This window comes from Podarcis tiliguerta (assembly GCF_965153285.1).
Source record: "Podarcis tiliguerta genome assembly, chromosome: 13".
Taxonomy (NCBI): Eukaryota; Metazoa; Chordata; class Lepidosauria; order Squamata; family Lacertidae; genus Podarcis; species Podarcis tiliguerta.
In genome coordinates, this window is record NC_139546.1 from 51872348 (window position 1) to 52154552 (window position 282205).

General features: G+C 48.6%; 9 protein-coding genes and 1 long non-coding RNA gene across 27 annotated transcripts in view; 5 read left to right on the forward strand and 5 right to left on the reverse strand.

Moving 5' to 3' along the window:
* The first annotated feature begins 450 nt into the window (after positions 1 to 450).
* On the forward strand, positions 451 to 35122 carry ZCWPW1 (zinc finger CW-type and PWWP domain containing 1). Of its 7 annotated transcripts, none has more exons than XM_083410342.1 (17): positions 451 to 726; positions 8455 to 8528; positions 9679 to 9956; positions 13784 to 13862; positions 14448 to 14502; positions 18309 to 18457; positions 19261 to 19407; positions 21079 to 21195; positions 21920 to 22040; positions 26257 to 26332; positions 26545 to 26649; positions 28433 to 28516; positions 30051 to 30126; positions 30228 to 30325; positions 30522 to 30585; positions 33836 to 33970; positions 34258 to 35122. In XM_083410342.1, the coding sequence occupies exons 2-17, from the start codon at positions 8504 to 8506 to the stop codon at positions 34581 to 34583; spliced, it is 1935 nt and encodes a 644-aa protein (XP_083266468.1). In that variant the 5' UTR covers positions 451 to 726; positions 8455 to 8503; the 3' UTR covers positions 34584 to 35122. The 7 variants fall into 7 exon arrangements, with proteins under 7 accessions (XP_083266468.1, XP_083266462.1, XP_083266463.1 ...); XM_083410336.1 differs by having other exon boundaries at positions 456 to 579; positions 14445 to 14502; XM_083410337.1 differs by having other exon boundaries at positions 472 to 726; positions 14445 to 14502.
* LOC310663245 lies at positions 34908 to 36643 on the reverse strand. Its single transcript, XR_014504427.1, has 3 exons — positions 36554 to 36643; positions 35686 to 36452; positions 34908 to 35324 (listed from the first exon to the last, which is right to left on the reverse strand). It is a non-coding gene; the product is annotated as an uncharacterized lncRNA (long non-coding RNA).
* A 113-nt stretch (positions 36644 to 36756) lies between these two features.
* On the forward strand, positions 36757 to 75799 carry LOC310662870 (phosphatidylinositol 4,5-bisphosphate 3-kinase catalytic subunit alpha isoform-like). Of its 4 annotated transcripts, none has more exons than XM_083410108.1 (23): positions 36757 to 36809; positions 44813 to 45034; positions 47981 to 48235; positions 50211 to 50373; positions 50462 to 50671; positions 51784 to 52034; positions 52126 to 52368; positions 53412 to 53497; positions 54069 to 54174; positions 55476 to 55628; positions 57231 to 57365; positions 58373 to 58497; positions 59795 to 59876; positions 60293 to 60457; positions 61628 to 61731; positions 63340 to 63511; positions 66099 to 66205; positions 66375 to 66496; positions 69120 to 69198; positions 70249 to 70419; positions 71990 to 72107; positions 72813 to 72964; positions 74845 to 75799. In XM_083410108.1, the coding sequence occupies exons 3-23, from the start codon at positions 48047 to 48049 to the stop codon at positions 75128 to 75130; spliced, it is 3219 nt and encodes a 1072-aa protein (XP_083266234.1). In that variant the 5' UTR covers positions 36757 to 36809; positions 44813 to 45034; positions 47981 to 48046; the 3' UTR covers positions 75131 to 75799. The 4 variants fall into 4 exon arrangements, with proteins under 4 accessions (XP_083266234.1, XP_083266235.1, XP_083266232.1 ...); XM_083410109.1 differs by lacking the exon at positions 36757 to 36809 and adding an exon at positions 43057 to 44307 and having other exon boundaries at positions 66105 to 66205; XM_083410106.1 differs by lacking the exon at positions 36757 to 36809 and adding an exon at positions 43059 to 44307.
* A 1818-nt stretch (positions 75800 to 77617) lies between these two features.
* Positions 77618 to 127270, reverse strand: TFR2 (transferrin receptor 2). 5 transcript variants are annotated; one of them, XM_083410261.1, is made up of 22 exons: positions 108935 to 109059; positions 105601 to 105667; positions 105377 to 105418; positions 104710 to 104769; positions 104390 to 104609; positions 99855 to 100044; positions 97268 to 97408; positions 97082 to 97193; positions 95825 to 95947; positions 94328 to 94444; positions 93612 to 93751; positions 91836 to 92008; positions 90864 to 90983; positions 88904 to 88986; positions 86817 to 86880; positions 85491 to 85558; positions 83580 to 83656; positions 82492 to 82576; positions 80707 to 80934; positions 80478 to 80618; positions 78429 to 79067; positions 77618 to 78171 (listed from the first exon to the last, which is right to left on the reverse strand). In XM_083410261.1, exons 4-21 carry the CDS (start codon positions 104740 to 104742, stop codon positions 78825 to 78827), a joined length of 2358 nt encoding a protein of 785 aa, XP_083266387.1. In that variant the 5' UTR covers positions 104743 to 104769; positions 105377 to 105418; positions 105601 to 105667; positions 108935 to 109059; the 3' UTR covers positions 77618 to 78171; positions 78429 to 78824. The 5 variants fall into 5 exon arrangements, with proteins under 5 accessions (XP_083266387.1, XP_083266388.1, XP_083266386.1 ...); XM_083410262.1 differs by lacking the exon at positions 105377 to 105418 and having other exon boundaries at positions 108935 to 109064; XM_083410260.1 differs by lacking the exon at positions 105601 to 105667.
* A 2463-nt stretch (positions 127271 to 129733) lies between these two features.
* EPO (erythropoietin) lies at positions 129734 to 140410 on the forward strand (the record flags this gene model as incomplete). Its single annotated transcript, XM_083410827.1, is given in 5 exon segments — positions 129734 to 129785; positions 129788 to 129936; positions 132923 to 133012; positions 133743 to 133910; positions 138725 to 140410. Coding segments are annotated over 5 exon segments (588 nt in total). The 3' UTR covers positions 138854 to 140410.
* Positions 140411 to 150619: 10209 nt separating this feature from the next.
* POP7 (POP7 homolog, ribonuclease P/MRP subunit) lies at positions 150620 to 156006 on the reverse strand. The gene is made up of 2 exons (XM_083410892.1): positions 155922 to 156006; positions 150620 to 151601 (listed from the first exon to the last, which is right to left on the reverse strand). The coding sequence occupies exon 2, from the start codon at positions 151593 to 151595 to the stop codon at positions 151209 to 151211; it is 387 nt and encodes a 128-aa protein (XP_083267018.1). The 5' UTR covers positions 151596 to 151601; positions 155922 to 156006; the 3' UTR covers positions 150620 to 151208.
* A 3235-nt stretch (positions 156007 to 159241) lies between these two features.
* Positions 159242 to 194682, forward strand: LOC310662896 (chloride channel protein ClC-Kb-like). Of its 2 annotated transcripts, XM_083410214.1 has the most exons (21): positions 159242 to 159495; positions 161678 to 161806; positions 163771 to 163899; positions 168323 to 168462; positions 170559 to 170636; positions 173050 to 173128; positions 175644 to 175769; positions 176949 to 177033; positions 177829 to 177930; positions 179503 to 179587; positions 180381 to 180563; positions 181870 to 181939; positions 183438 to 183548; positions 183651 to 183864; positions 187268 to 187401; positions 189037 to 189171; positions 190021 to 190112; positions 190260 to 190331; positions 190824 to 190928; positions 191999 to 192085; positions 194492 to 194682. In XM_083410214.1, exons 1-21 carry the CDS (start codon positions 159318 to 159320, stop codon positions 194630 to 194632), a joined length of 2475 nt encoding a protein of 824 aa, XP_083266340.1. In that variant the 5' UTR covers positions 159242 to 159317; the 3' UTR covers positions 194633 to 194682. The 2 variants fall into 2 exon arrangements, with proteins under 2 accessions (XP_083266340.1, XP_083266341.1); XM_083410215.1 differs by lacking the exon at positions 170559 to 170636.
* A 178-nt stretch (positions 194683 to 194860) lies between these two features.
* On the reverse strand, positions 194861 to 224601 carry ACTL6B (actin like 6B). Its single transcript, XM_083410534.1, has 15 exons — positions 224373 to 224601; positions 219352 to 219428; positions 216511 to 216676; positions 215153 to 215253; positions 214868 to 214965; positions 213764 to 213858; positions 212668 to 212774; positions 209465 to 209554; positions 209106 to 209167; positions 203720 to 203834; positions 201140 to 201220; positions 198986 to 199081; positions 198413 to 198499; positions 195945 to 196832; positions 194861 to 195000 (listed from the first exon to the last, which is right to left on the reverse strand). Exons 1-14 carry the CDS (start codon positions 224395 to 224397, stop codon positions 196752 to 196754), a joined length of 1281 nt encoding a protein of 426 aa, XP_083266660.1. The 5' UTR covers positions 224398 to 224601; the 3' UTR covers positions 194861 to 195000; positions 195945 to 196751.
* Positions 224602 to 241211: 16610 nt separating this feature from the next.
* GNB2 (G protein subunit beta 2) lies at positions 241212 to 261429 on the forward strand. 2 transcript variants are annotated; one of them, XM_083410630.1, is made up of 10 exons: positions 241212 to 241436; positions 248394 to 248505; positions 248943 to 248981; positions 249969 to 250075; positions 251347 to 251410; positions 254467 to 254629; positions 256776 to 256842; positions 256981 to 257182; positions 258290 to 258506; positions 260384 to 261429. In XM_083410630.1, the coding sequence occupies exons 2-10, from the start codon at positions 248449 to 248451 to the stop codon at positions 260488 to 260490; spliced, it is 1023 nt and encodes a 340-aa protein (XP_083266756.1). In that variant the 5' UTR covers positions 241212 to 241436; positions 248394 to 248448; the 3' UTR covers positions 260491 to 261429. The 2 variants fall into 2 exon arrangements, with proteins under 2 accessions (XP_083266756.1, XP_083266757.1); XM_083410631.1 differs by having other exon boundaries at positions 241272 to 241451; positions 248406 to 248505.
* An 8593-nt stretch (positions 261430 to 270022) lies between these two features.
* The window catches only part of GIGYF1 (GRB10 interacting GYF protein 1), a 59482-nt gene continuing 47299 nt past the window's right edge, over positions 270023 to 282205 (reverse strand). For all 3 annotated transcript variants that reach the window (XM_083410089.1, XM_083410090.1, XM_083410088.1), the window contains exons 26-28: positions 280706 to 280869; positions 279507 to 279645; positions 270023 to 276568 (exon numbers count right to left, since the gene is read on the reverse strand). In XM_083410089.1, the coding sequence (XP_083266215.1) occupies positions 276501 to 276568; positions 279507 to 279645; positions 280706 to 280869 (371 nt within the window). In that variant the 3' untranslated portion in view covers positions 270023 to 276500. The remainder of the gene's footprint in view (positions 276569 to 279506; positions 279646 to 280705; positions 280870 to 282205) is intronic.

Here is a 282205-nt window from a genome sequence, read left to right on the forward strand (position 1 = left end):
AGGGTTGTTGTGAGGGACAAAATGGGGGGGGCACCATGTACATGCCCCCTTAAGCTCCTTATTTATTGCTCAATGCAATAAATAAATAAATGGCACAGAAATGAGAAAAAAAAGTCTTCGCTTCAGGAGGGAGAGCCTGGAGCAAAGCAACGTGGGTTTATTTTCAGCAGCGCCTCCCGCTGCGCATGCGCGATGAGTGGCGTCGCCAGGCTCTTTCCTCCCTGCCCCCCCTCCCCGACGAATCTGAGCATGCGCATGTTGGTTGAGGGCGAGCCGAATCCTCTCCTCGTATGACCGCATTTCCAACTTCTCCCGGCGACGTGACCCGGATTGGGCTGCGGCGCGTGCGCAGTTCGGCTTCCTTTCCCCCTCCTCGCGCCGGAGCGAGGGTTGATTAGGGTGAGGCGCGTGCCTGTGCGCGTGCGCGGCGCGGAGGGATAGTTTTTTGTTTTTTTGTTTCGGCGCATGCGCGAGAGCGACCGGGGAGGCGTTGAGGGGGAAGGGGCGGGAGGGAAAAGGCGGCAAAATTCTAACCTGAGAAAAATCTTAAGCGCTTCCCCTCAGTCAGTTTCTGGTGAGGTAATTAAAAGGGAGGAAAAGCGCTACAGTTTGAGTCAAGGCGGGAAAAAAGCAGCAACCAAAGGCCTCTGATTACATATAAGAAGACTCATTTTGCGGGGGTTTTAGAATAAAATACCTCGCTGAGGGGAGGAGAGCGCCTTTTTTGTGAGGAAAAAGGCAGCACCTCAGCATCCACTAATAATAATAATAATAATAATAATAATAATAATAATAACAACTTATTATTTATACCCTGCCCATCTGGCTGCGTTTCCCCAGCCACTCTGGGCGGCTCACAGCAAAATATTAAAAACAGAATCAAACATTAATAATAATAATTTTTATTATTTATACCGTGCCCATCTGGCTGGGTTTCCCCAGCCACTCTGGGCGGCTTCCAACAAAACACTAAAATACAATGACCTATTAAACATGAAAAGCTTCCCTAAACAGGGCTGCCTTCAGATGTCTTCTAAAAGTCTGGTAGTTGTTTATTTCCTTGACATCTGATGGCCCCCATCATCATTATAAAGCACAACAAGCACAAGTGTGGTTTAATTTACCTCATGAAATTCTCCTCAGCGGCTCCTGGGTGCTTTGTGTGAGCCGAAAATAACAGTGGCAATAGGCAGCAGAAATAGTAATAATGACCAGTGCTGCAGATATCAAAACAGCCTTTCAGAAAGGGGCTTCTGCCCTGAATGAATTATACTCGGTTGGAATAAATAATGTTTACTTCAAAACTGAATGTTGACTGCCAGAAGATTTATGTGTTTTGAGCCTTAAACTCACTTGCCAGCTTAAAAAGGGATCCAATGGATCGATCTATCTACATGATTCTATGTGAAATTTGATGTTATCTTGTGCATTATGCGAAAAAGGGCATCAAATTTTGGCTCAAAGGCACCAAAATGGTGTCTTAAAACAGAAAAGAATTTAGGTTTATCATTTGCGAGTACAATCCTGCCGACATTCACACTTTCCCCATTTCCATTTATTTTCTTGCGCCCCTTCAGCTCATGCTTCAACCTCTCCCACTGGGGGAAAAATGTATTTATTTCAGGTTACTTCATCCCAGCTTATTGCCAAAAGAGGAAAAAGTGCTTATGGACAATTAAAAAAACCAAAAAACAAACACAAGTAAACATCCTTAAAAACCAGCAATCGCTAAAACAGGGAGATCTAGCAGCAAATACCAGTGAAATATAATTTAAAATAAAATAAAATGGCGGTAAAACAGTTGTAGTGATAATATTTGAGGGCAGATTTTTGCCTGGTAACCACCACATGCCTAATCTTCAAAGATGGCGGGTGAGGAGCAGGGATCCAAGCGGATCTAAGTTAGTGTGGGTAGATTCCTAGGGGAGAAGATGATCCCTATAGATACGGCCAGCACTGCCACATCCTCCAACAGTTAAAGTTTCCTAAACTTTAAAGTTATTTACAATCTCCATCAAGCCATGCACGTCTGTGGGCAGATCATCTCTCCCCTGGAGACACTCTTCATATCTGAATGTGCTTAATTTTACCTGAATCCTACCTAGTACAGTGGTGCCCCGCAAGACGAATGCCTCGCAAGACGGAAAACCCGCAAGACGAAAGGGTTTTCCGTTTTCAGAGGTGCTTCGCAGGACGAATTTCTCTATGGGCTTGCTTCGCAAGATGAAAATGTCTTGCGATTCTTGAGGGTTTTTTTCCGCTCCCCAACCCCTTTTTCTAAAGCGCTAAGCTGCTAATAGCCTTTTAGCAGCGAATCCGCTAATCCCTTAAGCCTTTAATAGCCGTTAATAGCCCTTAAACTGCTAATAGCGCTAATCCGCTAATGGGCTTGCTTCGCAAGACGAAAAAACCGCAAGACGAAGAGACTCACGGAACGGATTCTTTTCGTCTTGCGAGGCACCACTGTATATTTAAGAGTTTTTTGGGTGCCCAAATTGTGGCCCAAAGGATTCCCCAAAGCACCCAACATCCTTGTTAAAACCTGCCGTACAATCCTATAGGGAATTAAAGCCCTGTTGTTCAGTGAGGTTTACTCTCAAGTAAGCGTGCATTAGAACTCTATCTTTAACAACCATTCATTAAACCCATTTAATTGAATGGATTTAAAGGCATCGGATAACTTGGTGTTGGATTGCGGCTTTCTTCAGACAGTCGTTTTTAGATCCTTATAAAATAGTTGGCTAAAGAGCTCAAGATTTTAGGCACGATGTATTCAGGTCATTTTGTATTTCCGCCACTGAGTTTGTAGCTAAAGAGAGTTTAATTATTATTATTTTCTTACAATATCAAGATTTGAGGGTTTGGGTGGCAGGGCTGTGATGAAATTCTAGCTCTATAAAAAAAATAGACTGAACTCTCAATCCCACTTTCTTGAGAGTTGTGTAATCAGAGAAGGAAATGAACACAACCCCACATTTATGATCGCAATGAATGGATAGAAGTCTCTTTTAAGCAAATCCAAATATGCTTTTGAAAGATGGGACTGACACATGTGGTTAAAAAAGAAAAGTGTGAGAGAAAACACATTTCACATCATAACTCCCAGACACACCAGCTATAAAAACAAGCTCCTGCTTGTTCTGAAACCACAGAGTCAGTTTTTCCCCCTCACAAAATTTAAATGGCTAATACTTTCATGGAATTGCAGGCTAGCTGGATCAATACTATGTTACCAGATTTTGCAATTACATATTTCTCTGTAACTCGTAAAAGAAGCTAGATTTGCATATGGTTTAAGAACACAATTGCATTAAGAGCCCTGCTGAATTGCGCCCAAGGCCTATGCAGTGGTGATCTTCAGGGTCCCTTCTAACTCTGCAATTCTGTGATTCAATTTCTATTATTGTTTAGCTCCTGATCTACTCCCCTTCTCATTTGAATTAGATTGGAGTAGTCCACACCAGCGTGCATTTGAATTTGGGGAGCAACTTTGCTCTTCCCCATTCATTACCAGGAGGCATTCCTACTTTGGGCTCCTTCACACTTCCGCTTGTCCTGCCTCTTCCCCCAGGAGAAGCCTGGCTTCAAGTTACAGAAAGGGAGTTTGTGATTTAAACACCAGGAAGAACTTTCTGACCGCAAGAGCCATTCAACAGTGGAATGGTTTCCCTCTGGAGGTAGTGGACCCTCCTTCCTTGGAGGTTTTTAAGCAGAGGTTGGATAACCATCTGTCACCGATGCTTTAGCTGAGATTCCTGCATTGCAGGGGGTTGAACTAGATGACCCCCCCCAGGGGTCCCTTGAACTAGATGACCCCCAGGGGTCCCTTCCAACTCTACAGTTCTTTGATTTCTATGAATCGGAACAAACACCAACTGGGCTTTCCATGGAATTGACATTTGATCCGATTCAGCGATAAAGAGTGGGCTTTCCTGGGGAAGCGACACAGGTGGCGCTGTGGGTTAAACCACAGAGCCTGGGACTTGCCGATCAGAAGGTCGGCAGTTCGAATCCTCGCGACAGGGTGAGCTCCCCTTGCTCGGTCCCTGCTCCTACCAACCTAGCAGTTCGAAAGCACGTCAAAGTGCAAGTAGATAAATAGGTACCGCTCCGGCGGGAAGGCAAACGGCGTTTCCGTGCGCTGCTTTGGTTCGTCAGAGGTGGCTCAGTCCTGCTGGCCACATGACCCGGAAGCTGTACGCCGGCTCCCTCAGCCAGTAAAGCGAGATGAGCGCCGCAACCCCAGAGTCGGTCACGACTGGACCTAATGGTCAGGGGTCCCTTTATCTTTTACCTTCCTGGGGAAAGTGATAGAATGCCTCTCAGGCCTGTGCTTTCTAGACATGAGACAAGGGGAGATGTGGACAAGCTATGGGCATAGCCAAGGGGGGGGCAGGGAGGGGCAGCTGCCCTCCCAAATCAATAAAAATACATTGCTAACTGAGGTTCTGCCCACCCCAACAAAACGCCTGCCCCTCCAACTAAAATCCTGGCTACATCCCTGGGATGTAGCCCCTTAGTTGAGTTAGTTGATTCTGTAATGCTGATTAAGTACCAACAGGGCACGCACACAGATTTCCCTCTCTCTTTTTTTGGGAAAGAGAGTGCTGGAAAAACCGTATTTTTCTGTGTATAAGACACCCCTTATTTTGGGGGACTCAAAATTAAGAAAATGGGGGGGAGATTGCCCCCGTGTATAAGACTACCCCCCTTTTCCCCGTCTTATATACGGAACAGTACAGTAATTCCAAGCCCAGCCAGAAACTGAATGAAAGCATTGAGGAAGTAGTGGGCATGGAAAAGGACATAGCAGAAAGTGGTGACTGATATATCCACCTCAAAACACTGAAATAAATAGTTAAGAATCCTGAGTGGAGTGGTTTGGAGCCCAAGCCCCCTGCAATTCATTGGATTATGCTTGTGATAGCGTAAACTCCAATATACAGGGAGTAATAATAATAATAATTTATTATTTGTACCCCGCCCATCTGGCTGGGTTTCCCCAGCCACTCTGGGCGGCTTCCAACAAAGATGAAAAATACACTAAAAGGTCACATATTAAAAACTTCCCTAATCAGGGCTGCCTTCAGATGTCTTCTGAATGTCAGGTAGTTGTTTATCTCTTTGACATCTGGTGGGAGGGTGTTCCACAGGGCGGGCGCCACTACTGAGAAGGCCCTCTGCCTGGTTCCCTGTAACTCGGCCTCTCGCAGTGAGGGAACCGCCAGAAGGCCCTCAGAGCTGGACCTCAGTGTCCGGGCAAAATGATGGGGGAGGAGACACTCCTTCAGGTATACTGGACTGAGGCCGTTTAGGGCTTTAAAGGTCAGCACCAACACTTTGAATTGTGCTCGGAAACGTACTGGGAGCCAATGTAGGTCTTTCAAGACCGGTGTTATATGGTCTTGGCGGCCACTCCCAGTCACCAGTCTAGCTGCCGCATTCTGGGAGGAAGTGCTGAGATTTGTGTTGTTTGAGGGTAAAGTCAAGCGGACGATCCGAATGGGTTTTGTGAGAACTTTGCTGCTAGGGGTCAACATTGTGCTCCTGGGAGGGAAAGCCCAACTGTTAAACTTAGATTTCTTACACAGAAATGTATTTGGTATAGAAAGCCTTGTTTCAGGCCCCCATGCAAGTGGTATCAGGGGTCCTATTATTCACCAATTAGAATAAAGAAACAAAAAAACCTCACAATATGATTGCTGGGAAGGCAGAGAAAGCCCAAGGCACTGGGAAGTGCTCAGAGCTAGTTGCTTCACCTGGCAACTTTTCCTGCTTTCTGATTCTGCGCTCCTCAGAATGCGAAGAAGAGACTCATTGTGTTATATGGAGGCTCGGTGTTCTGAAATGAAGAGCAGCCCTCTGGAGTTTCAGGTTCAGAGGCAGCAATGCCGCCCAGGGGAATATCAGTTGCTCAGGAGAGATAGTGAGTGAGACAGCTATTGCCTCCCTGCTCTGCTCCTGGGCTTCCAGCTGGCTACTCTAGTAAGCAGAAACCTGTGTTGTGAATATCTATGTGCATTTTATTCATAACAGCTGGATTAAACAGGTCTTTGGTCTGAGCCAGCAGGGGTCTTCCAATGTTGTTAAAGACAAGGACTCCTTTGCACCTCTGCTATGTTCCTGAAAGGTCACAGTCCCTTGAACTCACCGTACAAGAGGGTTGAACTTATTTGAGATCGCATAGAAGAATCTAAACCAGCCTGTAACTGTTGTAAAGCAGCACAGATCGTGGTTACAGCTTTGTTTCTAAAGGGATAACTGGTCAGTCACCTATTGAAACATTTTTGGTGTGCAGAGTGAGCAGTGTTTAAACTAGTGAAGAGTAGATTTTACTTGTAATCACATACATAGAAAATAACGTAGGTAAGAAAACTAGAGTGTTTACTGTAGGAAATACCTATACTGGATAGAAAAATCAGCTCCTTTGCTTGCTCTTTTGTTTTCTCAGAGGATAGATGACCTCTCATTTTGAAGTCCAAGAGAGAAGTGTGAGAAGGAAATTGTAAAACAAGTCTGTCAATGAGATAGGAAGTCAGATCACGAAGTTAAAAGTGCAGGGGTAGTCTGGGATTCTGGATATTCCTCACTCCGTTTTAATACTGTTCAAACTTCCAACAGCATCCACTTTGATTTTTAAATAACAAATGAAAAGGCAGGGCTGATGGTCGTATTAAATGAATAAAACCAACACTTCCTTATTTTTCCTGCTAAGAAGTTTCTGACCACTTGACCAGCAGTATTCACTCTGCTTCCGGGGCCTTGTTGTGTCCTGTATTTTTTTTTGACAGGAACCAGGCAGCATTGGCCCCGTTTTAATGGAGAGAGGCCATTTGTCAACTAAATCCTGGTTGCGTAACCTTATCAAGCCTTAACAATAACCTTAATGCAAAACAGAAAATGTAAGGGGGGAGGTATTTATTATCCAGATTAATTAACCCAGTGTCAAAAAGTTCTGGTTTTGTGAATGCTCCCTCCGATATAATTTTGACCTCATGTTTCCCTACCTCCACAGAGGGCTGCCACCTTTTTAGGAGAAGAGGGGTCTCTGCCATGGGCGTAGCCAGGAATTTTGTTGGGGGGGGCAGAACCTCAGTTACCCATTGATTTTTTTGATTTAGGGGGGCAGCTGCCCCTCCCTGTCCCCCCCCTTGGCTATGCCCATGGTCTCTGCCTTTTTCACAATAGGCGGAAATCAACAGGTGGTACTTCTGCAGTGAATCTGAATCATAGAATCATAGAGTTGGAAGAGACCCCAAGGGCCATCGAGTCCAACCCCCTGCCAAGGAGGAAACACCATCAGAGCACTCCTGACATATGGTTGTCAAGCCTCTGCTTAAAGACCTCCAAAGAAGGAGACTCCACCACACTCCTGGGCAGCAAATTCCACTGTCAAACAGCTCTTACTGTCAGGAAGTTCTTCCTAATGTTTAGGTGGAATCTTCTTTCTTGTCGTTTGGATCCATTGCTCCGTGTCCGCTTCTCTGGAGCAGCAGAAAACAACCTTTCTCCCTCCTCTAGGTGACATCCTTTTATATATTTGAACATGGCTATCATATCCCCCCTTAACCTCCTCTTCTCCAGGCTGAACATGCCCAGCTCCCTTAGCTGTTCCTCATAAGGCATCGTTTCCAGGCCTTTGACCATTTTGGTTGCCCTTGTCTGGACACGTTCCAGTTTGTCACTGTCCTCCTTGAACTGTGGTGCCCAGAACTGGACACAGTACTCCAGGTGAGGTCTGACCAGAGCAGAATACAGTGGCACTATTACTTCCCTTGATCGAGACGCTATACTCCTATTGATGAGTATATGAATACCTCAATAATTGGTTTTTGCTTGCTGTGCGGTGCAAGAATGAATGTAAGAATGTAAAAAGAGCCCGGCTGCTGGATCAGGCCAAAGGTCCATCTAGTCCAGCATCCTGTTCTCACAGTGGCCAGACAGGTGCCTATTGTGGGAAACCTGCAAGCAGGATTTGAACACAGCTGTGTTCTCCCCACTTGTGAATCTCAGCAACGGGGGTTCAAAGGTATCCTTAGACGGTGGAGGGTAGAACATAGGCATCATTATTAACAGTATAGATCCTCCCTATTTAAAAAAAAAAAAATCAGTTGTACCTAGGGAGGAAAGCTATAAGGTCCAATTTACATTTGAGAGAACGTTCCAAGATCACACCGTTTAATTCCAAATTAATATTGAACAGCACACTACACACACAATTCTGTAAATAATGCTTTGACTGCATTGAGAACCGCTCACGGATTTTAACTGTGGTTAGATTACGCAGTTGGGATTCCTATCTGAAGCTAGGATTTAGGAAATGCAGGGAAATCCTGGGGCCGTTCCCCGTCTTTTATCTTCTCAAAGAACATAATAACTCTTTAAAAAGAAAAACAGCTAATCGTGTATTTTTTATTGCTTTCTCTTCCTTCCCCTCCTCTCTCGTTTCTTAAGTTAGACGAAAAACGCACACCTCCCGGTGTAGACACACCGCTGATACATAATGACAAGTCAGAACAATAAAGGCGGTAAGATCAGTGTGTGCTCCATTTATTTATTTTAAAGGAAGTACTGTGTGGTGTGGGCGTGTTTCTCAGGCGCAAGTAGCGTGCGGGGCAGGGGGGAGGGCTGCTCCTGCTCCTGCTCCACACAGTGCTACAAAGAGCAAACCCCCTAGCTCTTTAACACCACCACTTTCTGCAAGCTCTTAAAGAAATTGCAAAAACTGCTCCATTTTATCCTTCCAGGGGAGGGAAAGAAGTGTGTGTGTGTGTGTGTGTGTGTGTGTGTGTGTGAAGTAGTGGTGGCGGCAGCAGCAGCAGCAGCAGCAGCAACATGTGTCACTAGATGTGCATTTAAGCACTAGAGATAAGAATGTCATGTTTTCCAGTTAAAATTGTGGTTTTGTTTCCCAAATGATGCCAAAGCTGAAAACTGTCAATTTCACTCTTGTCAAAAGCAAGGAAATGAGATTGACAAAGGTTATTCTCTTCTTTGAGAGGGAGTGTGAACTCACACCACAATCTTCCGGTGCAGGAGTTTACTCATACTGTATTCTGGAGCATTGAAATAAAAGGATGGCAGCAGTAATTAACCATATATATATATATATATATATATATATATGCTTTCGTAGATTTTCACGGGTACAGGAATGCAGGTTTTGGTGTCCTCGGGTGTCTTCCCGTGTAAAAGTTGGGGTGTCTAGGCGACGTTTCGACGAGGTCTCACTCGTCATCTTCAGGCTGGTGCTTTCGGCTTCTTGTTACTGGAACAGAGCTCTGTTCCAGTAACAAGAAGCCGAAAGCACCAGCCTGAAGATGACGAGTGAGACCTCGTCGAAACGTCGCCTAGACACCCCAACTTTTACACGGGAAGACACCCGAGGACACCAAAACCTGCATATATATATATATATATATATATACACACACCCCCACACACATACATACATACACCCCCCCCCCAGAACAGGATTTAGAAGGCTTGAGCAGTGCCTTCCAGATGTTTTTGACACCAACTCCCATCAGCTCCGGCCTGCACAGCTGGAGACTGACAGGTTGAGGAAGGCCTTGGGTTTTCTGTCTCAGGCAGCAAAATGTGTTCTGTGATGTTACTATGTCACTAGCCATATGTTATTATGTGCTAAACAACATGATGTGTTTTCTGCAACTTCAGAAGCTGGGAAAGTGCCCAAAAGAACGTTTGCTCCCCCGGTAGCTAAACCTCGCGAGCTCTTTGCAAAAGGGGAACTGCTAGAGCTCCAGGACAAACAGGAAGGTGCTGAAACTAAAGGCATTCCTGCTCCTCTGCACCATGCCCATGCCCCACGTGGCAGAATTGCAGCCAAGCCCGTCAAAACACCGAAAGCTCAAGATAAGAGGAAAAAAGGGAGCCCTCCTGCTAGGACTGTAAAGGAGGAAGACTGCAAGAAGGATCCTGGCATGGCCAGAAATGTAGGTGGTGGAAATGCAGATGATTATCATTATTTATTGAATTTATATACCGCTATTTATATTTACCGTATTTTTTTGCTCCATAACACTCACTTTTTTCCTCCTAGAAAGTAAGGGGAAATGTCTGTGCGTGTTATGGAGCGAATGCCTGCGGATGGCGGGGGGATCTGCTGCAGTCGTGAGCAGAGGATCCATGGTTCACCTTCCTTCCCTTCTCCGTGGCTCGCTTTGAAACAGCAAAGCGGGAGAAGGGCCGCTGAGTGGGGAGAAGAGAGGGACAGAGAGCCTGGTTACAAAGCACGGATCCACATGGATCCTCAGGATTTTTGCACTGGGTCACCCCAAATGCACCCCAAATGCACCATCAGATCACATAGCATGTCCATGGCTACAGCTTGCACCCAAAAAATCACGCACCCACTGTTGCCTGGGGCTGCAGTGGTGCAAAAACGTGGTTACAAAGCATGGATCCACATGGATCCTCAGGATTTTTGCATTGGGCTACCCCAAACTCACCGTCAGATCCCATGTCTGTGGCCACAGCATGAACCACAAAAATCATACATCCACTGTTTCGTTTAGAATATTTTTTTTCTTGTTTTCCTCCTCTAAAAACTATGTGCGTGTTATGGTCGGGTGCGTGTTATAGAGCAAAAAATACGGTATATTTATGTACCGCTATAGGACGGGGGTGGCGCTGTGGGTTAAACCACAGAGCCTAGGACTTGCTGATCAGAAGGTCGGCAGTTCGAATCCCCGTGATGGGGTGAGCTGCCGTTGCTCGGTCCCAGCTCCTGCCAACCTAGCAGTTCGAAAGCATGTCAAAGTGCAAGTAGATAAATAGGTACCACTCTGTCGGGAAGGTAAACGGCGTTTCCGTGTGCTGCTCTGGTTCGCCAGAAGCGGCTTAGTCCTGCTGGCCACATGACCCGGAAGCTGTACGCCGGCTCCCTCGGCCAATAAAGCGAGATGAGCGCCGCAACCCCAGAGTCGTCCGCGACTGGACCTAATGGTCAGGGGTCCCTTTACCTTTACCTATTTATTATATAGGTTTGCTCTCTCAAGGGAGGATTTTTCCAAGTCAAATCTTCAGAGCTCTCTCCTTGGAAGCTCTTGGTAGGTAACAACTCTAAAAAGCATATTTTAAAATAGTTAACATCCCACCCCACAAAAACCACTAAAAGTTTTGCCCTTCTCGTTTTCAGAGGATACTTAAGTTGAGGGTTGCTTGGCCTGTGGATAGAGGGCCTGCCATGGTTGAGGGAAAGACCCCTCTGCATATGTTCAGAAGCACCCTCATCTTTATTCTTCCACATGCCCCAGGGCTGATCCCTGGCAATGGTTGAAAGCTTGTTAAATTTTGGCTCGGACTAAGCTATGAATGAGTCACATTTACCTCTGTACCGCTAGGGCACCGTGATGCACTGCTTCAGGGACCTTTCTCCTAGCTCAGAGTTTTCTGCTATTGAGAAAACTTGGGAAATGTGGTGTTTACAGTCAACAACAGAGGCATCCCTTTCTCTGAGGAGGTGTAGACTTAGGACTAATCTACACTGGTCGGTTGTAACATTAAATATGAGTTATAAAAATTTGACACCAGTGGGAGCTGCAGAGCTGCGAACTGCTGGCAATGGAAAAATACATTGAGCGATATATAACAATATTTAACGTTTTTACAGTCATACCTCGGGTTGACTACGCTTTGACTTGAGCACGTTCAAGTTGCGCTCCTCGGCAACCCGGAAGTAACGGAGCGCGTTAATTCTGGGTTTTGCTGCATGCGCAGATGCTCAAAATGACGTCACGCACATGCGCAAAAGCGGCGAAAAGCGACACATACATGCGCATTGCCGTCACTAGTTACGTTTACTTCTAGATGCGAATGGGGCTCCAGAACGGATCCCGTTCGTATCTAGAGGTACCACTGTAATAGTGTTTTTAGAGATCAATGTAGATCCAGCCTTTAAAGCCCACATGAAATTTATATTCCTCCCCTCTCTTTTTTTCAGTTGGGGAATAGCTTGCCAGAGGTTATGATTTTCTTTGGCAGTTATTAAGCGTGGGCCTTGCTAACCTTATTTTTTATGTAAATTTCTTCCGAAGTTCAATAGCTCCTCTTCAGCAGGCCTTAAGCCATACTCACGAAAGGCAAGAGCACCGCCCAGATGTGAATTAAAATGTGTGGAAATAACTTCAGGCAATGAGCGAGCGGTGCTGTAGGAAACAATTCGATAAATTCTTGTATTGCAGGGGGTTGGACTAGATGGCCCTTGGGATGTCTTCCAGCTGTGAGATTCTGTGATTCTATGAAAACTGTTCCCACAGGAAGCAAGCTAAACTTCTCTGAGTGTGTAAAATCTTGCACTGAAGGAATCTCATTATACAGGCCTCATTTTGCAGCTCCATATTTCTGGGACGGAAGAGTGCTATGGTTACGACCATCAGGTGCTTGCTTACCATTCTTCCACCAGTAAATACTCAGACCAGTTAAAAAACAAGGCCAAAACCCACCTATATAAATAATACATAATGTAAAATATTAAGGCACATTAAAAACTATTTAAAACGTTCAACTAAAATAATTAAAAAGCAGGGCTAAAGCTAGCGATTCAAATCTGGTTTGACTAAAAATGTTTTCCATTTCTGTCTAGAAGACAATGGAGGGAGAGCCGGGTGAATGACCACAGGGAAGTCATTCCAAAGCCCCAGACAGGTCCCTTGTGCTCATTTCCTGGGAAGCAGAGCCTGCAAGGCAGGTTTTAAAGTGGGGCAGGTTGACCTGGGAGCAGGTGGTCCATGTGGTAACTGGGTCCAAGACCATTTAGGGTAGGGATTCCCAACACGCAGCCATGGTGCCCTCAGACATTGTTTTTAAAAAACATTTTTTTAATCACCATGGTTGGGCTGGGCTGGAAAATAAAGAGCAGGCACATACTGTAGACAACATACCCTTCCCCCAGAATGTTTCTGGGCATCACATTTAATCATAGAAATGTTGTGCTGGAATGGACCTTCCGCAAGGGTCATCTAGTCCAACCAAAAATAATATATTTATTTATTCACAAAAGTTTTATTCTACTTGATTCTAAGCAGTTTGCAGTTGTGGGTATTTTGCCTGTACAGTGGTACCTCGGGTTAAGTTCTGGAGGTCAGTTCTTAACCTGAAACTGTTCTTAACCTGAAGCACCACTTTAGTTAATGGGGCCTCCTGCTGCTGCCGCACAGGATTTCTGTTCTCATCCTGAAGCAAAGTTCTGAACCTGAAGCACTATTTCTGGGTTAGCGGAGTCTGTAACCTGAAGTGTATGTAACCTGAAGCGTATGTAACCTGAGGTACCACTGTATTTTTCTTTGTTTTTTGAGAGGGTTGCTTTGGGGTTTTTTTGTTGGGGGGGTTGCTTGTTTGGTTTTAGTGTTGCCTCCTTTTTGGCCTGCTTTTTATTTTTTTATTTGGTGTGTGTATGTCAGTGTTCTGCCTCATGCTTTTTTGGAGGGGGTTTCTGAGAACTGGCAGTTTTTCTTTTGTGGAAAGGGTATTTTATAGTGACTGCAGCTATGCATAAGATACATAAATGACCCTTGGTTTAAGGCTTTACACTAGCAAACGACCTTGAAAACAGAGCAGTAATAAAGAACTACGTAGAATGAATCCAGAGACAAATACGTTCTGATTACTGAGGACCAAATAAAAGCCTGGTCGCTGCATTTTGGACCAGACGATGTTTCAAAACTGTTTTAAAAGCAGCCCCTCTGCCAATGCTAGCCAGGGGCCTATGCTTACTATGCAGGGCGTGGTATTGTTGTTACATTTGCTCATCTTTTGGCAGGAAGAAGGTGGCCTCACCGATGCACAGTTCGAGGAGATTGTCCAGAGTGCACTTCAGAAGCCTTTGCAGGAGTGTATGGGTATGCTGGTTGGGGTGGGGGAGAGACACAAGGGCAGAAAGATGTCGCTGTAACATAGACATGGCCACTAAAATCTGAGGCACTTCACACACAAACACTTGGTCTTAATGTCAGTTGGTTTTATTGCATGGTTAAGGATGGAACGGACAAGGAGTGTTTAGTCCCCCAAAAGGCCCTCTGAGTGACCCCTCCCCACAGCAGCAACATAATATTGTGTTAACAGAAAGCAGGAATGAAGGAGGCTAGAGACCGAGAGCTGAAACTGGCTCCCCCCCTTCCCTTGGTTACCGCAGCTAGATGCTGCTTAAACTCTTGGAGTACTTGCTTTGCCATCTGCCATGAGTTGTCCCACTACAGTTGCAATCACATTCCTACTTACCTGGAAGTAACCCCCTTGAATTAAGTCATACTTACATCTGAGAAGCGCTGTTAATGGCTGAAACTTTGGAAGCCTGTCAACTTTTGAAGATAATGTTTGGGAGCTGGCAGTGATTATCGCTCAAGCCAACATCAAACTATTTTATGAACTCATCATCCTTCAGGGCTTAGCTGTTTAAAGCTGTTTTGCTTTTTTATTTCCAGAAGACTCCGCGAAGAGAACCATTTCGGCAAAGCCTACTGAGAAACAAGATCTGGGAAGGTGAGTTGCACGGCTGCATATTCGGCCTCGCTGCTGAAGGCGGGGCGCTCTTCACGTTCCCAGAGGCATTCCCAAGCCGTTCCTCAAAAACAATTTCTGTAATTTGCATCTTGAACGTTGTGGGCTTGTCCTTCGCTACTGCAGGGAAGGAGCTGACCGGAACCCAAAGTGCTGCAAGCAAGGAGACCCTAAAGCAGGGCCCAGGGAACCTTTTTCAACCTGAGCGCCACATTGCCTCCTAGAGAACCTACTGTGGCGGGTGTGTGTGTGTGTGTGTACCTGACAGTGGTGGACAGTGCCAGAGGCAAAAGCAGGCAGGGCAATGGATAATAATAATAATAATAATAATAATAATAATAATAATAATAAATTTTATTTATATCCCGCCCTCCCCAGCCAAAGCCGGGCTCAGGGCGGCTAACAACACTAAAATAGTGCAACATTATAAAACATTATAAAAAATTAATTGAGATCAAATTGAAAATTGATGGCAACCATAACTAAAGTTTTGTAAAAATTGCCAAAGGAGGGAGTCAGGCTGCACCCTGACCAAAGGCCTGGTGGAACAGCTCTGTCTTGCAGGCCCTGCGGAAAGATGTCAAGTCTTGCAGGGCCCTAGTCTCTTGTGACAGAGCGTTCCACCATGTTGGAGCCGCAGCTGAAAAAGCCTTGGCTCTAGTTGAGGCCAGCCTAACCTCTCTGAGGCCTGGGACCTTCAAGATGTTTTTATTTGAAGACCGTAAGTTCCTCTGTGGGGCATACCAGGAGAGGCGGTCCCGTAGGTACGAGATGCAGATTTTACCTTTGTACAGTTTCTACACATACTCTCACACCCTTCTCTATCCTCCATCCAGGCAAGCAAAGTGTTAAGTTGTGGGTGAACATATCAGACGACACAGCGATTCTCCAAACAGCTCTTGTTTATTCACAGGTCAGAACAGAACTGAACTGAAGGGTTCAGCCAGCCTGCTTATACAGAGCTCCACTACAACGCAACTGTAACACTTTCTGTAACTATCCAATCACTGAACGTCACTTTCGATCCCTTATTTGCATATGTGGAGCTGAACTATCTACAGTATCCCCCTGTTGGCCCAGGGTGAGAACTTCAGTACATAACACAAAGGGCATTATCAGTGGTCAGGAACACACTCCAGCCAAGCACAAACACTTAAAGGAGGGCGCAAAGCGGGGCCGTTGAGGGGTGTGTGGCCTGAGGAGAGTTCCAAGTCCCAGACAGAAATGCCTGTAGTGTTGCACTTGACTTCTAAACCTGACATTCCCCATTCCTGGGTGGACAAATCAGGCCTGCATTCCTCCTATCTTTCACATGGCGCGGTAACAAAGGCTATCAGATTTATGTACTTGACACTGTAAAGCAGGTTTGTTGAGCCTTTCCCCACCTGGGTCTTTAGCAGATATGTGACAAGCAGGAATTCAGGAGGTGGAGCAGTTCAGCTCTGGCGATGGAGGAAAAGGGTTGCCTGCTTGGTTGTGCTACTGTGAAAGGCGTAGGGCCCCTGCCGGAAAAAAAGATAGCTGGGAACTTTAGTTAGTCAGTATGAATTAGATAAGAAATGTGTGGCGATTTTCCAGCTAAAAGTGACATAGGAATGATAATGAGCGTCTTGTAACATCACAGGTAAATCTGAGAGCTTGGATGGTATGGTTTTATTAAGAGGGCAAGGGAAATTATCTCTTACCAGAGGGAAGAAATGTGAAGGAGGCAGTAAACAAGTCTTGGTGTTGTGTTCCCGTGAAGGCACACCAGCCCCAGCCAGTACAGCTATGTGGAGTTGTAGTCCAAACCATCTGGAGGGCACCAGAAAGGCTGACCTAAATTAATAAAAAAACCATAGATCTCTACCAGCAGTTTTATATTGCGAATTGCTAAACTTGCTCTGATACTCCCTGATGCGGCCTATTTCAATTTATGGGAGTGTTCTGTGTAAGTTGTGTGTGAATGTTATCTATTGAAGGACATAATGTGAAAGAAATGACTGCTCTCAGTGTGGGATTTTCATTCACGTTTGCAAACCAGTGAAAGCAAAAGCTGATTTAAGCCTCAGTTGCGGAAAAAAAGCCCCGAGACTGCCTACCTGGGCAATATTATTTAGAAAAGCAACGCAGGAATCTCCAGGCATGTGAAAATCACGCTTTGGCCTCAGGGTGGTGCCCAAGTACAAGAAATGTCTATGTAGCAGAGTTTAGTTTTAGTTGGTGTTCCCAGGCGCCCTCCTTAGAATATTGTTAAAGAACACCTCCAATGGGAGGGTGTTTAGTGGAGAAACAAACGGCAGCAACAACTTTGGTTTCTTACCTTCCCTTTACCAAAAGGTTCATGGGCAACTTAAAATTCAGTTAAAAACAGTTTCAAACCAATTAAGGTCACAGGATTAGGGTAAGTCTTGAAAATATATACAGTGGTACCTCGGGTTAAGTACTTAATTCATTCTGGAGGTCCGTTCCTAACCTGAAACTGTTCTTAACCTGAAGCACCACTTTAGCTAATAGGGCCTCCTGCTGTTGCTGTGCCGCCGGAGCACAATTTCTGTTCTCATCCTGAAGCAAAGTTCTTAACCCGAGGTACTATTTCTGGGTTAGTGGAGTCTGTAACCTGAAGCGTATGTAACCTGAAGCGTATGCAACCCGAGGTACCACTGTATCTCACAGAGACCAAGGCAGGGGTGAAACTAGGCTCTCTTTCACGAGGGTCAAAGACGTTGTTTGGCACGCACGCACGCACACACGCACACACCCACCCACCCCACACACTCATTTGCATACACATGCATACAAGCTGGGAGCCTCAATGTCACCCCTCTGCAGGGGTCACCAGGGCAAACCCCAGCCATGGCTCTGGCCAAGGTAAAGAGGTGTGTCTTCTGCAGAAGGGACGTGGCACTTAACCCTTTCTGCACATATCTTTTCTCTGCCCAAAGCAACTTCCTCTCTGTATCAGGGGGCTCTAAATGTAGCTAAATGTGCCATTTGGATACACAGGGTAGACAATTAGAACCGAGAAACAGTGGCAGGGGAAGAATTAAACTTATTCTCTTAAAAAGCAAACTTTGGGGCTGAAAGAAGGTCCCTTATGTTTCTTGGGAGTGATGTAAAGTTCAGGGAAACCTTCACACAGCATCGCTTCCCCTTGGAGAGTACACTCATCTCCATGTTTATTTAGCTACAAATTTTGGGGAATGATCCAGAAGGCTGAAGCCTGTTATGACCTAAGCTACAGCCTTCCCAGGTTCAAGTAGTGGTGGTGAGCAACATTGTTCCTTCCTCTAGGAATGGGGGAGACATTCAAACTCAGTTCTCATTTTAAGGTGAACCTAATTTGCCCTTTCTGAAACACTACGAGAACAAAGCCCTAGCTACCCCTCGAAATTCTCATTTCTCTGAATTTTGAAGTACAGTTCTTCAAGCCAAGTAATGCGTTCAAAAATGTACACAGTAGGTTAAAGTGTGCACAAACATGTGTGCATATTAGTGCAAATAGCATACAAAGATATTACAGTTAGGGAAAATTGGTCTGCAAAATTATTGGTCAAAATTTTATACAAGCATGGGTATATTTGGAAAAACTAGCACTAAAATGCTGATGACTTTTCATGAGCACTTAAAAAATTCACAAAAATATGGACAACTGATCTTCCCACTGGAGAAATGAGAAACTGAGATTTGCTCACCCCTGCTGGAAACAAAGCAGTGCAACTTGTATCAATGTCCCCAAGCAGACTAGTTTTCAATATTCCACCCTACTGAACTAGGCCCCAACTGTGTGCTTGTGCTCTTTTCTTCAGGAAGACTTTGGGGGTCTCTCCAGTGGCGGAGGACGTTGTCTTTGGAAAGAAAAGTGAGGTGATTGTTTCAGAATTGGATCAGAAGCGGCATCTGCTAAAAAAAAAGAATCACGGAACACATTCTGTGAATAAGGACAGACAGGAGAAAAGTAAGCCTATGTACATATTACTATTTACTCTGGCTCTAGTACGCTCCCGCTGCTAGTGTTTGAAACTATGTACACATGGCTTTGGCACAATTCATATCCTGTGGTTTCTTGATAAACCCTGTTGTTCAAACTATCTTCCATCCGACTTGAAAAGGAAAGCCACGTTCATTTTGCAGTTAAGCAGAGGTATGTACGCTTGAGTCAGCCACTGAGCATGCTCAGATGACAGTTTTGTGAATAGGAGTTTTGTGGGGAGGGAATGCAGGCATGGAAAAACCAAACAGGTAACGTGCACCAGGTGAAGACACCCTTGCCCTCTCTTTGGTGTACACAGCAATGTGCAAATGCGATTTGAACCACAGTGGCAGAAACTACCTTGCTATGTTTTAAACCCCTAATGTGTACATAGCCTAAGTCTCTTGCATGAACAAACACTGAGCAAAACACACCAGGGATAAACCTCAGTTGAAATGGATGGGGGCTGTGCAAGATGGGAGCAGCAGGTGCCATTGGCCATGGGCCGAACGTGTCCGGGTGGGTGGGAAGCCTGGCAAAGGGAAGTGACTCAGTACCAGAGCAGCCCTAGGGAGAGGGGCCACAAGCCCTGTGTAGGGCAGAGATCCACATTCTTCCCAGTGTTTCAAAACAAGTTGCTGCTCTTGACTGCTAGGCAGCTCACAGTTTCCTCCCCGCACTCACCAGCTCCGCTGCTGCTGCCACCCCACCACCGCTCTCCCGGTGTTTTTGCAAAGAGGCAAACACGGGGCGCGCACAACAACTTGTTTCTCTTTGTCTCCTGGCAGATGAGAAATCAGGAGGAGACAATGGAGGGCGTAAGGAAAACCGGAAAGGTGCGCCCAAGAAGAAAGTTCAGGGCAACGCCCACGTCCGCGTTGACCAAGAGGAAATGCAGGAGAAGGAGGAGGCAGACCGAGGAGGAAGTGGCTGCAGTGAGCTGAACCCTTCCTGCTGCTCCAGAGGGTTTTTAGGGAGGATGGTGGACAAATGGGGATGGGGGATCGAAGGCAGATCAGCCAGACTGGCTTCGGAGCTCTGGTGGGCTGCGGCGCTCCTGCCGTTTTTTTGTGCACAGTCCACAGGGGAAAGCCCTGGACGTTTGGCGGGGATTGATGCAACCTTAAATAACTTGCTGTAAGAACAAGAAAGTGAACTGAGTGGCCCACTGCTTAAAAATAATAAAATGAAGTGCATTGCCTCACAGAACACCTACAAAGGAAGCTGCAGAGCTGCTGTTGTTAGATATTCCATTAATTATGGGGAAACTACCAAGGGTCTTGTGGCACCATAAAGACTATGATGGCCGTAGCTTTCTTTCTTGGCTAGACTTCACCTGCATGAAATTGGCAGACACATATAGTTGGGAGTATTGGAAGGTGGGGAGGGGGGTGTAGACAGTGGTCCAGGGGGCTGTGGAATATAAGGCTCTGTGACAATACTTTTAAGCCAACCCTAAATGCAGGTAAGATGAGCACAGCGACCGCCATTCACAGCAGCAGTACTGATAGGTGACATTAGCACAATGATCACTTTGTGAGGCTGATTTCTAGTTCAGCAGTTTCATCCTGAAGTCTCCCTTTCAAGGTCCTTTGTTGAATAATGATATTTTGGGCAGCCGCAGAGTGCCTCGGGAGATTCAAGACCTCTCTCCCACTGGTTTCTGAGTTGTTGCTGTCTTGGATGTCAGATTTGAGTCCATTTATTATTTTACACGGAGGTTGCCTATCCTATGTATAGAGGGGGGAAAGCATAGATATTGGTCCACAGGAGAAACAAAATCCAAAGTAGGACAACCAAAATGTCAGAAAATCATGAGCACTTTTAAGTTCTCCAGAACTTAAACATCCATCAGGCTGGATGTTGAGGAAAACAGCGGGGGCGGGTGTGTGTGAGAGAGAATTTGGCATGGTATTGCAACCACAAAGTATGCAATTGGTCATTGTGGCTTTAACATCATACCAGCTTTCTCTCTCTCCCCCCTCCTTCAGTTTTCTTTAATATCCAGCTCTTCTGGCTATTTGCATTTTTGTTGTTATTGTTCTGTGTACATTGGAAAAAGACATTGTTGGCAGGTGACAGCATCTATCGCATTCAACAATGAGCAGGTGAATGTTTTGACTGGTGTTCAGCAAGGACAAGCTTACCACCCAAGGCACATGAGAAGGAAGTGTCATTGTCTAAATGGGCTGTAGATCATTGTTGATACTTTGGAGTGCCGTTAATTAGGCCACGACGTTGTACATGACAGCAAGTGTTGTGTCACTTACTCTTCTGTGGTTGTCTTGGGCACAGCTGAAGCGTTTCAGAATCCCTGAGTACCTTGGCTTGTGGAAGCCCCAAGGAACAACCATAGATGGACCCACATCTGAAGAGTTGAAAGCCCCAGTCTCCTAAGAAGATAGGAACACATATCTTCATATGGTAGCCCATAACACAGCTACAATTCATATTAAGATAGATTGCTTAATCCCCTCTAACAGAAGTATCCACACACTGAGAGTTAGCCTGAGTGACGCTCATCTACTTCACCTGCACCTCCACCTTGTGCAGCTCCAAGCATGAAGTCTGCTGTTTCATGATTTCCCCCCTTTTCACCACTCTAGGCTGGTGCATGGCATGGGTCCAGTGCTCTTATCCAACCTGTGAGAAGTGGAGGCGGCTTAGCAGTGACATAGACCCATCGGTTCTGTCTGAGGACTGGACATGTAGCCAGAACCCAGGTAAAACAGAAGGGAAAGGGAAGCCTTTTCCTGCAGGGGCTGACAGACATTTGGTGGCCTCTCCTTTCCTCAGTTAAATACAAAGAATTGTGACCGCTCAGTGTCCCTCAGAACCCCTGTCTGCCTGGGCAGCATGTGGCTCTCCAGATGTTTTTAAGCTCCAGCTCCCATCAGTCCCAGCCAGCATGGTCAGTAGTCCGGAAAGTTGTAGTCCATAAATCGGGTGAAGGGAAATACTACTTGAGAAGCTAGAGGGCTGCTGCCAGTCAGAACAGACCAGACTTGGACTACAGCTCCCATCAGCCCTGGGCTGATAAAGAGTTCCAGCCCCAACATTTGGAAGGCACCAGGTTTGGGAAGACGGGTGTATCAGTCTGACCCAGTGAACATGAGATTATAAGGCATCACCATCATCACATGCTCTTGACCATTGTAAAATCTACCCTTTCAAAACGAAGGCGTCTTGTGGGAGTCTAGAACCTCTTCCAGTCACTGCAACGGGTTGCTTTTGGTGCCTTCTCTATGAGTTATTTTGTTTTGCTGCTGTCACTATGTATTGTACCTTACGCAGCAGTACAAAAGGAAGGGTCACTGCCCCAAAGGGGCTTGTATTCAGCAAAGGGAAGAGAGAAGTGAAAAGGGGTCGGGGTAGAGAAAATGCATTTGTTTCAATTAGACAGACTTCCCAGATTCTTTTCAGCGGGGTATTTCTTTTCCGTTGCAGATCTCGAGCACAACAGCTGCAGCATTCCAGAGGAAACATGGTCAGGGTCTGAGAACGAGGTGGTCTATGCTGTTTATATTCCTGGGTCAATCGTGTGGGCCAAGCAATATGGATACCCATGGTAGGGAAGGAACACACAACTCTTGGGTTCTTCTAGGCAGAGGTCTGATATCACAAATGAGTCATAGAGGCTGCGTACACACTGTACCTTTAAAGCACATTCAAAGCACATTATTTCCCTTAGAGAATTCTGGGCACTGTACTTTTCCCTTCACAGAGTTACAGTTCCTGAAAGCACCCTTTGACAAACTACAGTGCCCAGAATTCTTTGAGTGGGGGGAATGTATTTTAAAGGCATGGTGTGTACCCAGCCTCAGATACTGCAAATAGGCTGTTTTACAACATTTGATTTTCTGTGGATTAAGTGGGAAGAAATATGGGCTGGCATTTTGATGCTGATGAAGTTATGTAGACGCTGGGAGACACCTGCATAGATGAGCAGCAGCCCCCATCCCACAACAAACTATCATGCTTGTTACTATGTTTTTATCATGGGATGTTTTATAAAGTGTTTCTAATGTTGTACACTGCCCTGAGATCTTTCGGTAAAGAATGGTATATAAATTGAAATAATAATAATGATAAGGTCCCCCTTTGCCCTTAACATAGGCAGAGATCCTCAACATGCGTTACAGGGATGCAAGTCCCCGTGAAACGAATGAGAGTGCCAGATTAGAAAGAGGGACCCATAAACACAGCAGGGTTTATTTTATTTTTTAAACGGGCTTCAGGATATCGTGCAGTGCAGTGGCAAGCAAGTATTGATTGTGTGGGCAGCACACTACACCGTGCTAAACAAACCAGTTTTCCATTGCCAACTTATCGTCAGGCTTGGAGCACAAAACAATAGTCCCAGCACTAGTTAACCAACGCACCCCCCCCCACACACACACTCCAAGGCAAAAATACACCTGCCCAGGTCTCTCAGAGTGAAAACCCCCGTTTTGCTCTGCTGTACTTAAAATCTCAGCTCCTTATAAACCTCAGTTCTATGTATCTTGATCCCTTCAGTTTTTTCAGCTGCTGACCCTCCTCGAAAGGCTTAGCCAAAATAGCCAATCTTTCTTAGCACCCTTGCCAGTACAGCAGCTGCAGTCTTTTGACAGAAAAACTGGCCAAGAATGGGGCCTCTAAGCCGCAGAAAGGGGAGCTCCCCAGAAACACAGCTTTACTTACATGCCCAGCGCATCTCCGGGCTTTATAGAATCATAGAATCTTAGAATTGGAAGGGACCCCAAGGTTCATCTAGTTCCACCCCCTGCGATGCAGGAAACTCAGCTAAAGCGTCCATGACTGATGGCCATCCAACCTCTGTTTAAAAACCTCCAAGGAAGGAGAGTCCACCACCTCTCATGGGGGTCTGTTCCACTGCTGAACAGTTCTTACTGTCAGAAAGTTTTCCCGAATGTTTAGTCAGAATCGCCTTTCCTGCAACTTGAAGCCATTGCTTCAAGTCCTACCCGCCAGAGCAGGAGAAAACAAGCATGCTCCATCCTCCATGTGACAACCCTTAAGGTATTTGAAGATGGCTTTCATATCTCCTCAGTCTCCTCTTTTCCAGGCTAAACTTAGAATCATAGAATCATAGAGTTGGAAGAGACCACAAGGGCCATCGAGTCCAACCCCCTGCCAAGCAGGAAACACCATCAGAGCACTCCTGACATATGGTTGTCAAGCCTCTGCTTAAAGACCTCCAAAGAAGGAGACTCCACCACACTCCTTGGCAGCAAATTCCACTGCCGAACAGCTCTTACTGTCAGGAAGTTCTTCCTAATGTTTAGGTGGAATCTTCTTTCTTGTAGTTTGGATCCATTGCTCCGTGTCCGCTTCTCTGGAGCAGCAGAAAACAACCTTTCTCCCTCCTCTATGTGACATCCTTTTCTATATTTGAACATGGCTATCATATCACCCCTTAACCTCCTCTTCTCCAGGCTAAACATGCCCAGCTCCCTTAGCCGTTCCTCATAAGGCATCGTTTCCAGGCCTTCAAGTGCTCCTTCCAGCTTGTCAACATCCTTCTTAAATTGTGGTGCCCAGAATTGGACACAGTATTCCAGATGTGGTCTGACTAAGGCAGAATAGAGTGGTACTATTACTTCCCTTGATCTGGACACTGTACTTCTGTTGATGCAGCCTAGAATAGCATTAGCTTTTTTTGCTGCTGCATCACACTGTTGCCTCATGTTGAGCTTGTGGTCCACCAAGACCCCTAGATCGTTTTCACATGTACTGCTAGTAAGTCAGGTGTCCCCAATCCTATATTTGTGCAGCTGGTTCTTCCTGCCTAAGTGCAGAACCTTACATTTGTCCCTTTTGAAATTCATTTTGTTAGCTAGCGCCCAGTACTCCAATCTGTTAAGGTCATTTTGAATTCTGATTCTGTCTTCTGTGGCATTAGCTACCCCTCCCACTTTGGTGCCATCTGCAAATTTGATGAGCATCCCCTCAATTCCTTCATCCATAAAGATGTTAAACAACAACAGGCCCAGGACAGAACCCTGCGGCACTCCACTTGTCATTTTTTCCCAGGATGATGAGGAACCATGAATGAGTACTATTTGTGCTATCCTCACAACAACCTTGTAAGGTAGGTTAGACTGAGACATTTTGGTCGCCCAGTAATTAAGTAGCGATTTGAATCCAGGTCCTGCCAGTTGTAGTCTTCCTCCATCCCATTCAGTTTTCCTCATGTATCATTGTCTTTTTAGGATTTACTGATGGTTTCTGCAAGCCACATTGGGAGCCTTTTTGCCTAGAAAGTGGATTTATAAATGCTTAAAATAAATAAAAAGCAGCCTGACAACCTAACCACTAATTGCTCCTGGAATTGCCTCTTTTTGTTTTCCTCAGTGTCAAATTTTAGCTATTAAAAGAAAAACCAATGGAGCTGGGTAATCAAAGTCTCCCCACTCCCTACCAAAAACTAGCATTGGAGCAATTAAGAAAGGCTATTGAGAGGAGGCAATTAATAGGCTGTTCCTCACTAATCCCCCACTAATCAGGAAGCAATAAAACAGGCTGAACTTGCAAACAGGAAGCATTTAATTAAAGGCACAGAATCCCCGAAAAGCCTCAATAGCACTTGACCCACACAGGTCAGGGAGACACCACAATGATGTTTTATTGCAAAAACAATATGCAGCACCACAAACCATGTCTGAGAAAACAAAGGAGAGCAACACAGAAAAATCCTGGTATGCAGCAACTGACTGCTCCATAAAAAGTATGTGAGCGAAGGATGACAATTGTAGAGAGACAGACTACTGCAGAAACAACCACTGTATGAGGTCACTGTACGCATCTCCTTTTGTTGACACTAGCCGTTTGCAGGTGTGATGAGAGAGAAGGGATGGACTTGCTAGTCCTGCCTCCTCCATGACAGCTGTATGCCCAGATTCACCACTTTCCTTGCATTGGAGGTGCAAGAGATTTGGGAGGCCTCTGCATGCAGATTAGAGCCCTGATCCCACACCTCCATGAGAGCCTCTATGAGAACAGCAAACTCCTGGTTCAGACCTTTGCTCTCAGTGCATGCAGAGTGGCAGGTCCAGACATAGGGGATAAAATGGATGCTAAGACCTCTGCTCTTCCTCAGGAAAGTTCAGTGGAACCTCGGGTTAAGGATTTAATTCATTCCGGAGGTCTGTTCTTAACCTGAAACTGTTCTTAACCTGAAGCACCACTTTAGCTAAAATGGGGCCTCCCGCTGCCACCGCGCCGCCGGAGCACGATTTCTGTTCTCATCCTGAAGCAAAGTTCTTATCCCGAGGTACTATTTCTGGGTTAGCGGAGTCTGTAACCTGAAGCGTCTGTAACCTGAAGCGTCTGTAACCTGAGGTACCACTGTTCTGTGTGAAAACTGAATGGCTTCCCTGCAGAAGCCATGCTGATTGCTCCTTAGCAAGGCTTGTTCTTCTATAATATACGACCTGCATGCTTAACATTTTAAGCCTTCAAAATAATTTTCCACCTATTTACTTCTGGACCGAAACTAGTATTGCATATATTGTCCTCCAGTCCTCCCAGAAGGGTAAAAGGTAAAAAAACCAGACCTTTAATAGTAACATTTGTTAGTTAAAAGATGAACAAATTGGCATTTGAGGTATTCAAAAGCTCTTTTGGGGTCATATGGGCCATATAGAAGAAGTTGTTTGCTTTTTTTAACGGGGCTTCAAAACATTTCCCAGTCCTCTGTTAACAGCTAACAGAAGCTAGGGTTGGCCTGGCGGTGTCTTCACAACAGTGTCTTTCGCTTTTTTCCAACCATGTGTTTATAGGTGGCCTGGAATTATAGAGGCTGATCCAGACATTGGAGAGTACTTCCTGTTCTCTTCTCAGGCAGATTCACTTCCTGTTAAGTATTATGTATATTTACTTTATATTATATTGTGCTTTCATGCTGGTGGGATAAATCTGACTTTATCCCTAAGTCAATGACTACTCAGCTCCAGCTGAAAGGTTCTTACCCACATTAGTCCTTATCTGAGATGCGTTCACACGCTGTCTCTCACAGGCTCGGCCACCCACCACAACTGACATGCTCTCTGTTTCCATTCCCATTTCAGTGCAAGTACCATGTGACCTTCTTGGGCAGCTCTGTGACCCGGGCTTGGATCTCTGCCTCCATGCTGAGGAACTTTGAGGAATCTTATGTGAAGGGGAATGGGGCAGTAAGTGGGGCTTTTGGCTAATGGCGGCTTGTTCACAAAATAAGGTGTCCCTGTCGCCATGAGGTTATGGGTTCTAAGAGGGTCCAATGGACAGGAGGTGCCTTTTGAAAGGGAGCAATAGCTGGGAAAAGTGAATAATTCCCGACGCTTGCTCTTTTGCGGGTGGGATCCAGACCAGTCGCATTAAGGCAGAAGAACATAAGAAGAGCCTTCTGGATCAAGGCAATATGGCCCATCTAATCCAGCATGCTGTTCTCAGAGATGTACCAATGGGAAACCCACAAGCAGGATTCTAGCACAAGATCCCTCTTCCCCCCCCCCTGTGGTTTCTAGCAACCAGTATTCAGAAAGATTGCTGCCTCCAACTTTGGGGGCAAAGTCCTATGCCTTTTTTCTGGCCCACGTAGGACTAGAGCCAGTATGGTGCAGTGGTTAAGAGCGGTAGTCTCGTAATCTGGTGAACCGGGTTCGCTTCTCTGCTCCTCCATGTGCAGCTGCTGGGTGACCTTGGGCCAGTCACACTTCTCTGAAGTCTCTCAGCCTCACTCACCTCACAGTCTGTTTGTTGGGGGGGAGGAAGGGAAAGGAGAATGTTAGCCGCTTTGAGACTCCTTAAAGGGAGTGAAAGGTGGGATATCAAATCCAAACTCTTCTTCTTCTTCTAGTCTGGATAGTTGGCCTTGGTGAAGATTTGACGTTTTCATCCCCAAAAAGTTTTTGATTTGAGTTTCTACTGAAATGAGGCTGCATTTTAATGTTGTATTTTAATCTTGTTTTTAAGTTGTATTTTAATCAATTGTTTTTATACCTGGTGTTAGCCGCCCTGAGCCTGGTCTTGGCTGGGGAGAGTGGGGTATAAATATTATTATTATTATTATTATTATTATTATTATTATTATTATTATAGCATAACCATCATGGTCAGTAACCATCAATATAGCCCTCTCCTTCATGAATTTGTCTGATCCTCTTTTAAAGCCGTCCAAGTTGGTGGCCATCCCTGCCTCCTGTAGGAGCGAGTTCCATAGTTTAATTCTGTGCCGTGTGAAGTACTTCACTTTGCACGATTAAAGTGGAATTGGCACTCTTGTGCAACAAACCTGCTTCCCCCTCAAAAAAAGCAGATGTTATGCAGTAAGGAAAATGACAGGAAAATGTACTGGGAATTATGGGGTAACAGTTGCTTGATACGGCATTGTATATCCTCCTTGCAAACAAATCAAAACGAGAGCTCAATAAACAGGTTGTCTGCAGGCTGCCAAAATCTGCTAGCAAAGCTGGTGTGTGATTTCTGCAAGCTTCTTAATCTTAAAATCAGAGGAGAACTTTGCCCCCGTCCCCCTTTCCCTCCATCTGCAATCCAGCCCTGCAATTTGGAAAGACAGTTGCCTGATTAGGCCCCAGCTGCACAATGAACCTGGATTAGTTTCAGAGCTGTCCAGCTATCATGACTTCCCCCAAGGCGCCTTGGGAATTGAGGCTCTAGTGGCAGATCTATGTATTTAAACTCAGATTTGCCCCAGACATGTAGAAAGAGGAGCAAAAGTGGCATGCAGATAAGGAATGCAGAATTTCCCCCTCATCTGTTTCTTACTTCCCCGCAGCCACCTTTCCCAAGCATAGAGGAGAAAAGCTTTGGGAGTGACAGACTCTGGGCAGGTAAACCACACATGGGCTAAGTGTTTAGCAGACACCCCATTGATGTTAAGAAGCAGCATCCACACACAGTCCCTTTCTCCCTCACTTCTTAAATCATAGCTATGTTCTGTATTTTCTTTTTGAGGCCAAGCTAAAGAACAAGGGTGACAAGAGGGACTTTGAAGCTGCTGTGAAGATGGCAAATGAAGCAGAGCAATTAAGCATTCAGGTGTGACACAGGCAGGTTCCATACCCCCCCCCCCATAAACCTAGGTTGATTTTTCTCTGGAATAATTGCATCCTTTGCTTTCACGCTTTTTGCAGAGGATGTTATTGGCAGATCATTGGGGCCCAATATCTTCTGTGTTCTCCTGTATTTTCTCAGACATGATCTGTGTAGCAATTTTTGTATGGAATGAAATGGAAATCTCGTTGATTTATTTAGAACATCCCACTTTACAGCCAAGAAGAGCTTTCAAAGCAACTTACAAAACATTCTTGCAATGGAAAACCCCATTCTAGTCTTTTATCGGAAACAGAAATAACATGAGATTCTTAAGGATGCATTTCCTGCCATCATACTTGATCTTTCCTGGTGTTGCCCTCTAGCCTCCGCCTACTAGGCAGCAAGGCCATTGGGAACCTTGGAGGCAAGTGAGTGATTGAGCAGCTGGAGCTCGCTCAGATTTCAGCACCATCCTGTCTGCTGTGGGGTAGCAAAGGTTATTGTGGGTCTTTAGAGCCACTGATTTTTTTAAAAAAAAGAATTAAAAAGCTTCTCCCTTCCAGCTTTGGCCCGTCATTGTTTTCTGTTGTGGGATTCTTGGTACATTGCTCCTTAATTAGTCATTTTATGTTCCCTGTGACTAATGTTTGTGTGGGGGAACAACAAGGGGAGAGGACTTCCTTTCGTTATTTCATTTCATTTTCTATCATCACTAGTGACTTGCAGCAGCTGACTAGCATCCTAGCTAGCCCTTGGGCTAATGCACAGCTCCCCATTCACATCTGTGGGTGTTGCACGATGGTGTATTCTGTGAATCTCCTTTCTTGTAACTTGAATTCATTGGTTTGGGTCCTAGCCATGAATATATCATGTGTGGGGAAGAAAATCCTAGCTTAAGCCAACTGGGGCTTCTAGTTGAGCAGGGCTAGTTTATAATGCCAAGGCTGTGGTTTGGAGTCTGTGGCATAAGAAGAGAGTGCTTCTGAGGCTATGCAGAGATAGCCTGTGCTCTGAGTTGCCATACATTTGGAGCTGGGGCAACTGACCTCCAGGCCAAAAGGCATAGCAGCTGGGAGCCCCAGCCTTTCTCTCCTATTGGAAATTGAAGCATATCAGTACTATAACACCTAAACGGCCTCGATCCTGTATACCTGAAGGAGCGTCTCCACCCCCATCGTTCAGCCCGGACACTGAGGTCCAGCTCCGAGGGCCTTCTGGCGGTTCCCTCATTGTGAGAAGTGAGGTTACAGAGGGCCTTCTCGGTAGTGGCGCCTGCCCTGTGGAACGCCCTCCCACCAGATGTGAAGGAAATAAGCAGCTATCTTCTTTTTAAAAGACATCTGAAGGCAGCCCTGTTTAGGGAAGTTTTTAATATTTAATGCTGTATTGGTTTTAACACTTGATTGGAAGCCGCCCAGAGTGGCTGGGGAAACTCAGCCAGATGGGCGGGGTATAATAATAAATTTATTATTATTATTATTATTATTATTATTATTATTATTATTATTATTATTACTTTTCTCTTTGACTGCACCAGGAGAGAATAAGAATATTTGGATTCTATAGCCGATTCAGCGGGAGAGAGTCACTTAAAAACAACAGAGACTTGAAAGGTACCATGACATGCAGGATGGGGTCAGAAGTCAGAATATTGCCAGACGAGCTGAAAGACAGACCCCCCACCCTGCACTCTTTGTTCCTTTTTGCATCGTAGATCATGTACACGTTACCTGTAAGCCTCCTGCCAAGAGGATCCGAGAACCAAAGGGTGGGATGAAAAATGTATCAACATCAAACGAGAGCCAAGAAAAGGTTGGTTCAGTCTTTGCACTTTTAGAAATGTTTGGGCATCTCCCCGCTTTTAACAATCTGGCTGCTGCAGACGGCCCCTTCATATATTTTCCTAACAATCCATTGTGAGGAAGGTAGATGTTGTTGGTCTAGTGAAGTTTTAGTAGGTCCATCATGTTCTCTCTGTTAACATTAACAAATAGTATCTCTCTCCTAGCTTCTGCCTGAGACACCAGTGATGAAATCTGATGGAGATTTCAAAAAGAAAACCAACATAGAAGGTGAGGTTTTGACCAGTCACCCTCCCCAGCAACCTCAACCTCAGGCCTCTCTTCTCTTTTAAGCTATGTGCCATAACTATGAGTGCAAGCTAGCGTAGGCTACTGGCAGGATCAACTTGGGGCTCTTCCAAACTGGTGTGTGGGTTTTTATGGGGGGGGGCAGGGTGTATTCTGCAACATGTCATTGATGCAATCAAGACTATAGTTTCCACTTTATTAATTGTTCTGCTGTGCTTCCCCAATGCTACCATGTTGTTCCCATCTGTAGGGGCAACCTTTGTGCTACAGTAAAACAAAAACAGGACAACAGCCACCCTGGAACATTTGTGTTTACTATTTATTTATTTATGCATGCATGCATGCATGCAAATATTTAGAAACTGCACTTTTGTATAAAGAGAGAGAGAGAGAGAGATACAAACCACAAGGTGGTATACAACCTGAAAATACAACACTGCGGTAAAAACAATTTTAAAATGTCAGGCACATCAGTAAAAGCTGGATGGCAAAGAATCTGAGGTTTGAAAGGCCCATTTAAATACAGCGGTACCTCGGTTTACAAACTTAGTCCATTCCGGAAGTCCGTTCTTAAACCAAAACCGTTCTTGAACCGAGGTCCGCTTTCCCTAACGAGGCCTCTCGCTGCCGGTGCCCTTCCACCATTCAGATTTCGTTCTTAGACCGAGGTAAAGTTCTCAAACCAAGACACTATTTCCGGTTTTGCGGAGTTTGTAAACTAAATGGTTCTTAAACTGGACTGTTCTTAAACCGAGGTACCACTGTAATACGGTTTTTAGAAGACATCTGAAAACAAACAGGGATGACTCCTGATGAACCTCTACTAGCGAGGTGTTCCACTAGGCAGGGAGTTTTACAGGGCTCGGTCCCTGGTAAGGCCACCAGAACCTGAGGGCGCATGTGGGGCCTCCAAAAGTGCCCATCAGAAGGCCTCTGTTATTGAGACCTAGCATAAGGAACCAGGTGGTCCTTAGGGTACTTTAGGCCCAAGCTGTTTAGGGCTTTGGGAATTAACACAAATACCTTGAACCCAGGACGCGGGTGGCACTGTGGGCAAAACCTCAGCACCTAGGACTTGCCGATCGCATGGTCGGCGGTTCGAATCCCCGCTGCGGGGTGCGTTCCCGCCGTTCGGTCCCAGTGCCTGCCAACCTAGCAGTTCGAAAGCACCTCCGGGTGCAAGTAGATAAATAGGGACCGCTTTATAGCGGGAAGGTAAACGGCGTTTCCGTGTGCTGCGCTGGCTCGCCAGATGCAGCTTGTTACGCTGGCCACGTGACCCGGAAGTGTCTGCGGACAGCGCTGGCTCCCGGCCTTTAGAGTGAGATGAGCGCACAACCCTAGAGTCTGGTAAGACTGGCCCGAACGGGCAGGGGCACCTTTACCTTTACCTTTACCTTGAACCCAGGCCTCTGGCAAATTGCTAACCAGTGCAGTCTGCTCAGCAGCAGAGTAGTCTGCTCCTGTGAGCAGTCTGGTCACCACATTCTGCACTAGCTGCATCTTCTGGACCAGCCTTTCTCAGCCTTGGGTCCCTAGAATTTTGTACTACAACTCCCATCATCCCTGACCACTGGTCCTGTTAGCTAGGGATGGTGGGAGTTGTAGTCCAACAACAACTGGGGACCCAAGGTTGAGAAAGGCTGTTCTGGACCATATAGAAGGGCAGCCCCATGTAAAACATATTGCAGTAATCACGTCTTTGGGGTTATCAGTGCATGAACTCCTGGGGTCAGGCTTTCCTAGTCCAGTAGTGGTTGCAGCCGGCATACCAACAGAAACTGGTGGAAGACACTCCTAGCCACAGAGGTCACTTGGGCCGCTAATCACAAAGATGGATTCAGGAATACCTCCAAGCTGCAAACCAAATCCTTGGGGAATCTTACCCTGTCTAGAACAGGCAGTTGACCTTTACCCTGGACACAGGAGCCACCCACCCACAAGGCCCCTGTATTTCTAAGTGTCAAGGTCAGCTTGTTGGCCCACATCCAGTCCACCACTGCATCCAGGCACTGGTCCAGGCCTTGCACAGCGTCTCCTGACTCAGATGTAATGGAGAAATAGAGCTCAGTGTCATCAGTATACAGATGACACCTTGCACCACGCGTCCTAATGACTACTCCCCGTGGCTTCAAATAGATGTTGTGTAGCAATGGGGGGTAAGAGGTGCCTTTTGGCACTTCACAGGGTAAGCACCAGGGCCCCCAAAGAGCATTCTCTCTACTTGGGGCATGATCCTGCAGGGTAGGAAGAGAGGCACTGTGGCACAGTGCCACCAGTTCCCATCCCGCAGAGTCAGCCCAGAAGGATACCGTGGTCAATGGTATCAAAAACTGCTGAGAGATTGAGCAGGGCTGCACCCTCCCTGTTCTTTTCTCTATAAAGGTCATCCATCAGGGCAACCAAGGCTGATTCGGTCCTGAATCCAGGTCTGAGCCCAGACTGGGATGGATCTAGTTGGTCAGTCTCATCCAGGAATGTTTGAAGTTGTTTCGCCACAACCCTCTCTATCGCCTTCCCTAAAATGAGGATATTTGTGACCAGTTGTTAATTGGGTCCATAACCAGCTTCTTTAGTAGTGGCGGCACTGTCACCCCCTTTAAAGGGGCAGGCACCTCTCCCTCACACAGTGAAACATTCACTACATCTTGGACCCACCCGATCAAGACCCCACAGCTTGTTTTCACCTGCCTTGAAAAGCAGAGATCCATAGGGCATGTAGTCGGGCACATACCTGCCGGAACCTTGAAATGTTATGAAAAGTTATAGGATTTAAGCAGGAAGGTATGGGGCACACACCAGTTGCAAACAAAGCAGTGTGACCTCCTTCAAACTTCTTGCAGGCACAAGCAGCACTGAAAGTCTGCTGGTTTGTAACCACCCCGCAACATCATGAGCATGATGCATACTCAATAAAAAGGATATCTGGAGGGGCTCGAGGGTAACATTAAATCCATCAAAAAGAAGAGGGAAAGTAGCATATACAGTGGTACCTTGGGTTACATACGCTTCAGGTTACAGACTCAGCTAACCCAGAAATAGTGCTTCAGGTTAAGAACTCTGCTTCAGGATGAGAACAGAAATCGTGCTCTGGCGGCACGGCAACAGCAGAAGGCCCCGTTAGCTAAAGTGGTGCTTCAGGTTAAGAACAGTTTCAGGTTAAGTACGGACCTCTGGAACGAATTAAGTACTTAACCTGAGGTACCACTGTGTATACAACTTGTTCACACAGGGGCAAAAAAAACCAAGTCATCAACTGAAGGTACCCCACTTTCATCAAAGAGGAGCAGGAAAGAGATGGCAGTCCCCAAAGCTGCTGCTGTTCCAAAAGGATCTGTCCAAACGAAGGCACGGGATGCTCAAAAAGGTAAGAGAGAGCTCTTTGCTCTATATGTGAGAAACCGATAATGTTTGCTGCTATGTCAGCCCAGAAGCACAACTGGGAATGAAATCCCAAGTTGTGAAACCTTTTTGTTATAGTTCAATAGTTGTCTGACATTCTATTTAGCACCCAGCAAAGGAAGGCGGTAGAAGGGACTGTTTTGCTCTGGCAAGACGGGTTGTTCTGCGCCCTTAGATACGGGAGAGGATATTGTTCTCCACACGCAGGATAACTCTGGGGAGATCTTCACTGGCTTTTGTGTTCCCCTCAAGGTTCTAAGAGCTCGTTCGCTGCTCCATGGTCTAAGAGTGCCACAGCTGAGCAGCTCAGCTCTTGCAGACACGGCAGCAGCCCTCCCTTAATGCCCTCCAGTTATCCAAGCAAGGAAGACAGTATGAGCAAGGCTGATGTCTCCCCAGTGACAGAAAGTGAAGTGATGTCGAACAGGGGTGTTGTGGGTCTTGAGGAGTCGAGTGAAGCCGTGGCCCAGGAGAAAGAAGAAGAAGATGAAACCTTCAGCAGCCAGGAGATGGCTGTCTTTGCTGAGGAGAAGAATTACTCTTCTGATGAATTTTCATTGGTCTTGTTTGAGGAGTAGCCTTTCAGAAAGGGGTGTGTCCTGACCTCAAGTGTAAAGGGTGGATAATTTCTTCATCTATATAAGCCTTCCCCACCCAGCCTGGTGTCTTCTAGGTGTTGTGGACTACAACATAGTCTTGAGTTTGAGAGCACTGATGGAAAGTAGACATACTAAGCATAGCAGAGGATGTGAGGAAAAGGTTCTTGCAGCTTTGATTCTTGAGTTTAATCCGCCTAGGAAGTTTGTGACAGCTTGTTTTTAAACAGGGCTGTGAAAATCCCCCTTTCCCGTTCCTTGGTTAAACAGGCAACTGGAATCACAGCTATAAGCAAGGCAAGGAAAGTAAATTCACCCTTTAATAAATCTGATTGACTTGTTTAGAACTTAGTGCAAAAGAGAAACCAGGTGAAATGGCAATCGAAATTTAGGAGTTGTTTTCCACCCATTTGGAAGGTTACCAAAAATCTTGTCTGTGTTTAAAGATGTACAACATTTCCCCCCGGTTGTTTATAATTACAATTCAGCAAAGCTCTATTAAAATCTGGTTTTGGATCTAACCGAGTGTCCTCCTGTTTTACCGATTTCATAAATGCTAGAAGCATGGTCGCACACTTGTACGGAGACTGATAAAATGTACAAACCACACACAGCTACCCCAGTTGGGAGGAATAATTAAAGCCACTCATTCACACAAACATAGACTATGGAATGATAGGCTGTTGTCTGCAACAAAGGCACTAACAAGTTTGTATCAGAAAGCTTTGTACAGTCGTGCCTCGCAAGACGAAAAGAATCTGTTCCGTGAGTCTCTTCGTCTAGCGGTTTTTTCGTCTTGCGAAGCAAGCCCATTGGCGGATTAGCGCTATTAGCGGTTTAGCGGCTATTAGCGGCTATTAAAGGCTTAAGGGATTAGCGGATTAGCTGCTAAAAGGCTATTAGCAGCTTAGTGCCTTAGAAAAAGGGGGTGGGGAGCGGAACCCCCCCCCCCAGGAATCGCAACACATTTTCGTCTTGCGAAGCAAGCCCATAGAGAAATTTGTCCTGCGAAGCACCTCCAAAACGGAAAACCCTTTCGTCTAGCGGGTTTTCCGTCTTGCGAGGCATTCGTCTTGCGGGGCACCACTGTATTTAACTTCTGAGCACCAGCCTGATCTTATTAAAGTTTTATTCAAGGTACAATGGCACACGGACAGCAGACCAGGGCTGGGGAACCCATGGCTTTCTCAGTGCTGTAGGAACACAGTTCCTGTCATTCCTCACCATTAGCCTTCAGCAGGGGCTGAAGTCGTCCCACAATATCTGGTCACAGGTTTCCCTGCCATACGCAACCAATCTTGAAAGAATCTTGTTCTGTCACTTCTCACGTGGCTCACTAAACAGCTATCTAATGTGTTCATGTCAGCCCTATATGCTTCTTTCAGATCCATTAGCCCGCTTGTCTCCCTGCCTCATTCAAGCTCAGTGCATGAAAGATAGCTGAGTTACACCAAAGTACATTGAAGTGTGCATTGCATTGTTGTTCTTCTACCTATCGTTTGGCGGATTTGTTCTTTTAACTTTGCTGTAAGAAAACAAAAGAGAAAAACTCTGGGCTGTAGGAAGGGGAGGAGGATAATTAGAAACCACAGTTTCCTTGAGATATGCACCGTATACACATATTCTTCAATTTCCCCTTCGTTCTCTTCCCATGTATGCATTTATAGAGCTCAGAGCAATGTGGTAGAGTGGTTAGAGTGTGGTCTGGAACCAGCCCGGCTGTAGGAAACCCAGACACAAGTTGCCATTCGGCCCTGTAGTTAACTGGGCAGCCTTAATCAAACCTCGCAGGTTTGATGTAGGGATAAAATACGGGAGAACAATGATCGACTTAAGTTCCTGGGAGGGAGGCTAGGATAAAAGGCAATAGAAATACAATGTAATCACAGTAACACCCAAAAATAATTTAAAAATAAAAGCACCTAAACAGCTTGTTCAGCAATGGAATTTACCATTAAATGGAATCCTCCATTCTCTGAACCCGCTGAACATCATTCTAGCTAGTAGAGAGGAAAGGTTGGCAGGAACAATCAATGTGTTAATAGCTTCACACCTCTCCTCTATAGCTTCACAGTGGGGTGGCACTAGCCATGTGCCAAAATTCAGAACTCCACCTGCTTCTAACTGTCACTTAACAGCTGATAGAAAGTTCCAGAATCCGTGTGGTTTAAGTGGTCCAGGTACATGTAGCTGGTGAGCCGTATCTCGGTCAGTTTTACTGCATAAGTAACTCCTTCATTTACTCTCCTTTCACCCAGTGATTGGAATTTAAGGAGGGCCCTGCTGGATTAGACCTGAGAGCTCAGGAGAAGCAGAACTAGCCAAAGAACAGTGAGCACGTGAGACAAACATTTGTTTGAGTCAGCGTCCTTCCGCAAAAAGCACTGTGACTGGGGATTCCTGATAAAACAATTGCCTCTGATTAAAAGTTAGACCTGTCAGCCACCTTGGACGATTCCTCCCTCTCAACCAAGGTTGTATTCTGTAAGCTTGGTTTTGCTTTTTGCAAAAAATAGCAGGGTTTGTTTGTGGTGACTGAGCGAGCAAAGCACCACAAGGTTTCAGAGGGAGGGAGGGAGGGTTCCCTACTTCAGCTTGCGGGGGCCTCATCCAGATCCCTCCTCTCTCAGGGAAGCACCAAAACACTCCCAATGCACCCTGATTCAGCCGGGGTTTGTTTCTATTCCTCTTTGCTTTCAAGAACACCTTCCGAGTTTCTCCATGTCTTTCCGCTCTCCCTTCCTCGAGTCTTCCTTGCAAAAAAGGGGATAATCAGATCATTTGAAAATGTCTCACTGGCGTTGGCTAAAAGTATGGAAAAACTAAGCCGCTCGCTTAATTTGCATAATTTATTCAGATCAGGGAATGTGACTTTCCTGCTGTTTTGCAGACTTTGGGCATTTATTCTTGGTGGAGATTACACGGTGCACGGAGCATAATTAAGATCCCTGCCCCCAGAGCATATATTCTCTCTATGATTAGTTTATCAGTACCTTTCAGTTAAATTGGCTGTGGCCTGGAGTGCCATTTCACGTTTCAGGGTGTGCCTGTGTCGTGGGACAGAATGACAGATGAACGGCAGGTGGGCGGGCCGCCGCTCAAGTCTTTCTTTGGCGTGGCTTCCTGTCTCTGGACTCTTGCTTCTTGCCCGCCCAGTGGCTTCTGGAGGAGAGTGGCTAAGTTTTTTTTGACCCGAGGAGGAGCCATCAGCTCTTTGCTGCCTCCATCCACCCCTTTGTCTCTCTCGGCTGCCTCTTCGTGCCCTTGAAGGCTTTCGTCTGAGACGCTGGGAGAGGAAGACGCAAACCACAGTGCTGAGGGAAGTGGCGCCTTGCCCAAGGTCACCTATGACAGGGACAGGAATAGAAAGGGGGAAGGGGAGCCACTTCCTGGCTTCCCGTCCCACACATGCCATGGCTCAGAAATAGGAAGTTGGCATGGGATTCTCCCACTGATTTAATATACATGACTGGGCACAACATGCTTTTTTGTTTTCTTGGCTAGGAGGCAAGAACTTGAAAGTGACTTCTACAAAAGAGACACCCAAAATATTTAGCTAACAGGACCTGCCTTCTCTCTGCCCCCCCCCCCCGCCCTTCCATTCATGTTCCTCCCTCTCCCCTCTAACTATGTCAAATATCTTGGATAAATTGCTGAGACGTTTTATTCTTAAAGAACAAAAAGGATTCTTTCGATTTGTGAAAGGGAAAAAAGGCAGGCCCTGATTTTTGCGGGGGGGGGGGTCGGTTGTGGAGGAAAGATATTTCTTTTTCTCCCTTTTCTCTTTAATTTTTTTTTTTTAACCCAATAGCTTGAAGTTCATGCAGCATTTTTAGGGGGTGACTCAGCGTTTGGCTCCAGCCACTTGTGTGTTCCAGACAGATGCCCTGGTCTAGATGTTGAGAAATGCTTGTTTTCGTGGCCGGCTGCCTTGAATGAGGCCAGCATTCCGCTTCTCCCCCCCATTTTCTTTTCCATATGGTAATGAGCATTCGTCTTGTGCATAAGGATTTATTTATTAATGTGAGGTATTCAGACAGACCTGGACTTCTGTCTTTATTTCGGGTTTGTTTTTTTTAAAAAGAGTTCTTCCCCACCTTTTCCACTTCAAACCAAAGCACCCATCATGGCAATGAACAACTGGGATTGAAACAAAATTTGAAACGTCACCGCACAATCCAAAACCAGCAGGCTGATGCCTAAATTATGGAGAGGGAGACAAAATCAAGCAAGGGCCAGACCAGGCGAAGAAAAAGGTCTTAAGAGGGCAGAAAATCAGCAATGAGATGGATTCGAGACAGTATGCTTCTGAATACTAGTTGCTGGAAACTTCAGAAGAAGGGAGCGTTGCTGCTCCCAGTTCTTGCTTGCAGTCTTCCTTTTGAGGCACCTGGCTGCTACTGTGACAAGAGGGTGATGAACAAGATTGGGCACTGGCCTGATCCGGAAGGCTCATCTTACGTTTACCTCCAGGGGCAAGGCGTTTTGCATTTCAGGGATTTAGTGAGGCAGAGCAGGGTAGGCAAGGATCTGGGACTTCTGACCTTACATCAGATATGTGATGCCGCTTAAGTCAGCCCAGAGGTGATTCCTCCTGACGTTAGATGCTCTTATTCTCAAACCAGGGCTGTCGATCAGCAGTGTAGAGGACCTCCTTTGTATGCAAAAGGGCCCTTGCTTCTGTAAAGGTAAAGGTAAAGGGACCCCTGACCATTAGGTCCAAGTTGTGACCGACTCTGGGGTTGCGGCGCTCATCTCGCTTTACTGGCCGAGGGAGCCGGCGTACAGCTTCCGGGTCATGTGGCCAGCAGGACTAAGCCGCTTCTGGGAACCAGCAGCGCATGGAAACGCCGTTTACCTTCCCGTCAGAGCGGTACCTGTTTATCTACTTGCACTTGACGTGCTTTTGAACTGCTAGGTTGGCAGGAGCAGGGACCGAGCAACAGGAGCTCACCCCGTCGCGGGGATTCAAACCACCGACCTTCCGATCAGCAAGTCCTAGGCTCTGTGGTTTAACCCACAGTGCCACCCGCGTCTGTACTTAATGGTATCTCCAGGTAGAGCTAGGAAAAACTCTCTACCTGAAACCCTGGTTACAGCCAGTCAATGGAGGCAGTGCTGAGCCACATGGAACCCAACTGTTCTTCCTTGGAGGGTTTTAAGCTAGCGGTTTGACGTTCATCCATCATGAATGCTTCATTTGAGATTCCTGCATTGCGGGGGGTTGGACTGGATGACCCTCAGCGTCCCTTTCAGCTACAATTCTATGCTTCTGAATGGGCTGGCTCTGCATAAGGCAGTTTATTGCGTTCTTAATCTCTAATGTCCACCCATCCACACAATGCATCAATAACTTATGAAGCTCTCATTTCACAGCATGGCGGCGATGGCCACCAACTTAAGTGGCATTGGAAGAGTGTTAGAGAATCTCATGGAGAATCTCTTTTGAAGGCTCCACAGTTGGAGGCAGAAAATGCGTATGAATGCCAGTTGATGGAGGGGAGAGATTTGAACTCCTGTTCTCGAATCCTGCTTGTGGGTTTCCCATTATGGGCACCTGTGTGGCAATTGTGAGAATCGGATACAGGACTAGAAGTGCCGTTGGCCGGATCCAGCAGACTCTTCTTATGTTCCCTGTTCTGGGAAGTTTTTAATATTTAACGCTGTACTGTTTTTAACACTTGATTGGGAGCTGCCCAGAGTGGCTGGGGAAGCTCAGCCAGATGGGCGGGGTATAAATAATAAATTATTATTATTATTATGGCTGTTGCTTGCATTGAATACAGGGAACCTCCATGGGTTACAGCTGCAAGGAAGGACAGTTTCCTTTGTGCCCTCCTTGTGAGGCTATTTGGGAGCAGGCGCTGTGGGTTAAACCACAGAGCCTAGGACTTGCTGATCAGAAGGTCAGCGGTTCGAATCCCCGCGACGGGGTGAGCTCCCGTTGCTCGGTCCCTGCTCCTGCCCACCTAGCAGTTCGAAAGCACGTCAAAGTGCAGGTAGATAAATAGGTACCGCTCCGGCGGGAAGGTAAACGGCGTTTCCATGCGCTGCTCTGGTTCGCCAGAAGCGGCTTAGTCCTGCTGGCCACATGACCCAGAAGCTGTACGCCGGCTCCCTCGGCCTGTAAAGCGAGATGAGCGCCGCAACCCCAGAGTTGTCCGCGACTGGACCTAATGGTCAGGGGTCCCTTTACCTTTTTAATTGGCCACTTTAGGTGAACATGCAGGATGTCGGGTCAAACAAGACCTGCAGAAAGGGACTTTTTATTTTGTGCTTGCTTGCTATGGTCAGTAGGAGGTCAGACAACAGAGGCACCAGGCTAAAAACGAGGAGGTGCCTTACTTCCTTTAAAAATACTTGCAGCAGCTTGTGACATCATTGAAAACAGTAACAGAGTGGTACCTTGGATTACATACGCTTCAGGTTACATACGCTTCAGGTTACAGACTCCGCTAACCCAGAAATAGTGCCTAGGTTTAAGAACTTTGCTTCAGGATGAGAACAGAAATCTCGCGGCGGCAGCGGGAGGCCCCATTAGCTAAAGTGGTACCTCAGGTTAAGAACAGTTCCAGGTTAAGAACGGACCTCTAGAACAAATTAAGTTCTTAACCCGAGGTACCACTCTACACCTTAGAATCTTAGATCTGTTGGAAGGAAACGTCTAGTAGTCTAACCTCCTGCAATGCAGGAATCATTGCTAAGGAATCGCTGGCAGACGGCCATCCAACCTCTGTTGAAAAACCTCCAGTGGAGGAGAGTCCACCAACTTGTGAGGGAACCCCTTCCAGTGCTGAACAGCCCTTACTGCCAGGAAGTTCCTCCTAATGTTTAGTCGGAATCTCCTTTCTTGTCATTTGAATCCATTGTTCTGGGTCTTCCCCTCCAGAGCAGCGGAAGGCAAGCTTGCTCCATCATCCATGTCACAGCCCTTCAGATGGCTCAATTCTCAGTCTCCTCTTCTCCAGGCTTCTCCTCCGCACGCCTTCCAGCTTGCCAAGATCCTCCTTAGGCACATCCAGCTTTATGCTGGACATTCCCCCCCCCTGCCCCCATGCCTTGATTGCAGCCTTCTCCAACCTGCTGCCCTCCAGCTGGTTTGGACAACTCCCATCAAACACCAGTGTGTGGTTGCTGGGAGTTGCCATCTAAAACATCTGCCAGGCACTAGGAGGAGAACCAATTGGAGCCTGCATGGGTTGGCTGGAGCAGAATGAAACACGTTTAAAGGACATATGCAGTTCAAGTGCAAGGGCCAGTATCAGACAAGGGAGAGTTAACAACAACATCATCATCATCATCATACTTTTTCTTCTTTGGCAATCACTCGTAGCTGAGTAATATTGTCTCCATAAACACTGTTTTAACAAGGAGTCCGTAAGTGACTGCGGAGGCCAATTCTGGACCCACACATCCTTCCACAGTGGGGACATTGGTTTCCAGGCGGGAGTTGATCACGGTGTCGATTTGCCAAGCGTGCCTTCCTCTTAGCACGTTTCTCCCTTGCATCCTGAGCTCAAGTGTCTTCAAAGCCCACGACACCTTTGGTCAAGGCTGTTCTCCAACTAGAGCACCCGCAGCCCAGTGTTTCTCAGTTGTCACTGTTTATACTACAATGCTGAGGTTAAACCAATGCTCCCATCCCTTTTCTCCTTTGCTTTGGAATATAAGGGTTTTGCCCAGGGCCGGGGCCCCAGTCATTGGAGGCTGGAGTATTCAGGCCAAGGGGGCACTGCCCCACTAACCTCAGCCTGCCCCAAGCTGCCTGCCTGCCTTCTTATTTACACCCAGCAAGGGGGTAGTTGACGCGGGTGGCGCTGTGGGTTAAACCACAGAGCCTAGGACTTGCCGATCAGAAGGTCGGTGGTTCGAATCCCTGTGACGGGGTGAGCTCCCATTGCTCAGTCCCTGCTCCTGCCAACCTAGCAGTTCGAAAGCACGCCAAAGTGCAAGTAGATCAATAGGTACCACTCCGGCGGGAAGGTAAACGGCGTTTCCGTGCATTGCTCTGGTTTGCCAGAAGCGGCTTAGTCCTGCTGGCCACATGACCCGGAAGCTGTACCCCGGCTCCCTTGGCCAATAAAGCGAGATGAGCGCTGCAACCCCAGAGTCGGCCGCGACTGTACCTAATGGTCAGGGGTCCCTTTACCTTTACTTTTTAAGGGGGTAGTTTAGGCTGTCATTGGCTCTGGCGCCACCTACTGTTGGGCTCCCTGCCTCCCGCCCTACCAGCCTCAATGGGCACCAGCCACCACCGCCTGGTGCCTGCCACATCTTTACAACCACAGCTGCAAAACTTGCAGGGGAAGGCCACAGCTAAGGTGGCGGAGCATCCCCAACAGCATTTCCAGGAAGAGCTGCCTCTTGAAACCGTGTTAGAAATTAGCACTTTTGTTTTGTTTTTGTAAAAAAACAACCAAAATCATTTTATAATGCATACAAAACAGAGAGAACGAAGCTATAACAACGGATGAACATTGAAAAACAAACCTGTAAAACGAAAAGCGCTTAGGATGAGTACAGTTGTGTGTGACTTAAAATAACAAAGCCCAAGTAAAGAACATTAGCATTATCTGATTCTTAAGTGTCGTTACAGATTTGCCAGGCTTGTCTTGAAAATTGTCCTTCTGCTGTCTGTGTAATAAAGGAATGCCGGATCAAATAAGAAGCACCTGGAGGTTCTGGTCCTTGTGGACATCTCAAGTTCACCCCCCTCATGTCACCATCACAACCCCCCCGGGTGGTAGGTGAGTCTGAGAGGTAGCCGTCGTCCAAGGCTGCTCCAGGGGAACGAAGACGGTTTTGATCTTGTCTGGGGTTAGACCTGACAAACCATGCTGGGATGGCAGCAGATGGCTGCGTTTGCCAAACTGGTGCCCTCCAGATGTGGTGGGGCTGGTGGGAATTGTGGTCCTGCACATCTGGAGGCTGCCAGCTTGACAAAGGATGCCATACCAACGAACGTCCCAGGAAAGCTCTCCCCGTCTGAGCTTTGCACGCGACTCCCAAATTAGTATCTCAAAACATACTGCGGAATCACACACAAACACCCTACCACAATCGAGCCCCTTTTGTGCAAATGTCTGTATCAATTTACGCAAGCGGCGATGATTCCATTTTCTCCTTGCTCTCTCCCCTCTCCCCACATTTTCCTATCTTTAGGGCAGGTTTAAAAAATTGCAGTCATCCTTTTTCTCTCTCATCCACCCCCCCCCCTTTTCCTGGAAAGAAAAAGGGGGGGGGGAATAAACACACACCCCTCCATCTCCCAAAAAGTGTCCCTTCCTGGCTGACATTGGGATGAATGGGGGTGTTGGATTGGGGGGGGGGAGAGAGAGATGCCCCCTCTTTGCTGCTGGAATTCGGGTGCTGCAAGAGGTGGGTTTAAAAATAATAATATTTTAGATAACCAGTTCTCTCTCCCTTTCCCCCGTTCCCCTCCCAGCTGTGTGAGAAACCCCGGATCCAACGGAAATCCGTGCTTTTCCATGCCGGATACGCGGCTTGCAAAAGCTCTCTCTGGCCGCTGGAAAGGGGGAGGCGGCGGAGAGAGGAATGGGACCCGATGGTCACAGCAGTAGGGGAGGGAGAAGGATCTTTCGCGGTGGGGGGGGGGGTGGGCTGGGGGAAGGAGGAAGAGCTTCTGCATCCTTCAAAACCAAGACCTAACCTTGCCTTCTCTTCTGATTCAAGGATCCGGAGGCACGTAAGTCGCTTTCTTTTGTTACAAAACCCCCTTTTCCAGCGGTGGGGATAACGTAGAACCAAGTTGCCGGCGGCGGAGGGGGCGGGGGAGGAAAAGGAATATATTGATGGGGGCTACCTGCTTCGTTCCTTCGGGGACTCCAGCTGGCAAAAGCAAGGAGGGCTCGGGTTTTTATTTTCCTGCCTTCACTAGGAAATATCCAACCCCCCCCCCCTTTGCCAAAACATGCGTCAAACCCATCCACAACAGCAGCACCCCACTTCCTTTCTAAAATCTGGACACAGAACCGTTTCCTTGAGTTTATGGGGGCTGGAGGGGGGGTTGCTATTGGAAATGTGGGGGTGTCTCACCCCACCAGATGTTTCAGATACACATTTAGATGTTTCAGATACGATGGGGGGAAATATTCATTCTGTCTCCCCACCCCCCCTCAAGAGCCTTCCTTCCTTTCCCTTAGAGTCTCTTCGATTATGATTAATTCTATTTTTTTTTTTTTTTGCAACAGTTTTTGACTGCAGGAAGGGAGGAAAATGGTTGGCTGGCATAGAAGAGAGACAGCCATGAGGCTCAGACCAGCCGACAACGGAAGCCTTGCAATGCATTCCTAAGGAAACTGTTGGATCCTTACACACACACGGAAAAAACACACACCCCACATTTGCACAAGGGGGAGAAAAGAACCCTGAAAACACCTCAGCCCTGCTGATTTCCTACCCGTTGCTCTAGAGTAAGCAGCCTCGAGGGGGTGATGACGCACATGGGGGGGGGGGTGGCAGGATTCTTGGAAGGGATGCGCTTAAAAGACTCACCTCCATGGACCTGGGGGAAAAATGGGTTTGATGGCTATTGACCGGGCTTGGGGTGTGTGGGGTTTTCTTTTTTTAATTTGATGGGGTGGGGAGACTCTTATCTGGAAAGCTGAATGATCAGATTTGCTCTCGGAGAACTGGACGGTGTAGAATTTTCATAGCAGCATTCTCCTAAACCGTCGCTGTCTTTGTATAATGTAAGGTCGAAAGTGTCTCTATGTGTATATGTATATTTGTATGTGTCTGTGTGTAATGCTATGGAATACAGTTGTGTGAGGGAGAGGGGTTTATCATATGCAAACCTCTTGGGAATGACTTGTGCAAGAAAGCTGAGATTCTTGCTTTCTCCAACCTGGTGCCCCCCCAGCTGGTTTGGGCTACAACTCCCACCCTCCAGCTGGGAAGGCTGTAGAGAGTTGTAGAGCAAAGGAGCTTGGACTGGGGGGTCTCCAGAGCAACGTTGCCCACTCTGGCCACTCCACAACAACAATCTCCTTGTGGAGATTCACCAAAGTCCCGCTCTGAACATTTTCCGGGAGCATTGCAGGGATTTGTTTATTTAAGTTGGGGCAGGGAGTTAATCTTCTCGGGCTCAAATTTAACCTGGCTGTATTTTATAACACGTATTTTTTAAAAATACGTCCTCCCAGAGGTTGGGCATTTTAATAAACAAACCTGTGGTATTACCTTGCTATCATAGAATTGTAGAGGAAAAGAACCCAAGGAAGGGCTGTCTACCTCGGCCCCCTGCATTGCAGAAATCATGGCTAAAGAATCTGACGAATGGCCACCCAACCTCTCTGTATAATATCTTCTAAGGAAGGTTGAGTGTTGCACATTTGAATGGATGCATAAAGTGCTGCTAGATCAGGCAGTTTCTTTTCGTTTTAGTCCAGCATCGTGTGTGTGTGTGTGTGTGAGAGAGAGAGAGAGAGAGAGAGAGAGAGAGGGTCATAGAATTGCAGAGTTCATAGAATCATAGAGTTGGAAGAGACCACAAGGGCCATCGAGTCCAACCCCCTGCCAAGCAGGAAACACCATCAGAGCACTCCTGACATATGGTGGTCAAGCCTCTGCTTAAAGACCTCCAAAGAAGGAGACTCCACCACACTCCTTGGCAGCAAATTCCACTGTCAAACAGCTCTTACTGTCAGGAAGTTCTTCCTAATGTTTAGGTGGAATCTTCTTTCTTGTAGTTTGGATCCATTGCTCCGTGTCCGCTTCTCTGGAGCAGCAGAAAACAACCTTTCTCCCTCCTCTATATGACATCCTTTTATATATTTGAACATGGCTATCATATCACCCCTTAACCTCCTCTTCTCCAGGCTAAACATGCCCAGCTCCCTTAGCCGTTCCTCATAAGGCATCGTTTCCAGGCCTTTGACCATTTTGGTTCCCCTCCTCTGGACACGTTCCAGTTTGTCAGTGTCCTTCTTGAACTGTGGTGCCCAGAACTGGACACAGTACTCCAGGTGAGGTCTGACCAGAGCAGAATACAGTGGCACTATTACTTCCCTTGAGCTAGATGCTATACTCCTATTGATGCAGCCCAGAATTGCATTGGCTTTTTTAGCTGGCGTGTCACACTGTTGGCTCATGTCAAGTTTGTGGTCAACCAAGACTCCTAGATCCTTTTCACATCTACTGCTCTCAAGCCAGGTGTCACCCATCTTGTATTTGTGCCTCTCATTTTTTTTGCCCAAGTGCAATACTTTACATTTCTCCCTGTTAAAATTCATCTTGTTTGTTTTGGCCCAGTTCTCTAATCTGTCAAGGTCGTTTTGAAGTGTGATCCTGTCCTCTGGGGTGTTAGCCACTCCTCACAGTTTGGTGTCATCTGCAAATTTGATCAGGATGCCCTTGAGTCCATCATCCAAGTCGTTGATAAAGATGTTGAATAAGACCGGGCCCAAGACAGAACCCTGTGGCACCCCACTAGTCACTCTTCTCCAGGATGAAGAGGAACCATTGATGAGCACCCTTTGGGTCCGGTCAGTCAGCCAGTTACAAATCCACTGAGTGGTAGCATAGTCAAGACCGCATTTTACCAGCTTCTTTACAAGAATATCATGGGGCACCTTGTCAAATGCCTTGCTGAAATCAAGGTAGGCTACATCCACTGCGTTCCCTTCATCTACCAGGCTTGTAATTCTGTCAAAAAACGAGATCAGGTTAGTCTGACATGACTTATTTTTCAGAAATCCATGCTGACTATTGGTGATCACAGCATTCCTTTCTAGGTGCTCACAGACTGTTTGCTTAATGCTCTGCTCCAGAATCTTCCCTGGTATTGATGTCAGACTGACCAGGCGGTCATTATTTGGGTCCTCTCTTTCCCCCTTTTTGAAAATAGGGACAACATTTGCCCTCCTCCAGTCTGCCGTGTTCCCAAGGATCATTTAGTCCAACCCCCTGCAATGCAGGAATCTCAGCTAAAGCATCCATGACAGATTTGCCATCCACCGCAGTCCATGCTGCTAAAACAAAACACTGAGACTTTCTTCTAGCCAAGGCTTTGCTGGAAGTCATGAACCTTGTTGGCTCTGGAAACCTGTGAATCTGTTTGTTGGTGCCTCATGCTCAGGTCGTCAGGCGGGTGTGTGGGTTGAATCAGTGCCCCAAACTGGGGAAAGGGTTACCATCGGAGTCAAACGGTAAATCCGCAAGGTGCCATCTTTTCAGTAGGCAGAGACCTTACAGGCTGAAACCCTCTTTCGCGGGGCTGCATCTATATAATCTTGGGTGGCCAATAGCAAGGGGAGGGGTATGTCAGTGGGTGGGGCATGTGAAGCCCACCCTCCCACTGGGGAGGAGCCAGCCAATCCTAACCCTCCTCTCTCTCTCTGTGTCTTCCCCATCTCCAGGTGGACAAGATGCTTTAGCCTCCTGACTCTAGCACCGTGTCGAGCTCCTCCTACCCCTTCGCAGCCATGCCGCCGCGCCCCTCGTCCGGGGAGCTGTGGGGGCTCCACCTCATGCCCCCGCGGATCATGGTGGACTGCTGCCTCCCCAACGGCATGATCGTCACGCTGGAGTGCCTGCGCGAAGCCACGCTCCTGGGCATCAAGCACGACCTTTTCAAGGAGGCCAGGAAATACCCCCTTTTCCACTTGCTGCAGGTGAGCCGACCCCGGGCAGCTAAGCAAATGGGAGGCCGGGAGAGGAAAAGCTTCAACCCCCACTCTGCAGGAGAGGGATTTAGTGAGCCAGGAGCAAGGACCTCTGGCTTAAAATGAGTTGCCAGTGTGAGGCAGCAGCAAAAAAGGCTAATGCAATTCTAGGTGGCATCAACAGAAGTCCAGTATTCATGTGAAGTAATTGTTGCTGTTGTTGAGTCGTTTAGTCTTGTCCGACTCTTCGTGGCCCCCTGGACCAGAGCACGCCAGGCACTCTTGTCTTCCACTGCCTCCCGCAGTTTGGTCAAACTCACGCTGGTAGCTTCGAGAAAACTGTCCAACCATCTCGTCCTCTGTCGTCCCCTTCTCCTTCTGCCCTCCATCTTTCCCAACACCAGGGTCTTTTCCAGGGAGTCTTCTCTTCTCATGAGGTGGCCAAAGTATTGGAGCCTCAGCTTCACGATCTGTCCTTCCAGTGAGCACTCAGGGCTGATTTCCTTCAGAATGGAGAAGTTTGATCTTCTTGCAGTCCATGGGACTCTCAAGTCTCCTCCAGCACCATATTTCAAAAGCATCAATTCTTCAGCCTTCTTTATGGTCCAGCTCTCACTTCCATACATCACTAAGTGAAGTAACAGTATCACTCTCTTCTGCCTTGGTCAGACCACACCGGAAGTGCTGTATGCAATTCTGGGCACCTCAGTTTAAGAACAATATTGACAAGCTGGAAGGTGTGCAGAGGAGGGCGACCAAGATGATCAAGGGTCTGGAAACCAGGCCTGATGAGGAACGGTTGAGGGAGCTGGGTGTGTTTAGAAGGGAGAAGACTGAGAGATGATAGGATAGCCATCTCTAAATACCTGAAGGGTTGTCACATGGAAGATGGAGCAAACTTGTTTTCCACTGCTCTGGAGGGCAGAGAATCCGAACCAACGGATTCAAGTTATAAGCGAAGGCTGGGAGAGACTCTCAATAAACAATAAACACACAAGACGTAACTGGATGTACGTTTGAAAAAATAATATATACTATTCATTGTATTGAACTGTAGATTTCAACAGAAGTAACTCAAAACGAAAAAAGTAGAAGCCCAGTGGATCAGTTCATTCTCTAATCAGTTTATGCATAAGGTCCATATATGGGAAAGTGTCTATTCCACCTGTCTGTTCATAAAGTCCAACAATCCACACGAAAGGTTGTTGCAGTTCCACAGAATCCTTTCACAGAGTCTAAGACGAGGATTTCCGGAATATTGGCCTTGTTTTCGCCATCTTGGGCTTCATCAGTAGTACAAACTCTAAGTAATGCAAATAAATACTATATCGTAATCTCATATATTTTACAGCAAAATTAATATAAAAACCGTCAACAACTGAACATACCATATATGATATCACAGGACAGTTGTTCTTATAGCATAGTAGTAGCTGCTGTAAGCAGCAGCTTTTACAGAGTAGAGTTATGTGGACAAGCACAATATTGATTCAAGTAACTTTTGGGTGAGACTCTCTGCTTGAAAGAGCCACTTCTGCCACTCAGTGTAGACCAGATTGAGCTAGATGGACCAAGGGTCTGACTAAGGAGAAGGCATCTTCCTATGTTTCCCTTTTTCATCCATCAGTTTCCTTTCGAAGGTATCTAAGCCCATTGCCACACCTTGTGGCAATGAGTTCCATAAGCCAGCGGTGCATTTTGTATGACGAAGTTACTTCCCTTCTGCTCTTCCTGTACCTATCCCCACATCAATACCGCTGGGCGACCCTGCATTCTAGCATTATGAGAGAGGAAGGAAGGAAGACATAGAATGACAGGATCATACAATCACAGAATTGAAGAGTTGGAAGGGACCCCCAAGGGCCATCTAGTCTCATCCCTGACGATGTATCTGGGAAACGATTGGGTTAGGGAAGGAAGTCTAGTGCATGGGAAGATGGGTCCCTGGGAGGTGTTCAGTGTCTCCCTTTGCTTCCCCACCCAGGAGGAATCTTCCTACATCTTCGTAGGGGTGACGCAGGAAGCCGAGAGGGAAGAATTCTTCGACGAGTCCCGGCGCCTTTGCGACCTCCGTCTCTTCCAGCCCATCCTGAAGGTCATTGAGCCGGTGGGAAACCGGGAGGAAAAGATCCTCAACCGGGAAATCGGTGAGTCCGAGGCCAAGCTAGACAAGGGGGGGGCAGTCGAGTGGTACCCAGAAGGCTTGATGGTCAAGCGTCCCTCCTTTGCTCCCAGGGTTTGCGATCGGGATGCCCATCTGTGAATTCGAGCTGGTCAAGGACCCAGAGGTGCAGGAATTTCGGCGGAACATCCTGTCGGTTTGCCGTGAAGCCGTGGAGACCCGGGGATCTGCAGGGCCCCCGAGTCAGGCTCTGTATGTCTACCCCCCCAATGTGGAATCCAGCCCAGAGTTGCCCAAACACGTGTACAGCAAACTGGACAAAGGTAAACAGGGGCTTTAGAGGCAGAGGGACAGGAATTGGGTGTGTTTCTATAGCATGCATTTAATTTTTACGATGGAGGGGCAAAAGGTCTTGGCGAGGAGGCATCGTTGTGTGTTTTTAAAATCTGGGGAAAGGAGAAATGTGGCCGGAGGAGAGATACCACTTTCCCCCTGAGTGAACGCAATTAGATTAATTTCCTGATGGCTTCCCTTCAAAGGACCATTGTAGGTTCAGGTCTTTGTGACCTGTTTCTGCTGTTAGTCTTTGTGAGAACGGAAGTTCAGTTAGGAGAGCAAGGATATGCCTGGGGTCCATTTTTCCTCACCGGATTTCCCCTTGTGATGCGTTGCGCACAAGACACATCGTATGGGGACTTTGGCGAGGAAAAATGGCGGGAGCCACAGCAGCAAGCAGTAAGCAGCTCCTGGAGCCAGCCAGAGCCAACTGCGCCACCAGGTTGGCTCCGGGCTGCTGAGGCTGCTCTTTCCCGGGGACAGATTTGCAATTCTGGGGACAGAATTTGTCCGGGGACAGATTTGCAAATCCGGGGATGGGATTTGTCCGGGGACAAATTTGCAAATCCGGGGACTGTCCCCGGGAACGTCTGGTAACCCTACTGTAGAGTAGGCCAGGCTGAGAGCTAGTGACTTCTCCAGAGGGTCCTCCTATTCCCAGTGGCGTAGCGTGGGTTGTCAGCACCCGGGGCAAGGCAAGTAATTTGCGCCCCCCCGCTGCACTGTCCCTCCCCCAGATAGTCCCTCGCTCTCTCTCCGCACCGCACCGCACGCCTGGCACCCTCCCCTCCACAGTGGGCGGCGACCCGGCGGCTCGGATCGGATTCGCACAGCCAGCACTGCAGTGAGAGAGAGCGAGTGAGCCAGGTAGGGGCAGAGAGCTGTGAGTGCGAGCGCCCCCCCCCCAGATGTTGCGCCCGGTGCGGCCGGCCCCCCTGCACCCCCCCACACTACGCCACTGCCTGTTCCCTCCCCCCCCCGGCCACGTTGACCATGCGCTCTCTCTCTTTCTCTCTTTCTCCGCCGCACCATACCAGCTCACCCGAATGACAGTTCCTTGTCCTGCTTTTCCCCCCCACCCTCCTTCCGTCTCCTGAAGGTCGGATCATAGTTACCATTTGGGTTATTGTGTCTCCAAACAACGACAAACAGAAATACACCCTCAAGACCCCCCACGACGCTCTTCCGGAGCAGGTGATCGCTGAGGCCATCCGGAAGAAGACGCGGAGCATGCACCTCTCGCCGGAGCAGCTGCGCCTCTGCGTGCAGGAGTACCAGGGGAAGTACCTCCTCAAGGTGTGCGGCTGCGACGAGTACTTGCTGGAGAAATACCCGCTAAGCCAGTACAAGGTGAGGGGGCCCATCCTGCCCACAGCCCCGCCTCCCTCCCTTCCACACCCCACGCCACTCACTGCCTCCCTCTCCCTGCCGCCCCCCTCAGTACATGAGGAACTGCATCACCATCGGCCGCCTGCCCCACCTGATGCTCATGAGCAAGGAGAGCCTCTACAGCCAGCTGCCCGCCAACGTCTTTGTGCTGCCCTCCTACGCCCGCCGCTCGGCCACCTCTTCCCACGTCAACGGAGACGTCCCCACCAAGTCGCTCTGGTCCATCAACAGCCTGCTGCGCATCAAGATCCTGTGCGCCACCTACGTCAACGTCAACATCCGGGATATCGATAAGGTTGTGGGGGGAAAGGAGCAAGGGAAGCCAGGCATCCGGGTTTCGCCAGGGAGGGAGGAGGGGGCCATACAAATCGCATCGCACAGACCGACTCCCTGTTTATTTTTTATATTTCCCATTTATTACATTTATATACAAAGCAAAACAAAGGGTGGCAAATTTTGCTAAATTTATTCTCATAGTTGTCAACCGTCCCTTATTTGGCAGGACAGTCCCTTATCCCAGCGCCATATCCCGCTGCTGTCCCTTATTGATGATGTCCCTTAAATTTCCCGGATTTCAAAGGAAGCAGCTCCTGTCCCTCCCTCCCTCCCGGCCAGGGAGGAGGGAGGCTCCAGCTGTGTTGCTTGGCTGCGTTGCTCACCCAATAAGGAGTCTAAGAACGACTGGGGGGTGGAGCTTGCATGCCTTGTGCCAATCAAATCGGCCGCCTTGCCTGGGGACTCGCCTTTGCTCAGCGCTTCCCAGCGGAGAGGGGACGGTGGTTTTCCTTGCTGCATCCCCTTTGCCGGGTTGCTGCGCTGTGGGGACCACCGCTTGAGGCTTCGTTTGGCTGCTGGCTGGGCTTTCTGCCTTTGGCTCGGAGGGGTTCAGAAGTTGAACATACCTGTGCTTGGAAAATCCCTTATTTTGGCTGCTGATCCCTTATTTTCAAGGCTGCTGGCCCCTTATTTTCAAATCTGTAAGTTGACAGATATGTTTATTCTGTGGGAGGGTGGCTCCTTGGAGAGGAAGGGGCCAGTGGCGTTAAGAGCAGGAGAACCCCCCCCCCCAACTCTTTCCTCTCTTCCTCTTAGGAGTCATAGAATTGTGGAGTTGGAAGGGACCTTGAGGGTCCAAACCCCTGCAATTCTGGAATCTCAGCTAAAGCATCCCTGATTCCGATAGCCACCCAACCTCTGTTTAAAAACATCCGAGAAAGGAGAATCCACAACCTCGGAGTCCATTCCACAGTCGAACAGCTCAGACCGCCAGAAAGTTCTTCCCAGTGTTTAGTTGGAATCTCCTTTCTTGTAACTTGAATCCATTGAATCCCTTTCCAGATCTACGTCCGGACGGGGATTTTCCACGGCGGGGAGCCCCTTTGCGACAACGTCAACACGCAGCGCGTTCCGTGTTCCAACCCTCGGTAACTGTGGCGTAACTAACGGGGAGCTGCCTTAATAATAATAATAATTATAAATTTTATTTATATCCCGCCCTCCCCAGCCGAAGCCGGGCTCAGGGCGGCTAACAACAATTAAATAATCAAACAATCAAATAATCCAACATTCTAAAAACATTCCATTATAAAAATTAATTAAAATCAAATTAATGGCAACCGTTAAGCAAAATTCTGTGCAGGTTGCCAGAGGAGGGAGTCAGGCTGGGCCCTGACCAAAGGCCTGGTGGAACAACTCTGACCTTATACTGACCCAGGGCGTTGGGGGTCCACCTCGCTCAGAACAGCCTTAATTGAGATCTGTGGCTTTCAGAATTTCAGGCAGGGGGGTATTTTCCAACCCTGCCTAGAGAAACCATTGAGTATTTGACCTGGGACCCCTTTTTGCATGCAAAGCTTAAACTGCCCTTCTCTGGTGGGGGAAGGAGAAAAGTATGGGGACGAGGGGATCCGGCGCCATGAAGAGGGTGGTGGGGGTGAGTTTCCTCTGCAGCCCCCCCTGTAGTGACACCCCACTCCCCCTCTTCCTCACTGCCAGGTGGAATGAGTGGCTGTCGTACGACATCTATCTCACCGACTTGCCCCGGGCTGCCCGACTCTGCGTTTCAATCTGCTCAGTGAAAGGCCGGAAAGGGGCCAAGGAGGTGAGCCGGGATTTGGGATTTCCCCGTGGTTTAATTCAAGGGTCAGCTGAGCCCTGTAGGATGCTGGTTCGCCCTGAGTCAGAGCATTAGTTCATTCAGCTCAATATTAAATATAACAAAGACAAGCAGTGGCTCTTCAGGGTTTCAGACATTCGTCTCTCAGCCCTGCCTGGGATTGAACCTGGGACCTTGCAAACCAGGTGCTCTCCCACTGAGCTGTGGCCCTGCCTTAATCCTTGAATGTGTAAAAGGGGGGTGAAGAAGAGAGCACAGCTGAGGATGAGCACAAGCCCTAGGCCATGGGTATGCAAACTAAGGCCCGGGGGACCGGATCCGGCCCAATCGCCTTCTAAATCTGGCCCACGGACAGTCTGGGAATTGGCGTGTTTTTACATGAGTAGAATGTGTGCTTTTATTTAAAATGCATCTCTGGGTTATTTGTGGGGCATAGGAATTTGTTCATTCCCCCCCCCCATATAGTCTGGCCCCCACAAGGTCTGAGGGACAGTGGACCGGCCCCCTGTTGAAAAAGTTTACTGATCCCTGCGGGCCTAGGCCTTCCTCCACACTGCAGCTACAGGTTAGGGGTCAGGCGGTTTTAGGAGCCCCAGCACCTCTTTTCTTTTGGGGAAATTAAGTTCATCCTGCAAACCAAGACACCTGGATTGTCTGTGATGGGGAATCTTGGGAGGGGTGAGGTCTTCAACCGGCTGGTTGGGACACATGACCAGTGGCGTAGCGTGGGTTGTCAGCACCCGGGGCAAGGCAAGTAATTTGTGCCCCCTAACCCGGGGCAAGTAATTTGCGCCCCCCCCGCTGCACTTCCCCTCCCCCAGATAGTCGCTCTCTCTCTCTCCGCACCGCACCGCACGCCTGGCACCCTCCCCTCCACAGTGGGCGGCGACCCGGCGGCTTGGATCGGATTCGCACAGCCAGCACTGCAGTGAGAGAGAGAGAGTGAGCCAGGTAGGGGCAGAGAGCTGCGAGTGCGAGCGCCCCCCCCCAGATGTTGTGCCCGGTGCGGCCGGCCCCCCCTGCACCCCCCACGCTACGCCACTGCACATGACAGAGTTCCGGCCTGATTCAAGGTGGGTCACAGCAGCAGCCCTCCTGCCTTGCAAATAAATGTTTTAAAAAAGAAAGAAGTGGTTCTCCAAATACATGTTTGGGTTAAAGGTGGGTCCCCAGTCTAAAAAAGACTGAAGACTGCTGTTTGAGAGTCCGCTAGCTTAAGGGACGGAGGCACGCCTTCTGCGCTCTGACTCAGCCCCCCATGCTCTCTCTGCCCCCTTGCCTAACAGGAGCACTGCCCCCTGGCCTGGGGCAACGTCAACCTCTTTGATTACAAAGACACGCTGGTGGCTGGGAAAATGGCTCTGAACCTTTGGCCTGTTCCCCATGGCCTGGAGGATTTGCTGAACCCCATTGGAGTGGGGGGCTCCAACCCCAATAAAGTGAGTCTGCTAGTCTACCTTACAATACCGTTGTTGTTGTTGTTTTGTTATTGCATTGCTTTTTGTCCAAGTTAGGTTTTTATTACTGTTTGTAGCCAGGGGCCATTACAATATGGACATAAAACACATATGTGCAAAACACACATAACCGATCCAATTAGAGTACAAATAAGCTGGATTTAAAATGCTCCATTGGGTTAAAAGCTTCCCTTAACATGTAGCCCTGATCTGAGTGAGAAAGGCCTCTCTTTATCTTTTTTGCAGCTAGTGCAAATAAAGCGGCCTTTAACTAATGCCTGTTTCTGCATCAGCCTGCAGCCACCTTATCTTAAAACCATCTGGTTAGCCTTCCAAGAAAGTCTGAAAAGGGAGAATAAAGGCTTGTCCCGCTCTTTCTAGGCACAAGTCCACGCTTAAAAGCTTTGTGTCTGATCGTTTTTGGGTTTCTTTTGCCCTTTCAAAAACCCACTCTCTAGTGCTCAATCGGAACAAAAGTCAATTTGTGTTTTCCATGGATCGTCGTTGGCTCCGATTAAGCTTTAAAGGGTGGGTTTTCTCAGGGAAAGCTCTGGGGCAGAAAATAGGTGCTCAGACAAGGAGCTTTAAAGCACAGATCATGCCTGGAAAGAGCAGAGGAAGTGTGGATAAGCTCTAATCAGAACCCTTGGTGGATTTATAAATAATAATATAAGATATAGTGCACTACGTCTTCAATTTGTTCTCCATAAGAGTACATATGTACACAGAAACATTCCTTTACTAGCTTCTTATAAAACCTGCTTTGGGCTCCTCCACGCATCCTTTTTATTCTGCATTCATAACGACTTGTGCTCATCATGGTTTCAGGGTAAGGTAAAGGGACCCCTGAGCATTAGGTCCAGTCGTGGCCGACTCTGGGGTTGTGGCGCTCATCTCGCTTTGTTGGCCGAGGGAGCCGGCGTCCAGCTTCCGGGTCATGTGGCCACCATGACTAAGCTGCTTCTGGTGAACCAGAGCAGCGCATGGAAACACCATTTACCTTCCTGTCCATTTATCTACTTGCACTTTGACGTGCTTTTGAGCTGCTAGGTTGGCAGGAGCAGGGACCGAGCAACGGAAGCTCACCCCGTCGCTGGGATTCGAACCACTGACCTTCTGATCGGCAAGGCCTAGGCTCTGTGGTTTAACCCACAGCACCACCCGCGTCCCAGTTATACACAAACTCGCTTTCAATACCATTTGCTCCCGCAAAAGGTTTCCAAATTAATAAACTCCTTCGTTGCCAATTGGCACAGGTGCCCCCCGCAACTTCCTGCTAAAATCCTGCAGCTTTTCATCCTGGAAACATTAAAGAGGACCCTGTACTTGCCCTACATTTGTAAGATTCAGGATAAAAGAAGGCCTTCACGCAGCGCATAGTTAAAATTACGGAGGCACAGGAGGCAGCAATGGCCACCAACTTGGATGGCCTTAAAGGAGGCTTTTGGTTTTCCCTTTGGGGCATCTGCGTGGTCACTGAGAGAACAGGCTGCTGGGCTAGAAGAGCCATGGATCTGATCCAGCCGGCTATTATTAGCTTCTTACACACCTGCGATCTCATCCCCTTTGCTTTCCCCTCTGTAGGAGACCCCGTGCCTTGAGCTGGAATTCACTTGGTACAGCCACACCGTCAAATTTGCTGATGCCACCGAGATAGAGGAGCACGCCAACTGGGCCATGTCCCGGGAGCTTGGGCTCAACTACTGTATGGTGGGACTGGTAAGAGATCCAACTCCATCCTAGGACTGTAGGGGGGGGAGAAATGGCTCTCGTGGGCAGAAAGAAAGGGGCGTCTGACTTACTCGGATAGGTCTCCCTGTTCCATGGCACTCACTTTCCTAGGCTTGGGGGTGAGAAGGCAAGGCAATGCCACAGGACACTTTAGCCTTCCCCAATTGAGTGCCGTCTGAATGTTGTTGGACTACAACTCCCATCAGCCACAGTCTAGGGCTGATGGGAGTTGTAGTCCTCAGCATCCAGAACAGTGGGCAGTAGTGCCCCTTGGGGGGGGGCGTTACTTAGGCACTAGGAGGCACGTGGGCAGCAGGAGGGCGCTGGAGGTGGAAATGACTACAGGGTCTGAAAAGCTGGTATCGCCGGATCAAGCTCATCCATTTTGCTGAATTAATTAAGCTACATGTTTTTAACTGGATTTTGAATAAGTGTGCAATTCATTGTTCCTGTTTTGAATTTTACGGTGTCATTATCTCCCTTAGGAGGTTGTGCAAACCGCAACACTGAATAGTGCCTTTTGTAGGGTAGAGGGCAAGGGGGGTGAGCTTTTATAGGGCAAAGGCTAGTTTGGAAACCACTGGTCTGGAGGGCACCAGATTGGGGAAGGCTGGGAAACACATTAAGGCTTCTTCTTCTTCTTCTTGTCAGATAAAAAAACAATGCTGCAAGAGAAACGAGAGAGAAAAGTTCCCTCGTTTCCATAGTGAAACCTTTCCTAGTCAAGAGAGTAGATCTATATATATTTAGCTGAAGCGCCTGGCAGGGAAACCAAATGTAGGACACATGGATACAAGGCCCCGGTTTTGCAGCTGGGTTTGTTAACTTGCCAGGGATTGTTCCACTGTATAGGAAGCATCTCGGAGGCTACACATCTCTGATCTGGGAGGGACTGGCCGGCCAAGTGATAGAGAGAGGGAGGGATGGGAAGGAGCCAAACGGGGGGTTCTGAACCAGGGTGATAACCTTCTGCTTCTGTTGCCTCCTTTGTCCAGAGCAACCGCCTGGCCCGGGACAGCTCCCTGGATGAGAGTGAGCTGGAGCAGCTGAGAAGCATCTGCAACCGAGACCCCCTTTCGGAGATCACGGAGCAAGAGAAGGACTTCCTGTGGCGACACCGGTGGGTGGGCGCCGGGGATCCTGGGTGATCTCTGTAGCGGGAGAGGGCCTCCTGCCAGATTTCTCCACCTCCCTGCTAGATGAGATTTGCACATTCAAAGGGAGGGGTGACTTATTTGTTTAAACAAAGAATAAATGACACTGGACCATCTTAAGGCAATGGGTGCCCGCCTCTGATGAAGAGAGCACAGCAGAGGTTATATTTTCTGAGAATCCTCCGAAAAAACAATCTCTTAAAGGACCTGTTGATGGCATTGCACTGTGGAGAGTGTATTAACTTATGGTCTGTGTGTGTGGTTTGGGAGCTGCATGGCCAGGGAAAAAACAATGCTGTCCAGGGTTGTAAAGACTGCAGAGAGAAGAACTGGGTGCACTCTTCCCACCTTAGATCAAATCTATGGTTCCAGGTGCCATAAGAAAGCTGCAGAGATAGCGCAGGATAGTGCGCACCCCAGAAATGATCTCTTTCAGGTTCTGCCTTCTGGAAGAAGGTCCAGGGTTATAAAGACCAGGATTAGCCGCCTGAGAAACAGTTTCTACGCAAATGCAATTCTGGTTCTAAACACAGCATAAGGAATCTGTATAGTACAGTGGTGCCCCGCAAGACGAATGCCTCGCAAGACGGAAAACCCGCTAGACGAAAGGGTTTTCCGTTTTGGAGGTGCTTCGCAAAACGAATTTCCTATGGGCTTGCTTCACAAGACGAAAATGTCTTGCGAGTTCCTGCGATTTTTTTTCGCTCCCCACCCCCTTTTTCTAAGGCACTAAGATGCTAATAGCCTTTTAGCAGCTAATCCGCTAATCCCTTAAGCCTTTAATAGCCGCTAATAGCCGCTAAACCGCTAATAGCGCTAATCCGCTAATAGGGTTGCTTCGCAAGACGAAAAAACCGCTAGACGAAGAGACTCGCGGAACGGATTCTTTTCGTCTTGCGAGGCACCACTGTACATTGTATTTTAAAATGGGGTTTCAGAGTTTTTAGGGGTTTTTGAATGTTTTATGTAGATTTTCATCGATTGGGACAAGGACAATAAAGATACCGTATATTGTATATGGTAAAGGCAGGCCTGCATGAAGACTGCATCTGTTAGCAGAATTAGTTCCAGTGGGTTAGCGCAGCAGATGGGATATGGAGCAGGACTCCTGGGTTTGTGAGCGGTGAGAACTGGAGGTCTGGGTCCTTTCTATCCCTCAGGGGTTCCTTATCTGTGATTCCTCTACTGCAGGGGGGTTCGACTAAATGATCCTTTAGCCCCCTTCTGATTCTACAGCCCTATGATTCTTTTTTCCCCTTCCAGGCACTACTGTGTCAACATCCCGGAGACCCTCCCTAAATTACTGCTGTCTGTCAAGTGGAATTCGCGGGACGAGGTGGCTCAGGTGAGACTAAGAGCTTTCTTGGGTGTCTCGTCAGAGACATAGGCCACCTTTCTCCTCAAAGCTCCTGGCTGGGATTGGATAATAATAATAATAATAATAATAATAATAATAATAATAATAATTTATTATTTATACCCTGCCTATCTGGCCGGATTTCCCCAGCCACTCTGGGCGGCTTCCAACAAAACACTAAAATACAATAACCTATTAAACATTAAAAGCTTCCCTAAACAGGGCTGCCTTCAGATGTCTTCTAAAAGTCTGGTAGTTGTTTATCTCTTTGACATCTGGTGGGAGGGAGTTCCACAGGGCGGGTGCCACCACCGAGAAGGCCCTCTGCCTGGTTCCCTGTGATGATTTCCTGCAAATCATTTCCCTTGTAATTCCCAACCTGTCTCTTCCTTCTCCCTCCGCAGATGTACTGCCTCCTCCGGGAATGGCCGCTGATTAAACCTGAGCTCTCCATGGAACTCCTCGACTGCAATTTCCCAGATCCGGTGGTGAGGGAGTTTGCTCTGAAATGCCTTGTGAAGGGCCTCACGGACGACAAGCTTTCCCAGTATCTCATTCAGCTGGTCCAGGTAACCATCTCTGGTGTTATTGACTGTTATGTACTGAATTGAATAGGATCCGAAAGGCAGCAGTCTGATTGGTCCTAGAACAATAGGATTCAGAATGCAGCAGTCAGATTGGTCCTAGAACAATAGGGTCCATAATGCAGCAGTCTGATTGGTCCTAGTACAATAGGATTCAGAATGCAGCAGTCTGATTGGTCCTAGAACAATAGGATTCAGAATGCAGCAGTCTGATTGGTCCTAGAACAATAGGGTCCATAATGCAGCAGTCTGATTGGTCCTAGAACAATAGGGTCCATAATGCAGCAGTCTGATTGGTCCTAGAACAATAGGATCCAGAATGCAGCAGTCTGATTGGTCCACAGGAGCCACCCAATCCAGCTCCAGGTGAAAGTGAATTCGCAACCAGATTGGCCTACAGGTGAATCCCGGAATTAGCCAATCACGTGGGGCCCATTGTTTAATAATGTATATAAAGCAGACATTCTGGGGGAACTTCCATTCTTCCTCCTCATCACTATGAGCTGAATAAAGAGCATGAAATCCACTCTTGACTCTGAGTATATTTCATTGACCATGGTTGGCTTTTTAAAATTATTATTCTATTCCTCGTAAGTTTGCCTTGAATGCATGCTAATCAGAGAGAGGGATATGAGTTGATAAACTCAATTAGACTTCGCCAACCTTGTGCCCTCTAGGCACTTTGGACCGCAATTCCCACCAGCCCTAGCTAGCATGGCCGTGCAGAGAAACAACAATGGGGATTTCTGCCTCTTGTGCGCTTTTTGTCCTGGCAGGACCAACATGGCGACAGGGCAAGCTGCACTCCTTCCGTGGCTCTTTCTCTTTTGCATGGCACGACACCCGCAAGCTAGAAATAAGCACACACACACACACCCTTTGACACCTTTGGAGCCAGCATGGTGTAGTGGTTAAGAGCGGTAGTCTCGTAATCTGGTGAACCGGGTTCGCTTCCCCGCTCCTCCGCATGCAGCTGCTGGGTGACCTTGGGCCAGTCACACTTCTCTGAAGCCTCTCAGCCCCACTCACCTCACAGAGTGTTTGTTGTGGGGGAGGAAGGGAAAGGAGAATGTTAGCCGCCTTGAGACTCCTTCGGGTAATGATAAAGCAGGATATCAGATCCAAACTCTTCTTCTTTGACTCTCCCCCTTGAAGGTTCTCAAGTATGAGCAATACCTGGACAACCCCTTGGCTCGCTTCCTGACCATGAAAGCCCTGACCAACCAGCGGATCGGACATTTTTACTTCTGGCATCTCAAGTAAGTGTCAGGATGAGAGATGTGGAACTGATTGGAGTGGTGGGAATAATAGAAGTGGAGCTGAGCAGGAAGTTTGCAAGTGTTTGGGTCGGCCCTCGGGACTTGGGGCAGCACCTTTGTTTACGCTGGGCTGAGTACACACCATGCATTTAAAGCGTCAAAACAATACGCCGCGCTGCGACATTTCATTGCAGCTCCCACTTGTGCGCTGTCACCATTACCGTCACCATCGCCAGCTCATTTGCGCGCATGCTGCTTTTCCGTGTTAGAGCCATGCTCAAAGCAGCTCACAGCTGCGTGCAGAATAAACGTTAGCAACATTTCGAGATGCTGCGTTAATGGTTACAAAGCAGAATGCAGTTTAAACAAGAAGTCACACTAATATCAGTCAAGAGGGCAAAGAAACATTGAAGCATCGTGATGTTGATGGGAGAATAAGGTTTAAATGGATAAAGGTAAATAAGTGAGTAAGCAGTGAAAGATGGGAAGAATTTGCTGATCTGATTAATAACTGGAATACAAAAAGGGAGGTGGGAGGAGGCCGAGGAAATAAGTTATTGAAAGAGGGAATTTGAAAAATGGAAATCTTTTCTTTTTGAATGTTTTTGTTTTTTGCTCTCTTTTTGTGTTGGTGGGGTGGAGGGAGGGTGTTTTTTAGGTATTTTTGGGTTGTTGTTTTTTCTCTTTTTTCCCTCTCTTTCTTTTTTCTATTTTGTTGTATTTGGTTTTGTTGTTCTTGTAATTTTGTTTTTGCATTTACGGAAAATCTAATAAATATTATTAAAAAAGAAAAAAGAAACACTGAAGCAATGCCTAACAATAAAATAAAATTTAGAAATCCAAATCGCAGCAGCAACAATATCCAAGGCAGGTGGAGACACTTGTCCTTGATGGTTCCAGCAGACTCCCCAGTAGCAATGTGCTGTAGGAGGGTACTGTAGTTCCACTGAGCTACTATCCCTCCCCAGTCCTAGAAACTACTACTACTACTACTACTACTACTACTACTAATTTATTAATTATACCCTGCCCATCTGGCTGGGTTTCCCCAGCCACTCTGGGCGGCTTCCAACAGAATATTAAAATACAATAATCTATTAAACATTAAAAGCTTCCCTAAACAGGACTGCCTTCAGATGTCTTCTAAAAGTCTGGTAGTTGTTTTTCTCTTTGACATCTGGTGGGAGGGCGTTCCACAGGCCGGGCGCCACCACCGAGAAGGCCCTCTGCCTGGTTCCCTGTAACTTGGCTTCTCGCAGGGAGGGAACCGCCAGAAGGCCCTCGGAGCTGGATCTCAGTGTCCGGGCAGAACGAAGGGGGTGGAGACGCTCCTTCAGGTCTACTGGACCGAGGCCATTTAGGGCTTTCAAGGTCAGCACCAACACTTTGAATTGTGCTTGGAAACGTACATAGAAGTGTATGGTTGTCCATCCACCTGCAGTGCTGGAACCACAAGTAAATATTCCATGACCACCCAAGGAAGGAGAGCCTTGCAAGGGAGCCCCGTTTCAGTGCGGCGGTCACAGGAATCAAGCCGACGTGGGTCTTTCAGAATGGGCTGGGTTGGGGGTAATGGGCTCCGAGTCGGAACTTTGTTGCCTCCCGCAGGTCAGAGATGCACAGCAAGCCCGTCTCTCAGCGCTTTGGGCTGATGCTGGAGGCCTTTTGCCGGGGCTGCGGGATGTACCTCAAGCACCTGAACAGGCAGGTGGAGGCCATGGAGAAACTCATCAACCTCACCGACATCCTCAAGCAAGAGAAGAAAGACGAGACGCAGAAGGTACCTGCCTTGGACCCCCAAGTCCCCCTCCAAGCTGCGCTGCTGCTCATTGCCTCCACAACGAGACAGCCAAATAGAGCCCAACACACACACACTCGTTCAGAGGGGTTAAGTCAAGTCTTGCGTTCTGGGGGAGAAGGTGGAGGAGGGTGGGTGCAATGAAACCTACAAACCTCACGCCCCACTTTTGGCCAAATAATCCCGCTTCACCTGCCTGTAGCCTTTTAAAAACTGCCTAAAGAGGCTGTCAGGAAAGCCAAGGAGGGCACCTTAAAAGCCCTCCCTGCTTCCCTGCTGTAACTCAATCCCCGGCCCAGACTGCTCTCCTCTATTCTGAGCATAGCTGTCAATCATTTCCCTTTTTTAAAGGGAAATTCCCTTATTCCGAATAGGATTCCTTGCAAGAAAAGGGAAAAGTGGACAGCTATGATCCTGAGTAGGCAAACCAAGGAGAAAGCCCTAGGACTCAAAAGAAACCAGCAAATCTTAAACCGCAGCAATATTTGCGGCACCTTGAAAGTTTTAACTAATTTCATTACAGCCATAAACTTTTTGGGGCTTCGTCCATGAAAGGTTATGCTGTAATACAGCTGTAATAATACACCGGTGTTGGAAGATTCAGGGCAGATCAAAGGCCTTCCTGCAGCGCGCAGTTAAACTATGGAGATTGCTCCTACAAGAGGCAGGGGTGGCCACCAACTAAGATGGCTTTGAAAGGGGATTGGACAAATTCATGAAGGAGGCGAGGGCTATCGGTGGCTACTTACCAGGGTAGCTATGCTGTGCCTCTTCAGTTGGAGGCAGCGAAGCTTCTGAATACCGTGGTACCTCGCAAGACGAATGCCTCGCAAGACGAAAAACTCGCAAGACGAAATAGTTTTTTGTTTTTTGAGTTGCTTCGCAAGACGAATTTCCCTATGGGCTTGCTTCGCAAGACGAAAACGTCTTGCGCCTTTTTCTTAAAACCGTCAATGCATTCCTATGGGAAACCGTCAATGCATTTCCTATGGGAAACCGTGCTTCGCAAGACGAAAAATTCACAAGAGGAAAAAACTCGCAGAACGAATTAATTTCGTCCTGCGAGGCACCACTGTACCAGTTTCTGGGAACAGCAGGACAGGAGAATTGCTTGTGTGCTCAGGTCCTAATAATAATAATAATAATAATAATAATAATAATAATAATAATAATAATTTTTATTTATACCCTGCTCTCCCTGGGCAAAACCAGGCTCAGAGTGGCTAACATCAAGTATATAACACATTAACATAAAATCAGGCAATCAATTAAAATACACCCTGAAATCAGAACAAAATCCAATCGGATGGCAACCTGCAGATTAGGGTTGGGAACCTTAAATGCTTAAATGTAGAGCTAAGTCTTCCCTTTTCACTTGCTACACACAATCCTCCCTAATGGGCGCAGGTTAGAAAAGGGCTGGGCTGACGCTAGAAAAGGGCTGGGGTTCCAATAGGAACCTCATGAACACAGCTGCCTTCCTGCCACCATCCTAGCTTTCTGCTGGAGCAGAACTGTGGAGAAGGCCCAAAAAAGAAGTATTTGCTCCATCAACAAAACATAAGCAGATAATATACTGTATTTTTCACTCCATAAGACGCACCTGAGCATAAGACACACCTAGTTTTTAGAGGGGGAATGCAAGGGAAAAAATATTCTTTAAAGGGAGCGCTGAGCAGAGCCTGTATGCGTCCCAGGCTCTGCTCAGCGCTCCCTTTCACGAGCCGCGTGGAGCGTGTGCGCGGCACTTGCAGGCTTTTCCCCGAAGAGGGAGAAAATGGGCTGCCCTTCTCCCTCCTTGGGGAAAAGCCCCCAAGAGCCGCACACACGCTACATGCGGCTCTTTAAAGGGAGCGGAGTTCTTGGGGGCAGTGATCCCTCTTGCTGTCCTGGCTTATGGGATAGCCGCACGCAGCCTCTCCCGGGCAGCGGGATGAAGGCTCCCCCAGGAGCCGCGTTCTCTTTAAAGAGTGTGTGGAGGGTGTGTGCGGCTCTTGGGGGCTTTTCCCCAAGGAGGGAGAAGGGCAGCCCATTTTCTCCCTCTTCGGGGAAAAGCCTGCAAGCGCCGCACACACGCTCCACGCGCTCTTTAAAGGGAGCACTGAGCAGAGCCTCCCGCCTGCATTCGCTCCATAAGACGCGCACACATTTCCCCTTACTTTTTAGGAGGCGAAAAGTGTGTCTTATAGAGCGAAAAATACGGTACTATTGCTGTAGAAAAGAGCCTATTGTGGGTTTCCCATTGGGACATCTGGGTGAGAAACAGGATGTTGGACTAGATGGGCCATAGGCCTCATCCAGCAGGGCTCTTTTCATGTTCTTAAGTCTTTAAGGTGCCACAAGACCCGTTTTTGCTGCAGCAGATTAACCCAGCTCCCCGTCTGGGAAAGCTCGGCTGCGGTTAATTTTCCAAACAGAAGAGGTTCCGGGGCTCAGGCCTGCGTGGACACAGACCCGCTTCCCGTTGTGTGTGAGTGGCTGGGCTTACTGAGCTGTGTATGGAGACGCTTTGCAGAAGCTCAGGGGCTCTTTCTCTTCCTTTCTCTGTCCTCCTCGCCCTCCTCCCAAGATGCAGATGAAGTTCCTGGTGGAGCAGATGAGGAGGCCGGATTACATGGAGGCGCTTCAGGGCTTCATCTGTCCCCTCAACCCAGTGCACCAGCTGGGCAACCTCCGGTGAGACCAAGGGGAAGGTTTGGGCCATTTAAAGCAGCGGGGGTTGGAAAGTAGGGGGCAGGAAAGGGACCCGGACTCCTGGGTCCCCTGGAAGAGGGCTGGTGGCAGGGGGACAGCTCAAAGCAGCCTCCAAGCACACAGCTGTGACCAGATGTTCCCTCTGCTCCAGGTTGGATGAGTGCCGGATCATGTCTTCAGCCAAGCGCCCCTTGTGGCTCAACTGGGAGAATCCCGACATCATGTCCGAGCTGCTCTTCACGAACCACGAGATCATTTTTAAAAATGGAGATGGTGAGTGGGAAGGGAGCTTAGGGATGGATGAGGGGGAGAGAGAAGAGCCGGGAGCATCGCTTGCAGCAGAGGGGCGGGGAACCCTTTTCACCCCGAGGGCCACATTCCCCTTTTGGCAACCCCCCGAGGGCCACATGCAAGTTGTAGGCGGGGCCAGAGGCAAAAGTGGGTGGAGCAACGGATGTAAATTTTACCTGGTACCATAGACTAGTTTCTACACAAACTCACACACCCCTCTCTATCCTCCATCCATGCAATCCAGAGGTGTTGCTAGAGTTCAGTGTCACATCCAGCCAGGCAGAAATTGTTGTTGTTTAGTTGTTTAGTCGTGTCCGCCTCTTCGTGGCCCCCGGGACCAGAGCACGCCAGGCACTCCTGTCTTCCACTGCCTCCTGCAGTTTGGTCAAACTCATGCTGGTCGCTTCGAGAACACTGTCCCACCATCTCGTCCTCCGTCGTCCCCTTCTCCTTGCGCCCTCCATCTTTCCCAACATCAGGGACTTTTCCAGGGAGTCTTCTCTTCTCATGAGGGGGCCAAAGTCTTGGAGCCTCAGCTTCAGGATCTGTCCTTCCAGTGAGCACTCAGGGCTGATTACCTTCAGAATGGAGAGGTTGGATCTTCTTGCAGTCCATGGGACTCTCAAGAGTCTCCTCCAGACCAGAATTCAAAAGCATCCATTCTTCGGCGATCAGCCTTCTTTATGGTCCAGCTCTCACTTCCGTACATCACTACTGGGAAAACCATAGCTTTAACTATACGGACCTTTGTTGGCAAGGTGATGTCTCTGCTTTTCAAGATGCTGTCTAGGTTTGTCATTGCTTTCCTCCCAAGAAGCAGGCGTCTCTTAATTTCGTGGCTGCTGTCACCATCTGCAGTGATCATGGAGCCCAAGAAAGTAAAATCTCTCACTGCCTCCATTTCTTCCCCTTCTATTTGCCAGGAGGTGATGGGACCAGTGGCCATGAGCTTCATTTTTTTGATGTTGAGCTTCAGACCATATTTTGCGCTCTCCTCTTTCACCCTCATTAAAAGGTTCTTTAATTCCTCCTCACTTTCTGCCATCAAGGTTGTGTCATCTGCATATCTGAGGTTGTTGATATTTCTTCCTGCAATCTTAATACGGACCCAATAATTCATCCAGCCCAGCCTTTCCAGGCAGAAATACTTGGGGGCAAACCAGGAGCAGTGAGGGAGTTGGGAGAGGGCAGATAAGAGTGGTTTGGAGGGCCACATTCAGCCCTTAGGCCCAAGGTTCCAGAACCCCTTTGCTCCTTTCAGATTGCACCCATTCAATTGTCCCCCAGAGGGGCTTGTGTGGAGCATGATGGGAAAATTCATTATCGGATGTGATTCCCCTGCCCACAACATCTTGCAGCCCAGCACTTAGGCAGATCTTTTCTCCCTCTGTGTATATACCCTTAAAAAAGCCCCAAGCCCCAAGCCATCAGGTAACACCCCGTGGCTGCGAGTTACTTCCAGTGCAGTTTTTGGCATTTTATTTATTTATTTCATACATTTATATACGGTTTGATGCCAAAACAGTCTCTAAGCAGTCTGCAAACTGTATAGAAAACTGTCGATGAAACTGAAAAATTACAGTACCAACGAGAACAATAAAATCCCCCCAAAGTAAAAAGCACTTTTTTTTTGCAGGGAAGATTCTTAAGAGTCAGGGATCCGTTCCCTCTTCCCACACCTTTCTTTCTTGCCCAGGCCCAGCCCAGATAGCCATCTGACTCTTGCCCAGGTTGCTACCTCCTACCCAAGACTCTCACCCACCCAAGGAAACACCCCTCCGTGGTACTGCTTTCCCAGCTTCGCCAAGCTCAAAAATAACACTCCAAATTGATATATACAAATATACACATATACCGTATTTTCCGCTCCATAAGATGCACTTTTTTCTTCCTAAAAAGTAAACAGAAATGTCTGTGCATCTTATGGAGCGAATGCGTGGTCCCTGGAGCCGAATTGCCCAGGGGCAGAAAGCAGATCATGCTTTTTTTTTCAGAAAGAGGGAAGGGGGTGTTGAAAGGAAGCAGCTGATCGGAAAGCAATCGGGGAGGGAGATAAGGGACGCTAGAGATAAAGGAGGCTGCTTGGGAGGGGGGAGGTAAAACCCATGGATCCTCAGGATTTTTGCATCGGGTCACCCCAAATTCACCATCAGATCACATAGCATGCCCATGGCTACAGCCTGCACCACAAAAATCATACATCCACTGTTTCGTTCAGAATTTTTTTTCCCTGTAAAAACTAGGTGCGTCTTATGGTCAGGTGCGTCTTATGGAGCCAAAAATACGGTGCATAATATACACAAAAATAAGAACCTAACTTGAAGTGGGGTGGGACGTTCTCAGCCTTGCTTCTACCCCAAAGGATTCTCTTTTGTGTCTTGTCATGCCCCTTTGTTGTTGGTCCCTTCTGGAGTTTCCCATTCCATTTTAAGGAAGAGACACGCCAGGACCCAAGATTTCCTCTCTCCTCCCGGTTATTTTTTCTCCCCGCATCAGCACCGAAGCTCACACCCACACGCCCAGCTTCTCAGCCCATCAGAGGACAACTCCCTCCCGACCACTCCGGTCACCTCTTTGTTTTAATAACCTCCTCTGTGATCCCCAGACCTCCGGCAAGATATGTTGACTCTGCAGATCATCCGGATCATGGAGAGCATGTGGCAGAACCAAGGACTTGACCTCAGGTAGCGTTAAGGCAACGTGTCGTGGGGTGGGACTTTTGTCTGCTCTTTCATCCTCATTTGGACCTTTGCTTTAAAAGCAAGTGAATTCTCTTTCACTGGAGAACACACACACACTGCCCCAAGTCCTGAAGTGTCCAGGGGTGTTCCAGAAGTGCTGTTTTCAGAGGCGAGATTGCAGACTTTTCATGGGTTGGTTTTAAATAAAGTCGGGGTGCCAGGCTATAAACAGCTGCACCCTCCCTGCCACCAAGAAGGGCTCCAGCGAGAAATCCTTATCAAAACAGTAACCGTTGGGCAGCCAGAAATCCAGCAACCAGAGAATCTCAAGGCTGCCCTTGCATGTTGCGGTCTCTGTAGCGCCCCCCCCCCCCGTGGCTGCTGCAATGACTCTTCAGATTTTTTGGGTGGGTGGGGGCACAGCTCAAGGGTGCAGCACCCACTTTGCATGAAGACACTCCTGGCAAGTGGTGGAAGAGATTTCCTCTGGCCAAGATCTCAGAGAGCAGTCGGAGCGGATGCCATCTTGCACCAGCCTGGCCCCCTCTAGAGTCTAGGTGTCGTGGACTACGATGCCCATCAGCCTGAGCCAGTGGGGCTGGTGGGCTTTGTAGTCCAAAACATCTGGAGGGGGCCAGGTTGGCAAAAGCTGGAGTAGATTATCCTGTGCTCAATGGCCAAAGAGTCCAGCATGACTTAAAAAGCCAGAACAAACCCAAAATGGAATGAAACCCAAAACGCACGCTCACTCATACAAAGGTCAGGTCTTAGGAATCCCTTGCACTGGAAGAGGCCGCAAATATTTTAAACCCTCTGAATTAGAGGCCAAAGTCCTGGGTAAAGGGAAATGTGTTTATTTTGCCCGGTGCTTCTTTCCGCGCACCTTGCATAATTTTATATGCCTCTCCTGTGTCTCTAAGTTTTAAAAAATCGCCCAAATGGTGTAACGTCTCCACTTAGGGGAATTGCTCCATCCTCTGTATCATTTTGGCGGTCCCATAGGCATGAGGGTCCCAAGCCATCTCATTTTGTCTTCCTCCTGGTCCTTTGCAGGATGCTGCCCTACGGCTGCCTCTCCATCGGGGACTGTGTGGGCCTCATCGAGGTGGTGAAAAGCTCCCACACCATCATGCAGATCCAGTGCAAGGGTGGCCTCAAGGGGGCGCTGCAGTTCAACAGCAACGCTCTGCACCACTGGCTGAAGGACAAGAACAAGGGAGAGGGGTCCGTACTGTTCCTATTATTTGCTCCATTCCTTACCTGCCCCTCACCATGGGGTCCCAGGGTGGGTTGCAGCCATTTTTAAGATGCAGCACTAAACTCAGTTCCAAGCAAACGACGGCCACTTTTTAAGCGGGTCCTAAAAATATGCGCATCTTGCATGATGAAGGCCTGGGCAAAATGGTGCGTCCTCAGCAGACGAGGAAAGCTGTCCAGCGAAGGTGCCAGGCGCCTCTCTGTGGGGAGGGAGTTCCACAGCCGAGGGCTCACCACAGAGAATGCCTGGCTGTAGCTGCGTGGCAGAGCACCTGCTTGGCATGCAGAAGGTGTGGGTTCAACCCCCAAGGGCATCTCCAGGTAGGACTGAGAGAGGCTCCCCTTTCTGAAACTCTGGAGAGCCGTTGCTGCCAGTCAGGGTGGACAATATTGAGGTAGATGGACCCCAGTGATATACCGTATTTTTTGCTCTACAGGACGCACTTTTTCCCCTCCAAAAATGAAGGCGAAATGTGTGTGCGTCCTATGGAGCGAATGCAAGCTTTCGCTGAATCCTGGAGAGCGAGAGGGGTCGGTGCGCACCGACCCCTCTCGCTCTCCTGGCTTCAGGAAGCTATCCGCAAGCCTTCTGAGCGCAGCGGATAGCAGCCTGCATCCCGCTGGCTGTCTTGGCTTCTGCCAAAGCCGCTCGCAGCCTCTCCTGGCTGGAGAGGTTGTGCGTGGCTAAAGAGGAAGCCAAGACAGCCAGCGGGATGCATCCCGCTCGCTGTCTTGGCTTCTTTGCGCTTTGGGGCGGCGGGTGGGGGAAAATAAATTTATTTTCTTTATTTCCCCCCTAAAAACTAGGTGCGCCCTATGGTTTGGTGCACCCTATGGAGCGAAAAATATGGTAGTATAAATGGACCCCAATGGCACAGTATAAAGGCAGCTTCCTTCATTCTGAGCCAAAAATTATGAGGGTGGTAGAACTACCAAGAGATTGAGAGGGTCTGCAGGGAAGGAGAGGGGGGGCTTTCAGCTCTTGGGGGCCTGAGTCACTTTGGGCTTTAAACGTGAGCACCAGGAATTGGTCCTAGAAGCAAACCAGCAACCAGCAGGGTGGCGGCAGCAGCCAGCTGTGGGTCAGGAAGAAGTGGGGGCTTTTGTGGGTCTTGCTCCCCCTCCAGGAAGGGAAGGACTGGGATGTTTGATACAGATCTCTCTATGGCGCAGGACAAGGTTGGCAACGTTCCAGGTGTGGGGAGAATTTGCTAAAAGGGCTTTGGGATCCATGGGGGGCATGAGGCATGGATAACAGAGGAGTTATGGGGTCTGCTGCAGAGACTGGGGTGAGGCAATGAGGAAGAAGGGCTGCCCTGGCTCATAGCTTCTGCACGCAGAAGGTTGTAGGTTCAGTCCCTAGCATCTGGGAAGGATTCCCTGGAGAGCCACAACTGCCAGTCAGGGTAGACAACACTGAACAAGACAGACCAATGGTCTTACTCGGTGTAAGGCAGCTTCCCATGCTGCTAACCCTGGTGTGTGCAGAGTGCAGCAAGGCCCTTCGTGCTAACGTTTCCCTCCTTCCTGGATCCAGCTATGACGCTGCCATTGACCTCTTCACGCGTTCCTGCGCCGGTTACTGCGTCGCCACCTTCATCCTGGGCATCGGGGACCGCCACAACAGCAACATCATGGTCAAGGACGATGGGCAGGTGAGTGGTTTCCTGGACTCGCTGCGAGAAGCCAAGTTACAGGGAACCAGGTAGAGGGCCTTCTCGGTGGTGGCACCCGCCCTGTGGAACGCCCTCCCACCAGATGTCAAAGAGAACAAGAACTACCAGACTTTTAGAAGACATCTGAAGGCAGCCCTGTTCAGGGAAGCTTTTAATGTTTAATAGACTATTGTATTTTAATATTCTGTTGGAAGCCGCCCAGAGTGGCTGGGGAAACCCACCCAGATGGGCAGGGTATAAATAATAATAACAATAATAACAACAATCATCATCATCATCATCATCATCATCATCATCACTACACAAATGTGCGCACTTCCCTCCCACCCACGGGCTTTGTCCCAGGAAAACAAGCAACAGTGAAAAATTCCTCCTCTTCTCTCTCTCTGAGAGCCAGTGTGGTGCAGTGATTAAGAGCGGTGGACTCGTAATCTGGTGAACCGATTACGTAATCTGGTCTCCGCTCCTCCACAAGCAGCTGCTGGGTGACCTTGGGCTAGTCACACTTCTCTGAAGTCTCTCAGCCTCACGCACCTCACAGAGTGTTTGTTGTGGGGGAGGAAGGGAAAGGAGAATGTGAGCCGCTTTGAGACTCCTTAAAGGGAGTGAAAGGCGGGATATCAAATCCAAACTCCTCCTCTTCTTCTCTCTCTTTCTGTGCCACCTCGCTGCCTTCCCCACCAGCTGTTCCACATTGACTTTGGCCATTTCCTGGACCACAAGAAGAAGAAGTTTGGCTACAAGCGGGAGCGAGTCCCCTTCGTCCTCACCCAGGACTTCCTCATCGTCATCAGCAAAGGGGTGCAGGAGTGTACCAAGACCAAAGAGTTTGAGAGGTATGAGATGGGCAGCCTTTCCAATAAAAAACATCCAATTAACATATCAAATCATAATCCAATTAAAATAAAAAACGAAAATAAAAAAGACCAAATTATCATCCAATTATTAATATTTCGGGACTTCCCATAGTCTGGACCTTAAAGCAGAGCTCCAAATCTCCTCTTCTCATTGTTCCCATATTTCCACATCTCGATTTTAACGCTTTAAAGTTCTCTGTTTCTGGCTCTTCGATTCTCAGTCATGTCAGATGTCATATAACCTTTCATCCATCGGGTACAGCTTTATTTGTATGGTCACACGTCTCCTGATAACTTGCTGGGAAACCCTTCACTTCCCCACCACCCGAAAACAACACAAACTAGGCATCCTTCGCCCACAGCATCACTCGAAATTTAGGAATCTGGCTTCCCCACACTCCCTTCCCCCAAACTCCCTCCCCCAAATTGTTTGTTGTTTAGTCGTGTCCAGCTCTTCGTGACCCCATGGACCAGAGCACGCCAGGCACGCCTGTCTTCCTCCCCCAATTACACCCCCCTTCTGCAGTGTTCAGCTGTGTACAGGAGCCACACACACACACACACCATGAACTGGGACTTCACACTTCAAATGACACACACACACGCCTTTGCAGCAAACACTGATTTTCCTCCCCAGTTTGCTCCTCCCTTCTACTTTCCCCCTTGCACACTTATACACTTGATCTGAGAACGCAAGAGCCTGCCTGCTGGATCAGGCCCAAGGGACCCCATCCAGTCCAGCATCCTGTTCTTGCAGTGGCCAGCCAGATTCTCCAAAGGGAAGCCCGCATTCGGGACCTCACAGCCACAGGGACACTCTCCCTGCTTGTGATTTCTAGAGCTATCCTGCCTCTGACCGTGGCGGGAGAAGATAGCCATTGTGGTTAACAGCACAGATGAATGAATGAATTTTATTATTACGGTCACAGACCAGTTCTGGGTCACTTACAGTATCAGGAAAATCATAAAACACAACAGGGATACATTGAATTGCAATTGGGTACAACAGAGACAATTCTGTACAACAGAGACAATTCTACAGAGTAGAGCAGAGCTTTCCGAACACCATGTTAGTGTTGGCTGCAGTGTGCAGGTTTGTCTCGCGAACGCTCCCTGCACTCCCCCTGGGGCTGGAAAGGGGTTAGTTTAACCTCCGGTTTGCTAGTAAAACTGAATCACTGTGTCGTGAAATGATTCACGTCTAAAAAGTGTGTCACAAACATGAAGAATTTGGAAAGCTCTGTGCCAGACGCACATGTGTACATGCAAACTTCAGAAATATTCCAAAGCATTCTGCCTCCAACAGTGGAGGCATCTTGCCTAGAGGCCATCAGTAGCCGCCTCCTCCTCCATGAATTAGTCTAACCCTCTTTTAAAGCCATGTAAGTCTCCATCTGGGACACGGGTGGCGCTGTGGGTTAAATCACAGAGCCTAGGACTTGCTGATGAGAAGGTTGGTGATTCGAATCCCCGCAAAAGGGTGAGCTCCCGTTGCTCGGTCCCTGCTTCTGCCAACCTAGCAGTTCGAAAGCACGTCAAAGTGCAAGTAGATAAATAGGTACCGCTCTGGCGGGAAGGTAAATGGCGTTTCCGTGCGCTGCTCTGGTTCGCCAGAAGCGGCTTAGCCAGGCTGGCCACATGACCCGGAAGCTGTACGCCGGCTCCCTCGGCCAATAAAATGAGATGAGCGCCACAACCCCAGAGTCGGCCACGACTGGACCTAATGGTCAGGGGTCCCTTTACCTTTAAGTTGGTAACCCTCGTTGCCTCCAGTGGCAGGGAGTTCCATAGTTGTGCCGACACCTGCCCTGAATCTTCCCCCGTGTCAAGTCCCTCCTCCCTCCGCTTCTCCCTCCCAGGTTCCAGGAGATGTGCTACAAGGCCTACCTGACCATCCGCCAGCACGCCAACCTGCTCATCAACCTCTTCTCCATGATGCTGGGCTCGGGGATGCCGGAGCTGCAGTCCTTTGACGATGTGGCCTACCTGCGCAAGACCCTGGCGCTGGACAAGTCGGAGCAGGAGGCGCTGGAGTACTTCACCAAGCAGATGAACGAGGCCCACCACGGCGGCTGGACCACCAAGATGGACTGGATCTTCCACACCATCCGCCACATGCCCCTCAGCGAGGCCGGCCACGACTGACAAGGACCCTCCTCCGCCACCGGGGAGAGAGGAAACGCCCGCCCTCCAGAGCGGCAGGGAGAGGATCCGGGAGCGCCGACGGGGCTAGCAAGACAAGGGGGCGGGAGCCCCATGTGAACTCGGGCAACCGGGTTCCTGATCCCCTCTCGGGACTGGCAGGGAGAGGATCCGGGAGCGCTGGTGTACCTTGCAGGACGCGAGGAAGGGAGGGGAGAGGGTCGCCCAGCCCCCTGCACGGGGGGTAAGGGGTCTTGAGGTTGAGAGGCAGGAAGTGGGGACCAGTTGCCTTCTGCAGGTGGTAGAGATGCAGGCATGGAAAGGGACCCTTTTCCCTCCCGGAAGTGTGTAGGCGTGTGGGTTTCCCCCACCCTTTCACCCAATTTGAAATTCTCTTCCCCACTTTGGGGGGCTCAAACAGGAGACACCCTTCCGCTCTGCCCTCCAGGCAGGTTTATACTTGAATCGCCCCCACCGCCCTTCCTTCCCCCTCCTTGGCAGAAAACGGGGAGAGGAGAGGGGAGTGTGGGTGAGGGGAGGGGGTTTTACTGTGGGGGAAATGGGCAGAAAGTGGCAATACTTGAAAAAAAAAATGTCCAGGGTTGGAAAGGAAACAAACAAAAATGGTTATTTTCTCTCTCTTTTTTTTTTCAAATAAAATTTTGAAAAAGAGAGGATTGGTTGGAAATGGAAAATGAGAATAGCGGTAATTCCAGCTTGGGTTGCAAAGGCTTTGGGAATTGCCTTGTGTGAAGCAGTTCATTGGGTTAATTCTGTGCGGAGGAGGATGCCGTTCTTTCTGTCTGCCCCAAACCACCTGCCTGTCAATCTCATGGCACGACCCCCAAATTAATCTGCAATTAATCCAGAATGTGGCAGCTGGACTGGGGACTGGGAGCAGCCACCAAGACCACATGACACCGGTCTTGAAAGACCTACATTGGTTCCCAGTACGTTTCCGAGCACAATTCGAAGTGTTGGTGCTGACCTTTAAAACCCTAAACGGCCTCAAAGGCCCAGTAGACCTGAAGGAGCATCTCCACCCCGGACACCTGGGTCCAGCTCCGACGGCCTTCTGGCGGTTCCCTCCCTTCGAGAAGTGAGGTTGCAGGGAACTAGGCACAGGGCCTTTTTGGTGGTGGCACCTGCCCTGTGGAACACCCTCCCAGCAGATGTCAAGGCAATAAGCAACTATTTTACTTTTAAAAGACAACGGAAGGCGGCCCTATTTAGGGATCTTCTTAATGTTTGATGCTGTATTGTTTTTAATATTTGGTTGGAAGCCACCCAGAGTGGCTGGGGAAACCCAGCCAGATGGACGGGGTATAAATAATAAATTATTATTATTATTACTATTATTATTGGGGGGGGGCAGGAAAACCACCTCTCTCCGCACCACAAATGATGTCCGGAGCATGTGCTGTCTGGGACTGATGGGAGTTGTAGTCCAAAATGTCTGGAGGGCTCCTGGTCGGCAAATACTGTGTCAGCAGGTTGGGCAGACCGAGAGCACGGATGTGTCGGCTTGTTTGCGCGTTTGAGAAGGAAGCACTGACCCTGCAAGGACAGCGGAGGAAAGGAGCTTGACGAACTCTTTTTGAGCGCCACCTTCTAAAAGCGCCATCTGGAGAATTTTGCTCTCTTTTGCTGATGGTGTGGGTAAGTGGCAACAGAAAATGTATTTAAGTGCCAAAGGAAAATGTGTTTCGTACTATTTCTCACCCACCCTGATGCCACTGCACAACTTGACACACGCTTTTGCAACATTCCTGCCCCCTCTTGTGCTTCAGCCTTTGGGGGGGGGGGTCTCCAAAAAGACAGTCGCACCATCTAGGGGCCGTGACACCCTCTCCTAGCCCACTTCCCCCAAAACCTCCTTCGGCGAATAGGCATCAGGGCTGCTAACTTAAACTCACCACGCTTTGCTCTGTAGCCATGAGCAGGTAGTATAAAACTTAGCACTGAGCCCCCCCAAAGCAGCCCATTAAATCTTCTCAGACACAGGAGCTCAACAGCCTGGTCCCCCCCCCCTTGGCAACAGGTATAGTGGGATAACTAGTCTCTAAATTCACAAATAGGCTGGAGCTGATGGGAGTTGTAGTCTTAAAATGCGGGTTTGCAAAGGCTGAACAAGATCAGGAAAAGCTCAGCTTTTTCTCATAGTGACAGAGGGCTGCTTATTTCTGGTGGGTGAGATTCTGGGATCCCTGGGATGAGCTGCTGATGACACGGTATTTGTCAGGAATCGGTGGTTGAGGGACACCGAGATTCCTAAAAACTGGTCTTGGTATCTCAGAATAACACTTGTCCCATTTTCAAACTCGCCTCTGATCCTGTTCCTGTCTGTCATCAAACAGGAATTATTTCGTTGCGATTCCTGCAGTTGGACTAGATGAGCAATTCTACGATTGTACGACTCAATTCCATCCGTGTGTTTGTCCACTTGACGAGCTGGACAATAAAGTCGCTGGACAAAGAACCATGCAAACGTAACAAGAAATAATTTATAGTGATCTTTGCCACTGATAAATTAACAAGGCTTTGGTTCTTATTCATGAGGTAGGGCGGATTTTCATCGTATCGCATAGCAATAAACATTTACGGCAGCCTTCAGGAAACCCAGCGCTCTTAAGCAGACGTTTTGGACTACAACTCCCATCAGGCTCGGCATTGCACAGGCAGGGCTGATGGGAGTTGTAGCGCCAAACATCTGGCGGGCGCCAAGTTGGGAAAGGCTGACATAGTCATCAGTGCAACTGATAAATATTGAAGCGAGGGAGCTGGGAGTCAGCAAAGGGGCACAGAACAAACCGGAATACGGGGAACAATTAAAACAGGTGCCGGGTAAAGGGTGAGTGTGAAGCGCAGGATTTCGCTCTATTACATAGCAATAAATCAATTCAATTTATAGCAGACACTGCTGCTGATAAATTAGAAGGAGGGGAAGGGAGGGGAAAGGAACAAGGGTGGAAGTCAGGCAATTAAGTCAGGGAAACACAACCACAGCCTGCTCTCCACTTGTGTGGCAGGACGTGGGAAATTTACTGTATTTTTTGCTCTATAAGACTCACTTTTTCACTCCTAAAAAGTAAGGGGAAATGTGTGTGCGTCTTATGGGGCGAATGCAGGCTGCGCAGCTATCCCAGAAGCCAGAACAGTGAGAGGGATCGCTGCTTTCGCTGCACAGCGATCCCTCTTGCTGTTCTGGCTTCTGGGATTCAGAATATTTTTCTTCTTGCTTTCCTCCTCTAAAAACTAGGTGTGTCTTGTGGTCTGGTGCGTCTTACAGAGCGAAAAATACGGTATAGTGAGCCTTTGCCACCGATAAAATCAGAACAGGCAAAGAGAAGATCAAGCTGTGATTCCCGCATTGCAGGAGGGGGGTGGATTAGACGACCTTCAGGGGTCCCAACTCTGTAATTCTATGATTCCAGCAGAGAGGAGAATAAAAGGAGGTGGAGCTGAAACAAATTTTGGCTGTGCAGGACGAGAATCCGCTGGCCCAAATTAAAATGCACTTTCTGCATAACTGAAGTGTGTTGCACAATTCCCAGTTACGGATGTTGGTGGATTCTAGACAATTCTTCAGGGGTGGGGATTTCATGGCTCAGATTACATTTTTCCGCTTTTTGGAAATGCATTCAAAAAGTTCGTTTCAGCTCTGGGGATGAGAGCCCCCCCCCCCCTTTTTACATGCTTAGAAATTGTTGTCGATGTTCCAGACGTCTCCGCTCAGGGCATTGGCCGCCCCCTGGAGCGTCCAAGTGACGAATGCCAGCTGGCGGCGGAAGAGGACCTCGTCGAAACTCTGGGGGGCCTCCCGCAAGAGGCTGACGTGCTCCAGCAGGGCCTTGACGGTGTGGGCCCCCCGGCCGTGCAAGATGTGCCGGAACGGGGTCTCCGTGACCGCCACGTACTGGGAGAGGAAGTAGAATTCCACCTGGGGCAGAGAGGGGGAGCCATTAGTGGAACAAAGATACCCAAAGTCCACAGCAGTCCCCCAAAAACTAGCAGAACCCTGTCTGTACTGGGCAAGAGCTGGTGAACTGGGGAGGAAGGGCAGAGGGCACAGAAACATCCTCTGCAAAAGGCTGCTCCTTTAATTCCAGGTTAACTAGGTAAAGGTAAAGGGACCCCTGACCAGTAGGTCCAGTCGTGGCCGACTCTGGGGTTGCGGCGCTCATCTCGCTTTACCGGCCGAGGGAGCCAGCGTACAGCTTCCAGGTCATGTGGCCAGCAGGACTAAGCCTCTTCTGGCGAACCAGAGCAGCGCACGGAAACGCCGTTTACCTTCCCGCCGGAGCGGTACCTATTTATCTACTTGCACTGGTGTGCTTTTGAACTGCTAGGTTGGCAGGAGCTGGGACTGAGCAACGGGAGCTCACCCCGTCACGGGGATTTGAACTCCCGACCTTCTGATCGGCAAGCCCTAGGCTCTGGGGTTTAACCCACAGTGCCACCTGCGTCCCTCTCCAGGTTAACTAATAACTAATAATAACTAATAACTAAAACTCTGCAATCCCACACAAGGGAGCTTCCCGCAAACCACCCTGGTGGCAAGACAGAAAGGGAAGCTTTGGTGCATCAAGGGGGCAATTGTGCCAGGAATCATTTTCAGGCCGAGGGCCGCATTGCCTTCTGCACAAGCTTCCAGGGGCCACAAGCCGCTGTCAGGCAGCGCCAGGGGCAACTCGTACGGTTTCTACAGACATGCCATCCAGGCGCTTCAAGAGCTCAGGGACACATCTTAGCCAGGCAGAAACACTCAAGGAGGGGCAAAAGCAAGGCTAGGGGCAGGGAGTGGTGGCCCCGAGAGAGATCCAAGGGCCAGACGGTGAGAATGACCCTTCCTTTCTCTAGGTTACTAATCAAGGGCCATATGTAGGGAATAAAGGGACGCGGGTGGGGCTGTGGGTTAAACCACAGAGCCTAGGGCTTGCCGATCAGAAGGTCGGCGGTTTGAATCCCCGCCACGGGGTGACCTCCTGTTGCTCGGTCCCTCCTCCTGCCCACCTAGAAGTTTGAAAGCACCTCAAAGTGCAAGTAGATAAATAGGTACCACTCCGGTGGGAAGCTAAACGGCGTTTCCGTGCGCTGCTCTGGTTCGCCAGAAGCAGCTTAGTCATGCTGGCCACATGACCTGGAAGCTGTACGCCGGCTCCCTCGGCCAGTAAAGCGAGATGAGCGCCACAACCCCAGAGTCGGCCACGACTGGACCTAATGGTCAGGGGTCCCTTTACCTTTACTTCCTTTACCCAGGGAATGTCCATGCTATCAGGGTGGGGAAACGGATTAGGACAACGGCTGCTACGCTAAGCCCCCTCGCCGTCCGCCCCACGCCTGGCCTCACCCGCATTATGCGGACGTTATACATGCGCAGGAGTCTCTCGTTCTGCTCCTCAGAGCTGTAGATGTCCTTGCGTAGCTTGTCCGCCGCGCGCACGTAATCGCCTCTGGCCGAGTACATCCATTGCAGGGTCAGCCCTCGGCTCTGGCGGAAGCAAGCGGGGAGGTTGAAGCCTTTTAAAAGGCGGGGCGTTTTGTTTTTCCCGGGGTGAGGGGCGCAAGGCAGGCTTTACCTTCAGCAGCGCCGTGTATTCGTTGAAGCGAGCGATGTGCTCCAGGAGGACGTCCCCGTAGCACCAGTAGTCGAGGGGCAGCAGGTGGTCGTGCGTCAGCTTGATGAGCAAGTGGCCCACCACCTCGGCCACCGTCTTGGCCACGGCCGGCAGGCGCCCGTAGAGAGCCCGGTTGAGGTTGTCGTAAGTGTCCGCCATGGTGTTGAGGAACGGGTAGCGGCGGGAGTCCTGTTTGAACCAGTTTGAGATTGAGGGGTGTCAGTGAAGCTCCAGGAAGTGGAGAACTGGGGGGGGGGGCTACTGCGGTTGTGGGGAGGTGCATGTGTGTCCACAGCCTTTCTCAACCTGTGGGTCCCCAGATGTTGTTGAACTACAACTCCCATCAACCCTAGCGAGTGTCTGAACTCCGCTCGGCCAAGCCGGTAAGGCCTCATCTTCCTCTGAGTCGAGCCTTTGAAATCGCCTCCGACGTGTTTAATGACCTGAGCCTTTGATAAGGCCTCAAGTACATTCTATCCAGCAGGGTTCCCAGCACAGGGAAGAGACGAGAGGTTGGGCTACGCCGTAAAGAGTTTTATTTCTAAACTACGCAGAACAGAAAAGACACCCTCGCTCTGGTCAGACCTCACCTGGAGTACTGTGTCCAGTTCTGGGCACCCCAGTTCAAGAAGGACACTGACAAACTGGAACGTGTCCAGAGGAGGGCAACCAAAATGGTCCAAGGCCTGGAAACGATGCCTTATGAGGAACGGCTAAGGGAGCTGGGCGGGTTTAGCCTGGAGAAGAGGAGGTTAAGGGGTGAGATGATAGCCATGTTCAAATATATAAAAGGATGTCACATAGAGGAGGGAGAAAGGTTGTTTTCTGCTGCTCCAGAGAAGCGGACACGGAGCAATGGATCCAAACTACAAGAAAGAAGATTCCACCTAAACATGAGGAAGAACTTCCTGACAGTAAGAGCTGTTTGACAGTGGAATTTGCTGCCCAGGAGTGTGGTGGAGTCTCCTTCTTTGGAGGTCTTTAAGCAGAGGCTTGACAACCATATGTCAGGAGTGCTCTGATGGTGTTTCCTGCTTGGCAGGGGGTTGAACTCGATGGCCCTGGTGGTCTCTTCCAACTCTATGATTCTATGATTCTATGAAAGCAGAGAGCAACTGAACAAAGGAAACAGGAAACCACTAACCTTGAAGGTCTCTGGAATGTAAACAGAGTCCTGCGACTCCACGCAGCTGCACAGTGATAAGAACAGAAACTAGCAGCTAGCAAGGCCAGAGCTCAGGGATGGTGGGAGTTGTAGTCCAACAACATCTGGGGACCCACAGGTTGAGAACCGCCGGTCTAGGGGCATAAGAGGGTGGCGAGATTTCTCTTGCAAATGTGCAGTCAGTGGCAGTAAGAAGAACCGTGTTCCATACCACCTCGCCTCCCTATTTTTAGAGGTCCTTTTTATTCCGCATTCATGACAACTTGTGCTCGCGATGTTAATGAGGCGGTTAGACCACAACTCTGCTTTCCATGCTGTTTGTAACTGTGGACGTTTTGGGGGCTTCGTTTCCAATTAGCATTTCCTGCTGAAATCCCGTAACTTTTCTGAAGATTGTTTTATCTGTCCCGAATCTTCCAACATTCAGATTCATTGGGTTTCCGTGAGTAGGAAGAGGGATTACTGTAATGCTCGCCATTTCCTTCCACACCACGGAGTTCCCTCCAAATTCCCAAGCAGCCAATTGTTCCTCCCTACTAAAATGAACGCTGGACTGAGACAAAACGGGTTGGGGCTCTCACCTCGGCGAAGGAGAATTCCACAGCAGGGACCCCCCCAAAGGAGGTGAAGGCAAAGGCGCTGCTGTCCATGGGAAGGGGGCGGATTCTGACAGAAAGGAGAGCATAAGAATAAAGCTGTTAAAAGAGTAAATAAGAGTAGAAGGGAAATAAAGGGATACGGTATATTGTATGCAGATGTAGCACACCTTTGTGCATTTGTTCCCATCCCGTTTTAAGGCAACCATCTTTTTTGACAGCCACATTGTTATTCGACTCTCATACAAAGTCAAAACTTGGTGGTGGGGTGCGTGGGTTTGGTTATTCGGTATATGCTCAGAGGCACCAACTTTCTCTTTTTAAATCATCATTACTTGCAGCTTTCTAGATGCTAGACTGAAATATACTCGGAGTCGAGTGTGGATTTCATGCTCTTTATTCAGCTCATAGTGGTGAGGAGGAACAGAAGTTCCTCCAGAATGTCTGCTTTATATACATTATTTACACAACGGGCCCCACATGATTGGCTAATTCCGGGATTCACCTGTAGGCCAATCAGGTTGCGGATTCACTTCCACCTGGAGCTGGATTGGGTGGTTCCTGTGGACCAATCAGACTGCTGCATTCTGGACCCTATTGTTCTAGGACCAATCAGACTGCTGCATTCTGGACCCTATTGTTCTAGGGCCAATCAGACTGCTGCATTCTGGACCCTATTGTTCTAGGGCCAATCAGACTGCTGCATTCTGGACCCTATTGTTCTAGGGCCAATCAGACTGCTGCCTTTTGGATCCAATTCAACTCAGTACATAACATAGACCCAACTGTTGAGGCAGATATCAGGGCTCAGCCCCGGCTCAGCTGAGAAGAACCTCAGAGGAGCAGCCGGAGGGGCAGACCCGGGTTCAAATGAAGCTCACCGAGTGTGACCTAAGGAGCCAATCCCTCACCCTCAGCTTGACCTACCTTCCAGGCTTGTTGTGAGGATTACATGACATAAGCCCCCTTGAGCACCGTGGAGGAAAATGTGGGATATCAATGCAATTAGGAAGTAAATAAATAGCAAGAAGGGTTGCAAGGGGAAGCCAAAGACCAAGACTGTGAGCTCTTACACCTCCGTCTCCCAGCGCTGACCCTGTTCGGTCACCTGGCCGAAGATGCTTTGCCCACTGCGGCTGGGGCTGTCCACCTGCAGGAGAGAGAGAAAGAGACCAGGAGGCAAAGGGTCAACCCTGCCTGCCTCCGAACCTGTAAATTAGAAAACTAGCGTATTTTTCGCTCCATAAGACGAACCTGACCATAAGACGCACCTAGTTTTTAGAGGAAAGTAAAGGTAAAGGTACCCCTGCCCGTACGGGCCAGTCTTGCCAGACTCTAGGGTTGTGCGCTCATCTCACTCTATAGGCCGGGAGCCAGCGCTGTCCGGAGACACTTCCGGGTCACGTGGCCAGCGTGACAAGCTGCATCTGGCGAGCCAGCGCAGCACACGGAACGCCGTTTACCTTCCCGCTGGTAAGCGGTCCCTATTTATCTACTTGCACCCGGAGGTGCTTTGGAACTGCTAGGTTGGCAGGCGCTGGGACCGAACGACAGGAGCGCACCCCGCCGCGGGGATTCGAACTGCCGACCTTTCGATCGGCAAGCCCTAGGTGCTGAGGTTTTACCCACAGCGCCACCCGCGTCCCATTTAGAGGAAAACAAGGGGGGGAAATATTCTGAAGGAAACAGTGGATGTAAGATTTTTGTGGTTCATGCTGTGGCCACAGACATGTGATCTGATGGTGAATGTGGGGTGACCCAAAGCAAAAATCCTGAGGATCCATGGGCTTTTACCTCCCCCCTCCCAAGCAGCCTCCTTTATCTCTAGCGTCCCTTATCTCCCTCCCCGATCGCTTTCTAATCAGCTGCTTCCTTTCAACACCCCCTTCCCTCTTTCTGAAAAAAAAAGCATGATCTGCTTTTTGCCCCTGGGCAATTCGGCTCCAGGGACCACACATTCGCTCCATAAGACACACAGACATTTCCCCTTAGTTTTTAGGAAGAAAAAGGTGCGTTTTATGGAGCGAAAAATATGATAACTAAGAACAGAAGATAAGCCCTGCTGGATTAGCCTAACAGCCCAGCCAGCCCAGCATCCTATTCTCACAGGGCCATCCAGGTGCCCTTTATGGGAAGCCTGCAGGCAGGATCCGACCACAAGAGACCTCTTCTCACTTGTGGTTTCCAGCAACTGGGATTCAGAAACATCGCGTCCTTGAAGGCAGAGCACAGCACAGCCATCCTGGCTAGTAGAAGAAGAGTTTGGGTTTGATATCCCGCTTTATCACTACCCGAAGGAGTCTCAAAGCGGCTAATAATCTCCTTTCCCTTCCTCCCCCACAACAAACACTCAGTGGGGTGAGTGGGGCTGAGAGACTTCAGAGAAGTCTGACTGGCCCAAGGTCACCCAGCAGCTGCATGTGCCATTGATAGCCCTCTCCATCTCCATGCATTTGCCCAATCCTCTTTCAAATCCTATGGGAGGGAGTTCCACAGTCTCACTCTGTGCTGCACGCAGAAAGACTTCCTTTTTAAAAAATAGATCTTTATTCATTTAAAATAAATACATTTATGAGAAAACAGATGTACATACAAGTAAACAAACATACAATTAAACAAATAACAGAAAAATCAAACAAACCGCCACACTATAAGATGCAAGAAGATTAATATAATTATCGTCATATATACTCCTGATACTGAACACAATTATAAAACTTACAGAGAAGAAATTTAAAACTGACTTCCAATTAATCTCGCAGAAGGGCTTCCTTTTACCTGAATCTTCCAACGCTCAACTCCGCTGGATGTCCACCGCGTCACTTTATAAATCTTGAACCGCTGTTCGGAAAACCTAGGAGTGTGGGCTCCCTACCACCTTCCCATCCCAGGCACCCCATAACTCATCTGCCGTGCCCCCCTCCCCCCAGGTCCAGCAGCGTCAGATCCCAGAGTCCTGGCAGGATGGGGGGAGCTGGGCTTACCTGCTTAATGATGCTTTCGATGAGGCCGACAAGTGCGGGGCTGGTTTTGGCAAAGAATTTGTCATCTCCTGGAGGGTGGGAGAGAAGACAGAGGCTGAGCACCGGCATCAAGACTCTCCTACCCACATCTCTGCCCCTCTTATCTCCCCGGCCCCCTTCTCCTTTCTTCAAATCCCCCCTTGCCCTCTCTTGGAAAAGATCCTTGCAGATCCTCTCTGCTCCTTCACAGCTCCTGCCCAGGCTCAGTCCCAGGTTGGCGTCTCCAGGTAGCAAACCCCTGCCTCAAATCCTGGAGAGTCGCTGCTGCCAGTCTAAGTAGGCATTACTAAGCTTGATGGGCCTCAGTCAGTCTTCTCGTTTAGATGGACCTCAGTGGTCTCGTTTAGAGAAAATGCTGCAGCATTTCCTCAGGGGGGACTTTTCCCATCCCCTTGACCAGGGGTCAGCAACCTTTTTCAGCCGTGGGCCGGTCCACTGTCCCTCAGACCATGTGGGGGGCCGGACAATATTTTGAAGAAAAAAATGAACAAATTCCTATGCCCCACAAATAACCCAGAGGTGCATGTGAAATAAAAGCACACATTCTACTCATGTAAAAACACCAGGCAGGCCCCACAAATAACCCAGAGATGCATTTGAAATAACAAAAGCACACATTCTACTCATGTAAAAACACCAGGCAGGCCCCACAAATAACCCAGAGATGCATTTGAAATAACAAAACACACATTCTACTCATGTAAAAACACCAGGCAGGCCCCACAAATAACCCAGAGGTGCATGTGAAATAAAAGCGCACATTCTACTCATGTAAAAACACGCTGATTCCCGGACCGTCCGGGGCCGGATTTAGAAGGTGATTGGGCTGGATCCGTCCCCTGGTCCTTAGTTTGCCTACCCCTGCCCTTGACTGTTTTGGTTGCCCTTTTCTGAACTTCTCCCAACTCTGCAGTATCCCTTTTAAGGTGAGGCGACTGGAACTGTACACAGAAGAAGAGTTTGGATCTGATATCCCGCCTTTCACTCCCCTTTAGGAGTCTCAAAGCGGCTCACATTCTCCTTTCCCCTCCTCCCCCACAACAAACACTCTGTGAGGTGAGTGGGGCTGAGAGACTTCAGAGAAGTGTGACTGGCCCAAGGTCACCCAGCAGCTGCAGGTGGAGGAGCGGAGACGCGAACCCGGTTCCCCAGATTACGAGACCACCGCTCTTAACCACTACCACCACACTGGCTCTCTTATACACAGTTATTCCATGGACATGTATAATGGTGTTATGGATGTGGCTGGATTCCTTCCCACAACGCCCCCCCCCTTTCCCCACTCACCCAAGACTACGTTGTCCAGGCTGATATAGGCAGCGGCCTTAAGGTGCAGCATCGTCAGATAGCCCTGGGAAAGAAAGAGGTGGGCTTGGGCTCGGAGGGAGTTGTGAATAAGACCACTCAGCCGCAAGAGGGACAAGGCATTGGGAAATTGGGGAGGGGGGGGGTCGCCTTCCAACTCTATGATTCTGTGAAAAACGTCTTTGACACCTCCCTTTCCAGGGAGGCGCAGATTGCAGCTACAACAAAGGCGGCATTTTTCCATCTCTGCCAAGCTAAGCAGCTGGCTCCTCGCCTCTCTCGCCCTGACCTAGCCACTGTGATCCACATGACAGTCACCTCCAGACTGGATTATTGTAACTCGCTCTACGTGGGGCTGCCCTTGAGACTGACCCGGAAACTCCAGTGGGTGCCGAATGCCGCGGCGAGACTCCTTACGGGGTCTTTGCTGCGAGATCACATTCACCCGGTACTATACCAGCTGCACTGGCTCCCGGTGGAGTAAAGGATCAGGTTTAAGGTGCTGGTTTTAACCTTTAAGGCCCTATACGGCCTAGGACCCTCGTACCTATGGGACCACCTCTCCTGGTCGGTCCCATAGGTACGAGGGTCTTCAACTAAAAACATCTTGGAGGTCCCGGGCCACAGGGAGGTTAGGCTGGCCTCAACCAGAGCCAGGGCTTTTTCGGCCGTGGCCCCGATCTGGTGGAACGCTCTGTCACAAGAGACCAGGGCCCTGTGGGACTTGCAAGACGGAGCTGTTCCACCAGGCCTTTGGCCAGGGCACAGTCTGACCCCCCTCCTTTAGCAATCTTCACAGAACTCTAGTCCAATGGTTGCCAATAATTTGATTTGAATAATTTTATAATGAAATGATTTTAGAATGTTGTACTATTTTATTGTTGTTAGCCGCCCTGAGCCCGGCTTCGGCTGGGGAGGGCGGGATATAAATAAAATTTTATTATTATTATTATTATTGCTTGCCACTCTTCCTTCTATAACAGGAAGGGAGCTTAGCTGGGACATGGGAGCCCTCTCCTGAACTGGGTTGCAAAGGGGAGATGGGGGGGGGGCTTGTCTCACTTCCTTTCACGCTGCATTTCTAGCCAAAGGTCCGGGTTTTAAAGCTCCCATTCAAAGTGGGTTTTTAATTTTTTTGTCGCTTTCCTGAGGAAAATGCACATTTTACTGCTGATTCAGAGCCTGGAAAGCACAGCACAAAATAAAGTCTGGCTGAGCCCAACTGAGAGATCCGCCCCGCGACCCTTCTCCAGGCTCAAAAGGAAAAGCTTCCCAGAATTTTAAAAATGTGAATTCTTGGACCTTTATTCCAGGCACGTTCCATTGCAGTGTGCTATGTGCAAGATTTCTGAAAAATAATAATAATTTTTTATTTATACCCCGCCCTTCCCGGTTCAGAAAACCGGGCTCAGGGCTGCTAACAACAAATTTGAAACACTTAATTGATGCAACAAAAACCAGCATAAAATGCAGTGTAAAACGTGAATGACAATCAATTCAGGATTCAAAAATCAATTTAGGGGGGAAATCCATCCAATACCAAAATGGTCAACCAAAAGGGCAACCAAAATGGTCAAAGGCCTGGAAACGATGCCTTATGAGGAACGGCTAAGGGAGCTGGGCATGTTTAGCCTGGAGAAGAGGAGGTGAAGGGGTGATATGATAGCCATGTTCAAATATATGAAGGGATGTCACATGGAGGAGGGAGAAAGGTTGTTTTCTGCTGCTCCAGAGAAGCGGACACAGAGCAATGGATCCAAACTACAAGAAAGAAGATTCCACCTAAACCTTAGGAAGAACTTCCTGACAGTAAGAGCTGTTTGACAGTGGGATTTGCTGCCAAGGAGTGTGGTGGAGTCTCCTTCTTTGGAGGTCTTTAAGCAGAGGCTTGACAACCATATGTCAGGAGTGCTCTGGTGGTGTTTCCTGCTTGGCAGGGGGTTGGACTCGATGGCCCTTGGGGTCTCTTCCAACTCTATGATTCTATGATTCTATGACCGCCCCCCACCCCAGGCGCCTGCACCCCTTTTCTGCTTCAAAGTCCCAGTTCATTCAAGTGTCCTGCTCACCTCGAGCCACTCGGTGGAGCCCACGCTGCCAAAATCACCAGCATCCCAGCTGGCAAAGAGCAAACTTCTCCGGAGCTGGAATCCTAAGGTGGTTGAGGAAGAACAGGGATGGTGATTCACTTATTATTTGTTTCATAAAGTCCATACGCCGCTTGTTTGTAAAACAACTACAGCAACAACCCTCAAAGTGGATTAAAACAATAAAATTATCATTTATTTATGCGACCACGGCTGCGAGGGTGTTATTGGCCCAGAGATGGAAAGAAGATAAAGTCCTGACCAGAGAAGAAGGGCAGATTAAGTACCATATTTTTCGCTCTATAAGATGCACCAGACCACAAGACGCACCTAGTTTTTGGAGGAGGAAAACAAGGAAAAAAATATTCTGAATCTCAGAAGCCAGAACAGCAAGAGGGATCGCTGCGCAGTGAAAGCAGCAATCCCTCTCGCTGTTCTGGCTTCTGGGATAGCTGCGCAGCCTGCATTCGCTCCATAAGACGCACACACATTTCCCCTTACTTTTTAGGAGGGAAAAAGTGAGTCTTATAGAGCAAAAATTACGGTAGATGGACTATGCCAAAATGGCTAAAATGACAGAAAGAATCACAAATCAGGAAGGCCAAAATGTTAATAAGGAATGGGGAAAATCTATAACTTATCTTAAAGACCATTGCAAACAGTTAAAATCGTTAGTAGGATTGGAATATCACTTGTAGTTTAGTGGTGAATTCTGGATACAATGGAGAGGTAAAAGATTTGGATTCTATTAAAAGATGCAGGAGGAAATGATTAACGATAGGATCCACAAAGGGGAGGAGGGAAGTCCAAGGGAATCCTTGGAATCTTGTTTTTATGTTGTATTTTGGATATGCGAGTGAAAAAATTTAATCTGAAAAACCAAATAAATAATTTTTAAAAACCACAATAAAATTATCGGCAAAAACAGGAAAGATAATTCTTGGAAACGTTCAAAAGATGAAAGCAGCAATAAAAAATAATAATAATAAACTTTTATTTATATCCTGCCCTCCCCAGCCGAAGTCGGGCTCAGAGCGACTGACATAAAATATATAACATTAGTATAAAATCAAACAATAATTAAATTACCTCCTAAACACAGGTCAAAATCAAATTAAAATCTAATTAGATGGTTTTCCGCAGGGTTAGGGTTGGGAACAGTAAGTGTTCATGGGCCCAACTGTTTACGCTAATCTTATATGGGCCTGTGAGAAGGCTGGGAGGCCTCTTTCATATTAATTCTTATACAAAAAGAAAAGGGGAGTCAGGCTGAGCCCTGACCAAAGGCCTGGCAGAACAGCTCCGTCTTGCAGGCCCTGTGGAAAGATGTCAAATCCCGCAGGGCCCTGATCTCTTGTGGCAGAGCGTTCCACCAGCCGGGGCCAGGACCGAAAAGGCCCTGACCCTGGTCGAGGCCAGCCTAATCTCTCTGAGGCCCGGGATCTCCAAAGTGTTATTATTTGTGGACCATAAGGTCCTCCGTGGGGCGTACCAGGAGATCAAATCACATATTTTATTTTATTTTAATAAATTTTATTGGTATTTTCCACACAACAGCAACACAAAAGATATCTAAAAATAACAACACACAAAAATCAACATTCGAAAACTAAAGAAAGCAACAACAAAAAACCCCAAATCCATATCTTACATGTTAATATTATAAACACTAAAACAACAACAAGAAGACATTGACTCAAATCACATATTGACATCCTACATATCTAGGTGGGCTTGTCTAAACAAAAATGTTTCTAGCAGGAGCCAAAAAGAGCCCAGCGAAAGCGCTTGCCTGATTTCAATAGGCAGGGAGTTCCATAGTCCTTCCTCGAAGCCATGCATTTTCTTTCACCTCTCAAGGCAGCCATCTTTTCCTACAGCCACATGGCTATTCCATCCACTTCTCATTACCGCTCCTGCCTCCTGCAGCCCTCCTACTCACCGTTTCTCACCATCGCTGTGAAAGTGCGGGCCAGCTCCAGCAGGATGGCTGTGCCCACTCCGGAACGGGCGGCCCCCGGACCCAGGGAATCCCGCTGGGCCCCCACGATGACATAATGATCTAGCAAAACAAGGCATGTGAAATATACTCGGAGTCGAGTGTGGATTTCATGCTCTTTATTCAGCTCATAGTAGTGAGGAATGGAAGTCCCCCCAAAATATCTGCTTTATATACATTATTTACACAATGGGCCCCATGTGATTGGCTAATTCTGGGATTCTCCTGTAGGCCAATCAGGTTGTGGATTCACTTCCACCTGGAGCTGGATTGGGTGGCTCCTGCGGACCAATCAAAGTGCTGCATTGTTCTAGGACCAATCAGACTGCTGCATTCTGAATCCTATTGTTCTAGGACCAATCAGACTGCTACATTCTGGACCCTATTGTTCTAGGACCAATCAGACTGCTGCATTCTGAATCCTATTGTTCTAGCACCAATCAGACTGCTGCATTCTGGATCCTATTGTTCTAGGACCAATCAGACCGCTGCATTCTGGATCCTATTGTTCTAGGACCAATCAGACTGCTGCATTCTGAATCCTATTGTTCTAGGACCAATCAGACTGCTGCATTCTGAATCCTATTGTTCTAGGACCAATCAGACTGCTGCATTCTGAATCCTATTGTTCTAGGACCAATCAGACTGCTGCATTCTGGACCCTATTGTTCTAGGACCAATCAGACTGCTGCATTCTGGACCCTATTGTTCTAGGACCAATCAGACTGCTGCCTTTTGGATCCTATTCAACTCAGTACATAACAACATGGATGGATGTGAAAAGGAAAAGCTCCCTTCGCGTGAGATCCGCAGTTCACCCTCCCCAAATACCGGAGTTCTGAGCACCCTACGCCTTAACGCCCATGCGCTCGACCCCCCACCACCCACACAATTCTTGCCCGGGGAACCACATACCGGGTTCGAATCTACCCTCGATGCACCCGAAGATGTTGTTGATCATCACGGATTGCTTCTGGTTCTGAACTCCCAGCTGCAGCCGGAAGTCGGGGGCCCCGGGTCCGAGCCGGTATGGGACATCGCGAAGACGGCCCTTCCAGGTTTGCGGGGCAAGGGGGCCGGTCAGCTGCCTGCGAGGAGAACCCTTGTCAATCCACAGGCCGGTCTTTCAAGGGAGGGCCGGGGCAGCTGGCCGCCTGATCTCCCCCTGCTCATGCCGCGCCCTGCGGGACCCCAGGCTGATTCCGGAGACCATCACAGAATCAGGATTGTAGCGTTCGAAGGGACCCCCAGGGGCCATCCAGTCCAACCCTCTGCAGTGCAGGAATCCCAGCTAAGGAATCCCTGGCAGATGGCCAAACCACCCCAGAAGGAGCATGACATGTCCCTCACCAGAGGTCCCTTAATGCCCCATATAAAAAGGTAACGGGACCCCTGACCATTAGGTCCAGTCGTGGCCGACTCTGGGGTTGTGGCGCTCATCTCGCTTTACTGGCCGAGGGAGCCGGCGTACAGCTTCCGGGTCATGTGGCCAGCAGGACTATGCCGCTTCTGGCGAACCAGAGCAGCGCACGGAAACGCTGTTTACCTTCCCACCGGAGTGGTACCTATTTGTCTACTTGCACTGGTGTGCTTTCGAACTGCTAGGTGGGCAGGAGCAGGGACCGAGCAACGGGAGCTCACCCCGTCGTGGGGATTCGAAACGCCGACCTTCTGATTGGCAAGTCCTAGGCTCTGTGGTTTAACCCACAGCGCCACCCGCGTCCCTATAATGCCCCATACACTCCAAATATTGCTTTGTCCCCAACCCTTTACACCCACACTCCATTCCAACCTTCACCTAGGAAGGAAATGTGATAGGAATTTTATGGTCTTAGATATATGGTAATGTTCATAACTGCGCATACATAGATCAACACAGGAAGACCAACCTGGAACCATTTTGATTCCTAAACTGACCAAATCCTTTCTCTGCCAGGTTAAACTGGAAAAGCCTCCCCATTGTCTCTTTCCTCACAAATCCTGTCTCAAGGATACGTCCGTTTGAATAAGGTGTGAGCCTGTGACCTGGCCCAGGAAATAAGTATTTTACCACTACAAAAGAATGGCCAGGCACCCCAGGCAATCCAATCAAGTAACTTGCCAGACAGGAGATAAACTGTGACAGGAGAAAAACAACATTTAAATTCCTGTGATGTATGCATGTACCTGAGGGGTGGTCTTAGGTTACACCCCTTCTGTGATGTATGCATAATGTTTCTGGGGGTGGTCTTGATCTAGAGAATGGGAACTTCAAAAGTCTTTATAAGCGCTTGCCCAGCAATTTTGTGGGTCCTCCTCCTCTCCTGCGTGTGGGGGGAGCACCCTGTTGCAACAGATCAATAAAGATCAAGCTTACTAGCTGCTTTGCTTCTCAGTATTCTCTGGTTGGCCTCTGTTATCTTCTCCTACCAATAGGGAACCCACATAAGGACTCTATATGGGCTCTTGGATACCCCATAAGGGAAAAGGGCATATTTTTATTTACAACAGAAACATGGCATGTTCACAGCAAAAGCACTTGAGCAGGGGGCGGGGCAAATCTGGGGAAGGGGCGTGGCCTGGGTCTAGGGGCGTGGCCCGAGGGCCAGGTAGAGAGGCCCCAGAGGACTGCATTCCCCCCCTCCCCAGCCATGTCCTCCAATTTGCTTCCCATCGCACCCCACCCCTCAAGGAACCCTCCGTCCAACTCACCTGAGCAGGCGGGCGGCCACGTTGGCGCTGACTGGGTGTGTGGGGATGGAGGGGAGTCCCGAGGACTGAATCGGAGGGAACTGGGTGTGGTTGAATGAAGGGAAGCCAGGGCTGTAGGGGTCTCCAGCCCCCATGTGGACCTGCGAGTGCGAGAGAAGGTTTGGGAACGCTTAAGGGGAGCCTCCACATTGAGGAACAGTCTATCCTGAGTATCCTAGCTGCTGGGGAGCAGCGACGGGAGAGGGCTGCTGCTTTCGAAGGGCTGTTTTAGTTTTGCAAAACTGACCTGTAGAATCCGAAATCAGGAGGAAACAAAATTCCAAAAAGATGGGAGTACATTTATGGAGTATAGAAATAATGTAGGAATTTGAAGACTCTGGCAGGACTGAAATAAATCTTACGGTGTAGATAGGATGGGAGACAATAAGAAACTGTGGGAAAGTAACAGACTGTTGAAGGGAGGGAAGGAAGTCAATGCTCAGCAGAGTGTGGGGAAAGAATGTGGGTAAATGATTGTTGAATTTTATTGTATTTTGTTTGTTTGTATTAAATGAAACACCAATAAAAAGCATTTAAAAGAACAACAACAAAGGGCTGTTTTAGGGCTTCCTGGCTGGGAAAGATGGTCCAGAGCCACAGGTAGGGTCTCTCTCTACATAAGCCCCCAACCCAGCTCTCTCTCTCTCTCTCTCGGTCCCAGTGAAGGCTGTACTCACGTGCCCGTAAATGCTTGTGTTTGGGGACAGCCCCAGCTTGCGGGGGTCTTGTGGGACATCAGCGGGGTCCGGGTAGATGAGAACTCCCTTGGCTTGCGAAGCCTCCGCGTTGGCCACCTGGGACAAAGAGAAGCTGGCAGCTCCAGAACAATGGGCGCCTCTTTGATTTCTCACACAACAATCCCTCTCGACCATCAAAGGAAACAGATGCCCATGCCCCCCAGACCACGTTGCTCTGATTCACCTCTCCCAAGCCCCCACCACGGCGCCATCATTTCCTTTCCCTTCAAGGCAGCCATCTTTTTTGACAGCTGCGTTAATATTTAGGGAAACTGCACCTTCCATTGTATCCATCAGCGCTCAATACCTCCCCTTCCATCAGTTCCACAAAGGTCTACCCTACAAGCTGGAAGGTGTGCAGAGGAGGGCAACCAAGATGATCAAGGGTCTGGAAACCAAGCCTGATGAGGAACGGTTGAGGGAGTTGGGGATTCTTAGCCTGGAACAGAGGAGACTGAGAGATGATAGGATTGCCATCTTCAGGTATCTAAGAGGCAGAAGATGGAGCAAGCTTGCTTTCTGTTGCTCTGGAGCACAGGGCCTGAACCAATGGATTCAAAAGCAAGAGAGATGATTCCAGCTCAATATCGCGAACAGACTCAAGATGGTGGACTCCCCTTCATTGTTGTTGTTTAGTCGTTTAGTCGTGTCCGCCTCTTTGTGACCCCTGGACCAGAGCACGCCAGGCTCTCCTGTCTTCCACTGCCTCCCACTATTTGGTCAAACTCATGCTGGTAGCTTCGAGAACACTGTCCCACCATCTCGTCCTCCGCCGTCCCCTTCTCCTTGGGCCCTCCATCTTTCCCAGCATCAGGGTCTTTTCCAGGGAGTCTTCTCTTCTCATGAGGGGGCCAAAGTCTTGGAGCCTCAGCTTCAGGATCTGTCCTTCCAGTGAGCACTCAGGGCTGATTTCCTTAAGAATGGAGAGGTTTGATCTTCTTGCAGTCCATGGGACTCTCAAGAGCACCAGAATTCAAAAGCATCCATTCTTTGGCAATCAGCCTTCTTTATGGTCCAGCTCTCACTTCCATACATCACAACTGGGAAAACCATAGCTTTTACTATATGGGCCTTCGTTAGAGGTTTTTAAACCGAGGTCAGATGGCGATCTGTCAGGGATTCTTCAGCCGTGCATTCCAGTGGGTTCAATTAGATGGCCTTTTCCAACTCTACAATTCCATGGTTCTACACCTCGAATCCTGTCTCCCCATCCACCCTTCTTGCCCTTCAATCTGGAGGACACTTTCCTGAAATCTGGTGTTTCCAGGTGGCCCCCCACCAAGGTTTCTGGAACCAGACATCTTGGAATATTGGCCATGCTGCCTGCTTGGGCTACGGGAACTGTAGTCCAAGCAGATCTGGAGGGCCACAGATGATACTCCCTGCCCATGGCCTCAACCCTTTTGCAGAGGGTCACATTCAGGAGCCCAGCCTCACCTTCTCGGCGTAGCTGATCTCCCCGATCCGGACGATGACGAGGTGGCCTTGGGGGTTCACTCCGTGCTGCTTCAGCGCCGCAAAGTCCTCCCGGCGCCCGTAGTTGGCGAAGACCAGGCCTCCCTGCAGACAGACAGTGGGGTGGAAAGGAATGGCTGGGGCACAGCTTGTCCAAAGGGCCGTATCCTCTCCTATGAACCTGCCCTGAGATCTTCTGGGGAATCTGCCCTGAGATCTTCAGTCCTGCCACCCGCCCAGACCTGCTTGGTGGGGGCAGGGCCTTCTCGGTGGTGGCTGCTGCCAGACAACTTTGGAACGCCCTCCCTAGAGAAGCCAGATTGGTTCCCTCCTGGCTGGTGGGACACAGCCAAAGTTGTTCTCCACACAGCGCAGAGTAAAACTATGGAACGGCGTGAGAACAGGAGGCTGGGCGAGGTGGACTAGAGGGGCTATTGGCCTCATCCTGCAGGGCGTTTGCTACGTTCTTATGTTCTTAAATTGGTTGGAGGTCGCAACGTATAAATATTTTTTTAAAAAACCCCAAATGTTTGTATTTTTTAACTTCCTTCCCTTTTAAGAGCAAGCATCTTTTTTGACAGGCGTATTGATATTCTGGGTTGCTGGTTAAAACCCCAAATGTTTGTATTTTTTAACTTCCTTCCCTTTTAAGAGCAAACATCTTTTTTGACAGACGTATTGATATTCTGGGTTGCTGGTTGAAACAGAATAAAAACTATCCACCTGCCCTGTCTCCTTTATCTATCTCAGTTAGAGAAAAAGTGTTACCAACTGGGAAGACCAATGTTGAACAGGGGTCAGCAAACTTTTTCAGCAGGGGGCCGGTCCACTGTCCCTCAGACCTTGTGGGGGGCCGGACTATATTTTTTGGGGGGGGAAATGAACAAATTCCTATGCCTCACAAATAACCCAGAGATGCATTTTAAATAAAAGCACACATTCTACTCATGTAAAAACATGCTGATTCCCAGGCCATCCACGGGCCGGATTTAGATGGAGTTTGGGCTGGATCCGGCCCCCAGGCCTTAGTTTGCCTACCCATGGGTTAGAGCGTCAGACTAGGACCTGGGAGAGGCCAGGGTTCACATCCCCTTGGATGAATCACTGCCTCTCAGCCTAACCTACACGGTTGTTGTGGGGATTAAATGAGGAAGGGGGAGATTCTGTACACGCCACCTTGAGCCCCTTGGAGAAAAAGGCGAGGTATCAATGCAACAAATAATAAAGAAATGATTGTACCGTGACGGTGCCGGAAGCGCTGTAGGGGCAGTAGACCTCCGGGTCTTCCAGCGGCAGTTTCTCCACCACGACCCCGTTTGTGTCGACCCGCTGCAGGAAATTGGGGCGCAGGCTGCGGGAGAAGGACAGAGGGCGCTGAAAGAGCTGCCCCTGCCAAACAACCCCTCCCCAGGGCCCTTCACTGACCGGTCAGGGCGCTGCAGCCCCACATAATGGCTGTCGGTCCAGCTGTGGTCCAGGCCGTAGGAGCCGAAGGCACTGAGGACGTGGCGGGAGAGGGCGTCCAGGCGAGGGGAGCCGGGCGGGTGCGGGGATTCGCTCATCATCCTGCGCAGAGAGAAGGGAGAGAAATGTTCCACAAGAGCAGAGCCAGTGGCCCATCAAGCCCAGAATCCTGTCTTGACAGTGGCCAGGCGTCTGTGGGAAACCCCCAATCAGGATTCGAATGCAAGACCTCCTGTGGTTTCCAGCAACTGGTAGTCAGGAGCTTTGCTGCCCCTGATATTCCTTGCTCTGCGCTGTGTGAACAAGGACTTTCTTGTATCTACCCGGAATCTCCCAACATTCAGCTTCAGGGGTTGTTCATGAGTTCTGGGGTTACGAGAGGAAGGAAAGAGTTTCTGTCTCTGCTTTCTCCCTGCCAGGCATTATGTTATACGTAAACTTCTGTCGCCTCGCTTCCTACACGCCTTTTCCCTAAGCTAAAATGACTTTCAGAAGATGTCTGGAGGCAGCCCTGTATCTGGAAGTTTTGTAATGTTTGAAGTTTTACTGTGTTTTATATATGCTGTAATCTATCCAGAGTGGCTGGGGATGGGCAGGGTAAAATAATAATAATAATAATAATAATAATAATAATAATAATAATAATAATATTCCAAAATGGTGCAACCTGTCTTCACAGCAGGGTGATACCATCCCCTTGATCATTTGAGCTGCCCTTCTCCAAATCCTTAGGTAAAGGTAAAGGTAAAGGACCCCTGGACAGCCAAACTTGACTATGGCATGTGACATTCGTCTCTACTTTCAGGCAGTTTGTCTGCAGACAGATTTCCAGGTTATGTGGCCAGCATGACTAAACCGCTTCTGGTGCACGGAGGACTGTGATGGAAGCCAGAGCGCACGGAAACGCCATTTACCTTCCCGTCACAGTGGTACTTATTTATCTACTTGCACTGGCACGCTTTCGAACTGCTAGGTTGGCAGGAGCAGGGACCGAGCAACGGGAGCTCACCCCGTCATTGCGGGGATTCGAACCGCTGACCTTACAATCAACAAGCTCAAGAGGCTAGGGAACCCAGAGACAGGGACCTAGGCTGCGTCCAAATCATACATTTAAAGCACATGGCTTCCCCCAAAAGAATCCTGGGGACTGTAGTTTGTTAAGTTTGGAAGCAGGCTGGAAGCTGGCGACCCAGAGACCTGTCTGCTCTGTGTTGGACCCAGAGCTGCGACGAATGGAGAAGCGAGATCTTTGAGGGGGTTTCTTGCTGTGAGCCCCTCCACCCTATGCTCAGGTTGTATATATGTGTCAATAAAACAACATATCCCAAGGACACCATAGTTTCTGATGACTTTCGTTCCAAGGAAACCAAACCCTAGATAAGCGCTTGAAGGAACCCCCCCCAGTCTCTCACAGCACAGAGACTGAGGTGGCGTGTAACACTGTGCTGTTCAGCTTGCTATATGGTGCTGTGCTCCAAACCACTGAGCCTCTTGGGCTTGCCGATCAGAAGGTCGGCGGTTCGAATCCCTGCGACGGGGTGAGATACTGTTGCTCTGTCCCAGCTCCTGCCAACCTAGCAGTTCGAAAGCACACCAGTGCAAGTAGATAAATAGATACCGCTGTGGCAGGAAGGCAAACAGCGTTTCCGTGCACTCTGTTTTCCATCACGGTGTCCCGTTGCGCCAGAAGCGGTTTAGTCCTGCTGGCCACATGACCCGGAAAGCTGTCTGTGGACAAACGCCGGCTCCTTCGGCCTGAAAGCGAGATGCGCGCCGCAACCCCATAGTTGCCTTTGACTGTACTTAACCGTCCAGGGGTCCTTTACCTTTACCTATGTTATAGCAGAAACAAATGTACACTGGTACCTCGGGTTACAGACGCTTCAGGTTACAGATGCTTCAGGTTACAGACTCCGCTAACCCAGAAATAGTACCTGGGGTTAAGAACTTTATCTCAGAATGAGAACAGAAATCGTGCTAAAGTGGTACCTCAGGTTAAGAAAGCTAAAGTGGCACCTCAGGTTAAGAACGGTTTCAGGTTAAGAACGGACCTCCAAAACGAATTAAGTTCTTAACCCGAAGTACCACTGTAATTAATTGTGTGATTCACAATTAACTTCAAAGCATTTCAGTGGAAGGGAAACGTCAGAAACAACCCAGAAAATAACTATCTACGTCAGTGTTCCCCAACCTTGGGCCTCCAGCTGTTTTTGGACTACAATTCCCATCATCCTTGACCACTGGTCTTGCTAGCGAGGGATGATGGGAGTTGTAGTCCAAAAACAGCTGGAGGTCCAAGGTTGGGGAACACTGATCTACGTAACATCCACCACCAAGAACAAAAAAAGCGATAGCGGCTGTCACTTGTATTCGCCTGCATGGTTTCCGATCCTCTACTCGGGCAAACACGCAGATGGAGGTACAGTAATTCCTGCTCCTGTTTCTGATGGAAACTCCGTCGTCCCTGGAGTCCCGTGGCCCCACGACACCCCCATCAATTTGTTCCACGTCCTTCCCACAATTCTGGGGTGAGGGGAAAGGACCTCACCTGATGGTCCCTTCAATCTTCTCCTCATTGAGGTACTTCTGGAACATCTCTCGCAAGTCAGCCCAGTAGAGCGGGGCTCCCCTCTGGCCGTCTTCCGCCTCGGGGGGGCTCTCGTCGTTCACCACGGCCAGGTAGTCTCCGCAGACCATGCAGGAAGACCCTCGGGACAAGACGTACCCCAGGAGGAAGGCTGAGGAAAGCAGAGGACAGAGGGGGGCAGTCAGGCTTTAAAGCAGAGGGTTAATAGGGTCACAGGGCAAAAGGCCAAATTTAACCCCAAATTTAAACCCGGAAGTTTCCCCATAGCCTAAAATGTAGGGATACCTGGAGGCCTTACTAGAAACTGAATATGTTAGGACTCATCCACATGTACCTTTCTGTGTCCAAGCGCTCCCCCCCCCTCGCTTTCCCCAGGGAAACCCACTTTTAACTCTGACTCGGAACAAACAGCAATTCGGGTTATCTGTGAATTGCTGTTTGCTCCATTGAGCTGTAAAGAACAGGTTTCTGCAGAGAAAGTGGAAGGGGGGAAGCACTTGGATGGGGACCTGTGCCTAGAAATTCAGAGCAAAGGTAAATGTGGTTGACCCCCAGATATGACTGGGGGTCATATCTTCAAAATGCACCCAAGCCAGCAGTGCTTCATGTGGCTGTAAGTTCCATAGGTTAACCAGGCACCAAGCCTTCCTTCCCCTTGCCCGGACTTCTTCTTAAACCTACTGGGCTTAAGTCGTATGAGAGAGTGAGAGAGCTCTTTCTCTAGGAATCCTGGATCAGGCCAAAGGGGACCAACCTAGTCAAGCACCCTGTTCTCACAGTGGCCGACCAGATGCCCCAGAGGAAAACCTGCAAGGAGGATGCATGAATATGAGAAGAGACCTGTCCAATCAGGCCAGGACATCAGGGCTTCTTGGCTCAGAAAGGAACAGAATGCCTATCTAATTGTTGTTGTTGTTGTTTAGTCATGACCCCCTGGACCAGAGCACGCCAGGCCCTCCTGTCTTCCGCTGCCTCCCGCAGTTTGGTCAACCTCATGCTGGTAGCTTCAAGAACACTGTCCCACCATCTCGTCCTCCGTCGTCCCCTTCTCCTTGTGCCCTCCATCTTTCCCAGGGTCTTTTCCAGGGAGTCTTCTCTTCTCATGAGGTGGCCAAAGTCTTGGAGCCTCAGCTTCGGGATCTGTCCTTCCAGTGAGCCCTCAGGGCTGATTTCCTTCAGAATGGAGAGGTTGGATCTTCTTGCAGCCCATGGGACTCTCAAGAGTCTCCTCCAGCACCAGAATTCAAAAGCATCCATTCTTCGGCGATCAGCCTTCTTTATGGTCCAGCTCTCACTTCCATACATCACTAATAGCTGAGTGCAAAGGGCTCAATGGCCAGGAGAGGAATCTCTGGGCGGGATTTGTACCTGGGTGGAGCTCAGGGCATGAAGGCCGCAATTGGGAGCAAGGCCACCTGGAGCCACTGCCAGGTAGAGTGGGATTTGTGGTGGGTGGGCAGAGGGTGGGGTCTGTGGAGGAGTCAGAGACAGAGAGACCACTTAGACCTTGGGGGAGAAGGAGCTGCATAGCCTTCCTTCCTTCACCTCCCCACCCCTTAGGAAGGGTTGTGTAGCTCAGCTGGTAGAGCGGCTGCTGGGCATGCAGAAGGTCGCAGCTGATCGGAAGTCCTCCCTCTGATTTCTTCCAGAGGTGCTGCCAGTCAGTGCCTGGCTAGATGGCCCAGTGCAACAGTTCTCAACCTGTGGGTCCACAGATGTTGTTGGACTACAACTCCCATCATCCCTGAGCTCTGGCCTTGCTAGCTAGGGGTGGTGGGAGTTGTAGTTCAACAGCATCTGGGGACCCACAGGTTGAGAAAGGCTGGCCCAGTGGGTCTGATGGGCAGCACGTGGTTAATCTGTGGAACTCCCTCCCACAGGAGGCAGTGATGGCCAACGGCTAGAATAGCTCTCAAAGAGGATTAGACAAATTCACAGAGGAGGAGAGGACCATCAATGTCTCCTAGGCAGGATGGTTATGTTCTGCCTCCAGAGTTGCAGGACTGGGGCTTTCCTAAGTTTGTTTTGAAGAGGCAAGGCGTGACCACACAGGTGAGGCCGATTGGTAACTCACAGCACCCGGTGGCAAGAGCCGGGAAGGGATATAAGGTCAGCATTTGCCTTTGGCTCTTTGTCACAGCAACACGTTCCCTGCTTTGCTGCGTTTGGCTTCTCGCTTCCCGATCCTTGGCTTCTAGACTCCCTGCTTCTTGGTCCCCGGACCCCTGATTTCGTGACTCCCTGCTTCTTGATCCTCGGACCCCTGATTTTGACTCCCTGTTTCTTGATCCTCAGAGCCCTGGTTTCGTGACTCCCTGCTTCTTGATCCTCGGACCCCTGATTTTGACTCCCTGCTTCTTGATCCTCGGACCCCTGATTTTGACTCCCTGTTTCTTGATCCTCAGAGCCCTGATTTCGTGACTCCCTGCTTCTTGATCCCCGGACCCCTGATTTCGTGACTCCCTGCTTTTTGATCCTCGGACCCTTGATTTCGTGACTCCCTGTTTCTTGATCCTCACACCCCTGATTTCGTGACTCCCTGCTTCTTGATCCTCGGACCCCTGATTTCGTGACTCCCTGCTTCTTGATCCTCGGACCCCTGATTTCGTGACTCCCTGCTTCTTGATCCTCGGACCCCTGATTTTGTGACTCCCTGCTTCTTGATCCTCGGACCCCTGATTTCGTGACTCCCTGCTTCTTGATCCTCGGACCCCTGATTTCGTGACTCCCTGCTTCTTGATCCTCGGACCCCTGATTTCGTGACTCCCTGCTTCTTGATCCTCGGACCCCTGATTTCGTGACTCCCTGCTTCTTGATCCTCGGACCCCTGATTTCGTGACTCCCTGCTTCTTGATCCTCGGACCCCTGATTTCGTGACTCCCTGCTTCTTGATCCTCGGACCCCTGATTTCGTGACTCCCTGCTTCTTGATCCTCGGACCCCTGACTTCGTGACTCCCTGCTTCTTGATCCCCGGACCCCTGATTTCGTGACTCCCTGCTTCTTGATCCCCGGACCCCTGATTTCGTGACTCCCTGCTTCTTGATCCTCGGACCCCTGATTTCGTGACTCCCTGCTTCTTGATCCTCGGACCCCTGATTTCGTGACTCCCTGCTTCTTGATCCTCGGACCCCTGATTTCGTGACTCCTTGCTTCTTGATCCTCGGACCCCTGATTTCGTGACTCCTTGCTTCTTGATCCTCGAACCCCTGATTTTGTGACTCCCTGTTTCTTGATCCTCGGACCCCTGATTTCGTGACTCCTTGCTTCTTGATCCTCGGACCCCTGATTTCGTGACTCCCTGCTTCTTGATCCTCGGACCCCTGATTTCGTGACTCCCTGTTTCTTGATCCTTGGACCCCTGATTTCGTGACTCCTTGCTTCTTGATCCTCGGACCCCTGATTTCGTGACTCCCTGCTTCTTGATCCTCGGACCCCTGACTTCGTTACTCCTTGCTTCCTGACCCTCGGACTCTTGGCTTCCTGACTCCTGGCTTCTGGACCCCCGTTCCTGCTCCCACCCCGCCATCTTGCCCCCGGTCCTGACGTCCCCAGCCAGGACTTCGATCGCCCGTGAACCAGACCATGACAACATCATAAGAGCCCTGACAGATCAGGCTAGTGGCCCACCAGATGGCCCCACAAGAAACCCACAAGCAGGACTCGAACACAAGAGCAACTCATCTCTCTTACGGTTTCCAGCAACCGTTCAATCACATGGCTTCCCCCAAAGAATCCTGGGAACTGTAGTTTGTTAACGGTGCTGGGAACTGTACCCCTGTCTGGGGTAAAATTACAGTATTCCGGCTTCTTTGTGGAGACCATGTGCTTGAAATGTATAAGACAGCTTCCTTGTTCACTCTTCAGTGAAATACAGTGGTACCTCGGGTTAAGAACTTAATTTGTTCCAGAGGTCCGTTCTTAATCTGAAACTGTTCTTAACCTGAAGCACCACTTTAGCTAACGGGGCCTCCTGCTGCTGCCGCACGATTTCTGTTCTCATCCTGAAGCAAAGTTCTTAACCCAAGGTACTATTTCCGGGTTAGCGAAGTCTGTAACCTGAAGTGTCTGTAACCCGAGGTACAACTGCATGAGAAGCTTGGCTCCCAGTGAGATGAACCTGCCCTTTTGTGTAATGCACCCATGGATGGTACTATATAATTCCTAATACAGTGGTACCTCAGGTTAGATACGCTTCAGGTTACATATGCTTCAGGTTACAGACTCCGCTAACCCAGAAATAGTGCTTCAGGTTAAGCAGCAGCAGCAGGAGGCCCCATTAGCTAAAGTGGTGCTTCAGGTTAAGAATAGTTTCAGGTTAAGAACAGAACTCCGGAACGAATTAAGTACTTCACAAGGTACCACTGTATTTTACTATTTATATTTATATAACAAATCCTTATAATTGCAATAGGGACACAGAGCCTCTGCGCAAGGAAAGCCCAGGCAGAGCTCAGCTCCGTGGCCAGATCTGGGGTCCAGACCCGATTCCTCTCACCCACAATGAAGACCAGGAGTCCCACGAGAACGAGGCAGACCAGGGCTTTCCAGCGATCCTTCCACGGGCACTGCGCCGTGTCTCCTGCCTTCTCGCCGCCCCGGGGGGCCCCGGGCCCCTCAGCCTCCACCACCTTCAACTGCAGTCCTTCGGGGTCTCCGTCGCCCTCAGGCATCTTGCGGTAGATGGAGTAGGATCTCCGAGGCAGCTTCTTGTTCCTCTGGCAGGGGGGTGAGGAGGAAGGGAATGGGGAGTTGATAAAGAGGGGGAGTCAGCCACGGCCCACAGACCCAGCCGGGTCGCCAATATTGCAGCCTTACCGCGTCCCGCAGCTGGGATCTCCAAAAATCCATGCCGTCCGGTTTTGCGCGGTTCCCGCCCTGCGGAGAGGCAGATGTTTGGCAGCTTCCAAGAACGTGAAACGAGATTTCCGCCAACCCCACCCGCCGCTTATCAGGATTATCACTGCCACCATGCCATCCATCCCTCCCTCCCAGAAACATAGGGGGAAATGGGTGGTTTTGCAGACGTGACTAACGATGGGTCCTTATTATCGGGGACGCTGCCTCGGGGACTCTTATCAGGCCCTGCACAGGCAGGCAGCCCACCCAGCTGGCCCGGCGGAGGCACGTACCACTTCCTCCGTTCTCGGGTCCTGGGTCAAATTTGCTTATTTCATTAGAACAGGAAGGCTGCAAGCATCATGTAAAGAAAAAGAAGGTACCGTATTTTTTGCTCTATAAGACTCACTTTTTCCCTCCTAAAAAGTAAGGGGAAATGTGTGTGCGTCTTACGGAGCGAATGCAGGCTGCGCAGCTATCCCAGAAGCCAGAACAGCAAGAGGGATTTGCTGCTTTCACTGCGCAGCAATCCCTCTTGTTATTCTGGCTTCTGAGATTCAGAATATTTTTTTTTCTTGTTTTCCTCCTCCAAAAACTAGGTGTGTCTTGTGGTCTGGTGCGTCTTATAGAGCGAAAAATACGGTACCTTCTATCATATGTGGTGGACCTGTTCCAAGGTAAAGGACTTCTGGGAAAAAAATTATAATGAATTTAAAAAAATGATGAAATATACATTTATTAAGAAACCAGAGGCCTTTCTCCTTGGGATAGTAGGTACTGAATTGCCCAAAAAAGATGTGAAATTACTTTTGTATGCCACAACAGCTGCTAGGATTTTACTAGCCAGAAAATGGAAAACGCAAGAATTACCAACGGTAGAAGAATGGCAGATGAAGATGATGGAATTTATGGAGCTGGCTGATCTCACCGGGAGAATCTGCGATCAGAAAGGACTACCAAGAAGGCTGGAAGAAATTCAAAGAATATTTGAACAAATATTCTAATATTAAAGATATGTAACCACCTGAAAGAACCAATCAGGCCTAGGATTAAATTAGACTTAAATATATAAATAAGAAAATGTACTATAAGAAAGGTAAAGAAATTGGAATACGACTGTATTAGGAAATAATGATATTGGAAACTGCTACATTCAAATTAAGAGGAAATTCAGATGGAGGAGATTAGAGGAAGTCAAGCAAAATGTTTATGAAAATGGATTTTAATTAACTGAGTTTCTTTTTTCCTGTTTATGTATTTTAAGTCTGTTATTTTTTCTTCTTTCTCACCTTTTTATTGTGTTGTTGTATATTTCTTTTTTCTTTTGTTTTGTTATGTCTATTGATGAAAATTAATAAATATTATTGGCAAAAAAAGAAAGGAAGGAAGGAAGGCTGCACAGTGGCGTAGCGTGGGTTGTCAGCACCCGGGGCAAGGCAAGTAATTTGTGCCCCCCCCCGCTGCACTGTCCCTCCCCCAGATAGTCCCTCGCTCTCTCTCCGCACCGCACGCCTGGCACCCTCCCCTCCACAGTGGGCGGCGACCCGGCGGCTCGGATCGGATTCGCACAGCCAGCACTGCAGTGAGAGAGAGTGAGTGAGCCAGGTAGGGGCAGAGAGCTGCGAGTGCGAGCGCGCCCCCCCCCCAGATGTTGCGCCCGGTGCGGTCGGCCTCCCCTGCACCCCCCACGCTACGCCACTGAGGCTGCAAGCATCAGACCCTGCGGTGTGGGAATCCTTTGCAGGCGACCGCAGGGCCTGGAGACAGGCAGCCGGGTTAGGCAGCCACAGCCGTGACCAAAGGAGGAATGACCACTGGGAGGAGCAAAGGGAGAAGAGACTGCATGGGGCATCTCTAGCAGGGCAGCCGGACACCTTCACCTGCCCCGGCTGAAACAAGAGACACGTCTCTCCACAGCAGGCACTATAACCTTTCAATAGTTTGACTTCACCCCCAAAGGACCGCTTGTCCATTGTCAGCGAAGACAGATGGATGCTAGCAATAATCACACACCTATACATATATTGGTGACCGGCAACAGTGGCTCTCCAGGGTTTCAGGCAGGGGTCTCTCCCCCCCCCCCCAAGTCCTACCTAGAGATACCATTGGAAATTGAACATGGGACCTTACGCATGCAGGGCTCTGTTGCTGAGCAGTGGTTCTTTCCTTAAAATAAAGCCAAGTCGCTAGTCCTCACTGAACAATGGGAGCTGCCTTTGGTCCACCGAGTTCAATATTGTCTACACTGAGTGGCAGCAGCGATACCTCTACGTATCAGACAGGTTATCCCTCCCAGTCCTACCTGGAGATGCCGTCAGGGGTTGAACCTGAAACCTTCTGCATGCCAAGCGGGTGCTCTCTGCCTCTGAACTACAGCCGTATTCTCCACTACTCTGCTTCCGGCTGCCCTTACCTGCCCCCCCCCCACCGGTTGTCACTTCTTATACCCAGAATGACCTGCCCTGGAGGAAGGGAAATGGAAGAGCAGGCACGATGAGAAGAGAAGAAAGTTTATTTTGCTTATTTTTTTATTTGTAGCCCACTTTTTCCTCCAAGGAGCTCAAGGTGGTGTACAGAGCTCTCTGCCACCCACACCCATCTAAACCCCCAAATTACAGAGTCACAGTGTTTCATGGCTGAACCCTGGTCTCTTTGGTCCCAGTCCAGTGCTGTAGCCACTACACCAGCCTGCCTCTCTCTTTGGGGCAGCCCCTGGCTTCTCTGGGGCAAAGATTCTCCTCCAATGAACGCCCTCTTTCTTTCTCTCTCTCTCACACACACAAAGAGCAGGTTAAATATTAGCTCCTGTGTGTGGTGAGTCAGGAATTCAGCTCTGTAGCCTCAAACACATATATTCACGCCTCCTCTCAGCAAAACTCAAGAGTCCTGGATCGTGGCCTTGCCAATTAAACCCCCATAAATCCAATTTCCTTTTGGGGGAACCCAGGAATCCTGATATTTAAGGCACCTTTAACCAGCTGGGACCTGCTCCCAACAGTGGCGTAGCGTGGGGGGTGCAGGGGGGGCCGGCCGCACCTGGCACAACATCTGGGGGTTAGGGTTAGGGGGCGCAAATCCACAGTTAGGGGGCACAAATCCACGGGTTAGGGATTACTTACCTTGTCCCGGGTGCTGACAACCCACGCTACGCCACTGGCTCCAATCAGGCAGGAAGTTCAGGAGTTCTGGGTCTGAGTCCCCCAGAAATTATCCCTTATTTGGGGGGAGAGGGGTCCCCCAGTTTTTACACCAGACTCTGCCTCTGGTGTTTCCTAGACTTTGAGGCTCTCTCCTTGCGGGGCCTGCCCACCTCCTGCAACCTGATTTCGCAAAGGTGGAGGTAAAAGTTATCTTATGAATCAAAAATAAAAACCCTTCATTTGCTGGCTCAAAGTGGTTTTTATTTCCCCTCGCGCCAGGATCCCCACACCACAACACAAAAGTGGCAAAAGCCATTCCAGAAGTTGTAAGTGAAGTCTGGCCAGACAGGAATTAGATCAGCTGGCGGGAGCTGTAGCCTAAAACAGCAAGAGACAGTGTGGTGCAGTGGTTAGACCATGGGTAGGCAAACTAAGACCCGGGGGCTGGATATGGCCCAATCGCCTTCTCAATCCGGCCTGCGGACGGTCCGGGAATCAGCATGTTTTTACATGAGTAGAATGTGTGCTTTTATTTAAAATGCATCTCTGGGTTATTTGTGGGGCATAGGAATTCGTTTATTTCCCCCCAAAAATTATAGACCGGCCCCCCACAAGGTCTGAGGGACAGTGGACCGGCCCCCTGTTGAAAAGGTTTGCTGACTCCTGGGTTAGACTTCTGAACTAGGACCTGGGAAAGATCAGAGTTCAAATTCCCCCACTCAGCCCTGAAACACACTGAGAGACCTTGGGGACCGGTCACCCTCTCGCTCAGCCTAGCCTACTTCATGGGACTGTTGTGAGGATCAAATGGTAAGGAGCTGCTTGGAGGAAAAGGTGGGGTTCAAACAGATAGACATATGGGGGCACCAGGTTGGGGAAGGCGAGAGAGATTGGGTGTGAGGCATGCCCCAGCGATCCCCTGACGTGGCGCTTGATTGAGATCCCAACCTTTAACCCTAAGCCCTTCCCCTGAAACAAACAGACCAGAAGAACCCCTCCGCCGCTCACTCCCTTCCGTGCCCAAAGCCCTTCCCCTCCATCCGCCCATCACCCCAAAGACTCACTGGTTCTTGGGGAGGCCTGGCTTTGTGGAGACGTTTTGGGTCTCCTGTCGAACTCGGCGCCTGCCCCTCTTTTGCTCCCTTGCTGAGTTGCTCCTCCTCCCTCCGTCCCTCGTGGCCCAAACTTCCAGGTCACTCAACCCAGCCACAGAGAGGAGAGACTGACCTCCCTTTAGCCAGGGGTGGGGTGGAGGCAGGGAGGGTGTGAGTGTGCTTGTGTACATGTGCCGGGGTGTGCCCACGCAGCCCCACCTCCCTGACCCCCCTCCCCACTTTTGCCTTTTGCAGATTTGCCTTTAATAATAATAATAATTTTCCCAGTAGTGATGTATGGAAGTGAGAGCTGGACCATAAAGAAGGCTGATTGCTGAAGAATGGATGCTTTTGAATTCTGGTGCTGGAGGAGACTCTTGAGAGTCACATGGACTGCAAGAAGATCAAACGCATCCATTCTTAAGGAAATCAGCCCTGAGTGCTCACTGGAAGGACAGATCCTGAAGCTGAGGCTCCAAGACTTTGGCCACCTCATGAGAAGAGAAGACTCCCTGGAAAAGGCCCTGATGTTGGGAAAGATGGAGGGCGCAAGGAGAAGGGGACGACAGAGGACAAGATGGTGGGACAGTGTTCTCGAAGCTACCAGCATGAGTTTGACCAAACTGCGGGAGGCAGTGGAAGACAGGAGTGCCTGGCGTGCTCTGGTCCAGGGGGTCATGAAGAGGCAGACACGACTAAACAACAACAACAACAACAACATAATAATGATGATAATAATGATGATGATGGTAATAATGATGATGATAATAATAATAATAATAATAATAATAATAATAATAATAATAATAATAAAAATTTTATTTATACCCCTCCCTCCCGGCCAGGGCAGCTAACACCAATAAAATCGCAGTAAAAACATAACGGGGGGGGGGGGGAACCAATTTAAAATACAGGTTAAAATGCACTTTAAAATGCAGCCTCATTTTAAAAGTAGCCGATAGATCAAGACCATAAGGGGAGGGAAACATAAGGGTCAGACTGAGTCCAAACCAAAGGCCAGGCGGAACAGCTCTGTCTTGCAGGCCCTGTGGAAAGATGTCAAGTCCCGCAGGGCCCTAGTCTCTTGGGACAGAGCGTTCCACCAAGTCGGGGCCAGTACTGAAAAGGCCCTGGCCCTATTTAACCACCTTGCGACTTGGGACCTGCAAAATGTTGTCATTTATGGACCATAAGGTCCTCTGCGGGGATACCAGGAGAGGTGGTCCCATAGGTACGTGGGTCCTAAGCTGTGGGTCCTTTATTAACTTTTAATGACACGAATGAAGGCCGCGCTAAGAAGCAAGCGACTAAATCAAATATTGGCATGTCGGAATCGCGTCGCACAGCTAATGATGCTGAATGAGTGTTGGGCGGATAAAAGAAAGTCCCTCTTCACGCAGATCACAGTGTTAACCTGTGGAACTCGCTCCTGCAGGAGGCAGTGATGACCACCAAGTTGGCTGGCTTCAGAGGAGGACTGGACATATTCCTGGAGGAAAATAAGGCTGCCGATGGCTGCTAGCCAGAAGGGCTCTGCTCTGACCTCCAGAGTTGAAGGCAGCAAGGCTTCTGATACCCCTTGCTGGAAACAACAGGGAGAGATGCTCTTTTGCTCAGATCCTGCTTGCTGCTTTCCCATAATGGGCACCTGGCTGGAAACTGTGAGAACAGGATTCAGGCTTAGGCGGGCCATTGGCCTGATCCAGCCAGGCTGGATGAGAGGCACAAATACAAGATGGGTGACACCTGGCTTGAGAACAGTACATGTGAAAAGGATCTAGGAGTCTTGGTTGACCACAAACGTGACATGAGCCAACAGTGTGACGCGGCAGCTAAAAAAGCCAATGCAATTCTGGGCTGCATCAATAGGAGTATAGCATCTAGATCAAGGGAAGTAATAGTGCCACTGTATTCTGCTCTGGTCAGACCTCACCTGGAGTACTGTGTCCAGTTCTGGGCACCACAGTTCAAGAAGGACACTGACAAACTGGAACGTCTCCAGAGGAGGGCAACCAAAATGGTCAAAGGCCTGGAAACGATGCCTTATGAGGAACGGCTAAGGGAGCTGGGCATGTTTAGCCTGGAGAAGAGGAGGCTAAGGGGTGAGATGATAGCCATGTTCAAATATATAAAAGGATGTCACCTAGAGGAGGGAGAAAGGTTGTTTTCTGCTGCTCCAGAGAAGCGGACACGGAGCAATGGATCCAAACTACAAGAAAGAAGATTCCACCTAAACATTAGGAAGAACTTCCTGACAGTAAGAGCTGTTTGACAGTGGAATTTGCTGCCAAGGAGTGTGGTGGAGTCTCCTTCTTTGGAGGTCTTTAAGCAGAGGCTTGACAACCATATGTCAGGAGTGCTCTGATGGTGTTTCCTGCTTGGCAGGGGGTTGGACTCGGTGGCCCTTGTGGTCTCTTTCAACTCTAGGATTCCATGATTCTTATCTTTAAAGATACAAGATGCATTCCTAGCAAGACAGTGTGAGCGAGAGATTTGAACAAGACTAGCAAACACCGGTTGTGCGACGTTTTTGAAAAGACAGTGTTTTATAGCTGTGGCTCCGGAAAGGGTTTCTATGGAACCAGTTGTAGGCTTGGTGGGGAGCCAAAAGGACCATCTGGTCCAAACCCCTGCAATTCAGGGATACTGTGGGCTGAGTGTGTTGACCACACTGAGCCAGATTATGGGCCCCTGGTCTGAGTTGGTATAAAGCAGCTTTCTATGCTCCAAAGTGAAAAGGATCTAGTGAAAGTCCAAGTGAGAAGGATCTAGAAGTCTTAGTAGAGCAGAAGCTTAACGTGAGTCCGAAGTGTGATGCAGCAGCAAAAATGGCAAATACTATTCTCGGCTGCATCCACAGAAGTCTAGTGTCCAGGTCATAGTATCACTCTATTCTGCCTTGGTCAGACCACGCCTGGAGTGCTGTGTCCAGTTCTGGGCACCACAATTTAAGACGGATATTGACACGCTGGAGTGTGTGCAGGGGAGGGCGACCAAGATGAACAAGGGTCTCGAAACCAAGCTGTATGAAGAATGGTTGAGGGAACTGGGTATGTTTAGCCTGGTAATAATAATAATAATAAAATTTATTTATACCCCGCCCTCCCCAGCCAAGACCGGGCTCAGGGTGGCTAACAAACAATAATAAAAACAAGTTGATTAAAATACAACTTAAAACACAAGATTAAAGTACAACATTAAAACATTAAGATGCAGCCTCTTCACAGGAGGAGAAAGGAAAAAAGAAAGAGGGGGGAGGGAATCAAATTGATTCTAAACCAAAGGCCAGGCGGAACAACTCTGCCTTACAGGCCCTGCGGAAAGAAATCAGATCCTGCAGGGCCCTGGTCTCATGAGGCAGAGCGTTCCACCAGCCCGGGGCCAGTGTTGAAAAGGCCCTGGCTCTGGTTGAGGCTAATCTAACTTCCTTAGGGCCTGGGATCTCTAGGGTGTTGCTATTTATGGTCCTCCTTGGGGCATACCAGGAGAGGCGGTCCCGTAGGTACGAGGGTCCTAGGCCGTGAAGGGCTTTAAAGGTCAAAACCAGCACCTTAAATCTGACCCTATACTCCACCAGGAGCCAGTGCAGCTGGAAAAGCACTGGGTGAATATGCTTCCATGGCAGAGACCCCGTGAGGAGCCTCGCTGCAGCATTCTGCACCCGCTGGAGTTTCTGGGACAGCTTCAAGGGCAGCCCCGCGTAGAGCAAATTACAGTAGTCAAGCTTGGAGATGACGGTCGCATGGATCACTGTGGCCAGGTCGGGGCGGGAAAGGTAAGGGACCAACTGCTTGGTAAAAAGGAGACTGGGAGGAGATATGTTAGCATCTTCAAATATATATATAGGGCTGTCCCATGGAAGATGGAGCAAGCTTGTTTTCTTGTTTTCCCCTCCCACCAGGGAAGAAGGGGTGTGTGAAATTCAGCACTGGGAACAATGCAGGGAATCACATCAATATTATCCAATGGCTGAACTGGGAATAAAAGGCTGCCACTGGGGGAGGGGAAGGGGCCCACTCTGAATTATGCTGGGTGGGTGCGGAGTCCAGGGGACCACAGAATAAGGTTGCCAGATTTTTCTTCCAATGAATCCAGGGACACTTTTCAACTCCAGTAGGAATGATAGGATTTTGTCAGGGGACTGATTTGTAAATCCGGGGACTGTCCCCGGGGAACGGGGACGTCTGGTAACCTTACCCCAGAAGCCAGCCCCCACCATTCCCTTCCCAGGGGTGGGAGACAACCAGTGCCTCCTATTCTCCAACAGGCAACATTGCGGGGAGGCTGCCAAACAGGGTGCAGATCCAGCCTCCAAGGAGCACGCAGCAGCGCGTGATACATTCCTTGGAGGCGGCATCTATGGCCCTTGTGGATCCTGCCGCCCGAGCAAGCATCTCTCGCCTTGCCTCTGAGGAGATTTCACCCCTCCCATAGCCAAGAATCTCCTGAGCAGTCTGCTGATTCTGCAGAGAGGAGGAGGCGTGTTCTGATATCTACATATTCTGCTCCAGCACCACAGTCAGTCAGTGAGTGAGTCGGTCAGTGAAAGAGAGAGTCGGTCAGTGAGAGAGTCAGGGAGTGAGTCAGTCAGTGTGTTGAAAAGACTGAGTGTTATCTCTGTGTAGATAAGGTCGCTGCAGAAAGCAGCTGTAAGACTCAGTGCAGTCCAGCATCTCCATTTGTATATAGTTTGTATGGTACAGTAGCTGTTAGTGAATAAAAGAAGATATTCTTCAGCGCTGTCGCCCGAGTGATTTATGCTCTGCTGTACTCTGCTGTACGATGACTGTCTTCTTGGTGGAGTGATTTGCGGTGCTCACAGCTCTGAGTTGTGAGTCCACGGCACTTGGACCTGTTCCTGTGAGGAAGGTGGTCTCTGGAAGTGCTATCCAGCTCGCCTAGCCCAGTCGGGGCTGAGGTGGATGAGTCCAGTTGGTGACACTGGCTCAAGGGCGATGCTGACAGCCTCATGGGTGGGCCAGCCCTGTTCCAACTCTACATTTCTATGGCTTTGTGAATTCAGAGTAAATGCAGCCGATTTTGGACAGAGCAGAATCTTGTAAGCGGAGAGGGCGAGAGTTGGATGGTGATTAGGTTTGGGGTGTTATGACTGTGTTCCTATTTTCACCAGTGTTGTGTTGCAGAATAGGAAGGTAAGAGGAGGGTTCCCAGCCCAGTGGCCTCCATATACACCTGCTGTCAGTCCCAAGACAATATGCCTATGCTAGCTGGGACTGATGTGATTTGTAGTCCAAAACATCCTGAGATCACTAGGTTTGGATTTGCTGCAGTAAGGGCTTTGCAATGTGCATTTATGTTAATTCCCCATCTGCCCTGAAGGGGGCAGAGCAGCACCCAGCTAAGACAACCATCTTCATTCAAGGCACATCAGCACACTTTAATGCTTTCTAAGAAACTATAAAGGAAGGAGGCCAGATTGTGCAAGGCAGGAGGTGTGAATGGCTGTGTGTCAATGTGAACATTTCCTGTGGTTTATTACTGTAGATCATGGCACGAGTAAAATAAGGTTGGCTTAATACGACCCTCCATTATTAACTTTCTCAAGGAACCAATATGCGCTTCTTTCTAAGGACAGGTATATGTCATTTCTTGGCTGGCTCTTCATGTGGGTTCTGTGGCAAAATTCTCACACTCGCTTTCTGTAGGGTTTTGAGAATGGTTGGGGATTCTTCCACAATTTAGATCAAGGTGTGTGTGTGTGTGTGTGTGTGTGTGTGGTAGGATTCGCTGTCTGCTCAAACTAATTTTGCTGCCCAAAGTAGCATTTATATATTCTGTCACTTTTGTTTCACATAATAAACCAAGCTTTCTTTATTCCTTCTCTGTGAAAACGTCTTGTGGGTGTAAGGTTAAGGGTTATTTTATTTGCATATTGTATATTGTATTATGCATATTGTCTTATTTATATGATGTTAGCCGCTCTGAGCCTGGCTTTGGCTGGGGAGAGCGGGATACAAATAAAATTTATTATTATTATTATTATTATTATTATTATTATTATTATTATTATTAACATGTGTCCATAAGGGTAACACACGTGGTAACTCTGGCCCAAGTTCCCAAACCATACACTCGTGTGTATGAATTCACGTGAGTGCTGGGCACGCTTGTGGGATCAGGCACATACTTGTGACAGAGGGGTGAGCACACACACCCTTACCCTCCTGCCATGCTATCGCAGAAGGGTAACATGCGTCACTGCGGCTCAGTTTCATGGGCCCCTCTGGAAACGTCCCTGGGGAGCACTTGGGTGTGAGACGTTTTGCCAAAGTCCCTGTTCCCATAACCCCTCTTCCCAACCCCAAGAACATAAGGAGAGGCTGCTGGATCAGACCAGTGGTCCATCTGGGCCTGTGTCCTGGTCTCACAGTGGCTGACCAGATGCCCCAGTAGGAAACCAGAGGCCACCAGATTGGGGAAATCTGATTTAGGGCATATTTATGATTTTATGTATATGTTTCATACAATTAATATGCTTTCTTGATTATAAAAAAACCAAACAAACTCAGGAGCAATTTTCAAGAAGAATAAAGGTAAACGTAAAGGGACCCCTGACCATTAGGTCCAGTCGTGGTTGACTCTGGGGTTGCGGCGCTCATCTCGCTTTACTGGCCGAGGGAGCCGGCGTCCAGCTTCCGGGTCATGTGGCCAGCAGGACTAAGCCGCTTCTGGTGAACCAGATCAGCGCACGGAAACACCATTTACCTTCCCGCCGGAGCGGTACCTGTTTATCTACTTGCACTTTGACGTGCTTTTGAACTGCTAGGTTGGCAGGAGCAGGGACCGAGCAACAGGAGCTCACCCCGACGTGGGGATTCGAACCGCTGACCTTCTGATCGGCAAGCCCTAGGCTCAGTGGTTTAACCCACAGCGCCACCCGCGTCCCTTAAGTTTGGTAATAAGTTGCAATTCAGCAACTTCTCTTTCAAGTCTATTTCTGAAATTCTTTTGTAAGAAGACAGCGACTTTGAGATCTTGTATAGAACGTCCTGGGAGACTGAAGTGTTCTCCTGCTGGTTTCTCTGTCTTGTGGTTTCTGATATGGAGGCAGTGGTGGCCACCAAGCTTTCAAGATAGGAGAAACTGCTGGAGAAGAGGCCCTTCAATAGCCAGCATGGCTCAGGCAATGATGCCTCCAGATGCTAGTTGCTGGAAACCACAGAAGGGGAGAAGGCTCTTGTTCAACGCTGGAAACAGCGCTGTCAGATTTGCTACGCAGTTGCCGGAGCGGATGCAAAACCTGGCTGGTTTCCGAGAGCGAGCAGCGTGCCAGGCAGGATCCCAGAATAGGCTGGCAAACGCGGCACGCCCCCTAGCGCTGCCCCGGCGAGGGCACTGGGGTCAGAGAAGCTGTTTGCATTTCACAAGAAGCAGGAAGAGATAAGGAACTACCAGGGCTAAGCCGTCAGACTTTGCGGCATCCAGGAGGGCGTGGCCAAAAAAGGGCACGCCCCCTCGGGCTGGTAAGCCCAACCCTCTTTTAACTCTTCACTCCCTCCCACTCCATCTCTGGGTATATATACAGCCTATTTTATCACTTGTTATATCTCCCAAGTCTGGAGAGGGAGCTGCTCAGAGCCCCAAAGTGGTTGTTGTTTAAAAGAGGTTAATTTGAACCTAGCTCAAAATTATCTCTGTTTATTTCATCGAGCCGAGTTAGGCTGGTGTATGCCAGCCTTCGAGCTCCACAGAACTCTTCATCCGGGGCAATGTTGACAAAGAGTTCTGTGAAAGTCAAAAGGCTGCAGGGTGCTCCGCTGATCTAAGCCAGCCCAGGTTGTGTTTTCTTAAGATAAGGGGAGGATTTAAGGAAGGGAATTTCAAAGACAGAACTGAAGCCAGGTCTGAAACATTCTGGTCAGTGAGGAGGGAAATGGCCGCTGGACTGAATGCCTGGCTTTCATAGGATTGTAGAGTTTGAAGGGACCACTAAGGGTCATCTAGTCCAACCCCCTGCAGTGCAGAGATCACAGCTAAATCATAGCTTTGAGACATTTAATTCTGTCTTCCCCAACCAGGTGCCCTCCATATGTTTTAGACTACAACTCCTACAAGCTCCAAGCCAGCATAGCAGTATTATTCCACAACTGGGGGCAACTGCTGAGAAGGCCCTGTTTTCGTACCGCCACTGCCTGTTAGATTTTATTTATTTTACGTAGGCCATCTTTTAGCGCGAGGCCCTCCTAGGGCAGCTCAGATCTAAGGAGTAATTTCAACAGAATGCAGTCAATATGGTCATCACTGCATTTCAAAAGTTGGCACTATAACTCAGATAGGATTACAGTGGTACCTCTGGTTACGTACTGAATTCGTTCTGGAGCTCTGTTCTTAACCTACAACTGTTCTTAACCTGAAGACCACTTTAGCTAATGGGGCCTCCCGCTGCTGCCGCGCCGCCACTGTGCGATTTCTGTTCTCATCCTGAAGCAAAGTTCTTAACCCGAGGTAATATTTCCGGGTTGGTGGAGTCTGTAACCTGAAGCGTATGTAACCCGAAGTACCACCGTAGTTTAGAGACCAAAAATACCTAGATGTTTGTAGGTGCACAATGGTTAGTCAGTTCCGATTCCTTCATTGCAGAAAGTTGGGACTGGATGGCCCTTAGAGTCCTCTAGAATTCTGTTATTCTGCTGGTAAGAGAAAGGAACTCTGTGCATGCTTAGAAACCCTTGGCTGTTGCTGCAGCTAGCCCAGAGAGGTCCTCTGAGCACCAGCAAGGCCTGCTTTAGCTGGAGGCAGGGACTTCCCACCAGGCCTGGCCGCTCCAGAATTCTGTGTGCAATTTCCCAGATCCATCTCCTTGCAACACCCCTGCCGGGATCTGTGTGTTATCCCTGACACATGATAACCCACCTTCCCATTTCCCTAGATTTCCAGGAGGTTTTCTCAGAAGTCACGTGACTGACAATGTCTCAGGGCTTGCTGGCCGTAAGCCGCATTTCTGGGTCCTGAATGCGGAGCAGGACGTACAGGCTGGAATTCCTGCTGTGCAATTTATTTTACACCCTGGGCTGCGCCCCCAGCACTGTGAGAGCCACAGTGTGTTGCAGTGGTTAGAGTATCGGTCAGGAAGCTCCCTGGATGGCCCTAGGCCAGTCGCTGCCCCTCTCAGCCTACCTCACAGGGCTGTTGTGGGAATTAAATGCGCCAGTCCTCTTCTGAAGCCATCCAAGTTGGTTGCCATCACAGACTCCTGTGGGAGGGAGTTCCATAGTTTCGCTCTGCGCTGCACGAATACGGACTTCCTTTTCATTGGCCTGAATCTTCTACACACACAGGGAGAATATTGAAGTTAAACGAAGCTACACCACCCCCCCGGAGGTCGTCAGCTCCTACGTGAACATTTTGCAATCCTCAGCTCCCTGAGAATGCATATGCAATGCGTTGTGTTCAACAGTTCTTCTCATAATCATTAAGAACAAGATGGTGTATAGTGCATGGGAAGGCAAACTAAGGCCCGGGGGCCGGATCCGGCCCAATCGCCTTCTCAATCCGGCCCGTGGACGGTCCAGGAATCAGCGTGTTTTTACATGAGTAGAATGTGTGCTTTTATTCAAAATGCATCTCTGGGTTATTTGTCGGGCATAGGAATTTGTTCACCTCCCCCCAAAAAATATAGTCCGGCCCCCCCACAAGGTCTGAGGGACGGTGGACCGGCCCCCTGCTGAAGAAGTTTGCTGACCCCTGATATAGTGCTTTAGCGTATACTGTGCTTACAGTTTATTTTGTTCCCACAACAACCTTGTGAGGTTGGCATTGTGACTATCCCCATGTAGCAGGTGGAAGACCTGAAGAGAGGAGTCGTGTGCCTCTCATTCAGTGTTACCCAACCCCATTCATTCAGGGAGCATGTCCAGGAGAAGCAATAAGGGTGGAATCATAGAGCTGCAAGGGACCCAAAGAGATCATCCAGCCCAACCCCCTGCAATGTAGGAATCACAGCTCAGAAAACCCTCAGTGGACACCCTCCCCCCTGCGCGCCAAAGGGAGAGATGCCTGCAATTTAGGATGGGCTGAGCATTTTTTGTAGTAATTCCATCTCTCATGGGGTGTGAGGCCTAACAGCGACCCCCCACCCCTTACCCGCATCATGGGACCATAGCAAATCTCCTTTCAAAACCCCCTTCCAAACTGAGAAAAGCAAAACTGAAAATCAAGCTGGATAAACATGAGTTTTCCTTCATCACGAGCGTCTGCTTGTTAGGGCTTTAAACCTGGGTTTCGTTTTTGTTTTTTATCTAATTGCCTTGAGACAGGAGGCAATTAATAAAACGATAACAGTAATAAAAAGCCATAAGTCGGGAGGAAGAAGGCGGGAGTTGGCAACAAACGGAGGCCAAAGACTTTGGCAGGAAGAGGCTCCCCGCTCCCCACACCTGCTGTGACCACTGGTCCCCGCTCCCATTCTCTGGAGGCTCCTCTGGGAAGGCCGATGGCCAAAGGTCAGAGGTCTCCCTTCCCGCCTGGCCTGGTTGATCTGTCACCGTCGCTGGCGCCGCCAGGCCTCATCCCCTGTTTGGAGACGCGGCCAGGATCGATGGAGCCGCCCGCCTGGGTCGGAGGATCAAGGCTTCCTCGGCGTGTGCAGGCCGGCACGTATGAGGAGCCGGGAGCCACTGGGAGCTCTGGCCGGGGTCCCAGCAGCGCCACACACAGGGTGGGGAGGGCAGCGGAGGAGCAAGTGGGGCCTGGGGGTGGCCAGGACTCCTGGGTCCCATTCAGAGCCTGGAAGAGAGGGGAGGGAGGGGCCAGGACACCTGGGTTCTCCTGGGCACCTATTGCAAGGAATAGAAACCTAATGTGGGGTGGGGGAGATCAGGGATAACTGCTCTGCAGGCAGGAATTCAACCAATGCAGCTTTTCCCCCTAGAGAGGAAGAGAGGGAGGAAGCTGTACCTCTTTGATTTCTGCCTGTTCTGCAGCTGTTTAAAAGTCTGGAGGGGGGAGCGGCAAACCAAACTTGTGCAGGATGGATGTGAGGTAGGACTCCTGGGTTCTCTGGGGAGAGAGGGGTTGCCTGCTAGCAGCCAGGACACCTGGGTCCCCTGAGGCAGGAAGTTCGTTCTGGCTTCAGAGCAGTGACAGGGCGGATCCAGAATTCCTGATTTCTTCCCCTCGTCCCTTGGCAAATGGATGTATCTGAAGAAGTGTGCATGCACACGAAAGCTCATACCTATAACAAACTTAGCTGGTCTCTAAGGTGCTACTGGAAGGATTTTTTTTATTTTATTTTGTGAGAGCTAGTGGTTTGGCCCAGCCTTGAATATGGGAGCAGAGGAGGGCTCTGAGTTCAAAAGCTCCTCTGACAGGTATGGCCAGACCTGCACTGGCTGGGCACCAGTTCTCCACCTGCAATGTTGCCCGCGAACATTCGGCCTCAGTTTGCCATCTGTGAAATGGGCCCAATCAAGACGTACTTGAAATCGTAGCGCTATTTCCTCCATGAGGGCTACGTGGAGCCTTAACAGCAGGAAGTGTGTGAGAGGGGTGGACTCTTGGCTTCTCTAGAAAACTAGTAAATGGTATAACAGAACGGGAGTGGACAGGGTAAGAGGCTCCAACTCTGGGCAATTTGAGTTCAGTCAGGAGCCTGGGAAAAACTGGGAGCCAGGACTCCTGGGTTGTCAAAGGGGGAGAGAGTGGGAAGGGAGTTAGACAGGGATATGGGGCTGGGAGCCAGGACTTCCGAGTCCCCCTTGATTCACGGCTCCGCCCCACCTCCCCTGCAACCAGCCCCCCTTCCTCGGTGGCGTGTGTGATGCGAAGCGACCCCACGGAGCGTTGGACTCGTTGCACGTACGCACACCAGGCAAGGTGGCCCAGGCACGGACCGCCGCATCTGCAGCCGTCAGAAAGTGGTCCCTGGGGGCCCCATAAATCGGCACGGCGGCATCTTGTCGCCAAGTAAATGAAAGCGGCTTTCCCACCACTTCTTAGCGGGAGGAAGCCTCATAACAATGGGGATGTGTGATCAGACAGTCTGGCTGGCTGTGGCCTGTTTCTCTCGGTGTGTGTATGAAAGAGGATTTTTTTTAACCACATGCGCCTGTGACCTGCTTTCGGAAAAGCAGAGGCTATTTACCTTAGAGTTGGAATGGGCTCACGAGGGTCATCCAATCCAACCCCCGGCAATGCAGAGATCACAGCTCAAGAATTCCTTTTCCTAGTTGTGGAGGGGAGTGTTGTTTCGCTCACCAGATAAAAGTGGTTTTGCATATAGAGAAGGCCAGGGAAGGGCTTCACAGCCTCTCCTCACAAACACACATTTGTCGCTTTCTCGCTGTGCACCACCAGTGGAACTCACTGCTTCATGATTACAAGATGGCCACTAGCAGTGGCTGGTGGCTACGATTAGGGAATGGTGGTGGTGGGGTGTTTGATTTTGTTTGCGTCTTAATAAGAAACTAAATACTTTGCGTTTTCTGAAGCAAAACCACAACTATCCTTTGAAAGCCATGCTTCTCTGAATTTTGCGATGGTGTTCGCCAACCAAACAATGTGTGCGAACATGCATATGCTGGGGAAATGTATAGAGTCCTGAAAATAACGTACAAAAATGCATTGTGGCAGGGGACATGCATCTGTTGCTCAAAACAGCACACAAGAATGTGTATTCTAGGAGAAATTGGCACCAAAATGCTGATGAATCTTCATGAGGATTTAAAAAAATTAATAAACCATCATTTGCTACCGAAACACACAGAGAACTGGATTTAGGATTGGGAAGATGAGAAACTGAAACCGACCTAATCATAGATTCCCTAGTCCTGACACCTGAAATCTGAAGGCTGAATTTCCCAGGGGAGTGCCCTGCGCGGATCCCAGAACCGTGCTGTGCAAACACAGAGCTGGGCAGAACGTCCTGTCCTCAGGATTCTCTCTCGCTACTTTCCGAAATGCAAGCCTCCCCATCAGCAATGCTGGGAGACCATGTTTGGAAGATCCACAGGCAAAATGAAGCCCTTCTGTGTCCCAGAAGGCTGGGACAGACAGAGGACTGGACCGATTCATCGGCGGTCAGGCTAGCCAGAGCTGCTAGCTACAATGGCTATGCAGAGGCGGCTTGAGAGTAGTGTGACCATTTCGGCCGCACTGGCCCCTGGGAGACTAGGTGGGCCCCCTTTGGCCTGATCCAGCAGGCTCTTCTTATGTCCTTTTGTTCCACAGTACTGGGCAAGGCAGACCAGCGGCCTGGCCCCTCTCTGCGTGCATCCCATGCTCTGCATCCCATGACTCAGCAGAGAGAGAAAGCAGCTTGCTCCTCTGCTCTGCTCAGGAATGTGAACTTGCCTCTGGAGGAAAAGAGCCGCCGGGAGCCCCAGTGGCGTAGCGTGGGGGGTGCAGGGGGGGCCGGCCGCACCGGCCGCAACATCTGGGGGGGCGCGCTCGCACTCGCAGCTCTCTGCCCCCTGCTAAAATCCACGGGTTAGGGGGCGCAAATTACTTGCCTTGCCCCGGGTGCTGACAACCCACGCTACGCCACTGGGGAGCCCATAAGGGCAGCTGGATCGCTCCGCGCTGTCTGTAACGAAAAGCAGCGGCACAGAGATCAGCCTACTCCAAGCTGGTGCCCTCCAGATGTTTTGGACTACAACTCCCATCAGCTGTGCTGCCAGAGGCCGATGGCAATTGTAGGCCCAAACATGGGGAGACTGAACCAGAGGAAGACCCTTCTCCTTTCCCTCCTATCCCCGGATGATGCCCCTTTGCCCTCCTTCTGCTTAAGAGCTCAGTCGGTAGAGCACGAGACTCTTGATCTCAGGGTTGTGCTTGCTAAAAATTGGAAAACGCAAGAACTACCAACAGTGGAAGATTGGCAGATGAAGATGATGGACTGTTCAGAGCTAGCTGACCTGACTGGAAGAATCCGCGACCAGAAAGAAGAGGAGTTTCAAGAGGACTGGAGGAAATTTAAGGACTATTTGAATAAATATTGTAATATAAAAAATTTGAAATTACTTGGAAGAAACAAATAGGCCTAGGATTAAACTAAGTTATAATTAAATAAATGGGATTTAGAAAATTAAGAAATGTGAGTAAGATGGACTATAATTGGAGATTATTTTAGTTTAATAATGATATTGGAAAGCTGTTACTTTCAACTACAAGGAAACTCAGAAGGGAGGTACTAGAGGAAGTCAACCAAGATGTTTAAAAGGTTGGATTTGTAAAGAATTAAGTTTGTTGTTATTGTTTATCTGTTTATTGTTCCTTTTTTCTTCTTTTATTCATTGCTGTATTTTTCTTTGTTTTTGTTTTTGTGTGTCATTCTGCTTTGTGGTTTTTGTTATTATTGTGGAAAATCTAATAGTTTTTTATTTAAAAAAAAAAAAATCTCAGGGTTGTGGGTTGAAGCCCCACATTGGCCAAATGGTTCCTGCCTTCCATTGGGTTGGACTAGATGAGGCTTGTGGTCCCTTCCAACTCTACAATTCTATGATTCTATGTGGGCTGGTGGCTCCGGAAAAAAGGATGCCAGGCCAGTCTTGGCAGCTTTGGGGTTTGCTCAGTGATAGCAGGGAACACAGAGCGCCTGCAGCTGAGCCGAGGGCGAGAGGCTTGGCCGACATTTCGGCTTAGATAGCACCAGGCGTCATCTAGGGGTGAGCCAAAAGCAGCTGCGGGCTGCCCATGCCAAGATGGAAGGGGGCAGAGGTGAGGCGGCTAGGAGAGGAGGCAGGATTCAGCCCCAGAAACCTATGTCCAGAGCATCGGCTCCAGTGACACAAGGACACACCTGGGATTCTTTAGCTGCAATTCCTGCGTTGCAGGAGGGGGGTGGGCTAGATGACCCCCTGGTGTCCCCTTCCAGCTCCACAATTCCATGTTCCATCAGCAGCAAGAAGCCACATCTGGGGAAGGGATGCTGTTGCACGTGCTTGGCGTGCAGAAGGTCCCAGGCTAAATCCACAGCAGCATCTAGTATAAGGTTCCTGCCTGAGACACTGCTGCCAACCAATGCAAGCAATATTGGGCTGGATGGGCCAAGGGTGTGACTCTGTCCCCCCTCTGATTGGAGGGCAGGGATTCCAAATATCGAAACGGGTTGCCTCCTAGCAAGAGAGGAAGATGCCGTACGGCGAGTCAGGCCTTTGGTCTATTGTATTGTCTACACTGACTGGCACCAGCTCTTCAAGGTTGTAGCCCGTTCTCTTGAAAGACACCATTGGAGGCTGAACCTGGACTCTTCCGCTGAGCAGCAGTCCTTGTTCACAGGGACAGGATCCTGCGCCCTTGACAGCTGCAATCAGGTGAAGCAGGACAGGACAGAAGAGACAACTCTTTAATAAGAATGTAAGAAAGTCCTGCTGGATCTGATGGGGTTTTGTGTGTCTGTGGTTGCTCTGCAGCTCTACTGCCTCTGAATATGGAGGTTCCATTGGGATGCGGGTGGCGCTGTGGGTTAAACCACTGAGCCTCTTGGGCTTGCCGATCAAAAGGTCGGCGGTTCGAATCCCCGCGACGGGGTAAGCTCCTGTTGCTCGGTCCCAGCTCCTGCCAACCTAGCAGTTCAAAAGCACGTCAAAGTGCAAGTAGATAAATAGGTACCGCTCCGGCGGGAAGGTGAACGGAGTTTCCGTGCACTGCTCTGGTTCGCCAGAAGCGGCTTAGTCCTGCTGGCCACATGACCCGGAAGCTGTACCCTGGCTCCCTCGGCCAATAAAGTGAGACCCCAGAGTCGGTCACGACTGGACCTAATGGTCAGGGGTCCCTTTACCTTTACTAATAGCCGCTGATTGACAACCCACCCCCTCCTCCACGGATTTGTCTAATCCTCTTGTAAAGCCATTCAAGTTGGCAGCCATCGCTTCCTCCAGTGGGAGTGAGTTCCACAGGTTAACAGAGCACACCGCATGACAAAGTCCTTCCTTTCCCCTGTCCTGAATCTCCCAACATTCAGCTTCACTAGATGCCCCTCCCCTGAATGGTTTTAGACGCCCTTTTCTGAACCTTTTCCAGCTCTGCAGAGGCAACCAGAACTGTACTCAGTACAGTATTTCAATCTTGAGCATGGAATGTGCCCTTATCACATAACACCCTCCTCTGAAGCTCCCGCAATAATGAACGTTCTGACAATAATACAGCATGGAAAGCTAATGCAGCCTGATTTTCAAGAGAGCGAGAGCCAATAATGGGGGCAAGCTTTACCTGTTGCATTACTGCCTGCCATGCAGGTCTTTTTTGGCGGGCGCAGGAGAACTGGTGGCAAGCCTTAAGCTGCAAGGTGGATGTGAGGGCTTTGGAGCCAGGAGAAAATACCCAGAACTCAGCTATGGGGCATTTGGGGTCTGATATTCAGAACCAAACCAGACCAAACCAAGTCCTTCTTCAGGCAGCACATAGTTAAACTGCAGAACTCACCCCCACAGGAGGCAGTGATAACTTTAAGACAGGATTAGACAAATCCATGGAGCAAGAGAGGGCTATTGATGGCTATTGGCCGCCATGATGGCTATGCTCTGCCCTCTATGGTCAGAGGCAGTCATGCTTCTAGTTACTGGAAACCACAGGAAGGGAGAGCGGCTCTTGCGGTCAAATCCTGTTTCCCATAATGGGCATCTGGCCACTATGAGGTCAGGACATGCTGGACTAGTTGCCAGCAGGCCCTTCTTGTGTTCTTATATTCTTGAGGGGGTGTTTGCCTAAAAGCCTTTTTGGGGGCTGGGGCTGTTTCTATAGAGCCAGATTTGAAGCATCGGAGTTTCAAGAGGTTAAGTGGGACAATGCGCTAACTCTGCATAAAGTGCATCTTTTATAGGAACAGAGTTGGCTCGATTGAAAGCAGTCAATTGTGTAAGCAAGGGCGCCTGGGTTGTTTGCACCCTCGTGGGCAAAGGGTTATTATGCCTAGAAGTTCAGGCCTGAAGCTTGGATTCTCTAGGAGAGGGAGCTGGCGGTCTCTTTAGCTTGGAGAAGAGAAGACTTGAGAGGTGATAAGATAGCCATTTTCACACATCCGAAGGCTTCTCACATAGAAGGATTTTTAATGCTCCAGAGGGCAGGATTCCAACCTCAAGAAAGGAGATTCCACCTAAATATCGGGAAGAACTTTCTGACGGCAAGAGGCGTTCGAGAGAGGAACGGACTCCCTTGGAAGGCCGTGGGCTCTCTCTTTCCTTGGAGGTTTCTAAACAGAGGTCATACCTGCCAGCTGTGATTCCTGCCTTGCAGGGGGTTGGGATAGATGGCCCTTGGGTGTCCCAGGCAACTCTATGATTTTAGGGGAGAGTGCAGCTGAAAGTCAGGTGCCGGGGGTGCCTTGGAGCAAGAGGAGAGCCACGGATGCTGAGATCCGGCAGAACGCCCGGGTGCATCATCGGTGGAGGAGAAGGCGTCCCCAGCCGAGGAGCGTCGCTCTGGCCAGACGTGAGTCAGGGGTGCTCCTCCTCACGCCGTTTTTTTGGCACACCAAGGCTCCCTGGATGGCGGCCTGCCAAGGCAGTGACCTTATCCACCTTGACGCCTTAACCTGTGTCTGGCCTGCGGCCAGGGGCAGACGTGTCTGGTCCTGCATGGGCCTTCCTCCTTGAAGGGAAAAAAGCCCCCTTTGGCTTCCGGCCGGCAGAGGGAAATTGTCCATCTCCCTCCTGGCCTGTCCAGTGACATTCTTGCACTCGGGGAAGGAAGGGAGCGTGGTGGAGGTCGGGGTGGGGGGGAGAGACAGAGCGGGAGAAAAGCCACATTGGGCAGAGAGCAGAGGGATCAGGCGGATGAAACATTAACTGCGCCTCGTGCGTCCGGTGGCACAGCTTTCGCGAGATCTGGGGTCTGCAGAGGAAGGGGAAAGGGGGTCGCTTTCCCCCACTCCTCCGAGCAAACATCAGTGGGGAATTTGTGTGTGTGTGTGTGCAAAAATGCAAGCCGGTGTCCGGCGCTGCTAGGAGAAGATCCTCCAAAAAGAGAAGAAATCAGGTTCTTCAGGTGGCAATTGGGATCCAGAGAGAGAAAGAGAGCAGGGCACTGGAGCAGCCGACTATGTTCTTGAGAAGTTAGGCTTCCCGGTCAAAAGGTGAAGAGGGCGCCACCGTTTCGGACAAGGTCCTTTGCAAACTCACCTTGGCGTGTGCGGCTTGTGACCTCTTCGCCGAGCCAAACCAGCTGGACTTTTGCGTGATCTGGAGAGAGAAAGGAGGGAAATATCAGCTGCTGGACGTCCCTCGCGTGGAGCCGCCGCGGTCGACCTGCTCAGCCGCCGCCCCCACCACGGAATGACGGTCCATGGCTAGCCATGGGGCAGAAGGGGTCCGCTAGTCTCTAGGACCATGAAGTTTTGGCTATGGGGATACCTGGTGAGTAGCGTCCGTCCGCTCCGGCGGTTGCCAAGGGGGAGGTCAGGGGGACGGTGCCAGCTGCGGCAATCGATTGAGTTGGGCCCCTGCCAAAGGGAATTGGCTGAGCACAGCAAGGTGGCTAGAGGAAGCTGCTGGAGGCCAGGCCATTTGCCTCTCACAGCCCAGCCCTGACTGGCAGCAGCGACAGCAGCAGTAGCTGCCCTCCCTCTGGAGTAGTCTCAGGTAGAGAGAGGGGCTCCTTTCCTACATGACCTGCTCCTTGATGCTGGGGGGCCTGGGAGGACTGAAGCAGGGACCTTCTGCACACCAAGCTTGCTGCTGGGTGACTTTACACCCACCCTCCCCCTTGACTCTCTCAAAGTTTGGGAAACGGAGGTTGTAAAATTAGTCAAGGCAGGGGTCCGCTGAGGTTATGAAATCCTCCTCCGGCAGGCTGTTAGATAATAGGCAGGAGGTGGCAGCAGGCAGGTGCCTTGCGGGGGTGGTGGAGTGGGGGCTCTGGAAACCCAAATGCCCTAGGCTAGGTAGCCCTGGGCCTCCTTATTGTCAAGAAGGGCAATTTGGAAGCCACTCAGCTGTGTTCTTATGGGGGCATAGGCGACTTGATGCCTGATAAGGAGGGGATGCTGGGATTGCAGCCCTAAGGTTTCGTTCTGTTTGATCGGTTGCAAATGGAGTCTCTAGGATTTGTGCGGTAGCCTTGAGAGACACCTGGATCCTCTGGAAGAGAGGAGCCCCAGGTGAAGGGGACTTCTCAGCAGTGACGAAACCAGAGCATTTTCTCAGGCCAAAGGTCACCCCTCCCAGGCAGGCCAGTCTTTGCATCCCCTTTTGGCACTGGGGGCAGGTGAGGCTTGTCAAACGCCAATGAATCAGTTTGCGGCAGAGAACTGAGAGTTTTGAACCGAGGGTCCACCCACGCAGTGCACTCTGAGCTGTTTGGCCGCACCAGGTAGAAGATCAGGGCTCTGCGGGTTTCCTTCTGAACAGCCACATTTCTGGGGACTCGGAGGTCTCTGGGAATTTCTCTCTGTTTCGTGTGTCAGGAGAATGTTGGGGGAATCTCATGCATATTCCCAGGCTGGACTGTGGTATGTGTGTTTGTGTGTGTGGAAGAGAGAGAAACTCTCTGAGTTGAAGCACGGAGAAGGGGAAGGTGCTGATAAGGGCTCTGTCGACACCACAAGCTGATAAAAGGGAGCTTGAAGTGGGATCTGCAGTGCCGAATTTGGAGCTTGGAATTGCAACATTGCAAACATCACTAAGCAACTCGCCTAAAATGCAAAATGCTGATGGAAAGAAACCGTGCGCTCACACCCAGCCTGGATCGATGGTCTTGGAAACTATACTGTGGACACGAGGAGGCAGCTGGGGAGGAATGAGAGTGGAGGGGGCATTTCATATTCCTGCCTGCCCGGCAGTTATTGAAGGACAGGAGCCCTGACAGAAGGGGGTGGGGAAGATGGGGACCCAAAGAATGTCTCTTCCCTCCCTGAGATTTACAGCTGGATTTGGAGCTGTCTAAACCTCTAAAAGCCATACCTGAAATTTCCTGCATTCCACCCTGCTTGTAGGATTCCGGAGGCAGGCAAGATTAAATGTCTGGCGCTTGTGATTTCTGCAGTGCAGAGGGCTGGGCTTGATGACCCCCTGGGGTCTCTTCCAACTCTGCAATTCTACGATTCTGTGTAAGGAAGGTTGTGACAAGTCACTTTGGGTTGCATTAGCCAAAAAAAGGCCACCAATAAAATGATAATAATAATAATAGTGGATTATATTCATATCTTTTGGAACTGATCTCAAATGCAAATATTTTGGAAATCCGTCCAGGATAACATTTCTGATAAGTTAGGATATCATATACTCTTAAAACCTGAAATATTTCTGCTTGCTTATCTGAAGGATGTGATCAGTCGGATGGGCAGCATATAAATCATAAATTATTATCCCAGAAAAGTGATCGAGAATTAAGTGTTCAATCTGATAACTGCTGCTAACTTTATGGGGAGAAGATACATCCCCTACTGTACATGAACGGATTGGAAGAAAAAAAAGATTAAGTGAATTTATTATACATATAAATCAGCCTAATGGGTTTCTAGGAAAATGGGTATTTTGGAAATAGTTTTGTATTTGTTTACTTCGTTGAATTTTAATATTTGATATGGTGATGGGTGAGTGGATGGGCTGGTGGACAGACAAAACCACCGCTAGACTGCAGTTGTACCTTGGATCGTGAATGCTCTGGAACTCGTACGTTTTGGTTCCCGAACGCCGCAATTTGAGAACGTTCTTTTGGAACTCGAACGTCCAACAGGGCTTCTGATTGGCGACAGGAGCTTCCTGCAGCCAATCGGAAACTGCGATTTAGTTTTCGAACATTTTGGAAGCCGAAGGGACTTCTGGAACGGATTCCATTCATCTTCCAAGGTACGACTCTGGTTGTGATGGGCAGATGGATGATGTGCGCATGACGATGCAAAGCAGCTCTGCAAAAGATCTAAGGGGGACCTCACCTTTTATTCCGCAGGGCTGACTCCACTCCTGTTAATGTTGGGATTCCTGGCCCCAGTGCTCCTTACGACCCCCGAGCCCATGTGTGACCAGCGTGTAATGAACAAGTACATCCAAGATGTCAGCAAGGCTGAGAGTGAAATCGTACGTCCTCTTTTCTTGCTCTGTTCCCTTCCCATTCTTTATCTCCTTCCTGAACACACACACAGGGCATAAGGTTTAGTCATTCGTTTATTCAAATGCATTTATACCCCACCTTCTTCTCGAAGCAGCTCAAGGTGGCGCGTTCATGGTTTCCTCCACAACAACAACAACAACCCTGTGAGGTAGGTGAGGCTGAGAGAAGGCAACAACTGCTCCCCCCAGGTCAAACCCGGGGAGTTTCAGGGCCGCTGAGTGGGCATTTGAACCCTGACCTCTCCCAGGTCCTAGCCCGACACTCTAAGCACTAGTTAAAACTATGGCATTAGGTCTGACAAGCTGCAGAGGTGGACACCGGTCTGGATGGCTTTAAAAGGGGTTTTGGAAAATAAATGAGAAGACCCGCTGAAATGAACAGGCCCTAGTCATCATGTCCACTTCTGACATCTTGTCTACTCTGCTTGGGTCATCTGTTTGGCCACTGTGAGAACAGGACGCTGGACCAGACAGGACCCCATTGGCCTGGCCCAGCAGGGATCTTATAGCATCAGAAAAAGCTTTATGCCAAAAAAAAGGGGGGGGGGTGTTTATTTCAACAAGCATACAGTGCTCTGAAGCATTTTGCTGGTTTTTATCTGGGTGGCACTGGTAATCATTTTATATTGTTTTGTGTACATTGCTCAGAGGGCTGTTGTTGTTTTCTAAAGGAAGCAGTTTACAAATATTTTCTTAATCAACAAATATATGACAAAATATACGCTAAATGGTGCATCTGTGCACTGTTTGACAGTGGAACGGACTCCTTTGGAATGCAGTCGACTCTCCTTCCTTGGAGTTTTTAAAGCAGAAATTGGATGGCCACCTGTCATGGACGCTTTAGTTGAGTTTCCTGAAATGCAGGGGGCTGCAATGGCGTAGCATGGGGGTGCAGGGGGGGCCGGCCGAACCGGGCGCAACATCTGGGGGGGGGCGCGCTCGCACTCGCAGCTCTCTGCCCCTACCTGGCTCACTCACTCTCTCTCACTGCAGTGCTGGCTGTGCAAATCCGATCCGAGCCGCCGGGTCGCCGCCCACTGTGGAGGGGAGGGTGCCAGGCGTGCGGTGCGGTGCGGAGAGAGAGCGAGGGACTATCTGGGGGAGGGACAGTGCAGCGGGGGGGGGCGCAAATTACTTGCCTTGCCCCGGGTGCTGACAACCCACGCAACGCCACTGGGGGGCTGGACTGGATGACCTTCAGGGTCCCTCTCAACTCTACAATTCTATGGATCTATGATTCTATATCTACCGGGCCAAGCTCAAGGTTTTGCTTTTGGTATGCAAAACCCTTACAACAACCTGGGACCAATTTACCTGTGAGATCACCTTACTCCAATGTGCCTCCTTGACTGCTTAGATCTGCAGAACTGGCACTGCTATAGGTGCCACATAATAAAAGGTTGCCATGCGGCTGGAATTTCCCGGACATAGCTGGAATACTGCAGTTGGAAGCAGTGTCCAGGTGGAAATTGCTAAAAATGTCCAGGAAGCTCCGGATGTACGGTGACCCATGTTGGCAGTGTCGTTTTTGACAATTTTGACAAATATGGCAAATAATACCCATTTTGCATTTGTAAGAACTGGGTATTTTACACGCTGGAACTCCCTGCCTATTGATACCTCATCCGGCAGGCATCTTGCTAAAAGCATTTTTGTTTAGACAAACCTACCCAGATTTTTTTAGTAAGCCAGTGCAGATTTTAATCAATTTTTACTGTTATTTTAACTTTTCGAAAGTCTTAAATGATCGTTGTTAATTCTTCTTATTGATAATTTTATTGCTTTATCCTTTTTGTATACCACTTTGAGGTGGGTTTTTTGTGCGTTACAATCAAACGGTGTATGAAAGACCTACAACACCGGTCTTGAAAGACCTACATTGGCTCCCAGTACGTTTCTGAGCACAATTCAAAGTGTTGGTGCTGACCTTGAAAGCCCTAAACGGCCTCGGTCCAGTAGACCTGAAGGAGCGTCTCCGCCCCCATCGTTCTACCCGGACACTGAGGTCCAGCACTGCGAGAAGCCAAGTTAGGGGGAACCAGGCAGAGGGCCTTCTCAGTGGTGGCTCCCTCCCTGTGGAACGCCCTCCCACCAGATGTCAAAGAGAACAACAACTACCAGACTTTTAGAAGACATCTGAAGGCAGCCCTGTTTAGGGAAGCTTTTAATGTTTGATGTATCACAGTATTTTAATATTCTTTTGGAAGCCGCCCAGAGTGGCTGGGGAAACCCAGCCAGATGGGCGGGGTATAAATAATAAATGATGATGATGATGATGAAGTAAATAAATATCCTATTGGCCTATAACTTCCCTGCAGGGAGGACCCCTCTGGATACCAGTTACTGGGGAGCAAGTCCCAAAGTGCCAGGCAGCTTGTGGGCTTCTTGTTGGCAATTGTTTGAGCTGGGCCAATGTGGGAACAGGGGACACGGGTGGCGCTGTGGGTAAAACCTCAGCGCCTAGGACTTGCCGATTGCATGGTCGGCGGTTCGAATCCCCGCAGCGGGGTGCGCTCCCGTCGTGCGGTCCCAGCGCCTGCCAACCTAGCAGTTCGAAAGCACCTCCAGGTGCAAGTAGATAAATAGGGACCGCTTACCAGCGGGAAGGTAAACGGCGTTCCGTGTGCTGCGCTGGATCGCCAGATGCAGCTTCGTCACGCTGGCCACGTGACCCGGAAGTGTCTGCGGACAGCGCTGGCCCCCGGCCTCTTGAGTGAGATGGGCGCACAACCCTAGAGTCTGGCAAGATTGGCCCGTACGGGCAGGGGTACCTTTACCTTTTAATGTGGGAACAGGATGCAGGATGAGGCAGACCTTTGGCCTGATCCAGCTGCAGGGCTCACCTAAGGGTCTTAAAACTACAGCTCCCAGAATTCCTTGTGCCAACTAAGCCACATCTCGAAGCAGTTTAGATCTGTAGCATAGATGTGAATGGACTCTGATTTCTTTACAGGTAGAACTTTGTAGAACTTCCTGCAACCTGCCTGAACCTGTCATGGTGCTGGACACCGGAGTCAACATACGTAGCTGGAGAAAAATGAATGTAAGTTTGATCTGGGGTAGGGAAGGGGGTTGCTGAGAGCAGGGTGGGGGGCTGATGCAATTCACTGCGGGGCCTGCTCAGCACCAGGGCTGGGGGAGAAATTAAATTCTGCCTGCATTTTAATGAGAAATAAACCAATATGAGAACTGAAACAAAGACATTCTCCTAAAAAATCACACTTCTCCGAATTTTGTAATGCAATTCTCCAACCAATGAGTGCAAAAATAAAAAACTCATCTGTTAGAGGAAAGCAGGCATAAGAATGCACATACTGGTGAAAACCTCTCACAAAAATGTGTTATTACTATACTCATTTATTTGTTACCTTCCCTTTGCCCTCACTTTATTATGTTGTTGTTGTTGTTGTTGTTGTTGTTGTGAGCCGCCCAGAGTGGCTCGGGAAACCCAGCCAGATGGGTGGGGCATTAATAATAATAATAATAATAATTTGTTGTTGTTGTTTTGTTGTTCTTGTTGTTGTTACTACTACTACTAAGGTCCCTATTAGGGAAAATTCATTGCAAAAATGTGTGTATTAGGAAGAATTTTCCCCTCAAATACTGATGAACTTTTATGGGGATTTGTCTTTTAAATGAAAATTGCTGCAGAAACGTAGAGAAGATAATTTAAGGCGGGGGAAATTGAGAAACTGAGAGTAACTGGAACGGACGTATATGCCCACCCCTGTAACTTCACTAATGGACTTATTCTCCCCACCCCGCTCTGCTAGAGGACGAGGCAGGCGTCCGAGGTGTGGAGAGGCCAGACCCTCCTTTCGAGGGCTATCAGCCAAGTCCAAAGGCATCATTCAGCCATGCAGCCTTTTGTCCGCCAGCTGGAAGTGATGGAGAGCTGCCTGCGGAGCATCAGAAACATCTTGCGCGGCCACGGAGCCCAGGTGAGAGCGAAGCACCAGATTTGTGGGGAGGGAGTGCTGGTTGACGAGGAGGCCGGAGTTCCCTGCTCAAAATCACAGAATTGAAAAGGGACCCTCAGTGGCCATCTAGTCCAACCCGCTGTATTGCTGGCATCACGACAAATCACAGCCCTGCTCCTTGACTCCAGGTGGCTTTTAGGACGAGGGAAACGCCTTTGCACGTGTGCTCAGCAGCGCTTTGTTGTAACGGAGACGTCTCGGGAGCATGCACATTGGCACTTCGCACGTGCGCAGAGGAAATCTTCCACTCCTGCCGGCCAGATTGTGCAGAGAGAGAGAGAGAGAGAAACAGTTATCTCGGAGCGCATGGACGAAGCGCAGTAGAGGCGGTTTGACTCTTCTCAGTAACAAAGGAATCGCCAAAGCAGCCGTTCTGCAAATTCAGATTTGCCTGCAAAATTTGCAAAAAAAAAGGCAGAATTTGGAATAGCGTTAGACTGGAACAGCAGAGAGTTGGTCTCCTCTACAGGAGAGCAAAATCCCCAATATTTCTGCTAGCGTGGTGGTGCAAATATTGCTAACCTCCTTGCATATAGCAAACCCTGACTCTCCTGGGCCAGTTTCCTTTCCGGCAGCAACCAGAACCAGCTAGTAATTTTCCAGGCCTCCTTTCCCCACCCTTCTGCCTCCTCCTGAGGCAGCTTTTGCAAATCCCAAGGGCTCCCCTTCACACCCTGGAAATATGGCCCAACTTAAGCCTCTCGGATCGCCCTCACCAGGGCGGCTGCAGAAGGCAGATTCCCTCACGGAGTGGGAATGCACAGCAAATGACTTGATCACTTATTACCTTGTAAAAGGGAAGAGTGTTTCGTTTTGGGGGGGAAAGGCTAGCTTTAATGGCAGGGCAGGGCACCGAGAGTTGTGAGGAGAAACCCCTATTCCCCTCACGGAGTGCACTTTGAGACCACCCTGAACAGTCATGGCGTCCCCCAGAGGATTCTGGGAGCTGTGGCTTGTTGTTGTTTTTTTAAAAAAAATTATATTTATTAAAAGTTTAATAATTACAGGAAAAAAGAGAAAAAGAAAGACAGCAAAAAACATTAAAAAATTTAACAATCAATACATCAAAAATAAAAAACAGAGAAAAACAGTGCATTAAACCAACAAAAAGAACAAAAACATTTAAAAACACATCCAATGTTTCCATATCCTTACTTTTCATTTACTTGTTTCATTGACCTCCTCACACCTCCCTTTTTTGTATTCTAGTTCATAGCTATTTCAGCAAATCCTTTCCATCTTTCTCAAATTTTTTGTTCTAAAATTAATCACTTAGCTCCTTATAATGTTTCTGCTAAAACCATATAACTTCATCTGGGAGCTGTGGCTTGTTATGGGTGCTGAGATTTCTGAGGAGACCCCTTTATTCTCCTCACAGAGAGGACTATGGTGCCCCTTTGCACAATCATGGCTTCCCACAAAGGATTCTGGGAGCTGTAGCTTGTCCAGAGTTCTGAGATTTCTGAGGAGAGACCCCTATTCCCCTCACAGATAGCACTATGATACCACCTTGGAACAATCATGGCTTCCCCCAAAGGATTCTGGGAGCTGTGGCTTGTTCAGAGTGCTGAGATTTCTGAGGAGACCCTTTTACAGCACTATATAGTGCTGTTTTTCTAGAAAAAAAGAGACGCCAAAAAGAGACTCGCCAGGAACACCTCCCTTGTTCTCTCAGGGATTGGCAATGGCGCCTACATGAGAGGTGCCAGAACTGATTTCCGGCGAGTTCCGTGTGAAAAAGAAGCCCTGGATATATCTATGCAGTCATGGCTTCCCTCAAAGGATTCTGGGAGCTGTGGCTTGTTCACAGTGCTGAGATTTCTGAGACCACTATTCCCCTCACAGAGAGCACTATGGTGCCCCTTTGAACAGTCATGGCATCCCCCAAAGGATTCTGGGAGCTGTACTTTGTTAAAGATGCTAAAAGTTGTGAGGAGAGCCACTATTCCCCTCACAAAAGCATACTACAGTATACCACTTTAAACAGTCATGGCTTCCCCAAAGGATTCTGGGAGCTGTGGCTTGTTCAGAGCATAGCTGTCAACTTTTCCCTTTTCTTGCAATGAATCCTATTCGGAATAAGGGAATTTCCCTTAAAAAAAGCGGAATGTTGACAGCTATGGTTCAGAGTGCTGAGATTTCTGAGGAGACCCCTATTCCCCTCACAAGAGAGCACTATGGTGCCCCTTTGAACAGTCATGGCTTCCCCAAAGGAAGAGACCCCTAATCCCATCACAGAGCTCACTGTGATACCACTTTCAATGGTCATGGCGTCCCACAAAGGATTCTGGGAGCTGTACTTTGTTAAAGATGCTGAAAATTGTGAGGAGACCAGCTATTCCCCTCACAGAGCACACTATGCCACTTTATAAACAGTCATGGCTTTCCCCAAAGGATTCTGGGAGCTGAAGTTTGTGAGGGGAGCCGAGAGTTGTGAGGAGACCCCCTTCTTCCCCTCACAGACCACATTATAATACTAGTTTGAACAGTCATGGCTTCCCCCAAAGGATTCTGGGAGCTGTGGCTTGTTCAGAGTGCAGAGATTCCTGAGAAGAGACCCCTTTATTCCCCTCACAGAGAGCACTATGGTGCCCCTTTGAACAACCATGGCTTCCCCCAAAGGATTCTGGGAGCTGAAGTTTGTGAACGGAGCCGAGAGTTGTGAGGAGACCACCTTCTTCCCCTCACAGACCACATTATAATACTAGTTTGAACAGTCATGGCTTCCCCCAAAGGATTCTGGGAGCTGTGGCTTGTTCAGAGTGCAGAGATTCCTGAGAAGAGACCCCTTTATTCCCCTCACAGAGAGCACTATGGTGCCCCTTTGAACAACCATGGCTTCCCCCAAAGGATTCTGGGAGCTGAAGTTTGTGAACGGAGCCGAGAGTTGTGAGGAGACCCCCTTCTTCCCCTCACAGACCACATTATAATACTAGTTTGAACAGTCATGGCTTCCCCCAAAGGATTCTGGGAGCTGAAGTTTGTGAACAGAGCCGAGAGTTGTGAGGAGACCCCCTTCTTCCCCTCACAGACCACATTATAATACTAGTTTGAACAGTCATGGCTTCCCCCAAAGGATTCTGGGAGCTCTGGCTTTTTCTTTCAAGGATGGCAATAGGGCCTACATGAGAGGTGCCAGAAATGATTTCCGACGAGTTCCGTGTGGGGAAAAAAGAGATTTCTGGGAGCAATGGCTTGTTCCGGGTGCTGAGGGCTGTTAGGGCTACAATTCCCAGAGTTCCCTTGCGAAGGGGGACGATTAAACCGCTCTGTGAGGGGAATGGAGGGGCCGTTTCAACTCTCAGCAGCCTAACAAACTACAACTCCCCAATCCTTTGGGGCAAGCCATGGCTGTTTAAAGCAGTATCATAGTTGAAATGTATGGTCTGAATGCGGCCTATGGCTGCCATCTGACCCTAGCTGATGCTGATGTTTCAATATTTTAATGTTGTATTTTAATTTTGTTTCTAAGTTGTATTCATTCAACTTGTTTTTATTATTGCTTGTTAGCCGCCCTGAGCCCGGCCTTGACTGGGGAGGGTGGGGTATAAATAAAAATTATTATTATTCTTATTATTATGGGAGCGGTAGTCCAGGACACCTGGGGAGGCTGACTTGGCCAGAGGCCTTTTTATGATGCTTATGGCACCCCAGCTGGCTGGGAGTTGTAGTCTAAAACACCCAGTGGGCGCCAACTCGGGAGACTGTTCCAGTGAAAGATACCCGTTAATACACTTTCCCAAAAAAAAAACCAGAAGCATTTTTGCTAGGGATAACAGGGGATGAATTAAAAAAGGAAGATTACAAACTATTCATGTACGCAACGGCCGCCGCTAAAATCTTAGTGGCTCAGAAATGGAAATCCCAACTTTAATGTCGTGGCAGACAAAAATGTTTGAATACCTAGAATTGGTGAGATTTGACTTATAAGATTCGGAACCGAAAAGAAGCAAAGTTCGAAAAGGATCGGAGCAAATTTGTTGAATATATACGGAGCAATTGTAAGAATTTAAAAACTGTAGCAGGATTAATGCAAATCTTGTGATGTGGATGGAGTGTAAATAAGAAACCGTAAGAAAAGATTTGAGATATGAAAACGGTTGAAGGGATGGAAGGAAGTCCGGGCGCAATAAGGCGCAGGGTAAATAAGAAAACATACAAATTTTTGAATGTAAGGGTACAGTGGTGCCTCGCAAGACGAAAAGAATCCGTTCCGCGAGTCTCTTCGTCTTGCGGTTTTTTTCGTCTTGCGAAGCAAGCCCATTAGCGGATTAGCACTATTAGCGGTTTAGCGGCTATTAGCGGCTATTAAAGGTTTAAGGGATTAGCGGATTAGCTGCTAAAAGGCTATTAGTGGCTATTAAAGGCTTAAGGGATTAGCGGATTAGCTTCTAAAAGGCTATTAGTGGCTTAGATCAGCTGATAAGCGGCTTAGATCAGCTGTTAAGCGGCTTAGCGAACAGCTGCTAAGCGGCTTAGGGGCTTGGGAAAAAGGAGGGGAGGGGAAAAAAACCCCAGGAATCGCAAGACATTTTCATCTTGCGAAGCAAGCCCATAGCAAATTCGTTTTGCGAAGCACCTCCAAAACGGAAAACCCTTTCGTCTAGCGGGTTTTCCGTCTTGCGAGGCATTCGTCTTGCGGGGCACCACTGTATTTATTTTATTTGTTCTTGTTACAAAAAAGCAATAAAATTTGGGAAAAAATAAAACCTGAAAGGCAGAAAAAAGAAAGAAAAGAAAGATACCCGTTAAGTAAACAGTCACCTCTCTTGCAGGAAGCCCCCCAAGATGACGTCTCGACCCGCACCCTGAGCGTCCAGACCATGAAAAAGCTGTTCAGCGTTTACTCGAGTTTCATCCGGGGGAAAGTCAGCCTGTACATTACAGAGGCCTGTGCCAGGTGACGGAGGGAGAGCGGCGCCACCAACGCATACCACTCCGCATGTTGCTGCCACCCCCAACCGCCCACTGCTGGAGGGGAAGGGTGCCCCTGCGTTGCCCGCTGAGTGACAGCTTGATTTGATTGGCAGGTGTCAACCACACGCACACACGCACACATGCATGTGCACACCCGGGTTCTGTGCGGACTGCCTTTCTGAGCCGGGGGGAAACTTTTGACTCTCTTGCCCAGGAGCCGGTGACACTCATCCCTGCACATTCACACACACACACACACTGCCCTCTGTGGCTCCTGCCCTGAAAGAGAAAACAAGAGCTGGGTTTATGGAAGGTCTGGCGCCTTGTCTGCAAACAGGTAGCAAGGCTGCTCTTTGGTTTTCAAGGGGAGCAATGGTGGTCCACCTTGGAGGAGGATGGTGCTGTCATCAGGAAAACGGAGTTTTTTCAGCCAGGAGGAGAGAAAAAGAGAGAATGAGAGGAACGGAGGAGAGGAAGGAAGTCTGCAAAGCCAAGATGGGAAGAGTTTCGAACCCAAGACACTGAGTTTTCCCAAAGGGGCCCGAGCTGAGCGGTGCAAGGCCCACGATCCCTCTGCTGTGGGGCAGAAAAATCTCGGATGAGGTGGTCTCAGCGGGGGCCTGTGGCTGCTTGACCAGCGGTGCCCCCTCTCCCAGTGACGGACAGTGTTTGGGCTGTAAGGATGTGCGTTTTTGTGGGGGCTGGTTAGGAGGGATGAGAGAAATGTTGCACGGAGAAGAGGCAGAGATGGGGAAGGAATGGAAAGGAGGTTTGGCGGGCAGCAAAATGAAAGGATTTGGTGGGGAACTGATATCACCTTCAGCAAAGGAAGATCCACGGCCACCAGGAAACCGTCAAGAGCGGCCTTATATTGAGCTAGGCCCCAAGGGTAATACTGGTGCCCTTCCAGAGCTGGTTTCTGGGGGCCGGCACATTAGAAAGTCAGAAAGCATGCAAGTTTCTTGGGGTTCCACATTTTCACAGTCCGGTCTGGGTATTTGCTGGGCTCTCTCTGCTGTGAATGTGGAAAGCGGGAGTCGAAAGTCGTTTCTTGAAAGCTGCAGCCCGTTTCTGCACTTAATTGGGAGTCAATAACGCCTTGAATTTAGTGGGGTTTACTTCTGAGTAAACGTGCGCACGTTGGGGCTGCATGGTTTCAAAGCATCATTTGAGAAGGGACCAGATGCTCCGGAAGAGGTGAGGGTGACTGGCAGGTGTCCTTCAAAGCATACCTAACTTGGGAAATAAAGAACTGCGAAAATGGCCTGGAGGGGAGCGAGATCTATCTACCCTGTACCACTGGAGGTGATAAAGACTTGATTGGCAGGTGTCAATCTTTTCAGGGCCACCTTCAGATGCTGTTTTATTTTTGCAAGTGTCTTCTGTAATCTTGACACAATAGCAGTGCATTAGTAATGGATTTATTCAGCTTTATTAGTTGTTCCGTGATGCTTCCCACATTATTGATTGGGGGGGGCTGTAGCACCACCAAAGGCTGTCCCCCCATTTGTGGTATGTAAAACGTTACGGGATTTCAGCAGGAAGGACAGGATATGAAAGGTTTGGGAACGGAACAGTGTGCCTACCCCAAAACATTTACAGGCACAAAGAATATCGAAGGCAGGGCAGAAATATATCGTATTTTTCACTCTATAAGACGCACCAGACCACAAGACGCACCTAGTTTTTGGAGGAGAAAAACAAGAAAAAAAATATTCTGAATCTCAGAAGCCAGAACAGCAAGAGGGATCGCTGCGCAGCGAAAGCAGCAATCCCTCTTGCTGTTCTGGCTTCTGGGATAGCTGCGCAGCCTGCATTCGCTCCATAGGACGCACACACATTTCCCCTTACTTTTGGGGAGGGGAAAAGTGAGTCTTATAGAGCAAAAAATACGGTAATCATGGGCACAAATCATTGCCAATTCTCAATGAAAAGGGCATTTCTGAAGGGGCCCGTAGTCTTAGAATCACAGACCTGCAAGGACCTGCTGTAATAACAGTTGAGACAATCTCCATGGACGCGAGTCCCTTCGCTCTCCTCTCCAAAGCGTTAAAAGTTGCTGCTTCCGCTATTTCTGTAAAGCGAAGGTGAAGATTTGACAGCTCCAGGTTCAACTCCTTGCGAGGAGAGGGATAAAGGGCTTCGGTGCCACAGAGGATATACACCTATGTAAAGTTTTTGTTCTAAGGGACTTTATGAGAGTTTATATTTGATACTAAGTTAAACATGTACAGTTTTCCTGTATATTTATCTTGTTGACTTCAGAGAGCAGCTGGTTTGTATACTGGGTTTGGGAAAGGAAGATTTCCTGGTGGACGGGATTTTTTTTTTTTAAAGTAGTTCTGTTTTATCTTTATTAAAGGTTATCGTGCTTCCCAGAATATCCAGAGTTTCAATTTCTAAACCAGAGCATTCAGGCTTGCAAGGGCGTCTTGAATAACCTTCCCACCGCATAGTCTCTCAGTTATGTGTGAGAATCGGCTGTGGGTCTGAAATGGCAAGGGGAAGGCACTCTGCATATGCCCAGTGGCACACCTTTCTCTGTCACCATTGACTTCAAATTTTCCAGAGACGAGCTTGGACAGTAGAAGCAAATTATGAAACACCTAGAGGTCATCCAGTCCAACCCCACCCTGCTCAGGGCAGGAAAATCCAACGCTTCACCACTACGCCAAAAGAGACTTCAAGAAGTCTGCTTGAAGACTTCTATCCCAGGGGAGACCACCACCCTTTAAAGCCATTTTAACCCATTGTCCCGGCAGCCCTTACCATCAAAACCTCTCTCCTAACGTCCACCCAAAACCTACCCTCTTGTGACTGAAACCGTCTGCCCTCTGGGGGGGCAGAAAAAATAAGAATCCTTGTCCTCTTCTCAAGTTGACGTTTTGATGGAGAAGGCTCCACCTCCACAACTGGGAGGCAGTAATGTTTCTGAGGGACGCAGGTGGCGCTGTAGGTTAAACCACAGAGCCTAGAACTTGCCAATCGGAAGGTCAGCAGTTCGAATCCCTGTGAGGGGTGAGCTCCCGTTGCTCGGTCCCTGCTCCTGCCAACCTAGCAGTTCGAAAGCACGTCAGAGTGAAAGTAGATAAATAGGTACCACTCCGGCGGGAAGGTAAACGGCGTTTCCGTGCGCTGCTCTGGTGCGCCAGAAGCGGCTTAGTTATGCTGGCCACATGACCCGGAAGCTGTACGCCGGCTCCCTCGGCCAGTAAAGCGAGATGAGCGCCGCAACCCCAGAGTCAGTCACGACTGGACCTAATGGTCAGGGGTCCCTTTACCTTTACGTTTCTGAGTGCCAGCTGCTGGAAACCACAGGACTGGAGAGCGGCTCTTGTGCTCATATCCTGCAAGTGGACTTCTCATTGGGGCAATTGTTTGGCCCCGTGAGAACAGGACTCTGGACTAGGTGGGGCATTGGCATAATCCAGAAGGGATTTGAAGACTGGTTTCGTACCCCCTTCCCCCATCATACTTTTCCTCTCCAGGTTAAACATTCCCAGTTCATAATTGAATTGTAGAAGGGCCTACGGGGGTCATCAGTAATAATAATAATTTGTTATTTGTACCCCACCCATCTGGCTGGGTTTCCCCAGCCACTCCGGGCGGCTTCCAACAAAGATTAAAAATACATTAGAATGGCACACATTAAAAACTTCCCTGAACAAGGCTGCCTTCAGATGTCTTCTAAATGTTAGGTAGTTGTTTATCTCTTTGACATCTGATGGGCGCCACCACCGAGAAGGCCCTCTGCCTGGTTCCCTGTAGCTTTGCTTCTCGCAATGAGGGAACCGCCAGAAGGCCCTTGGCACTGGACCTCAGCGTCCTGGCAGAATGATGGGGGGTGGAGACGCTCCTTCAGGTCTACTGGGCCGAGGCTGTTTAGGGCTTTAAAGGTCAACACCAACACTTTGAATTGTGCTCGGAAACGTACTGGGAGCCAATCTAGTTCAACTCCCTGCAAGGCAGGACTCGAACTCACAGCCCTGAGATTAAGAGTCTCATGCTCCACCGACTGAGCTAGTTCCTTCAGCCTTTTCCCACAAGGCTAGCTTTCCTTGCCACGGACTACCTCAGTTGCCCCTCTCCCACATCCCATTCCAGCAGGTCGACGTCCTCCTTAAATTGCAGCCTCCAGAACCGGACGCACAACTCGCAGGCGAGGTCCGACTGGTCCAGAACCAAGCGGAACAGTGACTTCCTGTCACTTGGAAGCAATCGAGAAGCTACGTGCCCATGCTCTTGTTGCCATCCCAGACTGCCAGCCTTGACCTTCCCGCGGAGTCTGCGAGGTCACTGACTGCACACAGACACACACGGCTTGCAAAGTGGAGGTGGCTGAAATGGGCTGGCTCGTTCCCCAGTCCCCAATTCACGTGGCTCCCCCGCTGCCAAGCAAAACAGAAAACAGAACTCGCCTCCTGAGTTGCCAGGCTGCTCTTTTGGGCTCTGTCATCTGCAAGAGTCAGGACTTTGCAAACTGTTGGGAGGGCCGCCCGAGAATTTGGACAAAATCATGGAGGAGGGGGCTGACTATGGCTCCAGTGGAGAATATGTTCTGCCTCCAGAGCCCTCTCCTCCTCCATGAGCTTGTTCAATCTTTTAAAATTCGGTGGCCATCGCTGCCTCCTCTTGGCAGGCAGTTCCATAGTTTAACTCTGCCCTATACGGCCTAGGAGGGACACGGGTGGCGCTGTGGGTTAAACCACAGAGCCTAGGACTTGCCGATCGGAAGGTCGGCAGTTCAAATCCCTGCTCCTGCCAACCTAGCAGTTTGAAAGCACGTCATAGTGCAAGTAGATAAATAGATACTGCTCCGGCGGGAAGGTAAACGGTGTTTCCGTGCGCTGCTCTGGTTCGCCAGAAGTGGCTTAGTCATGCTGGCCACATGACCCAGAAGCTGTACACTGGCTCCCTCAGCCAATAAAGCGAGATGAACACCGCAACCCCAGAGTCGGTCACGACTAGACCTAATGGTCAGGGGTCCATTTACCTTTATACGGCCTAGGACCCCTGTACCTACGGGACCGCCTCTCCTGGTATGTCCCACAGAGGACCTTACGGTCTTCAAACAAAAACATATTGGAGGTCCCGGGCCACAAGGAGGTCAGACTAGCCTTGACCAGAGCCAGGGCCTTTTCGGCTGTGGCCCCGATCTGGTGGAATGCTCTGTCACAAGAGACTAGGGCCCTGCAGGACTTGACATCTTTCCACAGGGCCTGCAAGACAGAGCTGTTCCACCAGGCCTTTGGCCAGGGCATAGCCTGACTCCCTCCTTTGGCAATCCTCACAGAACCCCAGCCCAATTGGTTGCCATTAATCTGATTTGAATTAATTTTATAATGAAATGATTTTAGAATGTGTATCATTTTATTGTTGTTAGCCGCTCTGAGCCCGGCTTCGGCTGGGGAGGGCAGGATATAAATAATAATAATAATAATAATAATAATAATAATAGGACTTGATTTTCTCTTTCCTGAATCTTCCCACATGCAGCTTCATGTTCAGAATCCAGTTCAAGAACGAACTGCAAAGGAAGCCTGCGGACACGGTCTAAATAAAGCGTTAGTGGTGTGCGTCTGGGTTTCACATCTTGCAAGAAGCTGCAGAAGGAACCAGGTGTTTGGCTAGAGCTGAGTTCCCCAACCTGGTGCTCCCCGGATCTTGCTGGGGATGACAAGAGTTGGGAGCCCCACAGGGGTGCCAGCCCTGTCTTATCAGCAGCTTGCGCCCGGGGTTAATGCAGGCGCCTTGACAGCGTGAGAATGCCAGCGAGGCGGCGGTGGAAAAAGAGTTATTTCCGACCCGGTCCCGATAAGCCATCTCCCAACACACAGCTGCGACGACAGGACAGCAGAGACTCTCTCTGGATTGAAGGGTGGAGGCCGGAGGGCTCCAAAGATAGATCTCTTGCCCCCTGAGCCCCCCCAAATCAAGAAAAGAACAGCGGCTACTGGGAGAACCCCCATTTTGTGAAGAAGGCGCAGCAGAGACTGTACTTTTTGAGAATACTAAGGAAAAACCATCTTCTGCAGAAACTGCTGCTTGCCTTCTATCACTGTGCCATTGAGAGCGTGCTCACTTATGGCTTCTGTGTGTGGTACGGAAGCTGTACTACCCAGGACAGGATGGGGTTGTGCAGGGTTGTTAAGGCAGCAGAGAGCATTGTTGGCTGCCCACTCTCCACCTTAGAGCAGATTTATGCCACAAGGTGCCATAGGAAGGCACTGGACATAGTAAAAGATCCATCGCATCCTGGTCACTGTCTCTTCGAGCTCTTGCCGTCGGGACGGAGATACAGGACGATGAAGACAAGAACGAGCCGTCTTAAGAACAGCTTCTTCTCCAGAGCGATCTCGGCCCTGAATGGGAAGCCCGGACTTTGAAAGTCATCTAATCTCCCTTGCTGTATTATACTGTATGGTTTAATTAGTGTTTTTATGGAGCAGTCAAGTAATTTCGTTGTCCCCGAAGGGGGCAATGACAATAAAGATATTTATTATTATTATTATTATTATTATTATTATTATGCAAAATTCATTGCCCTTTGGACAACTCAGGAACATTCAGGCTAGCAGACAAGAAAGGAGCGTCATTGTAACCAAACCATCGCTCGACATCAGGGGGGATAAATAGGATACCCTCTTCCCCCCGCCCATTTTCTGCAGCTATTTATAGCTGGAAGGGGCAATTCTGATCGCTGAAGCAGAGATGGGGAGACTCCCCTACAAAGGAAGGTTGGGGGGGGTTGTTTCGAGAATAATAATAATAATAATAATAATAATATGTGGCCAGCAGGACTAAGCCGCTTCTGGCTAACCAGAGCAGCACATGGAAATGCCGTTTACCTTCCCGCCAGAGTGGTACCTATTTATCTACTTGCACTCTGACGTGCTTTCAAAATGCTAGGTTGGCAGGAGAATAATAATAATAATAATAATTTATTATTTATACCCCGCCCATCTGACTGGGTCTCCCCAGCCACTCTGGGCAGCTTCCATCGAAATATCAAAAAGAATACAGCGTCAGACACTAAAAACTTCCCTAAACAGGGCTGCCTTCAGGTGTCTTTTAAGAGTAAAATACAGTGGTACCTCTGGTTACATACTTAATTCGTTCCGGAGGTCCATTCTTAACCTGAAACTGTTCTTAACCTGCAGCACCACTTTAGCTAATGGGGCCTCCCGCTGCTGTTGCGCTGCGATTTCTGTTCTCATCCTGAAGCAAAGTTCTTAACCCAAGATTACTATTTCTGGGTTAGTGGAGTCTGTAACCTTAAGCGTATGTAACCCGAGGTACCACTGTACAGTGGTGCCTCGCAAGACAAAAAGAATCCGTTCCGTGAGTCTCTTCGTCTAGCGGTTTTTTCGTCTTGCGAAGCAACCCCATTAGCGGATTAGCGCTATTAGCGGCTATTAAAGGCTTAAGCGATTAGCGGATTAGCTGCTAAAAGGCTATTAGCAGCTTAGTGCCTTAGAAAAAGGGGGTGGGGAGCGAAAAAAAATCACAGCAACTCACAAGACATTTTTGTCTTGCGAAGCAAGCCCATAGGAAATTCGTTTTGCGAAGCGCCTCTGAAAACGGAAAACCCTTTCGTCTAGCGGGTTTTCCGTCTTGGGAGGCATTCGTCTTGCGGGGCACCACTGTAGTTTTTTTCGTCTTGACATCTGGTGGGAGGGCGTTCCACAGGGCGGGCGCCACCACCGAGAAGGCCCTCCGCCTGGTTCCCTGCAACCTCACTTCTTGCAGCGAGGGAGCCGCCAAAAGGCCCTCGGTGCTGGATCTCAGTCTCCGGGCTGAACAATGGGGGTGGAGACACTCCTTCAGGTCTACTGGGCCTTTGAGGCCGTTTAGGGCTTTAAAGGTCACTTTGAATTGTGCTCAAAAACGTACTGAGAGCCATAATAGGAATAGGAGAGTAAGGGGGAACAATGATAAAAGACAGTGGATGGAACATTTTTCTACCTCTCGTGGACGTCCAGAGGAGCTGGGTGTCAGAAGATACAGTGCAGAGATGGCTCCATCTGCTGCCCTCCCTGAGCCCCAAGCTGTGGTCCAAAGCTCCTGGAGGGCACTGGGTTGGGGAACCAAACAAGGGGACGTTGCAATGAGGCCTCCATGGGGCTCTGCAACACCTTTGTTGTTGTTTAGTCGTTCAGTCGTGTCCAACTCTTCGTGACCCCCTGGACCAGAGCATGCCAGGCACTCCTGTCTTCCACTGCCTCCCGCAGTTTGATCAAACTCATGCTGGTCGCTTCGAGAACACTGTCCCACCACCTCGTCCTCTGTCGTCCCCTTCTCCTTGTGCCCTCCATCTTTCCCAGCATCAGGGTCTTTTCCAGGGAGTCTTCTCTTCTCATGAGGTGGCCAAAGTCTTGGAGCCTCAGCTTCAGGATCTGTCCTTCCAGTGAGCACTCAGGGCTGATTTCCTTCAGAATGGAGATGTTTGATCTTCTTGCAGTCCATGGGACTCTCAAGAGTCTCCTCCAGCACCAGAATTCAAAAGCATCCATTCTTTGGCGATCAGCCTTCTTTGTGGTCCAGCTCTCACTTCCATACATCACTACTGGGAAAACCATAGCTTTTACTATACGGACCTTTGTTGGCAAGGTGATGTCTCTACTTTTTAACACCTAACACACACAAAATCAGCGATGTTCCCATCTCTTTAAAGCTGAACCTTTTCGTAGCTGTAGCCTCAAGCAGAGGTCAATATGGGTGGCAAGGATCCAGCCTGCTTGCTAGAGACAACGAACCCTCGTTTTTTGGCCAGTGGGTTGTGCTGTGTTGATCTTCCTGGAGGCCTGCTGGACGCAAACAATGAGGAGGGCTCCATCCCAGAAGCCCTTCCTGTCACGGCCGCCTCACCAAGAGATCGGCACAGACTGTTTACCGGAACCTCCCTGGAGGCGAGCCAGCCGCCATTGTTGTCTGTGAGGCTAATCTGACGTCACACCACCTCTGAGTAAAGAGGTCTCCCTGAACAGAGAGAGACAATATCTCCAGAGCAGAATCGAGCTGAAACAGCACTAATAATAATAATAATAATAATAATAATAATAATAATTTATTACTTATACCGCACCCATCTGGCTGGGTTTCCCCAGCCACTCTGGGCGGCTTCCAACAGAACACCAAAATACAATACAGCATCAAACATTAAAAACTTCCCCAGACAGGGCCACCTTCAGTTGTCTTTTAAAAGCAAAATACAGTGGTACCTCGGGTTACAGACGCTTCAGGTTACAGACTCCGCTAACCCAGAAATATTACCTTGGGTTAAGAACTTTGCTTCAGGATGAGAACAGAAATCGTGCTCCCGCGGCACGGCAGCAACAGGAGGCCCCATTAGCTAAAGTGGTGTCTCAGGTTAAGAACAGTTTCAGGTTAAGAACAGACTTCCGGAACGAATGAAGTACTTCACCCGAGGTACCACTGTAGTTGTTTATTGCCTTGACATCTGGTGGGAGGGCGTTCCACAGGGCAGGCGCCACCACCGAGAAGGCCCTCTGCCTGGTTCCCTGTAACCTCACTTCTCGCAGGGAGGGAACCGCCAGAAGGCCCTCGGAGCTGGATATCAGTGTCCAGGCTGGATGATGGGGGTGGAGACACTCCTTCAGGTATACAGGATCAAGGCTGTTTAGGGCTTTCAAGGAAACATACTGGGAGCCAATGCAGATCTCTCAGGACCGGTGTTATATGGTCTCGGCAGCCGCTCCCAGTCCAGCTGCCGCATTCTGGATTAGTTGGCAGTTTCTGGGTCACCTTCAAAGGTAGCCCCACGTAGAGCGCATTGCAGTAGTCCAAGTGGGGGATAACCAGAGCATGCACCACTCTGGCGAGACAGTCTGTGGGCAGGGAGGGTCTCATCCTGCGTACCAGATGGAGCCGCCCTGGACACAGAATTAACCTGCGCCTCCATAGACAGGCAAAATGCAAAATGCCAAAGCCGCTACAGAATCTTTTACAAAACCGTAACCACAAGTCAGAGGGAGCATGAAAAGCCCCTGCTGGTCAGTCAGGCTCATGAGAGCAGAGGTTTGGGAATACACCTTCCATATCAGCCCCTTCACGGTGGATGTAGTGGATGGAAAGGCACCTTATGGAGGAAAGAATGCACCATTTGGGACCTTTTAGTTTAGAGAGTCCCATGGACTGCAAGAAGATCAAACCTCTCCATTCTGAAGGAAACCAGCCCTGAGTGCTCACTGGAAGGACAGATCCTGAAGCTGAGGCTCCAAGACTTTGGCCACCTCATGAGAAGAGAAGACTCCCTGGAAAAGACCCTGATGTTGGGAAAGATGGAGGGCGCAAGGAGAAGGGGACAACGGAGGACGAGATGGTGGGACAGTGTTCTTGAAGCTACCAGCATGAGTTTGACCAAACTGCGGGAGGCAGTGGAAGACAGGAGGGCCTGGTTTGCTCTGGTCCAGGGGGTCACGAAGAGGCGGACATGACTAAACGACTAAACAACAAGTAGTTTAGAGAGGTGAGCAGGAGGCGACACGATGGAAGTTTATAACATCGTGATTGGCATGGAAAAATTGGACAGAGAAAATTCTTGCTCCCCCTCTTGTCACAGTGCAACTTGTGGAAGTCCAATGAAGTTGAATGTTGCGAGATTCAGCACAATTCAAAGTGTTGGTGCTGAACTTGAAAGCCCTAAATGGCCTCAAAGACCCAGTAAACCTGAAGGAGGGTCTCCACCCCCATCGTTCTGCCCGGATACTGAGGTCCAGCTCCGAGGGCCTTCTGGCGGTTCCCTCCTTGCGAGAAGCAAAGTTACAGGGAACCATGCAGAGGGCCTTCTCGGTGGTGGCGCCCGCCCTGCGGAACGCCCTCCCACCAGATGTCAAAGAGATAAACAACTACCTGACTTTTAGAAGACATCAGGGAAGTTTTTAATGTGTGCCATTCTAATGTATTTTTCATCTTTGTTGGAAGCCGCCCAGAGTGGCTGGGAAACCCGGCCAGATGGGCAGGGTACAAATAATAAATTATTATTATTATTATTATTATTATTATGGATGGGAAGTCCTTCTTCCGGCAGCACGTAGTTAAAGCTACAGAACTCTTTTCTTCAGGAGTCAGTGATGGCCACCAATTTGTACCGGGCAAATTCATGGAAGAGAGGTTTATCAGCATAGGGTTGCCGTATTTCAAACAGTGAAAATCTGGACAGAAAGGGTTTGGTGTTTTTTTTAGTTTTGCCCAAAGCTCTTTTGGGCAACATCACACACAAAAATGCCGTTTTTGAGCTATTTTTAGGGGAAATCAGCAAAATCGGCACTGCTGTCATAGGCTGCCATATCGTCCGGATTTTCCCAGGCATTTGGCTAATTTCCACCCAGATGCTTCTGCTGAAAACAGTATTCCAGATATGTCCAGGAAATTCCAGGCGTATGGCAACCCTATTATCAGCAGCTACTAGCCACAATGGCTATACTCTGATGCTTCTGAATGCTGTTTGCTGGACTGGGAGTCACAGGAGGGGAGAATGTTGCTCCTGTTTTCGAATCCTACTGGCTGGTTTCCCACAGGTTGGCTACTGTGAGAACATGGTGCTGGACCAGATGTTGCCGTTTTTCAATCTTGCTGATTTTGGGGGGGTTTGTCTGTTCTTATAAGCATTTTACGCAAAACACTCAAGCGATCTTTCTGCTTCGATTGAGGCCTCTACGTTTTGCTAAACAATGCAATCTTACCTTGCCCAGTGCCCCTTGAAAAACTGAGAAAAGGCTCTCTTCTCTCCCTCCTGGTAAAACAAGGGTTTATTCCCCAGATCCAAGCAAAAAATACACTCCAAAACGCCACAAGACACACATACACACTGAAACGTTTGGAAGCAACACCCTGCAGACATCACAGCACTAAGGAAGTCAGCCTGCAATGCCAAGCCTTTAAGGATCTTTCTTGCGAACAAGTGAAAATGCAAGCCCCACTTAGGTAACAATTTGGTTTTTAGGCCAGGGGGAAAACAGACTGCGTCCACTGTAGGGTGGTTCCGATTCCCACAGAGAGAAGTCCACACTCTGCCAAGGCCAGCAGCAGCATCCTGCAAAACGGTGTTCCAATTTAGTCAGAAAAGGGGGAGAAACGAGCCTCTAATTCAGCGCTGGCGTTTTGTCGCGCGAGATGGAGAATTGTGCGTTCCGTGTACAGAGAAACTGCAAACCTCGTGCCCAGTCCAGCCAGCAAAGACAAAACCAGTTTGGGAAGGCAACGATCCCCCACTCGCCCAGCCACTCCTACACAACACAGGACCCCGGGATTCGAGCGAGTCGCTTCGTGGAAGCAAAGACGCTCCTCCTCACCCAGGGACGCCGAGGTTTCCACCGGCGGCTACTCCGGGGCGACGCGACAGACCCGGATGTGGATGGCAGAGTTGTTCCGGGTCCTGGCCAGAGGCTCGTCGCTGTCCCCTTCCGGCTCGGCCACGTCGGCCAGCTCCACGGTGGACGTGTTGGCAGCCAAGCACAGGGACCCGCTGCCGGTGGCCTCTAGCTGCAGGGCGATGTTGATGGCGCGGTTGATGGCCAGTCCCAGTCCGTGGATGCAGATTTCAGGACAGCCGCTCCCGGGTGCAAGCAGCTTCTGGCAGCGGCTTAGCTGCGCTTTGAAATCCGTCTTCATGTTGATGTAGATGTCGCTGCGCCGGCGAGGGAGGCGCCGCGGCAAGCGCCGGCGCAAGGCGTACTCCGTCTGCGTGGGGGGGCCCGGCTCAGACATGCGGTCCTGGGGAAGAGAGAGGCGATGGGTCGGGATGGAAGAAGATTGGAAAAAATTTAAAGTATATTTACAGAAATATTGCAAAATTAATGAATGTTAGAAGTATATTGGAATGAAGTTATACGGTTTTAGCAGAAGGGTTATTAAGAATTATATGAATATTAAGTGTTGATGTGTTAAATTGGAAAATTTAAAGTTAAATTGTGTTATGATAAATTATAGAATAAAAATTGAAGAAGAGGGAAAGGAGTTGTTGAACTAGATAATTTGAACTAGAATACAAAAAAGGGAGGTGCGAGGAAGTCGAGGAAATAAGCTAATGAAAGATTTGTTCTTTTTTCTTATGTTGTGTTGCTGTATTGTTTTTTTTCTTTTTTTATTGTTGATGTATTGTTTGTTGAATTCATGTATTGTCTTTTTTCATTGTTTTTCTTTTTATAATTATAAAATATCTAATAAATTTTATTTTAAAAAAAAGAGGCGATGAGTCGGAGGTATAGTGGTTAGGATATAATATACAACTGAGTGACTGGGTGAAATTATGGAAAGAAGGTTTAAAGTTTACTGCATGTAATGCATTAAAAGAAAATGTGATGAAAATGATGTATAGATGGTTTATCACTCCTGTTAAGTTAGCGAAAATGTATAAAACTAGCAATAAACATTGGGAATGTAAAGAAAAAGAGGGAACATTCTATCACATGTGGTGGGAATGTAAAAAGGTGAAATGTTTTTGGGAGATGATATATAACGAGTTGAAAAAAATGTTGAAATATACATTTACAAAGAAACCAGAAGCATTTCTATTGGGAATGGTGGGAAGTGATATAAATAGAAAAGAATGTAAGCTTTTTTTATATGCAGTAACAGCAGCCAGAATACGATTAGCCCAGAAATGGAAGCAAGAAGAACTGCCAACGATTGAAGAATGGAGGATGAAGTTGATGGACTACGCAGAATTAGACAAATTAACTGGAAGGATCCGAAACCGGCGGGACCAGAAATTTACCGAAGACTGGAGTAAATTTACGAACTATATGAAAAGTATTTGTGATGATCAGACGATGTTTGCAGGTTTGCAAGAAGTTCTGTGAGGAGTATTGTTGGAAATATTGTAAAAATGGAAAAGGGGAAATGATAAGTTAAGAGGGGTAAAGACAACATAAAATTAAGTAATGCATAAAAAGAGGTTAAGGCGGAAGATCATCGGAGGTGCTGATGGAAGTCCAAAAAAAGTGTATTTGTAATGATTTGTGTGGTACGCTTTATAATTTGTATGTTAAAATTAATAAAAATGTATTTTTTTAAAAAAGGAGGTATAGTGGTTAGCATTGGACTAGGACGGTGGTCTCAAACTTTATTCTCCAGGCCACTTTCAGAATAAAAATCACAGAGGTTTTTTTTTCAACGGATAAGGAACAACCGGGGAAATAAACAAGTCCCAGCTGTGCTTGATTTATCACACAGAACACAACTGCTTTATAATATTATTGTGGAATGAATTTATTTGACTTTAGTGGAAATAAGATAAGGATTTGAGACATTAGGATTTAAGGGTTTTCTCTTTTCCTTTTTTATTAGATTGGAGTATAGATAATTTTCTAGATGTTGATGGGAGGATAAGGTTTAAATGGATTAAGATAAATAAGTGAGTAAGCAGTGAAAGATGGAAAGAATTTGCTGATTTAATTAATAATTGGAATACAAAAAGGGAGGTGGGAGGAGGTCGAGGAAATAAGTTATTGAAGGATGGAATTCTGAAAAATGGAAGTGTTTTCTTTTTTAAAATGTCTTTGTTTTTTGTTTTTTCTTGTTGGCGGGGTGGGGGGGAGGCTTTCTATGTATTTTTTAATTTTAATTTTTGTTTTTTCTCTCTTATTCTATTGTATTTTGTCTTTCAATTTTTTGTATTTGTGAAAATTGAAATAAATATTTTTAAATATATATATATATATATAATATTACTGTGGAACATCCATAAAGTATAATACAATGCAGCTATATAAGAACAAAATACATGTGGAATGATATTTTTTTAAACCAGCAACTGTAGAAATATTTTTTTATTTGATTATATTACTAATGGACATAGTTGGGGCTGGGGTTTTTGGGGGGGGGCTGTATTTGATTGCTTGTGTTTGATTATATGTTGTTCTTATATTCAACTAATAAAGTATTTTTTTTAAAAAAAGAAGAAAATATAATTATACACGAGCTTCTTACGTATGTATGCATGCAAACTTGATGAAAGACGTGAGCTTGCTTTTGCCAGGTAATCTCATTTATATTAGGTCTAATTTGAGACAAGCAAATTCTCATCTCATCAACACTAAGAAGCCTTGCTCTTGCTATCATTTTGAAAAGTTATATACCAAATTTTGCAAATAAAATAACAATAATAATAATTTTATTATTTATAGCCTGTCCATCTGGCTGGGTTTCCCCAGCCACTCTGGGATGCTTACAGCACTTATAAAAAACCATGCGCCAAATCCTTGGGGAACCACTGGACCTGGGAGGGCCAGTGTTCGAATCCAGTGTTCAAAAGCTCACTGGGTGTGACCTTTGTGGCCCGTCACTGCCTCCTCTCTGGCCACCCTGCCTCAAAGGGATGTTGCAGAGATTAATGGAGGAGAGGAGGGGGAGACCCACATACACACCACCCCAAACACCTTAGAGGGGGGAAAGGGGGGGAATATACACACAATAAAAGAAAGAAAGAACGAACTAGACTGCGTGTAAGTGGTACATAACACCAGTCAAGCTGGCAAAAATCTATCATTTGCCCAATAACAAATGTTGGAAATGTAAAGAGACTGAAGGTACATTCTTTCACCTTTGGTGGACGTGCCCAAGGATTAAGACCTTCTGGGAAATGATCTATAATGAAATGAAAAAGGTATTCAAATATACCTTCTTGAAGAAACTAGAGGCCTTTCTCCTGGGCATGGTCGGCCAATTGGTGCCAAGGAAAGATAGAACCTTTTTTATGTATGCTACAACAGCAGCAAGGATACTCATCGCAAAGTACTGGAAGACACAAGATCTACCCACCCTGGAAGAATGGCAGATGAAGGTCATGGACTACATGGAAATGGCGGAAATGACTGGCAGAATCCGAGACCAGGGAGAAGAGTCGATGGAAGAAGATTGGAAAAAAATTAAAGTATATTTACAGAAATATTGCAAAATTAATGAATGTTAGAAGAATACTGGAATGAAGTTATATGGTTTTAGCAGAAATGTGATAAAGAATTAAGCAAAAACTGATTGTTAATGGGCTAAAGTGGAAAATTTAAAGTTAGATTAGGTTAAGACAAATTATAGAACAAAAAATTGAGAAAGAGGGAAGGGATTTGCTGAATTAGCTAATTTGAACTAGAATACAAAAAAGGGAGGTGTGAGGAAGTCAAGGAAACAAGTAAATGAAAGATAATGATATGGAATTTGGATGTGTTTTCTTTTTTTTTATTATGCTGTTTTGATGTATTGTTCTTTTTTCTTTTTTTCTTATTTTTGATGTATTGTTTGTTAAATTTTTCACTGTTTATGTTTTCTTTTACACTTTTTTTTCTGTAACTAAAAAACTTTTAATAAATATCTTTTTTAAAAAAATAGACTGCGTGTAAAAGACAGAACGCCAGTCTCGAAGCAGAAATATACTTCCCCTTAACCACACTTTCTTATTATTTCCCCCTGACATTATTTATTACCACAATTAATAATAATAGTAATAAAATTTTATTTATATCCCGCCCTCCCCAGCCGAAGCCGGGCTCAGAGCGGCCAACAACAGTAAAAATAACACTGTTTACATAAAATCACAATCAATGTAATTGAAATACATTCTAAAATCAAATTAATTGCAACCATTTACTCAGAAGTAAGCCTCGCTGTGTCTAAGGGAGCTTTCAGCATAAGGCTGTTGTTAAATGGGAATAAAATGGGGGGGGGGGGACAGGAGAACCAGGCATGCCGTCTTGAGTTCTTTGAAGGGAAAAGCTGGGTTATAAACCTAATAATAAATAAAAATAACAAAATATAAAAGGTTTGGGCGGGCACCATAGTCAGCAGCAGGGCGAAGGCCCCTGCCTAAAAAAAAATCACTGGGCAGGGAGTTCCGAAGGACATCGGTTCCTTGCAAGCACGTTAATGAGCATTGCATGTTGCAAATATGGTCCCTTGCTGCACCCACAATTATTCCTTCTGCACCCCCACCCCGAAACCTGCCCCACATCTCTGCGCGCGCACCCCTCTTTTTGCACCCCACCCTGCGCCCCCTTCCTTCCTTCCCTCCCTCCCTCCAACTTGCACCCTTTTCCCCACCTTTCCAAGCAGGTCTTCTCAACTAGGCAGCTGCAGGAAGGAATAGAGCAAGCAAGCGCGCACACGCGAGCACGCGCACGCTCTCTCTCTCCGTCGCTTCCGGTTTCCGCTTGGAACGCTCGCGTGGAACGTTCATACAGCAATGGAACGTCCCGGGGAGGTCGCGCGCCTGGGAAATATTCGCACTTTCGGATAGAATGATACGCAGGGCGCGCGACTCACGGGGGCGAAATCCAACCCCAAACTAAGAAAATTTTTTTTGCCCTTTTTGGAAAGATCCTTCGCTGCGCTCGAGGAACAAAAGGAGTTCATGTAAAAAGAAGAGTGGCCTTGCCTTATTTTATGGCGCATTTCCCACCATATATATATATATATATATATATATGACGCATTTCCTACCATATATATATATATATATATATGTGTGTGTATATATATATATATATATATACACACACACACACATATATGTGTGTGTATATATATATATATATATGTATGTATATTTATCAGGAGTGCCTGGCGTGCTCTGGTCCAGGGGGTCACGAAGAGTCGGACAACACTAAACGACTAAACAACAACAAATACATTTATATATAAATATATATAAATTAAATTATATTTATTTATTTATATATAATTTATATATACTTATATATAATTTATATTTATTTATATACTGTATAATTTATATATATTTATATATAAATATATATAAATTATAAATATATATATATATATATGTTGTTGTTTAGTCGTGTCCACCTACATTTTACATTTAAGGGCCATGTGAGCTAGAGTTTCCACCAGGTGGGCATCGCCAGATCCTATCTCCTTCTGCCAAACCCGCAAACCTACCCCAAAGGAGGTTAGAAGGATTAGAATTGAACCTAGCCAGTGAAAAGGCCTTCTTTCTTGTGGGTTAAACAAAAATTGTAAATTGTTGTCGTTTAGGCGTGTCCGCCTCTTTGCGACCCCCTGGACCAGATCACGCCAGGCCCTCCTGTCTTCCACTGCCTCCCGCAGTTTGGTCAAACTCATGCTGGTCGCTTCGAGAACACTGTCCCACCATCTCGTCCTCCGTCGTCCCCTTCTTCTTGCGCCCTCCATCTTTCCCTCCAGGACCAGAATTCAAAAGCATCCATTCTTCGGCGATCAGCCTTCTTTATGGTCCTGCTCTCACTTCCATACATCACTACTGGGAAAACCAGAGCTTTAACTATACGGACCTTTGTTATATAAACAACATGTCTGAAACCCCACAGAAAAAGTCCTGAAACCATTTTGTCCCTCCCAAATTGACCTCAAATATTTCTCTGCAAGGTCAAAGAAAAATGGGAAAGCCTCCCCATCTGTGATGTATGTATGATGTTTCTGGGGGGGGGGGGTGGTCTTGGACTCCAGGGCGGGCAATTTAAAATGTCTATATAAGGGCGGACGCACCTGGGTTCTGGGTCCTCCTCCTTTCCTGCATGTGAGGGGAGCCCCCTGTTGCAACAGCTCAATAAAGTTCAGGCTTACTAGCTGCTTTGCTTCTCAATATTCTCTGGTTGGCCTCTGTTCTTTTCTCCGACCGATGGAGAACCTGCAAAGGACTTTATAAGGGCTCTTGTGTCCCCCATAAGGGAATAAGGGCAGACTTTTGTTTATTACTGGTGCCCAAAGGGATTATCTTGCTGGGTGGAAAAGTCATCTCACCATAGACAGGTCCAGACTAGTGTGTGCTGTGAGATTTTTCCATGGAAAATTCGGGTGTCTCCCCCACCCAACTCAATACGCTCTGTTCCTCATCTCACAGTGGAAGGAATGCCCTATCTTCAGTCTGTTCACGCCCCAGTTTTGGGGACTTTCCACCAGGAGAGAACAAGCAACTCGCGAGTCCGGTTGGGAACCGCTGCTCTAACCACTACACCACACTGTCCCACTGCTTTTTCTCTCTCACACACAGAAGAAGAGCCTTAGAGCTGGATCACGTCAAGGGCCCGCCTAGCTCAGCATCCTGTCCATGCAAGGGCCAGCCATATGCCCCAATGGGAAACCAGCAAGCAGGATTCGAACCCGTGCCCGCTCCCTTCCTGTGGTTTCCAACAACTGAGATTCAGAAGCATTGCAGCCTGCCAACTGTGGAGGACAGAGAACAGCCGCCATGCCTTCCTCCTGCGTAAATTGCCTTCTCTTCCCTGACGCAAGAAGGGGCGTAGTTTCAGGACCCTCTGGCAACCATCGATAGCCCTCTCCTCCTCCATGGATTTGCCTGGTCCTCTTTGAAAGCCGTCCGAGTTGGTGGCTGTCGCCTCCTGTGGCAGGGAGTTCCGCAGTTTAACTATGTGCTGCATGAAGAAGGATGTGGTGGGATTGCAGAGACATTTTTAAAAATTGGGAAATGATATATAATGAGTTGAAGAAAATGTTCAGATTAACATTTGTAAAAAAAAAACAACCTGAAGCATTTTTGTTATGGATTGTAGGAAAAGACCTGCCAAGGAAAATGAAGAATATATTTATGTATGCGACAACAGTCTTAATAGCACAAGGATGGAAGAATGAAGAGAAATTGATGGACTATGCAGGAACTGGGAAAATTGACGCACAAAGGACAACTGTGACTTCAAAGAAGAACGGGAACCTTTTACAAAGTACCTAAAGAAACAACAAAATGAATTGGGACTCCTTGGCAGCTTTTGAATAAACAGACACAAATTTGTTTGTTAATATAATCGATGGATAACGTAGAGATTTTTACAGTTTTATAACAGGCAGAGAACAATATGTGTTAAAAAATCAGAAAGAGGAACTGAGGGAAGTCATGTGGGGGTGGGAGGGGGAAAATACAATTGTTGGAAATTATGGGGAAATAGCCAATAATTTTTAAAAAAGGACTGCCGTTTTATCTGTCCTGAATTTGCGGGATTTCCACAAGTTACGGGGGAGCAGTGGCGTAGCGTGGGTTGTCAGCACCCGGGGCAAGGCAAGTAATTTGCGCCCCCTAACCCGTGGATTTGCGCCCCCTAACCCTATCCCCCAGATGTTGCGCCCGGTGCGGCCGGCCCCCCCCCCCCCGCACCCCCCACGCTACGCCACTGCAGGGGAGCCTCTCAATTTTGTCTGTCCACTCCGGAAATATTTTTTTATAAACTTCTTAGCATTTCTCTAAGCTAAAAAACCGGTCCCAAACCTTGCTACTTTCCTTCGTCGCTCCATCCCTTTGATCCATGCTGGCTGCCCCCCTTCCTCTCTGTTTCCACCTGTCCGTCTCTGGTCACCTGTCCTCCCCATCCGACCAGCCGTACAGGTGGGTCGTTGTCCAACTCGCCCCACCCAGCGCTGGCCCAGCCCCTCTTCCTCCTGGCTGGTGCTTTATAACCAGGAGGGCAGGGAGACAGCCCCACTGGCACCATGGGGCTCTGGAACTGCAGAAAGAGGGGGCCTAAAGACAAGGACCCCGAACTGGGACCCCGAGGGCAGACCCCCACGGGGGAAGCTGAGAAGGAGCCCTTGGAGGAGTTCTTTGAGGTCTGGAAGGAACCGGAGCCTGCAAAGCGATGTTCCCAGAGGATTCGGGGGGCTTTGAAACGTAAGAGGAGCCACGGGCAAGGTTTGCGGGGTTGGGGGGCGTGGAAATGACCAGCCGGGGGGGGGGACTTTGGGGGTGGAAGGGAAGCTGAGCCATGCCTTGGGAGTTTCAACCTGTCACTCTCCAGACTTGGGTTTCCAGCTGTTTTTGGACTACCATTCCCATAATCCCTGACCACTGGTCCTGCTGGCTAGGGGTGATGGGAATTGTAGTCCAAAAACAGCTGGGGAGCCAAGACGATTTGGACTACAACAGGCTGGCTGAGGCTGATGTGAAAAGGATATAGGGGTCTTGTTGTTTAGTCGTGTCCGCCTCTTCGTGACCCCCTGGACCAGAGCACGCCAGGCCCTCCTGTCTTCCACTGCCTCCCGCAGTTTGGGCAAACTCATGCTGGTAGCTTTGAGAACACCGTCCAACCATCTCGTCCTCCGTCGTCCCCTTCTCCTTGTGCCCTCCATCTTTCCCAACATCAGGGTCTTTTCCAGGGAGTCTTCTCTTCTAAGGAGGTGGCCAAAGTCTTGGAGCCTCAGCTTCAGGATCTGTCCTTCCAGTGAGCACTCAGGGCTGATTTCCTTCAGAATGGAGAGGTTGGATCTTCTTGCAGTCCATGGGACTCTCCAGAGTCTCCTCCAGCACCATCATTCAAAAGCATCCATTCTTTGGCAATCAGCCTTCTTTATGGTCCAGCTCTCACTTCCATACATCACTACTGGGAAAACCATAGCTTTAACTATACGGACCTTTGTTGGCAAAGGTCTCATCAAACCTAAATCAACACCAGTATTACACTGTCCATTTTTAAGTTTGGAATAGAGTAGTTGCTTTGGAAGACGACAATCAGGCATCTGCACAACATGACCAGTCCAATGAAGTTGATGTTGAGGACGAGATGGTGGGACAGTGTTCTCGAAGCTTCCAGCATGAGTTTGACCCAACTGCGGGAGGCAGTGGAAGACAGGAGGGCCTGGCGTGCTCTGGTCCAGGGGGTCACGAAGAGGCGGACTAAACAACAACAAGGATGGCTACCTGCCAGGGATTCTTCAGCTGTGATTCCTGCATTACAGGGGGTCAGAATAGATGGCCTTTGGGGGTCCCTTCCACCTCTGCAATTCTACCATTCCCATCTGCAACTCCCAGCTTTGCCAGCTGAGGTTGTGCAAAAGCATCTGGGGAGTGCCATGTGGGGGGGGGGGAAGGTTGGTGCGGTGAGTTAAATCCTCGGCAAGGCTTTGTCCAGCGTGGAAGGGAAAGGGGGGGTCCACATTGGGGGTGTCGGGCTTGAGGAGGAACCCCAGGAACTCTTGTTGGTTGGAGGATGGATGGTGGGTAACAGATTGAGGTTGACAAGACAGAAGTACTGTTTTGGGGGGACAGGCGGTGGGTGGGTGTGGGGGACTCCCTGGTCCTGAATGGGGTAACTGTGCCCCTGAAGGACCAGGTGCGCAGCCGGGGAGTCATTGTGGACTCACAGCTGTCCATGGAGGCGCAGGTCAGTTCTGTGTCCAGGGCAGCTGTCTATCAGCTCCACCTGGTACACAGGATGAGACCCTTCCTGCCCGCAGACTGTCTTGCAAGAGTGACACATGCTCTAGTTATCTCCCACTTGGACTACTGCAATGCGCTCTACGTGGGGCTACCTTTGAAGGTGACCCGGAAACTGCAATTAATCCAGAATGCGGCAGCTAGACTAGTGACTGGGAGCGGCCGCCGGGACCACATAACACTGGTCCTGAGAGATCTGCATTGGCTCCCAGTACGTTTCCAAGCACAATTCAAAGTGTTGGTGCAGACCTTGAAAGCCCTAAACGGCCTCAAAGGCCCAGTAGACCTGAAGGAGTGTCTCCACCCCCATCGTTCTGCCTGGACACTGAGGTCCAGCCCCAAGGGCCTTCTGGCGGTTCCCTCATTGCGAGAAGTGAGGTTACAGGGAACCAGACACAGGGCCTTCTTGGTGGTGGCGCCTGCCCTGTGGAAAGCCCTCCCAGCAGATGTCAAGGAAATAAGCAGCTATCCTATCTTTAAAAGACATCTGAAGGCAGCCCTATTTAGGGAAGTTTTTAATATTTAACGCTGTACTGTTTTTAACACTTGATTGGGAGCCGCCCAGAGTGGCTGGGGAAACTCAGCCGGATGAGCGGGGTATAAAAAATAAATTGCTGTTGTTGTTGTTGTCTCCTTCCAGCTCTCGGGCTCTGCATCCGCTCTCAGATCCTCAAGTTCGGCGAAGACTGGCTCTTTCTCTTCCTCCTCGGTATCTGCATGGCAATGGTCAGCTTTGGCCTGGACGTCACCGTCTCGAAATTCCAGAAAGGTGAGCTTCTCCGCCTTCTGCCCTCCCCGCTGCTTCATCCCTCCTGCCGTCGGATCCTCCGCTGGATGAAAAACCCTGCTAAGTCCTTGTCTCTTACGTTTTCCAGTTGATTTCGCCCTCTCAGTGTATTCTGTCAATTTTCCTTGCCATTCTTCTTTCGTTGGTATCTTCTTGTCTTTCCATTTTGGGCTGGTAATATCCTAGCCGGGATGCTGGTGGCGCTGTGGTTTAAACCACAGAGCCTCTTGGGTTTGCCCATCAGAAGGTCGGCGGTTCGAATCCCCGCAATGATGGGGTGAGCTCCCGTTGCTCGGTCCCTGCTCCTGCCAACCTAGCAGTTCGAAAGCACACCAGTGCAAGTAGATAAATAGGTACCGCTCCGGTGGGAAGGTAAACGGCGTTTCCGTGCGCTGCTCTGGTTCGCCAGAAGCGGCTTAGTCCTGCTGGCCACATGACCCGGAAGCTGTATGCCGGCTCCCTCGGCTAATAAAGCGAGATGAGCGCCGCAACCCCAGAGTCGGTCACGACTGGACCTAATGGTCAGGGGTCCCTTTACCTTTAATATCCTAGCCGCTGTTGTAGTGCACATAAATACAGTCATACCTCGGGTTACAGACGCTTCAGGTTGTGTTTTTTTGGGTTACGGACCTGCCGAAACCCAGAAGTACCGGAACGGTTAACTTCTGGGAATTATAAGGGTAAAACTACCTAAACAGTACAGAAATCTATTCATATATGTGACTACAGCGGCAAGAATGTTACTTGCCACAAAATGGAAAGAAGCAAAAATCCCAGAAAAGGAAGAATGGACACAAAAATTTATGGAATATGCAGAAATGGCGAAACTTACCGGAAGAGTAAGAAATCAAGACAACAGACTTTTTATAAAAGAGTGGAAATGGTTTATAAAATATTTACAGATAAATTGCAAACAGATAAAAACATCGGCGGGATTATTGTAACAACCTTCAGTTTCATAAGAGTATAGATTTAAAGCAGATGAATAAATGAGCAAAATTAAATAAATTTGCATATGCACAAAATATCAAAAAACAAATTTTAGGAAGCGCTGTGATAGGAATTTTATGGTATTAGATATATGGTAATGTTCATAACTGCACATACATAGATCAACACAGGAAGACCAACCTGGAACCATTTTGATTCTTAAACTGACCAAATCCTTTTCTCTGCAAGGTTAAACTGTCTCTTTCCTCACAAGATATGTTTGTTTGAATAAGGTGTGACCTGGCCCAGGAAATAAGTATTTTAACACTACAAAAGAATGGCCAGGCACCCCAGGCAAATCCAATCAAGTAACTTGCCAGACAGGAGATAAACTGTGACAAGGACAAAAACAACATTTAAATTTCTGATGTAGGTGGGATGTACCTGAGGGGTGGTCTTAGGTTACACCCCTTCTGTGATGTATGCATAATGTTTCTGGGGGTGGTCCTGATCTAGAGAGTGGGAGTTTCAAAAGTCTTTATAAGCCCTTGCACAGCAATTTTGGGGGTCCTCTTCCTCTCCTGCGTGTGAGGGGAGCACCCTGTTGCAACAGATCAATAAAGATCAGGCTTACTAGCCACTTTGCTTCTCAATATTCTCTGGTTGGCCTCTGTTATCTTCTCCTATCAATAGGGAACCTATGTAAGGAGTCTATATGGGCTCTTGGATACCCAATAAGGGAAAAGGGCAGATTTTTATTTACAACAGCGCAGAAGGAGGGAGAAGGAAGTCAAACTTTGAAATGTTAAATTGACTGTGAAACTAATGAAATGTATAAATAAAATCTTTTAAGTAAATAAAAAGACAATAGGGGGCCAGGCCCAAGGGTTCTGATTTGGTATAAGGCAGATTCCTGTGTTCCTAAGTAGGGCTGCTGGGAACTGTAGTTCAATGCAGCTGCCGGGCGCCTAAATGAGATGTTGAACCACTGATGTTTGGCTCCTGCCTCCACGCAGCTCACCTGTGGGTTTACGACGGGCTGTCGGACTCTGGTTACCTGCAGTTCTTCTCCTGGACTTCCTACCACGTGGTTCTGATGATGGTCTCTGCCGCCGCGGCCAAGTACATCTCTCCCCAAGCGGCTGGTAAGTAGGGCTTGCCTTGGTTGGTGGAGGTGTGATAGGAATTTTATGGTCTTAGATATATAGTAATGTTACGGCACGTACATAGATCAGCACAGGAAGACCGACCTGAAGCCATTTGGATTCCAAAACTGAGCAAATGTTTTCTCTGCAAGGTCAAAGTGGAATATCCTCCCCATTGTCTTTTCCTTCACAAATCCTGTCTGAAGGGTATGTTTGTGTATGAATAGGGTGAGCCTGTGACCTGGCTCAGGAACTAAGTATTTGTCATTACAAAAGACTGGCCAGGCTCCCCAGGGTATCCAGTCAAGTGAGCATTAACAGGTAACCTGCCAGACAGGAGGTAAACACAGACAGGAGACAAACAATGCGCTCAGATTTCTGTTGTAGACCACCCCTTTCTGTGATGTAGGTATGATGTTTCTGGGGTGGTCTTGATCTACAGGGTGGCAATTTCAAAAATCTTTATAAGGCCTTGAGCGCCATTGTTCTGGGTTTTCCTCCCTCCTGCGTGTGGGGAGTGAGGACCCTGTTGCAACAGATCAATAAAGATCAGGCTTACAAGCTGCTTTGCTTCTCAATATTCTCTGGTTGGCCTCTGTTATTTTCTCCTACCAATAGGGAACCTATGTAAGGACTCTATATGGGCTCTTGGATAAGGGATTAGGGAAAAGTGCAATTTTTGTTTACAACAGAGGGAGCTAAAGAGACAGATTTGTGGCACAGTTACTTATCATGGAATTGTAGTGTTGGTGCTGACCTTTAAAGCCTTAAACAGCCTCGGCCCAGTATACCTTGTTAACGGAGAAATCTGAGGGCTCCATTGGCAAAAAACAATGACACCAGCCAGGAATACCAGAGCAAAACAGCAGCCAGTAGGCTTGATTGAAGACTGTCGCGACAGGACTCCCACCTGCCACCAGGTGGAACAAGATGGAAGCTCCGAACAAAAGAGCCCCCAAATTTTTATTAGCTGCTAATCTGTTGCGTTTGCAAAGTAAAGGAAGGATTGAACTCTGATTAATAAGAATACACACAGAGACTTGAACCAGCAAGACTCTGGGAAGGGTGCGTATAATCGTGTCTCTCTGTGCCTGTCCGTGTGCAGCCCCTGGCCCAGGTCGTTTTATTCACAAAAGAGATTTTACAGAGTGTTCAAAAGAACCAATCAGATTACCTCTGAGCATTTCCACAAACCCACGTGGGGACAAAGTTAGATCAAAAGAAATTCTTTTAACTGCAAAGACTACTACTCTGAGCATGCATACATAATCTGTGTTATGGTAAAATCTGGGTGCGAGGCTGCTCTGCCACCCAGCTCGTCGGACTAAGTCCGCGGGCCCCTGCGGAGGAAAATGAGTTCAGCTGGAGACAGGAGCAAACTGCAGAAGATCCAAGTTTATTGCGCAACAGGTTCAAGGCGAGATTGAACAGCGAGAAAGGGGTGACATGAACTTTTGAAACTTCCCTCCATGTCCCAGAATACAGTGCAAAATACATCCCAGTTACATCATGAATACATTAAGAAGAGGTTGGGTTACACAGATTACATTATGAATATATTAAGAAGAGGTTACACGGGATTAACATATGGAGGAGGGAGGGGGGAATATGCAGAGCTGGAGATATGCGCAGATAAGCACATTCTGAGTCCTGGTGATGAGAAGACAATGGTCCATGTATGCATAGTCTGCCACCTGGCATTGCCCGGAGGAAGGGCTTGGCAGAGTGATTTGACAGGATTAGGGTCTTGACACCTTGCTTGAGGGATTATGGAGGAGAGGGAAGGTGTCATGGAGTCCTAGAGAAATTGAGCAAATTGGCACGTTGATTTTCTATGAATTTTATAGATTTTAGTCCCTTTGACATTGACAATTGGAAATAAATGGATATATTGTAGCGAAGAAGGAGGTGAAGAAGACATGCCCCCCCCCCTTCTGTATCATCTGAGAGTAAATAAAAGAGGACTAGAGAAACTCCAGAGATCACAAACAGGAGTAAACAAGAGAGGCATCCTTATCACCTTCCTGTGAAACTATTTCCAGGCCCTAAGATTAACATCCTAAAATTAATATACATCAAATAAACTTGCCCACTATCCTTATGGCCCAGGATGCCTGCCTGGCGAAGCAACTGCTGTATACGTGACTTCTCAAGAAAGAGAAAAGGGCAGTAGAGGAAATGGCCAGAGATGCAGAAGTGTAGATTGATCAAGAGTCATATCAAAATAGTTTAAACCCAATCAACGCAATGCTTTCATTGCTGACACAGATGGCTTACTCTATATTTGTTATAATTCGTCATAGCAATCCCACCTGATCACTACATCTCTGGATATTTCCACTCCTACATAATCCCCATGTTAAGGGACGCGGGTGGCGCTGTGGGTTAAACCACAGAGCCTAGGACTTGCTGATCAGAAGGTCAGCGGTTCGAATCCCTGCAATGACGGGGTGAGCTCCCGTTGCTCGGTCCCTGCTCCTGCCAACCTAGTAGTTCGAAAGCACGTCAAAAGTGCAAGTAGATGTTACCGGAAAAATCCGAGGGCTCCCTTGGACAAAACAAAGACACCAACCAGGATAACTTGGAGCAAAACAGTAGCCTGTAGGCTTGGCCTTTATTGAACTGTTGCAACAGGGTGTTCCCCTCACTTGCAGGAGAGAGGAAAGACACAGAAAATGGTGTGCAAGACCTTATAAAAACTTTTGAAATTCCCCTCCTCTAGGTCAAGCCCACCCCCAGAAACATCATGCATACATTACAGAAAGGAGGGGTTGAGGGAGGAGTTGTGGTGGTAACCTGAGTGTCCTGTCACCTGGCTGGTTCCCTTCTCCCCCTCCCCATGAGTCATTTCCTGAAGACAAAAGGTAGTCGCAGTTTCCTGCCCCCTGAGGGAAGATCTGATCATTGTCCTTTGTTCCAGTCCATGCTGAATCCACTCCCATATGCAAGTTCTTTGTGATCTTGATTGTCTTCTGTCTGGGATCATCAGGGTTGGCATAGCAACTGGGCAGGGCTCCTGTGGATGTGCTGGGCTAGCCTGTATCAAACCTTCCCCATTTCGTAGTCCTTCCTTCATGGAGTAAAATAAAAGTGGAATAGTGCAAATACGATGTATGGTTGATTTTCTATGAATTTATAACAGAAGTGTAGCGTATGTAGTGTGTGAGTGTGTGTGAAGTTTGTACAAACTGAATGATGGGGGAGGGTTCCTGCTACATAGATAAATAGGTACCCCTCTGGCGGGAAGGTAAACGGCGTTTCCGTGTGCTGCTCTGGTTCGCCAGAAGCGGCTCAGTCCTGCTGGCCACATGACCCGGAAGCTGTACGCCGGCTCCCTCGGCCAGTAAAGCGAGATGAGCGCCGCAACCCCAGAGTCGTCCGCGACTGGACCTAATGGTCAGGGGTCCCTTTACCTTTACCTAATCCCCATGTTATACCTCCCCCCCCCCAACTACATCACTCATACATCACAGTTACATAATGAAAGGGGAGGTCTGGTGGCCGTAAACTGAGCATCCTGGACCCTGCCCCATGGTTCCCCTTGCCCTCCACCAAACAAAAGAGATATCTACATTTCCCTGTTTCCCAGCCAAGTGAATCCCACCCTTTTGTCTTCACCTGGGTTTATTTCTGGAATGGCTACCTGTCTGGCACTCAGGTATCAGGATGCCAGGGATTATCCCTCAGGCAGAGGGGCTGCTGAGGAGCTGAGATCACAGGTCTATAGGAATTTCTGACGTTTTCCCAGTGAGCCAGTACAGAGATCCATTGATCAGTGAATTCTTACATTTGGTATTGTGCAGCAAAGGCCCTTTGAATAGGTAGGAAGAAACTGTGATGAAGTGTTTTGTGGGGACAAGTCACAAAAGTCACAAAAGCGATTGTGCTGGTTTTGGTAGTGGGCTGCATGTGCCTGATATCTGCTGGAGGGGCAAACACCCCCCCCCCAACCTATACATAAATTCCTGCAACAACCTGAAGGAGTGTCTCCACCCCCATCGTTCAGCCCGGACATGGAGGTCCAGCTCCGAGGGCCTTCTGGCGGTTCCCTCCCTGCGAGAAGTGAGGTTGCAGGGAACCAGGCAGAGGGCCTTCTCGGTGGTGGCGCCAGCCCTGTGGAACGCCCTCCCACAAGATGTCAATAAACAACTATCTAACTTTTAGAAGACATCTGAAGGCAGCTCTGTTTAGGGAAGCTTTTACTATCTAATGAATTATTGTATTTTAATGTTTTGTTGGAAGCCGCCCAGAGTGCAAACCCAGCCAGATGAGCGGGGTATAAATAATAAATTATTATCATCATATTATTATTGATCATATTCTTGCGTTGCAGGGGGTTGGACAAGATGACCCTCGGGTCCCTTCCAGTTCTATGATTTCGTGGTTCTGATTGATTGGCGTTTTCTGGACTCTTTCCCCACAGGCTCTGGGATCCCCGAGCTGAAGGTGGCTCTCCGTGGGGTTGTGCTGCCTGAATTCTTCACCTTTCGGACGCTGGTGGCCAAGCTGGTGGGGGTGCTTTGCACCTTAGCGGCTGGGAGCACCATCTTCCTTGGGAAAGTGGTGAGTTCGAATGGCGCGGCTGCCTCCGGTTCATGGGGAGGGAATTGTGTGCATGGCAGAGGAGGAAGTCTTTATATACCGTATTTTTTGCTCTATAAGACTCACTTTTTCCCTCCTAAAAAGTAAGGGGAAATGTGTGTGTGTCTTATGGAGCGAATGCAGGCTGCGCAGCTATCCCAGAAGCCAGACCAGCAAGAGGGATTGCTGCTTTCACTGCGCAGAGATCCCTCTTGCTGTTCTGGCTTCTGAGATCCAGAATATTTTTTTTCTTGTTTTCCTCCTCCAAAAACTAGGTGCGTCTTGTGGTCTGCTGCGTCTTATACAGTGAAAAATACGGGGTGTATATATATATATGTATGTATATATTATTAATTTTCAAATACAAAACAAAATTATACACTCCATACATCTTATTTGCATCTTAGTTCTCTTTTTTCGACTTCCCTCAACTTGTCTGTAAATCCTTCATATTTTAACTTTAAACACATTTCTATTTTGTTGTTTATCTTATTACTGCAAAACTTCATCCCCTTTTAATGCATATTTCCCATCACAATGCTTCAAACGTAATCTGATTATCACTTAATTTTTGCAAATATTCAATAATTTCCCCCCAATCTTCTGTGAATCTTTTATCTTGTTGGTTTCGGATCCTTCCTGTCATTCTGTCCAATTCTGCGTAATCAATCATTTTTGTTCTCCATTCTTCTAGCAAAGGTAGCTCCTCTTGTTTCCATTTCTGGGCCATCAATATTCTTGCTGCTGTCACTGCGTACAAAAATAACTTATTTTCTTTCTGATTTATCTCATTACCTGTAATGCCTAATAAAAATGCTTCTGGTTTCTTAACAAATGTATATTTCAACATTTTCTTCAATTCATTATAAATCATTTCCCAAAAGCTTTTTACTTTCTTACATTCCAGCAGAGGAGGAAGTCTTGGGGCGGGTGTCGGATATGTCTGGTGCTGTGTGCTATTTTCCACCCAGTGCCGCACATATACAAGAGCCTTTAAAAATCAGGCCTCATGAGTACTAGAGCCTAACCCTTTAAACAAACAAACAAACAAACATTTGGTCTAATTTTTTAATGCCACATATGGATTGACGCCTGTATACAGTGGCACCTTGGTTCTCAAACTTAATCCGTTCCAAAACCAAAGCGTTCCAAAACCAAGGCGCGCTTTCCCATAGAAAGCAATGCAAAACGGATCAATCCGTTCCAGACTTTTAAAAACAGCCCCCAAAATACCCATTTAACAAGAATTTTACTATCTAAGGAGACCATTGATCCATAAAATGAAATCAATAAACAATGCACACAATCAGTCAGTCGGTAGCTGAACTGGGTTCCACACAGTCACAAAAACCAAACAAAAAAGAGCCAGAAAAACAAAAAACGCAAAATAAATAGCAAAAACAGGCAGACCTCAGCGTAAGACTCAAAACGGAAGTGTGGCACTCAAAACGGAGCACGTTCGGCTTCTGAAAAAGGTTCGCAAACCGGTGTTTGGGTTCCAAGTTGTTTGAGTACCAAGGCGTCTTGAGGACCAAGGGACCCCTGTACTTGGGGAGTGATTACAATCCAGAGAATTGTGTTCCCAATTTACTTTTCATTTGCACTCTCATCTATAAGACAAGAATTGAAAACCCCAGAAGGGAGAGAGCGGGCCGTCGCTGCGGATTCCACCGCCTGTACGCATCCAAGAATTATTTCATCAATTTTAAGATACAGCGGTACCTCAGGTTACAGACGCTTCAGGTTACAGATGCTTCAGGTTACAGACTCCGCTAACCCAGAAATAGTGCTTCAGGTTAAGAACTTTGCTTCAGGATGAGAACAGAAATCGTGCGGCGGCAGCGGGAGACCCCATTAGCTAAAGTGGTGCTTCAGGTTAAGAATAGACCTCCGTAACGAATTAAGTACTTAACCCAAGGTACCACCGTACATCGGTGTTGCGTCTTGCTTTCCTGGGGCCTGAGGTCACGAGAGAGATAATTTGAGCATTAAAACGTGACGCAGTTGCTGCGACGCTGGTGCCATGAGTCTTTCTGCCCCCGGTTGCTCCCATAACCTTGACCTTCCTCTTCTCACAGGGCCCATTTGTCCACATGGCCTCCATTCTGGCTTCAATGCTGGGCAAAGTCATGGTCAGATTTGCAGGTTCTGCTGAGGTAAGTGCCGCTGAACCACCCCACCCCGAACCGACAAAAGGGGAAGGTGTTCCTGTGCTGATAATGCACACATGGAACCACACAAGCATAGCATTGTACGGTTGGAAGGGACTCGGAGGGTCATCTAGTCCAACCCCCAAAAATCCAGGAATCTCAGCTAAAGCCTCTGAGAAAGATGGCCACCAAGTCTCTGCTTTATTTTTATTTTTTATTCAAAATTAAAACAAAACATATTATCCAGGAACATGTTGTTTAGTCGTTTAGTCATGTCCGCCTCTTCGTGACCCTCTGAACCAGAGTGTATGTGTGTGGGTGGGTGTGTGTATATATATATATATATATATATATATATATATATATACAGTGGTGCCCCGCAAGACGAATGCCTCGCAAGACGGAAAACCCGCTAGATGAAAGGGTTTTCCGTTTTGGAGGTGCTTCGCAAAACGAATTTCCTGTGGCTTGCTTCGCAAGACGAAAATGTCTTGCGAGTTCCTGCGATTTTTTTTCCGCTCCCCACCCCCTTTTTCTAAGGCACTAAGGTGCTAATAGCCTTTTAGCAGCTAATCCGCTAATCCCTTAAGCCTTTAATAGCTGCTAAACCCCTAATAGCGCTAATCCGCTAATTTGCTAATCTGCTAATAGGGTTGCTTTGCAAGACGAAATAACCGCTAGACAAAGAGACTCGCGGAACGGATTCTTTTCGTCTTGCGAGGCACCACTGTATGTTGTTGTTGTTTAGTTTAGTCATTTAAGGGCCATGTGAGCTGGAGTTTCCACCAGGTGGGCATCGCCAGATCCTATCTCCTTCTGCCAAACCCGCAAACCTACCCCAAAGGAGGTTAGAAGGATTAGAATTGAACTTAGCCAGCGAAAAGGCCTTCTTTCTTGCGGGTTAAACAAAAATTGTAAATTGTTGTCGTTTAGTTGTGTCCGCCTCTTCGTGACCCCCTGGACCAGAGCACGCCAGACACTCCTGTCTTCCACTGCCTCCAGCAGTTTGGTCAAACTCATGCTGGTAGCTTCGAGAACACTGTCCCACCATCTCGTCCTCTGTCCTCCCCTTCTCCTTGTGCCCTCCATCTTTCCCAACATCAGGGTCTTTTCCAGGGAGTCTTCTCTTCTCAGGAGGTGTCCAAAGTCTTGGAGCCTCAGCTTCAGGATCTGTCCTTCCAGTGAGCCCTCAGGGCTGATTTCCTTCAGAATGGAGAGGTTGGATCTTCTTGCAGTCCATGGGACTCTCAAGAGTCTCCTCCAGGACCAGAATTCAAAAGCATCCATTCTCCGGCGATCAGCCTTCTTTATGGCCCAGCTCTCACTTCCATACATCACTACTGGGAAAACCAGAGCTTGAACTATACGGACCTTTGTTGGCAAGGTGATGTCTCTGCTTTTTAAGATGCTGTCTAGGTTTGTCATTGCTTTTCTCCCAAGAAGCAGGCGTCTTTTAATTTCGTGACTGATCCAGAAACATATCACCCTTAATCCCCCCCCCCATTTTCCCTCCTTGCTTTAGTTAAATAAGTTGCTTAAATTGTTGTAAAGAAAATGATTATTTTTCTCCTTCCCATAAAGTACTGTACAGCATAAACGTTGTCCAAATAGAAACAGTTAACTTCACAATAATTTCACCATTATCTGTCTATGTATTTCCAAATAGTATAACCAAATACTAAGTAAATTTTTGTATATAACTGTAAAAACTACTCTGAAAATTTACTATTCCTAAAATGAAACCTTCATCTGGTTGTAGATATTAAGATTATACCAGCAATAATTTTATAAGTAAGTGCTTTAAAGTGATTTAAATTTGTTGTTAGCTGCCCTGAGCCCAGTTTTTGAACTGGGAAGGGCGGGGTATAAATAAAAATCTATTATTATTATTACAGTGGTGCCCCGCAAGACGAATGCCTCACAAGACGGAAAACCCGCAAGACGAAAGGGTTTTCCGTTTTGGAGGTGCTTCGCAGGACGAATTTCTCTATGGGCTTGCTTCGCAAGACGAAAATGTCTTGCGATTCCTGGGGGTTTTTTCCGCTCCCCACCCCCTTTTTCTAAGGCACTAAGCTGCTAATAGCCTTTTAGCAGCTAATCCGCTAATCCCTTAAGCCTTTAATAGCCGCTAATAGCCGCTAAACCGCTAATAGTGCTAATCCGCTAATCCGCTAATGGGCTTGCTTCGCAAGATGAAAAAACCGCTAGATGAAGAGACTCACGGAACGGATTCTTTTCATCTTGCGAGGCACCACTGTATTATTATTATTATTATTATTATTATTATTATTATTATTACCACGAGTCTTTCTGTAGGAAAAAAGAGAGATTTAAATCAGGTCTTACTAACTAGTGATTTAAATCGTGATCTAAATCGTGGTTTGCAAGGCACCTCACACCCTCCGTTGCTTCTCTGCAGAACCCGGGGCGCAAATATGAGCTGCTAGTGGCTGGGACGGCTGCAGGAGTGGCTTGCTGTTTCGTGGCTCCCGTGGGAGGTAACTAAGCGCACTACTCAATAAACACCCAAGACGTAACCGGCTGTACTTTTGAATAAAGAAGGTATACTATTCACTGTATCAAATTGTAGATTTCAACGGAAGTCTCATAAAGTTCAACGAAAAAAGCAGAAGACTCAGTGGATCCGTTCGTTCTCTAATCAGTTCATGCATAAGGTCCATACCTGTATAAGTGTCTATTATCATAGAATCATAGAGTTGGAAGAGACCACAAGGGCCATCGAGTCCAACCCCCTGCCAAGCAGGAAACACCATCAGAGCACTCCTGACATATGGTTGTCAAGCCTCTGCTTAAAGACCTCCAAAGAAGGAGACTCCACCACACTCCTTGGCAGCAAATTCCACTGTCGGACAGCTCTTATTGTCAGGAAGTTCTTCCTAATGTTTAGGTGGAATCTTCTTTCTTGTAGTTTGGATCCATTGCTCCGTGTCCGCTTCTCTGGAGCAGCAGAGAACAACCTTTCTCCCTCCTCTATGTGACATCCTTTTATATTCCTAGACTCCATCAGTAGAATAGGCTCCAGGTAATGCAAATAAATACAATATCGTAATCTCACACATTTTCACAGCAAAATTAATATAAAAAGCCATAAAGAACTGTACATACCATATGTAATATTACAGGATAGTGGATCTTATTTTTTTTTTTAAAAAAATAATATTTATTAAATGTTTAATAATTACAAAAAGAAAAGGGTAAAAAAGAAAAGAAAAAACAATAAAAAAATTAACAAACGATACATCAAAAATAGAAAGAAAAAACAATACAGCAAAAAACAAGGAAAAAAACCTAAAACATTTAAAAACACATCCAAATTTCATTTCTTTATCTTTCATATGCTTGTTTCCTCGACTTCCTCACGCCTCCCTTTTTTGTATTCTAGTTCAAATAGGATAGTGGATCTTATGGCATAGTAGTGGTTACACTAAGAAGCGACTGTTACAATGCCAGATTATATGGACGAGCACAATAAATAGACTTCTGCTGAAATCTACAGTTTGATGCAATGAATAGTATACCTTATTTATTCAAAAGTACAGCCAGTTACGTCTTGTATATTAATGGACTGGTTGCCTGGCAACATGGGCAAATGGCCTGAGATACCGATGAGGTCCATAAATTACCATATAGCATATGTTGTTGTTGTTGTTTAGTCATGTCCGGCTCTTCGCCTGCTCCCTAAAATATCCCTAGTTTGCTCCTTTCTATATACAGTGGTACCTCAGGTTAAGTACTTAATTCGTTCCGGAGGTCCATACTTAACCTGAAACTGTTCTTAACCTGAAGCACCACTTTAGCTAATGGGGCCTCCTGCTGCTGCCGCACCACCGGAGCCTGATTTCTGTTCTCATCCTGAAGCAAAGTTCTTAACCTGAAGCACTATTTCTGGGTTAGCGGAGTCTGTAACCTGAAGTGTCTGTAACCCGAGGTACCACTGTATAGGGTGCCTACATTCTGCATGGGCAAATGGCTTAAGATACCTATGAGGTCCATAAATTACCATATAGCATATGTTCTTCTTCTTGTTGTTGTTGTTTAGTCATGTCCAACTCTTCGCCTGCTAGCCTGCTCCCTAAAATATCCCTGGTTTGCTCCTTTCTATATAGAGGGTGCCGACATTCTGCATGGACTGGTTGTGTGGTGATACGGAAGGGGGGGCATGTCTTCTTCACCTCCTTCTTCGCTACAATATATCCATCTATTTCCAATTGTCAATGTCAAAAGGGACTAAAATCTATAAAATTCATAGAAAATCAACGTGCCAATTTGCTCAATTTCTCTAGGACTCCATGACACCTCCCCTGTGCTCCATAATCCCTCAAGCAAGGTGTCAAGACCCTAATCCTGTCAAATCACTCTGCCAAGCCTTTCCTCTGGGCAATGCCAGGTGGCAGACTATGCATACATGGACCATTGTCTTCTCATCACCGGTACTCAGGATGTGCTTATCTGCGCATATCTCCAGCTCTGCATATTCCCCCCTCCCCCCTCCATATGTTAATCCTGTGTAACCCAACCTCTTCTTAATGTATTCATGATGTAACTGGGATGTATTTTGCACTGTATTCTGGGACATGGAGGGAAGTTTCAAAAGTTCATGTCACCCCTTTCTCGCTGTTCAATCTCCCCTTGAACCTTGTTGCGCAATAAACATGGATCTTCTGCAGTTTGCTCCTGTCTCCGGCTGAGCTCATTTTCCTCCGCAGGGACCCACGGACTTAGTCCGACGAGCTGGGTGGCAGAGCAGCCTCGCACCCAGATTTTACCGTAACAGAGGCAACACGGGCAAATGGCTTGAGATACCTATGAGGTCCATAAATGACCATATAGCATATATTCAGCCCAAAAAACAGTGGCCATTTGTTGTTGACGAAGGACAGCTGGACATAGAAAGGGCCCCATTACCTTCAGTAGCTCAGGGCCTCATCAAACCTAAATCCGGCCCCGCGTCCCGCCCACCCCCCTTTTCACAATAGGTCTCTCTCTCCGCAGGAGTGCTGTTTGGGGTGGAGGCCACGGGCACCCACTTTGCCGTCCGGGATTACTGGCGAGGATTCTTCGCTGCGACCTGTGCAGCCCTCACTTTCCGCTTGCTAGCTGTGCTCAACAACACAAGAGGTAAATGCGGAAGACATGGCAGGAAGTGAAAAGGAGGGAGAGTCAATTGGGGTGGGACAGTTTCCCTGATGGGATAATGTGTCTTTAACAGCTTCATCATCATCATCATCATCATCATCATCACCATCATCATCATAATTTATTATTTATACCCCGCCCATGTGGCTGAGTTTCCCCAGCCACTCTGGGCGGCACCCAATCAAGTGTTAAAAAGTAGATAAGTAGATAAATAGGTACCGCAAACATGAATCTGACCAAACTGCGGGAGGCGGTGGAAGACAGGAGGGCCTGGCGTGCTCTGGTCCAGGGGGTCACGAAGAGGCGGACACGACTAAATGACTCAACAACAACAACAATGCTGGTGGTCAACAAAAGAGGTTTAAAGACTGTCTCAAGGCAAATCTAAAATAATGTAGTATAAATGCCGACAATTGGGAAACACTGGCCTGCGAGCGCTCCAGTTGGAGAACAGCCTTTACCAAAGGTGTCGTGGGCTTTGAAGACACTCGAACTCAGGACGCAAGGGAGAAACGGGCTAAGAGGAAGGCACGCTTGGCAAATCCACACCATGATCAACTCCCGCCTGGAAACCAATGTCCCCACTGTGGAAGGACGTGTGGGTCCAGAATTGGCCTCCACAGTCACTTATGGAACCACTGCTAAGACCGTGTTCATGGAAGACAATCTTACTCAGCTACGAGGGATCGCCAAAAAGAAGATATAAAGAAACATTGATGTGTAGACATGTATGAAGCGATCCAGAAGCTTGCATATGAGGAGGTGACAAAGGAGATTCAGTATGGGGAAAACGCAGAATTATAATAATAATAATATTAGCCAGTGAGGCTTCCTACAAAGATTTGCAGAGCTTGCAGCCTCCCCACGGAGGATGCCAGTGAATGTGCCATTCCCTGCTTAATCCCAAAAGTCTGCCAAGGGAAGACTTTTGGTCTGTGCCATGAGAGCACAGACAGTTGGGGGAGCCACCACTCTGGAGCCACCACCGACAAGGCCCTGCTTTTGCTTGGAGATGTTTGGCTCTTGCCTCTTGAATTTCCTCACCTGTCCACAACTGGGTTAGAGGTGCTGAGGCAGGGGCTGTTGGATGGGAAACCAAGGCGTATTTTAACTACTGGCTGTTCACCCTCTTCTCCCCCCCCCCAACCTTATACCCTCCAGAAACCGTGGCAATTCTGTTCCAAACCAGTTGGCGGGTTGAGTTCCCCTACGACCTCCCGGAACTTCTCTCTTATGCCATCTTGGGGTGAGTACCGCAATATCGAGAATGTACATAGTAAAAGTATAACGATATTAAATGGCGTTTATGGTGTGTTTCTGTTGTGTATGGTGGGTACTGTGTGTATTGTCTAAGGTAGATTGTTGCATAACGAAGGTTATACAGTGGTGCCCCGCAAGACGAATGCCTCGCAAGACGGAAAACCCGCTAGACGAAAGGGTTATCCGTTTTTCGATGCGCTTCGCAGGACGAATTTCCCTATGGGCTTGCTTTGCAAGACGAAAATGTCTTGCGAGTCTTGAGATTTTTTTTCGCTCCCCACCCCCTTTTTCTAAGCTGCTAAACCGCTAATAGCCTTTTAGCAGCTAATCCGCTAATCCCTTAAGCCTTTAATAGCCGCTAATAGCCGCTAATCCGCTAATAGGGTTGCTTCGCAAGACGAAAAAACCACTAGACGAAGAGACTCGCGGAACAAATTAATTTCGTCTTGCGAGGCACCACTGTATAACGATATTAAATGGCGTTTATGGTGTGTTTTCTGACCAAACTGCGGGTGGCAGTGGAAGACAGGAGTGTCTGGCGTGCTCTGGTCCATGGGGTCACGAAGAGTCGGACACGACTGAACGACTAAACAACAACAACAATGGTGGGTTTCTGTTGTGTATGGTGTGTACTGTGTGTATTGTCTAAGGTAAATTGTTGCATAACAAAGGTTATATTTAAAAAAAGGGAAATTGAGAGGACGTCGCTAGGTTTTGCCTCTGCTCCCCCCCCCCCCCCCGGACACCTGGGTCCCCTATGTTTCTGTTTCCTTCCGTCCAGCGTCCTCTGTGGCGGCATCTCCTGCCTCTTCCTCTTCTGCCACCGGAACATTCTCGACTTTCTCCAGAACCGGCTGAGAATCAAACGTTTTATGGCGAACAAGTAAGGCTCTGATCACACACTCGCCCCGAATCCTTGTTTGCTGTTTGGGGCGGGTGGGCGAAGTCAGAGAAGAGGAAAGCCTTGCAGAACGGTTAGGAGCTCAAGGAGTGAGGAGAAAACTTCATTTCTCACAGCGCCACAAAATGTCCTAAAGACCTTCATTCCAAGGATACAGAACTCTGAGTCGGCATTGGGACCCCCGGAGTCTCTCACCACTCAGAGATGGGGAGAGGGGAGTTCACACTAGGGATCACAGCCATCTGCATATAAATATCTTTCCTGGGGGATGGGTGGGCAGCATAAAACACTGGAAGGGGGAGCAGACAGAACTTGGATGCTGGGAAATTCAGGGCTGGTAAAAGAAAACCCTTCAAGCAGCACGTGGTTAGTCTGCGGAACTCCCTGCCACAGGAAACAGTGCGTACCAGTTGTTGGAAACCACAGTGGCTCTTGTGTCCGACTCCTGCTTGCTGGGTTTCCCAAACCCAGCCACTGTTGGGCCACTGTGAGAACAGGATGCTGGACTTATAGTTTAATAAAAAAACAAAAACAAGAATAGTGCCTCTGCTGATAGATTCCTGCATTGCAATGGGGTCAGACTAGATGAGTCTTGCGGTTCCTTCTAGGTCTACAGTTCTGTGTACATTTCCCCTCATATCCCATGCTCAACAACACGGGTGTCAAACACAAGGTCCGCGGGCCGAATCCAGCCCGCCAGACCTCGTCATGTGGCCCGTGTAGCCGCCGCCGGCCGCCAGCCTTCACCTTTTATACTCGCTAAGGAGTCATTAAGCTTAAGAAATAGCTGTGACCTGGCAGCCGCTCTGCTAGCCAAGACTGCAAAAAGAGCCCCGACGTCTGGGCTGTGCACAAAAGAACCGCCGGCCTAGGTGGCGCCTCGACCCGCCCATTCCGTAAGACTGACGCGCCAGCTCTATAAATTCTAGATACAGTGGTGCCCCGCAAGACGAATGCCTTGCAAGACGGAAAACCCGCTAGACGAAAGGGTTTTCCGTTTTGGAGGTGCTTCGCAGGACGAATTTGCTATGGGCTTGCTTCGCAAGACGAAAATGCCTTGCGATTCCTGGGGGTTTTTTTCCGCTCCCCACCCCCTTTTTCTAAGGCACTAAGCTGCTAATAGCCTTTTAGCAGCTAATCCGCTAATCCCTTAAGCCTTTAATAGCCGCTAATAGCGCTAATCCGCTAATGGGCTTGCTTCGCAAGACGAAAAAACCGCTAGACGAAGAGACTCACGGAACGGATTCTTTTCGTCTTGCGAGGCACCACTGTATTTAAAACAAAAGCAGGGAATCTGGAGATAATGGGTTATTTGGGCAATTCCCCCTTCACTCTTTTAATGTCTGATGTTTGATTATATTTTTAATATTTTGCTGGAAGCCACCCAGAGTGGCTGGGGAAACCCAACCCGATGAGTGGATTATTATTATTATTATTATTATTATTATTATTATTATTATTATTATTATTATTCCTCTGTGGACCCCCTTGTCCCCCCCCCGGAAGACAACATCTAAACAAAACCAACCCACATAGTGTCTCTTCTCTCTGCAGCAAAATTTTGTACGCTGGGTTCGTCTCCCTGCTGTTATCGAGTATCACGTTCCCCCATGGTTCGGGGCAGTATATTGGCTCAAAAGTAAGTGTGCAAACTCTTGGGACAGAGTGATTGTATCCTCCCCACTTTGCTCAGCTGCCTGGTTTTATTTTATTATTTTTATTAGATTTATCTAAGAATTATAATAAAAGGAACTCAAAGCAGTTCGGAAAATCGAAATGCAAGATTAAAAGCACAATAGTAATAACCAATTGAGGGTTAGGGCCATAGCTGTCAACTGTCCCTTATTTGGCGGGACAGTCCCTTATCCCAGCGCCGTGTCCCGCTGCTGTTCCTTATTGATGATGTCCCTTAAATTTCCCGGGTTTCAAAGGAAGCAGCTCCTCTCCCTCCTCCCTGCCGGCCAGGGAGGAGGGAGGCTCCAGCTGTGTTGCTTGGCTGCGTTGCTCACCCAATAAGGAGTCTGAGAACGACTGGGGGGTGGAGCTTGCATGCCTTGTGCCAATAAAATCGGCCGCCTTGCCTGGGGACTCGCCTTTGCTCAGCGCTTCCCAGCGGAGAGGGGACGGTGGTTTTCCTTGCTGCATCCCCTTTGCCGGGTCACTGCGCTGTGGGAACCACCGCTTAAGGCTTCGTTTGGCTGCTGGCCGGTTGACTAAAATCCCTTATTTTGGCTGCTGATCCCTTATTTTTGAGGCTGCTGGTCCCTTATTTTCAAATCTGTAAGTTGACAGTTATAGTTGGGGGACTAGATTAGTGTTAGCTGCTCTGAGCCCTGTCTTGGCTGGGGAGGGCCGGGTATAAGTAAATTATTATTATTATTATTATTATTATTATTATTATTATTATTATTATTTCTTTTTCCTCTCTCAAGCTCTCCATGAAGCAACTTCTGGAGACGTTCTTCAACAACCTGACCTGGGGTCTCGAGGAGCCCCCCCTGGGCAACAACAGCACCCACCCGCCCCCCAACCAGACCCACGATTTCAGCTGGCTCCAGTGGACCCACCCAGCTCTCTCCTCCCTAGAGATGGTCTCCTTCTTTCTCATTGCTAAGGTGGGGCTCTTGCCTGGGGGTGGCAGGAGGGGGTGGACTGTGGTGGTGGGGGGCTGCCCCCCTTGGCAGAATCCCCTTTGCACATGCGAAGGGGGTTTTGGCCCACGAACACTTAAGCCGTGGGGAATTTGTGTGTGCCAGTGTTAAATTATTGTTACAGCATCGGGAGGGGTCAGTTTGGATGATATCCAGGTGTCCCTTATAGCCTTGTGAGTCTGTATTGAGTACCAGTGGCAGGTTTCGGGTCGTGTGGGCAGTTCCTACGCATAGGGCACCAAGCTGGGGTAAATAATAATAATAATAATAATAATAATAATAATAATACCTATATTTATATGGGTACCTACTGAGATGATAGGGACACGGGTGGCGCTGTTGGTTAAACCACAGAGCCTAGGACTTGCCGATCGGAAGGTCGGCGGTTCGAATCCCCGCGATGACGGGGTGAGCTCCCGTCTTTCGGTCCCTGCTCCTGCATCCTGAATCTGGTAACCTTAATATGTAGGACAGGGTGGTCCATTCCATGGCCTGCATGCGGCCCACCAGAACCCTTTCGGTGGCCCTCGGCAACGTTCAAGAAAAAAACTTAAAGCCTTAACAAATCACCTTTTGTGTCACACGCGGTTAATGAAAGCGCACGCATTTGTCCGTGTGTTAAATTTGTTTAATAATTAAATCGATTGCGTGTTAAGTCGTATATACCGTATTTCGTTAAATCTATGAATTGTGTGTTCAGGTGTAAATATTAAATAAAATCCGTCAATTGTATGTATGGCACAGTATGAAAAACACAGCAAACGCTTTAATTTCCGATATGGAAATTTAACTTGGGGTGTGGCCCACGGGTTCTGTGTTCAAGGATTCCCGCGGTCCGCTCAGTACAAAACATAGCTATCAACTTTCCCCTTTTCTTGCGAGGAATCCTATTCAGAATAATGCAATTTCCCTTTAAAAAAGGGAAACGTTGACAGCTATGGTGCAAAACGTTGTGCCGCGCTGACCTAGTGGAAGAGGCTGCCGAACCGCTCAGACCAAGATAACAAACGGCCTTAGCTGGCCCGTTTTGTACCGCCATTTACATGTCCAAAGAGGTGGCTCTGTTGCCATGGAGACAAATGGGTGAGTCTTTCCCTAACCCACCTGGCTGAAGGCCACGTCGTGATGCAGGGCTTTGCGGCTGATGATGGACACAATCCCAGGTGTGCAGCAACGCAGACCTCACTCTTCCTCCTTGACCAGCTCCCTCCTTCCTTGCCCAAACATCGCTCCGATGACCCTCTCACTGCTGCCCCCTCTTCCTCAACAGTTCTTCATGGTGCTTTTGGCTACGACCATGATCATCCCGGCGGGATTTTTCCTCCCTGTCTTCGTTTATGGTAAGAACCTCAGCCACCACCCCTCGCCGCAGAGGCATAGGAAGGTCAGGTGGTACCCGGTGAAAAAATTTTATTGTCAACCCCCTGCCCACATTGATATATATACATATTGCCTGCAAAAATTGTTATCGTTTAGTTGTTTAGTGGTGTCCGCCTCTTCGTGACCCCATGGCCCAGAGCACGCCAGGCACTCCTGTCTTCCACTGCCTCCCGCACTTTGGTCAAACTCATGCTGGTAGATTGGAGAACACTGTCCCACCATCTCATCCTCCGTCGTCCCCTTCTCCTTGTGCCCTCCATCTTTCCCAACATCAGGGTCTTTTCCAGGGAGTCTTCTCTTCTCATGAGGTGGCCAAAGTCTTGGAGCCTCAGCTTCAGGATCTGTCCTTCCAGTGAGCACTCAGGGCTGATTTCCTTCAGAACGGAGAGGTTGGATCTTCTTGCAGTCCATGGGACTCTCAAGAGTCTCCTCCAGCACCAGAATTCAAAAGCATCCGTTCTTCGGCCATCAGCCTTCTTGATGGTCCAGCTCTCACTTCCATACATCACTAAAATAGTTTTATGTTATTTCATATTTTCTTAGAAAGGAATGTGGATTATGGGCCTCTGATAACAAGGAGGCTGCTGTGGACAAGATACTTAAATCTACAGGATGGATTGTGTTTTGGCTCCACTGAATTGAAATTTCAGCCTTCACGACATATGAAAGCAGCCAAGTACAGGCGACGCGCGGGTTGCAATTCAGTGCCTCTGCGCATGTGCAAAGCGCGATTTGGCGTTTCAGCGCATGCGCGACCGCCGAAACCCAGAAGTAACCCGTTCCGGTACTTCCAGGTTTCGGCGGTCCGTAACCTGAAAAAACGCAACCTGAAGCGTCTGTAACCCGAGGTGTGACTGTAAACAGTTATTTTTGTAGAGGAGGGTCACAATATTAACCGATATGCATGAAATTTCAGATGTAGCTATACAGTCATACCTTGGGTTAAAGTCGCTTTAGGTTGCGCTCCGCTGTGACCCGGAAGTAACGGAACGGGTTACTTCCGGGTTTCACCGTTCGCGCATGCGCAGACGCTCAAAATGATGTCATGCGTATGTGCAGAAGCGACAAATTGCGACTCGTGTACGCGCAGAGGCACAGGCTCGGTTTGCGTTCTGTTCAGGATGCAAACGGGGCACCGAAATTAATCCCATTCGCATCCAGAGCTACCACTGTATAATCCCTAGTGTCGTAAGGTAAGACATTTGCAGCAGGTGTTGTTTTTTTTTTAAAAGTTTTTTATGAACCGCCCTAGTAGGGTAATAATTGATTCTTTTTGACACCCCCCCTCCATGATGGAATCCGGGGCGCTCCACCCCCCTTCCTACGCCCCTGCCTCCCCGCTCCCTTACCAGGGAACCCAGGTGTCCGGGCTGGAGAGCTGCAACCCCTTTGGCCTAATGGCCTATGCTGACGTTCTTATGTTCCAGCAGTGATCCTGTCCGCCTCTTCTGCCAACAGGAGCTGCCCTCGGCCGGCTGTACGGCGAAGTCATGGCCAAGATTTTCCCGGACGGCATCGTCTCCGAAGGGATCCACATGCGGATCGTTCCCGCAGGCTACGCCCTGGCAGGTGAGGCTCCACCTGCTCACCCACCGGCCCCTTCCGTCCTCTGCCGAGCTAGTGGCGGGCAGTTCCGCCGGCCCTGTGCTAGGAAATGTCTCTCCCTTGCAGGCGCGGCGGCGTACTCCGGGGCCGTGACCCAGACCCTCTCGACCGCCCTGTTGACCTTTGAGCTGACGGGCCAGATGTCCCACATCCTGCCGGTCTTGGTGGCCGTGCTGAGCGCCAACGCCATCAGCCAGCGCTCGCAGCCTTCATTCTTCGATGGCATCATCAGCGTCAAGAAGCTGCCTTTCCTGCCCAAGCTGGCTGTGGGCAAGAGTGGGTAAGGACATAAATAGTACCAGACCAATACGAGACCAATAGTCCAGCATGGCTTGAGAGCAGTACATGTGAAAAGGATCTAGGAGTCTTGGTTGACCACAAACTTGACATGAGCCAACAGTGTGACACGGCAGCTAAAAAAGCCAATGCAATTCTGGGCTGCATCAATAGGAGTATAGCATCTAGATCAAGGGAAGTAATGGTGCCACTGTATTCTGCTCTGGTCAGACCTCACCTGGAGTACTGTGTCCAGTTCTGGGCACCACAGTTCAAGAAGGACACTGACAAACTGGAACGTGTCCAGAGGAGGGCAACCAAAATGGTCAAAGGCCTGGAAACGATGCCTTATGAGGAACGGCTAAGGGAGCTGGGCATGTTTAGCCTGGAGAAGAGGAGGTTAAGGGGGGATATGATAGCCATGTTCCAATATATAAAAGGATGTCACCTAGAGGAGGGAGAAAGGTTGTTTTCTGCTGCTCCAGAGAAGTGGACACGGAGCAATGGATCCAAACTACAAGAAAGAAGATTCCACCTAAACATTAGGAAGAACTTCCTGACAGTAAGAGCTGTTTGACAGTGGAATTTGCTGCCAAGGGGTGTGGTGGAGTCTCCTTCTTTGGAGGTCTTTAAGCAGAGGCTTGACAACCATATGTCAGGAGTGCTCTGATGGTGTTTCCTGCTTGGCAGGGGGTTGGACTCGATGGCCCTTGTGGTCTCTTCCAACTCTATGATTCTATGATTGTAGTCCATGTGAGTGTCTGGAGGCAGGTGTGGGGGACTCCCTGGTCCTGAATGGGGCAACTGTGTCCCTGAAGGACCAGGTGCGCAGCCTGGGAGTCATTCTGGACTCACCACTGTCCATGGAGGTGCAGGTCAGTTCTGTGTCCAGCGCAGCTGTCTGCCAGCTCCATCTGGTACGCAGGATGAGAACCTTCCTGCCCGCAGACTGTCTGGCCAGAGTGGTGCATGCTCTGTTTATATCCCGCTTGGACTACTGCAACACGCTCTGCGTGGGGCTACCTTTAAAGGTGACCCAGAAACCGCAATTAATCCAGAATGCGGCAGCCAGACTGGGGACTGAGAGACCACATAACACCAGTCCTGAAATACCTACGTTGGCTCCCAGTGCGTTTCCGAGCACAATTCAAAGTGCTGGTGCTGAACATTAAAGCCTTAAACAGCCTCGGGGGGCCACTAGGTGGCGCGTTGGAAGATGGCTGACAATAACATCTCTCTGACCCATACGAGGTATTAAGGGGCTGCTATGGGAAGTAGGCAGCCTTCCTCCCCCCCCCAAGGGTATGGGGGGGGGCTGCCCTGCCAGCGGTGTTTACAATGCACCCCCTGATTCGAGAGATGGGGGTGCTGAACACTTGGCACAAGCCCTCGGTGGAGTCAGATCTTCCCGACGCCGATTCCAATCAGCGCGTGCTGGTTGCTTCAGCTTGGAATTATAATTGGAACTAATTGGAAATAATAGATTTGGAAGGCTGAAGCACATATATCAAGTGAAACTCGACGATAAGGACTGCTGATTAATGGATCTCTGTGACCGGGAGTGACAGATGGATAAGTAAATCTTTTGCTGAACTACCACTATGAGAATGTATGGCTGGAATGAAGGGGGGGTGGAGGGAAAAACTCTTCCTATTTTCCTTGCATGATGTGATAATAATACCCTCCACCCCAGGAAGAAATAAGATCGTCACGTTTTAATAATTCATAAACAGAACTTTAAGATTTGTGTGGGAGGAAATATAATACAACAAGAGAAGATCGAATGGTGAGAAGGAGGAAAATTTCTATGACGCAGTTAAAAAGAAATGGCGTCTCGCCAAGACAGGCCGGTCGGAGAAGAAGATTAGGGGGAGGAGTATCAGGACGGTGCGAAAGAGAAGGAATGCTGGAATGCAAGTTTGACCTGACAGAGCCCCCTAATTAATTTATTTGATTTACCGGGCCAGCCTGAGGAATAATAATGGACAGACCGAAGATTAATTTTGTTTATGGAAGTATCTAACAGAGGCTGTTCCTGAATAATATGAGTTTGGAAGACTACAAAACCCACACAGTGACACCAAATCTTTCAATCTGTTTGTGAAAATTATCAGAGATCGCAAAGAAAGGAATAAATGATAACAACAAGAAGAGAAAGAAGGTAATAAACGTCTATCCGAATTGAACTGGATGGAACTGTCGAACAAAAGCAGCAAATAAGTGATGTCTGGAGTCATCTGGAATTTGGACTCGTGCGGAGCTTGATGTATGGGTACCCCCCCCCCAAATTTTTTTAAAAATTTTTTTTTTAATTTGGCTGTATAATCTGGAATTAATGTGATTTGAACAATGTGATATGATTGGCCTGTTAATAAAAATTATTTAAAATAAAGCCTTAAACAGCCTCGGTCCTGTAGACCTGAAGGAGCGTCTCCACCCCCATCGTTCAGCCCGGACACTGAGGTGCAGCTCCGAGGGCCTCACAGGGCACTAAAGGCTCAGAGCTTCAGAACCAGACCCACATAGAGCGCATTGCAGTAATCCAGCTTTGAGGAGCCTTGGAGAAGCAGAATGTGACTCAGAAAGTGGATGGAGGGAGGTTTTCCTTCACCCTGAACCCTCCAACCCACCTTTTCACTCCCTTCCAAGGTAGGATGTAGCCTACCTTGATTTCAGCAAGGCATTTGACAAGGTGCCCCATGATATTCTTGTAAAGAAGCTGGTAAAATGCGGTCTTGACTATGCTACCACTCAGTGGATTTGTAACTGGCTGACTGACCGGACCCAAAGGGTGCTCATCAATGGTTCCTCTTCATCCTGGAGAAGAGTGACTAGTGGGGTGCCACAGGGTTCTGTCTTGGGCCCGGTCTTATTCAACATCTTTATCAACGACTTGGATGATGGACTCAAGGGCATCCTGATCAAATTTGCAGATGACACTGGGAGGGGTGGCTAACACCCCAGAGGACAGGATCACACTTCAAAACGACCTTGACAGATTAGAGAACTGGGCCAAAACAAACAAGATGAATTTTAACAGGGAGAAATGTAAAGTATTGCACTTGGGCAAAAAAAAGGAGAGGCACAAATACAAGATGGGTGACACCTGGCTTGAGAGCAGTACATGTGAAAAGGATCTAGGAGTCTTGGTTGACCACAAACTTGACATGAGCCAACAGTGTGACGCGGCAGCTAAAAAAGCCAATGCAATTCTGGGCTGCATCAATAGGAGTATAGCATCTAGATCAAGGGAAGTTATAGTGCCACTGTATTCTACTGTGTCCAGTTCTGGGCACCACAGTTCAAGAAGGACACTGACAAACTGGAACGTGTCCAGAGGAGGGCCACCAAAATGGTCAAAGGCCTGGAAACGATGCCTTATTCTATTATTCCTTTTCTTCCCCCAGAGGCCACGACATCTACGCCGAAGACTTTATGGTGACCGATCTCAAATACCTGTCCCAGGAGAGTAAATACAAAGACCTGCACCGGCTGCTCAGGATCTCCACCCTCAAGCAGTTCCCCTTGGTGGACTCTCAAGGTAAACCGTCTCTCGCTCTTCAGTACCAGCTTTCCTTTAACAACAATCTGCGGAACTCCCCGCCACTTGACTCTTCGCCCGTACGCTTTCTGTCACCTGCTAAAAGCATTTTTTATTTAGACAAGACTGTGGACGTGTGTTTTGATCTGTTTTCGTTTCTTTTCTGATTTTTTAATCTTTCGAGTATTTTGTACAGTGGCACCTTGGTTCTCAAACTTAATCCATCCCGGAAGTCCGTTCCAAAACCAAAGCGTTCCAAAACCGAGACGTGCTTTGCCATAGAAGGTAATGCAAAACGGATTTATCCGTTCCAGACTTCAAAAAACAACCCCTAAAACAGCCATTTGACACGAATTTTACTATCTAACGAAAGCAGTAATCAATGTACTGCAGTCACACAACCAATCAGTAGCTGAACTGGGTTCCACGCAGTCATGAAAACAAAAGAGCCTCATAAACTAAAAATGCAAAATAAAAGCAAAAAGAGACAGACCTCAGCGTAACACTCAAAACAGAAGTCTGGCACTCAAATCGGAGCACGTTCGGCTTCCGAAAAAGTTTGCAAACGGGAACACTTACTTCCGGGTTCGCAGTGTTTGAGTACCAAAGCGTTTGAGTACCAGTGGATTGTGCTTTTTACTGTTTTAGTATCTTTGCAAACCGCTTTGAGGCTTTCCCTACCCGATCAAGCAGTAAATACCGTATTTTTCGCCCTATAGGACGCACCGGCCCATAGGACGCACCTAGTTTTGGAGGGGGGAAATAAAGGGGAAAAAATTATTTTCCCCCCAGGTGTGGGACCTCCCGCGGGCTCCCAAGGCTTGCTGAGAGCTTCCTGAAGCCTGGAGAGCGAGAGGGGTCAGTGCGCACCGACCCCTCTCGCTCTCCAGGCTTCAGCGAAAGCCTGCATTCGCCCTATAGGACGCACACAGATTTCCCCTTCATTTTTGGAGGGGGAAAAGTGCGTCCTATAGGGCGAAAAATACGGTACATTTTACAGAACATATACAGTGGTGCCTCGCAAGACAAAATTAATTCGTTCTGCGAGTCTCTTCGTCTAGCGGTTTTTTCGTTTTGCGAAGCCACCCTATTAGCGGCTTAGCGGATTAGTGCTATTAGCGGTTTAGCGGCTATTAGCGGCTATTAAAGGCTTAAGGGATTAGCGGATTAGCTGCTAAAAGGCTATTAGCGGTTTAGCGGCTTAGAAAAAGGGGGTGGGGAGCAGAAAAAAATCTCAAGACTCGCAAGACATTTTCGTCTTGCGAAGCAAGCCCATAGAGAAATTCGTCCTGCGAAGCGCATCGAAAAACGGAAAACCCTTTCGTCTAGCGGGTTTTCCGTCTTGCGAGGCATTCGTCTTGCGGGGCACCACTGTATAAGTATTTTTAATTTAATTCATAAAACTTACACACTGCTTGGCTGCTTGGTTGGCTGGTTGGTTTTTAAATCCCCCCAATAAACAGCAAATGTGCTGTTCAGCTGCTTCGAACTAGAACTCCCATGGGAATTGTAGTACGGAACAGCCGGAGGGCGCCAGGCCGGAGGAGGCGACTCCTTCGTTGTGAGGCCAGATCCCCTAACTGGGAGAAAAGGCCCCAACCCCCCCCTTCTCTTTCTCTCCCCTCCACCTCAAAGAGTCTCGCGTCTTGCTGGGGTCCATTCGAAGGAAGCACCTGTCCAAGCTTCTGTCAGCCCACCTTGGCCCAGAGAAGAGATTCCAGTACCTTCTCAGCCGGTCGGACCAGGCAGACCCAAACCAAGACGAACCGGGTAAGAGCTTCTGCCCGCTTGCATTAGGGAGGAGGGCGGAACAGGGTCCGGGATTCTTGAGCCGCATTGCAAGAGGTCAGACGACCGTATTTTTTGCTCTATAAGACTGTATTATTACCCCGCGCACGTGACTGGGTTTCCCCAGCCGCTCTGGGTGGCTTCCAACATACCGTATTTTTCGGTCTATAAGACGCACTTTTTCCCTCCTAAAAAGTAAGGGGAAATGTGTGTGCGTCTTATGGAGCGAATGCAGGCTGCGCAGCTATCCCAGAAGCCAGAACAGCAAGAGGGCTTGCTGCTTTCACTGCGCAGAGATCCCTCTTGCTGTTCTGGCTTCGGAGATTCAGAATATTTTTTTTTTGTTTTCCTCCTCCGAAAACTAGGTGCGTCTTGTGGTCTGGGGCATCTTATAGAGCGAAAAATACGGTATATACGACTTAACACGCAATCGATTTAATTATTAAACAAATTTAACGCACGGACAAATGTGTGCGCTTTCATTAACCGTGCGTGACACAAAAGGTAATTTGTTAAGGCTTTAAGTTTTTTTCTTGAACCGAAATGCAGGCTGCGCAGCTATCCCAGAAGCCAGAACAGCAAGAGGGATCACTGCTTTCACTACACAGCAATCCCTCTTGCTGTTCTGGCTTCTGAGATTCAGAATATTTTTTTTCTTATTTTCCTCCTCCAAAAACTAGGTGCGTCTTGTGGTCTGGTGTGTCTTATAGAGTGAAAAATACGGTATTTTAAACTGTAGAACAGAAAATGTAATTTTAAAAATTATGTAAAAAATTAGGATAAAAAAATTAACTTATCCAAAGTAAACCCCTCTCCTTGCTTCTTACGCAGACTCGCCCAAGGAAACGGAGAATGGGCCGTGCGATGCCCAGGAAAGTTGGACGGAAGAGATCGTGGAGGGAGAGGAAGAGGAGGAGAAAAAGGTAGGAGGCAGCTGGACCTGTGGAGGCAGAGAGATTCCCCCTTCTCCTGTTTAGCCTTGGCTTCGAATCATAGTTATAGAACTCTATGGAAGGGACCCCAGGGGTCATCCAGCCCAACCCACCGCAATGGCTTTTTTCTGATTTCAGCCCTCCAAGGCCGTTCCCAGGAGCACCGATTATCTCGCCCCGCAAGAAGAGCATGGGCAACATCGCCACATGGTACGTTGGGCGCTGAGACGGCAGGGTGCTTGCGGCGGGGAGAGGGTGCCATAAGGAGGGCCAGGGAGGAGGCTGGGGGTCCAGGACTCCTGGGTCCCTTGAGCAGAGAGGTTAGTTCCTTGGGGCTGATGGGAGCTGTGGTTTACATCCTTTGCCCTTTAAAATGTTTTTTTTGGGGGGGGGGCTATTGGGTTGTTTTTCTTTTTACAGTTGTAATAAATAAAAATCTCCAGTGGCGGAGAGTTCCACCGGGCTGGGCCAGAAAAAAAGCTTGTTGTTGCACAACACAAAGGTGTTGGCCTGTGGAACTCCCCGCCACATGGTGGCTGCTGTCTCGGAGGGCTTTTGAAAGTGGGACCCCAGATTTATTGCCTTTTACAGTCTATGGGGGGGCTTCTGAGAACGAGCCAGCTGGGGGAAACGGAAATCTGGGAGAGATGGAGCCGCGTTCAGTCCAGCCCCTGCCTCTTTTTATCCCCATGGTGGACGCAGGTTGAGGAATGGGAATGCCGGCAGCTCCAGGAAACCCTCCGCCTGGCCGACGTGCCCATCGACCCGGCTCCTTATCGCCTTTTGGAGAAGGAAACCCTCCGCCAGGTCAGTCCTCCAAGGCCCCTTCATCCCTCATTCCTTCAGGAAGTGAAGAAACAGGACCTTCCGGCCCACAAACTCACTGATCTCCCCAGGCCATATTCTTATTTCTCTGGGAAACGGGGCGCATTGCAGAATGTCTGCTTTATATACATTATTTACATAATGGGCCCCACGTGATTGGCTAATTCCGGGATTCTCCTGTAGGCCAATCAGTTTGCGGATTCACTTCCATCTGGAGCTGGATTGGGTGGCTCCTGTGGACCAATCAGACTGCTGCATTCTGGGTCGTATTGTTCTAGGGCCAATCAGACTGCTGCATTCTGAATCCTATTGTTCTAGGACCAATCAGACTGCTGCATTCTGGGTCCTATTCAGCTCAGTACATAACACCTCAGGAGAGTGAGGAAAATTCTCAGGGATGATTCGCACCCTGGCCAGCACTTTTTTGATCTCCTGCCCTCAGGCACAATTAGTCGTGCCAACAGGGTAAAGAACGGCTTCTATCCGTGGGCTGTTAGGCTGCTGAATGAAAAGATAACAACAGGGCAACTGACTTTTGGGTTTGGTGGGTGTCCGTCAGTAAATGAGGCAAATTAAGACTAAGAGAGCTGAGTGGGGGGTGCTGAAGTAATCTCACTATATACAAGTTGTAAAATAAAGGTAAAGGGACCCCTGACCATTAGGTCCAGTCGTGGCCGACTCTGGGGTTGCGGCGCTCATCTCGCTTTACTGGCCGAGGGAGCCGGCGTACAGCTTCCAGGTCATGTGGCCAGCATGACTAAGGCGCTTCTGGCGAACCAGAGCAGCGCACGGAAACGCCGTTTACCTTCCCGCCGGAGCGGTACCTATTTATCTACTTGCACAGGTGTGCTTTTGAACTGCTAGGTTGGCAGGAGCAGGGACCGAGCAACGGGAGCTCACCCCTCGCGGGGATTCGAACCGCCGACCTTCTGATCGGCAAGTCCTAGGCTCTTTGGTTTAACCCACAGCGCCACCCGCGTCCCTTCACACAAGTTGTACAAGCGACATTAAAAGTATTTCAATTTCAATATTTTTCCGCCCCCCCCCTCCAGTGCTACGACCTCTTCAACCTTTTGGGTCTCCGCACGGCTTACGTGACCAACATGGGGCGCTTGGTTGGAGTGGTGAGTCTCAAGGAGGTAAGTGTCTGTCCGGGTTGGGGGGTTCGCAGCTAGAGCAGGGGTCCCTAAACTAAGGCCCGCGGGCTGGATAAGGCCCGAGGGACTCGTTTATCCGGCCCGCAGCGATGCCCGCTGCCGCCGCCTGCTCTTAACGGCGCTGCCCACTTCCGGGTCGGAGGAGCACCGGAAATAGCTTGTGCGCATGAGCGTTATTTAAAGGTAAAGGCACCCCTGCCTGTACGGGCCAGTCTTGACAGACTCTAGGGTTGTGCGCCCATCTCACTCAAAGAGGCCGGGAGCCAGCGCTGTCCGGAGACACTTCCGGGTCACGTGGCCAGCGTGACATCGCTGCTCTGGCGAGCCAGAGCTGCACACGGAAACGCCGTTTACCTTCCCGCTAGTAAGCGGTCCCTATTTATCTACTTGCACCCGGGAGTGCTTTCGAACTGCTAGGTTGGCAGGCGCTGGGACCGAACAACGGGAGCGCACCCCGCCGCGGGGATTCGAACCGCCGACCTTTCGATCGGCAAGCCCTAGGTGCTGAGGCTTTAACCCACAGCGCCACCCGCCTCCCTTATTTGCACAAGTGTTATTTCCAGTGCTCCTCCAACCCGGAAGTGCGCCGGAAATAGTGTGTGCGCATGTTTATGGGTGTTTGGCGCTGGAGACACCGGCCCGAGGCGCGATTAAGTTTGCTGACCCCTGCGATAGAGGGGCGAGGACAGACCTCCCTCTCTTGTAACACAGGAATCCATCCCACGAATCTGAGCATTGGGAGGTTCAGAGCAGGTGAAAGATATCTTCTCTCCGGGAGAAACATCTCTCCGGTGAAAACAGGGACATCGTATTCTGCAATAATATTTTTAAATATTATTACCCCGTGCACCCGACTGGGTTTCCCCAGCCGCTCTGGGTGGCTTCCAACATACCGTATTTTTCGCTCTATAAGACGCACTTTTCCCCTCCTCAAAAGTAAGGGGAAATGTGTGTGCGTCTTATGGAGCGAATGCAGGCTGCACAGCTATCCCAGAAGCCAGAACAGCAAGAGGGATTGTTGCTTTCACTGCGCAGCGATCCCTCTTGCTGTTCTGGCTTCTGAGATTCAGAATATTTTTTTTCTTGTTTTCCTCCTCCAAAAACTAGGTGCGTCTTATGGTCTGGTGCGCCTTATAGAGCGGAAAATATGGTATATAAAAATGTAATGATCAAACATTTTTTTAAAAACCACCTTCAGATTTCTCTGGGGTCGGATCACTCCATATGTACCCTCTAACATTTCTCTGATTTAAACAGGGACCTGCTAAGGCAAGCATAGGCAAACTCATTCCTCTAGATGTTTTGGGACTACAGCTCCCATCATCCCTAGCTAACAGGGCCAGTGGTTATGGTTTTGATCTATGGGCTACTTTTAAAATGATGCTGCATTTTAAATTGCATTTTAACCTGTATTTTTTTTTTTTAAATTCCTATTATGTTTTTACTGTCATTTTACTGGCATTAGCCACCCTGAGCCTGGCTCTGGCCGAGTATGAATAAAATTTATTATTATTAATGGGAGTTGTAGTCTTGAAACATCTGGAGGGATGAGTTTGTCTATGCCTGCTCTAAGGAAAAGCAGGGAAAGTGGAAACGCATAGCTGTCAACCGTCCCTTATTTGGCGGGAAACTCCCTTATCCCAGTGCTGTGTCCCTCTGCTGTCCCTTATTGATGACGTCCCTTAAATTTCCCAGGTTTCAAAGGAAGCAGCTCCTCTCCCTCCCTCCCTGCCGGCCAGGGAGGAGGGAGGCTCCAGCTGTGTTGCTTGGCTGCATTGCTCACCCAATAAGGAGTCTGAGAACCACTGGGGGGTGGAGCTTGCATGCCTTGTGCCAATCAAATCGGCCGCCTTGCCTGGGGACTCGCCTTTGCTCAGCGCTTCCCAGCAGAGAGATGATTGTGGTTTTCGTTGAGGCTTCAGGCTTCGTTTGGCTGCTGGCTGGGCTTTCTGCCTTTGGCTCAGAAGTCGAACATACCTGTGCCCTGAAAACCCCTTATTTTGGCTGCCGATCCCTTATTTTAGAGGCTGCTGGTCCCTTATTTTCAAATCTGTAAGGTGACAGCTATGGTGGGACGGCTTCTGTAAATCTGGAAAATAGGGGCACTTAGGGGGGTGTCGTGTCAAGAGGGACGTGCAGAAATTAGCCCAACGGACCTGAATGCCGGAGATTCAGGACGGATGAAACCAGTGCAGGGTGGAACTGCGGAACTCCCTGCCACAGGAGTGGCCACTAACCTGAATGGCTTCAAAAGGGCAAATACATGGAGGAGGCTATCTATTGATCTGTCGTTAGGGAGGGCTGGGAGGTGCCTCCCTTTCTGAAGCCCTCAGGTGCTGAGTTTTTTTGGGGGGGTCTACTTGACATCCTCTCTTGCTCTTTCCACAGCTCAAGGCCGCAGTCGAAGGGTGTGTCAAAGGCACCTTTGCGGGCCAGGCCACCCGCCGCCAACGCCGGGATCTGTGCAGGCCTGACGACCAGGAGCAAAAACCATCAGGAGACGATGAAACCAAGAGCCCCCGGGCCTAGGGCCATTTCCTGAGGGTGCCAATGTGGACCCGTCTCCTCGCAGGCGCCATTTATTTAACTCCGCAAGCAGACAACAGATTTATTTCGTAAAAGCTATATATTCACTTGCTTGCAAGAAGAGGCAAGCTGCCTGTGTATGCTGTGGTTTCGTGGGGTTTTCAACTGCCCCAGCGGAAGAATCCCGGGAATTGTAGTTCGGAAAGGTTTTTATTTTTACCTCGGAGATCCCTTAATCCCCTTTGGAAGAGGGAACGGCTGTTTTAAGCTCGCTTGCGGCTAAAATGTGACCCCACCGAATTCTCCGGGGTGAGACGAATCGTTCACAGCCGGCTGCTCTGGGCTGCGTTGCTGGAGACGCAACGCGATACCTAGAATCATAGAATCATAGAGCTGGAAGAGACCACAAGGGCCATCGAGTCCAACCCCCTGCCAAGCAGGAAACCCCATCAGAGCACTCCTGACATATGGTTGTCAAGCCTCTGCTTAAAGACCTCCAAAGAAGGAGACTCCACCACACTCCCTGGCAGCAAATTCCACTGTCAAACAGCTCTTACTGTCAGGAAGTTCTTCCTAATGTTTAGGTGGAATCTTCTTTCTTGTAGTTTGGATCCATTGCTCCGTGTCCGCTTCTCTGGAGCAGCAGCAAACAACCTTTCTCCCTCCTCTAGGTGACATCCTTTTCTATAGTTGAACATGGCTATCATATCACCCCTTAACCTCCTCTTCTCCAGGCTAAACATGCCCAGCTCCCTTAGCCGTTCCTCATAAGGCATCGTTTCCAGGCCTTTGACCATTTTGGTTGCCCTCCTCTGGACACGTTCCAGTTGGTCAGTGTCCTTCTTGAACTGTGGTGCCCAGAACTGGACACAGTACTCCAGGTGAGGTCTGACCAGAGCAGAATACAGTGGCACTATAACTTCCCTTGATCTAGATGCTATACTCCTATTGATGCAGCCCAGAATTGCATTGGCTTTTTTAGCTGCCGCGTCACCCTGTTGGCTCATGTCAAGTTTGTGGTCAACCAAGACTCCTAGATCCTTTTCACATGTACTGCTCTCAAGCCAGGTGTCACCCATCTTGTATTTGTGCCTCTCATTTTTTTTTTGCCCAAGTGCAATACTTTACATTTCTCCCTGTTAAAATTCATCTTGTTTGTTTTGGCCCAGTTCTCTAATCTGTCAAGGTCGTTTTGAAGTGTGATCCTGTCCTCTGGGGTGTTAGCCACCCCTCCCAGTTTGGTGTCATCTGCAAATTTGATCAGGATGCCCTTGAGTCCATCATCCAAGTCGTTGATAAAGATGTTGAATAAGACCTGCATCTTTTGTGTTCAGTGGGTCTTAACGTCAGGTTGTGGGAGGACACCCACCCCACAAAACTTCCCCAGGCACAAGCTGAATACAGGATCATGTCCAGCCCTCCTGAACCAGAGTGAAAAAGGATGTATGGAGTTGCATCCCCAAACATCATAAACGCTACTGTGACAGGCAAAAGAATAATAGGGTTTTGGTGTTTTTTTTTTACAAAAACACAACCTCACACGTTTATTATTTTTCCGACACCGAAATAAAAATGAAATAAAATAAAAGGAGAATGATCAATGTCAATCCATGTCAGTCCATCGAATAAATAGATCCACCCAGGTTTACATATAAAACAGCAACAGGGGAGGTGAAGAGGGAGAGGCACGCGCCCAGGACGACTTTCCAAACCCCTCTTGACAAAGAGAACTGTAGCCTTGGGAGGGACCCATAAGGTCATCCATCCCAACCCCCTGCGATGCAGGACTTTGGGATTGGGAACCTTCCCGTCTCTCCGGCGATCCAGCAGCTTGAAATCTGCCCTCCTTCGTCTCCTGGGTTCTCCGGTGTTGGCGCAAGCGTCGGTGGGCGCAGGACTCCTGGGTTCTTCTCAGGAGCGGGGGGCAAACGGGGGGTTCGGAAGGACACCCGGGTTCTTTGGAGAGGGGAGAAGGTGCCTCGGCTGCAGAGGGGCAAGTCCGGGGTGCGTCTCGAAGGGAGGGAGTCGCTGGGAGGGGCTGTGGGAGCCACGAGGCGGGGGGGGGTCTCCTGGGGGTGGGGAGAGAGGGAGGGCAAAAGGGGAGGTGGGCTGCCCGCCCGGCTCAGGGGCATTTCCTCTCCACGCACTGTTTGCCCCCTTCCTCGTATTCCTGTTTGGAGATCCACATCTGCTGGAAGGTGCCCTGCGGACGAGAAGGAGAGGAAGGAGACGAGGAAACAAACCCAGGCGTCCGGGTCTCCACTCCCAGGCCCCCAACCCAAAACTCAGAGACCCCTGAGCTACACACACCAGCATCTAGTCCACGTCTGGGATCCTGGTTCCCTAGGCTGGATTAGACACTGAGCATAATAATAATAATAATAATAATAATAATAATAATAATAATAATTTGTATTTATACCCGGCCCTCAGGGCGCTAACACCAATAAAATCACAGTAAAAACATAATAGGGAGGGAACCAATTTAAAATACAGGTTAAAATGCAATTTTAAATGCAGCCCCTGCTTGGGGTATCAAGGGAAGGGGGTCTTATGTATTCAGTGGGTCGGTGTTTGCCTGAGCTTGAGTCTGGACTAAGGATTCTGAGCTCTTGATTCGATACACGTCCAATCACAGAACATTTCAGGATTTGGGCCTCTGCCATTGGCCCTTGAACTCTCAAGTCGTGATTCGCAGTTTGGAACTTTAGACAGCCAATCATGTTGGGAGTGGGAGTAGCCCAGGTTTTCGGAAATGTCCGCGGACCATATCATGGGTGTAACGTGTGGGGCAGCTGCCCCCTAATGTTATGCACTGACGTTCTCACCCTGGGCCAGCAGGGGGATACTGTAGAAAGTTATGCAAATGAAGGATCGAAAGTGACGTTCAGTGATTGGATAGTTTTAGAAAGTTGCTACAGTTGCGTTGTTCTGGAGCTCTGTATAAGCAGGCTGACTGAGCCCTTCAGTTCAGTTCTGTTCTGGCCTCTGAATAAAGAAGAGCTGTTTGAAGAATCGCTGTGTCGCCTGATATGTTCACACACAACTTAACACCTAACCTTAACCCTAAGCCATGGAGAATATGGTGCAGCTGAATCAGGTTCTCCCCCCAACAAAGGCCCCACAATTGATAAAATGAGGGGAGAGAGAGAGAGAGAGAGAGAGAGAGAGAGGAAGGAAGGAAGGAAGGAAGGAAGGAAGGAAGGAAGGAAGGAAGGAAGGAAAAGGACGGAAGGAAGGAAAGAAGGAAGGAAGGGGAAGGAAGGAAGGAAAAGAAAGGAAGGAAGGAAGGGGAAGGGAGGAAGGGAGGAAGGGAGGAAGGAAGGAAGGAAGGAAAGAAAAGGAAGGAAGAGAAAGGAAGGAAGGAAGAAAGGAAGGAAGGAAGGGAAAGGAAGGAAGGAAGGAAGGAAGGAAGGGAAAGGAAGGAAGAGGAAGGAAGGAAGGAAGGAAGGAAGGAAGGAAGGAAGGAAGGAAGGAAGGGAAAGGAAGGAAGGAAGGAAGGAAGGAAGGGGAAGGGAGGAAGAAAGAAAAAAGAAAGATAGTGATTAATGATATACAAAACTGTCGGTTTTGTTTCATTTCAAAAAATAAAATTCTATTCTACCGTCCATTGTTGTTTATATTCTGAATTAGATATATATGGGGGCACCAAAATCTTTCCAGTGCTTAGGGCCTCGGAAGGTCCTCCAGAGAACCCAGGAGTCCTGGCTCCCAGCCTCCCTCCCCCTTTCCCCACCCTCCTCTTCCTCTGACCCACGGCAGCCTCCAGGGCCCCAGACTCACGAGAGAAGCCAGGATCGAGCCCCCAATCCAAGGACTGAACCTCCTTTCCATGGTGCTGTTGCTGGCAATCAGCTTCAAGCGCATACTCTGCAGGCAGCGGAGAGAGAAAAGAGGGGTTTGCATAATAATAATAATAATAATAATAATAATTTATACCCCGCCCATCGGGCTGGGCAGGTGTTAAAACAAGCTTGTTCTGCCCTCTGCAAACTAACCGGTGTTCTAACAATTCTAAGGTGCGCACACATAGCAGGCCACAGGCAGCTGATCCTTCAAAATTAGGAAATATTCAGTGGAAAAAAAACAGGCACTTTGTTTTAGTACGCAGAACAATCCTGAAACCATCTTGGCTCTCTTAAGGACCCCAGATATTTCTCTAATTTGTATTCGTTTTTCTGTTTTACAATTTAGAATGCTCACTTAAACATCCTTAAAACATCAACTTTAGGATAGCTCTGGAAGTGGATAAAGGGTCCCACCAGACTCTGCGGTTCTGAGACTCCATGTTGCCTGCTGAAGAGCCCTGTGTGACTCCAAAGTCCCTCATTCTCTCTCTTACACACAGAAACTCACCGGCGGCGTCTTCTGAGAGAGTTCCCGGTTGAGGCGGTCCGTGAAGCCTTGGAGCAAAGTGTTCCCCCCTGTGACGATGACACTCCCATAGAGACCCTTCAGAGAAAGGATATGTGTTATATTAGGAGCTGTTTTTTGGGGAGGGGGGGCCACCTTCGAATTCCTTTAACACGGAGGAATCTGCCTTTTGCAACCATCGTGTTGTGGGTCTCTGGTCAACAACTCCCCTGCCATTTCCCCCACATTAACCCCCTAGAGCAGGGGGTCCCAAAAGTGGGTCAAAACGCCCCCTGGGGGGCAGTGGGATGACCTAGGGGGTGCCAAGAGGCAAGAGGGACCAGCAGGGGCGTTGCTGCAGGTGTAAAAGGCTGCAGCCCGCCCATTTTGTTGAATTAACTTAAATAGTTTTAATTGGATTTGGAATAAATGCGCAATTCGTTCTTACCGTTTTGAATTTTGTTGCTTCATTTTCTTTGTGGGTCATGCAAAGCATTTTGTTTTTTTTATGTCTCTTTCCATGCTAAGGGGAGAGGGGATATCTGAAAGGTCTAAGAGCCTATATTTCCATGCTTCACTTTGATTCAGCATGTTTTGTGACTAGAAATATCTGCTCGGGTTCCCTATCTGAAGAGTACGTGCCCCAAACTTGAATCTCGGCACGCAGGAGTTCTCCTTTCTATGTTTTCGGTTGGGACGCGGGTGGTGCTGTGGGTTAAACCACAGAGCCTAGGATTTGCCGATCGGAAGGTCGGTGGTTCGAATCCCCGCAATGACGGGGTGAGCTCCCGTTGTTCGGTCCCTGCTCCTGCCAACTTAGCAGTTCGAAAGCACACCAGTGCAAGTAGATAAATAGGTACCACTCCGGCGGGAAGGTAAACGGTGTTTCCGTGCGCTGCTCTGGTTCACCAGAAGCTGCTTAGTCCTGCTGGCCACATGACCCGGAAGCTGTACGCCGGCTCCCTCGGCTAATAAAGCGAGATGAGCGCCGCAACCCCAGAGTCGTCCGCGACTGGACCTAATGGTCAGGGGTCCCTTTACCTTTATCTATGTTTTGGGTTTTGTTTTGTTTTTGCAACAGCAGAATATACCGGAAGCGTTCTGAACCAAAGCCAAAATAAAGGTGGTGGGCTGGTTTTGTTCATTCCCTGGCCAGCTCCTCTTGCCTCAAAAAACCACAACTACTTGGCCCCAGACTGGAAACCCTAGCAGGGGGCAAGGTGAAAGGTAAAGGACCCCTGAATGATTATGTCCAGTCAAAGGCGACTCTGGGGTTGCGGCGCTCATCTCGCTTTACTGGCCGAGGGAGCCGGTGTTTGTCCACAGACAGTTTTCTGGGTCATGTGGCCAGCAGGACTAAACTGCTACTGGCACAATGGGCCACCATGACGGAAACCAGAGCACATGGAAACATAGCTGTCAACTTACAGATTTGAAAATAAGGGACCAGCAACCTCGAAAATAAGGGATCAGCAGCCAAAATAAGGGATTTTCAGAGCACAGGTATGTTCGACTTCTGAGCCCCTCCAAGCCAAAGGCAGGAAGCCCAGCCAGCAGCCAAACGAAGCCTCAAGCGGTGGTTCCCACAGCGCAGCAACCCGGCAAAGGGGGTGCAGCAAGGAAAACCACCGTCCCCTCTCCGCTGGGAAGCGCTGAGCAAAGGCGAGTCCCCAGGCAACGCGGCCGATTTGATTGGCACAAGGCATGCAGGCTCCACCCCCCAGTCGTTTTTAGACTCCTTATTGGGTGAGCAACGCAGCCAAGCAACACAGCTGGAGCCTCCCTCCTCCCTGGCCGGCAGGGAGGGAGGGAGAGGAGCTGCTTCCTTTGAAACCTGGGAAATTTAAGGGACATCATCAATAAGGGACAGCAGCGGGACACGGCGCTGGGATAAGGGACAGTCCCACCAAATAAGGGACGGTTGACAGCTATGCATGGAAACACTGTTTACCTTCCCACCACAGTGGTACCTATTTATCTACTTGCACTTTGAGGTGCTTTCGAACTGCTAGGTTGGCAGGAGCAGGGACCGAGCAACAGGAACTCACCCCGTTGCGGGGATTTGAACCGCCGACTTTCCTATGTAGTTCAGACCACATCGCCACCCGCATCCCCTACTAGGAGGGGGCAGAGTTAAGGTGAGGGGAGACAACTCACTGGCCGGATATCAATGTCGCACATCCCGATGCTGGTCGTGACCACGTGGCCAACCCCCAACATTGTGTTTCCAGACAGGCCCTAGAGAGAGAGAGAGAGGCAGAGATTGAGGGAGTTTGGGGTGTTTAGGTTGGAGAAGAGGAGATTGAGATGGGGTAGTATAGCCACCTCTGAATGTAGGAGTGCAGATATCCAGAGTGTGGGGGTCAGATGGGATTCCTATGAGGAATTATAAAATATGCATCAAACCATCGTGTCCATGATGAAAGCATTGTATTGACTGGGTTTGATTCATTGACAATACAGTGGTGCCTCGCAAGATGAAAAGAATCCGTTCCGTGAGTCTCTTCGCCTTGCGGTTTTTTTTGTCTTGCGAAGCAAGCCCATTAGCGGATTAGCGGATTAGCGCTATTAGTGGTTTAGCGGCTATTAGCGGCTATTAAAGGCTTAAGGGATTAGCGGATTAGCTGCTAAAAGGCTATTAGCGGCTATTAAAGGCTTAAGGGATTAGCGGATTAGCTGCTAAAAGGCTATTAGCGGCTTAGATCAGCTGATAAGCGGCTTAGATCAGCTGTTAAGCGGCTTAGCGAACAGCTGTTAAGCGGCTTAGGGGCTTGGGGAAAAGGGGGGGAGGGGGGAAAAAACCCAGGAATCACAAGACATTTTCGTCTTGCGAAACAAGCCCATAGCAAATTCGTTTTGCGAAGCACCTCCAAAACGGAAAACCCTTTCGTCTAGCGGGTTTTCCGTCTTGCGAGGCATTCGTCTTGCGGGGCACCACTGTAATTTCTGATCAAATCCCACAGGCCTCTCCACCTCTGCCATTTGCTTTCTCTACCTTGACAGGCCCATATCAGCATTCTGAAACACAGGCCAGTTGCTTCATCAGGCATCCTGAGTCATAAAGCTAGAAGGTAGCTTTGATGTAGTTTGTTAATCGTTCACAAGGAGATGGTAAATACTACCCATCGTTCCTCTCCTGTTTATTGCTGTTTATGACCTCCGGAGTTTCCTAAATGCATTCCTCCTCGTTTCCTCTTTTATTTACTCTGAATTACATATGCATGCTCAAGTAGGAATTAGCTCTTTGTAGTTTTAACTTTTAACTTTGTCCCATTTTTTTGAAATGCTCAGAGGAAATCTGATTGGTTCTTACGAACACTGTGTAAAAAGTTCTTTCGTGAATAAAACGACCTGGGCCGAGGGGTGGAGAGGGAATTATTATACGCACTCCTCCCAGAGTCTTGCTGGTCAAGCCTCTGTCTGTGTTTTATTAATCGGAGTCCAAACCTTCCTTGCTTTGGGAACGTCACCTCCGAATATCTGAAGTGCTGTCCTGGGGAAGATGGAGCAAGCTTGTTTTCTCCTGCTCCAGAGGGTAGGACTCGAACCCATGGCTTCAAGTGACAAGAAAGGAGTTTCGGACTAAACCTAAGGAAGAACTTTCTCATGATAAGAACCGTTTGACAGTGAAACAGATTTCTTCGGAAGGTGGCAGACTCTCCTTCCTTGCAGGTTTTTAAGCAGAGTTTGGGTGGCCATCTGTCAGGGATTCTTCAGCATTGAGGGGGGTGGACTAGATGGCCCTTGGGTATCCCTTTCAACCCTACTAGCATTGGTGCCTGCTGAAAACATATTTGTTTAGGCGAGGCTGTCTGGATGTTTAGGAAGCCAACACAGTTTTTAAAATATTTTAACTTTACGGAAGTCCTACATTATTGTTGTTAGTTCTTTCTACAGATAATCCTAGTGCAAATTATCAGTTTGCATTTTTGCTTTTCTGCAAATTGCTCTGATTTCCAGCTCCCCCCCCCCCAATAAATTTAATTCTGAATAAGCAATCAATGTTTTCTGAGGCTAACCCCTCCCTGCGCCCCTGTCAGGGAACTGCCATCAGTGCCGGAGGGAGAGAGCAAAATCCAGAGGGATTCCGGAGAGCGTCCAGGGATTGGGAGAGGCAGCCCATCTTCTGGGGAAGAGAATCAGCGTAGCACCAGTGGAGAAGGGGGGGCAGATGGGGGAAGCGGCGAGGCGGTCCCATGACTCCTTGCCGGGGACCAGCGGGGAGAGGAGGGGTCCTCCGCTGCCTACGCCCTCCTTGCGCAGAAGGCTTTCACACAGAGAGAGTAGGAGAAGACTAGGTGTCAAAGAGCTTCTTTGCTGGAAGAAGTTTAAGAAACGCCCACTGACGGATTCTGCCAGCGATTGATGAGACAGCCACGGATGAGTGGCTGTCCGGACAGAAAAGGTTCACTCAGGCAACCCAGCCAGGTGTTTGCACCGGCTTACGCACGAGCAACCCCTAGAACCACTACAGCCCCCTTACCTGTCAGAACACATACACACACACCCCGATTTCAACGGTAATCACTTCCGAGTCGCTATGTTTCGGATTGCGCTGTTCATCAGTCAGAACTCTGCGCATGCTCCAAGCCTCTGTGTGCATTGAGGAGTTTTTTTTGTTTTGCAATCAAGCGGTGTGCCGATTTCTCAAAAGCAAATCAATCAGGAGAAGCGGGTGCAAACTCCCCCCCCCCCGCCTTGGTCCTTATTTCATCTTCCGGCCCCCTGACCACTCACCTTCACGTTGGAGGGGTCAAAAAGCCCCTCGGGGATACGAAGTCTCTCCGCCCCGTAGTCTGTGTTGTAGCCGTTGGGCATTTCGTAGTGGACGGTGGGCATCTGCGCGGCCACCCTGCTCGGGACAAGAGGGCGAGGGCACAGCCGGATTGACGTATAAGCTAAACAACGACAAACCTAGACAGCATCTTAAAAAGCAGAGGCACCACCTTGCCAACAAAGGTCCATATAGTTAAAGCTCTGGTTTTCCCAGTAGTGATGTATGGAAGTGAGAGCTGGACCATAAAGAAGGCTGATTGCCGAAGAATGGATGCTTTTGAATTCTGGTGCTGGAGGAGACTCTTGAGAGTCCCATGGACTGCAAGAAGATCAAAGCTCTCCATTCTGAAGGAAATCAGCCCTGAGTGCTCCCTGGAAGGACGGATCCTGAAGCTGAGGCTCCAAGACTCCTCATGAGAAGAGAAGACTCCCTGGAAAAGACCCTGATGTTGGGAAAGATGGAGGGCACAAGGAGAAGGGGACGACGGAGGATGAGATGGTGGGACAGTGTTCTCGAAGCTACCAGCATGAGTTTGACCAAACTGCGGGAGGCAGTGGAAGACAGGAGGGCCTGGCGTGCTCTGGTCCAGGGGGTCACGAAGAGGCGGACACAACTAAATGACTAAACAACAACAAACAAGCTATAGCTTAGGGCCCCACTCTCTTGGGGGCCCCCAAAAAACTTAAAGGAAAATAAACTGGATGGACATTTCCAAAATAGAAGATAAAAAACAAATAAAATAAAACCGACATACAGCGACAGTGTTTTCTGTTGTGTAGGCTCCTATTTGTTAGGTGCAAATGGCTTTAGATACCGTATTTTTTGCTCTATAAGACTCACCATTTCCCTCCTAAAAAGTAAGGGGAAATGTGTGTGTGTGTTATGGAGCGAATGCAGGCTGCGCAGCTATCCCAGAAGCCAGAACGGCAAGAGGGATTGCTGCTTTCACTGCGCAGCGATCCTTTCTTGCTGTTCTGGCTTCTGAGATTCAGAATAATTTTTTTCTTGTTTTCCTCCTCCAAAAACAAGGTGCGTCTTGTGGTCTGGGGCATCTTATAGAGCGAAAAATACGGTGCCTATTAGGTCCATAAATGACCATATAGCATTTATTCAACATGAAAAAACAGCGACAATTTGTTGTTGACAAAGGACAGCTGGACATATAAAGGGCCCCATTACCTTCAGTAGCTTAAAGGTAAAGGCACCCCTGACCATTAGGCCCAGTCGTGACCGACTCTGGAGTTGCGGCGCTCATCTCGCTTTATTGGCCGAGGAAGCCGGTGTACAGCTTCCGGGTCATGTGGCCAGCAGGACTAAGCCGCTTCTGGCGAACCAGAGCAGCGCACGGAAACGCCATTGATCTTCCCGCTGGAGTGGTACCTATTTATCTACTTGCACTTGATGTGCTTTTGAACTGCTAGGTGGGCAGGAGCAGGGACCGAGCAACGGGAGCTCACCCCGTCATTGCGGGGATTAGGGCCTCATCAAACCTAAATCCGGCCCTGTGCACAGCATGCTTGGATAGAGAGAATTTTTCTTCCCTCTCTCCTAACACTGGACATCCAACGACGATGAATGTTGGAAGATTTTTTTAAAGTCATTTATAACACAGCACACAGATGAACTGTGGAACTCCTTGCCTCAGAACACAGTGACAGCCACCCACTCGGATGGCTTTAAAAGGGAATGGGACAGATTCATGGAGGAGGAGATGGCTATGACAGCTATTAGCCATGACGGCTCTCTTGTGCTTTCACATCAATGCTCCTGGATGTGGGATAAATCAGCTTGCTTAACTCTAATGCATGCATGAAGGGGTTAAAACCATAGAGCAAGCCACACTATTGCAGCGCCTTCTGGAAACATTGTTGTTTAGACAGGCCTGTCCAGATCTTTAGCATCACAGAAATGTAGAGCTGAAAGGGACCCAAGGGTCATCTAGTCCAACCCGCTTTTGCCCAATGCAGGACTCGAACCCACGACCTTGAGGTTAAGAGTCTCGTGAGTCTCTTGGTCTACCAGCTGAGCTGGCACAAGTTTCAATCTGTTGGGATTTCTTTTTGCCTATTGTTCTTTTTTCAAAAGTCTTACATTATTAAGTTGTTTCTCACTGTTGATTTCATTGGGGGGTTTTTTAGGGGGGGTTCCCCATAAGCCAGCCTAACCTGGCTACTTCCAGTTGCTTTGGACTACACCTCCCATGAGCCTCAGCCATGGAGGTCACCTTGTTAAGGACGGCCGACATTATCTTTCCTGGACTCGAGTTCAAATTCATTAGTTCGAGGGTTGGACTGGATGACCCTTGGGTACCCCTTCCAATACTACAAGTCTGTGATTCGTGAGATCTGGGAAACGGGGTGCTTAGTCCAAGAAAGATGCTGCTGCGTCACTCTCCCAAGAAGCACGGGACGCTCTGTCGTTCTTGCGACCTGGCTGCCCGTTTTTACTTTCGCTGAGTTTCCACAGGAGAAACATGACTCCCCATCGTGATGCAAATCTATTTCTGTCCTTCTGACTGAAGGGTCACCTCCACTTTGTCCCCCAAATTGCTGTCCTTTTGCCTCCCTCAAATCTAAACCTTCCCCTGACACAAGCGAGTCAGCTGTATTTTGACTTTCTATGCAGTGGTACCTTGGTCCTCAAAATTAATCCGTTCCGGAAGTCCGTTCCAAAACCAAAGCGTTCCAAAACCAAGGTGCGCTTTCCCATAGAAAGCAATGCAAAACGGATTAATACCAGACTTTGGAAAACAACCCCTGAAACAGCCATTTAACATGAGTTTTACTATCCAACGAGACAATTGAGCCATAAAATGAAATCAATAAACAATGCACACAATCAGTCAGTCGGTAGCTGAACTGGGTTCCACACAGTCACAAAAACAAAACAAAAAAGAACCAGAAAAACAAAAAACGCAAAATAAATAGCAAAAACAGGCAGACCTCAGCGTAAGACTCAAAACAGAAGCGTAACACTCAAAACGGAGCACGTTCGGCTTCCGAAAAAGGTTCACAAACCGGAACACTTACTTCCGGGTTTGCAGAGTTTGGGTTCCAAGTTGTTTGAGTACCAAGGCGTCTTGAGAACCAAGGGACTGCTGTATGCCACATTTGTTTTACAGACCTCCTTGCTGCATTGTCAAATCACTCCAGCGTGCTTCACAGGGAGCAATAGCCGGCTAGCTAGGCAGCTAGTCGTATATTCAACTTTATATAAATAATTATTGAACTTCGGAACTCTCTGCCTCTTGATATAAGAGCAGGCACCTCCACTGCACTCCTTTTGGCGCCGGCTAAAAACATTACCGTTTAGACCAGCCTACTGATGTGTTTAGAAATCTCCTGCACGTTTTAATCTATCGTTACTCCCCCCCCCCCGAAAGTTTTATATTGTTCTTGTTGATTCTTCGCCATCCATAATCTCCATCCATAATCTCCTTGCTTCGTCTCTTTTTGGAAAAACCACTCTGATGTTCTCTTTTCGCGAAAAGGAGGTGTGTAAATTTTACGGAATAAATCAATAAGTATTCCGAGGCCTCTGAGTCTGGGGAGGAGCCAAGGAGGCTTCCCAAAAGGTCAAATGGAGCAGATTATGAAGAGTTTGGCCACCGAGGAAACGGTGGGGTTCCTGTGCTGCAGGAGTGGGTTGGGCTGGATGATCCTTGACGGTCCCTTACAACCCTACAACGATTCTACGGAAACAACAACTAATCCAGAATGCGGCAGCCAGACTGGGGACTGGGAGCCAAGACCACATAACACCAGTCTTGAAAGACCTACATTGGCTCCCTGTACGTTTCCAAGCACAATTCAAAGTGTTGGTGCTGACCTTGAAAGCCCTAAACGGCCTCAAAGGCCCAGTAGACCTGAAGGAGCGTCTCCACCCCCATCGTTCTGCCTGGACACTGAGGTCCAGCTCCAAGGGCCTTCTGGCGGTTCCCTCCCTGCGAGAAGCCAAGTTACAGGGAACCAGGCAGAGGGCCTTCTCGGTGGTGGCCCCCGCCCTGTGGAACACCCTCCTTTCAGATGTCAAGGAAATAAACAACTATCTGACTTTTAGAAGACACCTGAAGGCAGCCCTGCTTAGGGAAGTTTTTAACGTTTGATGTTTAATAATAATAATAATTTATTATTTATACCCCGCCCATCTGGCTGAGTTTCCCCAGCCACTCTGGGAGGCTCCCAATTGAGTGTAAAAAACAATACAGCATTATTGCTTTTTCAAAATTATTATTATTAGTATTCTGTTGGGAGCCGCACGGAGTGGCTGGGGAAACCAAGCCAGGTGGTCAGGGTATGTATGAATGAATGAATGAGTGAATGAATGAATGGGTTGCCGACAAAGGTCTGTATAGTTCAAGCTCTGGTTTTCCCAGTAGTGATGTATGGAAGTGAGAGCTGGACCATCAAGAAGGCTGATCGCCAAAGAATGGATGCTTTTGAATTGTGGTGCTGGAGGAGACTCTTGAGAGTCCCATGGACTGCAAGAAGATCAAACCAAAGCTCAACATGAAAAAAACGAAGATCATGGCCACTGGTCCCATCACCTCCTGGCAAATAGAAGGGGAAGAAATGGAGGCAGTGAGAGGTTTTACTTTCTTGGGCTTCATGATCACTGCAGATGGTGACAGCAGCCACGAAATTAAAAGACGCCTGCTTCTTGGGAGAAAAGCAATGACAAACCTAGACAGCATCTTAAAAAGCAGAGACATCACCTTGCCAACAGAGGTCCGTATAGTTAAAGCCATGGTTTTCCCAGTAGTGATGTATGGAAGTGAGAGCTGGACCATAAAGAAGGCTGATTGACGAAGAATGGATGCTTTTGAATTCTGGTGCTGGAGGAGACTCTTGAGAGTCCCATGGACTGCAAGAAGATCAAACCGATCCATTCCTGATGAAATCTTCCCTGAGTGCTCACTGGAAGGACAGATCCTGAAGCTGAGGCTCCAAGACTTTGGCCCCCTAATGGGAAGAGAAGACTCCCTGGAAAAGACCCTGATGTTGGGAAAGATGGAGGGCACAAGGAGAAGGGGACGACGGAGGACGAGATGGTGGGACAGTGTCCTTGAAGCTACCAGCATGAGTTTGACCAAACTGCGGGAGGCAGTGGAAGACAGGAGAGCCTGGCGTGCTCTGGTCCAGGGGGTCACGAAGAGGCGGACACGACTAAACGGCAACAAATAAATGGTGATGATGATGATGATGGTGATGGTGATGAAAGGAAGGCGTCGCCCCAGCCAAGTTGGACAGAGGCAACGGATTCTCTGAGGTGGACACCCAAATTTAAGCCCTCTCTGCCCCACAACACACACAAACCCCGGTCACCAAACCCATCCCAGCTACTCACTGTTCGTCGTAAGGAGAATCTGAAACTTGCAGCACAGAGGCTTGGAAATCTTGTATGACCTCCTGGTGGGGGGGGGGGTGAAGGTTTAGCAAGGGAATAAAGAAAGATGACTTATTATTCATTTGAACCCTCTTCTCCCAAGTCCTAGTCCTAGCTTTCGGACATACAGGTCCTCTTTTTGGGGGGGCAACGGGCTGTCATCTCTTAGCACCTCCTGCCCCCCAAAACACACCCACACCCTCAGACGTCCCGGCTCTCAGAATCGTGCCCCTCCCCCTCTCTCTAGGGACCCAGGAGTCCTGACTCCCCAGCTCTCGGTCTTCTCCCAAGGAACCCCAGAGTCCGGCGAGGTCTCTTACATTGCACATGTAATTGTGCCACGATTTGCTGACTTGAGGCAATTTCTCCTTCTTCTTCCAGTTTGGGGGTGCGCCTTCACGGACCGGCTCCTGCAGGGAACCAAATTGGGGAGAGAGAATTAAAAAAAAGAGGGAGTTGGCTACCGATGGAAGAAGAATGGCAGACAAAATTAACGACTGCGCAGAAGTATAGGAGTATAGCATCTAGATCAAGGGAAGTAATAGTGCCACTGTATTCTGCTCTGGTCAGACCTCACCTGGAGTACTGTGTCCAGTTCTGGGCACCACAGTTCAAGAAGGACACTGACAAACTGGAACGTGTCCAGAGGAGGGCAACCAAAATGGTCCAAGGCCTGGAAACGATGCCTTATGAGGAACAGCTAAGGGAGCTGGGCATGTTTAGCCTGGAGAAGAGGAGGTTAAGGGGTGATATGATAGCCATGTTCAAATATATAAAAGGATGTCACATAGAGGAGGGAGAAAGGTTGTTTTCTGCTGCTCCAGAGAAGCGGACACAGAGCAATGGATCCAAACTACAAGAAAGAAGATTCCACCTAAACATTAGGAAGAACTTCCTGACAGTAAGAGCTGTTCGACAGTGGAATTTGCTGCCAAGGAGTGTGGTGGAGTCTCCTTCTTTGGAGGGTTGGACTCGATGGCCCTTGTGGTCTCTTCCAACTCTATGATTCTATTCTAACTGGATAAAATGACAGGAAGGATTCGAAACCTGCGGGACCAGATATTCACAGAAGATTGGGAGAAAGATACGAATTATTTGAAGAGCCACTGTAATCAACAAGTTACTCCAGTAGGACTACAGGAAGTTTCGTAAGGAGAAATATATGAAATATTGCAAAGAACAGAAAGAAAAGAGGTGTTATAGTTACGAGATTTAAAAGTAATAGTGAAAATAAGAAATGTAAGTTAAGTGAATAGACTGGAAAATTTCCAGATATGATTGATGGAAGTCGAAAATTGTATAAGATGTAAAAGTACATTTAATTATTGTTGAAAATGATATGTTGAAATATATATATATAGGAGTTGGCGGACTTTTATTCATGGACTGGTTTTTTTAATCTTAAGGGCTGCCCCATGAAAGACAGGGCAAGCTTGTGAAAAAAAAAAAATTAAGGTCTTATATAGATATATAATAAATGTTCATAAATGTACCAAGCCAACACGTACATAAATATATAAACCACATGTCTGAAGCAGCACAGGAAAACAGCCCTGGAACCATTCTGACTCCCAAAGTGACCAAATGATTTCTCTGCAAGGTCGAAGGAAAATGGAAAAGCCTCCCCACTGTCTTTTCGTTCACAAATCCTGTCTTAAGGGTATGTCTGTGTTTGAATAGGGTGTGATCCTGTGACCTGGCTCAGGAACTAAGTATTTGTCATTACAAAAGACTGGCCAGGCTCCCCAGGGTATCCAGTCAAGTGAGCATTAACAGGTAACCTGCCACACAGGAGGTAAACAATGCACTCAGATTTCTGCTGTAGACCACCCTTTCTGTGATGTAAGTATGATGTGTCTGGGGGTGGTCTTGGGCTCCAGGGCAGGCAATTTAAATGTCTATATAAGGGCAGGCACACCTTTGTTCAAGGTCTCCTGCGTGAGAGGGGAGCACCCTGTTGCAACAGTTCAATAAAGATCAGGCTTACGAGCTGCTTTGCTTCTCAATATTCTCTGGCTGGCCTCTGTTATTTTCTCCGACCGATGGAGAACCTGCAAAGGGCTCTAGAAGGGCTCTTGTGTCCCCCATAAGGGAATAAGGGCAGGTTTTTGTTTATTACACTTGTTTTCTGCTGCTCCCAGAGACTGGAACCAACAGATTCAAACGACAAGGAAAGAGATTCTGACTAAACGTTAGGAAGAACTTTCTGAGGGTGAGAGCCATTTGACAGAGGAAGGGGGTTTATTAAGCAGAGGTTGGATAACCATCTGTCAGTGATTTTTTAGCTGTGATTCTTGTGTTGAAAGGGGTTGGGATAGATGACCTCTGGGGGTCCCTTCCAACTCGACAATTCAATGACTGTATGTATTAGAGGAGCACTTCCATGAGAAGGTGTTGCAGGAATTTATGTATCGGTTGGGGGGGGGTTGCCCCTCCAGCAGATATCAGGCACCTGCAGCCCACTACCAAAACAGCACAATCGCTTGTGATTTGTCCCCACAAAACACTTCACAGTTTTTTCCTATCTATTCAAAGGGCCTTTGCTGCACGATACCAAATGTAAGAATTCACTGATCAATGGATCTCTGTACTGGCTCACAGGGAAAACTTCAGAAATTCATCTAGACCTGTGAGCTCAGCCTCTCAGCAGCCCCTCTGCCTGAGGGATAATCCCTGGCCTCCTGATACCTGAGTGCCAGACAGGTAGCCATTCCAGAAATAGCAAACCCAGATGAAGACAAAAGGGTGGGATGAACTAGGCTGGGAAACAGGGAAATGTAAATATCTTTTTTGTTACACTTGATGGGTGTTTGGTGGAGGACAAGGGGAACCATGGGGCAGGGTCCAGGATGCTCAGATTCCTGCCACCAGACCTCCCCTTTCGTGATGTAACCGTGATGTAGTTTTTTGGGGGGTGTAACATGGGGATTAGCAGCTAATAAAAGTTTGGGGTCTTCTTTTATTCTGGGCTTCCATCTTGTTCCACCTGGTGGCAGGTGGGAATCGAGTCGCGACAGTCTTCAATCAAGACCAAGCCTCCTGGCTGCTGTTTTGCTCTGCTATTCCTGGCTGGGGTCCTTGTTTTTGTCCAAGGGAGCCCTCAGATTTCTCCGTTAACAAAGGAGGAACTCTTTTAACTGGACAAATTTGGATAGGTGCGGGCTTTAGAGATACACAGAGCTCCTCATCGGAGAGGCTGGTTTGTTTTTAGCAAGAGAGCAAGCAAAAACTTAAGGCAGGAATCTTTCCTCCGGTCTAGGTCAGCGCCTAAAGTTTCACTCCAGGGTGCAGAAAGTTTGTAACCCGTATACTTATAAATTTATAAGCCAGGCTTCCTCAAGTTGGTGCCTTGTTTAGGACGACTTGGTCTCTGCCCCCGTCACCTCGCCAAGGCCTCCATTTCCTGCTCTCCAGGAATTGTGCACCAAGGAGCCTTCTCAAAGCCAAGCGGATGCTGCAGCTAAGCCCTGGGTCCCCGTCCCCGACTCTGGTTAGTAACGGAACAGGAAGGGGGCAATACCACCTTGGCAGCGATCATGTAGGGAGGGATGATCTCGATGTTCATCTCCTGGAAAAGTTCCCGGCACTGCATGGAGATGAAGTCTCCGGCCAGAGGGGATTTCACGATTCCTGAAAGGGGAAGGGAGGGAGGGAAAGAAGGAAGGAAGAATGCAAAGAGGAGATCTGTGAGCTTTCTGTTCCTGCGGATCACGACCCCTTGGCTCCTCTTCCATCCCCTCCTCTCTGCATCCTCTTCCCAGACCACAGAACCACCTCGCTGTTTCTGCAGATCAAAGAGGTCTGGACTCCCGCCTCCCAGAATCCTTTGCACCCATGCATCACTCCATTTCAAGCCACCCTTATTAATATCGTTACTCTTATTCATAATAGGGCTACTGCCATGCGCTTTAGGTGGGGCTACCTTTGAAGGTGACCCGGAAACTGCAACGAATCCAGAATGCGGCAGCCAGACTGGGGACTGGGAGCGGCTGCTGGGACCACATAACACCGGTCTTGAAAGACCTACATTGGCTCCCAGTACGTTTCCGGGCACAATTCAAAGTGTTGGTGCTGACCTTGAAAGCCCTAAACGGCCTCGAAGGCCCAGTATACCTGAAGGAGCATCTCCACCACCATCGTTCGGCCCGGACACAGAGGTCCAGCTCCGAGGGCCTTCTGGGGGTTGGTTCCCTGCGAGAAGCGAAGTTATAGGGAACCAGACACAGGGCCTTCTCGGTAGTGGCACCCTCCCATCAGATGTCAAGGAAATAAACAACTATCTGACTTTTAGAAGACACCTGAAGGCAGCCCTGCTTAGGGAAGCTTTTAATGCTTGATGTCTTACAGTGTTTTTATACTTTGTTCCCCAGAGTGGCTGGGGAAACCCAGTACGGATAAGGCCCTTTACACAGGTAAACTGGTTCCAAGTTGTTAAGGGCTTTGCATAACAATAACAACACCCTGAACTTGCCTGGTAGCAAACACGGCAAGCAGTGCAGATCTCTGAGCACAGGTGTCATAGGCCGACAAATGCAACTTTTAAAAAGCTTTTCCTAAAAAACGTACAGCTACAAAAATAACAAGGCAATCACAAAAAAAATTGATATTCCTTCTCTGACCTTGTTGCAGGATGTAACCGTCATGAACTGGGATGGCGGTCGTGTGTGTGGCTCCACTGTCCAGAACGAGTCCAGTGCTCCGTCCGTTTGCAAAACTGGGGGTTGGGAGTCAAGGCTTCAGCAAGTCAAACTGTGTGGGTTGGGGTTTTTTTTTGGGGGGGGGGAGGAGAACTACTTTGCATGCAGAAGGTCGCAGGTTCAATTCCCAATGGTATCTCCAAGTAGCAGTAAGAAAGATTCCCTGCCTGGAATCTTGGACAGCTGCTACGGCGCGAATTTTTGCACCCTTGATTTCAGGAAGGGGGATAATAATAATAATAATAATAATAATAATAATAATAATAATAATAGGTAAAGGACCCCTGACAGTTAAATCCAGTCGCCAACGACTCTGGGGTTGCGGTGCTCACCTCGCTTTACTGGCCGAGGGAGCAGGCGTACAGCTTCTGGGTCATGTGGCCAGCAGGACTAAGCCGCTTCTGGCGAACCAGAGCAGCGCACGGAAACGCCGTTCACCTTCCCGCTGGAGTGGTACCTATTTATCTACTTGCACTTTGATGTGCTTTCGAACTGCTAGGTTGGCAGGAGCAGGGACCGAGCAACAGGAGCTCAGCCCGTCATTGCGGGGATTTGAACTGCCAACCTTCTGATCAGCAAGTCCTAGGCTCTGTGGCTTAACCCACAGCGCCACCCGCGTCCCTTTTAATAATACAGTGGATGCTCCCGCCTCCTGCACGGATCACGTTCGCAACCCGCAGCGTTGCGTCTGCACATGCACAGGTTGCAATTTGGCACTTCTGCGCATGCGCAAAGCACAATTTAGCGCTTTTGCGCATGCGCGGCCACCAAAGTAACCCCTTCTGGTACTTCTGGCGCGTCCGTAACCTGAAAAAACGCAACCTGTAACCCGAGGTACGACTGGAAGAAGAAGAAGAAGAAGAAGAAGAAGAAGAAGAAGAAGAAGAAGAAGAAGTTGTTAACTGTTGGAACTGCCCGCCACTGGATATTTTGGAGTAGCAGAGAGGGGCTGGAAGAGTAATCTGTCTTGTTGTTGGGCTCAGGCGGGGAGGTAAAGCGACCGAGCCTCGCTTCCCATTAGGATACGCGGTGAGGACAGCCGTCTTGCAGAGGAAGAACGCTGGGATGCTATAATGCTCAAACATCAGTTCCGTCAGCTTTTCACGCTTGGCCCTCGTGTTCCACTGCAAGAGAGGGGAGGGGGCAAAGCATGAGGGAAACAGAGGCAGGCTGGTTCACGTCGCACAAGAGCAGGGGATTTATTCAGTTGGGATTTCTGCATTCCAGGGGGCTGGTCTAGATGACTTTGGGTGCCCCTTCCAACTCTACGATTCTTTGATTTGGGGGAGCGGGGCTTGGCAGGATACGTACCGGGGCCTCGGACATAAGCACCGGGTGGAGGTTCGGCTCCGATTTGATCTGTTTGTTGTAGGTGTGGTCCAGAATGGCTTGAAAGCAGTCCCAGTCTTCAACTGGGGTAGAAAGGAGAATTTGGACAGTGTCAGGAATGGACCGGCCAACAACAGCCTTTCAACAGTTCTCCGTCGTTTCAGGGACTTCCCACTAGAGGACGCCGTCCACTGACTCAGACGTTACAGTGCAGTTTAGTGGGGGAATAGCGACACCTGTGGCTGTTAAAGGAATAGCCAGGCAATGCACTTCAATGCACATTAGCGGTTTCCAAGTAACTCCAACGCACTGGGGGTGCAGCTCAACTGAGACTGCCTGCTTGGTGCTGTCTTGACGTTGATGGGGAAGGTGGGCTTTTATGGGGGTGGGAATCTTCACGGCTAAGAGGGATAGATTCTGCAGTGCATAAGAGCAAAAGTGGGGACAAACTGTTGCGCACTTAAACCAGTTTCACCCCTGTTTCAACGACTCCCAAACAGGGGTACTCTCAGTACCTCATTTCTACCAACCTTAAATTCAGTCCTCCTGATTTTCTACTTCAATTTGCAACTGTTCAAAGCAAAATGTGCTCTGGAAAATTCGCCCGGAATTAAGGGCAAATTTCTCCTAACAAACCCATTCACCGTATTTGTATGCGGTTTTGAGTAATGTGCGCATTTTCTGAAACAATTTCCCCTAACATAAGAAATACCTGCAGGTGGTTTTTCGCTAATATAGTCCTTTCCCCTAAGCTTTGCATTTCTGTAACCGCTGGCCGGGTGGAGAAGCAGATTGCAAAATACAGGGACTTGCAGATTCCAAAGGCTAGTTTTATTTTATTTATTTTTAGAGTGAGAGGATAGATTTGCCTTTAAACATGAGCTGAATTGAAATCCTTCTCCCATTCCTATAAATTATCCCAATTAAACATAAGACCATAATAAGAGGCGGCTGAATCAGGCCAGTGGCCCATATAGTCCAGAATCTCACAAAAGCCAACCAGATGCCCATTCTGCGAAACTAGCAAGCAGAATTCGAACACAAGAGCAACACACACACACACCCTTCCTGTGGTTTCAAACAACTGGTACTCAGAAGCATTACTTCTATTGATAGCCCTCTCCCCTGCCATGAATTTCTCTTTCAAAGCCAGCCAGGTTGGTGGCCTCCAGTGGCAGGGAGTCCCAAAGATTAACCTGCAGGAAGAAGGACTCTCCTCGCTCTGTCCTGAACTCTGGGAATTGTAGAGCATCGAGGCCAAGGGTTCCCATGGTTTGTGTGCCACGTCAAGGACCCCGCCCCAAACACTTTGCCCTCCCCATAGCTGCCATGCCCCATACTCATTCCGTTCTTGAGGGGCGAGATGACCTCCGTGTTCTCCCGGGGGACGTGCAAGGAGTTGGTGTCGATGTAATAGACCTTCCCGGATTTTTTCTCCTTGTCTCCATCCAGCTCCATCGCCGACTCGTCATGAGAGAGTAGCCCCACAGTGGTGGGGAAATCTGCCTACAAAGAGAGAGGTGGGGTGGTTTGGGAGGGCAGAGTGTTGCCCCTCCAGCCTCACTCTGTTCCTTCCTTTTTCCATAAAGTTTGATTTTATGAGGTCCAGCGCCGAGGGCCTTCTGGCGGTTCCCTCCCTGCGAGAAGCCAAGTTACAGGGAACCAGGCAAAGGGCCTTCTTGGTGGTGGCACCCGCCCTGCGGAACGCCCTCCCACCAGATGTCAAAGAGAAAAACAACTATCAGACTTTTAGAAGACATCTGAAGGCAGCCCTGTTTAGGGAAGCTTTTAATGTTTAATAGGTTATTGTATTTAAGTGTTTTGTTGGAAGCCGCCCAGAGTGGCTGGGGAAACCCAGCCAGATGGGCGGGGTATAAATAATAAATTATTATTGTTGTTGTTTTTTCATAAAACAATAATAAACTAAACAAAAACGGAAAGAGAAAAGAAAATGCAGAGCCTTCTCTCAAAGGTAGCTCTTAACTCTTATTTCCCACAGAAATGGGGTCTCGCCTGGGACCGCCCTTTTCACAATTTCTCCGGTGAAAATAGGGACATCCCATTCCATCATGATAATTTTACTATTTATACCCCGCACACGTCTTACTGGGTAGTCCCAGCCACTCTGGGCAGCTTCCAACATTAATAATAATAATAATAATAATAATGATAATAATAATAATAAATTATTTTTACCCCGCCCATCTGGCTGAGTTTCCCCAGCCACTCTGGGCAGGTCCCAATCGAGTGCTAAAAACAATACAGCAACAAAAAGTCATAATAAAACATTAAGTTGTTGTTTTTTTTAAAGGAAACCGTCCCTATACAGCAGGCATGGCCAAATTTGGCCATCCAGCTGTTTTGGAACTACAATTCCCATCATCCATGATCGCTGGTCCTGCTAGCTAGGGATGATGGGAGTTGTAGTCCCAAAACATCTGGAGGGTTGAGTCTGGCCATGCCTGCTATACAGGATTGCCTATACAGGACGGCTCGGGAGTCAGATTACCATACCCTCCAACGTTTCTCCAATGAAAAATAGGGGTGTCCTAAGGGAAAAGTGGGGCATTTTCAGGGTCAAATCAGAAATCAGGACGGCTTCTCTAAATCAGGGGCGTCCCTGAAAATAGGGATGCTTGGAGGGTCTGAGTTTTCTTCTCCTGGCCTCCTGACCCGGGAGGTCTTCGCTTCCTTGCCTGTCACCCGAGGTCCTTTACCAATAATCCTAATAAAGACCCAGCGCAGAAGACGCCAAGGAAAACAAGAGAGGGAGAAAGAAAGGAAATAAAGGAATAAACGTTTGCACACCCCCTTTCTCTCCCCCCCCACCCCAAGCTCACAACGCCTTTGGTAACTGACCTGCAGGAAAGATTCTGCAAACCGAAAATGGAGACCCTATTAGTACCTTTGTAATAATGTGCGTGGAAATCTTTCGATAAAAGCAATTAAAAAAAAAGAAAGAAAGTAATAATAAGGAAGAGAGGAATAGATTCTGGGGTGGGGAGCGGAGAGAGAAAGGAAAAGGAAAAAGAGATAAAAAGGATTTCTAGTTTCCCCGTATTATTCTGGATATTCGCTCTAGGATGGCACCCAGCAATTCTACCAATATGTAAAGGTAAAGGGACCCTGACCATTAGGTCCAGTCGTGGCCGACTCTGGGGTTGCGCCGCTCATCTCGCTTTATTGGCCCAGGGAGCCGGCGTACAGCTTCTGGGTCATGTGGCCAGCAGGACTAAGCCGCTTCTGGCGAACCAGAGCAGCGCACGGAAACGCTGTTTCCCTTCCCACCGGAGCGGTACCTCTTTATCTACTTGCACTTTGACGTGCTTTTGAACTGCTAGGTTGGCAGGAGCAGGGACCGAGCAACGGGAGCTCACCCCGTCGCAGGGATTTGAACCACCGACCTTCTGATCGGCAAGTCCTAGACTCTGTGGTTTAACCCACAGCGCCACCCGCATCCCAATTCTACCAATGCTTTCCCAATATTCAGTCCCAAAATATGTCAAATCCACTCATTTTTTGCAAAGGGCTAAAGAGAGCATTCACCTCCACAGGCACATACCTCCACATGTGGCGGAAGTGCCCCAAAATCCAACCATTCTGAACAACAACCATACGAGAAATAAGTAAAATAACCAAGCAAGTATTAGACATCACCCCAGAATTGGCCTTACTAAACATCTTCCAAGACAACAATGCCCACTTACACCACAAAGAACTCATAACCCACCTACTTTCAGCAGCCAGAAGCATCATAGCCAGACACTGGAGAGACCTGTCAGGAGTAAGCCTGGACCAATGGTACCAAATAGTATGGGAAACAGCCCTACTAGAAAAGTTAACCAATAAACTGAAACTGTAAAGGTAAAGGGACCCCTGACCGTTAGGTCCAGTCGTGTCCCACCGGAGCGGTACCTATTTATCTACTTGCACTGGTGTGCTTTCGTACTGCTAGGTTGGCAGGAGCAGGGACTGAGCAACAGGAGCTCACCCCGTTGCGGGGATTCGAACCACCGATCTTCGGATCGGCAAACCCTAGGCTCTGTGGTTTAACCCACAGCACCACCCGCGTCCCTTAAACTGAAACTGACACGGGGAGAAATAGAAGAAGGCAAAAGGTTAAAGGAGGGAGGGGGAGGCTGAAGGGGTGGGGTATTTTGGGGTGCCCCCAGGCATTGTACCTTAGGGCAGTCTTCGCCAGCATAGCCAGCCCGGACTGAGAACGAGCCGATGTCAAAGACCAGAGCTCCAACCTCATCTACGGAGGAATCAAAGTATATAGGTTAAATTCAGGAATTTGGGGAGGAATTTGTGACATGCCACCCCCCCTAAGGAGACTTGCAAAGTGCCCAGTTTGCTATCTTTTCTGTGCCCAATGAGGATTATCCACTGATTAGGATAAATAAGGAACTGATTTACCAATAAGAAGGTGAAATATTGAAGGGGGAAAAAGTGATCAAAGAAATGCTAAGAATTTAGTAAGATGTATGGATTTCAGAAAGAGGGAGGGAAGGAGGTTGATGCTCTGTTAGAGCAATGTATTAGGATATGGAATTATGTAACAAAATGTGAATATTTTAAAAATGGAAAACTTAAAAAAAATTATCATGGCGAGGGGGGGAATAGGATAAATGGAACAATTTATGCACTGTACAAATCTCTGCCAGCAACTACAGTGGTACCTTGGCTCTCAAACTTAATCCGTTCTGGAAGTCTGTTCCCAAACCAAAGCGCGTTCCAAAACCAAGGCACGCTTTCCCATAGAAAGGAATGCACAATGAATTAATCCGTTCCAGACTTTTAAAAACAACCCCTAAAACAGCCATTTAACATTAATTCTACTATCTAACGAGACCATTGATCTATAAAATGGAAGCAATAGTCAATGCACTGTACTATAAAATAAATAAGACAGTATTGTCGTTGATAAAAATGAAAATTTAATTTTTTTCTTCCCTACACCGGTGATAGTCACTGTTTGGATGGGGGGCTTTTATCCGTTTCCGCAGTCACACATCAATCAATCAATCAATTAGTAGCTGAACTGGGTTCCACACAGTCGCGAAAACAAATTAACCAAAAAAGCCTCAAAAACAAACATGCAAAATAAATAGCAAAAACAAAAGAGCCAAACTTAAGTCCGTTTGACTTCCGAAATGTTCGAAAACCAAGGCGCAGCTTCTGATTGGTGCAGGCGCTCCAGAAACAATAGCCGACAGCAGCATTGGACGTTCGGCTTCCAAAAAACGTTTGAAAACCGGAACGCTCACTTCCGGGTTTTCGGAGTTTGAGAACCAAAGCGTTTGAAAACCAAGGTACCAGTGTACTAGGGAACGTTCACTAAAAGCTGTGCATGGATGGTGTTTAACACTGAGGTGCCTATCATATAGGAAGCCTGATGATGTCTTGTTATGTTGGGAAAGGATGCAAAATTATAGGTACATACGAGCATATGTGGTGGGAATGCCCGCAAATAGAACAATTTCGGAAGCCTGTTTTTTAAAGAGATATCTCTGCTTACAGCTCAGACAATCCCAATAACCCTAACATTAGCCTTATTTAATATATATACTTCAGATATGGACCGATTAAGAAGGAATTAGTAACACATTGATTAACAGCTGCTAGAAAAGGAATAGCAATTGGTGAATATTGATCACTGGTATAATATTGTCTAGCAAATAGCCATACTGGAAATGTTGTCACAATAATTTAGGGTGGCAAGGCGAGAGAGCAAAACGTGTTGCATTTTACATTTTATGGTGTGAGTTTATTAAATATGCAAATGAAACAGCACACTGTGAGGAGATTTCACCCCTCCCATCTCCAAGAATCTCCTGAGGAGTCTGCTGATTCTGCAGAGAGGAGGAGGCGTGTTCTGCTCTCTACATATTCTGCTCCAGCACCACATTAATGAGTCAGTCAGTGAGTCGGTCAGTGTGTGGGTCAGTCAGTCAGGGAGAGAGAGACTGAGTGTGAGAGATTGTGTGTTTAGATAAGGTTGCTGCTAAGAGCAGCTGCAGGCACTCAGTGTGGTTCAGCATTCTTTATGCTTAGACCTCATTTAGCTCTGTATATAGTTGTATAATAGTTGTAGTTATAGAATAAAGAGAATATTCTACAGAGCTGCTCTCCGAGTTGTTTATATACTCTGCTGGACTCTGCTGTACTCCGCTGTGCGACGACTGTCTACTTGTGGAAGTGAATCCGGTGCTCACAACTCTAAGCTGTGACTCCACAGCACTTTGACCTGTTCCTGTACAGAAGGTGGTCTCTGGAAGTGCTACCCAGCTCACCTAGCCCAGTCGGGGCTGAAGTGGATGAGTCCAGTTAGTCACACTGGCTCAAGGGCGATGCTGACACACTGATGAAAAAGACCTACAATATATATCGCAATATGGTGTGGTTAAGCATGCAATACTCTTTATCTCGCTCCTATTATTCTGCGTTTTCCAAACTGATTTACTGAAGAACTCGTTTAACTGGTTTACTGGAACCATGTCATTATTACGTGATATGAAGTAATATATTTACTATATATATATTTACTATTTACTAAGTAATATATTTACTATTTTGCCCCCCTAGTGACACATATTAACAGTCATGTCACGTTTTATGATTTATGTGTTTACAATTTTGTAACCAGAAAAAAAGAATAATAATAATTATTATTATGTGTCCTTAAAAAAAAAGAATTCAAGATTTAAAATCGAGCAAGCTGAGATTTCTGAATTGCAGGGGATTGGGCTAAATGACCTCAGGGTCCCTTAAAACTCTACAATTCTATCATTCTAAGCAAAGTTGGATGAGAATACATACATTTTCTTTGAGTAGTTTTAATATATATATATATATATATATATATATATATATATATATATATAGTATAGATAATACAGGCAGCACTATTATAGCAACTGATGAAAATTTGAAGATGAAAAACAAAACTAAAATTGCAACGCCCAATAATGACCCTCAGCTTTATCAGATCATCGAGTCTAACTCCAAATTTGCCTGGTTTGTGATGAGAATGCTGATTGATAACCCAAGACAGATCAGAAAACAATTTACCAAAGACTTTCCAGACTTATATCGAGCTGGACCAGAATATAAAATAGAAATGGGAAGACAAAATAAATGGCCAAGAATTCCAAATGAAAAGTTGAATACTTTAAATGCACCAGTTAATAGATCAGAAATCTCAAATGCCATTAAACAAAAGCAAAAACAGGGAAAGCACCAGACCCAGGTGGATTGACTGCAAAATATTATTAAAAAATTAATTCAACCATTACAAAATGTAATGAATGAAATATTAAAGGTATGGGAAATAGCAAAGACTTGGAAAGAGGCTTTTATTATTCCAAAACAAGAAATGGAAGTTAAAAATTATAGACCTATTTCACTACTAAACGGTGATTATAAATTGTATGCAAACATATTAGCTAATAGAATGAAATATATATGATTAGAAATAATACATCAAGATCAAACAGGATTTTTGCCAGGAAGACATATGAAAGATCATATAAGGAATGTAGTCAATATTGTTGAATATCTGGAAGTAAGGAATGAAAAACAAGCAGCAATGATGTTTGTAGATGCAGAAAAAGCATTTGATAACGTTTTGTGGACCTTTATGTTAAAGGTCCTGGAAGAAATGAACGTCCCTTGTCACCTTCATTGTTTATTTTAGTCTTAGAGGTGCTGGTGAGAGACATAAAAGCAGATGATATTAGAGGAATAACCGTAGGAAATAAGTCATATAAATTAAAGGCATTTGTGGATGATTTAGCGATCACAGTAGAAGACCTGATCAATTCATTAGTAAAAGTATTAGAAAAAATACAAAAATTTGGACAGGCAACAGGCTTTGAATTAAATAAAAATAAAACAAACATCCAAACAAAATATTCCAGAACAAAATAAAAAAGAGTTATAGCAGGTGACAGAAATAATTATGCATAAAAAAGTGAAATATTTGGGAATGTGGTTAACAGCCAAAAAATATTAACATATTTAAAGATAGTTATGAAAAAAATGTGGAAATAAATAAAAAGAAATTTGGGGAAGAATGAAGTTATCTCTGTTAGGAAGGATAGTGGTAATTAAGATGAATGTATTGCCAAAAATGATATTCCTAACTGAATCAATCCTAACCCTAACCCTAACCCTGCCCCAAAAAGCTTGCAATTTATATAATCTGACTCAAGGGGGGGCAGTGAAGGAAGGGGAGATAAAAGCCTGAAAGCGAGTAGGGTTTTTCCAGGCACCAACCTACACTGCAGAGGACTATCTATAGCAGGCATAGGCAAACTCGGCCCTCCAGATGTTTTGAGACTACAATTCCCATCATCCCTGACCACCGGTCCTGTTAGCTAGGGATGATGGGAGTTGTAGTCCCAAAACATCTGGAGGGCTGAGTTTGCCTATATGCCTGATCTATAGCAGCCTTGACAGACTGACACCCACCCACCCAGCTGTTTGGGACTACAACTCCCATCACTGGCCGGGGATGATGGGAGCTGTAGTCCAAAAGGACTGGAGAGCACCAGCACATCAAGGGATGCCTTGTAAGTACAACTATCTTCACTCAGCATAGCAGAAGCAGGAAAACGACCTTTTGGCGCCCCATTAAACCAACACCCGAGGAATCAGGCGGCTCAAAGAAGCGAGCCAAGTCACATTCAGCAGGGACAATAAAAACCACAAGGATCTGAATCAAGCCCAGGTTGGCACCTGAGTTAGACTATGCCAACCGGATGCCTCATTGGGCAACCCAGCGAGCAGCCTTTGCGCGCAAGAGCGCATCTCTCCGCTCCTTGCGGCCGGTAGCCGTCGCTAGGCTTCTCCTCCGCGAATTTCCCCCCTCCTCCGGCTTGGTGGTCCCCGCTGCTTCCTGTGGGGGTGAGTTCCGCAGTTTCCCTGCCCTCCTGGCTGGCTGGGAGGAAGCCCCCAGCTCGCAGCGATGAGCAGGGTGGGCGCGCGGGCGCAACACCCTCTCCAGCCGCCCTGGCCAAGTGCAGGAATGCAGCTGTTGCTGGGGCGCAGGCGGACCGAGATGCTGGCGGCAAAGGGTCTCCTCGGGGTGCCCCGCGGCCAAATGCATGCAGGGCCCAGATCTGGGGGGCTGGGGGCTGCCGGGACCCCCCCTCCCCAAGCCAAACAGCTGCAACGCCGATGGCAACCCAGCCTTTACCTCCTCCGTAGACCCCTCCGCTCATCGCGGCTCCCAGGCAGCGCCAGCGCCCCTTTGCAATGCTCCGGATTGGGTGGGTGGGTAGGTAGGTGGGTGGGTGTCTGACAGCCCCCGGGCTCTGGCTGGGGGGGGGCGGTCTCGCCACGGACGGGGCAGGGCTGGTTGGGAGAATTCAGCACCCAGGCCAGTGGACAGCGACCCGGGGAGGGGAGGGGGCTGCGGAGGGAGGGAGAGATCAAGGTGGAAAGGGGGGTGGGGGGGAGTAAGGGATGCGTCATAGCCAATCAGAGCTCCGCACCCCCCCTCCCGACCAGCGGAATCCCTGATTGGCTGCCATTGGAGACAATGAGAAGAGAGAACAGCTGCATTCTTAAAGGAGCCAAGGCGGTGGGGGCAGCTGAAATCCAGGGAGACTGGGGTGGGGTGCTGCCCCCCTTTTACAGTGTTGGGAGGGGGGCAAAAGGCAGAGTGAGACCCTTAAGGCACATAGGAAGAAGAAGAAGAGTCCTGTTGGTTCAGGCGGCTTGCGCCTTGAGCCCACCATCATTTGCACATTGGCCAGCCAATTTCTCCCCATAGGAAGTCATCGTCCCCAGCGGGATTCGAACTGGTGTTCAGAAGCATTAGTGCCTCTGACAGTGCAGAGCCATCGTGGCTAGCAGATGCTTATTGCGCTCTCCTTCTCCATGAAGTTGTCCCAGGTTTTTTTTAGTTTTTTTTAACTAACATACTCGTTTTTGTTTTACTACAGGTGAAACTCGGAAAATTAGAACATCGTGGGAAAGTTCATTTACAGTGGTACCTCTGGTTACATACGCTTCAGGTTACATACACTTCAGGTTACAGACTCCACTAACCCAGAAATAGTAGCTCGGGTTAAGAACTTTGCTTCAGGATGAGAACAGAAATCGTGCTCCAGCGGCTCGGCAGCAGCAGGAGACACCATTAGCTAAAGTGGTACCTCAGGTTAAGAACAGTTTCAGGTTAAGAACGGACCTCCAGAACGAATTGAGTACTTAACCCGAGGTACCACTGTATTTCAGTAATTCAGCTTAAAAGGTAAGAGCTGGACCATAAAGAAGGCTTATCGCTGAAGAATTGGTGCTTTTGAATTCTGGTGCTGGAGGAGACTCTTGAGAGACCCATGGCCTGCAAGAAGATCCAACCTCTCCATTCTGAAGGAAATCATCCCTGAGTGCTCACTGGAAGGACAGATCCTGAAGCTGAGGCTCCAAGACTTTGACCACCTCATGAGAAGAGAAGACTTCCTGGAAAAGACCCTGATGTTGGGAAAGATGGAGGGCACAAGGAGAAGGGGACGACGGAGGACGAGATAGTGGGACAGTGTTCTCGAAGCTACAATCATGAGTTTGACCAAACTGCGGGAGGCAGTGGAAGACAGGAGTGCCTGGCGTGCTCTGGTCCAGGGGGTCACGAAGAGTTGGGCACGACTAAACAACTAAACAACAACAATATATGAGATAGACTCATGACATGCAAAGCGAGATATGTCAAGCCTTTATTTGTTATAATTGTGATGATTAGAATATTAAATGAAATCAGCAAAATAAGGACTGCAAATAGAGCAAATCTCTTTTCTGATGAGAGCAGCTTTTGCATCTCATTTGGAAACCAAGGACCCAGAGTCTGGAGGAAGAACAGGGAGGCACACAATGCCAGATTCTTGAAGTCCAGTGTGAAGTTTCCACAGTCTGTGTTGATTTGGGGAGCCATGTCGTCAGCTGGTGTTGGTCCACTGTGCTTCCTTAAGTCCAGGGTCAACGCAGATTTTGGAGATTTTGGAGCACTTCATACTTCCTTCCACAGACGAGCTTTATGGGGATGCTGACTTCATTTTCCAGCAGGACTTTGGCACCTGCCCACACTGCCCAAAGTACCAAAACCTGGTTCAGTGCCCATGGGATTACTGTGCTTGATTGGCCAGCAAACTCATCTGACCTGAACCCCATAAAGAATCTATGGGGCATTGCCAAGAGAAAGATGAGAGACATGAGACCGAGCAATGCAGAAGAGCTGAAGGCTGCTATTGAAGCATCCTGGTCTTCCATAACACCTCAGCAGTGCCACAGGCTGATAGCATCCATGCCACGCCGCATTGAGGCAGTAATTGATGCAAAAGGTGCCCAGACCAAGTACTGAGTACATATGCATGCTTCTACTTCTCAGAGGTCCAATATTGCTCTATTTGCAGCCCTTGTTTTGCTGATTTCATTTAATATTCTAATTTTCTGAGATTGTTAATTTGGGGTTTTCATCAGCTGTACGCCATGACCATCACAATTATAACAAATAAAGGCTTGACATATCTCACTTTGCATGTCACGAGTCTATCTCATATATTAGTTTCACCTTTTAAGTTGAATTACTGAAATAAATGAACTTTCCCACGATATTCTAATTTTCCGAGTTTCACCTGTAAATCTAAAACCGGCTACTTGTCCAAATTCCTCAATCCTGTCCAGTGCTTTAGGTCCACTGGACAGGGGTTCTGCTACCGTTATTACTAAATTGTCAGCAAACGCTTTTCAATTTATATTCTTTGGATCCAACTCTAATTCCTTTTACATTTTCATTCACTCTTATATTTCTTGACTTCAAGGACTGTTATAAATAATAGTGGTGACAACGGACATCCCTGTCTTGTTCTTTTTGTAATTTCAGAGTTATCTGTTAATACATTATTCACGATTAATCTAGCTTTCTGTTCTGAATATATAGCTCCTATACCTTTGAGAAAAGATTGTCCCATATCCATTAACTCCAAATTCTTTTTCATAAAATTCCATGACATATTATCAAAGGCCTTCTCTGCCCAATCTCTTCCAAAGCCATTCCTGTTGTGGGCCGCTGCTGCCTGCTGTGGCAGGGAGTTCCACTGTTTAACTATTCGCTGCATGGAGAAGAGCTTCTTTTTATCTTTCCTGAATCTTTCAGCATTCAGCTTCAGTGGATATCCACGAGATGCAGTCTTAGAAGGGAATAATAAAACCTTTTCTCTGCACATTTTGTTTATTTTATTTTATATGATCTTCAGTTATACACATTTCAATAGTTTTCCAGTCATTTTTACATTTCAAATCTCGACTTCCTCCTCTTTCTGCGGTTCCTTAAATTTTTGGAAAAATGGGATAGATATAAGATAGATGTTCAAAAATACAGTAAAGGTTCACTATCTATGCTGGCATTTGATTGACGTTGGAGAGAAATTGAATTGAGAAATAAGATTAAGGGTACAATTTGATATACAAATATATTAGATAAAATGCAAAGATATATACAATAATAAGAGTACATTCACTTGTTAAAAAAAGGATTATACAACGTGATTGACAGGAAGTCTGTGGTGTTGGTACATATCTGATCTGGGAATAGTGTTGTGTTTTTCTTTTTTCTATTTCTTTTTAGGTATATAAATTTTGTATATAAACTTTGTATACATGTTATGCTATAATAAGATATGCAATGTTATGTGATAACGTATACAGATGTAACATAAGATGGTTAATAAACTGTTAAAAATTTTTAAAAAATGTTTTTATCATTTCCTGCATATTCTAAACTAACTTAACTTAATCTTTTATTCATCTACTTTAAGTATTTACTGTTATGACACTCTTATGAAATACATTTTACAATAAGCCTGTCAATGTCCTTATCTGTTTACAATTTATGTGTACATATTCAATAAACCATTTCCATTCTTTTATAAAAAGTTTGTTATTTTGATTTCTTATTTTTCTGGTAAGTTTCGCCATTTCAGCATGGTCCATAAGTTTTTGTATCCATTCTTCTTCCATCGGGACTTCTTCTTCTTTCCATTTTTGGGCAAACAATATTCTTGCCGTTATAGCTGCATACATGAATAGATTTCTATACTGTTTAGCTAGTTCTGTCCCTATAATTCCCAAGAGAAAGGCTTCTGGGTGTTTTTTTAATACAAATGTTACTTTAAACATATTTTTCAATTCATTATATATCATTTCCCAGTAAGCTTTAACTTTACTGCAAGACCACCACATATGATAGAAAGTACTCTTTGCATTTCCAACACTTACTCGATTTTGATTTATACACTTGCCAGTTTATTCGGTGCTAGATACCATCTATATAACATTTTCATATAGTTTTCTCTTAAACCATTTGTTGTTGTTTAGTCATTTAGTCGTGTCCGCCTCTTCGTGACCCCCGGGACCAGAGCACGCCAGGCACTCCTGTCTTCCACTGCCTCCCACAGTTTAGTCAAACTCATGCTGGTAGCTTCGAGAACACTGTCCCAACATCTCATCCTCTGTCGTCCCCTTCTCCTTGTGCCCTCCATCTTTCCCAACATCAGGGTCTTTTCCAGCGAGTCTTCTCTTCTCATGGGGTGGCCAAAGTCTTGGAGCCTCAGCTTCAGGATCTGTCCTTCCAGTGAGCACTCAGGGCTGATTTCCTTCAGAATCAATTGGTTTGATCTTCTTGCAGTCCATGGGACTCTCAAGAGTCTCCTCCAGCACCAGAATTCAAAAGCATCCATTCTTCGGCGATCAGCCTTCTTGATGGTCCAGCTCTCACTTCCATACATCACTACTGGGAAAACCATAACTTTAACTATACGGACCTTTGTTGGCCATGTGATGTCTCTGCTTTTTAAGATGCTGTCTAGGTTTATTATTGCTTTTCTCCCAAGGAGCAGGCGTCTTTTAATTTCATGGCTGCTGTCACCATCTGCAGTGATCATGGAGCCCAAGAAAGTAAAACCTCTCACTGCCTCCATTTCTTCCCCTTCTATTTGCCAGGAGGTGATGGGCCCAGTGGCCATGATCTTTGTTTTTTTTTGATGTTGAGCTTCAGACCATATTTTGCGCTCTCCTCTTTCACCCTCAATAAAAGGTTCTTTAATTCCTCCTCACTTTCTGCCATCAAGGTTGTGTCATCTGCATATCTGAGGTTGTTGATATTTCTTCTGGCAATCTTAATTCCGGCTTGGGATTCATCCAGCCCAGCCTTTTGCATGATGAATTCTGCATGTAAGTTAAATAAGCAGGGAGACAATATACAGCCTTGTCATACTCCTTTCTCAATTTTGAACCAATCATTTGTTCCATATCCAGTTCTAACTGTAGCTTCTTGTCCCACATAGAGATTTCTCAGGAGACAGATGAGGTGATCAGGCACTCCCATTTCTTTAAGAACTTGCCATAGTTTGCTGTGGTTGACACAGTCAAAGGCTTTGCATAGTCAATGAAGCAGAAGTAGATGTCTTCCTGGAACTCTCTAGCTTTCTCCATAAACCATAGGTAAAGGTACCCCTGCCCGTACGGGCCAGTCTTGACAGACTCTAGGGTTGTGCGCCCATCTCACTCAAAGAGGCCAAGGGCCAGCGCTGTCCGAAGACACTTCTGGGTCACGTGGCCAGCGTGACAAGCTGCATCTGGCGAGCCAGAGCCACACACGGAAACACCGTTTACCTTCCCGCTAGTAAGCGGTCCCTATTTATCTACTTGCACCCGGGGGTGCTTTCGAACTGCTAGGTTGGCAGGCGCTGGGACCGAACGACGGGAGCGCACCCCGTCGCAGGGATTCGAACCGCCGACCTTTCGATCGGCAAGCCCTAGGCACTGAGGCTTTAACCCACAGCGCCACCCGCGTCCCTTCCATAAACCATAGCATGCTGTAAATATTATATCCCTATTCCACAATCATTCCCACGCTTCCATATCTATATTATAACCAATATCTATTGCCCAATGTATCACTGGAGGTTTTACTTGTTCATCCTTTGTCTCCCAATCCAATAATATCTTATACATTTTAGACAGCACTTTAACATTTCTCTCCCAAGTTTCTCCCTGCCAGGCATAATTTTATACACTTCTAACTTCTCATCTCTTGCTCATCTTTTCTAAGAAGCCCCAAATGTTGTAATATGCCTTCATCTGGGAGACTCCAGCCCTCGATCATTTTCCTTGCCCTTTTCTGAAACTTTCCCAACTCTACAATATCCGTTTTGAGGCAAATTAGCGAAAATGTATAAAGTCAGTAATAAATGTTGGAAATGTAAAGAAAAAGAGGGAACATTTTATCACATGTGGTGGGAATGTAAAAAGGTGAAATGCTTCTGGGAGATGATATATAATGAGATGGGGGAAAAATGTTGAAATATACATTTGTAAAGAAACCAGAAGCATTTTTATTGGGCATTGTGGGGAGTTACATAAATAGAAAGGAATGTAAGCTCTTTTTATATGCAATAACAGCAGCAAGAATATTATTGGCCCAAAAATGGAAGCAAGAAGAGTTACCGACGATTGAAGAATGGAGGATGAAGTTAATGGACTATGCAGAACTAGATAAACTAACAGGAAGGATTCGAAAAGGCGAGAGCAGAAATTCACGGAAGACTGCAGTAAATTTACGGACTATTTGAAAAGTAATTGTGAAGAACAGACAACGTTTTTAGGGTTGCAAGAAGTTTTGTGAGGAGTATTATTAGAAGTATTGTAAAAATGGACAAGGGGGAGAAAGATTTGTTAAGAGATGTAAAGGCAATATAAAGTTAAGAAATGCGTAAGAAGTGGTTAAAACGGTGGATCATCAGAGGTGCTGATGGAAGTCTAAAAAGACTGTATAAGTGATAAGTTTTGTGGTATATTTGATAATTTATATGTTAAAATTATTTTTTAAAAAAATTAAAAAACAACAATATCCGTTTTGAGGCGAGGCAACCAGAACCGTACGCAGTATTCCAAACGCAGCCACACCACAGATTTGTATCATGGCATTATGATACTGGTAGCTTCATTTTCCAATCCCTTTCCTAATCATCTCTGGCATGCAGTTTGCCTTCTTCACAGCAGCTGCACACTGAGTTGGCATCTTCATAGAGCTATATAATTTCAATTAAATTTTCTGTTTTACAATTTAAAATACTCATTTTACATCCTTAAAATAGCAACGATTTTCCCTCCTTCTCTTTCCATGGTTCATTTTACATACCATAAGCCCCTGTTAGGATATTTCCGTTCCACCTTAAAAGGGAGCAGGATGTTTGTGTCACAGCCTGCGTATTTTCCTGTTTCACAGGATGTTTCTGTTGTGTCTTTGTTTTCGTTTCTCTCTCTGTGCCGGAACACTGAAGCAGGCAGTCATGTTTTCTCTTTGTTCTGATCAACGCTGAATAAACTTCTAAAGAATGCTCTCCTGAGTGCATCTTTCGCTGTGCATTATCTGCTGATAAGAGCGTGCATCGGCTCTGGAATGTGGGAAGCTATTTCTGGAGCTCGTGTCGATAATTGCTGATACTGCGTGTCTGTGGGAGATCGATGGACGTCCGGAGACGACGTGGAGTCATGATGGACTTTGTCTCCCTGGCAGTATCCCAACAGCCCCTGCATATCTTACAAAAACTATACCATTCAGTATTCCATTATTGCATCCATCTAAACTTATTTACACTGCAGAATTTATCTTAACGCTGCCGGCGTTTTCAAATGTACACAATTATTTCCCATATATTCAATAAAGGTTTTCCAATCTTCTTTCAACGTATCTTCTTGTTCTCTTATTCTATATGTTAAGTCTGCGAGTTGTACATACTCCGTCAACTTAAGTTGACATTCTTATTTGGTTGGGACCTCGCTCGTTTCCCATTTTCGGGCTAACGAAACATGGGCCGCAGTATTGGCATGCATAAATAACCTTTTTTGACACCTGGGAATTATCCCCAACAAAAAGGACTCTGGGCTTTTTTGGGGAAAGTACTTTTAAACATTTTATTTCTATTCATCAAGGATTATTTCCCAGTAGTCTTTTACCCTTTTACAAGTCCACCACATATGAAAGAACGTTCCTTGTATCAGTCACCACCGGTTCTGACCCCATGAGCATATTCAGACTTTATTTTGCTCCAACATGCATCACTTCACACTTGCTTACATTGAATTGTGTTTCCTATTTTGAATTCTGGTGCTGGAGGAGACTCTTGAGAGTCCCGTGGACTGCAAGAAGATCCAACCTCTCCATTCTGAAGGAAATCAGCCCTGAGTGCTCACCGGAAGGACAGAGCCTGAAGCTGAGGCTCCAAGACTTTGGCCACCTCATGAGAAGAGAAGACTCCCCGAAAAAGACCCTGATGTTGGGAAAGATGGAGGGCACAAGGAGAAGGGGACGATGGAGGACGAGATGGTTGGACAGTGTTCTCGAAGCTACCAGCATGAGTTTGACCAAACTGCGGGAGGCAGTGGAGGACAGAGGTGCCTGGCGTTCTCTGGTCCAGGGGGTCACAAAGAGTCGGACACGACTAAACGACTAAACAACAATTTTACTCCCCATTCACTCAGTTTGGAGAAGTCCTTTTGGAGCTTTTCACAATCTCTTCATTTTACTGATTGAACAATTTAGTATCATCACCCAACTTGGCCATCTCACTGCTCACTCCTAACTCTTAGGAACAAGTTTAAAAGCACAGGCCCCAATCCCAACCCTTTTGGAGGACTCACTTTCTACTTCTCTCCATTTGGAGAATGGTCCATTCAGGACTTTCCTCCCCTAAAAAACAAATGTTTAGGGCTCTTCTCATTTTCCTACTCATATTGAAATACAGTGGCACCTTGGTTCTCAAACTTAATCCGTTCCGGAAGTCCGTTCCAAAACCAAAGCGTTCTAAAACCAAGGCGTGCTTTCCCATAGAAAGCAATGCAAAACGGATCGATCCGTTCCAGACTTTTAAAAACGAACCCTAAAACAGCCATTTTACTATCCAATGAGACCATTGATCCATAAAATGAAAGCAATAATACTGCAGTCACACAATCAGGCAATCAGCTGAACTGGGTTCTACACGGTCACAAAAACAAAACAACAAAGCCACAAAAATGCAAAATAAATAGCAAAAACAGGCAGACCTCAGCATGACACTCAAATCGGAAATGTAACATTCAAAACGGAGCACGTTCGAGTTCCGGAAAAAGTTCGCAAACCGGAACACTTACTTCCCGGTCTGTAGTGTTTGGGTCCCAAGTTGTTTGAGAACCAAGGTAGCACTGTACTGCCCCTCAATGAGGCCAAACTTAGATTCACAATATGTTTAGGGGTATGTGTACCCCTGCATCCCCCCATTAAAAAAAGCCCTGTGTACATTTATTCTTCCTCTATGCTTCCTGCTACTTAACCAGTTTGTTGTTGTTGTTTAGTCGTTTAGTCGTGGCCTCCTCTTCGTGACCCCCTGGACCAGAGCACGCCAGGCCCTCCTGTCTTCCACTGCCTCCCGCAGTTTGGTCAAACTCATGCTGGTAGCTTTGAGAACACTGTCCCACCATCTCGTCCTCCGTCGTCCCCTTCTCCTTGGGCCCTCCATCTTTCCCAACATCAGGGTCTTTTCCAGGGAGTCTTCTCTTCTCATGAGGTGGCCAAAGTCTTGGAGCCTCAGCTTCAGGATCTGTCCTTCCAGTGAGCACTCAGGGCTGATTTCCTTCAGAATGGAGAGGTCTGATCTTCTTGCAGTCTATGGGACTCTCAAGAGTCTTCATGCTACTAATATATTTAAAATAACTTCCTGTTGGTAGCCTTCATGTTTCTAGCAATGTGTTCCTCCAGTTCTTTCCCCGCATCCCTTACTGTCTGCTCGTGTTTATTTTTGCCAGAAGTTGTGTTCCTTTCAGATCTCTTCGTTTCGGCAAGGCATCCGCTTTTCCCTCTTTTCTTTAGTATATCTTTATTCATGTATGCCACTACAGCAGCGAGAACATTGATTGCACAAAATTGGAAGACTGGAGAAATACCAGCTAAAGAACAATGGCAGGAGAAGTTGATGAACTATGCAGAACTGGCAAAAATGGCAGACAGACTAAGAGAAAAAGGCAACAGTGACTTTAAAAAAGGATGGGAACAATTTATATTATACTTGCAGAAACAAAGGAAGTCTATAGAGTTGATGACAGGGTTTAAATAAACGTCCACATTATTAGTATCAGAAAATGTGTAGAAGACAGAGAAACAATATGGTGTATTCATTGTTATTTTTATGTTTTTAGGTTTGATGTTATTGTATAAATATTTTATTAGTAGTTCTTTTCTATAAGGAGGTAGCAAAGTGGGTGAAAGGAGAAATAAATCAGAAGCGGAATTTGGGGGAAGCCCAGGAGGGGAGCGAGGGAGGAATGCATAGCAAATGTTATGAATATGAGATGAGATATCATTTGCAGATGATACAACGGTGGTTGGTTTAATCACGGCTGGAGAGGGGGAGGCGGCCTCTAGGAAGGAAGTTGAGCAGTTGGGGGAACTTACTCCTTAACTTAAAGAAAACAAAAGAGATCACTGTGGACTTTGGGAAATGTAAATTGAATATTCAGCCACTCATTATTCAGGGGAAGTGCGTGGAACAGGTCTCGGGGTTTCGATTTCTGGGAATGGAGTTGAGAGACTGTATTCTGCTCTGGTCAGACCTCACCTGGAGTACTGTGTCCAGTTCTGGGCACCACAGTTCAAGAAGGACACTGACAAACTGGAACGTGTCCAGAGGAGGGCAACCAAAATGGTCCAAGGCCTGGAAACGATGCCTTATGAGGAACGGCTAAGGGAGCTGGGCATGTTTAGCCTGGAGAAGAGGAGGTTAAGGGGTGATATGATAGCCATGTTCAAATATATAAAAGGATGTCACATAGAGGAGGGAGAAAGGTTGTTTTCTGCTGCTCCAGAGAAGCGGACACGGAGCAATGGATCCAAACTACAAGAAAGAAGATTCCACCTAAACATTAGGAAGAACTTCCTGACAGTAAGAGCTGTTCGACAGTGGGATTTGCTGCCAAGGAGTGTGGTGGAGTCTCCTTCTTTGGAGGTCTTTAAGCAGAGGCTTGACAACCATATGTCAGGAGTGCTCTGATGGTGTTTCCTGCTTGGCAGGGGGTTGGACTCGATGGCCCTTGTGGTCTCTTCCAACTCTAGGATTCTATGATTCTATGACGACCTAACCTGGGGAGAAAACAGTAAAGACCTGATGAAGAGAGCACAGCAGAGGTTATATTTTCTGAGAATCCTCTGGAAAAATAATCTCTCAAAGGACCTGTTGATGGCATTTTACCATTGCACTGTGGAGAGCATATTAACTTATGGTCTGTGTGTGTGGTTTGGGAGCTGCACAGTCAGTGAAAAAACAATGCTGTCCAGGGTTGCAAAGACTGCGGAGAGAATAACTGGGTGCACTCTTCCCACCTTGGATCAAATTTATGCTGTCAGGTGACAAAAAAAAGCTGCAGAGATAGCGCAGGATAGTGCGCACCCCGGAAATGATCTCTTTCAGCTTCTGCCTTCTGGAAGAAGGTCCAGGGTTCTCAGACTAGCCGCCTGAGAAACAGTTTCTACGCAAATGCAATTCTGGTTCTAAACGCAGCATAAGGGGTCTCTATAGTATAGTGTATTTAAAAATGGGGTTTCAGAGTTTTTAGGGGTTTTTGAATGTTTTATGTAGTTTTTCAATTTAATTGTTCTGCATGGGACAATAACAATAAAGATATCATATATCGTATATGTAATGAATGAAAAAGGGAAATGAATATTTTTATTTTTAAAGACATCCACTTTTTCGAAAGAAGCCTTCTGGCCTCTGAAAGCTTCTTTGACTCTGCTCATTAACCACACTTCCCAGACCTGCAGCCCAAACTCCAGTTGAGTTTCTAATACTGTATAGTGTCCTTAAAGAAGTCCCAAGCATTTTGGAGTGATCTGACTTTCAGCTTCCTTTTTACCAACCTCCTCCTTCGGGGGGAAGTTTCTTCTTTTGAAACCCAGTGCGACGTGCTGGATTTTCTTAGAAATCGGACATTTGCACGGATGTGCAATCTAACAGCATGATGTTCACTGCTCCCAGTGGAGTCGACAACACTGACATGTTGCACCCGGGCGAAAGGTCACCACTCGAAATGGAGTCCACGGTTGCTGCCCCTCAGGTCAGTTCCACAAACAGCTCTTCTAGGGCACAGCCATTTAGGGCATCACCATCAAACCTTTATTGGCATCACATACAAACATTCAGAATAAATAGGGCAGTAAGATCTCGTTGCCATTTCAACAGTACAGTCATTTGCCAAAGGGAAGAAGAAGAGGCGAGCAAGATATTTCATCTCTGTGGGTCCCCAGCAAGGGCAGGATCCTGTAGCGTACTTTGGCGACAAAAAAAACAAATAGAGGAACTTAGCTACTGTCTTGGTGAGGTCCCTGGTCTCTCCCCTGTAATAAGAAGCGTATAACCTCAGTCTCTGGTTTCCATGTAGATGGTCTAAAAATTGTTGGCGGAGATGATAGCCATGTTCAAATATATAAAAGGATGTCACATAGAGGAGGGAGAAAGGTTGTTTTCTGCTGCTCCAGAGAAGCAGACACGGAGCAATGGATCCAAACTACAAGAAAGAAGATTCCACCTAAACATTAGGAAGAACTTCATGACAGTAAGAGCTGTTTGACAGTGGAATTTGCTGCCAAGGAGTGTGGTGGAGTCTCCTTCTTTGGAGGTCTTTAAGCAGAGGCTTGACAACCATATGTCAGGAGTGCTCTGATGGTGGTTCCTGCTTGGCAGGGGGTTGGACTCGATGGCCCTTGGGGTCTCTTCCAACTCTATGATTCTAAGATCATCATACATTTTACATTTAAGGGCCATGTGAGCTGGAGTTTCCACCAGGTGTGCACCGCATGGGCAGATCCTGTCTCCTTCTGCCAAACCCACAAACCTATCCCAAATAATAATAATAATAATAATTTATTATTTGTACCCCGCCCATCTGGCTGGGTTTCTCCAGGCACTCTGGGCAGCTTTCACAAAGACCAAAAATTAAAATGTCACCCATTAAAAACTTCCCTGAACAGGGCTGCCTTAAGATGACTTCTGAATGTCAGGTCGTTTTTTATCGCTTTGACATCTGATGGGAGGGCGTTCCACAGGGCGGGCGCCACTATCGAGAAGGCCCTCTGCCTGGTTCCCTGTAGCTTTGCTTCTCACAATGAGGGAACTGCCAGAAGGCCCTCGACGCTGGACCTCAGCGTCTGGGCAGAATAGGTTAGAAGGATTAGAATTGAACCTAGCCAGCGGAAAAGCCCTTCTTTCTTGCAGGTTAAACAAAAATTATAAATTGTTGCTGTTGAGTCATTTAGTCATGTCCGCCTCTTTGTGACCCCCTGGACCAGAGCACGCCAGGCACTCCTGTCTTCCACTGCCTCCCGCACTTTGGTCAAACTCATGCTGGTAGCTTCGAGAACACTGTCCCACCATCTCGTCTTCTGTCGTCCCCTTCTCCTTGTGCCCTCCATCTTTCCCAACATCAGGGTCCTTCCCAGGGAGTCTTCTCTTCTCATGAGGTGGCCAAAGTCTTGGAGCCTCAGCTTCAGGATCTATCCTTCCAGTGAGCGCTCAGGGCTGATTTCCTACAGAATGGATCGGTTTGATCTTCTTGCAGTCCATGGGACTCTCAAGAGTCTCCTCCAGCACCAGAATTCAAAAGCATCCATTCTTCGGCGATCAGCCTTCTTTATGGTCCAGCTCTCACTTCCATACATCACTACTGGGAAAACCATAGCTTTAACTAGACAGACCTTTGTTGGCAAGGTGATGTCTCTGCTTTTTAAGATGCTGTCTAGGTTTGCCATCGCTTTTCTCCCAAGAAGCAGGCGTCTTTTAATTTCATGAATGCTGTCACCATCTGCAGTGGCCATGGAGCCCAAGAAGGTAAAATCTCTCACTGCCTCCATTTCTTCCCCTTCTATTTGCCCAGAGGTGATAGGCCCAGTGGTCATGATCTTCGTTTTTTCCATGTTGAGCTTCAGACCATATTTTGCGCTCTCCTCTTTCACCCTCATTAATAGGTTCTTTAATTCCTCCTCACTTCCTGCCATCATCTGCATATCTGGGGTTGTTGATATTTCTTCTGGCGATCTTAATTCTGGCTTGGGATTCATAAGTAAGGTTAAATTCCTGCGCCCAAGAGAGTCGAAAATAAAGAGGGGAACATGTTTTTTCCGCAGTTGAGATTAGTTCCTGGGATCTATGTCCCCCTTTGTTATGACCGAAATGCATAGTCTGTGGGCTGCTAGTTGAAATCACCCATACAACATCACTTTCGGATATTTTCTTGAATTGGGAGTTGGGAGCAGGGGGCGGGAATAGCGTGGGGAGGGCTAGTGGGGCTGCAGACCTGGGTGCATGATTTTGAGGGGGTGTAAGCACACAGGGGTCCCTGCCCTGCCTGCTGCTGGGGATCTCTGGGCCCCAGAGCCTGGCCTGACCTTGCCGCTGGGCCCTGGGCCCCACAGCTGTCAACTTACAGATTTGAAAATAAGGAACCAGCAGCCTTGAAAATAAGGGATCAGCAGCCAAAATAAGGGGTTTTCAGAGCACAGGTATGTTCAACTTCTGAGCCAAAGGCAGAAAGCCCAGCCAGCAGCCAAACGAAGCCTCAAGCGGTGGTTCCCACAGCGCAGCAACCCGGCAAAGGGGATGCAGCAAGGAAAACCACAGTCACCTCTCTGCTGGGAAGCGCTGAGCAAAGGCGAGTCCCCAGGCAAGGCGGCCAATTTGATTGGCACAAGGCATGCAAGCTCCACCCCCCAATTGTTCTCAGACTCCTTATTGGGTGAGCAACGCAGCCAAGCAACCCAGCTGGAGCCTCCCTCCTCTCTGGCCGGCAGGGAGGGAGGGAGAGGAGCTGCTTCCTTTGAATCCTGGGAAATTTAAGGGACATCATCAATAAGGGACAGCGGCGGGACACGGCGCTGGGATAAGGGACTTTCCTGTCAAATAAGGGACGGTTGACAGCTATGTTGGGCCCCTGGGCCAATTGCCACCCGGGCAGCGTGGTGGGGTGTGTGCCTGCCGAGGGCTGTGTTGGCTGGCCAGGCTCCCACTGCATGGCTGCTGTTCACCGCCCCGGGCACCAGCAAACGACGCTATGCCACTGCGCTCCCCTGTCGAACAGCTCCCAGTGGGGCAGCCATAAAACTGCTAGCACATTTGCAAATCTAAGCAGTGTCCGGTGTGGTTTCAAATTGGGGGGGGGGGGCATGTGTTGAGATTCTTGTATTATGGGGGGGGAGGATGACTTGATGGCCCCTTCCAACTCTATGATTTGAATGCTTTTATTGGGAATCAAAACCCTTCTTTCATTGCACCCTAAGTTTTGAAACACACTCTCTCCCATAATAAAAAGCAGGGTACTTTTTAACCCCCAAATTTGTCTGAAAATTCAGGGGTCTTCTTCTGCAAGTCCCACTTTGCTCTTTAGTTTTCCCTCCCCCAGGGCTTCAATTGTTGTTGTTTTTCTCCTTTTTAAAAAAAATACTATTATTTTGTTTTCCTGACAGGGGTCCTGGAGTTTTCAGGAGCTGAACAACGGGCAGAAATCCGGCAGGTGCATCCTTTCCAAGGCGGCTGTGGATTTTGACATTTGAGGGCACAAGAGACTCTTTTAAGAGCTGGAGAACAGGCAAGCAATCAACAGGTGTCCGTTTTATCCTGGACTGGAAGCCCCTTCCTGTTGATTTTCTGCCTGCCTTGTAGGTGCTTTGGGGCTCCAAACCAGCCAATCAAAAGGTCTGGTTCCTCTTCACCTCCCACAGTGCTTTTCAGCCTTTCCAAACCAGGGCTTTAAGAGATGGAAGGGGATTTCCAATCTCTCCCCCACCCACACAAATTTCCTCTTTTTTCACCCCCTCGATGATGTTTTTCCTTCCTCAGGCAGAGGAAAAATTCAAGTTTCTGCCTCTTATCAGCTTGTCAGGATTCCTGGCTCCTCTGAGTCGAAGAGGATAATAATAATAATAATAATAATAATAATAATAATAATAATATGTCTAGTGGCTAAAGCAGGGCTCTTGAGCCTCTCAACACTGCCCTGGCAGGCAGAAATTCAACAGATAGAGCCAGAATTCAAGCTGCACCTGTTGATTGATGCTCTTAAAGGATCAGAGCCCGCAGATTCCCGGACTCCTGGGTTCTTTTTTTGGGAGCAGGGAGGTTAAAGGGAAAAAATGTCTGCTTGTCTGCTTTTTTGTGCAAGGGGAAGGCGCTGGCAGTGACCAGAGTTATTTAGAGCGGGAGGAAGGAGCGGGAGGGGGGGAGAGCTGGGGCGCTTGTGCAACACAATTGTGCAAAGGTTACTGAGTGTGTGTGGTTTGGACTGTACCATCTCCGCCTCCCATTTTGGGTGGTGCTGCTTCCCTAAAGAAATGACTCACCCCCTGCCACCAAACTCCCTCCTCCCCACCCCTTTGGCCGAAGTTGATGGCTAAGACTGAAATTAGCATTTCCTCTCTGCAATTAATAATAATTTTTGTGAAGGGCATGGAGGGGGGGGAAGCACCTTCCAAAAACTTGGTATAACCCAATCCCCATTCATTTCCCGCCCCCCCGGGCTGGGAGGGAACATACCTTCCCCAACAGGAAAAAAAAAATGTCCTTAAACAAGAAATCCCCCTTTACTTAAAAAACAAAGCAAAAAAAACAGGGTGGAGTTTTTGCCTCTCCCCCCAGAAAAAGGTCACTTGGTCTTTTCCGGATAACCCCCTCTCCCTACACTGGCCTCTCCCAGGCGACCCCAGTTGGTACGTCCCACTCTTTTTTTAAAAAGAAACTTTCATAGAAAGGAAAGGTCCATATTCACTCCCGTTAGTATTTGTGTCTTATATTTCTGAACCCCACTTCGGTTGGGTCACCCCTGCCCCCTCTCTTCATTTTCCCCTCCTCGCGCCCCCCCCCTCCGCGAGTGGGCGCCACTTGGTATCTCCCTCGCTCGCGTCCGGCTCTGGGCGCGGCGGCCGCATCACCGGGGCTGGGTGGGGCGGGATCGCTCCGCGCGCTCGGGGAACGAGTCCCGGCCGCCGCCTCCTCCGCTGAAGCTGAAGCCGCCGCTGCGCCTGCCTCGGAAGAGGCGAAAACAGGAGCCGCCACAGCGCGATCCTTCCGCCGCGGGAGGAGCAGCAGCAGCAGCAGCAGCAGCGGAAACGAGTCCCTACCCCCACCCCTCCTCCTCCCCCCTTGCCCCCCCCAGCAAGGCGGCGGCGGGGCTGCAGCAGCAGCAGGTATGTGGGGCCAGGGTGGAAAGGGGGGCGGGTGAAGATGGGGGGGTTTCCTTTTTCTCCCGCCCCATAGCCTCCCCCCCTCCCTCTCCCCCCCTAACGATTCCTGCCTGTTGGTTTTTAATCTCTCTCCCCCCCCCACCTTGAAGGCTCCTTGCCCCATAGCAACGGGCCCCCTCCATTGCACATGCAACCCCCCTCCCCAGCTGCCCCATAGCAACGCCCACTCCTTTGCAAAGAGCAGTCCCCCCCAGCCCCAAAGAGCAGCCCCACTCCCCCCCCTCTTGGTTTATTGCAAGCTCTTTGCCCCCCCTATGTCTCTCCCCCCCCCCAAGATCCTTTTTTTTCTCCCCCCCCCTTCCTTAGCAACCGCCCCCTCCAGGAATCTCATCCTGGCAACCTCCTGCCCTTTTTTCCCACGCCCCATAGCAACCTCCCCTCCCCTCTGCAGCAGCAGTAGCCCCCCCTCTCACCCCCCACTTGTGGTTTTTTTCCTCCCCCCCCCAACTTTCCTCCCCCCCCTGCCCAAAATCTGCCCTTTAAAAGACTTCCCCATCGCCCAAGGAGCCTTCCTAGCCAAACAGGCCCCCCCATCGCCCCATTTTTAGGCCTCTCCCCCCCCCCCCAATTTTGCAACAGGGTCTTCGAAATGGAGGAAGTCCGAGATTAATGCAAGAGACAGGATCCACCCCACAACCTTGCTGTGTAGACCACACTTTTTTGGGGGGGGGCTCTGTTCTCTCTATTCTTCTCCCCCCCCAAAAAAAAATCTATAGGGTAGCCAGCAGAGATGTGTCCCCCGCCGGACTCCTGGGTTCTCCACAAAGGATGCGGGGCCTACCCAGAGAGAAAAGCGGAGGGGAAATTGGGGGGGGGGCAGGACGCCTGGGTTCTCCGAACAGATGTGGGGCCTAGAGAGAGAGAGAATCCATGGGGAGATGGGGGCCCGGACACCTGGGTTCTGTGGATATAGCAGGTGTGTTTGTGTGTGCGTTCAAAGGACCTGAGCCGGATATTTTGTGGGGCCCCGGACGCCTGGGTTCTTCGGAAGAGGAACTGGGTGCCTGTTGGGTATGGGGCAGGCTTGCTGCCAAGCGGAGGCAGGACTCCTGGGTTCCTCGGACTCCTGGGTCCCTCGCCTGAGAGCTCCTCTCGTCTCCCGGAAGGTACAGCTGGCGTCGGCTTCCCCAAGGCCCTCTCCGCTTAATGAACTTGTCTGGGGACCTTTAATTACCGCTAACGAGGCCCAGCAAGCCCGCCCTCTTCCCTTGACAGTGGGGCTGTCCTGGAGTTGGCAGACGGCCTCACCTCTTCCCCACAGAAACAGTGGGGCATAGTGGTTAGAGTGTTTGGACTAGGAACAGAGAGACCAGAGTTCGAATCTTCCCACTCGGCTTCTTAGCTCCGTGTCTGACCTTGGGGTCTCAGCCTTCCAGGGTTGTTGTGGGGGTTAAATGAGGAGGGGGCTACGTGCCGCCTTGAGGGAAAGGGGGCATAGCAACACAATAAATAAAAATTAAGGGTGGGGGGCCCTTTGGGTGCTTGCTGAGGTCTGATCTGGTACAGCCAACACCCATTTTATTCCCCCCCCCCCCAGTATTTATATTTTGCTTTGTTTACATTTTAATACCTCCCGCTAGCAAAACAAAAAAAAACCCCAAGGTGGTGTTGCTATTCCTTGAAAAACCAAGCAAGCATACAGCCGCCGTGTGGTTTCTCGCTGTTCCCATTTTACAGATCTGAAGAAGGGAAAGTAGAGTCCGATGTACCGCTGCTGTTTTGGTGGTGGCGGGGATGGCATTGCAGAGAGAGGGGTGGGAATAAGTGTCGGGAGACGGTGGGATGCCTGGACCCCCAAAAAACCCTCCCCCCCAAAAAAAAACCCACTTGAGGCTTTTGTAGAAAATTAAGGACCCCCTCCCTCTTAATTTTGAACTTTGGAAGGTGGTGGACTGTCCTTCATTGGAGGTTGTGAAACAGAGGCCTGCCAGGGAATCCTCCGCTGTGATCGCAGCAGCGGGTTGGGATGGATGACCGCTGGGTGGCCCCCAACACTACAGTTTTACGCTGCTTCTCTTCTTCCCCAGATATTATTAGACAATTTTACGTGGAACTCGGGCGTCCTGGTTCCCAGCCCCCTCACCTCTCCCAATACCCCTCGCTCTCCGAGTTGAGGGGGGAACCCAGGAGTCCTGCCTTTACATGATGCACCCAGGAAAGGTTTAGCTTGCTCGGCTGATGATTTTGACGTGCCTTTTGGGGCGAGGAAACAGCGGGGTGCTTTTTCCAGGTGCCTTTCCCCTCGGACGCCCTTCACGTGGGTGTATCAGAGTGGGACACCCAAGGGCGCCAGAAGAACTATATATAACCAATTATTGATGTCCCCAAGAGATGCGATTTGGGGCTTCAGGGTCCACGTAAACTGGTCCTGAAAGAGAAGAGACCCCCTTTTGTTTTCCGCTGCAAGACTTAGCAGGTTCCTAGTCCTCAAGCCCAGAGGAAAGCCTTTAAAGGGCAGATTTGCAGATTTTCGCCCCTCTGCGGATCTTGAGATATTTCAGCAGGATGCTCCCCGCGTTCCTCTGTCCTTGTTGCTTTTTCTGGCGTCTGGAATTTGTGCAAATTAAGTGCCCATCTCAAATAACAAAGGGCACTTAGTGGAGACCACTTACTTGGCCGGCTTGCCCTCTTCCGTTGCGCGCTTGTGAGCGAAGCTGAAAACCGTAGAGCTGTAAAGGGACCCGCGAGGGTCATCTAGTCCAACCCCGTGTCTGTATATCCCGGATCGGCCTGATTGTGTGTGCGGAGTGAAGCAGACACACCTTTTCGGGGTCGCTGAATGTGGATTCAATGCCCTTCGGCGATGCATTTTTGGCTGGCCGGTGTACCGCATGCGCTGGTAACTTCCAGGCTGGACTGCTGCAAAGCGCTCCGCCTGGGGCCACCCTTGAAGACGACTCGGAAATATCCAAAATGCGGCAGCCGGATTCCCTTTTAAGATCTCATCTAACGCCCCCTGTTCTAAAACATCTGCCTGTTTCTTTCTGGGCCTGATCCAGGGGGTTCAAACAAAGCCCTATCGGAGGCCACCTCCTTCCCTACAGAGCCTCTTAGGTGCTGAGATCAGCGGAGGGAGTCCTCTTTGTAGTTCCTTTTCCCCCCTTCAGAAATTGGGGAGAGAGGACAGGGCCTTCTCAGTGGTGGCCCCTGAGCTGTGATACTCCCTCCCCAGAGAGCCTCATTGCACAACTTCCAGCGAACTGTTTCCAATGTTGTGCTTTAACTCTGTAACCCAGCCTGGGGACCCCTAACTCACAGATAAAAGGGATGCGAGTGGCGCTGTGGGTTAAACCACAGAGCCTAGGACTTGCCGATCAGAAGGTTGGCGGTTCGAATCCCCGCGACGGGGTGAGCTCCCGTTGCTCGGTCCCTGCTCCTGCCCACCTAGCAGTTCGAAAGCACACCAGTTCAAGTAGATAAAGAGGTACCACTCCGGCAGGAAGGTAAACGGCGTTTCCGTGCGCTGCTCTGGTTCGCCAGAAGCGGCTTAGTCCTGCTGGCCATGTGACCCGGAAGCTGTACGCCGGCTCCCTCGGCCAGTAAAGCAAGATGAGCTCCGCAACCTGAGTTGGCCACGACTGGACCTAACGGTCAGGGGTCCCTTTACCTTTAACTCATGGATAAGGCGTTGTTTTGGTTTGCAAGCCAAGAAGTTGTTGTCGTCATCACCCGGCGAATCTGTGGAACTCCCTGCTGCAGGATTGGACAAATTCACATTTGAGGAGAGGGCTGTTGACGGCTGCTAGCCAGAACGGCTGTCCTCTGCCTTCGCATTTGGAGGCAGTAAGGCTTCTGAAAACGGTGGTCTTGAGTTCGAGTCCTGTTTACGGGCCTCCCTTTGGGGCGTTTGCCTAGCCGCTCCGATAACAGGATGCGGGCAGACTCGGTGGGCCTTTGGAGAGTCTGTTACAACAAGCAAAACCTCCATGCCCAGGCGCAGTCTATCTGCGACTCCCCAGCGAGAGGTGATGCTCTCGCACTCGGATCATACTGGGGGTGAGGCGGATTTCCCATTGCGAGTATCTGGTCAGCCGCTGTGAGACGTTGGGCTAGAGGGGCTCATGGAGTCAGGGCTGGTGGGAGTTGTAGTCTGGAGCGGCGCCCAGTTTTTTTTAACCGAAAAATCAAACGGGTTGGAAGCGATGTTCTTGCTGAGCGCTTACAAGCTTTTGCCGGAGAGATCAGAGCTCTGCGCATTTGCCTTCTCCTGATCCAACCTCAATAGGGGGTCCGAAAATCAGGCGTCTTCGCCAGACCCCGACCGGGCGCCTGGCTTTGTGCTGCAAAGCGCCGGGAGAGGGCTTTTGATCGCGCCCAGGAGGGCACCGTGGCTTGGCTCAGTGCCCGGCGTGTCCCCAAGTCCCTTTCTCCTGATCCGAGGAACCCAGGAGTCCTGCCTTTAACCCACGAAACGCCTTGCTTGCCCGCCTCGCTGCCCAATAACTGTACCACTCGGTGCAGGGGGAAACTGTAGTTTTCCCAGGCTGCGTTGAACTCATCCTCCTCTATAATCCCTCTGTAATCTCGTTTACACTTGCCAGGAGATTTGGCTCAGCTCGGCCTGTTTGTTTATTTTGCCTAATGCACTTTCTCTAACGAAGCAAATGAGATTGGAGATTAAGGCGCATAAGCCGCGGATCTCTGCCCTGGTGAGGAAAACCATCATCGCCCCACATCTCTCTGTGCCACGCCGTGGGGGCACCTCTGAGCCAGCGCACCCGTTTCCCCAGCCCCCCCATTTATTTATTGGGAATTTGGGAGCTCAGCTGCTGCAAATCCATCACGGTCTCTGGGCTCCCCCCCCCCCACATCCCATCGCCACGGCAACCGCCAGCTGGAGTTTAAAGATGCTGCTCTTGTGTTTTGTGCCGGTGGCGGTGGGGGTCCGGTTGCCATGGTGACGACACGGGACCCTCTCTCTTTTATTTGGCTTTACCGAGGGGGGGGGGAGAGAGACCCCCTCCCTGCGCACCATTTTTGGTTTATTTGGGGGCGGGCGTTTTCTGCTTTCCGGGAGGAGCAAAGCCACCTCTGTTTTGTGGCCCCCCCTGCATTTTTTGGGGGGGGCTCTCTATCCTCCAAAGCAAATATTGGGTGGGGGGCAAGAGTGGGGGGACGTTAGCAGGCCCCCTTGCAATGGCTTCTTCTTCTTAATATACATTTTTATTAATTTTTTGAACATATCATTTCCAGCAGTCATTTAACGTACATTTTTATCTTACACAATATTCAACTACCTCTGAAGACTTTCCATTCTTTCATCATTCAATCCGCATTTCTCCATTTCTCTTGTTACTTTTAATTATCCTTAACTAATATTCTCTTCGCGATCTTCCTTGCGATATTTCGCGTAATCCTCCTTCCAGAACTTCTTGCAGTCCTGCTAGCGCAATCTGTTTTTTTTTACAATTGCTTTTCAGGTAATTCAGATATTGACTCCAGTCCTCTTAAGAATCTCTGGTCCCGCAGGTTTCGAATCCTTCCTGTCAGTTTGTCTAATTCTGCATAGTCCTGCAATGGCTGGGGAAACCCAGCCAGATGGGCGGGGTATAAATAATAAATTATTATTATTATTATTATTATTAGGGTCCTCATGGTCATCTAGCCCAACCCCAACTGGAACCCAGGAACATTTTACTGCCTCCAGCCACAGAGGCAGAGCCCCAGACCTCTTGGCTACTAGCCCTGCAGTGGCAAGCAGTTCCAAAGGCTAGGTCCTTCCGGGCTCCTAAAAATTGTACAGAACGGACCTGCTCGTGACAGGCTTACCTGCAGCGAGGCCCTCTCTCACTAAGCGCAGGATCGCTTGGGTGCATCGCGGCAATATTTTCGAAGACCTTTGCCGACCCCCTGAAGCTGTATAGGGCACGGGTAGGCAAACCAAGGCCCGGAGGCCGGATCCGGCCCAATCGCCTTCTAAATCCGGCCTGCGGATGGTCCAGGAATCAGCGTGTTTTTACATGAGTAGAATGTGTCCTTTTATTCAAAATGCATATCTGGGTTATTTGTGGGGCACAGGAATTTGTTCATTCCCCCCCCCAAAAAAAAATATAGTCCGGCCCCCCACAAGGTCTGAGGGACAGTGGACCGGCCCCCTGCTGAAAAAGTAAATATTACGCCATGACATAAGATTTATTTCAGTCCTGCTAACATCTTCAAATTTCTACAGTTCTCACTTAGATAAACCATAAATTTACTCCGTTCTTTTTGGTACTTCGTCTCCTCCTGACTGCGAATTCTGTGTGTCGGTTTTGCCATTTCTGCGTACTCGACCAACTTTGCCTGCTACTCCTTTACAGTCGGTATCTTCTGTGTTTTCCACTTTGGGGCTATCAAAACTCTTAGCTGCTGTCGTCTCATAAAAATATAATCTTTGGTCTGTCTTCTTAATATCCTCTCCCATCAAACCTAGCCATAATTCTTCAGGCTTTTTTGGAAAAGTATATTTAAACATCTTTTTTAATTCATTATAGACCAATTCCCAAAACTCTTTCATTTTCAAAGCGTTGACGATTTCGACCCTCTACTTTCCCCTGCCTCCATCTGTAAAATGGGCGCAGCTATTGCTCGCGCAGGGAAGACCGTACGAAGCAGTTTTGCAAGCAGAAAGCGTTCTCCGTCGGGCTTTGGTAACCCCAATGGTCACCTTGGGGGGGGGGGAGTCGCAATTACCCCCAGGGACGGGGACGGGGGTTGTTCTTAATTTTGCCCCGGTGAGCCGAGACACCTGGTTTGACCCTTTGCTTCGGCCTCCTGGGCGGAGAAGGCGACCCAGGACTTAAGAATTAGAGTCGGGAGGGGAACCCCAGAGCTCATCTATCTCAACCCCCCTGCACTTGCTTGGCAACCAACAAATTAATGCAACCACCTCTTCTTCTGTCCCCCCCCCCCATTAAACAGGATTGCGGCCAGCTGAAAGGGGCTGCTGGCCACGCCCCCCGCGCCCAACTCCACCATGAGCGAACTGGAGCAGTTGAGGCAGGAGGCGGAACAGCTGCGCAACCAGATCAGGGTGAGTGGCTGCAGTTGGCAGCGCCAGCCAGGTTTCTAGCCCTCATTGAGGTGCCGGGCTGAACATTTCTCTTTTTTTCCGGGGTGGAGACTTTGCGGGGTTGAGACACTGAGATCCAGCTCCGAGGGCCTTCTGGCGGTTCCTTCATTGCGAGAAGTGAGGTTACAGGGAACCAGGCAGAGGGCCTTTTCGGTGGTGGCACCCGCCCTGTGGAACGCACTCCCAGCAGATGTGAAGGAAATAAGCAGCTATCCTATCTTTAAAAGATATCTGAAGGCAGCCCTGTTCAGGGAAGTTTTTGATATTTAATATTTAGCCGCCCAGAGTGGCTGGGGAAACTCAGCCAGATGGGCGGGGTATAAATAATAAATTATTATTATTATTATTATTATTATTTGCACTCACCCCTGCCCTCTTCTCCTTTTCCCTTCCCGCAGGACGCCAGGAAAGCATGTGGGGACTCCACGCTGACCCAGGTGACTCGAAAGAAATCCCTTGAATATATTTTCCCCTCCAGGTTTGACTACTGTAATTCGCTCCACGCGGGGCTGCCCTTGAAGCTGACCCACAAACTCCAGCGGGTGCAGAATGCTGCAGCGAGGCTCCTCACGGGGGCCTCTGCCATGGGAGCATATTCACCCAGTGCTTTTCAAGCTGCACTGGCTCCCGGTGGAGTACAGGGTCGGGTTCAAGGTGCTGGTCTTGACCTTTAAAGCCCTTTGTGGCTTAGGGGACCCTCGTATCTATGGGATGGCCTCTCCTGGTCGGCCGCGCAGAGGACCTTCAGGTCCATGAATAATCATAGTTTAGAGGTCCCTAAGGAAGTCAGACTATCCTCCACCAGGGCCAGGGCCTTCTCAGTGGTGGCTCCGACCTGGTGGAATGCTCTGCCCCAGGAGACCAGGGCCCTGCAGGATTTAACCTCCTTCCGCTGGGCCTGTAAGACAGAGCTATTCCGCCTGGCCTTTAATTTGAATTCCTCCTGATCTTTTATTTCCTTCCCTTTTTATGAAGATTTTTATGCGATCCTCCAGCTAATTCTCCCCTGGTCTCCTCGCTGGCCCAAATAGGACCAATTTAGCCAGCTAGCCCTGGGGATCATCTAATGTTTATTGGATGGATTCCGCCCCCCTAAATTGATTTTTGAATTCTGAATTTATTGTTATTCCCGTTTTAATACTGTATTTTATGCTGTTTTTTGCTGCATCAATTAAGTGTTTTAAATTTGTTGTTAGCCGCCCTGAACCGGGAAGGGCGGGGTATAAATAAATAATATAAATTTATTAAATAAACAAATAAAAATTTATCATTATTATTAATTCCTACCCCACTTTGAGATGTTGTTGGAAGAAGCAGGCGAGGGTCTCTGGAGGTTGTGTGCGTTGCGCAGAGGTGTTCCTCCTCTCGGGGGGGGGGCCTTTCGTCTTTTGACACCCCCCTTCTCTTTTTCTCCCCACCCCCAGATCACAGCCGGCCTCGATCCGGTGGGCCGGATCCAGATGCGGACGAGGCGCACATTACGGGGTCACCTGGCGAAGATCTACGCCATGCACTGGGGGACAGACTCCAGGTGAGAGCAAAGGGCGGCGGTGGCGGCTGCCCCTTGGAATTGTGGGATTGGACGGGACCCCAAAAGGCCATCTAGTCCAACCAGGGTGGACAAAAAACAATTTTTAAAAAAATTTAAATTGAATTTTTAAAATTTAAATTGGATTTTTAAAATTTAAATCAGATTTATTTATTTTTATTTAAATTTGATTTTTAAAATTTAAATCAGATTTATTTATTTTTATTTAAATTGGATTTTTAAAATTTAAATCGGATTTATTTATTTTTATTTAAATTGGATTTTTAAAATTTAAATCAGATTTATTTATTTTTATTTAAATTGGATTTTTAAAATTTAAATCAGATTTATTTATTTTTATTTAAATTGGATTTTTAAAATTTAAATCAGATTTATTTATTTTTATTTAAATTGGATTTTAAAAATAAAATGTCTTTGGCGGAAAAGTCTTTCTAAATGTAGTTTTCTATTTCATTTGCATTATAGTCCAAAGGCTGTTCATCAGGAAATAAGGATTTGTTTTAAGTTTTTCACATGTGCTAAAATCAGTCTTAAGTGGGGGTTTTTTAATCGTTTAACAACATCAGTTAACGGACATGGATACATATGCCATAGTGTTGTTGTTTTAGTTAAACAGATCGTTTAAATGGTTACTAAGGAAATGATTATTTTTTCCCCTTCCAATGAAGTACAGCAGAAACGTTGCCCAACTATAAACAGTTAACTTATTAAACCTCACGATCATTCCATCATTATCTAATGTATTTCTAATGGTATAACCAAATCAGCGATTTTTGATGTAACTGTAAAAACCACTCTGAAAATTCTCTGTTCCAGAAATGAAACCTCCATCTGGTTGTAAATATTAAGATTATACCAGCCGGAATGAGTCTTTCTGTAAAAAAAATATGATTTAAATCAAGTCTTACTAGCAATTTTTATCGGGATTTAAATCAGTTTGATTTAAATCAAATCCGCCCTGAATCCCACCCCCTGCAATGCAAAAGGAGCCAGGTTTGATCTCCTGTAGCATCTATTGGCAAGGCTGGGTGAGACCCCGCTCTCCTGGGCAGCTGCAGCTGCCAGCCCGTGTGGACAATACTAAGCTCAATGGACGCCAATGGGCTTGGTCCCGTCTCCCTGTGTTGGGTGTGCAGAAGAGGAAAGGGCTTTGGGTCTCCTCTTGTCCCCGAGCGACTCAGAAACCCTCTCTCTCACTCTGAGTTCCACCCAATCTCACGCCTCCTCCGTTCTTCCTCTCTCCACCTCTACAGGCTGCTGGTTAGTGCCTCCCAAGACGGCAAACTGATCATTTGGGACAGCTACACCACAAACAAGGTAAGGCCTGTGTGGCTGTCAGTGGGCCCTGTTATTTGGCCCCGGGGGACCCTTCAAGCGTCACCCGGGGCCCTTAACAGTGCCTGGAGGGTGGCCGTATGAGAGCAGGGCCTTTTTGGTGGTGGCTCCCTGCTTGCAGCAAGCTCTCCCCAGGGAGGGCTCTCCTTGCACCTTCGTTTTGCATATCTCTAGGTGCTTTTTTTCCACCAGGACTCTACTTATCCGGGGCCCCTTTTTGTGTGTGAGTGGGGTGCTTGCGTCCGAGTCTTGCCTTTTTGGAACATAAATTTCTCTTTCTCTTCCGATTTTTTAAAAACGCATCGGTTTATTTGCTAATACAGTCGTACCTCTTCTTGCGAACGCTTCATGTTGCATGTTTTTGGGTTAGGAACGCGGCAAAGCCAGAAGTGCGCAGAAGTGCCGCTCTGGTTAGGGACTTTTCGGGGTGCGAATGGCACCCTGGAACGGGTCGCATCCGCAACAAGAGGTACCACCGTATAGCATAAGTCGTTCAAGTTGCCTTTGTAAAATTTTAAAAAAGCAACCAAAACGTTTCGTAAATAAGACCATGAGAAGAGTCTGCCGGATCAAACCAAAGTGGGGCGGAGGGTGGGTCCAATCCAGTCCAGCATCCTGTTCTCCCAGTGGACAACCATTATGGGAAACTGTCAAGCGGGATCGTGTGGCACCCAGAAACTGGTCATCATGGCTGCAGCCCTCTGAATTGGTCGAATCCAGGTTAGTGGTCCCTCCTGTGGCAGGGAGTTCCACAGTTTAACAGTCTTAAGGCGGACGTCCTTTTATCTTCCCTGAATTCCAACAATTGACTTCCTGGGATGTCCGCAAATTCCATTGTCACGAAAAAGCATTTTGAGTTTAGGCAGGCCTGTCCCCAGGCATTTAGAAAAACCAACACGACTTTTAGCAGCCGCTATGTGGCTGGTTTAATTTTTTTGCAGACTTTTAAAGTTGCCGCTGCTGTTTTTCCTTAGCAATCACTTTATTTGCTATATCCTTTTTCGTACTGCTTTGAAGCACAGTTTTTTAAAAAAAGCTTCATAAATTTTGTGAAGTAAATAAACAACATTGACCCCCCCCCCCCAGCCAAGAGAATATATTATTTCACAATGATAATTGCTGATAATAACGATCACCGTACTTTTCCACATATAAGACTATGGTTTCTTTCACTGTAGAATAATGGTCGAAATCTGGGCTCGTCTTATACACAGATAGTGCAGCTGGAGGGGTTTCTTTAAAAACAAACAAGATGAATTTTAACAGGGAGAAATGTAAAGTATTGCACTTGGGGGAAAAAAATGAGAGGCACAAATACAAGATGGGTGACACCTGGCTTGAGAGCAGTACATGTGAAAAGGATCTAGGAGTCTTGGTTGACCACAAACTTGACATGAGCCAACAGTGTGACGCGGCAGCTAAAAAAGCCAATGCAATTCTGGGCTGCATCAATAGGAGTATAGCATCTAGATGAAGGGAAGTAATAGTGCCACTGTATTCTGCTCTGGTCAGACCTCACCTGGAGTACTGTGTCCACTTCTGGGCACCACAGTTCAAGAAGGACACTGACAAACTGGAACGTGTCCAGAGGAGGGCAACCAAAATGGTCAAAGGCCTGGAAACGATGCCTTATGAGGAACGGCTAAGGGAGCTGGGCATGTTTAGCCTGGAGAAGAGGAGGTTAAGGGGTGATATGATAGCCATGTTCAAATCTATAAAAGGATGTCACATAGAGGAGGGAGAAAGGTTGTTTTCTGCTGCTCCAGAGAAGCGGACACGGAGCAATGGAGCCAAACTACAAGAAAGAAGATTCCACCTAAACATTAGGAAGAACTTCCTGACAGTAAGAGCTGTTTGACAGTGGAATTTGCTGCCAAGGAGTGTGGTGGAGTCTCCTTCTTTGGAGGTCTTTAAGCAGAGGCTTGACAACCATATGTCAGGAGTGCTCTGATGGTGTTTCCTGCTTGGCAGGGGGTTGGACTCGATGGCCCTGGTGGTCTCTTCCAACTCTATGATTCTGTGATAATAATTTATTATTTATACCCCGCCCATCTGGCTGGGTTTCCCCAGCCACTCCGGGTGGCTTTCAACAGAATATAAAAATACAATAATTTATAAAGAATAAAGAAGAAATAAATAAAGAATCTCATTTGGGTAGAAACTGTTTCAGAAGCTGAAAGAGATCATTTCTGGGGTGCGCACTATCCTGCGCTATCTCTGCCGCTTTCTTATGGCACCTGGAAGCATAGATTTGGTCCAAGGTGGGAAGAGGGCACCCAATTATTCTCTGAATTGTGATCAGAAGCTTCCTGGGAGCCAGTGTAGGTCTTTAATTGGAGTCCCCAAAAATAGGGGGCTTCTCATACATGGAAAAATATGGTACAGTGGTATCTCGGGTTACAGAAGCTTCAGGTTACAGACTCCGCTAACCCAGAAATAGTACCTCGGGTTAAGAACTTTGCTTCAGGATGAGAAGAGAAATTGCGCGGCGGCAGCAGGAGGCTCCATTAGCTAAAGTGGTGCTTCAGGTTAAGAACAGTTTCGGATTAAGAACAGACATCCAGAATGAATTAAGTTCTTAACCCGAGGTAAAGGTAAAGGGACCCCTGACCATTAGGTCCAGTCGTGGCCGACTCTGGGGTTGCGGTGCTCATCTCGCTTTATTGGGAGCCGGCGTACAGCTTCCGGGTCATGTGGCCAGCAGGACTAAGCCGCTTCTGGCGAACCAGAGCAGCGCATGGAAACGCCGTTTACCTTCCCGCCGGAGTGGTACCTATTTATCTACTTGCACTTTGACGTGCTTTCGAACTGCTAGGTTGGCAGGAGCTGGGACCGAGCAACGGGAGCTCACCCCGTCATTGCAGGGATTCGAACCGCCGACCTTCTGATCGGCAAGTCCTAGGCTCTGTGGTTTAACCCACAGCGCCACCCGCGCCCCTTAACCGGAGGTACCACTGTAGGGAGGAAGAGGTGATGCTGATCTGTTGGGGTCCCTGGTTTTTTGTATCTCACGCACCCCGTTTTCCTGCTTCCTGCAGGTCCACGCCATCCCTCTGCGGTCGTCGTGGGTGATGACTTGTGCCTACGCCCCATCTGGGAACTACGTGGCCTGTGGCGGCCTGGACAACATCTGCTCCATCTACAGCCTCAAGACCCGGGAAGGGAACGTCCGGGTCAGCCGGGAACTCCCTGGGCACACAGGTGAGGGGCTCCCCCAAACCTCTTGCCCCCCTCTCGCTTTCTTCGCGAAACCAAACTGGTTACACTGGTACCTTGCCTCTGAAACTTGATCCATTCCGGAAGTCCGTTCCAAAACCAAAGCGTTCCAAAACCAAAGCGCGCTTTCCCATAGAAATGCAAAACGGATTAATCTGTTCCAGACTTTTAAAAATAACCCCTAAAGTGATGATGATAATAATAAATTTATTATTTTTACCCCATCCATCTGGCTGGGTTTCCCCAGCCACTCTGGGCTGGTTTCAACCAAATATTAAAAACAATACAGCGTCAGACATTAAAAGCTTCCCTAAACAGGGCTGCCTTCAGATGTCTTCTAAAAGTCTGGTAGTCGTTTTTCCTCTTTGACATCTGGTGGGAGGGCATTCCACAGGGCGGGGGCCACCACCGCAGCAATTTATCATGAATTTTGCCATCTAACGAGACCGTTGAGCCATAAAATGAAACGATAATCAAGGTACTATACTATAAAATAAATAAGGCAGTGTTGTAGATGCTAAAAACTAAAATTGTTATTTTTCTTCCTTGCACTGATGATAGCCATCATTTGGATGAGGGGCTTTTATCCATTTCCGCAGTCACACAATCAATCAGTAGCTGAACTGGGCTCCTCACAGTCACAAAAAACAAATTAACCGGAAAAGCCTCAAAAACGCATATCAATAGCAAAAACAAAAGTGCCAAACTTATCCCATTCTGGAAGTCTGTTCGACTTCTGAAACGTTCGAAAACCAAGGCGCGGCTTCTGATTGGTGCAGGCGCCCCGGAAACAATAGCCGACAGCCGCAACGGACGTTTGGCTTCCAAAAAACGTTTGAAAACCGGAACACTTACTTCCGGGTTTTCAGCGTTTGAGAACCAAGGTACCACTGTACTTAATTTTGTTTTCCCTGTACCCCTCCCCACCTTTCAACCCCAAACCGGGAGGGGTAGCTAACACCGCAAAAGGCAGAATTGGGATTGAAAGTGCCCTTAACGCAAAGGTTTTCCAATAGGACTAATTTAGCCAGCTAGCCCTGGTGATCATCTAATGTTTATTGGATGGATTTCCCCCCTAAATTCTGAATTTATTGTTATTCACGTTTTTATACTGTATTTTATGCTGATTTTTGTTGTTGCATCAATTAAGTGTTTTAAATTTGTCATGAGCCGCCCTGAGCCCGGTTTACTGAACCGGGAAGGGCGGTTTAGAAATGAAAATTTATTATTATTTTGAGTCCATGGCTCCCTTGACCAGCTGCATTCTTTCTGTGGCACCCCTGTGGGGCTCAGGAGCCCAGCTAAGTCGCCCCTCGCCGCGTTTCGAACTCGCTTCCTTGTTGCGGAGAGTTCCCTCGGCCTCTGGCCTCCGAGGGTTCAAATGCCCCAACGCTAGGCTATGAGCAAAGCTCACTGGTGTGTGCGACCTTGAGGGGCCCAGTCACTGCCCCAGCCTAGCCTACCTCGCAGGGATGTTATTTGCATTAATAATAATAATAATAATAATAAATAATAATAATTATGGCCCCTGGTCTCAGTCGGTATAAGGCACCTTCCTACGCTCCAAGTGAAAAGGATCTAGAAGTCTTAGTAGACCAGAAGCTTAACGTGAGTCCGCAGTGTGATGCAGCAGCAAAAAAGGCTAATGTGGCAGAGGGCCTTCTCGGTGGTGGCACCCGCCCTGTGGAACGCCCTCCCACCAGATGTGAAGGACATAAGCAGCTATCTTCTCTTTAAAAGACATCTGAAGGCAGCCCTGTTGAGGGAAGTTTTTAATATTTAATGCTGTATTGTTTTTAACACTTGATTGGGAGCCGCCCAGAGTGGCTGGGGAGATTCAGCCAGATGGGCAGGGTATAAATAATAAAATATTATTATTATTATTATTATTATTATTAGCCCAGCCGTCTTATACTCTGGAAAATATGGTAGTAATAATAATAATAATAATAATAATAATAATAATAATAATATTGCGTTGGGCAGGGGGGGTTAGAGAAGGTGTTTCTCGGCCCGTATTCGCCTCTGGCTCTGCCCAGCCCTGGGGTGCGGCCCTCCAAATGTTGCCCAGAGAGAGATGCGGCCCTCAAGGCTCCCCTCTCCGCAACTGCTGTGTTCTTTCCTTCCCAAGGCTACCTCTCCTGCTGCCGGTTTCTCAATGACAACCAGATCATCACCAGCTCCGGAGACACAACGTGGTGAGTAGAGTGCCCGGGCAGCAGGGTGCCCCACCTGACTGGCGCCCCAGGCGGGTTGGGATGGATGACCTTTATGGGTCCCTTGCGAATCCCCGCAGCGCTCTGATTTCTGCTTCTCCTCCTCTTCCCCCCAAAAAGCGCCCTGTGGGACATTGAGACAGGCCAGCAGACCACCGCCTTCACGGGCCACAGCGGGGACGTCATGTCGCTGTCTCTGGCCCCCGACATGCGGACCTTTGTCTCGGGCGCCTGCGATGCCTCCATCAAGCTGTGGGACATCCGGGACAGCATGTGCCGGCAGACCTTCACGGGGCACGAGTCCGACATCAACGCCGTCTGCGTGAGTGCCGGGGCGGCCACGGAGGGTGGCAGAATGAGAACGGGGCCTTTTCGGTGGTGGCTCCCCATTCGTGTGCTGCTCTGGCAACTTCCTTACATATCTATAGTTGCCAGGCGAAAACATTCCCCTTAAACCAGCCTGTTTAAACAACCTGCGGCCTTTTAAATGAGTGTCTGCGGACAAGGGGGCATTTAATTTTATTTTTAATTACTATGTTACGCACGCATAATGAAGGCGCCTGCCTGATCTCAATAGGCAGGGAGTTCCACAGGTGTAGGTGCCGCTATGCTACACAGTCAGGTTCTTTAGAAACATGGGGAAAGGCTGTTAAGGTGGTTGTTTGTGCCCCCCCCCCCCAGCCAAAAAGGCTCCCAGAAAAGAAGGCGGTTCCTGCCCCCTGCAGGCTAATAATAATAATAATAATAATAATAAGACACACGAGGAAAAGGGAACAGGGAGGGATGAGGAAATAAATGTTGGGCACTGGCTTCTAAAAATGTTCCTCCAATGACCAAATGCTGGTGCAGTCCAGTGGCAGGAGGCGCCCAAGGGACCTGAGGCCGTGGGAAGCGAGGCTCCGGGGGCCGTAGGAAGCGAGCTATGGGGGCCGCAGGAAGTGGGCTATGGGGGCCATGGGACGCGGGGCTCCGGGGGCCATGAGAAGCGAGGCTCTGGGGGCCATGGGAAGCGAGGCTCCGGGGGCCATGGGAAGCGGGATATGGGGGCCATGGGAGGCGAGTTTCTGGGGTCCAGGGGAAGCTAGGCTCCGGGGGCCATGGGAGGCGAGATATAGGGGCCGCAGGAAGTGGGCTATGGGGGCCATGGGATGCGGGGCTGCGGGGGCCATGGGAGGCGAGCTATAGGGGCCGTGGGCAGTGGGGGTCATGAGAAGCGGGCTATGGGGGCCATGGGAGGCGAGGTTCTGGGGGCCAGGGGAAGCGAGGCTCCGGGGGCCAGGGGAAGCGAGGTTCTGGGGGCCAGGGGAAGCGAGGCTCCGGGGGCCATGGGAAGCGGGCAGTGGGGGCCCCGGTAAGCGAGGCTCCGGGGTCCTCTCCCATCCCTGCCCCCTCCTGATGCCCCGTTCCTCTCTCTCCCCCCCCCTTGCAGTTCTTCCCCAACGGGAACGCCTTCACCACCGGCTCGGACGACGCCACCTGCCGCCTCTTTGACCTGCGGGCCGACCAGGAGCTCATGATGTACTCTCACGACAACATCATCTGCGGCATCACCTCCGTGGCCTTTTCCCGGAGCGGCCGCCTCCTCCTGGCCGGCTACGACGACTTCAACTGCAACATCTGGGACTCCATGAAGGGCGACCGGGCGGGTGAGTAGTAGCGCCGCAAAGTCCCTTTCGAGAATAAGATGCTTGTGATCCCGGGTGGGGAAAACTCCGTTCCCTCCCTTAAAGTCGCAGGTGTGACACAGCAGCAGCAGCAAAAAAGGCTCATGCTATTCTAGGCAAGTCAACTTGGAATACTGTGTCTGGTTCTGGGCGCCCCAATTTAAGACAGATTTCGACAAGCTGGAACATTCAGAGCTGGTCAGTGATCCCGAATCCTGGTTACTGCAGAGCTGATCTTGCGCTCGGATCCTGCTCGCGGATTTTCTGTAAGGGGAATCTGAGAACAGGATGTTGGACTGGCCTGATCCTGGCAGTCTTTTAAAGTGGGTCTCTTTCCAGCTTTACCCAGAGTGGCTGAGGCAACCTAGGGTATAAATAATAAAATCATTCTTCTTATTATTACTACTACTGCCCCCTACTGGCTCTTTTGAAGTGCCTGTGTTGTAAAAATTTGGGACGTACAACGGAAGGGACTTCTTCAGGCGGTGCGCAGTTGAACTGTGGAACTCCCTGCCACAGTGATGGCCACTAATTCGGATGGCTTTAAGAGAGGATTGGGCAAATTTATGGAGGGTGCGAGGGCTATCGATGGGTAACTGGCCAGAACGGCTGCTGTACCCTGGAAAGCAGGGGAGGTGATTGAGGTTGAATCCTGACAAGACAGAAGTACTGTTTTGGGGGGACAGGGGGCAGGCGGGTGTGGAGGACTCCCTGGTCCTGAATGGGGTAACTGTGCCCCTGAAGGACCAGGTGCGCAGCCTGGGAGTCATTCTGGACTCACAGCTGTCCATGGAGGCGCAGGTCAGTTCTGTGTCCAGGGCAGCTGTCTACCAGCTCCATCTGGTGCACAGGATGAGACCCTACCTGCCTGCGGACTGCCTTGCCAAAGTGGTGCATGCTCTGGTTATCTCCCGCTTGGACTACTGCAATGCGCTCCATGTGGGGCTACCATTGAAGGTGACCCGGAAACTACAATTAATCCAGAATGTGGCAGCTAGACTGGGGACTGGGAGCGGCCGCCGAGACCACATAACACCGGTCCTGAAAGACCTACATTGGCTCCCAGGACGTTTCTGAGCACAATTCAAAGTGTTGGTGCTGACCTTGAAAGCCCTAAACAGCCTCAAAGGCCCAGTAGAACTGAAGGAGCGTCTCCACCCCCATCGTTCTGCCCGGACACTGAGGTCCAGCTCCGAGGGCCTTTTGGCGGTTCCCTCCCCGCGAGAAGCCAAGTTACAGGGAAGCAGGCAGAGGGCCTTCTCGGTGGTGGCGCCCGCCCTGTGCAACCCCCTCCCACCAGATGTAAAAGAGAACAATAACTACCAAACTTTTAAAAGACATCTGAAGGCAGCCCTGTTTAGGGAAGTTTTTAATGTTTGATGCATTACTGTATTGTAATATTTTGTTGGAAGCCGCCCAGAGTGGCTGGGGAGACCCAGCCAGATGGGCAGGGTATAAATAATAAATTATTATTATTATTCTGCCAAGCAACCTTCCATCGCAGCACCAACGAAAAATGTTTCCCGCACGCGGAATTTGAGCCGCGATGTCTGTCCCCGTGAGCTTCTCACCCCGAGGCTCATGTGCTAGGGAGCATGTGAGCGCACCTCCCTCTTGAGGCTTCAGCCACGACCCCTGCATTGCTCTGGGGGTTGGGATAGATGACCCTCAGAGGTCCTTTCCAACTCTGCGATTCCGCCCCCTTGCAGGGAGCAGACACTCTCCTCCATTGGAGCGTTTTTAAATGTAGGTGGCCCCTCACCACGGATTCTTCAGCTGCCGGTTCCTGCAGGGGGGGCTGGGCTGGATGACCTCTGGGTGCCCCGACCAATTCCTCCTCCCTCCCTTTTCTTCCTCAGGGGTCCTCGCCGGCCACGACAACCGCGTCAGCTGCCTGGGCGTGACGGACGACGGGATGGCCATCGCCACCGGCTCCTGGGACAGCTTCTTGAAAGTGTGGAACTGAGCCCCCCTTGCTCTGCTTGGGGGGGGGGGTACGGTGTGGGGTGGGAGAAAAGCAGGAGGGAAAGCCCTTGACGTCCCCCCCCCCAATAATCCAGCCTCTTCCCCCTCCTCTCCTGCCGCCTTGAAGGGGGCCCTGTGGCCTTGAACCCCTCAAACACCTCCCCCACTTTTTGTCGTCCTTTTTATTTTTCCCTGCTCTCGTTTTAAAATAATGATGTCCCGATGGAGCCAGATTTCCGGCACGGAGGAGGAGGAAGAGGCTGATTTCTCTAGCGGTAACACACTTTTTTTTTTTTGAGGGGGGGCCCTGTCTTGGCCGCGTTTGTCTCTCCTATAGAGTATAGGGAACTTGGGTTCGGTTTAAAGAAAGCGTTGGGGGCCTTATCCTAAGGGTTGAAGGGGTCCAAGCTTTTCCTCCTCCTCTCAAGAAGCAAAATTGGGGGGGGGGAGGGAGGAAGAGAGCCAAGGCCATCCCATAATGGTTTCCAGACAGGGCAGCGGCGTCCTTCATCCGGGGACCAGGGACCAGCTTGCCTTTTTGCAGCGGAAGGAAATTTGCAGGGGGAGAGGCAGAGAGACTCCTAATTCTTCCCCTCTCTCTCTCTCATGCCCAAGAGATGATTACTCCCCTTTATTCGCAAGCAGGGGAGGCCCCGATCCGAGGCAGGCCCAAATCTGCAGTGTGGCAACCTTTCGTGTCCTCTGTTTCCCTCACTTCCACCCCCCCCAAACACCCCCTTCAACCTCCTCCTCCCCGGTGGTGCTTTCGAGGAATTCGTGGCAGCCGCAGTCGTGGCCTTGTTTCCTCCTAATCCGTGGCTGGTTTTTGTAAAAAAGAAAAAGAGGAGGAGCGTGGCGGCTCTGTGGGACCCCCCACTCCACCCCGGCCGTGGTGGTGGTGGGGGGTCCGTGTGTAAACCTGTAAACAACAGAAAACCAACCACGACGTGTCTGGTGTTTTGTCATTTTTCATTGTTTATTAATTTGGGGGGGGGGTTGGAATTTGGGGGTGGGGGGAAGTTGAGCAAGTCGGCCAGCTTGGAAGTTTTTTTTGGGGGGGTGGAACTTTGATTTCACACTTGCCCTTTCTTCCAAGACGGGTCGTGCCAACCCACAGAAAAGACTTTTGTGGAATTTTAGCAAGGGGGGGAAACCACATCTATAGGGTAACTGTGCACAGAGCGCTGGTTAGCTGGCCGGAAAAAGTATATTGGAGATTTTGGGGACGGGAAACTGGAATGGTCAAGGGATGGAACGACAAGAGGCGATCTGATAAGACACAGAAATCTGCACAGCAAGGAGAAATAATTTGCTGGAATTACAAGCTTGGTGGATCAGGGGGATGCTGTGGACGTACCGTATTTTTCGCTCCATAAGGTGCACTTTTTTCTTCCTAAAAGGTAAGGGGAAATGTCTGTGCGTCTTACGGAGCCAATGCGTGGTCCCTGGAGCCAAATTGCCCAGGGGCAAAAAACAGATCGTGCTTTTTTTTGTTGTTGAAACAAAGCCACTGATCATTTGCCCATTGGGGAGAGAGATAAGGGAGGCTAGAGATAAAGGAGGCTGCCTGGGAGGGGGGAGGTAAAGACAGCAAACTTGCAAGGAGAGGAGACAGGAAGACTAAAGCAATAAGGAGAGAAATTAGAAGAAAAGGAGGAGCAAAAAACTGCTCCAGAAAAGGAACAGACACTAAGGCAAACAAGAGGGAAGGGGGTGTTGAAAGGAAGCAGCTGATCAGTAAGCGATTGGGAGGGAGATAAGGGACGCTAGAGATAAAGGAGGCTGCCTGGGAGCGGGGAGGTAAAAGCCCATGGATCCTCAGGATTTTTGCATTGGGTCACCCCAAATTCACCATCGGATCACATGTCTGTGGCCACAGCATGAACCACAAAAATCTTACATCCACTGTTTCGTTCACAATATGTTTTTCTTGTTTTCCTCCTCTAAAAACTGGGTGCGTCTTACGGAGCGAAAAATACGGTAGTTTATCTTGATTTCAGTAAGGCTTTCGACAGAGTCCGCTATGATATCCTCGCGAGGAAGCTGGTAAAACGCAGGTGGAACGAGGTAACTGTTAGGGGGATTTGCAGCTGGTTGACTGACCAAACCCAAAGAAGACTCATGAATGTTTCCTCAACATCCTGGAAAAAAGTGACAAGGAGGGTTCTGCTCTGGGCCTGTTGTCGTTTAACGTCTTTATAAATGACTTGGATGAAGGAATTGAGGGGATGCTTATCAAATTTGCAGGTGACAATAAATGGGGAGGGGTAGCCAATGCCATTGAAGATAGATTTGGGATTCACAATGAATTTAACAGGACTGGAGTACTGGGCCAAATCAAACAAATGAATTGCAGAAGGGACAAATTCCTTCGAATAGCCAGCTGCACAAATATAAGATGTGGGACATTCGGCTTGCTAACTGTAAATGGGGAAAGGATCAAGGGGTCTAAGTAAACTGGAAGCTTAACGCAGGTCAATAGTGTTATGCAGCAGCAAAAAAAGCTAATGCTATTCTAGGCTGCGGGACGCGGGTGGCGCTGTGGGTTAAACCACAGAGCCTAGGACTTGCCGATCAGAAGGTCGGCGGTTCAAATCCCCGTGACGGGGTGAGCGCCTGTTGCTCGGTCCCTGCTCCTGCCAGCCTAGCAGTTTGAAAGCACGTCAAAGTGCAAGTAGATAAATAGGTACCGCTCTGGTGGGAAGGTGAACGGCGTTTCCGTGCGCTGCTCTGGTTCGCCAGAAGCGGCTTAGTCCTGCTGGCCACATGACCCGGAAGCTGTACGCCGGCTCCCTCGGCCAGTAAAGTGAGATGAGCGCTGCAACCCCAGAATCTGTCACGACCGGACCTAATGGTCAGGGGTCCCTTTACCTATTCTAGGCTGCATCAACAGAAGTCTAGGGTCCAGATCAAGGGAAGCCGTAGTACTATTCTATTTTGCCTTATTCGAGCGACGCTTGAAGTCCTGTGTCCAGTTCTGGGCACCCCAGTTTAAGAAGGATGTTGACAAGCTGGAAGGTGTGCAGAGATCTGGAAATCAAGGGTCTGAAAACCAAGCCTTGTGAGGAACGGTTGAGGGATCTGGGGATGTTTAGCCTGGAAAGAGGAGATATGAAAAGCCATATTCAGATATCTTAAGGGCTGCCAGCTTGTTTTCTCCTGCTCTGGACTTGAACCCGTGGCTTCCAGTTGCAAGAAAGGAGATTCTGACTAAACCAGGCAAAGTCGGCCTTCCAGATGTTTTGGGACTACAACTCCCATCATCCCTGACCACTGGCCCTGCTAGCTAGGGATGATGGGAGTTGTAGTCCCAAAACATCTGGAGGGCCGAGTTTGCCTATGCCTGGATTGAACATTCGGGAAAACTTTCTGACAGTAAGAACTGTTCAGCAGTGGAACAGACCCCCACGAGAGGTGGTGGACTCTCCTTCCTTGGAGGTTTTTAAAGAGAGGTTGGGTGGCCATCAGTCATGGACGCTTTAGCTGAGATTCCTGCATTGAAGGGGGTTGGACTAGATGAACATGGGGTCCCTCCCAACTTGTAAGATTCTATAAAAGGAAAAGGTTTTCACCCTTCATAGCACCAGACATGGAATGAAGCTGGATGTTGGAAGGTTCAGGACAAATAAAAATTCCTTTGCACAGCTTTGTGTTAAACCATGGAACTCTCTCCCACTTGAATGCCTTGAAGAGAGGCGTTCCTCCATAAATTTCTCTTATCGATGGCTATGGGCCATGATGTTTAAGCTCTGCCTCCGCAGCTGGGGAGGCAGCGATGCTTCTGAATTTTGCTTGCTGGAAACGGCAGGAGGGGAGATTGCTGCTCTTAAACTCTGCCTGGACATTTGCCCATCACGGGAGTGTTTAGCCCGGGACAGAGGAGATACACGAGAGACACCTTCAAATATCTAAAAAGGAAGATGGAGCAAGCTTGTTTTCTCCTGATCCGGAGGGTAGGACTCGAACCCATGGCTTCAGGTGACAAGAGGTTCCGATTGAACAGGAATAACTTCCCGGCAGCAAGAGCTATTTGACAGTGGAACAGACTCCCACAATACAGTCATGCCTCTCGTTAAATATGCTTCAGGTTGAGCGTTTTCGGGTTGCACTCTGCTGTGACCCGGAAGTAATGGAATGCGTTACTTATGGGTTTCCCTGAATGTGCAGATGCTCAAAATGACGTCATGCGCAGAAGCGGCAAATTGCGACCCATGCAGACGCGGGTTGCGTTCACTTCAGGAGGCAAATGGGGCTCCAGAATGGATACCATTCGCATCCAGAGGCACCGCTGTAGTAATAATAATAATAATTAACAATAATAATAATAATAATAATAATTTATTATTTATACCCCACCCATCTGGCTGGGTTTCCCAGGCCACTCTGGGCGGCTTCCAACAGAACACTAAAACACAATAACCTATTAAACATTAAAAGCTTCCCTAAACAGGGCTGCCTTCAGATGTCTTCTAAAAGTCTGGTAGTTGTTGTTCTCTTTGACATCTGGTGGGAGGGCGTTCCACAGGGCGGGCGCCACCACCGAGAAGGCCCTCTGCCTGGTTCCCTGCAACCTCACTTCTTGCAGGGAGGGAACCGCCAGAAGGCCCTCGGAGCTGGACCTCAGTGTCCGGGCAGAACGATGGGGGTGGAGACGCTCCTTCAGGTCTACTGGGCCTTTGAGGCCGTTTAGGGCTTTAAAGGTCAGCACCAACACTTTGAATTGTGCTTGGAAACATCAAGAGGTGATGGACTCTCCTTCTTTGGAGGCTTTTAAGTGGACATTGGATGGCCATCTGTCAAAGGTGCTTTGGGTGTAATTCTGGCATTGCACGTGGTTGCACTAGACCTTTTTTTTGGGGGGGGGGTTCCCATCTAGCACCATGACTCTACGACTGAGACGTTACCAATCCTAACGTTTGCGTTTAATAAATAAGTGTTGGGAACTACAAGGCTGGACTGCTTGCCTCTTCTAGGTAAATTAAACGACGTTTTAGGATACAGAGCAAGCCTTGCTGAAGATGACTTTGATGGCAGGTGCAAACGATGTCCAGTTAATTGCTAAAAGATAGTTCTATTCAAAAGTAAGTGACTTGCTGAACAGCGGCCCAAAAAAGGCTTTTGATAAATGTTCCTGGCCAGAGACTCTGGAGCAAATTAATGGCTCGCAGGCTAAGGTTATTTATTTATTGCATTTGTGTCCCATAAGAGGACCTCCGGGGGGGGGGGGGTGTCTCGTTTAATCTACACAAAAGCCCTGAGAGGAGGGCTAGGCTAAGAGGAGACAGCGACTCTCCCTGGTCTCAGCCTAACAGCAACCACTGCATCACACTGCCTCTCCCGGATAAGAGAGGGCCCCTTAAATAACTGGTTAAGGAACAGAGAGGAGGAATAAATGGATAGATCTCATAACAGAGGGATATTAAGGGGGGGGTGTCCCCACCAGACTAAGAGTTGCTTTTGGGACTAGTTAATAATCTAGAGGATGGATGGATGGCGGGTGATGGATTGAGGTTGAATCCTGACAAGACAGAAGTACTGTTTTGGGGGACGGGGCGGGCAGGTGTGGAGGATTCCCTGGTCCTGAATGGGGTAACTGTGCCCCTGAAGGACCAGGTGCGCAGCCGGGGAGTCATTTTGGATTCACAGCTGTCCATGGAGGCGCAGGTCAATTCTGTGTCCAGGGCAGCTGTCTACCAGCTCCATCTGGTACGCAGGATGAGACCCTTCCTGCCCATGGACTGTCTCGCCAGAGTGGTGCATGCTCTGGTCATCTCTCGCTTGGACTACTGCAATGCGCTCTATGTGGGGCTACCTTTGAAGGGGACCTGGAAACTACAACTAATCCAGAATGCGGCAGCTAGACTGGGGACTGGGAGCGGCCGCTGAGACCACATAACACCAGTCCTGAAAGACCTGAACTGGCTCCCATGATGTTTCTGAGCACAATTCAAAGTGCTGGTGTTGACCTTTAAAGCCCTAAACGGCCTCGGGCCAGTATACCTGAAGGAGCGCCTCCACCCCCACTGTTCTCCCCGGACGCTGAGGTCCAGCGCCGAGGGCCTTCTTGCAGTTCCCTCATTGCGAGAAGCAAAGCTACAGGGAACCAGGCAGAGGGCCTTCTCGGTGGTGGCGCCTGCCCTGTGGAACGCCCTCCCATCAGAGGCCAAAGCGATTAACAACTACTTGACATTCAGGAGACATCTTTAGGCAGCCCTGTTCAGGGCAGTTTTTAATGTGTGATATTTTAGTGTATTTTTTGTTTCTGTGGAAGCCACCCAGAGTGGCTGGGGAAACCCAGCCAGATGGGCAGGGTACAAATAATAAATTATTATTATTATTATAGAGGTGGCAGAGTTTGCTGACACCTCTCAATTTTCTTTCAAAGGTGGAAAAAGAAAAGTTTTTGCAAGCAGGTTTTAGGTGCTAAATTTATAAATGGGTTTACAGTAGTCATTTGAGAATCCCGATAGATGTCTGAATTAATAAAACACCAGGGTATAAATGATAAATTATTAGTATATGTTTCATCTCGGCAGCGGATGAAATTGGTTCTGAAATCAAGGGAGCAAACATCTGCAAGCAAACCGATTTTATGTTGTGCACCAGCAATATCATAACCCTTAATGTCTGAATCCTCCATCGCAAAAGGCAGCAATGACAGGGCAGCCTTGCAACGTAATTTTAAGAGTGCCATTTTCAAAGGCATTTTAGTCCAATGCTGGCTTATTCTTTCCCGATACAGCTGGCAAATAGTTTTTAAGAACATCCTACGTCTAAAGAGAAACCATTCTGGTACTGCAGTTTAAAGAAAGACCAGTTTGGAGTATCAAAAGCTTTCAACACATCTAATTTAAAAGGTTTGCCAAGCTGCTAGCTATCCTGTATAGTATTTAAGTAAAGGGACCCCTGACCGTTAGGTCCAGTCGTGGATGACTCTGGGGTTGCGGCACTCATCTTGCTATTTTGGCCGAGGGAGCCGGCGTACAGCTTCCGGGTCATGTGGCCAGCAGGACTAAGCCGCTTCTGGCGAACCAGAGCAGCGCACGGAAATGCCGTTTACTTTCCCTCTGGGGTGGTACCTATCTATCTACTTGCACTTTGACGTGCTTTCGAACTGCTAGGTTGGCAGGAGCAGGAACCGAGCAACGGGAGCTCACCCTGTCGTGGGATTCGAACCGCCGACCTTCTGATCGGCAAGTCCTAGGCTCTGTGCTTTAACCCTCAGCACCAATCCCCTGCAAAATGGATGTGATATTTGTCTACCAACTCCACTTAAATCTTGACGGGCCAATGATGGAAGGATACTCAACCGATTAGCAAAAACAGCTGCTTTTGATCTGTTACAGTTGTTCTGTTTTATATACATTATAAAATGGGTTAGGAACATTCAACACCCCCCCCCCCAAAGAAAAAGATGGATGGGAATTAAAGCAAGGAAGCTGTTGGATAAAGTGATGTGTTTTGGTTGAGAAGATGTGCAGCTGGCAGTGACTGACTTGGGAAAATGATATTGGGCTTGTGGGGGGTTAGCAGGATGAAAACAATGTGCAAACAGCAAATTCCAGGTTAGGGATCGTTAGGAAAAGGGGAAAGGAAAATTTGAATGCTACAACACTTTTGAGCAAATCTATTATTGCAATACCACTTGGAATGGATGTGGTCGCAGGACTCCCTTGAACCAGAATATCAAAAATTTGTAAAAATAAATAGAAAATTTAAGAGGGGGAGGGGTGATGGGCAAATCCTGGCAATGTATACGTGCGGCGTGACTAGAGTCCACCCACCTCACGTTCATTTGGTGGAAAGGGCCGAGCCCAAGACATTTTGCTGCCTGAAGAAGAGATTTCCTTTCCACCGTCTCTAAAAGCCCCCCCCCCTTTCATTCTTAGCCTGAGAAGACCCCCAAAGCACCAGGTTTGCCGGTGCCAACGCATTTCCCAGTTCCAGCGCAGCCGATTTAGCAGAACTGACAAAGGGCACCGTAGTAAGAACAGCCTTGTTTTGTTCCTAATGTTCACCCCAAAATAAAACAGGTTTCTTCCTTGTAAGAAGGCCTGTGAGTGAAATTACTGGCAGCACATTTCCGGTTCAGGTTCGCTTGCCAAAGCAGGTAATTTACACTATTAAGTCTTTAAAAAAACACAACAGACACACTGTGTGTATCTGGCTGTTAAGCAGAAGGGGGCATGGCTGTGGGCAGGGTTCCTGCGCAGTTGGGGCTGGACTAGATTGACTCTCTATGTCCCTTCCGACTCTGCAATTCTATGAGCCTTCCACCATTTCACGTGCAACCAGGCTGGCAGATGGCTCGCTCTTTGCCATGGGGCAGGGGCTCCACTGCGCCAGAGGCCAAGGGTCTGCTTAGTGGGGTACCACATGCTCCCCTAACCGTCTGCCTGCAGACTGTCTGGCCAGAGTGGTGCATGCTCTGGTTATCTCCCTCTTGGACTACTGCAATGCGCTCCATGTGCGGCTACCTTTGAAGTCGACCCAGAAACTGCAATTAATCCAGAATGCAGCAGCTAGACTAGTGACTGGGAGCGGCCGCCAAGACCACATAACACCGGTCTTGAAAGGCCTACGTTGGCTCCCAGGACGTTTCCGAGCACAATTCAAAGTGTTGGTGCTGATCTTTAAAGCCCTAAATGGCCTCGGTCCAGTATCCTTGAAGGAGCATCTCCACCCCCCTCGTTCAGCCCAGACACCGAGGTCCAGATCCAAGGGCCTTCTGGCAGGTCCCTCCCTGCGAGAAGTGAGGTTGCAGGGAACCAGGCACAGGGCCTTCTCGGTGGTGGCACCCGCCCTGTGGAACACCCTCCCACCAGATGTCAAAGAGAACAATTACTATCTGACTTTTAGAAGACATTTCAAGGCAGCCCTGCTTAGGGAAGCTTTTAATGTTTAATAGATTATTGTATTTTAATATTCTGTTGGAAGCTGCCCAGAGTGGCCGGGGAAACTCAGCCAGATGGGCAGGGTATAAATAATAATGCCCTGCCCTTCAGCACTTGCCTCATCCTGCCTCACTGCAGGGCCCAAGAGCCCTCGCCAGCCTGGTGCCTTCGGGGTGTGCTTCGGACTACAAATCCCATCAGCCCTGCCTTACAAGACACTGGGGCGATGGGAGGTGGGGCAACGTATACAGAAACTCCATTATGGTTTTGTGTGGCCTGCGCACTTTGGAACTCCTTGCCTCTTGATATCGAGCAGATGCCTTCGCTGTAAGCTTTTTGGATGCCTGCTAAAAACACAAAAGATTTAGAAACGCCTGCTCAGATGTTTTAGGAGGGCTGGTGTTAATTTTAACCTGCTTTAAGCATTTCAACGAATTGCATGTTTTGAACCGTGGTTGGTAATCTTTTCGGGGACGGTTCTGTTTCTTGCAAACACCACCCGAGGCTTTTTAACAATCAAACAGTGTGAGATGGATAAAAATGACGAAACGAAAGGCGAAAACGAAAGGGACGAGGCCTTTGGATCGCTTGGCCAACCTGGAAGGAGATCCCATCCGAATCTAGGAAGTCAGCAGGCGGTTCCACAACCATCTAAGCTTTTATTTCCTTGCAAACTTTGCAGGGTGAAAGAGAAAAACTTTGTTATTTACAAAAGATGCATTTTGGGGGGGGGGGATATTGTACAGAAAGGGGCGGGGCGAAGGGGATTTGGCATCTTTAACACCCATGAATATTTATACATATAACCCCTAATTGAAAAGCCAGGACAATTCCTACGTCTTTTTCCAGAGGAGAGAGGAGCATAACAAAAATTCGGGGGGGGGGGGCCTGGCAATTATGTACAGCAAAGAGAACCCCCCCAAACTTAAGGCGCAGGAATAGAAGCTTAACAGTCCTACCTCCACCCCCCCACTTGAAACAAGAGGGGTGGAAGCGTTCACCCCCCTGCCACGTTTCGCACCTGGGGGGTCAGAAGCTACAAAAAGAAGTCCGTTTTTGTTGTCGGGGAGGGGGGGGAATAGTCTTTTAACTCCTTTAGTAATCGTCTTCCTCGGCTGCCGTGGCTCCATCCGACGCCCCACGGGGGGGACACTCTCTTTGCAGAGGCGGCAGAGGAACCCAGGAGTCCTGCGGGCAGCTGGCTGAGAGAGAAGCTTGCCCCTCCAGTGAAGAAGTTAAGTCCTCGGGCGGCGACCGCCCTTAACATTCAGCGAACCACAAAGTTCGGGGGGTTTCCCCCCATCTCTCGGAGTTTAAGTCCGTGCCGATTTCGCACCGGAGGCGGGGGGGAAATACACACACACACACAACAAAACAAATCGGAAAAAAGCTCTGTAAACATGTTTCCACTCTCAGTAGGAGCTGGGAGGCCAAGTACGCCCCATCACAGTTTCGTGTAATACTTGAGGGGAGAAGGGGGGGGTCTCTTCTCCGCGCCGACGGCAGCAGCAGCAGCAGCAGCAGGGGGGAGGTAGATGGGCCTCTAGCCAACCCTTGGCTGATGAGGGCTAGAAGCATGAAAAAACAAAAGGAGTCGAGCAGGATCCGCACCCAAGAGTCCAGAGGAGGGTGGGAAGGTTGCACAGGTCCACTGCCACCCCGACCGTCCGCCTTCTGCCAACGTAGAAGCAGGTGAGCCCCCCCCCGCTCGTCTCCCGCCGGCCCCTGTGCCGAGCGGAAACCGCGTGCGGGGGACCCAGGCGTCCGGGGGACCCAGGCGTCCGGGCGACGGCTCTTTTCCGGCTTCGCAGCACCCCCTCCCCAAACCCTCGCGCCGCTCAGAGCTGGCACAAGTTCTAACACCCCTTTGGTTGGCTCAAGAGGCTTTGAGACAAAAAATTATAATGCACACACACACACACACTCCCCGATCGAAGCACACCCACCCACCGGAACAAAAAGAGGTCGCCGCGCCCTCCGCCAGAAATCTCGCCCCTCCCCAGAAGCAAGTCAATTTGTACAATTTAAGGCATCGGAAAAAACGCAACAACGGAAAACAACCACCCCGCAAAGCTTTTCGCTAATTTTGGGAAACGGCGAGATTTTGGGATGCCGCGGGAGACGGAATGGGGAGAGACGCCCTTTTCTGAGACCTTCCCCAAAAATGGCCAAATCGGCAAACCGGGACGCGGAGCATCCCTCGGTCTCTTTCTGTCTCCCCCGTCCCAGCGGCCATCGCAAAGCGATCCGTTCCCTTTTCTCCCCAACGTGCGGGACTCTGCCGTCCCTTCTGGCACCCGGTAAAGCGGAAAAAATTAAAACCAAGTTCCCCCAAAGCAAACACACATACCAATAAAAGGGGAAAAAAACTCAACACGTAACCCTCCCACACTGGCAGCCAGGAGAGGTCGAACCCAGCACTTTTTACATTCATAGTCACATTCCAAATGGTTGCCCCCCCGACCAAAATACACACACAAATATATATATATATCAGTTAAAGAAAGGCATTGATGCTGCTGCTACTACGACTAAGGAAGGAAGTACTTGTGTCTCACAAACACGCAAAAAAAAAAACCCAAAACATTGTCTTATGTAGAGAGAAACTGGCATCAGAAATCGGACTCTTTCCTCCGGGGAGGGGGGCAAAGGCGGAGGAAGAGGAGCCCCACTGTAGTGGCGGCTGTGGGGTTGCGCACCCCCCCCCCGGCCCCAACGCACAACCCCTTTCTACCATCTTCACATTTGGTGGATTTCCTCTCGAAACACAGCAACAAAAACCCCACGTAAATTTGGGGTGGGGGGAAGAAGGGGTTTGGGCCCCCCCTCCTAAGCGCGAATAGCCCCCCCCCCCACCGTCCCGATTAACAGCTGGAATTAAAACCTTTCCCCAGCTTCTTCATGTGCTACAATTCTTTTTTTTTTAATCTCCTTATTGCTCGGGGTTTTTAATATATTTTTTTTAAGAAAAAACACCCATTGATAATACTGGGAGAACAACACACACAAACACACACCCACACCCCAAGACCAATAGGTGGTTGAAGGTCATTTTCGCGCGCGCCCCCCCCCCCATAAACTGATAAGGCAAAAGTTTTGCGCACAAATGCGCGTGAACAAAACGGACTCTGCATGTAGGAAAAACCAAGCATTTATGCAATTGAAGATGCTCGAGAGGTGGGTGGGCGAGGTGGGGGCGGCAAACCCGCCCATCGCTTTCGCGGACGGGGAACGCACCCCGTTTCGCTCACAGTCTCTCGCACGCTTCTCACAGACTGGGGAAAAATAATAATAATATTATTCTAAAGAGCTGGGCGGGCGTTTCCTCCAGTCAAGAGAGGAAGGGGCTGCGTCTCTGTCATTCTACTCTTGAGACCCCCCCCCCAACAAAGGACTCCCCCTGGATTACAGGTCAGGGTGGGGGAGTCTCCCGCTGCCACAAAACCAGCTCTTTTTTTTTTTTGTAAACTTTGCCCGTACCTTGATAAAAAGAAATGCACGAAGGAACAGAGGAGTCTTAGGATTATTTCAGTTCGCAACCCCGTCCCGAGGTTTCGGTGCAAAAGGAACAAAGAAAGGGGGGGGGAGGAATATCCCAACAGGACACACAAAAAATTATATGGCAGGACGGTGCGGGAAGGGGAAAGACCCCCCCCCAACAACCGCGCAACAAAGCCCCCCGTTTTGCAAGCGAGCGATTGAGACGAGGGTCTGACGGCGATAACAGCCCTTGATTGGCAAAGGAAGCAGCTTTCCTAAAATACATTCTTGAGGCAATATCCTTCTCCGCCCCCCCCCCCAGGGCAAAAATAAAATAAAATGAGGACAGGGTGAAATGGTACCAAGTCTTCGGACGCGAGAGATGCCATCTCCGTAGCTTGTTGCCCGTTCGGCAGGAGAGACGGACGGGTGCCGCTCTCATTGAAGAGGTGGAGGAATAATGCCAAAGTTCGCCACCTTGGGACCCCCCCCCCCGACACACACACTCCAAAGAGGACGTCTACTCAGGAGGAGGCCTGACCCGCTATGGGGACCCCCCTTCCCGCCCCACTGCCGCCAAAGGGGGAAGCAGCTTTTGGAGTCACAGAAGAGGAGGAAGAGGAGGAGGAGGTGGCCCTCAATTCGGGGCCCCTGGGGTGGGGTCTCCCCTCCTCCGCAGATGAATACTGACCAGAAGGTAAAAGCGAGTGGGGCAGAGGCACCGGGGGGGGGGGGTGTCCGATCCCCCCTCCACCCTGAAAAAACGAGCAGCCTTCTTCCATCCTACTTTGAGAGAGAGAAAGAGGCGGAGAGGGAGGACCGGACCTCTCCAAGCCATCGCCTAGTCCTCCTAACTTGTAACACAGGAACCATTAAAAAACATCACAGTATTTTAAGTGGGGGGGGGGTAATCAAAACAACACACACACACACACAATCGATCCTTCCGAGTTTGTGGTCTCGCGCAAACATAAAATACGGAACATCAGAAGATTGAAAACAAAAAACCGCGATGGGCATTCCAGCGTTTTGGTCATGAGCGAGGGATTGTTTCCCGAGGGGGGGGGTGTATTTTTTGTCGCTTGCGTCGCGGCTCGAAAGCTGCGTTCGTTTAAAGGATTTCTCCCCCCCCCCTTTCTACACACACACACACATACACACCCTGCCTTAAAAAAAACGCACAATGCCACAGAGAGGAGGAGCCAATGGCACCAGGCAAGAGCGCCTCCGAGACCTTGGCGCGACTGAGCGAGAGGCACCCTTGGGCCGGGGGCGTTCGCAACAATAAGCCCCCCCCCCAAAATAACAAGAGCAGGTGGGCTTTTGCAACGACACACACGTTTACCAGCGAGGTGCGGAAGACGATGAGGGTCTCCCTGCAGCCTCAACCTGTGAGTCTCCGTGAGAGGGAGGTTATAAAGAGAGGTTGGGTGGGGGGCTTAAGAAGGGGGGAGGGAGAAGGAAATTGGTTTCCTATGACCCCCGGCCGCCCCCCGGGGTTCTGACTTCCAAGTAGTACCTTGTGTGCCCCCGGCGACACCCCCCACCCGCGTGGGAAGGGCTGTAAACAGAACAAAAAATTAAGTTCCTTGCGAGCTCACGCGCACGCAAAAGAAAATCTCCGTTCAAGCATTATATATATATATAGATATAAAAGGTTATCATCTGTAAATATACTATATATATATATATACACACACACAAGCACAACCACAGCTACATATGCACAGGAAAAGCACACCCCGAACTGTCAGCTTCCTAAATCGGGGTGCAATTGTGTGTGGAAGGGGGGAAGAATTTAATCTTAAAAACGCAGTTTCTCCCGAGAGTTGGAGACCGCGAGTAAGACATTGGCGGGGGCTTCCTGGTTTTAAAGTGAGATTTTAAGAAGGAAGCACATCCGCCACCCCCCCTTTACAAACAGCTCTTTGTTGCTCTTGAACACCATTTTGTAACAGGCAGCTTTTGGGGTTTGGGGGGGTGGAAAAAATAAACGTGGTTCTGCAGCTTCGAAATTGTCGCCCGAGGATGCAATACATTCAATTCTGCTCTGAGTGCACCAGGGAGATAATTCCTGACGTCGGTAAATTAACTCAGGTCTTTTTCTCCTCAAAAACAACGAAAGGGGGGGGGGGGGACAACACTTTCAATAACGATTTGATTCTCAAATGTGTACACCTTAAAAAAAAGGGGGAAGAAATCGGGGTGGGAAAGGAGGGTAGGGAAGGTTTTTAAAAAAACAAAAAACGCACGCAAACGCACAAAAACCCCAGAAGACTCACAATGCGCCCCCCCCACCGCCATTCTCCCTTCGGAGTTTTTCCCTTCCTCTCCTTATATCTCAGAATGGAGAAAAAAAAAGTGCGTCTCATGCAGACATGCAAAACAGTCGCCGGGGGGGAAAAACACGTCGCCTTCTGTAGCTCGCAGGTTTGTACGGTAATTCGCAGGTGGGGGAGATTTCGAAAAAGGCGGCTTTTGAGAAAAAGGAAGGCTCTTCGCTTTGCGGGATTCCTCGGATGAAGCCAGAAGGTTTCTTCTTGCGGAGCCGACAGGAATTCTTGGGGCCGGGCTTGCGGAGCGAAAGCAGCTTCTGGTACGAGCAAACCCGCTTCGACATTAGTGTGAAATTACTCTTTTTGCAAAGTTCTCTTTCCCCCCCCCCTCCTCCTTTTTTCCCTTTGATTATAAAAAAAAAAAATCCACAAAAAAAACACAGATAGAATTGTAATGTCCGGGGGGGGAGGGGTAGGCATTTGTGCAATTTTCTTTTTTTAAAAAAATGACGACAAGAACAACAACAGAAGAAAAAAAGTCTTATAAAAAATGGCCTCTTCGTAAGAGAAAATATATATACTGTGCGGGGCAAGTCTGAACAGTATTTACACAAATGTATATATTTATATTTATATATATATATATATAGTTATCCAAACAATGGTAAAAAAAAAACAACACAGTTCCTTTTTTTTTCTAAGTGCATTTCTTCAAGTTTTTCTTTTTTTTGTCTTATAAATCTTTTTTATATCAAGCCTTTTGTGAAATTGCCATTCACGTTTTTTTGTTTTCTGAAAACTTATCCCCGTGTGAAAAATAAGTGTTTTCTTCTCAAAGATAAAAATTTTTGTAGGTTTTTTTAACGATTTTCTTTATATATATATGTATGTAGAAAAAAAAATCTGCGATTCGATTGCAAACAAAAAAATTCTTTTTTTCCTCTTTTTTTTTTTCCTTTTTCCTTTTTAACAAGTCGCTGTAAAAAAAAGTTCTTTTTTCTTTTCTTAGATAAAGTGCATCGGCATTAAAAAAAAAAAAAGTTTTTGTTCGTTAAGGTGCTTGTTTTTGTTTTTTGTTTTTTCTCGTAAGGAAAGAAGTGCTTAACATCCACCTCCTGGCCGGTGTCCAACTGACCGTTGCCGCCACTGACCGCTCCCTCCCCACGACTTCCGCCCTCCGGTCCAGGAGGGGAAGGGGGGGTGATGATTGGGATGGGGGCACCTGGCCGCCTCTCTTGCAGTGCACATTCAGCCGAAACTGAAATTGGTTAGATCAAGGCAGCAGCGGCAGAGATACAGAGAGAGAGAGAGAGAAGAGAGAAGAGATATAGACACAGAGAGATGAAAACGAAGAGATATTCCTATTGCTGTGAAGAGCAGTAGTCCTCCACCGTTTCCAGCTCGCTCGAGGAGCCGTGAAGAGCGTAACCTGGAAGGAGAAGACACGGCCCGTCAGGCAGGAGGACAATGCCCCCCCCCAATCTATCTGACCCATCCTTCCGCCACCCAATCATTCCCTCTCCTTCCCGCCCTGGAAGCCCATAGCAGTGGTTCCTAACCTTTCTGGGGGCATGCCCCACCGAAGCATCTCTAAAAATCCTGATGCCCCCTGTGACATATACAGTGGTACCTCGGGTTAAGTACTTAATTCGTTCCGGAGGTCTGTTCTTAACCTGAAAGTGTTCTTAACCTGAAGCACCACTTTAGCTAATGGGGCCTCCTGCTGCCGCCACGCCACCAGACCACTATTTCTGTTCTCATCCTGAAGCAAAGTTCTTAACCTGAAGCACTATTTCTGGGTTAGCGGAGTCTGTAACCTGAAGCGTAAGTAACCTGAGGTACCACTGTACCGTATTTTTCCATGTGTAAGACGACCCCTATTTTCTGAGCCCAGAATTAAGAAATAAATAATTGCAACGTTCCGTGTGTAAGACGAGCCCCCATTTTAAACTTAAGAAATTGGGGGGGGGGGGGAATACAGCGGACGCTCATGTTGCGAATGTGATCTGTGCAGGGTGCATGTTCGCAACCCGCGTCTACGCATGCGCGGTTTGCGATTTGGCGCTCCTGCGCATGCGGAACTGCCGACACGCGGAAGTAACCCATTCCGGTACTTCTGGTTTTTGGCAGTCCGCAAACTGAAAAAACACAACCTGAAGCAGCTGTAACCTGAGGTATGACTATACAGTGGTGCCTCGCAAGACGAAAAGAATCCGTTCCGCGAGTCTCTTCGTCTAGCGGTTTTTTCGTCTTGCAGAGCAACCCTATTAGCGGATTAGCGCTATTAGAGGTTTAGCAGCTATTAGCGGCTATTAAAGGCTTAAGGGATTAGCGGATTAGCTGCTAAAAGGCTATTAGCAGCTTAGCGCTTTAGAAAAAGGGGTTGGGGAGCGAAAAAACCCCTCAAAAATCGCAATACATTTTCATCTTGTGAAGCAAGCCCATAGAGAAATTCGTCCTGTGAAGCACCTCTGAAAACGGAAAACCCTTTCGTCTTGCGGGTTTTCCGTCTTGCGAGGCATTCGTCTTGCGGGGCACCACTGTATAGTCTTATGCACGGGAAAATACAATGATTCTTGTTATTCAAAAAGTGAACTCCTATTCATGTGGAGGAAGGCTAAAAGGCAATCAACTTGGTCTAAACTAGGGTTACCAGCCGTCCCCGGTTCCCAGAGACAGTTCCCGGATTTGCAAATCTGTCCCCAGGAAACTTGGCAGCGGCAGCCTCAGAGGTGGCTCTGGCTGGCTTCAGGATTTGCTCGCTGTCGTGGCGCCCGCCATTTTTTCTGCGCCATAGCAGCAAGCAGCTCCTGGAGCCAGCCAGAGCCAACTGCACTACCAGGCTGGCCCCTCCTGGACAACGGCGCCTGCCCGTGACTCCAGAGCCTTCCCTGATCTGTCAAAACAAAGGGGGCAGGAGATCGGGGAAGGCTTGGGAGTCACGGGCGTCCGGCGTGCCCTTGCCCGGTTTTTTTAAAAAAACTGCAGATTTGTGTTTCACAGGGTGTGAAAGAAGGGCTTTGCACCTTTATACAACACAGTGGTACCCCGCAAGACGAATGCCTCGGAAGACGAAAAACCCGCTAGACGAAAGGGTTTTTCGTTTTCTGAGGTGCTTCGCCAAACGGATTTTCCCAAGGGCTTGCTTCGCTAGACGAAACAGCCCTGCCTCTCCTGTCATGGCGATGGTCACTGCACGCACGCTCGCTTCCCCGCTCCTCCGGCTCCCTCCCACCTTCCGGCTGCCGACTCCTCCGGCTCCCTCCCACCTTCCGGCTGCCTCGCGCCGCTGCCCACCGCCCTCGCGCGCTCCCCTCAGGAGCCGTTGCCGCCAGCAGCCAGCGTTGCAGCCAGAGTCGCGCTCCTGAGCCCCGCCGCCCTCCAGCAGCCGCGTCACGCGGTGTCCACAAGGCGCGGGTGAGTCCAAGGACCGGCTGCGGCAGCTGCCCTGCTTCTCCCCACCCCTCCCCGCCGTGGTGCTTGGCAAGACGAAAAAACTCGCTCTACGAAAAAACTCGCGGAACGAAATAATTTCGTCTTGCGAGGCACCACTGTATGCATGTCTGCTTGGCCCAAGGGTCTTTTGCCCTATCACCCCCACTACAGTGGTACCTTGGGTTACAGATGCTTCGGGTTACAGACTCCGCTAACCCAGAAATAGCACCTCGGGTTAAGAACTTTGCTTCAGGATGAGAACAGAAATTGTGCAGCGGCAGCAGCGGGAGGCCTCATTAGTGGTGCTTCAAGTTTCAGGTTAAGTACGGACCTCTGGAACAAATTAAGTACTTAACCCGACGTACCACTGTACTGACTCCCTGTTGCTACTCAGCTTCAAAAAAAAAAAAAAAAAAAAAAGCGTCCCCGGATTCATTGAAAAAAATCTGGTAACCATAGTCTAAACAAGCTTCCAAATTGCCCCCCCTAAAAATCAAATAGGCCCCCCTCCCCATGCAGTGTGTGTACCAGGTTGGAAACCACAGCCCTACAGGAATTAAGGCAACAGAACTGGAGCAAACAAGGGACTCCAGACAAAAATGGGTTAAGGACCCGGGGGTGGGAGTTTTAGGGACCCCCCCCTTGGGGAGGGGGCTTGGAGGGGGATGGGGGTTCCCACCAGAGCTGTCTACCTTCCCTTTTTTTGCGGGAAATTCCCTTATTCCAGCGCCGTTTCCCGGATTGTTAGATATCCCGTAGACTGTCCCCAGGACAGGTGAGGCTGCTGATCCCTTATTTTCAAATCTGAAAGTTGACAGCTATGGTTCCCACTACCTGGCTCCGGTTCCCGTACCCCACAGGAGCCCCAGTCCCAGCCCAACTTTCCCTCCACCCCTGGATGCCCAGGTCTCGCCCACCGCCAGGCCTCTCACCCAGGATGCTGGGGTCCGCGTGAAGCATCATCGGGCGCCTCTTGATCTTGGCGGCTTGGCTGTTCTCAAAGGAGGGGGCCTTGGGGCTGTGGTTGGACTGGAAGAGGGACTGCAGGCCACTGGAGGAGAGCCAGGCTTCCTGCGAGGAACACAAAAGGGCATGGCTTGAAGGGAGACCGGACAAAAACGCCCAGGGCGCGAAGCCTGATTTAACACTCCGTGTCCTTTTCATGGCGTTTGTAGGAGGGGCCTTTGTTTTCGCTTGTTTTTATTGTGCATTTTGCGTTCTGAACCACCCGGTGATCTTCGGGTGAAGGAGTGAGGAGTAACTGACAGCCTTCAGTGCAGGCAGGTGAGAGCCAGATCACTGGGGCACCCTATCAGCTGAGCTGGCAGCCAAAGACAAAGACACACACATACATATACACATATATATATATATTTTATATATATATATATATATATATATATGCTTTCGTAGATTTTCACGGGTACAGGAATGCAGGTTTTGGTGTCGCCTAGACACCCCAACTTTTACACAGGAAGACACCCGAGGACACCAAAACCTGCATATATATATATATATATATATATATATACACACACATATATATATATATATAAATTGAAGGACGTGGGTGGCGCTGTGGGTTAAACCACTGAGCATAGGACTTGCTGATCAGGTCAGTGGTTCGAATCCCCGCAACGGGGTGAGCTCCCGTTGCTCGGTCCCAGCTCCTGCCAACCTAGCAGTTCTTTATCTCTACCGTCCCTTATCTCCCTCCCCGATCGCTTTCCGATCAGCTGCTTCCTTTCAACACCCCCTTCCCTCTTTCTGAAAAAAAAAGCATGATCTGCTTTTTGCCCCTGGGCAATTCGGCTCCAGGGTCCACACATTCGCTCCACAAGATGATCAGACATTTCCCCTTACTTTTTAGGAAGAAAAAGGTGCATCTTATGGCGCGAAAAATACGGTCTTTAAAACGAGTGTCGTCGGTGATCCGCAGGTAAGCAGATGTCGGCAAATGCATCCGGTTTTTTGCTCTTCAAAATATGGCCACCCTACCAAACCTTGCTGTTTTTCGGGAGGTTCTCAAGTCAAACGTGACCCGGGTGGGACTTCCCTTGCCTCTTCTGCATATGTTGACACCTGGGGGTGGGAGACCGATGGCCGGTTCCCGCAACCGAGCGCCGCTCACCTGCTGCTGCTGGCGCTGCTGGCTTGCTCTCTGCTTGGCACGGCGCTCCAGGAACTGCTTCGCGAACTCTTTGGCTTCCACCGTGTCTCCCAGGTAGGAGCGGATGCAGTCGTGGACGTCGTAGGGGGACTCCACCTCCTTCAGGAAGGCCACCACAGTGGGGACTGGGTTGGGGTGGTGTTTTGGGGGTGGGGGAGAGGATGGCGGAAGAGAGAAGAGGAGAAACAGGATATTGCCACATCCTATCGCAGGGGAAAGGGGGGGGGGAATTCCCATCCTTCCCTAGATGGATGCGTGGAAAGAGGGGGAGAAAACATCAACCGTCCCTCCCGGCTGCAAATGATAACCAAGAAAACACAGCAAGGCCTCTGTCTGGGTTGGGATGGGCAGAACAAGGGGAAGAGTCTTGGCTTTTATTTCTTTGCTTTTTTTCTATGTACAGCGGACGCGCGGGTTGCAAACGTGATCCGTGTGGGATGCACGTTCGCAACCCGCGTCTGCGCACACCGGGTTGTGATTTATCATAATACAGTGGTGCCTCGCAAGACGAAAAGAATCCGTTCGGCGAGTCTTTTCATCTTGCGGTTTTTTCGTCTTGCGAAGCAAGCCCATTAGCGGATTAGCGCTATTAGCAGTTTAAGGGCTATTAACGGCTTTTTAAGGCTTAAGGGATTAGCGGATTAGCTGCTAAAAGGCTATTAGCAGCTTAGCGCTTCAGAAAAAGGGGTTGGGGAGCGAAAAAAACCCTCAAAAATCGCAAGACATTTTCGTCTTGCGAAGCAAGCCCATAGAGAAATTCGTCTTGCGAAGAGCCTCTGAAAACGGAAAACCCTTTCGTCTTGCGGGTTTTCCGTCTTGCGAGGCATTCGTCTTGCGGGGCACCACTGTAATAGTAATAATTTATTATTTATACCCCGCCCACCTGGCTAGGCTTCCCCAGCCACTCTGGGCGGATTCCAAAAAAATATTAAAATATTGTAATACATCAAACATTAAAAGCTTCCCTAAACTGGGCTGCCTTCAGATGTCTTCTAAAAGTCTGGTAGTTGTTGTTCTCTTTTACATCTGGTGGGAGGGCGTTCCACAGGGCGGGCGCCACCACCGAGAAGGCCCTCTGCCTGGTTCCCTGTAGCTTTGCTTCTCTCAGTGAGGGGTGGAGACACTCCTTCAGGTATACTGGATTTGGCACTTCTGCACATGCGCAAAGTGTGACTTAGCGCTTCTGCGCATGTACGACCGACGAAACCCGGAAGTACGGGTTTCGGCGGTTCGCAACCCAAAAAAAACACAACCTGAAGCGGCTGTAACCCGAGGACTGTATACATGCAGTCTTTGTGGGACAACTGCTTTTAAAAACATGCTTTATTTGTTCCCGTTTATTACAGATGGCTTCCCGTTTACGAAAAATGGGCGTTAAGTTGGGGGGGGAGCCCGCCTCACAGTGCTTCCAACTCACGAGGAGGCCTTCCCTGGACCCTGAAGAGGACGCCCGCTTTGGGC

Excerpts from the sequence above, each read along its gene's own strand:
- POP7 (XM_083410892.1), bottom strand. The coding sequence starts at position 151,595 with ATGTCTGAGCCGGGCCCCCCCACGCAGACGGAGTACGCCTTGCGCCGG.
- TFR2 (XM_083410263.1), bottom strand. The coding sequence starts at position 104,742 with ATGGATTTTTGGAGATCCCAGCTGCGGGACGCG. Across the intron at positions 93,752-94,327 it reads ACACAAGCATTTACGGGCAC|GTCCACATGGGGGCTGGAGA; the intron begins GTGAGTACAGCC and ends TCGCACTCGCAG. Across the intron at positions 85,559-86,816 it reads CCTGGACAACGTAGTCTTGG|GAGATGACAAATTCTTTGCC; the intron begins GTGAGTGGGGAA and ends CCCACCCTCCAG.
- LOC310662870 (XM_083410108.1), top strand. The coding sequence starts at position 48,047 with ATGCCGCCGCGCCCCTCGTCCGGGGAGCTGTGGGGGCTCCACCTCATG. Across the intron at positions 66,497-69,119 it reads CATTTTTAAAAATGGAGATG|ACCTCCGGCAAGATATGTTG; the intron begins GTGAGTGGGAAG and ends TGTGATCCCCAG. Across the intron at positions 72,965-74,844 it reads AAGACCAAAGAGTTTGAGAG|GTTCCAGGAGATGTGCTACA; the intron begins GTATGAGATGGG and ends TCTCCCTCCCAG.
- ZCWPW1 (XM_083410336.1), top strand. The coding sequence starts at position 8,504 with ATGACAAGTCAGAACAATAAAGGCG. Across the intron at positions 28,517-30,050 it reads CAGAGCAATTAAGCATTCAG|GAGAGAATAAGAATATTTGG; the intron begins GTGTGACACAGG and ends TGACTGCACCAG. Across the intron at positions 30,586-33,835 it reads AAAGAAAACCAACATAGAAG|GGGCAAAAAAAACCAAGTCA; the intron begins GTGAGGTTTTGA and ends TTGTTCACACAG.
- ACTL6B (XM_083410534.1), bottom strand. The coding sequence starts at position 224,397 with ATGAGCGGAGGGGTCTACGGAGGAG. Across the intron at positions 213,859-214,867 it reads AAGACGGCTGTCCTCACCGC|TTTTGCAAACGGACGGAGCA; the intron begins GTATCCTAATGG and ends CCCAACCCCCAG. Across the intron at positions 209,555-212,667 it reads CCTACATGATCGCTGCCAAG|GAGCCGGTCCGTGAAGGCGC; the intron begins GTGGTATTGCCC and ends GGTTCCCTGCAG.
- GNB2 (XM_083410630.1), top strand. The coding sequence starts at position 248,449 with ATGAGCGAACTGGAGCAGTTGAGGCAGGAGGCGGAACAGCTGCGCAAC. Across the intron at positions 251,411-254,466 it reads ACAGCTACACCACAAACAAG|GTCCACGCCATCCCTCTGCG; the intron begins GTAAGGCCTGTG and ends TGCTTCCTGCAG. Across the intron at positions 257,183-258,289 it reads CCGACATCAACGCCGTCTGC|TTCTTCCCCAACGGGAACGC; the intron begins GTGAGTGCCGGG and ends CCCCCCTTGCAG.
- LOC310662896 (XM_083410214.1), top strand. The coding sequence starts at position 159,318 with ATGGGGCTCTGGAACTGCAGAAAGAGGGGGCCTAAAGACAAGGACCCC. Across the intron at positions 170,637-173,049 it reads GATTTGCAGGTTCTGCTGAG|AACCCGGGGCGCAAATATGA; the intron begins GTAAGTGCCGCT and ends GCTTCTCTGCAG. Across the intron at positions 183,549-183,650 it reads CGCAGGCTACGCCCTGGCAG|GCGCGGCGGCGTACTCCGGG; the intron begins GTGAGGCTCCAC and ends TCTCCCTTGCAG.